This window comes from Calliphora vicina, chromosome 4, assembly GCF_958450345.1.
Source record: "Calliphora vicina chromosome 4, idCalVici1.1, whole genome shotgun sequence".
NCBI classification, from domain to species: Eukaryota; Metazoa; Arthropoda; class Insecta; order Diptera; family Calliphoridae; genus Calliphora; species Calliphora vicina.
In genome coordinates, this window is record NC_088783.1 from 69,867,275 (window position 1) to 70,155,632 (window position 288,358).

At 31.3% G+C, this 288,358-nt stretch overlaps 6 protein-coding genes across 6 annotated transcripts in view; 2 read left to right on the forward strand and 4 right to left on the reverse strand.

Annotated features, from left to right (window-relative positions):
* gbb (glass bottom boat) overlaps window positions 1–14,554 on the forward strand; it is a 15,849-nt gene extending 1,295 nt beyond the window's left edge. Inside the window, exons 1-5 of the mRNA XM_065508793.1 lie at window positions 1–244; window positions 6,749–6,930; window positions 8,782–9,221; window positions 9,295–9,459; window positions 14,230–14,554. The exon at window positions 1–244 is cut by the window's left edge and continues 1,295 nt beyond it. Of these exons, the coding sequence (XP_065364865.1) occupies window positions 1–244; window positions 6,749–6,930; window positions 8,782–9,221; window positions 9,295–9,459; window positions 14,230–14,490 (1,292 nt within the window). The 3' untranslated portion in view covers window positions 14,491–14,554. The remainder of the gene's footprint in view (window positions 245–6,748; window positions 6,931–8,781; window positions 9,222–9,294; window positions 9,460–14,229) is intronic.
* Window positions 14,555–39,728: 25,174 nt separating this feature from the next.
* LOC135956599 (27 kDa hemolymph protein) lies at window positions 39,729–46,620 on the reverse strand. The gene is made up of 2 exons (XM_065507137.1): window positions 45,052–46,620; window positions 39,729–41,101 (listed from the first exon to the last, which is right to left on the reverse strand). The coding sequence occupies exon 1, from the start codon at window positions 46,114–46,116 to the stop codon at window positions 45,214–45,216; it is 903 nt and encodes a 300-aa protein (XP_065363209.1). The 5' UTR covers window positions 46,117–46,620; the 3' UTR covers window positions 39,729–41,101; window positions 45,052–45,213.
* Window positions 46,621–48,708: 2,088 nt separating this feature from the next.
* Window positions 48,709–57,064, reverse strand: sl (small wing phospholipase C gamma 1). The gene is made up of 3 exons (XM_065510402.1): window positions 54,862–57,064; window positions 50,724–51,586; window positions 48,709–50,664 (listed from the first exon to the last, which is right to left on the reverse strand). Exons 1-3 carry the CDS (start codon window positions 56,636–56,638, stop codon window positions 49,558–49,560), a joined length of 3,747 nt encoding a protein of 1,248 aa, XP_065366474.1. The 5' UTR covers window positions 56,639–57,064; the 3' UTR covers window positions 48,709–49,557.
* Window positions 57,065–57,517: 453 nt separating this feature from the next.
* Window positions 57,518–58,504, reverse strand: LOC135958165 (neuferricin homolog). Its single transcript, XM_065509039.1, has one exon. It carries the CDS (start codon window positions 58,487–58,489, stop codon window positions 57,656–57,658), a length of 834 nt encoding a protein of 277 aa, XP_065365111.1. The 5' UTR covers window positions 58,490–58,504; the 3' UTR covers window positions 57,518–57,655.
* A 1,771-nt stretch (window positions 58,505–60,275) lies between these two features.
* LOC135958487 (uncharacterized) lies at window positions 60,276–210,851 on the forward strand. The gene is made up of 13 exons (XM_065509395.1): window positions 60,276–60,433; window positions 60,490–60,578; window positions 60,638–60,714; window positions 60,771–61,489; window positions 61,553–61,752; window positions 61,816–62,119; window positions 62,250–62,325; window positions 65,757–66,543; window positions 72,874–73,345; window positions 81,817–82,056; window positions 82,308–82,756; window positions 91,956–92,117; window positions 210,746–210,851. The coding sequence occupies exons 1-13, from the start codon at window positions 60,413–60,415 to the stop codon at window positions 210,849–210,851; spliced, it is 3,702 nt and encodes a 1,233-aa protein (XP_065365467.1). The 5' UTR covers window positions 60,276–60,412.
* Window positions 210,852–266,938: 56,087 nt separating this feature from the next.
* Window positions 266,939–267,754, reverse strand: LOC135958488 (seminase-like). The gene has a single exon (XM_065509396.1). The coding sequence runs from the start codon at window positions 267,752–267,754 to the stop codon at window positions 266,939–266,941; it is 816 nt and encodes a 271-aa protein (XP_065365468.1).
* Window positions 267,755–288,358: the final 20,604 nt, after the last annotated feature.

Consider the following 288,358-nt stretch of genomic DNA (forward strand, 5'->3'; position numbering starts at 1 on the left):
AAAGTTGCCATTTGTTATTGCTAATCGTTTTAACAGTTTTAATGGGCTGTTTGACCCCTTATAATCCGTCCAGTATTATGGTCAACGCCAGTCAATCGGGTATTTATGTGGATAATGGCCACGATCAAACTATAATGCATCGTGCCTTGGATGAGGAGGAAAAATGGGCGGCTTCGTATGAAATACTGGAGTTTTTGGGTTTACCCGAACGTCCGAGAAGGAAACATAGTCATTTGTCGTTGAGGTAAGTTTGAAGGAGTGGATTTTTCTATTTTTTCTATTACGATTAACTTATTTCGGGCATCCTCTACATGTGGAAATTGACTTTAATTCTGAATTCCGTGACTAGTTCAATCAATCAATTTACAAGTTGTATTTTCAAGTTAGGATATCGATGATAACATGTCGACTACATGGTTATCATGGTTATGATAAGGTTATGTTCCCAAATATTTGCCGATCATATATGTAGTACTTTGACATCATTATCTAATCTTGGATAAAATTTTCCAATTTGAAACGAATCTTTGAAAACATTTTTTCTTTTCATCCCTTAACCCTTGAAGAACTCTTATATATATTCTTTATATTTAAACAAATCTTTAAAAGATCAAGATTTAATAAACAAGTAAGAGAGCTATATTCGACTGTGCATATCTGGGTTAACAGCCATTTTTAAGGGTATTTTCCTATAAACGCACTTTAATTTATGGGCCACTGTAGCATTATTAATTATGTGTGGATGATCCTTTGTTATGGATTGTTTCAAAAATACGGCCTGGTATTGATTCCACTAATTTTTTAAGCAGATTGGAATCAATTTCCTCCCAGACTTGTTTAATTCTTAGTTTCAGCTCTGTCACAGTCATTATGCTTTCATTCTGGGCATTATTTGCATAAACTTTACGGGCAATGTATCCCCACAAGTTCTCCATTGGGTTTAAGTCCGGACTAGAAGCCAGCCAATCCAACAGAGGAAGGCTATGTTCATTAAACCAAGATTTCGATTGCTTAGAAACATGGATTGCAGCATTATCTTGTTGGAATATGCAATCTTCAACTATAAATGAGAGAAGAGCATCTTCCAAAAGTTCGTTATAAATCGCACTATTCATTTTTGTCGGAAAAAAGTTAAATTTTGCATTTGGATGAGAACAACAAAGATATAACAAAAATACAGAAACAAATTAAGTGCGTTTAGAGGAATATGCACCAGTGTATACGTCGTTGCAAAGGTCTTTGAAATATCTATCATAAGATATCCACATTGTCTATATTAATGACTTAGTAATCCAGATAGAGGTCAAAAATCGAAGTTGTCCTGGTTTTTTCCTCATATCTCAGCCATTTGTGGACCGATTTTGCTGATTTTAAATAGGAAACTTCTCGAAAGCATGTCTGATAGAATTATTGAAGATTTGGATCCCGAAAATTGATTTCAACAGACAGACAGATGGACATTGCTTAATCGACTCCGCTATCTATAAGGATCCGGAATATATATACTTTATAGGGGCGGACAATTATATTGTGGAAATTACAAACGGAATAACAAACTTATATATACCCTTCTCACGAAGGTGAAGGGTATAAAAAGGGAATCGAAAAACTGGGCTCCCAGTTGCGTTTTCCAAAATTAGCAGTATTTCACAGACAGCTTGAATACGTTAAATTTTTGTCAACATGATGGTTTATACTCAACGGTTTTTTCAATTTTTGTTTAATCGGAGGATGGTAAATCACTAACTTCGTCCATATGAAAACGTTCAAAACTTTTCTACAGTACCTTTGGAACAATATTTAATTAGCATCAATTGAGGAGATTCCTCTCAATGGAATTTGATTTTCACATTTCGGTTAAGGTTATAAAAATGTAAATCGGAAAAGGTCTTCAAATAGGGACTTCCGAACATCTGTCGAATTGGCTGTCATTTATTCCGTTTGTTTTGCCAAATCACCATGGACGGATATAGAGTTTAACAACACGTGCAAATGATAAAATTATTTTATCATAATGGGTCTTCTGTTAGGACAACGCTCAGCAAGTTTCGACCATTTTTTGGTGAGGCCCATTTCTGGATGAATGTGTACGTCAACAATCAAATTGTCCAATTTGGGGCGATACCAATCCACATGCGATTCAAAAGTGTCCAATGTATCCCGAAAAAGTCACAGTTTGGTGTGGATTTTCGGATACCAACGAAATGTGGATTCAACAAGATGGAGCTACGTGCAACATTAGACATTCTGCTCGATCAATATGAGGGCATGGTCATCCCACGTGAAGGAGATATGAACTGGCCTTTGAGATAGTGCAGGTCTATGGGACTAAGCCACAAACCACAGCTGCGCTCATTGGAAACATAACTTTTCCCATTGGAAAAGTTATGTTTCAAGCCGCTGAGGACATTTGCACGGCGAAATTCCAAACACACTGGTAGGCCTTTGTTTTATTTGAATTTAAAGAAAGCGCTTAATGAAGAACCTTCCGACATTTCGGTTCTTTTTACTACATTAATTTCTCTACATAATTCGAACTTCACAGTGTTTCACGGTCAGCTACGAAATTTTAAATGTTTTTCGGTATGCTGGAGAGCAATAACATATCACTTTGCAAAGATCTTACACTAACGGACTTTGGAAGGTTGTTCAATGTTTTAATTTATTACAGGTGGAAAACGATTAGGGATAACTAAGCATGGATGACGACCTGGGGTCTTCTTGAGAAATTCAGAATACCGTCTTTCAGTTAAAGCTGGAATACGGCTTTTATGTACGGGTTGGTGCTTCAAAGTCTATTATGAATTCTCGACCATTTCCAGGAGAGAGTGAACATGTTTCTAAATGACAGCAATATGTAGTATCGGGGCTTTAAATACTACTTTAGAGTACTCAACTACATCTAGGAAAGTTCGAATAGGCTTATAAATGACTAGGTAATTTAATTTTATTGATCATGGCTACATTAATTAGATAATTCGCTATTTTATTGATATTCAAATTTAATGTGTTTTGATGAGATTAAGGAACTTGTTTCCGATACTCACATTTTTCGATAATAATCTTTGTTTTAGAATTCTTCTCTACCACTTACAATATTGGAAATTCGTTTGAGAGGCCTATGGAGGAGTAATCATATTGATTCTAATATATATGGCTTATGTCGAAAGGAAACGACTCTACAAATTCCATTTGAATGTATTATTTTATGTTGGATAGGAGGAGAAGACCTGGAAATATTTACATTCGTATAATGCTTCATTCTGTTTAATGAATTTCATTAAGGATGTTATACTGATCTTGTATAAAACAATGGTATTTGGTCATTCCACTAATGAAAAATTACCTTATGTTTGCATATTGTTAACATTTGACTATCGATTCCATTATTTAAACAATGTTTAACGTTATGTTTTTCGCTTAAGTACAGTGACAAAATTCGATAAACGAAATTACTATTGACAAATAATTGTTGTGATTACCATCTGTTTTGTGTATGTACTCAACTAAATGCCAAGTATTTTACAATTTAAAGAGGATCATTTTACTTATTAACTGTTTAACACCATTCAACATGTTATCTGATACAAAAATGATATAAAAATTGATGTTAAAAATTTGATTTGTAGACAAAATGTAGACAAATTAAGTTGAATGCAAAAATGTTAATGTCAAACAATAAATATGTATTGCTTAAGGTATTTACAGACGACAATACATTGCTGAGTATTTATACATTTCAAAATTAAAATATTATTAAAATTATTCGGTATGTCACGAAATCGTTTCGATAGTATTTCAAATATTTTATTATAGCCTTCATCATGAGTGGTAAGGGTATATATAAGTAGGTTAGGTTCGGTTCCATGGTCCATTCAAATCTGATCCCATTGTGATACCCAAGGGGTAGACTGCAGAGTATTTACAATACTTCCGTTACCTCCAAGTTAAATCAGTCGGATTCTCGGATGAAGGAGTAGATTCGTTTAAGATTCATCCTTGATAGCTCATCCAAGCATGATAGGAATAAAAATCCGAGGATGCGTTCCCTCAGGTTTGTCAGAGCCGGGCATTGGCAGAAAAGGTGATCTTTTTCATTATGACAGCTTCTACAGTAATCATTGTACCCTAGGCTCATTCTTCTAGCATGTGCCCCAATTAAACAGTGTCCTGTAATAAAGGAGACAATTAGCCATATTTGCTCGCGACGGTATTCTATAAGTAGATTCGTCCTGCTGGCATCATATACGGGCCAAGTTGACCTCGCTGTAGCACAGGAAGGTTCATTAGTCCACCTGTTTTGTGCAGCCTCATATAGTTTCTACTGAACAGCCATCTTGCATTTAACAAGGGAAATACCAGAAAAGGGGTCGATAACTAAAGCACATATTATCTGGATCGTTATAGTCATGCCCGTCTATCCGTCTGTATGTTGAAATCAACTTTCTGAAGACCCCGAATAACTTACATACATGATTTCACCACAATGTTTTTTATCTATTTTTTTTGATCAATTTTTGACCAACATTTTCGGTTGACACATATTTTTTTGCAAACTTATAAAGTTTGCAAAAATACCCTTCAACTTCGTGAGAAGGGTATATATAAGTTTGTCATTCCGTTTGTAATTTCCACAATATAATTTTCCGACCCTATAAAGTATATATATTCTGGATCCTTATAGATAGCTGAGTCGATTAAGCCATGTCTGTCTATCTGTCTCTGCGTCTGTCTGTTGAAATCAACTTTCTGAAGTCCCGAAATAACTTACATACACGATTCATACATAAATATTTTCGAAATTCTTCTAGCTCGGTTGCTATTTAAAATCGTGGAAATCGGCCCACAAATGGCTAAGATATAAGGAAAAAATCAGGACAACCTTGTTTTTGACTTATATCTGGATTACTAAGTCATTAATATAGACAATATAGATATCTAATGATAAATATTTCAAAGACCTTTGCAACGACTTATATAAGACCATAGTAAGTTGGACCTACAATGGGTCAAAATCGGAAGAAATATTTTTTAACCCGAATTTTTTTTTCACAAAAAAAATATTAAAAAACCCAAAAAATTTATAATTTAAAAAAAAAAATAAAAAAAAAATTTAAAATTTTTTTTCTAAAAAATGAAAAAACAACTTTGGAAAAACAAATTTTGTTTACCTAAAAATATTTTTATTTTGAAGTATAATTTGGTGAAGGGTATATAAGATTCGGCACAACCGATTATAGCTCTCCTACTTGTTTTTATTTTAATTTTTCTTAAAATTTTTGTTTACCTTATTTGTATTTATAAATAGAGGGTCTTTCATTAAGCGCTTCCTATATTTTAACCCTACGTTAGTCGCAATCATTTTCAATCGAAACTAGTCGCAATGTATCAAATTGATATCAATAAAAAAGGTGCGTTTGAAAATAATCTCTTCAGTTTTTATTTCGAAAACATAAAAACAATATTAAATTGCAGTAGAAATATTATTTTATCAAAAAATAGCTTAAAATTTAGGGTGTTTAAAAAAATTTACGAAAAATGTTTGATGTATCAACCAGATCAGTTACGAGTAACCAGAGTTTACATCATCTCAACGTGAGATGACCATGCCCCCAAATCGCTCTTGCAGAATGTCCAATGTGATAGGTAGCGCCATCCTATATGCTAAAATATGTTGGTAATCATCGACCTATAGAGCTCGCCGTTGACCGTCCGGCCTGGCCAACGTCTTTCTCAAAGAAATATGGACCGGTGATGCCGTCAGCCCAAAATCCACACCAAACAGTGACTTTTTCGTGATGTACTGGACGTTCTTGGATCTCATGTGGATAGGTATTGTCACAAATTCGACAATTTCGTTTATTGACGTATCCATTCATCCAGAATTGGGCCACTTCGATAAAATGGGCGAAGCGCGTAACGTTGCCTGAACAGAGCACCCATTTTGATAAAACAATTTTATTATTTGTACGTGTTTTTGAATTCTTATTTACAAATTTTGAATACCGAATTTGTATTATTTGTTTAGACGATGCAATTGTATTATGATACTTGAGTTTTTAACAAGTATTAAGGCATTTACAGACAGCAATACTGAGTATTAATATTTGTCAAAAACTCAAGTATCATAATACAATTTCATCGTCTAAACAAAATTTGTATTTGATTTTCAAAAAAATACGAATGATTTTTTTGATTTACGGTCGGTATTCAAAATTTATTTAAAAAAATTCAAAAACTTGTTATTTTCATATGTATCGGGTATGTATTTATAAATAAAATACGGCAAACAAAAGTGTCAAGAAAATATAAAATAAAAATAAAGTTTGCAGAAAAATATCAATCAACAAAGAAATAAAATATTTGTAATACTATCGTGTAAACAATAAATGTTTTTTTTCGAAACGATTTCATGAAATACCGAATGATTTCAATAATATTTTAAATTTGAAAAGTGTTAATACTCAGTATTGCCGTCTATAAATACCTTTAATAATACTCAGTGTTGTAGTCTGAAAATACCTTTAATATTAAAATTAAATAAAATTTTGCTTAATATTTTGTTAAAACAATTTCGGTATTATTAATATGATACATTGAAATATAATTTAAAGAGTATTAAGCAACTAGTTTATTATATAAACAAAATTTTGTACTATATAGAAATAATTTAATATTAATTTGCTAATAATTCAAAGCACTTGAGTTATACTATTTAACAAATGTTTTAAATATTATTTTTTTTTAGAAAATCAGCACCACAATTTCTTTTAGACGTTTACCACCGTCTCAAAGAAGAGGAAAACAATGATGAACCAGCGCCATTAGTGCGTTCAAAACGTGATCTACAGGAACAGGAAAACTTTATAACCGATCTCGATAAGAAAGCCATCGATCAGAGTGATATTATAATGACATTTTTAAATAAAAGTAAGTGAAATTAAAAAGCTAAATGGATCTAAAACTAAAGTTGAATTTTCAATAATATTTAAAACTTTTCTTCCCAGAAGTTAAATTGTATATTAAGTCCTTAATTAAGGGATTAATTTATTGTGCGATAAGGGTTCGATTTACTTATCAGAAAAGTGACAACGTTTCTAAAATTAACATTAGTTCCTCACGATGGCCTTAACGCTCGATAAAATCAATGCGTCAAGACATCAACCGAGAACTAAGCACAACGATCAATAAATCAGTATGGCACCACTCTAATACGTTTCCTGAGCACTACGCCAATTGTTATCTGCTACTTTTAATGACCTTGTTGTTTCGGCAACAACACCTATTGGTGGCCCGAAATTTGTCACTAGCCCAAATATCAGTCCTTTAAACAACGATCTTCTACCCACTTTGAGTTTTTAAACACAGCCAATACGTGTTCACAAAAGTGACCTCACCAATAGTCAGCCAGCACAAGTCCTGACGCTACTGACTCCCGCAGTACTAGATAAGAATCTAGTCTTACCAGGAATCAGGTCCATGCTCCTTTAAAGCCTCTATGTCACTCCATATTTTCCCTTGGGGTATAATATAAAGTTGTGGTGTATCACCAAGATGTCCAAACATGTCCCAAGGGAACAATAAAGTGACAATAGGGTCTGTTCATTTGATTTATTTAATATGGAATTGGGTGTTTGATGTTTGAATTTGAATTTACTCATACTCATATCTCTATTAGCAGAAGTTGAACTCAAAAATACACTTCAACTGTTTTCTCTTTCGTTAAATATCCTTGTACGGATATTTAATGTACATTTATGTAGCCCTAATAACTCACAAAATATTTAATATCACTGATAATGACTCAATTATGGCCAGTAAAAAAAATTATAGTCGTAAAACCAACCAAAAAGAAGATAAAGGAAACTAACCAAAAATAAAACTGAATGGTTTAGGCGCCTTTTTTGTTTGAGTCACGAAATTTATGATTCCTTCTACCTGTAGCTTCACAACGAACATTCCAAGAAGGAAAGAACACACACAATTTCAAAAGAAGAACTCATTTCGAACACAGCTTGAACCAGTTTAAATGTGGCATGAATACAGACTGATTGTCTGTAAAGACGATCGAACCGCCTACTCGTTCATGTATCTGTTGTGTGTAGTTATACCCTACATCACTATAATGGAGATGGTACTTTGCGTTTGTACCGATCGACTAGGAATAACTTTCTGAGTCGATTTAACGATGTCCGTCTGTCTGTCTGGCCGGACGGCTGGGTGCTTGTCCATGTAAACTTGTGCGCAAAAACTGTTTGACGAGCACACAAATAAATTACGCGACCTAATTTCATGGCGATCGGTCCATAATGATTAATAGCTCCCATTAAGGCCCGCTTCCGCAAATAACCCTCGAAAATAAATGGTTGACATTTTAAAAGAAAAATGTTTTTGCTCATTTACTCAGTGTAGGGTATTATATGGTCGGGCTTGACCGACTCTACTTTCTTACTTGTCATACCCTTCGCTAAATATTAAAAAAACAAAAAAAAAATTTTAAATTTAAAAAAAAAAAAATTAAAAAAAACAATTCGAAAAATTTTGTTTTCCAAAAAAATAAAAAACAACTTTGGAAAAAAAAATAAATTTTGTTTCCTAAAAATATTTAAAATTTTTATTTTGAAGTATAATTTGGTGAAGGGTATATAAAATTCGGCACAGCCGAATATAGCTCTCTTACTTGTTTTCTTTATATCTTGTTTTAAATCGCATTTTAGATTACTAAGCACTTTTGTTAATTTTTTCTCATTCCTTTTTATGTTTTATTTATCAATTCTGCAGACCACCATGTTGATGAGGTACGACATGAACATGGACGCCGTTTGTGGTTTGATGTTAGCGATGTGCCCGACGATAATTACCTTATGATGGCCGAATTGCGCATATATCAGAATCCCTCACAGGGCAAATGGGCCACAAGTGGCAAGGAATTCACCATTACTGTTTATTCCATTGCTAAAACCAGTGGTCATGAACGTGAACTGGAAGTTTTATCAACGATGAATACCACCGCCGACTATCAGGGCTGGCTGGAAATGAATGTGACAGAAGGCTTAAGTGCCTGGCTATTGGATCCTAAAGATAATAGAGGCATCTATATAGGAGCTCATGCTGTTACAAAACCCGATAGAGAAGTAAAACTGGATGATATTGGTCTGGTACATCCTAAGGGAGATGATGAATATCAACCATTTATGATTGGCTTTTTCCGGGGACCAGAGGTTAGTTTTGTGTTCGTTTCAAAATTGAGGATTTTAACTAATGTTTTATTTTTTTTTCTTCTTTTTGGTGTAGCTTATTAAAACTGTTAAACGTCATAGCCGTCAAAAGCGTAATACACATCCTAGACGCCGCAAGAAGACCGATATTGTCAATCCCTTAATCGATGGTCCCAGTGAGAGTGTGCGCAGCTGTCAAATGCAAACTTTGTATATTGATTTTAAGGATTTGGGTTGGCGTGTAAGTATTTTAAATAGGAATCAAATATTACTAGGTTAGGGTTACTGATTATTTCGGCTTTCGACCAGAAGGATCATCATTCAAGAAGTACCAATGGACCCGTTGTTTTTGTATAGGAAGCAGCAACTCCTATACATAACTTCTGTTTTTTATGTTCTCAAATAAACTGAAACATTTATAAATCGCAAATTCTTTATCAATCCGTATTCCTATCATACTTGGATGAGCTATCAGGGATGATTCTTAGGCGAATATACTCCTTCATCAGGGAATCTGGTTGATTTAACTAGGAGACATCGGAAGTATTGTAAATACACTGCTGTTTAACGAGTGGCTGCTGCTTCAAATTTGTTGCCAATTAAACCGGCAAGCCAAAGATTTAATGACAAGCAAATTAAGTTTTAGTTGTAATTCAGCTCTGGGTGGAGAAAGAGCTCGCGCGTCATTGTCATTATCGCTTAAGGGCAATCAGGCCGTCCCTTTTTCGCTGCCTTCGATAGTTTTGCGGCTCAATCTCGCATTGGATAATGTTTGGCGTTACAGTTTCTCGAAGTTTGCATTGCCCACATGCAATCGACTTTTGGTTTTCATAACCTAACTTTTTAATACATGATTTAACGTTCCAGCTTCCTATATGAAGATATAGGTCGACTGCGAACTAAAATCGACGTGGCAAGTTGAGAGTTTTTTAACTCCGTCAACCAAACTTAAATTAAAAAAAAAATCAGTTCAACATGAATCTGTGTTTGGTTTAGACGGATCTTGCCTAGCAAGGAAGCTATGGAAATTTATAACCTCCGAAATTTTATAGAATTTTCTTTGGACACATGTCAAGTGGAATGACCTTCTGGACGATATTCCGATATAAAATTCTACCGATATTCCATTCAGATAATTTGAGAAAGGGGAACATTTATTAGGATACACTTGCTGGAACAATTAGGTATATCATATATCATCAGAAATTATCCGATCGGCAACACTCTCGTGTTATGAGAACGACACATTCTGTTGCGATAAGTTCGAATCTGTTGCGACAATAAATGTATCCTCGTAATGGCTCTATATAGAGGCTAGGCAATAATTTAAAGTGTCGAAAACTATTTGCTCATGATTATGGATAGGAATAAAGCTTTTATTAGTGATTTTCAGATAGGGCTGGTTATTTGTCTATAAATATCCGTAATCTTAAGGTCATTTATTGCATTTATGTATATCTTTTGAGATCTTCGACTCATTGTCATCAAAAATTATCCCATCAGCAACTATTTTGGGCTGTCCATTGTATCTGCAATTTGGATATATTTCGTTGTGACAAGTAATGCATTATTTTCAGACGTTTTATGATTCTAGCCCTATTTTTAATATTAAGACATGTGATATGGTTAATGCATATCACATGTCTTAATATTAAAAATGTTTACTTTAAAATATCACATTGTAATGTTAAATTAATTTTTTAACTGAAAATTTACGAAATTTAGACCTATAGTTTGTGCCTACTTCTTGTTAATAATTATTTGGTTTTTTATAAGCGTAATTTTGTACAAAATCCAAATGTTTTGTTCCTTAAAATAACTAAACAGTTTACATTTCTGTTAATTTATTCGGTTTTTTATCCGAATAATTGTTCGGGTGTTTTTGTTGAAACATTTTACAAATTTGTTTGGAAAATTTTTAGATTATTCGATTTTTTATTCGAATAATATTCCGATTATTCGGTTTTTAAATACAAAAACAAATTTTCGGAAATTTTCTTTTGTTTTTTGATTAGAGTAATTAGGCGAGTATCCAAAAACGTAATTTCAACTATTTTGTTTGATTAGTCGGACTGTTATTCGAATAATTATTCGATTGTTCGAATTTTGTACAAAATCCAAATGTTCTGTTTCTTAAAATAACAAAACAATTTATATTTCTGTAATTATTCGGTTTTTTATAAGCGTAATGTTGTACAAAATCCAAATGTTCCGTTCCTTAAAATAACTGTACAGTTTACATTTCTGTTCATTTATTCGGGTTTTTATCCCAATAATTATTCGGGTGTTGTTGTTGAAACATTTTACAAATTTGCTTGGGCAATTTTTAGCTTATTCGATTTTTTATTCGAATAATATTCCGATTATTCGTTTTTTAAATACAAAAACTAATTTTCGGAAATTTTCTTTTATTTTTTGATTAGAGTAATTAGGTATTTTGCAAAAAAAAATGTAATCCAAAAACGTAATTTCAACTAATTTGTTTGATTAGTCGGACTGTTATTCGAATAATTATTCGATTGTTCGAATTTTGTACAAAATTCAAATGTTCTGTTCCTTAAAATAACAAAACAGTTTATATTTCTGTGAATTTATTCGGTTTTTTATCCGAATAATTATTCGGGTGTTTTTATTGAAACATTTTACAAATTTGTTTGGAAAATTTTTAAATTATTCGATATTTTATTCGAATAATTATCCGATTATTCGGGTTTTAAATACAAAAACTAATTTTCGGAAATTTTCTTTTGTTTTTTGATTAGAGTAATTAGGCGAGTATCCAAAAACGTAATTTCAACTAATTTGTTTGATTAGTCGGACTGTTATTCGAATAATTATTATAACAAAACAATTTATATTTCTGTGAATTTATTCGGTTTTTTATTCGAATAATTATTCGGGTGTTTTTATTGAAACATTTTACAAATTTGTTTGGAAAATTTTTAGATTATTCGAATAATTATCCGATTATTCGGTTTTTAAATACAAAAACTAATTTTCGGAAATTTTTTTGTTTTTTTATTAGAGTAATTAGGTTTTATTAGAGTAATTGATTTTTGATTTTTTTTTTCAACTAAAATTATTCGATTATTCGGTTTTTATTCGAATAATTATTTGGATATTTTTTAAAAAAAATGTAATGAATGTGATAAGAATTTAAGATAGAAAAATAAAAACCACATTTCAATCAAAAAAATTTCTGACTATTCGATTTTTTATTTGAATAATTATGCATTAATTAGGTTTTGATGTGAAAATTTATTCGTAATTTTTATAAAAATCTAAATATTTCCGATGCTTTAAAATAAAAATAAAAAAATAATTAACATTTCTATTAATTTATTTGATTAGCCGGTTTTTTATTCGAATAATTATTGAGGAAAATTGTATTTTAGTCTCAATGTTTGTTCGAATAATTATCTACTAATACTAATAACAATTGGTGTATTTTTTTGGTAATCTGCATTCTTTGACTTTAAATTCGAATAATTATGTGGGTGGGTATTTGCAAAAAAATTTTGATTATTTGTTTTTTATTTAGAAATCAAAAACAGAATTAAAGGGAAATTTGTATTTTTTTAATAATTATTTGGTTATTCGATTTTTATACATACGAATAATTATCCGTGGAATTAAAAAAAACTAAAGCTTTCTGATTTTTTAATATAAAATCATGAATATAACTTTTCTGGAAATGTATTAGTTTATTTAATCTTTAATTCATTGTATTTATTATTATTCTAATATTATGCAAACAAATTTTAATTATGATTATTTTTTTTTAATTTAAACATCCAAAAACAGCATCTGTGCAAATTTGTTTAATTATTCGGACTATTATTTAAATAATTTTTCGATTATTCGGTTTTTATACGAAAATTATTCGAGCAATTGAAAACTAAAACTTTCTAATCCTATAACTATTATTCGTTTATTCGGGTGTTTGTGGACATTTAAAATGTTTATCTTTGCAATCCTCTAAAGTAATAGAGAAGAGCTTATTTTATTGCATTTCATCAGGAATGTAATGAAATTTGGATCTTGTGTTCAACAATTAATTAGTTATTCCAAGCTCTGTATAATGTTCCTTATAAAAGTAAGTTAAGAGGCTAGAGAGAACGGCTTAACATCAACCAAATCCAAAATTCCGATAACGAATAACCCGCTAATTCATCCACACAAATTTATACATTTAGTAGAATGACTGCTGTTGATTCGTCCTTTTCTGGACATAAATGATACTCGGGTTTACTAGTTAAATTAGTCCTCCAGTAAGTGTAAGAGAGCTATATTCTTATATACCCTTCACCAAATTGTACTTCAAAATAAAAATTTTAAATATTTTTAGGTAAACAAAATGAATTTTTTTTAAATTTTTAGAAAAAAAAATTTCGAATTGTTTTTCTAAAATTTTTTTTTTTAATATTTAGCGAAAAATAACTTTTGGTGAAAAAAAAATTCTGGTTAAAAATATTTTTTCCGATTTTGACCCATTGTAGGTCCAACTTACTATGATCTTATATACGTCGTTACAAAGGTCTTTGAAATATCTATCATTAGATATTCATATTGTCTATATTAATGACTTAGTAATCCAGATATAGGTCAAAAATCGAAGTTGTCCTGGTCAGAGCTGTTTTTATTCAATCTTGTAATGTTCCACTGCAATGTTAATAATGTCCATAATTATATTAACTGCTGTTAATCGGTCGATAAACAACATTGTCCACAATTAGAAGTCTCCAGAAATAGAAATGTTGAGAAACATGATGCAACAAACCATAATATTTGAATTCAAATACCAATTCGTAACAATATTTAATTTTATTTTTAACTTCCTCGAATTATGATAAGTGATTAATCACAGCAATTTTAAATTGTTTACTAAATATAATTCACACAACGCAAATCTCTTAAATACAGATAGTATATTCTGTATCTCTTATTTTTATCCAATAAACTTTAATATACAAATATAAAAAAATAATAATTAAACCTTTTAATTTTTCAGGACTGGATTATCGCCCCTGAAGGTTATGGTGCTTACTACTGCAGCGGTGAATGTAATTTCCCCCTCAACGCCCACATGAATGCTACCAATCATGCTATAGTCCAGACACTGGTGCATCTTTTGGAGCCGAAAAAAGTACCCAAACCATGTTGTGCACCAACACGTTTGGGTGCGTTACCCGTACTCTATCATCTAAACGAAGAGAATGTTAATTTAAAGAAATATAAGAATATGATTGTTAAAAGTTGTGGTTGCCATTGAAATGAGATCGAATGAATGAAATTAAGAAATCTGAGATTAAATAAATTTAAAATTTTATACAATATATGTATATATATGTATGTATAATGGTAAATGTATAATTTATTTGATTTATAGGGTCTTCCAATTGGGACTTCCGAACTATGACAGTTGATGCAGCATCTGTCGAATTGGCTGTCATTTATTCAGTTTGTTATGTCAAATCATCATGGACGGATAAAGAGTTATCAAGAGTGATCTGTTTGGGCAACGATCCATTTTACAATGAGACAAATTTCTGATGGCGTCATCGGTCCATATTTTCAAGGGGAAAGAAATATACTTATTTTCTTAATTCTTCAAGTATTTATACTATGGTTATTCTAAAATTGTAAGTGTCATCCTGTTGACTACACAATACTTGATTGATCCAGATTTTATGACGAAGAACACTCTCTAGATATTAACTGACAGATCCAGATCATATGAAAAGTCCAGATGTGGTAGTCTAAAACTGTCTCTTAGGATAATCTGCTATCCTATCCGGTAGCATAATTCTAGCCGAAACTATGACTATAAAAGCAGCCCGGTACAACTACAGTATCAAGGAGTATCTACATATTTATTTATTTTATTTATTTATGTATATATTATTAACAATATAATTACAAATTATATGCTAATATTAAATGAGCAATGGCATCGTAGGCCTACAGCTCAATCTACATATTTAATGATAGCAAATCACATTGAAAGTATTTATATCGATCAGTGGACGTAATGAAAATAATGCTTTTTTATACTGGAAAATTAAATTGTCAACGGGAGATAAATATATTTTCGAAATCCTTAAAGTATGCTTTAAAAATTAAGATAATATTGTATTTACAGTATTGCACACTGGGACATAAATATTTTTATTTTTGGGCTGATAATTAATTAAATTTATTATATTTGTTCGATTGAAATGCACTTATTATATTGTGTTGTTTATAGGTAAATAAGATCATGTTTGGCCTCTGGTGGCTTACTTTAGCAACATCTTACTTTATACTTACTTTATCAACATCTATAAAATCCGGTTTATTCCGCTTACATGAAACATACGTGTTATACAATTGCTGGTCAAGACCTGTGGGAAACATGACGGCAACACAAAAATTAAACAAGTAAGAGAGCTATATTCGGCTGTGCCGAATCTTATACAGTGTACTCTTTCTTTGCGGACACGTCTCATAAACGGACACTTTTTTCAGACCCAAAAATATTCTTTGGGATTTTTAAATTTTGTTCCTTTTGAGCGGACAACCCTCCTATAACAGGACGCGGACACTTTTTTTCATACCAAAGGAGATTTTTTTCCCCATAACCGGACAGATTACAGAAATGCAACACTGTTTTTGTTTACTTTATTTTATATTCTTACAGCTGTAAAAACATACATTTGCAAGTGTTTATTGTACATACACGTTCTGAAATCGCCATGCCTAAAGCTGTGTTGAGTATTAAAGAAAAAGTTAATGTCATTGAAATACATAAAAATGAAAAACTTAGTGTACGCGAGTTAGCAAAAAAATGTAAGATCAGCAAAACTCAAGCTGCTTGCATTGTAAAAAACAAAGACCAAATTTTAAAATTGTGGGACACTAATGTCAATCCAGAGAGAAAAAAGAGTATGTTAAGTCCAAAGGGTCTTTGCATTGATAAATTGTGCTACGAATGGTTTGTGAAGGCTCGAAATAAAGCTATTCCTCTGTCGGGCACTCTTATAAGAAGCAAAGCTAAAGAAATTGCAGAAAATATGAATTTCGCCGATTTTAGTGCATCATCTGGCTGGCTTGAAAGGTTCAAAAAACGACATAACATATCCTTCCGTACAATTTCTGGAGAAGCTGCTAGTGTAAACCAAAATGATGTCATAAATTTTACAGAAAAAGTGCCTTCTTTGATTGAGGGATATGATTCGCGAGATATTTACAATGCAGATGAGACTGGCTTATTTTTTCGTGCATTGCCTGATAAAACATTTGCATTAAAAGGTGAAACTTGCACTGGAGGAAAAATGGCAAAGGATAGGCTTACGATTTTGCATTGCGCCAATATGGCTGGAGAGAAAGAACGTCTTTTTGTTATTGGAAAAGCTGCAAAGCCACGGGCGTTTCGCAACATCAACTTAACCAATTTACCAGTTACATGGCGATCAAATAAAAAGGCTTGGATGACATCTGAATTGATGACTGATTTTCTAGTGCAGTTTGATAGGAAAATGCAAATTCAAGAACGGAAAGTTCTGCTATTTTTAGATAATGCGACTTCTCATCCTCGAGATCTCAAATTAAAAAATGTAAAAGTTATTTTTTTCCCACCAAACACAACAGCTTTTTGTCAACCACTAGATCAAGGCGTTATAAAAAACTTCAAGTTTTTGTACAAATCGTTATTTTTAAAAAATATTTTGTTGCAAATTCTGCTTTGGAATTATCAAAATCAATAAATTTGTTAGATGTCGTTTATTTTGCACACAAAGCGTGGGAACAAGTAAGTCCACAGACAATACAAAATTGTTTCAGGAAATCTGGGTTTGGGGAAAGAGATAGCTCCAATGACGATAACTGTTGGACCGCAGAAGATGATATTCCACTAGCAGCACTTGCTCAATTCTCTAATGTTATTAATCGAGTTCAGAACCAAATTCAAATTGACGTCGAAGACTATATAAATTTAGATAGCGACGTCATCATTAATGATGAAGATTTGGAAAACATTAGTACTGAAATGATAATTGCTTCCCAAGAAAACCTAGCCAACTCGTCTGAAGATGAAGAAAGTGAAATTGACGACAAGTTAACTTCTTATAAAGAGGCTTATATAGCAATAAAAAAACTAAAAGCATTTTCTTCATACCGCAGCGACTTTAAATCAGTTCAGTTGCTTACTGATCTTCAAATACATCTCCAAGATATTGAAATCAAAGGAAAAACTTACCAATCTAAAATTTGTGACTTTTTTAAATCCATTTGAATATATAAATGTATGTATTTTGCATTTTTTTACTTTTTGTAAAAATGTTAATGAAATGTTACTTTTCTTTGTATTATATTTTGTTATGTTGTTGTTCTTAAATAAAATAGTTTAAAAATGAATATAATAAAAATAAATCTTTACTACTCTAATAAGCGGACACCTCTCATAAGCGGACAAATTTGTCAGTCCCTTAGGTGTCCGCTTATGAGAGAGTTCACTGTATACTCTTCACCAAATTATACTTCAAAATAAAAATTTTTAATATTTTTTAATTTTTTGGAAAACATTTTTTTTCGAATTGTTTTTTTAAAATTTTAAAAAATTTGTTTTTGTTTTTTAATTTTTTTTTTAGCAAAAAAAACTTTTGTTGAAAAAATTCGGGTTAAACTTTTTTTTCCGATTTTGACCCATTGTAGGTCCAACTTACTATGGTCTAATAAACGTCGTTGAAAAGGTCTTTTTAAATAGCAACCAATACGGAAGAATTCCGGAGATATTGATGTATGAATCGTGTATGTAAGTTATTTGGCGGCTTCGGAAAGTTGATTTCAACAGACAGACAGACGGACATGGCTTAATCAACTCCGCTATCTATAAGGATCCAGAATGTATATACTTTATATGGTCGGAAAATTATATTGTGGAAATTACAAACGGAATGACATACTTATATATATCCTTCCCACGAAGGTGAAGGGTATAAAAAATAACGATAGCAAGAACCGGTTAAGTCGATAGAGGAAGCTTTAGGTTCACCATTGTGTCCCCCACGAAATCGTTGTAATAAAATGATTTTATGAAAACCAAAATTACTAAATTTCAGCCTTCAATTATTTTTTCTCTAACCTAACCTTTTTGTACTATACTTTAAAGAAATCGCGACGTTCAATTTCCTTGGGTGCATCTGACGTTTTGTAGCCTGCCTCTCTCTTCCTTGGCAAAACCTGTGGCTCATCATATTAAGGTTTACCCCTAACCTACCCCTTATATCTTAAATTAATTTCTCACTTACCTTTTTATTCCAGCTCACTCCACTATTCTGGTTTCCTTACTTTCTAAGTATCATGAATGCATCTTTAGGGAAAAGGAAATCTTCCAATGGGGAGTAGAGTTTTTTGTTAACTTTTGTGTAATTGATCTTGACACGAAGTATGCATTCCAAGCCTATTGAGAACCTCGCTGTTATTATACTGGTGCAGCGTAACTGACTGCAGAACACAGCAGTCTCTTGATGTAGTTGATTTACGTTAGTATTCTTTCTTTCCAATGAGAAAGAAGTTTATTATTCTAGGATGTTTTCAAACTTATTGAATAGGGCTGCCTTTCTTCTGCGTAATTGCAACAATATTTTTATTGTTTATGTTCAAAAGGAGCCTATGGGAGTTTTTAGGATTTAACCTCTACATATAATATTTCACCTTTTTCGTGAAACTACTAACCCTGTTGTAGCTTATTATGTAGTGCTCGACGAGGAGATTCTGTATGTGTAATTTTTTTTAAATCGGAACACAAACGAAGAAATAGGATAATTTTAAAAATTGAACATACCCGAGGTGTCCTACTTTGGGAACCCCTGGTCCCGCTCCTGGTGGGGTCATGAGGTCCAAATTCAAAACTTAAACTCGACTACACTTCTTTTTTGCACATGTGAAAGTTCATTCAAATCGGCGTAAGGGTTTAGAAGTTACAGATTTATTTCCCTCTTTTTTTATTTTCATACCACTGTGCGCTGTAGATTTTGCTTGAGATGGGAAATGTGATCTAAGAGTTCATTCTGCTATATCAACCGGAATGTTTGATTTGTCTGCTGCAATTCATTGCTTTATGTGGTGGTGTTTCTGATGTGAATGTTTTACAACCAATGCACAGTGGATCCGCCCATAGGCCAAAAATAAATAAAACGATGACAAAATATTTAGACAAAATGCATAAAAATTGTCTCTTAGATATCGAATCTTTTAAATGGCAAACCGGTTTTTGCTGGAAATCTAACGGGACTTTTTAAAAATAAAATTAAAAGCATGAGCAAATATTCATTTGCAAAGCGCAGCTGAACGCTGGATTTGCAAACGTGCACTTCAAAACGGTCTTGCAATTGCTGTAGTCTACAAAATTAAATTATTTTCAATGAATTTTGAAGTTAAAGGTATTTATTTTATCTTTAGAAAATAATAAAACTAACTTGTGTTGTAATTCTTGTGAAATTAATGTTTTAGTTAACCTATATATTTGTTACTTTTTTGTATAACTTCATTATGTTTACTTAAAGTTTTAGATGTGTTTCCCCAATATTCCCCCGTAGGGTTTTTTTTCATTGTATTTATCAGATTCTTAAGATAATAAAAGTGCTGAAGTTAGTTGCGGAAATTTGCGGATGGGCTTGTAATCTTTAATATCCTAACTCGCCCCACAGAGGGATGGCTTCATACATTTTTTTTGCAAAAATTATAAGCTGTGGTCGTAGAGCGCTGATATTTGGCACAGAGAATTATATGGACTAAGTTAAGAAAAAAATTAAATTTTATCAAAATCGTCCACGCCCAACGCCCACTGCCCATACAATCCAAATTGATTTTTTCGCATAAAATTGTTTATATCCAAGCAAAAGTCTAGAAATTTGGTACACACATTTATTGAAACCAAAAAGGAACATGCTGAGTTTCAATAAAATCGGTCACGCCCACCGCCCACGAAACTCATTCATAGATTAGAATTTTTTGGATATTTCGTTTATTATTCGACAAAAAATTTTTAGTTTTTATCCTGTCCCGAAAACTTCCGAAAACAATTATTTTTTTTAATCGAAACAAGACACTCCCACCTTTCATTTTATTAAAAAAAGAGCTTGGGAGAAAGTGGGGCTACATTTTTTTTTCTCCAAGGAAAATCAAAAATACAATAATTATTAGACTTATAGATTTGGGCATATCTTCTTAACTGTTATGGTATCCCCATAATTTTTTTTTATTGATGTGGAAATGTTATATTTTTCAAATATGTTAAAGGTAAATGTATATAAACCACTGAATTGCGTGAAAATATAAGTAAATTTTTGCTTAACACCCTTGCAAGGACTTTACTAGCATGGACTTTTTTAAAAATAAAATAATTTTTTTCTTAAAACTATAAGTGTACATTTCATCTTTAAACATTTCTCTACAAAACTGCATCATTTGATTGTTGAAATTAAGTGTTTGAAAAATTGACTTTTTGACACCAAAATCCCTCTGTGCGCCGTCTTATTTTTGCATCGGTACATAAAAATCTGATCCATGGAGCTGAGGTAAGCAAGCATGTAGTAGTGTCAATAGGTGAATTGTCGGAGGAAGATGCTGAAGCGAAAAATAAGCATATAAAACAGTTTAGATTGCAACATACCCGAAAAATATCGCGCATATAACTTTGTATAACTTTTTAATTTAGTTTTTTTTTCAGTTATAATTCAAATGAATTAAAATGGAATAAAAATTAACTAAAATTGTTTAAAACAAACGAATTTTCATACTGAAATATTTTATTTCAAAAATTCATAAAACAAATCTAAAAGCCAATTAACCCTTGAAAAATCAAAGGGCTACTGTGGCTAAAGTTGTTAATATTTTTTCTAAAAAATTTGCGGACTTTAAGTTTTTCGGGCATGCTATGAGGTGATACATTTTGAAGACCCTACCTTTTTTAGTTTTGAAGATATTGATTATTGACCGCTTGTTCATATAAGGGAAACCACTGTGCAATGGTTTCTCTCTCTCTGTTTTATGAAGGATGTTTAAGTGCTGGATGTACTTAAACATTTTACCACCAACTATCAACAGTTTTATGAGCATGGTAATACAAAGGCTTCTTTCATACCGTAGTTCATTCCACTACTTATTACATACATATCAATGTAAATGATTTGACTTGACCGTTGCAACGCGTTGTTAATTATTTTATAATCTGCCATGTGCCATATTTTATGCAACAGTTATTTTAAATACTCGTACATCATTTTTCTTTTAACAATTTTTTGTTATGTACTCGCACAACTTGCGGCAGGGTGGCAATGTGTACTGCAAGTATGTAGTCATTCTTAATTTATAGCCTTCATATTAACACCCAATTTCTGTTGTTTTATGGCAGTGATTTTAATTTCGTTCATATTCCATGGTTTTTTAAGCCTCATTATAAGAAGCAAGCAAACAATGAATTCATTCACATAAACTCGAGTACATAAATACTTGCAATACACACAGAAATAGTAAATAAATGCAAGTAGCCCAGCAGTTTTACAGGCAGTAAATGTTGCCTTTTTGGACAGTAATGTCTAATTGCTAGGCTGACTTTAATTTATATATTTGAGTCATTTGGCACTTATGTGGTCTTTTTAATGTAAATAGAGGTCAATGGGTTACTTTATTGATCTTAGGAAATCTAAGTCAAATGTAACATGACTTAGATTGCCGTGATGTCAATTGTTACCGCCTTCGTCAATTGACTTCCAACTAGGTCACACACATGTAATTGTGTATGTAGGTTAGAAAGATGTGTTCTTCCCTGTTTCTTCAGAAGCCTAAAAACCGTGGTCAACTATTTTAATAACAAAGTTTCCTCAATGTAATTTCTTAGTGCATTCTCAAGATGTTCCAGGTTTGGCATTGTATCCATATAAATATTTTCGTTTCTAAATCGACTAAAAGCATGACAGTGGTAATGTTCCAATGTTTCGTCCTCTTTCTCACACCCCCTGCAGACCGTATTGTCGGTTAGATCGAGTTAAAACATTAACTAGTCTTCTGAGAGTTGGTCTATTTAGGTTCATAATTTCTTTTGTTCTCTTTAGGTTTGGGTTTCCCTAAATGACAATGGTCGTCCTGCCGACTGTAGATTTCTGCCTGCCTCTGATATGTTCGTTTATCGCTCCTTTAGTTTAACTCCAAACCTTGGGAAAAGTTTGGTTTTTTCGCCTTCATGTTTCCGATAATACCAAGATTTTTGCAATTACAGTACTAGTTTATTTCTTTCAGTGTAATCTTTCAATATTTCGTGCACTTTCTCACACGCCCTGTAGATCGTATTGTCGGCTAGATCGAGTTAAAATATTAACTAGTCTTCTGAGTGTTGTCCTATTTAGGTTCAGAATTTCTTTTGTTCTCTTTAGGTTTGGGTTTCCCCAAATGATATTGGTCGTCCTGCCGACTGTAGATATGTCGTCCTGCCTGCCTCTGATATGTTCGTTTATCCCTCCTTTAGTTCATATTCAAACCTTGTGAAGATTTCGGTATTTTTCGCCTTCACGTTTCCGATAATACTAAGATTTTCGCAATTACAGTATTAGTTTATTTCGTTCAATGTAATGTCGCCCTCTTTCTCAAATGCACTGCAGAGTGTATTGTCGGATAGATCGATACGAGCCAGATGAACCTTCCACTCTGTGTTTCCTGATGGTAGGTCTATTTATGTTCAAAAGTTCTTTTGATCTCTTTAGATTTGGTTTTCCCCAAATTATATTGGTCGTCCTGCCGACTATAGAGTTCAGCCTGACTCTGTTCTGTGTTCATTTATCGCCCACTCCTTTAGTTAATCTTTAAACCTTGGGAAGGGTTTGGTATTTTTCGGCTTCTCGTTTCTAGTTTATTTCGTTCTTTAGGATTTTAATAAAATCGGAGTTGGATTTTTATATCAGTCCTCTTTAACTATTTTATACCCTCCGTAATCGCCAAGATCTCATCTTGGAAAACAGTATTATGATTTGATAGACGTAAGTATTTACCTATATTTCGTTATATTTCATAGAAGCCCATTCAGGTTTGGTCACCTATTTTTGAACCACCAGTATATAGATTGGTTCGAATTCTTTCACATCTTTCAGTGGTAATATTTCCCTTCGGTATGATCCTTTCCTCTGATCATTATCGTGACGTCATCTGCATAACATATGGATTTGAAACCTTCATCGGATAGACTCCTTGGAAGACTATGTATGGTAGTTGTGCATACTCAGTCTCTTATTTTTGTTTTATTTCCCTCTCAATTTATTCATCTGTTTCCCAAAATGTAACCTATCAAGGTATTTGAATTTCCATGACAGCTATCATACAGTCTCTTTGTAATCTATGTAGGGACAATAGGTAAAGTAACTAGTTCGGGATAGCCACCCAGAAATGCTGGGTAGTCGCTAAATGTTCAAGTACATTTCAACTTGTTGGTTAGATATTAAATAGTTGGACGTTACACATACATAATTGTTTATTTTTTAAGGAATTATGAATGAATGAACTAAATTTGAGTTCATGAATATGACATTTAAAAATAAATCCGCTTTTCTTTAACAACTTTTTGAACAATAGAATGAAAACAATGTGATATTTATTTTTTTATATCTGATGCCGACTGAATGAACTTAATTTGTTGTATACTGCCAAGGAACTAACAATCCTTCAGAGTTGTTGATTCAAAGAAGCTGGAGTTGAACTTAATGAACTAAATTCGTTATAGTCTGCTAAGAACTGACAAACTTTCAAAGCTGTTGGAAGTACGCGGGCGGGTCTGTGACTTTTAAATGAAACATAGGTTTTTGTATAAAAATCATTTTATTTTTCAACATTGTCCCCTTCGAGCTCTCTACACATTGTTCAACATTTCTCCAATTTTTGTATTCCTTCCAAAAAATAAGATTATACGAGTTCATCAAAGTAGGTATTTGTTTGTGAGATGATTTCATCATTGGAGTCAAGCCATTTCCTCAGGTTTGGAAACAAGAAATAGTAACTCCGAGCTAAATCCAGAGAATAGGGCTGATGAGGGTAATTCGAAGACTAATTCATTAATTTTTGCCATGGAGAAACTGCACAAGTGTGCACCCTTGCTTTGTCCTGGAGTAAAATAACTTTTTTCTTGTCCAAATGTGGTCGTTTTTTTTTCAAATCCTCAATCTACCGAATTCGTTTGCATTCGCTATTGATTGTTTTACCCTATTGAAGGTAATCAATGTGGATTATACCGCGTACATCCCAAAAATGGTCGCAATGACTTTATTTATTTTTATTTACCGATTCACCCCGAGAAACCCACTGTTTTAAATGCTATTTGGTCTCTGGTGTGTTACGGTGGATCAACGTTTCGTCCACAGTTACGAAACGGCGTAAAAACTCCAAATTGGGGTTGAACAATTCCAAACACTCCTGCGAAGTTGTCACATGATTGCGTTTGTGGTCGATTGTGAGCTAACGCGACACTCATCTTTCGTAAAGCTTGCTCATACCCAAGAGATCATTCTCTCGCACTTTCAATATCCGATCGGCCAACATCATACCGTAAATGTTTTCAATTGTTTGAGACCTCAACCCCCGAGGAAATTCAGTAAACCACATTTTTACCACTGAAATTGATGGTGCAGAGTTCCTATTGTATTTATTTGAGTAATGAGACATGAAAATCACTTTTTCCCATTTTCTCACGCGGTAGTCTGATGAGGTTGTTCAAATTTAGACAGGTGTCAACTGGCCGATGTATGTTGACATTAGTAGTGTTGCCCTTTCAGTTAAGAGGCGGAAAAGTAAAAAAATCACGGACTTGCAAATTTGGAGCACAGAGAAATCTGTAGAGATAATGAAGTAAGAGAGAGGGTATGCGCTACGTTTTCTCTCCCTTAAAGAAGACGTGACTTATGTATGGTGAATTCTCACTTGTTTATGGTTTGTTCCCTACATTACTGCTTCTAAGAATCGTATTTTTCGAAGTCGATTGTCTTGATCTTCGAAGAGAAGCTTATTTTTTTAGACTTGAGACCTAAATCTGTAAAAAAAAAGTAATCGGCTTTATAATGCCTACTCAAACTACACCATTTCCAATTGTATTTCAGAATATTATATTTGAGAACACTGAGGGAAAAACGACGTTGCAAAATCGACAACGGTTGGTGTCATTTTGACAGCCGTACGGTGTCAATTTTTTTAGACACCGTACGTTTACCGTACGCATTTCAACGTGAGTTGCTTATTATAAGTTTGTTTTAATTTTATTTACATTAAAAAATTTAAAATATTTTAATAAATAATAAAGGATAATAGTGATGCAAATAAATGGTTTAAGAACCAAAATATAAAAGAAAGTGTAATTGTGTTTGATTGCGAATTTGTGTTGATGCAGATGAAGATCCAGGCAGTGAAGATCAAGGCAGAGAAGACCACCGAATCCAGTGACGACATACAACTCCAAATGGAAATTTATAGTTTTTATATGTATTGTATTAAAAAAATGTAAAAAATAAAGAAATTGTTAGTTATATTAATTACCAAAAAAATAGAATGGTGTCAGGTGTCAAATCGTACACGAACGGTATCAAGTCGATAATTTTTGGTGTCAAATTGACAACGGTCTGTTGTCAAATCGTACACAAACGGTGACAAATTGTCAACAGTCTGTTATAAAATCGTACACGAACGTTGTCAAATCGACAACGGATGGTGTCATTTCTTCGTTGTCAAATTGACACCATTCGTGTACAATTTGTACACATACGGGGTTGATACACTATTGACACCGAATGGTGTCAAATTGTACACGGATGTGTTCATTTTTTCGCTGGGTGAAGTTTCCATTTGTATTTCAAAAATGTCTAATTTTCGGAAATACGAATGGAAATTTGTGAAATACAATTGGAATGTTCTGGAAGTTTCCATTTGTATTTCAAAAATTTTTAATATTCTGAAATACTAAGTGAAAATTCTAAAATACAAATCGAAAATTCTGAAATATAATTAAAATATTCTGGAACTTTCTGAAATACAATTGGAAATGGTGTAGAAGTACGACTGACATTTTTTTAAATAACCCTCGTAATTATTTAAAAACAACAACAATGTTTTCAAATGAATACGACTAATTTTTTACGTACTACGAAATATTGATAATAATGATTCAAATAAATACGAGTATGTACATATCAAAAATAAATATTTTTCTTATTGTTTGAAATACTAGGACAAAGTCCATATTCTGTTCTGCAGTTGAGTTTACAGCTGGCTCGATGACACATACAATGCTGCTAAATCTGGTGAGAATAAAATATTAATGAGATTATGATTATGTACACTTATTATGTAAAATTTTAAACAATTTGATAACGTGCTAAGAATAACTATTGAATTGTTTTTTTTTTAATAATCAAAACTTAGGAAAAGAAAATGTTATACCAAACAATGTACTTTAGTTACATTTTATTAAGTTGCATTTACGCTATCTGAGTTCGTATTTATCGGAATTCTCTGTGGGTGGCTAAAATTCATTTATTTCTACTTATTAGCTAAGTCGACTGGTGAAGAATTCAGTGACGAATGTTTTTTTTTTACTCAGATGAAAATGAGTTTAAGGTGATGTAAAGGTAATAAATAATCGTAGATCGATTTAAGTCAGTGGTCGGCAAAATTAGAACATGCCACATTAGTAAATGTATTATAATGTTGCATAAAACTAATTTTTTGATTCGGGTTTTGATGCACAATGCTCAATTTGTTTACCTGTTGATGATTTGTATGAGTTTTGCTCCCATTCTTGTTGGGTACATCGCGTTCGGCCCCTAGTGGCTATGAGTGCCGACCACTGATTGAAGTATATTACAAATATATATTAAAGTCTTAAATAAAATAGCTTTTTGTTTTATCTATTTATCTATTAATATTTTCAAATCATAGCTCACAAATTTTCATTTTAATTGTTATAATTTAGGGGCGTTATAATGGAAACTATTTAAAAATTACAGAATAAATCTCTTGACATTATTAAACTGCACTATATATATTAATAAATATTTTGCAAAAACACTTTTCATTTTTGTATTTTTTTACAATATAATCAGTTATTTTAAATTACACTGCATGCCACAAAACATGTAACACAGATTTAAAATTAGCTTCTACTTAATAATTCATCTCAGATAAAATCATGTGTAGAACAAAGTTGTTACAAAATGATTTATCGGCTCAATTAGTCGCCAGCTTGCATGTAGTTCCAATTTGTTAAACCGTGTCTCATCCAACAGTTTACATTTGAATTTAAACGAAATCATGTGAGACCTTCGTTAAATACACACAGTTTTTAATCTTTTTTTTTTAAATACATTTACCTATGATCTTGTCATTTTAGGTTTATTTAAAAAGAACACACAAATGTTTAAATAAGTGTAATATATAATACAAATATTAATTATATTGTTTTCATAATTCAGTTTTTTTTTAAATGGACTTTGTTGCATTTGTAAAGTAAATATGTATTTTATTTAATGTCTGGCCGAATAATTAATATTTGCCGAATATAAAAACAGTTTAATGATAATAATTTAATAACTGGTTTTCAAAATAAATAAAAAACAATTAAGAGAGCTTTATTCGGCTGTGCCGAATCTTATATACCCTTGACCAAATTATACTTCAAAATACAAATTTTAAATATTTTTAGGTAAACAAAATTAATTTTTTTTTCCAAAGTTTTTTTCATATTTTGGAAAAAAAAATTTCGAATTGTTATTTTTTTTAAATTTTAAAGAAATTTTTTTTTTGTGAAAAAAAATTCGGGTTAAAAAATATTTTTTCCGATTTTGACCCATTGTAGGTTCAACTTACTATGGTCTTATATACGTCGTTGCATAGGTCTTTTTTTAATGACTTAGTAATAACTTAGTAATCCAGATATAGGTCCAAAATCGAGGTTGTCCTGGTTTTTTCCTCATATCTCAGCCATTTGTGGACCGAGTTTGCTGATTTTCAATAGGAAACTTCTCGAGCATGTCTGACAGAATTATTGAATATTTGGATCCCGAAGATATCTGGGGTCTTCATAAAATTGATTTGAATAGACAGACAGACGGACATGGCTTAATCGACTCCGCTATCTATAAGGTGAAAAATTTTGTTTCAGAAAAGAATTTATGGAAAAACAATTTGGTGAAAAGAAATTTTTGTGAAAAAAATTGAGGTAGTCACGGTGTTTTGCTTATATCAGCCATTTGCGGTTGATTGAAAATATATACTCTGTGATGTCGCAAATGAATAATTTGGAAATTACAACCGGAATGACAAACCTTTATATACCCTTACCATTCATGATGAAGGGTATAGAGATACTAGAACAGCAATATCTTATACATATAAGGATTTAAAGTGTTCGAAACTTTTAAAACGTAGTTTCTAATTTTTTTACCCTTCACCTTCGTGAGAAGGGTATACTATATAAGTTTGTCATTCCGTTTGTAATTTCCACAATATAATTTTCCTACCCTATAAAATATACATATATATTCTGGATCCTTATAGATAGCGGAGTCGATTAAGCCATGTCCGTCTGTCTGTCTGTTGAAATCAACTTTCCGAAGCCCCCAAATAACTTACATACACGATTCCTACATCAATATCTCCGGAATTCTTCCGGATCGGCTATTTAAAATCGAGAAAATCGGTCCACAAATGGCTGAGATATAAGAAAAAAAACAGGACAACCTCGATTTTTTACTTATATCTGGATTACTAAGTCATTAATATAGACAATAAGGATATCAAAGACCTTTGCGACGACGTATATAAGACCATAGTAAGTTGGACCTACAATGGGTCAAAATCGGAAAAAATATTTTTTAACCCGAATTTTTTTTTCACCAAAAGTTTTTTTTTGCTAAATATTAAAAAAAAAATTAAAAAACAAAAAAAAGACTGGTAATACTACTACCAGTCGGTGCCCCCTTCTAGAAAGATCTATGTTAAACACGTACTAAGAACTATTCCCTGTCTATTAGCGTCTGTTTATACTTGTTAAGGCAAGTAATAGGCACTAACATCTTTCTCAGTTTCCTTTTCGTACATGGTACAGCGAATGCATCAGTTGGCTCTGTTTGTCATCAATGAACCGTCGGTCCGCGAAATATAAATCCACCAGAGTTCTTTTACCAGTGGAATTACAGTTTATCGATAGCTTGGCAGTAAGCTATCACGGAGTACAAGAAAAACTCTATCCAATGATCAAAAACCCTAATCGAGGGATTAAACAGTGTATCTCCTTCTGCAGAGGATGGCAAACCTAAACGGTTATCAATCAATGCATCCTAAACGGCAGCAATCTGAGAAGGACACTCGTCCAGGAATTAATTTTTACTACACTAATGGACAAAATAAAAGACAGAGTATGCAGAGAAACCTAACAAGTTGGTATTTTATCTCCCTGCTATGGGTAACTAACATACATTGTCTACTAAGGACTCTATCCGATGAAGGTTTCAATCCCGTCGGTTACGCAGGTGTTTTCGCGATACTGATCAGATGAGGATCCCAACATTTTATGTAAAAGGGAGCTCTCAACATATCCTATAAGTGGGCCAGAGATAGAGAAGATTAAATGTAAGCCCAGTTAAGACGGAAATTTGTATGTTCATTAGAAAGCGCATAATTTCAAATTATGATTGTATTGTTTTGTCTTTTAAAACAAAACAATACAAACAGCGAAGAAAGTAGTACTCGATTGGAGACTACTGGAAGGATCACTTTAATAGCATAGTAGATAAAGTATATAGAATGTACACTTTCTGTGGAGGAACAATAGGCTCGAAATGGGGTATAAACCCGAAGATGACACTGTGGCTATACACGAGTGTACCCCAACCGATTTTAAAGTATGCCTCCATAGTATGGAAAATTAAATGAAAACCACTTCGATAAAAGCTATTGAGAATATTTTATAAAAACCGAAATAGAGGTGAAATATGAAGCAGCTCTTGCTGCAAGTAGACTGATGGGAGAGTAGTTGATAAATGACTATTGAACATGACCCCAAAGAATAATAACTATCCTAACGGACAGAAATATTACCACTGAAAGATGTGATAGAATTCGAACAGAATATACCAAAATAAAATGCATCACCATAATACCAGAGGAGAAGAATGGGTTCGAAAATAGGTAACCATATAGGAATTGGGATCTACGAATCTACTGTTTTCCAGAATGAGATCATGGCGATAATGAAGGGTATTAAATGGTTGAAGAGGATTGATAACAAAAATCTAACTATAATTTTTACGGATAGTCAATCGGTTATTAAAACCCTAAAGAACGAAATTATTAAAGCTCGAAATGTTTTACAATGTAAGAATGAAATAAACTAATACTATTGTATAATTACGAAAATCTTGAGATAGTATGGCTCCCAAGCCATCATGGCATTATCGGATACAAGAAGGCAGACAAATTATCCAGAGTGGGATCATGTATGGATATCGTCAATATGGAAAATACCAAACCCATTCCTAGGTTTAAGGATAACTAAAGGAGTGAACGATAAACGAACTCATTAGAGACTGAAAAAACTCTACGGTCGCAGGAGAACCAATATCTTTTGCTGGCACCCAAACCTAAGGAGAAGACTAGGTAATGTGTTAACTGGACACACAGAGTTGAAGTCTTGTATCGGTCTATCCGACAAGACCATCTGCAGAGCGTACGAAACATTGCCTGTGCCAGTGTCCTGTCTTTAGTCGAATGAGAAACGAATAGCTTTATATAAATACCCTGCCAAATCTGGAACATCTTAGGAATTTTGTATGGAAAGTATAAATGAAAAACTGTCTGACCACTGTTTATAGGCTTCCGAAAAACGAGGAAGAACATTTGCTCAAGAGAGTACAACCTGCCGAGATGGGTATATGAGTATAAATGTTGAGTTGCGTCTGATAAACTGCTTCTATTTTTTGAGACATTAGTCCCCGTTTAAAACGAACTGGAGAATTTCTGTCCTATGTGTATTTAGGTGTTTGACAGGAGAGTTTCCGATCTATGTGTATTGATCTATGCTTTGTCTATAAACTAAAAAATTGATATTCTTATCGTTTTAGGCTCATAAGGAAATCTTTTCGAATTACAATGTATTTAGCACACATTTTCGTTTTCGGATTGAGTTACGCAGTAATTTTTTTAACTTTTTTTTTGATAACTTTAACGAGTTTCGATCACGTTCGCGTTGGCTATGCGTGCTGGTCTAAACTGAAATTGTTTATACGATTCTGCTGTATGGTGTCATCGTTTGGGCTTATCTGACACTGCTATATATACATTCGGATGCGAAATCTACTGTGTTTTTATGACAGAGATTCTGGCAATTATGGAAGAAGTCCTGCCTTTCTTAGGTAAAGGCCGATGATTTTACCAACCTAAGCTCTACTTTAGGATTTCCAACAAATTTGCAATTCAGAAGTATAAACCTATACTCTGGCAATTTTTTATTTCGGCGTAGGATATGACAGAGCGTACCAGGAAGTGACACGATCGTGTGAGTTGTGACGTATATACTATGGATCTCAATCTAAATATTTAAAGAAGTGACCGGCATCACTATAGTGTTTTTCAGACACAGACTAAGTTCTTGAATGCCGCTCATCTCTTAGCGAAATTGTTAAGCAGTTCAACTTAGGAAAGGCCAAGGCGGAAGAGCAATATATATACGGATCATACCCCATGATCATTAAAAAAAACATTTTTATTTTAGTATTTTCTTAAGTTAAAGTTTTATTTATATCCTTTAAAAATATACTGTTTCTTCATAAGTCCTAAAACATTCTACAAAAGGAAAAAATTAATTAAGTAGTTAAAAGAAACAATTAATTAATTAAAATAATTAAAATTAACATGTTTATTATTTTCTTCTACTCTCACTTATTCCGTTTCGTCGGAATATTATTGCTACGTTAGAATTTTAATAGGTCGGGTTTATACTTTGTTACGTGTAATAATTAAACAGGTACTAATTAAAAACATTCAACTACTTTTGGTTTATAATCATTGTGTGTGTTCGTGTGTCTAAAATACGGATTTTTTAAATCTGTCGTTTTAATTACTTTTAATAATTCAGAGCTCAAGTTTAAAACTACATGACATTAGTAGGAATCATTATTACAAGTATGAAAAAAAATACCAGACACGTATACGTAAAACAGGTTTTGTATACCCTACATTGTGTATGGACCAAGTTCATAGATTAGGAACTGTCTGTATATCGAAAACTAAGTGTCCACTTAGTTTTCTTTCGACAAAGAGTAACTGACAATAAGTTAGTCTATTTGGGATTCTCAGTTAGTTTAGTTTTCTGTGTGGACCTAACATATACATATGTATAGGAGTATGTTAAAGTTTTATTTCTAAGGACCGTCACTAATTGACTTTAGTTATCATGCCACAGATCTTGAATTTCAAAATTCTCTGATTAAATTTAACAAATTACAAACATTATACATATTTTGAAACTGTAGTCCCGACCTTTACAATCAGATATTTGTTAGAGTTTTTAATGCAAATTTTAAAACCTTAAATAAAGTAAGTAGCTCATCCAACATTCGTCTTTAATGCATCAAAATTTCCCTACACGTTTCTTTATGAGTATGGGGTTTTTTTGCAATATAAAATTTGTTCAAAGGTCAATGTTATTAACGGAAAATAAATTATTGTAGTCTACAGAAACATTTAAGCAAAAAAAATCATTGTTGGACACTCATTCATTTTCTAAGTAGATCACTGGCAATGGGTATTTTTCATCTGAGTTGTAGAAAAATCCCCAACGCCTACGCGAAAGAGGAGCTAAGAGATGTAAATTTGTAAATGAAATATGTAAAAAACTGATTTAAATTAAACCATGATACATCTTATCAATATTCAGCACAACATGATAAAATGTAATAAAAATATATAAAATAAAAACTATTCAAAGATTTCTAATTTCTAAGAAATTTACAATTAATCAGAATTTATTTGAATGCACTTAGAGGGGGGGGGTCTGCTCCCTACTCATGCAGTGAATCAGAAACATAGTTTATTGGGGGAATGCGGGTATTTTAAAATAGCTTCTGTAGTTTTTCTAAATACTATAAACACTTACAGATCTTTGCAACCTATGGGTATGATTTTTAGGAGCTGGTTTTCGAACTATATAACTCCAAAACGTGTGCCAAAAGCTTCATAGGGTATCGGAATGCTTCTAAAGGCAAATAACAATTTGTATAACAGTCTTCTGAAAAGGCTTTAAACTATTATACATGCATTTAAATTTAGTACAACAGTTTATATAGCATGATTCGGTACGAATTATGACAAAAAAATCGGGCAAAATTTAGCCGAATACCGAAAAATTTATAAAGAAAACCATAGAAAGATGAAACAAGCATTGAATAACACATGAGAATTGAATATGAATAAGCTCCCTCCCTGGTGAAAACCAACCGGTACTTCTGAGAAATTTGAGCCCTCGACATTTGGATCTTCACTCCCGATCCTCACCCAACCTAAAGTTTCTTCCCTAGGGAAGAACTTTCGACGACAGTAGAGCTGTTACAACAACATATTTGGTGAAACATCTCCAGTCCAGATTATGAAAGAGACCTCTACGAAGATACAGTGAGCCGCAAAAGTGAGTATACACCAAAAATTATTGGATATTTTTTAAGATAATGAAAATTCTAAAATTTATCCATGATTAAAATTTTAAAGTTTCGGTTTGATAGAGATTGGCTTGAATAATATCTTTGGTTGTGAAAAATATAGATTTAAGTCGGACTATAATGATTTTCATGATCTTAAAAAATCAAAAAATTCGCTGCTGTTTACTCACTTTTGAGGCTCACTGTATCTTAGTCTACTCTACTGTAGACCGGGATAGTCACATTGTAACGATTCCTTATCTTCTTCATCTAAACAACTTTGGCACAGGTCCGACATATGTTATAGTATCCAGTAATTATACCCGTAAAAAGCCTAATCGAATTGCGAGAGCCAGAGCATTCTGGATATTTTACATGTGGTAATAGCAAACCATCTGAGTTCGGTCAAATTAGATGTTCATGTCAGGAATATTCTGACAATTTCTGTAGGGCACCACCCTCTTATCTAAAAGGAAGCTCAGTAGAGACGGCCTAGTTATTATGACATCTTTCATGGATATAGAGGGTGCTTTTAATAACGTGAATATATCCTCAATAGTCGATGAATTAGTTGTTGATCAGCAGATAAAGAAGATGATACAAAATTCCGGAATTAGGACCTTCACGGTTGGATGCTACCCGTGTAATTCTTGAGTATAAGCTCTCGGAGGTTCGAATTGAAAAGGCACTATGTACATTCTACGTATTTTAGAAGAGTCTTGCATAGAACACTGGATGTACACTGCGATCATAAGACCTATTCTGACCTATGGCCCCACCTAGACAACAGCAGGTCGCAATGGCATCCGGGGAAATGAAATCACTGATGTACATATGTGCAAATAACGGCGATATCAAATTTGATAGTGGAATGGGCGTTGAAAGAGACGGAACTCGGGTGGTCTAATATCACCACTTGTAGAATACCCAGGATGCTCTGGTCCTCTGTGGCAAAGGAAAGGTCCAAGACTCTCTTGACTCTTTGTAGAAATTCGATGCTTATTACGGGTGTAATTACTTATAATTACTGAGAACTGTATGATTGGACATATGTCAGAATGTATGTGTTATCTACGATATAACTATTGTTGAAGTTGTTTTGACTATGAAGAGGAGAAATCGGTACAACACCTTCTATGTGACAGTTCCGCTTTACAAGATCGGAGACTAGTACATCTTGGCACAGGTCCCTAACGAATCTATACAATTTGTCAGAAGTACATGTTGGTTCTCAAATGAACCACACAAGTCACAAAGTCGTCCGGTTTAGGGAGGGCGCATGATACTTATTTTCTTCTTTATTTATTTCATCAGAGAAAATTCCCGAACCATTGCCCGTTTTAGTCCTTGAGCCATCAGTGTAGATTAATATCGATTCGCAACGAAGGACAATTCTAATCCTAAACATCCAATCCAAATTCGGTCTAGGTACGTTGCTGTTTATATTCTCCATGATGGTGCCATGACCTCACTCCTTGAGTCTTAGAGCAGAAATGCAATTGATATACATATCATGGGGAGGTATATCGAGCATCGCATCCTCATTTGGCTTCTCTTGAAACTTTCAGAACAGTACCATCCGTGATGATCTGAATTACGGAATTGTATATCTTCCGGTAAAAAGAACGATTTGATGTTCGCCTGTTTAACCCCAGGCCGTTTTTCCTGGTCACCTAGAGCATGGACTATTGATATATACATTTTCGGTCGGATATAGGTGGTGTCAAGAGTGAGATCAGATTGAGTAAAGTAATTCCTGCACCGTTTCAGAAAACTGGGGCACTTATGCTTCTTTCGACACTTGAACTATGTGTTTGAATCCGCCTACCCAAAACATGAAGAGCGTCTGATTCCTCAATATTTACACCATTATGCTTACATGACCTCAAGATCCTTATTAAGCGAATTATTACTTTTTGCCTCAGTGTCCCAATCTCTGACAAAATGTTGCTGTCATCTGCAAAATAATAGATAGGGTTGGAAGTTTTAGGAAGAAGGTCGTTTACAAAAAAAAGGTAAATAGTAGGAAGAAAAACAGAACCTTGCGGTGCCCCTGAATTGATCTTGAACTCGTTTGATAATATCCCATCTACAACAAGTTGCATAGCGCGATCTCTGAAATAGAATAGTTATTATCGACACCAAAAGCAATTAGTTTTGATAAAATTGCACCATGCCAACTCTTGTTTTCTGCCGAGGAAAACAGGAGTCGTTCTGGCACAACTAAGATCAGAATGGAGCAACAAGCTTAATGCCTTCTGGTCCCGCATAGACCGTGCCGTCCTCAAATTATGCTCAGCATGTGGTCAGGGTCCTCATGATACCCTCCACATTTTCAACTGTCCAGCCCTACTTTACTACGTCCAGTAGATTTATGGACCCATCCAGCTGAAGTATCACAATTTCTTGGACTTGATATTGGAGAACCCCCAGATTAAATATTTTAATTGCTGAAGCTGCTACAACAACAACAACATTGCTAATGGACGAGCTAGCATCGAAGAGCACTGCCCCAAGATCAACGCTGGTATGCCTGATACAGGAGACTTGTTTACATTGAGATCCGATAAAACCATTTTAAATGTAAGAACTCGAAATAATATATTTCCGTTTCGGCGTTTTTGTTATTGCGCCATGTTCTGAATGCTTCCACTCTAGAACGGTACAATGATTCGAATAGCGGAGAGCAGCAAAAACAGATAAAGGTCGAGAGTGTTATGTTGGTGCCCTTCAACTTATGAACTGCGCAAGGCCTTCTGTAGTTATAGTTGGGCAATACCAGGTAGCAGGAAAAGAGGTCGCCCTAGAAACATCTGGGGAAGATTAACATTACAAGAAGTTAACGAGATGTCAGTCAGCCTAGGACGTACGTTTAATAACATGGGTGAAATCAAGGACCTGGCAACGAATAGAATAGAGGCAGCCCATAATCAACTAAACGACGAGCAAGGCTATATACAGTGGTTGACAAAACAATGGAAACTTTTCCAAATATTTCATTAGTGGCCTGAAATAATTTTTTAAAAAATTTTAACATTTTTGTAGTATTTTATTTGTATACTTTTATTAACTTAATTTAACCAAAAACAAAGGACATAATTAATTAAATTCTAAAAATGAGAAAACAAAATTAAAAGATTTCTTTATTACGGCATTGACAAAACAATGGAAACTTAGGTATTATTTTAACAAATATTTATTTTTATAACTGCTACACATCGACGATGCATTGAACCAATTAAAGAGTCAAAGGTCTCCTTTGAAATATTTTGCCATTCCCTAATAACCGCCTCCGATAAATCTTCCTTCCTGGTGTAATTTTGGGTCCTTATTTTACAATCTACAATTTCCCATAGATTTTCTATGGGATTGAGATCTGGCGATTAGGCCACTTCAAAACACGTACCTCGTTGGATTGTAACCACTCGGTTACAAACCTAGAGGTGTATTTCGGGTCGTTGTCGTGTTGGAATCTCCAAACTAGGGGCATATTTTCCTCAGCGTATGGATACATAACATCGTTTAATATGGTTCTGTATCCTATACCTGTCATGGTATCTTTTATAATATGAATTGGGCCATACATTGCCTTGAAAAACATCCCCATACCACAATATTGCCACCGCCAAACTTTACAGTCTTATTTGTGTACTTTGGATCTAATCTTTTTCCCTTTGGTCGTCTTACAAATGTTCTCCCAACACTGCCTCTTAAATTGTATTTGGATTCGTCGGAAAAGAGGACAGTATTCCATTTCTGTATCGACCAGTTTAAATGATCCCTGGCAAATTGTAGACGAGCAGAACGGTTCTTTTTAGAAATGAGTGGTTTTTTCACAGGACGATAGCAACCAAGACCAGCCTTATTTGCCCTGCGACTAACTGTTCGGGTACTTATTTCTAATTTTAGGCTATTAACAACCTCTCGAGGAGTTATTTTTGGGAATTTCTTGAACTCTCTCGCTATTAAATTATCTTGTCTAGGAGTAGTCTTACGAGGTCTTCCACCTAAATGTTGAGTTTTTACAGAACCGGTCTCACGAAATTTCTTTATAATTTTTGAAACTGCTGATTGAATATTTGTCACAGATACTTTTTTGTTTTAAACCAGCTTTAAAGTCGTTAATTATTTTATTTTTTAAGTCTTCACAAATCTTAACTTTAGCCATTTTCGTTAACTTTGAAAAAAAGCAATTATGCGAAAAACTTAGAAAAAGAAATTGTGAAAAATTACCAGAATTTAAAAATAAAATAAAATAACTGTAAACATGATGCTTTTTACATCGTTCTTTTAAATATTATTTTTGTTTTACACTTCTTTCTTGCAGAAGTTTAAAAGTTTCCATTGTTTTGTCAGTAGCGAAATAGTGAATATTTTTAATTTTGTTGCCTTTTTTCAGAATATAATTAATTATGTTGTTTGTTTTTCAGTTAATTTATGTAAATAAAACACTACAAGTAAAATAGTAAAAAAAAAAATTTTATTTTAAAAAAATATTTTAAATTTTGGGCTACATATGGAATATTAGGAAAAGTTTGTTTTGTCAGACACTGTATATACATAGTTGTATTTCCAGAGTGACTCAGCCAAGAGGAGTTGTGAACATAGAAATCACCAGCAACAACAATTTCACTGCTCGGACACTCTACTAATATTCCTTGTAGCATTTTGAAACCCAAAGAGCAAATAGTGTCCATTGAATTTAACCATTTGCTTATAACTAGGGGGCGGATTTATATGCAAATGCATGTTTTTTCTCGAACGTCCAAATACAATGTAGACTAATTATCTATCCGAATCGCACATTTTACTGCAAAATGGCATCGATTTGTTAGTGCATATTTTTGCATATTTTATTGATAATGCATATTTTGTTATATTTTACTTCAAAATGCATATTTATATGCATATTATGCCAATTTTTAATAAAAATATAATTTTTTGTCGTTAATGGGTAATACATTGTTTCGACAAAAATTTTTTTGTCGAATTTGTTATAGAAATAGCAGTAAATTTTATCGACTAACTTCTTTTGACATCGAGAAACTGGCATTAAGTTCTTCATTTCTCTATCAGTAATTGAAATTTATTATTTCAAAACATTTTTCTTCAAAAAAGTTTAATTTTAGTATCAAAAATCCATTAAATGTGTCGAAAACATTCATATTTGTTTTCATTGCACATTCGATTTATAAGATTTTGTAACTTCACTTACACAGAAACCGCTCCTGACAGTCATTTCCAAGCAGTTCTACGATACTGTCGTAAACTAGTAATTTTGGATAACTTAGAGACAAATGCACTACACAATTAACGTTTAAAGTCCCTACACTATAGATTACATAACATGGCATTAAACATGTATTTATACCAAGATATTACAATTAATATAAATATCCATCGTTTTTTAGAAGAAAAGTTATGTTAAAAATAGTTTTAGAACTTTAATTGTTTAATTCCTAGTATAATTTAAAGAGTTATAACTGCTGGCAACAGTGTTGTGCATTTTTAAGACATTTCGAAATCCATACTTAATTATTTTATGTTTCTGCACGAAAATATAAGTGCATATTTTTTTAATTTTTAGGTCATATTTTGATTTTTTTGAAGCATTTTTTAGGCGCATATTTTCCAATAATAAATGCATGAAAATCCGCCCCCTACTTATAACGCTTAAAGTTCTAAATGTTACAGATCTGAACGCCATCGTCTCCAATTTATCCTATTGAAAAACTTTTGAAATTATATCAAACTATTTCTAAAACCAGCATAATGCTAAAAAAATAAAAGTTAATAAAACACAACGCAAAAATTTAAATTTCATATACACACAGCTTTTTTTATTACTAATTTTATTAAACAATTTTTTTTGTTGGAGATTTATTGGATACAAATTCAATTTAATAGATAAACAATTTCTTTGCTTATTTAAAAATATAAATGTTTATATAGGTAGCGGCACACAAATCATGTAGTTAGTTCTAGCACACATAAGAATATAATAGAAAAAGAGTACAAAAGAGTAAACATTTCAAAATAATTAAAAATCAAATAAAACAAAGTGAAATTAAATGTATGTATGTAGTATATAAGCTAGACTTTAGACAGCAATTATAAAAAATATAAACTAATCATAAGTATGCCTTTTGCTGAGTTGAGTTATCAATAGGGAAGGAAAAACTAAAAAAAATTAGTCATTTAAATTTACACAAAAAATAAACTATAAAAAAATGTCAAATAGTACTTAGTTTGTTTAATAATTCTGAATTTCTAGTTCATGGCTACATTTTTATACAATTACATTAAAATTAAGAGAAATATATAAAAATAAAAATAAACAAAAATGTTTATGTGGTTTTTTTAATATCAAAAAATACAATAATTTTAATTTGAATACAAATGTATAAGAAAAATAAGATTCGAATTCTCTGGAGATTATAAATTTGGCCTTAATTTGTGGTATATAAAAAATACTTAAGAATTTAATAGATTTTTTTTGTTTTTTTTTATTTTGCAAAAATATTTGAGTTTGGAAATTCATTTTCATTTCACATCTTAATTGTTAAACACGTTTGTATGTATGTATATGACAATGTATAAAGTTTAGTTTTTCTTCATTTCTACGCTTACTTACTACTTTTGTTTTTCTACGGAACTTTTTCTCTAAAGTTAGAAAATTTCTAACAAAAAACCAAGTAAAAATAATAATATTAATAAAAAAAAAAATTAGCAAATAATCATTTAGTTATTTTGATTGATCGTTTCTATTTTTGTAAGTTTTCATTTTTAAACCAAATGTTTAAATGATTTTCTTACTAAATTAAGTAAACTTTGATACTTAGTTACTACTTTTTTATATTTAATTGTGTATATTTATACGTAGTTTATTTAATTATTTTCTTTTCTCTATATATTTATATACGACAATAGGGAGTTAAAGGTTAAAATAGTTTTATTTTTGTTTGTTCGTTATAACTATAAACAATTTTTTCGTAATTAACATTTCGACTTTAATCGTTTTTAGTTAATGTTTGCATTTATTTATATAGAGTAATTAAATAAATGTTGTTGTAAAAAAAAATCCATGAGTAAACATTTTAAATATTTTTTTTGTTTTAGATAAAATAAAAATGTTGAAATTTTCAAAAAAAAAAAAAAAAAGAAGTATCGTGTTGTAAACAAAGCCTGCAAATAGAAAACAAAAGCAAAAATATGTGTTAATTATTAAAAGAAGTTGTAAATTAATATCGTCAATAAATAATTATACATAATATGCAAGTGGTTTAAAATACACGGCGCTACAGCGAAAATACAATACATCTAGAGAGTATTTCATAATTTTGAAAATACATAATACCAAAATCTTTTATTACGCTCAGGAAAGCAAACATTTATTAACTGGTGTTAAATTTAATTAAATAATACAGAGAGAAACGATGGAGTTTTTCAAAATGAATGTCATTTTATTGCTAAATTTATTTTGGATAAATTGTTAATATTTTTTATTTAGATAATTTTCCATTAGATCTTAGTACATATTAGATTTAGTGTTTACTTGGATGGTCTGTGGGTACAAATCGCCATAAATTAATAGCCCTGACTGACATATACTGGAGGTAGTAGTGTGCATGTGTGTCAACCTATACTACAATTGTATATATATATAATTGTAGGAAACAAAACAATAAATATGCTGATAGACATATGGAAGGAAAACATTAATGAGCTAAGAGGTGTTCACCGCAATAGCCACATTTACCACATTATGATCAAATGTAAAAAGAAAAAATATTACATGTCTGTCACACTAAAATAGTATTAAACAAGTAAGAGAGCTATATTCGGCTGTGCCGAATCTTATATACCCTTCACCAAATTATGCTTAAAAATAAAAATTTTAAATATTTTTAGGTAAACAAAAATTTTTTTTCCAAAGTTGTTTTTGAATTTTTTGGAAAAAAAATTGTCGACTTGATTTTTTAAAAATTTTGTTTTTAAATTTAATAATTTTTTTTAAAAAATTAAATTTTTTTTTTTGTTTTTATTTTATTTTTATAATTTAGCGAAAAAAAACTTTTGGTGAAAAAAAATTCAGGTTAAAAAATATTTTTTTCAGATTTTGACCCATTGTATTGTAGGTCCAACTTACTATGGTCTTATACGTCGTTGCAAAGGTTTTTGAAATATCTATCATAAGATATCCATATCGTCTATATTAATGACTTAGTAATCCAGATATAAGTCAAAAATCGAGGATGTCCTGGTTTTTTCCTTATATCTCAGCCATTTGTGGACCGATTTTCTCGATTTTACCGAGCCGGAAGAATTCCGGAGATATTGATGTATGTATCGTGTACGTAAGTTATTTGGGGCTTCGGAAAAGCCCCATTTATAGGGTAGAAAAATTATTACAAACGGAATGACAAACTTATATACATATACCCTTCTCACGAAGGTGAAGGGTATAAAAACCATAGCATACATATCGTGGTATATACAACACATGTCAGGGCTAAATAGTCTATTACAAGATGTGTCCAATCGATCTACATATCGTTGGTCTCAAATAATTTGAAATTTACAGGATACCAAACCATTATTTCTGATACTATAGCATTAAATTTTTGTAATGAGGTGTATTTGTGTGAAATGTATTGGAATCATTAAAAACATCGGAAGGAAATTATTTTTTATGAGATTTTTTTTTTATGAAAAAGCTTTATTATCTACAAAAAATATTTTTTGATCAATATAAAAAAAAAATTTATAAAAAAAAACTTTAAATAAAATGTATTTTTAAAAAAAAAAAACTGTTTTTTTTAGTCTTAAAAATTGATGTTTCAAAGGATGGAAGGATTTACTTAAAAAAAGCTGTTGACATCGGAAGGAAATTAATTTTTATGAAAAATCCTTTTTCTTACAAAAGCTTTATATTGAAAAGGTGTTTTTTTTTTTGTTAAAAAATGTTTTTAAACAAATTTATGGAAGGAAGTATTTTAGGGAAAAAAATTTAAGAGCTTTTTTAATTAAGCAAATTAAAAAAAATTCAATGTAAAAAAGTGATTCGAATTTTTTTTTTTAAATTTTTGTTGGGAAAAATGATTTATTTTGAAGGAAGTAATTTTTTGTGAAAAAAAGGAAAATGAGTCGAACCAATTTGTATGAAAACTATTCCAAAGAATTTTAAAAACTGGGTTTTTTTCATAAAATTTTTTCTTTCGACAGTCGTTATTGTTTATAAAAAATTTTGCAACAAGAAAAACATTCTTGATACAAAATGTTCGTATTAATAAATTAAATTTTTAAGCAGAGATCGAAAATAACTCGTCCATATACCAAAAAACCCAAATTGTGATTTATATTTTTGTGATAAAAATAAATCACTGAAAATAACAGTTATTAAATGATTTTTATTTAAATGGTTTGGTATGACATTTATTCGTTTTTGTTGTTTTTTAATGGTTTGATGTGAGATAAGCAATTCATTTGTATTTGTTCTTAATAACTGTTACTGTCTCTCTTATTTACATACAATAACATATTATTAGAAATGTTTAACAAATTATGGAATTAATATGATAAGTATGAAGTAATGAAGTCTGACTAACAGAAATGAGAATTTTTTTTAAAATGTTATTAATCTTTTGATAAATTTTATATATTTAAGCGTTGATTTGCGTCAAATGCATTTTTGCGATTTATTTTTTATGTTCGCAAATAAAAGTCACAAGCTGACCTTTACGAAAAAAATAAATAATAAATCGCTCATCCAGATTATTTGCTTTTGTTTCTTATATGTTTCTCTCAACCCAAAACCTAAAATGTTCTTGAATAAATTACTCTCTCAGTGATATATCAGAAAAAAATATTTTTAAATGGCTGCGAATGACAATTTACCATTGAAATGAAAGTGAACCCGTTATTTTCGGTCTCTGTTTTTAAGTAATTTTTTATAGCTTTTTTGGAAAACGTATTTTTTAAAGTTCGTTTTTGTAAAAAGCTTTAATTTAGAAAAAGCATTATCTTAAAGTTTAAATATTAAATATTTCAGTTAAATATTTTTTGGAAACGATTTTTGGAAAAAAGTTTTTTGTGAACGATACTTTTTTTGGAAAAATAAGTTTTAAGTTAGTGAAAAAAAAAAAATTTCCTGTTTAATCAATCACAAATTTTGATTATCCATACCAAGAATTAATTTAATAATTTTGATTTTGAATATTTTTGAAAGAAATGTAATTATTTAGAAATTTTAATAATTTCCAAAAAATTATTTGAATTTTGTGTAATTTTTGATTTTTTAATTGTCTTTATAATTCTTCTGAATAAAAAATTCATATTTAAAAAATCAAAATTCAAATTAATTAATTAATCATAGTTTTGGTTAAAGTTGATTAATCAGAACGTTTGATTATTCAATTAATCGCACATCCCTAGTATAAAGTTTAAAAAGTTTTAATTTAATTTAAAAAAGCTTTTTTAGAAGAAAAAATTTTTTGGTAGTGTAAAATAACTTTTAAATAAAAAATGTTTAAAATATTCTTAAAAAACGATTTATTAATACTTTCAAAAAATGTTGATCTAGTATTCGCAGTAATCTACAATGCATATCGAAGAATAATGTAGAATGTGAAGTTAACTGGAAAGATTTTTGTAAAGAAATTTTGGAAAGAAATTTCTGTTCAGAGTAGGTAGTAGTTATCGGCACAAAGTATTCTGTGTTATCGGCCTCCTAAGTTTTATTTTTTATATAGACATTATAGCACTTTAAACAATTGTGAGCGATTATGGCATTAGGCTACGTTATTGAAAATAATAACAAAAATTTTAGTTAGCCTGTGTTCGACAAGAATATAGGATAGGTTGCATGGGAGGCCACTCGTAAACCAGCTCATTCAAATGTGATCCCATTGTGATAGCCAAAATATAAAATCCTTACGACCTTTCGATTTTCGACTATACAGAACAACTAGTTATTAACAGTAAACAAATATTTATATTTAAAAGCTTTGTTATTGATTAACATTATAATATTTGCTGAAATTCGCCAAAATGTATTTGTATCCAAGCAATTTATGGAAAAACTATAAAAATCCTATATAAAAATGTATAAAAATCAATAAAATTTTTCAATTTACCAATAGCTGTTCCTATTCCTGTTGTTGAAATTCAATATAGTAGATGCTGTTGTTGTTGTTATTGTAGATAGTACCAAATTTGCTGTAGTAGTAGTAGTTGTTGTTGTTCTTACTATACACATGAGTATGGAACTTTGTGTGTTGTTGTTGTTATTTTATAATTTAAACTATTGTCTTGCGATTGAAATATGTTAACGCTGTGACAAACAACACCAACAACAGAGAGTTAAGACTCATCATTAAAGAATTGCCGGCACTGCCAGCTACATGTTTATCGGTATTTCCCACCGAACGGCAAATGGTTTCGTTTTTAATGAAACGGAACATGGACTCTACAATATTGGCAGGGGTAATTTCCTCACATGTCTCCAATTTTTTAACAATACAGGATTCCAAACGTTCCATATCGTTACATTGCTTGGGACCCATAACGAATTTTGGCAGGGTTTTAACATTTTCAATGCCCTCTTCGGGTAGATAGCCGGAGAAGGTGCTGTTAATGCAGTTTTGTATATCTTCCTTGTGGGCTTCCAAGCATTCGGGTCCTTTTTCGGCAATGAATAGGGCAATCTGGTCACCGCCCTTGTGGCAAACAAAATTCAAAAGACTGCGTATGATGCGCATGAAAACATCTTGATTTTCACGTTCTTCCTCATCGAGACAGGGTGTGAGTTTGGAGTTGAAAGTCTCGATACATTTTAGGGCCTCTGGCCGTTTTAAACAGTACTTGTTAAACACCACATCCAATTCACCCGTTGGCGAAGCTAGATTTATTTCTTCTTGTATGGCCGTAAAGTTGACAATATTATTAACACATTCCGCCAACGTCAAGGTGGAGCTTTCTATTTCTGTAAAGGCTTTCTGGCCCTCTTCTTCGCCGGCCACTTTCAGACATTTATCCTTAACCAAAGTTTTGGCATCATCCAGCGTAAGATTGGTCTTGGGAAATTCATCGGGCAGTTGATTTTTCAAGTCATTGACATCAATGTTACTAAGGTCGAGGTCAGCAGCTTGCAACACAAACAGGAAACTTAATACAGTTCCTATTAAAAGTGCGGACTTCATATTAAATGTTACGCGTTTGAGGTTTAAGTATACGAGTTGTTGAGAAATTTCTTTAAAACTTGTTACGTTTTTCTTGTTCCTTTTTTTCTCTATTAACCTATGCGACCTTTTAGTGTCTTTGCAAATCACTTTTGTTTAAATACCACTTGTTTTAATATATATGTATGTATATTTTTTTTGTATTACTATCACTTTATTTTCCACTGATTTCTTTATATATTTTTTATTATTTACCGTAATGTGATTGCAATTGCTGCTTATTCGATCATGTACTGTTTGTGAAGTGAATTTTTCAAACTGTTTTTGCCCTTAATTTTTTGTATTCTGCTTTGTTTGCTATTATTTTTCTGTTGTTGTCTTTTTTTTCAACTGTAGTGTGTTGTTGTTGTAATCTGTTTTTCTTTTCCTTTAATTTAATTACCCTCGCTTGTTTAACAGCACAATTTTAATTGTTGTAATCGTTAATGTACGTTTTTTTATTATTATTATTTATTATTCAGTTTATTCGTAAAATAAGCTGATAATTTTTTTCACTTTTTTCCCTTTTGTTTGTGATTCAACAATTTTTGCATCAATGGTGGTGGTCAGTGATGGCTAGTTAGCGATTTTTCAAAAAATTATCTTTTTAAGCTTTAGGTGGGAATTCTAGCGATTTTGTTGCTGTATGAAAACAGTCATGACTACCAATGTTAACGGTAATGTCATTTCAAACATTTTTATTTAGAGAATTTATTATTTTTGCAGTAAAATTTATTAATTGTAATAACTTTGGGCTACTTTTTGATAATATGCTAAAAAAAATTGTTAATGTACAATAAAAAATATTTAAAAATGTACTGGCAATTCCATGTTGTTTTTATTCCTATCACTGGGCAAGATATAGAGAAATTCATGTTTATTTATTGGATACGGGTTTCAAAAAATTTACATAAATGATTTTTACATCAATATAGTCCGGTTTGGTTACTATTTAAATTTGGTTACTATACAAATGGTGTAATTTAAGCAGAAAACCTCGATTTTTATAAATATCTGGATTACTGAGTCATTAACATAGACAATAAGGATATCTTATGAAAGACATTTACATCGACGTATATAACGCCATATGAATTCGAACCGACAAAGGGTCAAAATCGGGAAAATATTTGTTTAAATGAAAAAAAAATCATTTACCGTTAGATTTTGTTCTACCTTCCTTAGATTCCACTTAATTCTGTTAATTCTCAAAAAATAAATATTTAACATTCTTTAATTTTGAATTGGCAATGTTTTGCTTATGAAATCCAAAAAATAAGTAAATATGTTAATTAAAACTTGAAGAAAACCCAATAATATTAAACAAAATTCAATGCCAGGTGGTGGTTTTATGTGAAAAAGCTAAATAGTAAAATAATTCCAATTTCGATCGGAATACAATTTTGTGACAAGCCCTGAATATTCACGAGTTTTTGGAATAATTTGAATAATGAACTTGTTATTTGTCTATTTGGGTTAAATCGTTTTGGTTGTATGAATCTTCTGCATTTGTTTTGGAGCTTCTTTAAGCATCTTTTAGAGAAAGTCAAGTTCAAAAAACATCATATAAAACTAAGGAAAATAATTCCCGGGAATTCTCGACAATTTTCCAAATAAATCAGCAATGATTGATTATTTAGAAGCCATTATTCGACGCACTATTGCCGAAATACGATCGGGTATGATCGAAAAAATGGTGCAAAATTGCACCGACAGCATGGCGTTCATAAGGCGCAGTCGCGGTATTCACATGCCAGAAATTATTTTTAAACATTAAATTCCATGAAATTTTTAAAATTTCCAAAATTTTGGTAAATTTTCAATGGTGAAAATATCGTACATCTTAATTTGTTTGCATTTTGTTTTACAAAAGTCTTTAAGAATTCTAATTTAACACTTATTTAAAGATTTTTGAATAGAAGACACAATTTCCTATATCTTATTAAACAAAAAAAACAAAATTTATTTTTTTTCCAAAGTTGTTTTTTTTTACTTTTTTGGAAAAAAAAATTTTTCGAATTGTTTTTAGATTTAAATTTTTTTTTTGATTTTTCAATTTTTTTTTAATACTTATCAAAAAAAAACAAAGGTTTTTGAAATATCTATCATTAGATATCCATATTGTCTATATTAAAGACTTAGTAATCCAGATATAGGTCAAACATCGAGGTTGTCCTGGTTTTTTCCTTATATCTCAGCCATTTGTGAACCGATTTTCTCGATTTTAAATATCAACCGAGCTGGAAGAATTCCGGAGATATTGATGTATGGCTTCGGAAAGTTGATTCCAACAGACAGACAGGCGGAAAGACAGACGGACATGGCTTAATCGACTCCGCTATCTATAAGGATCCAGAATATATATACTTTATAGGGTCTGAAAATTATATTGTAGAAATTACAAACGGAATGACTAACTTATACATATATACCCACCCTTCTCACTAAGGTGAAGCTTATAAAAATAGTAAAATGTGCTACTTAACCCTGTTTTAAATTGAGTAAGGTTTAACTTATCTGACTGTTAAACAAGGTTTAAACTACATGTGAAGTTTTAAAAGAAACTAAACATAATTTTATTTATTTTTTTTAAATTTTATTACACAAAATACTAAAAAACAATATATATGTATGTAGATTTGTTAATTTATACAATCACAATTTGATATATAGTTAAATATGTATGTTCCTTTGTTTTAATTTTTTTTTATATGAAAATTGCAATAATATATAAAATAATGAATGCAAATGATTAAATAAAATACAATATATAATAATACGTATAAATGACAATGTTAGTTTCGATAAAACATTTAAAAATTAATACAATTTTGGAAGCATTTTGTGTTATTAAATGTAATGAGAAAAAATTTGCTAAAAAATAATAAAATAAAAGTACATTTTACTTATAATGTACGCGAAAAAAATAAGTCTTTAAGTTAATGGTTTTTTTAGATTTCTAAGGTGGTAACAAACAGACATATAATGATGATAAAATTGGTTTTAACTTTAACCAGGAATAAAAAAGAATCATAATGATTGTGTAGAAATGGTTTTGTGCGTAAGAAATTAAGTTGTTTTTTTCCAGTTGAAAATTCGCATTAATCAGGCATTTAGACATTGTCCATGATATTGGTATAAGAATGCTCAAGTGGTTTTTACTTTTCCAATTAGATATTCAGCTTTCTCTGGAATTTACACAACATTCTTATACAGTTTGTCAAAGATATTATTGGTATTAGAAAGTACTGATTATGATATTTTCTAAATGTTAAATGTCATGACTTAGGACGTCCAACTGTTTGGTAAGTTTAAATTTAAATGCAAAAAAGCTAATTAATAATTTTTCTTCAATTCAAATGTTTTTAAAAGTCTTTGTTTTAAAATTGTTCTGAAAGTCTTCTAAACTTCTCAGCCTTTGGCCTAAAATCCGATAACAGCATGAGTTTCCGTAGCTGAAGTCTGCTTTATATCCACATGTACAAGCAGCGAAGCCAGTTCCAACTCTTCGCTAAACTTATTGCGCAATATGACACTGCGGTAACCGGTGCGCAAAGCATTCAGTGGATAACAGGCCTGAGCTATGAAATGTGTTTCCGCAAAGATATCCTCATCTTGTATCTCGAAACGCAGCAAAGCAAAATACGGATTACGTACCGAAAACTCACATGACTCATTCCATACCGGATTGAAACCATTTTCACATACTTTGGTGCGATGTTTGATGCCCGTATCAAAAGTGGCTCCCGCTATTTCAACCACCACCAAGGGATTACTGCATTTACCGGCCCGGAACAAATGTCTAGCTGCTATAATACGTATGGTCACCTGTTTCTCTTCCAGCGGACTAATGGCCATGGGATTATTGGGATCAAAACCTTCGGCTATCATAAATTGTGGTTTCAACAAATAACCACACTGGGCATTATCTCGAAATTTCGCTTGATTCAATTGCATAGCCTTATCGCCGGTTTGATAGTTTAACGCTATCATCTGGGAGCCCACATTCCAAAATGGCACAGGATTAAAGTTGGAAGAGTCCAAACGTTGGCCCTTCGGATACACACGACTAATTTGCTGGCGATGATAGGCCAAAAACATGGCGGTATTTTGTTGTATAAATTGTTTTTCTGCCTTGGTTTCGGGGAAGCTAGACATTTCATAAAATACCCAGGAGTGTTCACGAAATGGTACACTACGAAAATAGATAATTAAATCCGACATTTCTTTGGCTACACGGGCAGAACGTTCTTTTTTCCTTCTCTCGGTAGCCAATTGATTGGCTATTAAAGCGGCGTCTTGTATGGCCTTGAACCATTCGTAAGCCTGTTCTTGATTGTCAAAACCCACCACAAATGAGTTTTGCATTGTAGGTGTTTGTATTTGTAGTTTTAAAAGTATGCCCGGCTCATTGGATTCGAACAAAGAGGCAACGGCTCCATGGATTTCAATGGAGTCGGTACGTGAAAACTGTTCATTGTTGGTTTCATCATTGAAGCTGTTGTAATCATCCGACGAAGATTCAATAACCTAAAAATTTTAAATTTTGTAAAGAATTAAATTTGTTGGGCAAAAAAGCAAACACTTACTTTCACATAATTCGCCGGCAAATGTCGTTGTTTCAGACCTCCATAGTCCCCCTTCCACCACATTGTATTATTTCTTTGTACATTTGTTATTATGGCATGTTTAGGAAATGATAATTCATCGGGTTTATCCGCCTTATAGCTATATAAAGCCTTACACGTAACCGTATCCTCCAAACTAGGATCCATGTAACTGGAGGCATCATTAAAGTCACCACCATTGCCATGATGATGATCCAACGAAGCCTGACAGGCCAATAATTTTTGTTTCAACAGCTCTTGCGACACCGGATACATCAATTTGACGGTGCGATATAAAGGATTGCGCATATAATGCTTGACCAAAGTCACCAAAGACTCAAATTGATTGGTATCGACCACAAACAAACGACCCTCCTGCATTATGCGACAATGTTTAATCTTGCGATTAATGGTGAATGAGATAACAAAGACATTGGCATTCTGTACGGAGGGTCGCACTAAAAATGATCCCACATCGAGTTTGATTAAAACCTGTTCGGCTTGTTCTTTGGTGGTGTGTGGATGAAACCATTCTTGTGTTTCATGCTTCTTCGGCTGGGGCACCGGCTCCTTAAGTGTTATGGAAAATTCCGAACTACGCAACATGTTTTTGCGATAGTAAACTATGAGGGAGTAGAGAGAATCAAAAACAAAATTGTCCACTAGATAATATTTGGTGGCACCATTTTCATGTTTCAATTTAATGCGACAATGATTGGGCCGGTTTCGTCGCCAAAATGATAAACTGTAGTCACCCACAAAGGTGGCCGATTCGCGTACTAAAAACGTGCCATCGCCCAAATGTTTGTAGGCCTCCAAAAGTTGATCAGCTTCATTGCGGCCTCCTAAAAGAGATTTAGCAGAGGTCTCATTTATTATTAACTTAATGTTGCAAAAGTAACTAGCTATCAATTTAATAAATATTATTTATTTATAATTTATTTTCTTATCATCATTGTTTTTACATCTTCAATTTTCGTTGCAAGTGTTTTGTCTTGTAATCATTGGAAATTTCCTATATTAAAAATATTAAATCGAAGGATAGGAAAAGTACAACATACATACATACATACATATATCAGGTGTATCACTTAAAAATGAGGCATTTACAATAGATCGTATCTTTTGTTCGCGGTTTTTGTTTTAAATAATTTGTATAATATTTTGAAGGTACATAGCTATCATTTATTCTCACTTAGTTAATTAATATTATAGTGTAAACAACAAAGCTTTTTTTGCATCGAAAATGTCCAATTATGTGCCAACAAAGCATCATATGCGGGAAGTTTTGCTTTACTTCTTCAATTTAAAAAAAAGTACCGCTGAAGCACACCAAAGCTTATGGTGAATGTGTTGCATTGGTTTAAAAGTGATAGAGATAGTTTGTTCGGTTCAGAAGTGGTGATTTGGACACGGAAGACAAAGATCGCCCAGGCAGCTAAAAAAGTTTGAAGACAAAGAATTGGAGGCATTACTCCATGAAGTTTGTTATAAAACTCAATAAGAGCTTGCTTGATTCATCCATGAGAATGTCTCTAAAGTAATGCTCTGCATTTGGTGGGAGCAAAAGCCTCATATTATGAGCTGTTGAAATCCGACCAGACCATCACATGGAACCTATACCAAACAGATTCGTTTGCAGCCAGCATTTTCCGAAAAACGCCCAGAATATGTGGCCAGACATGAAACCGTAATATTCCATCATGACAACGCTCGGCCACATATTGCAATACCTATTAAAAACTATTTAGAAAGAAGTGGTTGGGTAGTTTTGCCTCTCCCGCTTTATAGTCCAGACCTTGCCCAGTCCGACTACTATTTGTTTCGAGCGATACAGAACGTTCTCGATATTGGTTCGGATTACATATGCTTCCAAAAAGATGGAAAAATAAATTGTATTAAGAATATTTAGATATCCTTTGAGGTCTTCAAAAAATCTGATCAAAAAACCAAGGCTGAGCTTGATAAATACTATCGAAACTCTGCACCATCAATTTCAAGTAATAAAGTGGTTTACTGAATTTCGCCCTGTTGAGGTCTCTACATCCGAAAGAATTGAAAAAGTTCATTGGCAGATCGGAGATTGAAAGTGTGAGAGATTATGGAAGCCATAGGCATCACACCGGACTCAGTGATTTTAGTTTTGAATGTTCACTTGGGTATAAGAGTTTTTGTCACAATCGACCACAAACGCAATCGTGTGACAACTTCGCAGGAGTATTTGGTGTTGTTCAACCGCATTATAGAAGAGTTTTTTCGCCGTTTCGTAACCGTAAAAAGTTCTTTTTCAATGTGCAGTTTCCACTGAAAAAATCCATGAATTAAGCTATGAATTGATCCCTCATCCGCCCAATTCTCCGGATTAAGCCTCGAGTGACTATTTTTTGTTACCAAACTGAAAAAATAGTTCGGCGGATATAGATTTCACACCAAATATGAAATCTTTTCACAAAAAAAACCCTATTTTGATGACTTATCTTATTTTTTGAAAGGGATACAAAGTTGGACATAATCAGCCCAATAATGAATAAAAAATTCCCGGAAGTTTTTTCCCATTGAATTTGAATAGGAAAAATGGGAAAAGGGAAAAAAACTCCCAAGGAATTTTTATTCATAATTGGGCTGAACGTGTAGAGCTCGAAGGAGAAGATGTTGAATACTAAAATGATTTTTATCCAAAAACCCGTGTTTCATTTAAAAAGTCACGGCCTTACTGACCGCCCTCGTATTGTTAAAGCAATGGAAACTTAGGTTTTATTTTTACAGAAATCGTCTGGCACTTTTTGTGACTCAGTATTTTGTTGATGCGACGATGCATTGAATCAATTAATAAATCAATCGCCTCCTAAATGTGTTAATTTTGGGTGCGTATTTTGTGATCTACAATTTGTGTTTGAGGTCATTGTCGTGCTGAAATTATGGGAATATTTTTCTCATAATATGAAATATAATATCGTTTAAAATTGATTAAACTTGACTGTCTTATCTGTATACTTGGGGCCCTGTCTCTTTTCCTTCTGCCGTGTTACTAATGTTCTTCTATCTCCGAAAAGAGAACAGTAATAGGAGAAGTCTCAGGACGGACTTTAGTAGGTGTTATCAATTAGAGCCTTCATCTGTAAATTGGTCAGTAACACACAGGATTACTGTAGACTGTGTGAGAATGTGGAGGAACTAGAGACAATAGAGCATACTGTCCTAGAATACAGAGTCGTAGGCAAAAATGGCTAGGTGAAGAATTTCACGATGACCTGTGCAATCTACTACGCTATATCAGAGTAATAGTTTGGATGGAGAATTCCAATCTATACCAATTTCTGTTTTCTTTTCTTCAGATTTAAATATCGTATCGTCTTCCAAAACCTACATTTTCCTTTTTTTACATTTATCTAGCATTCTAATTCTTCTCTTGAATGGAACCCTTTTAAACTAAACTGTGGAACCCTTTTAAACTAAACTGACTTTTAAAAATCCAAACATACCCTATAATTTTTGTAAAACTATATAAAATTTAATATACGCTCTTCCTAAGGTTCAAAAGAATTAATTCTCAATTAAATTTTCAAAATCAAAATAAATAATTCAGCACGAATTAATTCCTTAGTATTCAAATCTTTAACAAAATAGCATTTAAAATGTATTTAATGATTAAATTTTTTAATTCAAATCTGTTACAAAAACTTAATGAGGAACAAATATTTATGTCCTGTTTCACGATGTCGAAAGAAAAATGAGTCGAAACAATTTGTATGAAAAACACTCAGTTTTTAAAATTCTTCCAATAGTTTTCATACATATTTGTTCGAATCTGATTAGATTTAAATAAGAAAAATTTAATCATTCAAAGGTTGAATGATATCTGTTATGAATTAATTACATTATGAATTAATCCCTAGATGAATGAATTCTATTTAAATACTAGCCTTAAATGAAGCTAAAAAATTAGATTTTTGGAATGAATGGCTGGCTGATATTTTTTAATTTAGAATTAAGATTTTAGCTCCGAATTAATTAATTCGAAGCTCTGCATTCCACACTACCCTTGTTTACTAATAAATGTCTAATTACTTTAATTTTGCTCAATAATATAGTGATTAATAAAACCTATATAACAAATTACCTTCCAATTTTCCATGAAACCAATTCTCTCCAAAATGCAACTCATCATTTATCATGCTATCCTTAACTTTGGGCATAATAGTGTTTGTAGATGACACCGAAACTGCATTATCCTCATCATCGCCAGCCGTTGAATTAGTATCTTCTGTTTCCGAGGAATATATTAACTCTTGTTGCGTCAATACAAAATGATATAGATTCCAAGTTTTATCTACAGGATCTTTAAAATACAAAAGACCCTCTTTCAAAACATTGCGTATGCCATCATTGTCCTCACCGCCAGGACCCGAAATGGAACCACGACTACCAGTGGAAGACAACAGAGTAGAAGAATTCGAAGAGTTAGTAGACACAATACTGGAATTATCCTCATACTCGGGTAGTTTTTTATGTTTTAAAATGATTTTTCTTCTCAGCTGATAGGGAGAGGGTAGTCGGGTCTCAGAACGATCACAACGTTGGGTTAAAAGCATATCACCAAAGACCTCTATTAAAGCTTGGGCCATGTTACGTTGTTGCTCCAACGAACAGTTTTGTTCTATTGATAAAATCACCGGATATTCGGAGGTGACAAAGGCATGTTCTTTAATGGTTTTGATAACATCTTTGAATTTAATTTTTGAAGTCATGGTGTGACCATGAAATATATGCGGCTGATTGTCGGGACCATTCCAACAGTCCAGTTCAATGCATCTACATCCCATGCGCAAGGCACGGGCGTATGCCTCACATGAAGACTCCGAGGAAAATTGATCTCCTGTTAGGTAGGTATTGTGGGAGGAAGCTATCCAATAATTGGACATGGGTTGTTTCATATCCATGTACAAGCGATCACATTGTTTGTCCCACAAGTCATTGTGTTTGGAAAACAGATAATCAAGAAATTCACTAATGGTGAAAAAAGGTTCCTGCACTTCCCGTTCCACATCTTGCAGAAATTCACGCATAAAATTCGAAACAGCATTGTTATCACGTGCAATGGCTTCTCTTTGTTCTTGCAGCAAAAACTTTTCAAATTCTCTTAAAGCAACAATTTCGCCATCTTTGGAATAGGCAAATTCTTTGCCGGGAAGACTATGGAAGAGTTCTTCTAGGAAATTAGAGGGCAATATTAGTTTCCTATACAAACGGGCAAAGTCATCAAAACGTAAATCATTTTTACGGCGTACATCTTCTTCGCTAAAACAATCCATTAACTTGGAGGTAGTCATTTTACAGCTGATATTGCCCAGGAAGGCCTTAAAATCTTTAACAGTCACTTGACCTCCCTCTTTGGAAGACTGAGTGCCCGAGTTTTCTATGGCATAGTATTCACGTCTGAGCCAGCGTTCTACTTGCAGCGGATAGGAGGCATTTACAGTGTCCTGAACCATATAGCGTAAACCTTTAACCCAATTTTCCGCTTCCAGTTCGGACAATGCCACCACCGAGAATGTCTTTAATTTAAAGGAACTGCCATGTAATACCACAAAACATTTGCCATTTTCAAAACGTTTGGCCTCATCGGGACAATTGCGAAATTCTTTTGAATTTTTGCCCACACGTATCTCCTTAATTTCTCTCAGTTCCAGAGAACCTTCATGTTCTATGCGGGTGTTGGCTGTGACCGGGGACCATAGCAATTGACGTGTTTCTCTTACCAAAATGAGACGTCTCTGCTCGGGGCGCCTCTGTTTGCTGTACAATTTCGTAACAATGGTTCCTCTTTCCAGCATGCAAATAATTTGTTCCATTTCCCCCAAAGTGGGAACGCTTAAGGAACTAAAACAGTTCATCATATTGTTGCAATCTGTGCTGCTAACAAAAGATAATGGTTGTGCTACAGGAAAATAATGAATGACAATGTATACTTTCTATTCAAATCAGTTTTTATTGTTGGTCTGCTGCCTCTTTTGTTGTTTTTTTATCTAGAATATTTATCAGTATGAATGTTTCGAAATATGGTAATAATTTGATTTCCTGTCCAATCTGTTAATCGTTGTTGTTGTTATCATACAAATTACAACAATAATTATCGTTGTTTTGGTTTCTTCTATATTATGTTGTATTGTTTTTGTTGTTTTAGCTGCTTTCTTGACGCCTTTTTAATAGACACCATATTTTTACTGTTTTATATGGTTTATCATTGATTTTTCTTATTAATTCTTGTTTGCTATAGATTCTCTATAACTTAAAACATTTTTTGTATAAAAATATAAGGCACTTTTGGAATAAAAATTAAAAAAAAATCACTTAAACTCTATTAACAAACACAACACTTTTCTTCTTGTAAAATTCCTGTTGAATATCTGCACATTGCTTCTTCTTAACATTTACCTCATTCACCACGAAATGATAGCATGGCTAAATAGTGCAAAATAGTAGAGTAGCCAAGTCATTGATTACACAATATTTAATTTAAACGATTTCGTAAGTTTTGTTTATATGGACATTTCCATAGAAAGCTCCACCGTTACTGAAAGTAAAAAAGATCATAAACAATTAGATTTTGTTCATGTTCGTCTTCCGAAACCTAAATCACTCGGAGACCTATGGATCCATTATTATGTTGAGGGGTAACACAAAGTAAAGTTTACTTAAAGTAAGCTGATGAAATCTAAAATGGTAAAACGAACCAATTCTTTGAGTACTATAGGAATAAATAAAAACCCAACTCATTTACAAAATTTGTTAAATATTTATTATATATGAATTTGTATATATATTAATGTATATAAAAAATCACTAAGTACATAAGTTACAAAAAAAATTTGTATTGCATTTGAAATTTACTCTACGAAGTAACTTAAAAGAGTTTAATCTACATGATAATAACACTCATGAGCAAATATCTCACAATCATCATAGGGTTTCACCATCACCTCCGTGGTTTCCAAATCTTCTTTGCGCAAACAAGCACATCTAAAGTTATCACTGCCAACCTGAAATAGTTTGCGAGGATAGCCCACCCAATCACGTTCCTTGCCACCACTGTTTAGGGTACACCAAACATGTGAACCTTTATCCTTCGACCATTCTATATTACAGTCGGGATATTTGAGTCTTAATTCTTCACTGGCTGCTTTGGCATCTTGTGCCTGCTCTAATAAAGCTAAATATTTATGATAATATTTGGTGGGCTCTCCATTAGCATCATAAAAACGTCCTATTAGTTTTCCTTTAAAGACATAATCACTTTCGTAGAAATTTTGCCAATTTGCTAGACTTAACATTTGCGCTGGCTTAAGACTTAAGACATCATCAGCTTCTTCCTCTATAAAGTTTTCAAATTCTCCTGTAATAAATGAAACCGAAGCATCACGTGCAGCAAAATAGCTATATGAACAACCGGGGCCATAATGTTTAGCACCTTTAGACACGTCATATACCCTGCCCAATAGCGACAAATATATGGGCATCTCGTTTTCACCATTAAATGTTGCTAGCTCTTCTTTGGTAAATAGTTTAACATCCTCCGTTTTTAAGAGTTTTTCAGCACTTTCATAGCGCACGTCTACAGTTTTTTCGCCAAATGGTAAAACTTGGTTTCTTAACACTTCCATAATTTCCGGATAATAGACACCAGCCAAAATTGCCACGATGATAAGCAGGAATTGTAATTTAAAAATATGCTTTATAAATGCAATCATATTTAAATTTGTTGTATTTTTAAAAAGGCACTTTATTTATAAAATTGTTTGTTGTTTTCTAATAAAATATAATGAAAAAAACTAGAAAGTAAATAAACAAAAGGTTATTTTCAGAAGAAACAACAACAAAACATAATGACAGCTGTTTTGCTGTATCACGTCAGCAGCTGGCGGAAAAACAGGGTTGTTTTTCTTTATAACTGCACTGAGAAAAATTAAATAGGCGTAATTAAAAATATAACAAAAATATTCAATAAAATTTGAAATTTTTTTAAATTACTCATTAAAAAGTAAACAAAATAGATTAAACATAAAAAAATAACAAATTTCTTTAATTTTAGGGTAATATATGTCGTTTTTTGTAAATTTTGTTGTAAAATCTGTAAAATAAAATTTTGGCGCCAATTTTGCAAATGTTTACGAATGAATAAAGAAGAAGAAGAAAAACTTAGTTACAAATAGTTCTCAAAGGAAACAGGTTGAGAAATTCATAATATTGTTACAAATGTTTAATCAAATGAGTATATTTTATAGAAAAACTGTATTTAATAAATTTATTTTGTTTGGCTTTAATTATGTATATGGATTGGTACGTTTACATTTAAGTTTATTTTTTTGTTTTAATTTACAGGTATATTTATGCTTATAAAAATAATTTAACACCTACCTAGGTTTTTTCACGAGAGCTGAGTGGAAAGTTTTAAAAAAAAGTTTTATAGGCAGTTCAAAAAAGTTAACTTTTAACTTTGTTCATATTTAAACAAAATTGTTTGTTCTTAATCAATAAGCTCAAGATTTACTGGATCGAAATGTTCTTAAAAGCAGTTGAATGGAAAATAAGGGGTGTTTTCGTAAAGTTTTGTATTTATCCGATATATGTCGACTTATTTTGAAAAACAATTTCAATCAATTACACATAACTGCTTCTGTACATTCCCATGACACCCGGTTCTACGAACCGGAATGATTTACGTACCCATTTCACTAGGCCAATGGGAATCAAGGCAGCAACCACTGCTTTCTTAGAAATTCTATAGAAAAATTTAAAAAAAGTAACAAAACGTATAAAAATCGGTACTTTTTGCTCTATAAATATAAGTAGTCTTGATTCTAACCTCTTTCACATTAGGCTAATTAGTTGCGCAACTTTCTTGTGTTTTGTAGATGTCAGAGGCAAGGTCGGGTTAAGCAGAAGCAAAATTTTGAATGCAGTTTCATTATTGGGCAAAAGACTCATGAAACTAAATGGCCTAATGTGAAACTAGTACATAAAAAAGCTTAAAATATGAAAAGTGTAACTTTATAGGTATTTTCTTCAAATAAATGACCCTAAATCGGTGACCCTAGGAATCAAAATACCAATACCTAATAAATATCTCTAGACAAGCTGAAGTCAAATCTACATTTTTAGCCAGTGCAACCAAGAAACAAAGTGGATTTCACTACAATCGTAGCAATGGGTTACGTCTCAACAAAAATGTTGTCTATACTTGGCTCTACATTTTACTATCCTTAGTACAATGGAATCAATGAAAAAACCATCCCATTTTGTTTAGGATAGTAAAAAAAAACTGTGGTTTAGTATCTCATTATATTATAGATAGCTCGTGTATCTTAATGAGATTTCATATATTCAATGCTGAATTAATTACATGGGTTTGTAGTCGGACTACAAAATTTTTAAAGATCACCAAAAATTCAGTTCTTATATATTTATTGTAAAATTTTTCAAACTTTATAATTTCACCACTTTTAGTTTTGAATTCTATTTTTGAAATAAGTTTTCGTTAACTTATGATTTTGTTGTCAAAAAAATTAAAGCAAATTTTATAAAATTTCTTATTTTTGGTTGTGATTTCCTAAAAAATAAAATAAAATAAATATATTTTTTAAACTTATTTTACAATTAATACTTGTACTAAAATGGAGAAAAACACAGCCCAGGTAAGTTCTTAATAATATTAAAACTAAATCCACTAATATTCCCTTTTTGTAATTAGAGTAATGATGAATCTTGTATTTCCACTACGGGTACCCCCGTTTCTAACCACTTTTCGGATACTTTGGATAATAATCTTAAATACATAAAGTAAGTCTAGATTAAATTAAACTGTTTAAACAAAAATTTACATAATTACAAAATTTCAGTTTAAATTTTGTAGACAATTCAGAATCCTCCAGTCAGGCGAGGGAAGCTTTCCTAGAGTATCAAAAATATCAAAATTGTAGGTTTAATAGCTAGAATATCTCTATAAATTTTACGCAATATTAACATTTTCAGCCAACCAAGATCAAACTAAACTTCAGAAATCTTTGCCCAATAAAATTTTACCCAGCTCTTTGCCCTTAAATGGCGTGGATAAACATAAACAAGAACATCAAGGTATTAACTTGCAAGAAAAATCTCTTTCAGAAATGGGCTATAAAGCGAACGAAGTTGAGGGTTGGGAAAATATTATACAACCGCAAAAGGAAGATCTATATAAGTTGTTGAAAAATATGATAGACAATCATATTAAGCCCAGCGTTCAGATACGTATTGGCGAAGTTACATTCAATTGTCACATGATGGTGCTGCAGTGCTATTCCGATTTCTTTATGGAATGTAACAATGAGATTTTAATACAATTGCCTGAGGAAAAAATCACACCTGCCGCCTTTATGATGGTCTACAATTGGATGTTGTCCTCCCAGCCTTTAGTACAAAGAGAGGGTATTTTAGAATTGTTTAATGCTGCCAATTTTTTGTGTATTAAGGAACTGATTAACCAATGTTGGCTGTGTTTGGATGATGATGTGCGTTTTTGTGAGGATACTGCCTTTATGTTATATTTGGAGGCACGCAATTATGGCTTGGAAAGTTTGCAGCAATTAATGCTAATGCGTATTTGTAAATTCTTTTTGAGCTTGGTGGCCTCCAAAGAGTTTTTGACATTAAATGCCAAGGAGCTAGACACTTTGTTAAGTTCGAATACTATAGGGGTAAATTCTGAAATTGAGGTAAGTTAGCAAGCCAAATGAGGTAAATATCTTGACAATATATTAAATTCTTGATTGTTTTAGATTTTCATGTCCGTAGTAAGATGGCTTAGTTATAATTGGCCGGAGCGTGAACAGCATATGTTGGCTGTGGTAAAATGTGTGCGTTTTAGTTTAATGCCTCTGTGGTTTTTGGTGAATTTGAATAAAAATCCCGATTGCATGGAAATTGATAGGATTACAGAACATCCTGAAGTTAAGAAAATGATAAATGATGGCATAACGTATGATGTATTTTAAACAAACTAATAAATTTCATTTAATTTATACAATTAAAATTTCCTTAGTTACACCACTACCCAGCTATACTATGGTGAAAATCGTGAGGAATTCTTACATTTCCTAGAACGTTATCAATTAATTGCTCCCATGCAACGTCAATGGGTCTTCGATAAGGAATGCAAGTATCATCATCGTCTCGAGTGTCCAAATATGCAGTGTGTTACTTACAATTCGTTTTTGGAGTATTTAGAAATGATACGTAACATAGGCAAGGATTATTGGCGATCATTGGAAATGGATAAGGGTGCGGAGAAGTCAATGCATTGTTTTTTGTGCACCGATTGTCGTAAAACAACTGAACCAAATCTAGTAGGTTGAATTAAATTTAAATTTTTTTTGTAAATTTTTATAATTTGGAAATAAATACAAGTTTTTTTTTTAAACAAAATTAAATTTAAAGTGTTTTATTAAGCTGTATTTTTCTGTTTTAAATTTTCAGGCAACAGTATTTACTAAAAAGAGTCGTGATCAGGGAATACAGTGTGCAAGTGGATTGAAAAGTCGTAAAGGCAAAGGTATGATATTCATTTCCAGGAACTAATCATTTTTATAATGATCATTCTCAACTCTTCAAAAAAGTCAATGTGATATTTTTTTGGCATTGGCAGTAAACATTTCTTTTTACTCGTACATATTGAATGTTAGTTTTCCTTTCATTTAAATTAAATGTTTTATTATACACTTTTTGGGTATTTGATCATCTCCACCAAATAATCTTTTTAGATTTCCACAGATTATTGATTTGGAAATGGTTTTCATTTTGTAAATTGTTAAACTTTCATGCCGAAACATATATTTTATGTCTAAATTGTTTTAAATTATTTGATATTTGTAATCATTGCTAGGAAAGAATTGGTTTTTTCTTAGATTCCTCAATAAAAACTTGTAGCGAAAGGGTTAAACAAATTAAATCCATGGCTCATACGGCCAAAGTTTTTGAACTCTATGAAAACTGTATTCGACTAGAGTGGAACTTTTACTAAGACAAGGTTAGATCACCTTTTTAATTTTTTTGCTTGATTTTAATATGTAAAGGGTCTTTCTAGTGTGAGATATCATCGTAATATTTTATTCGTGTGAACGGCCTATTTATGAGATTATGTAGTAACAAGTAAGAGAGCTATATTCGGCTATACCGAATCTTATATACCCTTCACCAATTATACTTCCTAATAAAAATTTTAAATATTTTTAGGTTAACAAAATTTTATTTTTTTCCAAAGTTGTTTTTTTAATTTTTTGTAAAAAAAAATTTTGTTTGAATTGTTTTTTAAATTTAAAATTTTTTGTTTTAATATTTATCGAAAAAAAAACTTTTTCTGAAAAAAGATTTTGACCTATTGTAGGTCCAACTTACTAAGGTCTTATATACGTCGTTGCAAAGGTCTTTGAAATATCTATCATTAGATATCCATATTGTCTATTAATGATCCAGATATAGGTCAAAAATCGAGGTTGTTCTGGTTTTTTCCTTATATCTCAGCCATTTGTGGACCGGTTGCTCGCTCCACAAATGGCAACCGAGCCGGAAGAATTCCGGAGATATTGATGTATGAATCGTGTATGTAAGTTATTTGTCTGTTTGTTGATTTCAACAAACAGACAGACAGACGGACATGCCTTAATCGACTCCGCTATCTATAAGGATCCGGAAAATTATATTGTGGAATTTACAAGCGGAATGAGAGACTTATATATACCGTTCTCACGAAGGTGAAGGATATAAAAATACATCTGGCAAATGTCCGCTGCGGCCTCACAGGATGGCGCGCATCCGAAATGTCCAATTTTCCATGACTGGCACATAATTTAGGCTGAATTTGACCCATGTCATGTGTTATGTTGGCATAGGCCTGTAACTTAAGAAAACGCGACAAGAAAAAGTCGCAACGGGTCGCACGTTCTCGGTGGCCAGTTCACATCATGACATGACCATGCCCCCAAATCGCTCGTAGCGCAGTCCTGTTGAAACCACATGTCGTTGGTGTCCCTACAGCAATCGTCCCTACTGCGGGCTGTTGTGTTCCGACAACATCTGTAAACAGGCCGTAACTATCCTAAGGCCGGCATTTTTGCTGTTTGAACGTTACACCCAACATTTTTGGATGATTTTTTGTCAGAATTCTTTTGATTTCAGGTTACGCAAACTGAAGAAATCTCGAATATCTCTGAAATAACTGTTCACCAATCCGCATAAGCCATCAATGTAGTGCCTCGTCGCTTTAGTTGTGCAGTCGTCCGCGTACTAAGTCAGGTTGTTTGGAGAGGTAGAAATTAAACAATGGAGGTGACAGGATGCAGTCCTGAGGGTTACATTTAATTCGCTGTCTCTAAGCTAGACGAACGATTGGCGGACAATTAAGTAGTTCACTATCCTTTGTGTTGTTCGGAAAGGAAGACTTTATTATGTCCTATAAAAGGGTGAGATGGCGGTATCGAAGGCTTTGGACAAATCTAATGCCACCAGGATCATTCTTTCACACGGTTTTTCCGGTTCAAATATTGTGAAACATTTTTCGGAATTCATGCTGGACAGTGGGGCAGAATCAATTTTATTTTGGAAATTAATCTGGCATTTCTAAACGGCTGGTCCGATCGGGATAACGTGGGCGTAGACAAGGAGTATTCGAATTTAAATGGGCCATACAAATGCTCCAGGGGCGGCTCTATAGGGGCTCAAAGTATGGTACCGTCGACATGTAAAATTTTTAAACACGTGCCATTTTTTGGTTTCCCATCCGATTTCAAAGATTTATATTTATATTTTTGGAAAGCGCTTAGCTTGCGTGTGCTATTTATCTCTCATAATTTCCGAATTATAGGCATTTCAAAATTAAAATTTAAAAATTATGCCAAACCTTGACCCGTTTTTTTAATAATATAGGTCGTATTTTTGGACCGTGAAGACTTTTTATGTTAGTTAGACCACTAAATTATCAATAATATAAAAAAGATTTCAGAGCAATAACAATTATGGATCCAAAAATAAAAGATTTTCAATTTAAAAATTAAAAAATAGAACATTTTTGCTGTTTTTTGTGCAAAAAGGTGACTTAACTCTTTTTTTTTATTAAAAAAAAACTTTCTTTAAGAACATATAACAATTTTATGTTTTTCTGTAAGCTATCTTTACGGAGAACATTTTGATATAAAAAACATGTACTATTTTTCGAATATGTCACCACTACGCCCTTCGGAATTTGAGCAATTTTTTATGAAAATTTCAACTTTGGGCCACATGTTCTAAAATCCCAAAGCTGGGATCAGAAAACGGAAATCAGCTTTGGAAACCTTCATGTGTTTCCTATTTATCTCCAAAGTATTTTCCCAGCTCCAAAGGGATTGTCTACCCTATGGGCAAAATTGTAAAAAATACCATTTTTGGGATTTTCGCTCAAAATTTTTAAGAAATGCGGGATTCCCTTTGACCTTTTGACTAGTTTTTTTACACTTTGTTATTTAGAATGACATAATTTAAAAAACCGTTGAAATTTTCATTGAGTTTTCTTAATAAATAAAGATTTTATTAGATATTACATATTTATTGAGTTTCTAAAACTAAAATTTGTATTAAAATTTTAATAGGATTGCAAATATTAGGAACAATTTGATCCACATTTATTCTGAACTAACTTTTGTTGTTTAGATAAATTAATTTTTGGTCTTACCATTACAAAATTCAAGTCAATATCTCAATTAGATTTAAAAATATGTCACTTTGAAACTACGTCCTTCAGAAATATCCACACCTCAGACTAGTACTCGAACATAGATATTCTAACTATTGTATTATTTGGATTCTAAATATAATCTTTATTATTCTTTATTAAAGTCCATATTTAAAACTGTTTTAATAATCTTTCATTGTTTAATAATTTCTTAGCCAATAAATAACAGAATACTCTACATTATTAAATATTTACGTTTTTTTTTTGTTTTGTTTTAGTTTTCAACAAAACAAATTCAATCCACAACAATGTTAGTGTAAAAAAATCTGTACATCTCACGCCTCGGGGACATCCAAGGTATGTGCCAACATCAACCACCCAAACAATGAATTCTATAAATAATGATATTACAACGGAAGCGGAAACAACGGTAGATTTTAAATATCCCCCAGAATCAGATGTTGAACTGAATTTCCATAGACAAGTAGAAGAAGAAAAACAACAGCAACAAGCGGAAACTATTTTATATGAAAACAATAATCAACAGCAACGACAACAAAAACAACAGCTAGAACTGCAAACGGATGTAAAAGAACAACGACAGCACATCATCGATAGTCATCCCTTGAAGCATACATTCTCCAATAACATAGATAATGATGAAAAAATACATCACCAGCAGCAACAGCAACATAAACAACGACAACAACGACATCAGCAATTGCTGTCAAAACCATATCACATGAAACAACGAAAGAAAAACCGGCAACAACACAATAAAACACACACAGTTGACAGTTGTTGTACAGTGATTTATAAACGTGCCGGTGGTTTAATGGCTGATGTTAGCGGTGATTGTATCGCAGGACAGCAACAACAACAGCAGCAGCATCACCAGCAGCTGAATGAATGTATTATTGGTGATAATCATGATGTCGAACTCATGAAACATAATATTGGTCTAGTTATAGAAACACCAGTCGGTGGTGGCTGCAATGATAATGAAGATTTATTGGAATCTAGAACAAACCAAACAACTTCTACTTTTGTTGATGAATTGACAAGGTAAGAGGAAAGAACTATGGGGGTTGAGGGTAGTTAATTGTTGTTTTTTTCTAAACATTCATACATACGAATATCTAAGGATATTTTTGTTAACAACATTAGTCTGTATTGTTAAACCAAAGTAGGTCACTTCCATTATTTATTAGGTCATCTGTGTCTCAACACATAAATGTGTTCCTAATTGTATGTCTGGAAAGTTTGTTATTATCCAATAAGCAACAAAGCACCAAAAATTCAAGCACTTGAACATTTTGTTAATAACCCAATAAGCATTTTTCATGGAATTCAAATTGAAAGCAAGTGTAATTCAAGCCTTCAATTATAGTCAGGCAATTGTATTACACTTTATTTCAATAGCATTCTCCAGTCAAAAGGAAACATAAATTCCTTTGTTTGAAAAATATTTAATTTTTTCAAACATTTTTCAAGTTTAAAGCATAATTACATTTACATTCAAGTCAAATTCCAACAAAACGTCCAAGTGCTTGAATTTTTAGGGCTTTGGTGCTTCTTGCGAATATTGTAATACTTAAATATACAATGGCAAACGCAGGTCTACAATGATTTTGGTGCCGCCAAAATTAAAATTTTTAAATCTTGATAAAAAAGTTCTCTTTGTTCATACGATCTAAGATTTTCAGGAAACATGTCTAAATGACTGTGCAGATATTGTGTGTATGTTTTAAAAATGCGGGATTTACAATAGATGGCTCATCTTTTGTACGCGGTTTTTGTTTTAAATATCTGTTATTTATTCTCACTTAGTTATTGAACATTATAGTGTAAACAACAAAGTTTTTTTTGCTTTGAAAATGTCGAATTTTTTGCCAACAAAGCGTCATATGCGGGAAGTTTTGCTTTATTTCCATATTAATTGAAGCTGAGAGAACTTGAATAACGACTTTGTATGTCTGAAATGACCAGACCTTGCCAAGTCTGATTTTTATTTGGTACGCTTCACTTCAGAACAGAGTATCTGAAATTGGCTTGATTCGTTCTTGGCCTCAACAGATGATCAGTTCTTGTGTCTCGGAATCCATATGTTGCCAGAAAGATTGGAAAAGGTCATAGCTAATAATGGCCAATACTTTGAATAAATTTATATTGTACAAATGTTTCCAAATAAATGCTAAAAATTTGAAAAAATCCCTCAATATAAAATCATTATCATTCATTAAAGTCTTATTTATGGGCCATAAGAAATATCAGCTTTTAGATTTTTTAACAACTTTTTTGAAAGAAAAAAGAACCTGGAAAGTTTCTTGAAAAAAAGAGAAACAGTAAGAGAGCTATATTCGGCTGTGCCGAATCTTCTACTTCAAAATAAAAATTTGAAATATTTTCAGGTAAACAAAATTGATTCTTTTTTTTTGTTTTTTTTTAATTTTTTGTAAAAAAAATTTTCGAATTGTTTTTTTAAAATTTTTTAAATTTAAATTTTTTTTTTTTAGTTTTTTCCAATTTTTTTTAATATTTAGCGAAAAAAACTTTTGGTAGAAAAAAAAAATTCGGATTAAAAAATATTTTTTCCGATTTTGACCCAATGTAGGTCCAAATATGTTCTTATATATGTACGTCATTGCAAAGGTCTTTGAAATATCTATCATTAGATATCCATATTGTCTATATTAATGATATAGTAATCCAGATATAGGACAAAAATCGAGGTTGTCCTGGTTTTTTTCTTATATCTCAGCCATTTGTGAATCGATTTTCTCGATTTTAAGTAGCAACCGAGCTGGAGATATTGATGTATGAATCGTGTATTTGGGGGCTACGGAAAGTTGATTTCAACAGACAGACGGACATGGCTATAAGGATCCCGAATATATATACTTTATAGGGTCGGAAAATTATATTGTGGAAATTACAAACGGAATGACAAAGTTCTCACGAAGGTGAAGGGTATAAAAATGGACCAGTTTTATCATACTGCTTCATAAGTCCCAATTTGATGTATAATAAATGCAAAATTATCTTATCTCAGGAAACGAAAGGCGGGATTATAACATTTATTTTCCAACTCAGTAAAGTTGAGGTCTTTTAGCAGACGGTAAATTATGATATGTCATTTTCCTTTTATTCATACCATGTAATTTAACAACACAGAAATAGAAGTCATAAATATGGACTTTAGGTCCACGGCTTATTCTGGGCCTTGATATCCACCTTAAAGTAATTGAAATACGAGTTTCTCACTAAGCCTCACTAAGTTATTGGTTTTCTAAAGTTTTTGACTGTGTATACCCCACAAATGTAACAAAACACATTTTGGTAATTGACAGTTCAAAGGATTGTCGAATAAATCAAAGGTTCCCGTCGTGCAGGTCCCTATTACTTTTTTGTTTAATTTCTAACTATCCATTTGAAGAATAATTATCTCAGATTTATCCACAATTTCTATTAAACAACGTTATAATAAAGCAATGGGTTCCTTATAACTGGCTCTATTACTTCTCTTGTTTAATTTCTACCTTTCAAAACCAAATGATTCCCCACATTACGTGGAGACGACTGCACAATTGTGCCAATGGTTTACAATATTGATGACTTAGCTCTGAACCACTGCAATATTTTTTTTAAATAAAATTAATTTTAAAACAAAAACAGAAATTGCGAAGCATTCTTGCTTGTCTGCAGATACACCCAGAGTCTCAGGCGGGAATCGAACCAGCAACACTCTCAACTACTATATCGGGGCACTTATCTCAGATTTGTGCACGATTTCTTCATTGCTCGTAAGCTCTAGGCTCCAACAGATGAATGGAACTGAAACTTTGTTGTACGCTTTATTTATTGAATCTACCTTTACTTCCTAGAACTTAAAATAAATATTTAAATCTTATAATTAAAAATAAAAACTATTTGCTCTTAATTGAGAGCCATGATGGACAAAGGAGTCTCAAATTAGCAGGTCAGTTTGAGCTTGAACTCTTGTAAGCAATATTGCAAGCGGGTCGAATGCTATGTAATTTCAAGATGTATCTCATACGAATTTTTCTAAACTCGTCTCTTTTCGAATGGTATTTCTAAGACTATGTTGATGTTTTTTTTTCCAATGATGCTCAAGTCATGGCTATATGACTTTTTGGATTTATAGATTTTGAAAAAGATCAATACTGATATTCCCCATGATTTTATTGCATAAGTTCAAATTTGTTTTAAAACAGTCCTATATCGGATGCCTTTGGGTCAAGGCTTAATTTCGATTGCTCGTTAATTAGTCTGAGAAGATTAAAGCTGTTAGTTATAGACATATATTTTTATCCAAGGTAATGCTAAAGGTAGGGTCACACATGGCAAATATTTGACGAAAAAAGACGTAACCGCTAAATGAAATATATTTAAATTCTTTTATTTATTGTCAAAAACTCCTTTTACTTAAGACAGTTCAAAACAAATATTTAGTTTTATTTTATTTGATGCTGTTTGATCTTACAAAACACTTGTAAGAGCAAACACGTCAAACAAATTTGTGCTAAAAAAAGTGGTTACGCTTTTTTGAGTAAATATTTGTCATGTGTGACCCTACCTTAAGACTACTGTGGGATGTTCACGTTGTTAAGTGTGGCAGGCGGACAGTTTCCAGTTTCTTTTGAGTTTAATTAATCTGGCGGGAATCGAACCCGCAAGCCCCAGATTGCTAGCCCAGCACTCAATCTAGTATGTCTGGGCACCCGAATACTAGGTAAAATTTTGGTTCTAGAATACTTGTGAAACGATGGCTTCAATTTCGTAGTTTCTTTTCATGTAATAACTGCGCTTTACCGTAAACAAAGGATCTGATAAATAAGTCTCTCTTAGACCTTTATGGCAAACTTTGTCAAAAGCCTGTGCGACATTATATTTTCGTCTCTCTCTAGATTTGGTTGATAGTTCCATCATGTTTATGGAAACCAATTTGGTGAACTGTGATAATGTTCGGACCATTAAATTTTTTTTCCAATTTTCCAAATTGATTTGACAAACAAGATCGTAAATTGATTGGTCTACATATGTATATGAATTTTTCATCATGAAGACTAGGAGAAGAAGATAGAACACCTACTCTATCTTTTTGATGCACCATCAGGGAATAGGACCTAATAGATCTATCGAAGGGAGATATTAGGAGGATGGTTTCGTCCATCAGGTTGTTTTGATTGGGGAAGCGCCACATGATCCTTCCAGTGTATCACAAATGGACGAATCTATGGATACAAGTGAGCTGATATCACTGGCTGTCTTTATAACCTAACCTATCATAATAATCTCCGAAATTTTCCAGCGCTCTTATAACTGAACCTAATTTCTGTCTTAGGTTAATATTGTCTTGTTTAGTTTTCCAAACATATTCTGGACCAACCGTAATTACTTCAGAGTCTGTTACGGTGCCAATATTATATTAATCCTCGAATACTAACACTTTCGTGGGAGATTTAGTTGAAACACATTACTTAAATGTGCAGCAAATGCCAAGCCTTTATCATTTGCACATCGTGCTCTGGTGCTTCCAGCTGTTCTCAAACGAGTTTGTCTTTCTGCCTTCATTCCAAAGAGAGAACTTTGTGTAATTAGTATTTATTAAACTTTTAATGTAATTTCCATTTCCACAATAAGAAGTGGAGGAAAAAATTATACAGGAACGTTTTCACGAGCAAACAAAGGTCTTACCACTCAAGGAACATAACATGATAATAATACTGTTACGAAAGTGTACTTGAATTCAAATATAACGAATTTAACGATTGGTTTAAAGTTGCATAAAGTTTCTCAACTGTTACTAACATATCTGTGGGTATTATTAACATAGCTGTGGAACATAAAACATTGAATACAAGCTTTGAGTTCGTCATTGATTGTAAGTATGGCAACACTAAATAACATCGAAAGCTCTAGAATTCGAATATACGAGTTTTGACAGTTAAAGAACAATCTAGAGTGAAGATGGCAGTGTTATAAATAGTGGCAGAGGTTGCAGTCGTTAGTTAGTTCATGATAGATGCTTTTTTTAAAAGTTAAAAACGAAACAATACGTATCTTCTTTGTGTGATGTCATTGGTGGAATCGCCTTAACTTTAACGTAGATGAACAACGTTTTGGATGTCATTGCGATCTAAAGCCCATCAAGATGTTTCGAAAAAGAGAATCAAGCCTCATAATGTAAAGGTTGGTTGGTTTTAGTAGGCAGGTAAAGGTATTGTTACGTTTAAGGTAAAAACGTAACAATACGTATGTTCTTTGTGTGATGTCATTGGAGGAATCACCTTAACTTCGACAGAAAGGAACAACGTTTTGGATGTCATTGCGATAACGTCTAAAGCTCATCAAGATGTTTTGAAAAAGAGAATCAAGCCTCAAAACCTTTACATTAAAATGTTGGTTGGTTTTAGTAGGCAGGTATCATGCATTTGTGAACAGTCTGTTCAGAAACTCATGTCTCTCAGGTAGGAATGACAGCATTTTGGTCACGACAAAAAGGTTTTACCACTCAAGGAACATAATACGATATTGTCTAAAGTCCATTAACATATTTCGAAGAGGATAATTAGTCATCATAATCTAAAGGTTGGAGCTTGTAGTTCCTGAATAAATTGACAGTTTCTCTGTCAGTTTATTCAGTAACTCGTTTATGCAACAACAGAGGTGAACATCCTGGAAGTGGACAAAGTTCATTATTTTGACACAACCAGTTGTAATATGTGCTGTATTATTTGAGTTCGTTTGTTGGACTTTGTCGAATAATTAAGAAGATAGCAATCAATAACCTCAAACTTATCCTTGTTATATTCCAAAAGGAGCAATGATGAGCTGCTCGAGAGGTCTTCCTTGCTCTTTCCAGGTTATCTACTATAAACATATATTATAATGAGTTTATTAATATTTTGTGGTTAATCACCATAACTTAAGTTCCTGCAGAAAGGTGATGTTGAGGTGGGATTAGATGTAAGACATCTGTGTAGCCCCAGTCAAGTTACCTCTACACTATTTTTCCAATTTTACTTTTGGATAAGTTCCAATGTATTTAAGATGTTTAAGTCCTAATGTACATGGCTGTAATGTAATTTCCAGCCTGTCTTAATTTTAAATTAAATTTTCTTTCGATGTTAAATTTTGTGCATGTTCCTATTTAATCACTTCAAAATTATTAATTATTTTTGTTTGTATCTATGTTAAGGTCCATGTATGAGAATGTATGGTTTTATGCAGGGTCGGAAACAACCACTTGCACCACAGAACTACACATTTATTTGCAGTGATAAACATTCGTTTTTTTTATTGTATTTACCCGCTACTGATACTCGCATGTGAATAGTTATTATTCATTTTTCATTTCCTTTTCGTTGACAGAATTTCAAATCAAAAAATACTTGTGTTTGGTGGCATCGATCCTTATTATTGTTTGCATTGTCAACATGTGCAACAGCATCATCATCAGAAGCAGCACCAGCACCAGCAGCAGCTACAACGATACCAGTCACAAAAACAACAAGAACTACTACAACGGAAACGTGTACTTTCAATTGATAGCATCATCATGAATACTCGAAAAACAACTACTCACTCACATCCTTCACGTACTCATCAAATGCAAACTCGTGCTGGTGCTTATACTCAAACTCATGCCACCAACGCTGATGCCAATAAAATTTTGGAAAATTTTGGCGACCATGTGTTGTACTATGATATTGATGCCATGGAATGGCGACACTTATCCCATATACCATTTGGTTCGCGTCATCATCATGCAGTTGTTGTATGCAATGGTCTAATTTATGTTATTGGTGGCACGAGGACAGCATTGGGTTGTACTAAACAGTCGGTTTGTATCTATGGTTTTATTTTTACAAGTTTTGTTCTTTCAATGTTTATATCTAAGAAAATGCTTTTAAATTCGTTGAACGTACATTGGTATTTGTAGTACTTAGAAAGTTTTGTTTGGCAGGGTATTGAAAGAGTAATTTTATTTTGGAAAATATTCGATTTGATAGGACTACAACAGATGCTAGTGAAATGAGCAGAGCGTGTTGCATTGTGATAGTTCCTGACACCTCAGAATCTATACCTTATTACATGAAGAGCTGGATTGATCGTTCAATGAACCCGTTACACGGTCATTATCATCGACTGTACCATATGTGTCTGGCCATCCTTCACGTCCTCTATTATCAGCCTTCTGAGGATGGAGAATTCACTTTTAATAATCTCAAGTGGTAGTACATATCCTTCATTTAAGATATTCCAATCGGAACCCACTCCTGGCTAGTTCGTTCTGCTCTTCTCTATGCACAGGAACGCAAACCAGAATAAATGCTAAAGTAGATGAAGTAATTTAAGACTTTAGTCACATTAGTGCCTTCTGACTGTCGACAAGGATGTCTATGCTCACACGAATGTTTCTGTCGTATAGTGCTTCCCCAATTGCAAATATCTCAGTATTAAATATACTAGCTATTAAGGAAAAACGGGATGAGGATTTTATTCCTAGATCCTTAGAAGAATCTCCAAAAACCAAACAACTCATCTCAGAAGCATGAATGTTTTCCCTGATGTCATGACCCTTAACCACTTTAACCACACTCCTTTCCTATCTGAAAGGGATTAAAACTTTGAACAAACAATCAAAGTCTGACAGAGGCGTTGTGTAGCCAGGTAGTTGCTCCAGGATGAGAACTTTATTCTCAGTTCCTTAGAAGAAACTCCAAAAACCTAAGAAGTCATCTCAGAAGCATAAATGTTTTCCCACTTTAACCACACTCCATTCCTATATTTTTTATTTTTTTTTCTTGGACCATCACTTAGGGGATGACCCCTACTCATGCAAAGCATTGTGTTGGAACTAGGAAAATAGGTTATGGGAGGGAGGATGGAGGGAGTAGTGTTTGTGGACATTTTTTTATATTGAAAGTGACAGGAAATACTTCAGGAGGAAGCTTATTCCACATACGGACAGTTCGGCTAAAGAACGAATTTTCTCTGTAATGTGTTGTGCGATCTACTGTCCAGTCGACAACGAATTGATGTGCCCTTGCCGAAGAGCGTGTGTTGCGTAAAAATCTACGGGTTTCGGGAACAAGTTCCCTAATTTCAGCAGAGCACATACCATTGTAGTATCGGTAGAACAGTGAAACACAACCCACATTGCGACGATGTTCCAGTGAGTCAATAGAGATGGATACCCTACTGTCACCGATAAGCATCTTCGGCCTATCCTGTACGCGATCAAGTAACTCCAAAATAGACTTCGAAGCACCGGCCCACACATGAGAGTTGTATTCCATTTTAGGTCGGATATACATAAGTGGTGTAAATAGTAAGGAGATCAAATGGAGTGAAGTATTTCTTACACCGTTTTAGAAAACCAAGGCACTTGAATGCTTCTTTCGACACTCGAAAAATGTGTTTTGTCCAGCGGACATCGCACTGAATACTCATGCCTAGAACATCAAGAGCTTCTGATTCCTTAATATTTACACCACCCATAAAAACAGATGGAGCAACATGATCTGTTGTGCGTTTGGGGGTTAACCCTGAATTGATCTTGAACTCGTTTGATGAAATTCCATCTATAACAACTCGTATAGTGCGATCTCTGAGAAAGCTCGATATAAATCGACAGAAGTTATTACCAACACCAATGTAAGTCTATTGGCCTAAAAGCAATATAGTATTCAGAGCTTTTGAAGGCCTGTAATCGCAATGCCGGTATATCTCTGAAATATGTACAGTTAATCCACAAAAGGTTACAAACCACTGGCGACCCCCCAAACTAGTGATCCATATGTCAATATTGGGCATTTTATTGTAGCATTTAAACATTTTAGGAATAAAAAACACTTTTTCCAATGAACAAATCCCTTTAACCCTGTGTTGAATTTTCAGTTTCCATAATAAATTAGAGTCCAACTGCAAGAAAAACTATAATATGTCGTCCCAGATAGGATTGTCATATGGTTCATGCTTTTTCAAACCTAGTGAAATTTTAGTGGATATGTTATTTTAGAGAATCGATGATGGAAACAAGTAAAGGTTGTATGTTATATTATTGTGAGGAAAAGAAGAGTCTGGAGTATTTGCAACAGCCAATAACAGAGGACTTAACTTGTAGGATTTCAGGTATGGTCAATTTTCAAGGATTTGGGTTCAATAAAACTCTTGAAAGAAAGGTCAATCTATCTTCGTCACAGACTTTATTAATAATCATGAGTTTTCAATAAATAATCGGCTGAAAACCAACCAATGCATGACCGGAACCATATAATATTCTTCGTTGACTTCTCATTTAGGTTTAAATTACAATTATTATGATGATCTAGCAAACTTTATCGCTAAAATGCCGATTCCCTGATTCAGCTGGTGTCAGAAGTGAAGAATTATACGGACTTACTACAGGACTTACGTTAATAATATGGTGCAGAGACCAACTGGCCAGTTGAGGAAATTGTGGTCTGGTTAAACCACATCTTCATAGAGACCACGTTAATGACTTTGACAGTTTAAAATATGCTTTACGACTATCAATTATAGTCTCCTTAGTGGGTATTACACCGCTTCGGGATTTAGCCCTTTTAACCTTGTTCTGTATGTTTAGTTTCCATGATAAATTAGAGTCCAGTAATAAGAAGAACTATTTATTCGAAGAGGGTAATATGATTATCAGTATCGAAGACCTACGATAGATCATGTATCACAAGGTTACTGCTTGTCCAAGTCTACTGAAATTTTAGTGGATATGTTATCATAGGGAATCTATAATGGAAATGAGTGAGGAATGGAAGTGTCTGGAGTATTCTGAACAGAGTGTTTCTACCAGGTTTGACCAATTTGCATGTTATTGGGTTTAATAAAGCTCTTGAGGGAAAGGTTTACAATAAACTTTATTAACTCCAAGGTTCCTTAGAAGGCTGATCTCTTTTTTTTCCCAAATTTTACGAACAACACTTTGTATCATTTTATCTAACTCTTCGTTTTCAATAAATTGTCAGCAAAAAAACAACTAATTTACTGTCGGAACTCCATAATATTTCTTTGTTAGCTTCTAGGTTTAAATTATATTTATTAAGATGATCTAGCCAACCTTGTCGCTTTTTCTGATTGACTAACATGCCGATTCGCTGATTCGGCTGATTTCAGAACGATAGATGTTATCGGTTGGGAGGTTTTTGAAAGTGTGAACTATTTTATACCGGTTGATCTACTGGCCTTTCAAAGGGCGGTAAACTGAGATACTATAGGTCTTACGTTGAGGATATGCGGATATGTATAGACAGTCGGTCTGCGTTTAAATATCTCTCATGTTGGTTCATGAACTTAGGATGTAAATTAACGAGAAGGCGGGATATTCTAAATTAGAGTGTTTCTGGGGCATGTTGTTATACATAGTAATAACGTTGCAGCTAAACTAACTAGAATCGATCCAAGTTAGCATGGAGGAGAGACCAACTGGACAGTTGAAGCTTCGTTCTCATACTGTAATTAATTTCTTCTGTGGTAATTATGGTCTGGTTAATCCGCGGACCAAATTACCGCATTCGTGGTCGAATGATCTATCGTATCGAATAATATTTTTATTATCGAAATTATAATAAAATGTACTAAATTTCTTCCACGATATCGAATGCCAAATCTCAAATAAGAAAATTGCTATAAATTTTAATCGATATCGAATGCGGTAATTTGGCCTCAGATCTTCACTGGGACCACGTTCTCTTTGAGATTTTAAAAGACTCTTTACGACTACCAACCTTAGTGGGAATTATATGAAGTAGTTATGTTGATAGTTCTCATCTAAAGGACGAGTATAAGTTGGTTAAAAATATACTCTCTCCTTCTATTTTAAGTTCGTTTCTGCATCTTCTAAGTGATATATCGGGATGGTTTTCTCATTACAACTGATAGGCAGGACTTCTGATTGTAAAACCCCAGCAGTATCATCACTAGGAGGCGGATTTATATGCAAATGCATGTATTTTATCGAACGTCCAAATACAATGTTGATTAATTATATATCCGAATCACGTATTTTGGTGTAAAATGGCATCGATTTGTTAGGGCATATTTTTGCATATTTTCTTGATAATGCATATTTTGTTATATTTTACTTGAAAATGCATATTATCTCAATTTTTAATAAAAATATTATTTTTTGTTGTCAATGGGCAATAAATTGTCTCGACTTGAAGTTTTTTGTTGAATTTCTTATAGAAATATCACCAAACTTTGCCGACTAACTTCTTTCGACATCGAGAAACTAACTGTATGTCTTCTTAACTTCTCTATCAGCAATTTAAAATTACAATTTCAAAATATTTAGCTTCAAAAAAGTTAAGAGTTTTTTAAAGTATCAAAAATTCATTAAATGTATCAAAAACATTCATATTTGTTATCATTGCAATATCGAGTTATAAGAGATTTCGTTAACGAAAGATCCTCCAAACATAATTAAATTAAGTCACAGTCATTACCACATGCCATAAATGACTGCGACTTTATTTAATTAAGTTTTTTGATGATTCCGGCTTTAAAGACAATGGCGCTAAACTAGTATTCATCCCATGATATTAGAATTAATATACCCATCGTTATCTCAGAAGAACCATTCTAATTTTAAAACAGTAACTATTAAATTTTTGTATAATTTAAAGAGTCCTAACTACTGGGAACTCTGATGTGTATTTTTTGGACATTGCGCGATCCATAGTTAATTATTTTATGTTTCTGCATGAAAATATAAGTGCACATTTTTTAATTTTTTAGGTCATATTTAGATTTTTTTGAAGCATATTTTAGGCACCTATTTTTCAATAATAAATGCATAAAACTCCGCCTCTAATCATCACCAAGAAGCCGTTTGCCTGTATTAAGTACCTAACCCGAAACTTAGAATCGAAAATAACTAAGCTCGATAAAAACCAGTTTAATCAATTTATTTATCTAATTGAAACCCAATATACATACTATATTGTAGATAGTTGGACAATTTCATCAATAGACCAAATCAAAGCAGTTCATAGCATTAGATATATTTCGGGATTTATATTTGTGCCAAAGAACTCCTAGATGGCAAATTTTGTAAAAGAAAGGAGAACATATTAAACAAGTAAGAAAGTATGGTCGGTCAAGCCCGACCATATAATACCCTACACTAAGTAAAAGAGCAAAAAAAAATGTTCTTTTAAAATTTCAATAATTTATATTTTTGAGTGATTTTTGGAATTGGGCCTTATATGGGAGCTATGACCAATTATGGACCGATCACCATGAAATTAGGTAGTGTGATTTATGTCTATATTAAAGTTAACTATGTTGAATTTTGTGTGTTTACCAACATTTTTAAGCGATTTATGCACGTTAAAGTGATTTTCGGAAGCGGGTCTATATGGGAGCTATGACTAATTATGGACCGATCGTAACAAAATTTGGTGCCATGAATTTTGTGTATACAAAACTTATTTGGAGCGGAATTTGTGGAGATACATATATAAATTAAACATTTATGACTGATAAAGTCCAATTTCGGGAGGACATTTGTATGGGGGCTAGGTGAAATAATGGACCGATTTCAGCCAGTTTCAATAGGCTTGGTCCTTGAGCAGAAAAAATAAAATGTATCAAATTTCATCGAAATATCTTCAAAATTGCGACCTGTACTCTGCGCACAAGGTTTACATGGACAGCCAGCCAGCCGACCAGACGGACGGACGGACATCGCTTAATCGACTCAGAAAGTGATTCTAAGTCGATCGGTATACTTTAAGTGGGTGTTAGACTAATATTTTTGGGCGTTACAAACATCTGCACAAACGCATAATACCCTCCCCACTATGGTGGTGTAGGGTATAAAAACTTTTCGTTATTTCATTTGTCAATTCATTCTTTTAAGGCTCCTTTTGAATGAAAATATGTGTACTACTACATTTTGCTTATGTATGTATTGTTGTTTTTTGGATTGGATCCTCCACCTCACATACAACTTTTTTCAGTTTGGATCCCCTTCCATACATGCAAGTTATTTGTTTCCATCTAAGGATATTATCATGTTTGCTGTTCTAATTTTTTTATTTAATTTTTTTTTGGTTCTTCTGTTATAGATTTTGTGTTTTCGTTATTTGAAAAGTTTTGTTCGTCTTCTTCGCTCTTTTTCAAACATACATATATTTTTTTGTTGAATTTTTGTTTTTATTTTTATGGCTAATAATGGTTTTAACAATACCAACTGTACATACAGTTTGTTATGGTTTGTTTTTTGTTGTTTTAGATCGTCATATGGTTGTTATTGCAGTTTTTATATTTGTTTCAAAAGTTCTTAATTAATTTTATTAAATTTAGATTTTTTAACAATCTTGAAACTAAATTCAAAATCACATCATATGTATTAGAGAAATAAGGAATGTTTTAAGGTAGAAATTAAGCACTAAAGAACGTTTTTACAAATTTATCAATCGATTCTGAGGTTCAGGTATAAATATCTAAAATCAAAAACTGTAGTGCTATTTATCGCACAATAACAAAACTTTACAGTAACAATCTTCAGGAGATAATCCAATACGGTACATTGTGGGGAGTTATATCCATTTCCAGACTGACCTAAAATAGACTTCGAAGCACCGGCTCATATATGAGAGTTGTATTCCATTTTGGGTCGGATATAAGTGGTGTAAATAGTAATGAGATCAGATGGAGTGAAGTATTTCCAACACCCTCTTAGAAAAATAAGGCACTTGAAGAATGTGTGTCCAGCGGGCATCGCACTCAATACTCATGCCTAGAACAGCAAGAGCTTTTGATTCTTTACACCAACCATAAAAACAGATCAATCAACATTTTACTTTCGCCAAAACGCTCCCATAGAGCGTCATCTATGAATGTTTATACTGCCGGTCGCTGAGTAGTTTGTTGGACTCTAAATATTTTACAAGATGATAGTTAACCATATTCTCCATAACTTTGAAAAGTGCAGAACAAATTACTATTAGACGGTAATTTTCAGGGTTATTAACCTTTCTATTTTTAGGAATTGGCAATCTTCCAACATACAGGAAATTTGCCGGCACTGTATAAAGTGCTGAAAAGGTTAGCTAATGGACGAGCTAGCGTCGAAGAACATTGCTGCAAGACCAGCGCTGGTATACCATCAGGACCAGGAGACTTGTTTATGTTGAGATCCTCTATAATCTTTTTAACGAGTGCGAAAGAATATATTCGAGCTCGGGTAGTGGTATATTGCTTTCAAAAGGTTAGCTTTATCAACCGTGTCTGTGAATGACTGACCATCTCTGAAAAAGGTAGGAATTAAGGAACTAGAATTATCCTTTATTCTTTTAACGAATGCCAAAAAGCTTTTACTGCCCCGGGGAGCAGTAAGAACTTTGGAGGCGCCGCTAGTGTAAAAGATTTCGCCTTTATGCACATCTAAAAAGTTTCGGCATTTATGTTATCACGTCAGATTCTGAATGCTTCGTCTCTGGATCTGATTGCAATTTTGCACTTCTGATTAAACCAGGATTTATCCATAGTTTTAATAAGAATTTTTCATGGTATTGAAACTATTGTCTAAGAAACAGAGTTTCCAATTATAATGCCGAAAGAAATCGTTGAGCTAAGTCCAATGAGCATTTTCGTAAATATAAGTTGAACGTTTCGCAGCTGGTCGTGAGACGTTACGAAGTTCGGAGAGAGAAAAAGAGGATCAAGTGGAACAATGATCCGAATTACCAAGAGGTGCAAAAAAAGCTACTTCATACTTGTTAGGTTGTGAAGTTAGAATAAGGTCGAGGGTTTTATGTTGGGGTCCATCAACGCATGTGTATACGTTTGTTCATTCACTAGTTGAGCATGGAGATTATGCGCCTTGACTCGGTTAACGTATTGACATTCTGAAGTTGTATGACTTGAATGGTGAAGCCAGGAGGAGTTGTGAACATTGAAATCACCAGCAATAACAATTTCACTGCTTGGACAACTCTCAAGAATCTTCGACATGGAATCGGAAAGGGCATCGAAGCTAGCTATAGCAATATCCCTTTCCAAATTTGGACTTCTATAGAGAAACCCGAAGAGCAATTAGTGTTACCTTTCCGACGATACCAAACCCTATGTTTGGTATCGTCGGAAAGCAGATATAGTGTAGTAGTTTGGAAGTTATTTAGTAGTTTATTTTGAATTTTGGTTTGAGCACACTGTAGTAAATATGTACTTTATGCACCAACTAACAGTCACATGGCTATAGGCTTTTCATAAATTAAAAATTTTCCCAACCAATTAACGAACAAATTGTTCATTTCATTTCTCTAGTATTTTGAGAAATCAATTTGGTGTTTTAACCCTCAAACAGTGAAATGGACTTTGGAAACTAATCTGCCAGAATCGCGTAGAGATTTTGCTGTAATTGCCATTGATACTGATGAAAACAGGCCGTGCGATAAAGTTCTACAACATGGAAGGGGGTTTTATGTCATTGGTGGTGAGGGGCTAAATGGCAGTCCACTTAGTACAGTGTGGTTTTACAATATCAAACGTAAAATATGGATAAAGGTAATGGTGTGCTCATGATTGAGGATGTATGTTTGTGGTTATGCGAGAGTATAGAAACATAGTGTATTTCGTTCTTAATTAACATTTGAATAAAATTCAATTTTTCAATTTCGTTTCAAACATTTTAAATAATTAAAATTTTGCCTTCATTAATCCAAAAATTTATGTTTGATTATTTTTTGCTAATGGTTGATTTCCGTATTTTTTTTTTGTTCTATTCAAAATGAAAATACTTGTATGTTGGATAACAGAAACCTTCACTGAATATGGGACGTTATGGCTTAGCGGCTGCCATGGTAAATAACGAGATTTGGGTAGCAGGCGGTATAATCAATGACAATACTGTTGGCATTTGTGGCAATAACAGCCATGATGAAACTATAAATGCCACAGCAACAGCAACAACAACAACAACAGCAGCACATGTAATCACCGATACAATAGAGATTTACAATTTAAAATGTACACATGGTGAAATATTGGCCAACAATCATACAAAAGGATTCTCAACCACTAGCAGTTACAAAGGAGATGGCGAAGCAGGAGCCGGCGAACAAGGAGGAGATGGAGTTATTGGGGATACAAATATAAATTGTGATAATGTTAAAAATTTGAAAAGTAGACCAGGGGTTGTTGCTGACAATGGTGACTGTAATGTAGGCCAATGGATTATATCTAAGCTGCATTTACGTATACCCCGGTAAGAGGATTATTGGTTATTCCTTGTTATTTGGTTTTTGTTTTTGGTTTTATTCCACTTACTTTTGAATACAGGACACAAAAAATGTTTAATAATGGATTTTTTCACTAGTAAACACATTTGTAATCTGTTATTTAGGTTTCATTGAAACAAGTAGATTTTGAGAAATAAGTTTTGAAATACATTTATGTATGTGGGTTACTTCTAGTAGCTAGAAATAAGTATTTAAGAAAATAATAAGAAAGTTTGTTTGTACTTCTTAGTCCCCATCCATACTGTGAAACATTAGCTGCAAAACATTTGAGTTTGTTGATGAAAGGGGAAAGAGGAATGGAAAAGAGTACTCTGTTTCATGTACATGAAGTTTTTGTTGAGTATGTCATCCACATTTATTCGTTCATATTCGTTCTGTACAGAAATGTCAAAAACTGCAGTTTCAAAAGAGAATTTAAAAATGTTTTGCAGCAAATGTTTCACAGTGTGGACCGGGACTTATGAAATACAAAGTTTTTGCAGAATTTTTGTTTCATTTACTTTTTTATTTGGAAATTTAGTAAAAGACAACTAGTACGAATCTAAATCTCAACTTAAAGTTTTTCTATGAGATAAGGAGTGAGATCGAAAATTATGAAAAAATTAAATTATTATTACAACTTACAAAAAATATTATTTTTATAGTTCTAATCAATAGTGACGAATTTGTGAACCTTCTCCTTCGCTAAAAGAGGAAGTGTAGTCGAGTTTAAGTTTTAAATTTGGACATCATGAGCCCACCAGGAGCGGGACCAGGGGTTCCCAAAGTAGGACACCTCGGGTATGTTCAATTTTTAAAATGATTATATTTCTTCGTTTGTGTTACGATTTAAAAAAAGTTACACATATAGAATCTCCTCGTTGAGCACTACATAAAACCTCGTCGTAGCTATCAATTATCTCTTATAGCTTAGCAGATATTCGCATTTGAAAATTTAATTTTCAACATTTTTACCCACCCTACTCCAGTTTTTTGGTGACCGCGGTTCCAAATATTCCCCGATTTTATCCATTTTTCTTTTATAGGATTAACAATATCAAATAAAGAAAGAAGTGTTTAAAAATCATGGCTGAGTCCAAAGTTACATGCATTTGAATTTTCGCAATTTTTTTGGGAAAAAAGTACTTTTATTCTTTTTAAGTTATCTAAAAAATTTCTAAGAGGATATATAATGAATTTGTACTTTTTGAAAAGCTAACTTTACGCCAAATATTTTAAATGAAAAAAAGATTTATAATTTTTAATACCGACGGGATCAGGCCCATTAAAAAAATGCCTATTGTTTATGTAAAATTCAACTTTACGGCAAAAATTATCAAATCCCATAATCGATATCAAAATATAGTAACCTATTTAAGATGGCCCAATAAGATCTTAATTACTTTGTAAAGGGTTCCGATAACCCCGCCCTGGTATGGATATTATAGACAAAAAACGAAAAATCCCATTTTTGGGATTTTTCAAGATTTTTTTGGGAATTGCGGGATACTTGATAACAAATTTCAAAATTAGTTTTTATTTTTCCATTTTAAATAGAAAAATCTACATAACTGTGAAATTTCATTAAAAAACATTCATAAATAAAAATTTTATTTCAATTTAAAAAATGTGTATCTATGCAAAATTCAAACGAAGAAATAGGATCATTTTAAAAATTGAACATACCCGAGGTGTCCTACTTTGGGAACCCCTGGTCCCGCTTCTGGTGGGCTCATGAGGTCTAAATTCAAAACTTAAACTCGACTATACTTCCTCTTTTCGCATGTCAAATTTCATTCAAATCGGCGTAAGGGTTTAGAAGTTACAGATTTATTTCCATCTTTTTTTATTCTCATACCACTGTGCGCCGTTTAAAATCTACCACACTTTTGGACACATTTTTTTGTGATCTTCAATTCTCTTTTAACAAGAGCCCAATATCTTTCCACTGCACTAAAGGTAATATTACCCATTTTTTAGGCCAAAACTATAAGGAAACACTGAAAAAGATGAAAATCGGTATACGGGGGTTTTCAAGGATTCTGATTTCGAATCTGAGGTAGAATTTTTCAAATTCAAAATGTCTTCTGATTTACATGAAAATTGGTATACAGGAGTATTCAAGATTGCTAATTTCGAATCTGAGGTAGAATTTTTCAAATTCAAAATTTCGGATCCAATATGGCGGATTAAATTTTAAAATGTCTTCTGATTTACATGAAATTTTGGTATACAGGAGTATTCAAGATTGCTAATTTCGAATCTGATGTAAAATTTTTCAAATTAAAAATGGCGGATTCAATATGGCGGCGTAAATTTTAAAATGACTTCTGATTTACATGAAAATCGGTATAAGGGGGTATTCACGATTGATGATTTCGAATCTGAGGTAAAATTTTCCTAATTCAAAATGGCGGATCCATTTTTATTTCCAAAATATCAAAAAACATCTTCATTCAAAATATTGTCGCATTCAACTTTAGCAACAACAAAATTGTAAACAGCAGCATTCTTCTCCTCTTTCTTTTGTTCATCCAACCAAACTTCCGCAAGTTCGTTATTTTGCAAGCGGAGGCTGTCTACGAAAAATGATATTTCTCAAAAAGTGCAACATGAAATTAACAAATTAAACTCAAAATTCCACATTTAACACGTTTGATTGTTTAAGCCCGGCCAAATTCGGCCAACTTTTTAAAAGTTTATCCAAAGTTAATTTTTCAAAAAATATTATAAAATTAAAGAAGTATGAGTTTTTTCGCCAAAAACAATTTTATTTTTTACAAAATATTTTTCTTAAAATATTAAGCACTTACTATCATTATTGTTTTCCATATTTAATTTAAATTTATGTTTATTTTTTAACTATAAAAATAAACTTAAAAATTCGTAGAAATTGCACTGTATATACTGATTTCAATACGTTGCTCACAAACAACGACTTTGACCATTTGCTAATCAGTCGCCGGTTTTTTTTTACAAAAACTAAACTTGCTGTTGTTTGCTTTAATGTTTTCTTTATCAAATACCAACAACAAAAAATGCATTCATGAAAATTCAAAAAATTATTTTTTGCCTTAAAAATGGGTAAAATTACACTATGCAACAAATGAAGACTTTTGGAAAAACACAAGATCATGACAGTATAGGTTCGACTCTACTACTCAGTTTGTCCATTTTGGTGACCGATTTCTTTTTATGGGCCCCCAAAGTTTCTGAAAATCAGTGGGGCCTCTAAAAAAGGTGTCATCAGTTTTTGGTTAACAGCTAATTCAGACTTTGTGATACGGCTTAACCTTATATGGCAATAATATAGCTAAGAGTCCGCCAAATAAATTTTGTTAAAATTTTTTTCCAAAAAATAGCATTTTCGTGCAATTTTGTTGAAAAAATATAGGAAGAAAATTTTTTTTTTTTACTTTTTTTAGAATATCTTCCAGGGTCTCCTAATTTTGCACTAACAATATTTAGCGAAGTTGTAAAGTTGAACAACTCTTGAGAACATATCAATGCATTCTGAATGGGTCTAGCCACTCTAAATAGCACATAAAGATCACTTTGTACCTTAACAATTTTCGTTTTTACTATTTTTTGACACTAAAACAAAAATTTTTTGTTAAAATAGTATGATCAAGTCCACACTTCTTGTTGTGCTGTATTATTTACTCGGCTGAGGTGTTCGGAATGGGGATCAGTGAGTGGACCCTCAATGTCAGACATTTAAAAAAAAATCGCCAAAAAGCCATTTGTGATCCGAAATGATCCGCTTAAATGAAAAATATAGATAGTCCTTGAGAAGGTCTATAAAAATATGCTTTTATCTGTAGGTTATCTCTTTTAGTTCAAGAGATATTTAGGTTTAATTTTTTTTTTAAATTTTGCTCGATCATTTTTTGTATTTTATATATGATGGGCCTACGAAAGGTCGAAATTTGTTTTTTATATATGACGTATATTTGCGATAAAATTCTAATGAAAATAAAACAAACCTGATAACAATTATTTCGTCCCTATAAAAAGTTACACGCATCCAAAGTTGACGCATCTTTTTATATATTTCAACTTTGTATGCGTGTGTTTTTTTAATTTTTCCCAAAAAAGTCCCCATATTTTTTCTTTTATAAAAAACTAATTTTCTTCGTGGCTATATACATTTTTTTATGATTTGGAAAGAGAACTTAACGCAAAAACGTATAAGGTAAAATTTGACTAACTTAAGCGGACATTGTACCCCCCAGCCCTATCCAAACTTGACCAATTTTGATCCTCAGAAACTCGACATATTTGTATAGTCCTATATGTTGTTTATATACATACAAAACGTTTTTACTATCATACTGTAAATAACGTCAAAGTGGGCTATTTTCTAAAAAAAACTCAGTTTTTGGAACACATTTTCCCCGTTTTAGGAATTTCGATGTTTGAAAATAAAGAATGGCAACATTGGTGATGCCATTGACTTAAGAACATTTAGATCTATATTGCTTCCAAATTTTATTGTGATGTCTGTAATTGTTCAAATTTTTCATTAATTCAAAGTTTTTATTTTTCTTGATGGAAACTCACCATTTTATAATATTGTTAGTTTTTAAGGTAATATACGTCCGAAAAAACACAAAATTAATTAATTTCACTTAAATGTCAATCTACAAGTCATAAGGTTTCCACCGATATCAAAAACTTATATAAAAAGCTTATATTTACTCTTCAGAAGCTCCACAAACCATGCCCACTTTCAAAAATTTTAATGTTTTTTCATATCTTGCATCAAGCCGGTCTTGCGTGATCAAGATTGGATAAAGTGATGCGCCCGGATCGTACCGATAATAATTTGCCCATTCTTCGTTATTCCAGCACAATAGAGAAGTATACACTCGAACATAAATTTTTAACAAAAAATGTTTGTTTTAGAGCCAGTTTTTGACTTCGTATTTAAATATGAATTATATTTAAGTTCTATTTAAATACGAAAATGAGTTTCTCAGTGCTTTTTTAAATGATACTTAAATGGCCAACGTTGGCCATTTAAATTCTATTTAAGTTTCATAAACTACCATATGTTTTTGACAGCTGACTTTTGTTGTTTAGTTTTTTTTTCGACTCTATTGTAGTGAAAAAAACCAAACAGCAGCGCGCTGCAGCGTTTTGCTAAAAAAAAGCGTCATGCAAAAACTACAATTCCGATGCGGGGCAATTGGAGCTTCTTTTGTGCATTTTCCTACCAATAATTTTATTGTTTAATAAACTTTCATTTCTTATTGGGCAAAATGTAACAATTTTTGTTTTGGTTGAACAGCTGTTTTAAGCAAAACTATCGATAATTTTTTGATATTTAGTAGTGCTGCCATACTTTTATCTTATTTAAATAAGACAAATTATGTAGCACTGAAAAACTCAAACTGTATTTAAATACAACTTAATTTTAAGTAAAAATTAAGTAAATACGTATTTAAATAACAAGTCAAAAACTGGGCATTAGAGTCAAAAAATAGTAAAAAAACTAAAATTTTTATGCTACAAAGTGATTTTTGACAGCTATTTAGAATGCCTAGATATGTTCGGATTGCATTGATATGTTCACAAGAGTTATTCAGATTTACCGTAGCTACAACTTTGCAAAATATTGTTATTGAAAAATTAGGTTCCCTGGAAGATATTCTAAAAAAAGTAAAAGAAAAAAATTTTCTTTTTTCAACAAAAGTGCACGAAAAAGCTATTTTTTGGAAAAAAATTTAACAAAATTTATTTGGCGGACTCTTAGCTATATTATTGCCATATAAAGTTAAGCCGTATCACAAAGTCTGAATTAGCTGTTAACCAAAAACTGATGACACCTTTTTTAGAGGCCCACTGATTTTCAGAAACTTTGGGAACTACACTGTCATGATCTTGTGTTTTTTTCACTGTTGCACTGTGTTACCAATAGTGCACTGGCCTTAGCTCCAGGCAGTTTGGAGGATTTGTCTTTCTTGGTACAAATACCACATTATTGTTTTGACAGGATGCTAAATCAGGCCAAAAATAAGTGGGCACATTAAGAAGTCTTATGGATGGAAGCATCCTCTTTTGTAAGCATTCCTTGATGAAAATTTCGGTATTTATTGATCCTCTTTTGCCGCATACTGCTAGCCATACCAAGAACTTTTTGGGAACATTTACTAAACTTTTCTACAACATTCCCTCGAGCATCAGCAATATAAAAATATTGACCCGGAAGCTGCGGAAAATTTTCCACAACATACGTTTATAAAATTATATATGTATAAAATAAAATTTGACTTTAATTTCCGTGCTCTGTCTTTGGCTTCTAAATTTTTAGCAGAGTCAGTAACTTTTTGAGCCTTGTATGTTTTTAAACCTGCATTGGCTTTAACTTTTTTAGTCCGAGTACTGAGCTAACCGGACTGCTTTCCTACCGGATGTGTTGGGAGCTCTTTTGAAAATGATCTCTATTTATTGGCTTTAGAAACATCATGTGGACCATTCCTTCTACAGAAGAGTTTCCCGATACTGTTTAATAACATTGGAAACAGTTTGATAGCAGATCTTTGATTGTTTGGCCAACATTTTGTAGGACCAAGTTGGATTTTATTGAAAATATTTTATAATTTTAGTACGCACTTTTTTCTCGTCACTAATTTTAGTCAGATTAACAACAAATAAACATAATTGACATTAAACTTAATAACTGACATATTTTTCAAAGGTAACTTGATCAAAAAAAATAAATTTAATAATACTTGGATTAAAAGTTTTAAGGAAAAACGTATGTTAAGGTTTTTTCGATCTCACTTCTTAGTACGAATTTCAATTTCAAGTTTTTATATGAGAAAGGTGTGAAAAACTAATTCAGGTATTGAACCATTTTTAGTATTTATCACAATAATTACACTGTAAATATATTGCTATATTATAGAATATACATAGAAGCGATACTGTGCGACAAAGAACCTAAGTCTGTTGTCAAAAAAATAATTCTTGCAACAACAGAATACATGTAAATCAATGTACATATTTTGAGTTTTTATATAAAAAATCGATTTTTGTCAGAAGACAGATCGAAGACAGATGGCCAAGTTATTAGCGAATTTAGATATTTTGAGTTTTTATATAAAAAATCGATTTTTGTTCAGAAATATGAGTGATCAGTGATCGAGATCTTTTTTTAGATTAAACGCTTATTGGCCAAGTTATTAGCGAATTTAGATATTTTGAGTTTTTATATAAAAAATAAATTTTTGGTCAGAAATATGAGTGATCACCGATCGAGCTCCTTCTCTTGATTAAACACTTATTGGCCAAGTTATTAGCGAATTTAGATATTTTGAGTTTTTATATAAAAAATCGATTTTTGGTCAGAAATATGAATGATCACATATCAAGCTCATTTTCCTGATTAAGCGCTTATTGGCCAAGTTATTAGCGATTAGATATTGTGAGTTTTTATATAAAACGTATGCGGAATGAAATTACAACAAAACAGAAAACGCTATATTTGTTTCCGGCGTTAAAACAAATAATATATAATATATTTATAAAATAACCCATTGTATCGATTTAATAGCAAAAAATTTGTTATATTCATGTACTTTTGTGACAGTTATGAAGAAATTTATATACAGGTGTTGAAAATGAGTTTCGTGGTCTTATTTTTCTCGATTTTTATTTTAAATAATCTACAAAAACTCTTCTATTTTAAAAGGTTCAAAAACTCTGAAATTATTTTTAATTTAAAAAAAATTGTTTGGCGGAATATTGGATATATTATTGCCATATAAAGTTAAGCGGTATCACCAAGTCTTAATTAGCTGTTTGCCAAAAACTGATGACACCATTTTTTGAGGGCCCACAGCACAAATCTGGTGAATAACGGGTTTGTTCCTAGTTACCTATTTTAAGGACGCTCTCCTTAACACGGAGTCTACAACAGACATGAAATGCTGTTAAAACATTTAAATTTTTAATATGTTAATGGTGGAGTATCGTACTCATGTCAATGTTAAGATATTTCATTATTTTTTGATTGTCAGTGTTTTATTTCATTGTGATTTTATTTGTTGTAAATGAAAAAAAGCAACAAAATGACTGCTGTTAAGCTTAAACGTCATTTCATGTTATAAAAGAGTTGTTAAAACACATGGTTGAAAAAAAGCAACAAAATGACTGCTGTTAAGCTTAAACGTCATTTCATGTTATAAAAGAGTTGTTAAAACACCGTGTTAAAACATGAGAAAAATGCTAACACTAACATCATGTTAGTGTTAATGTTTAGCATTTCATGTCAGTTGTAGACCCTGTGTAAGGGACACGATATCCAATCTAGAAAATATGACTGCGAAACATAGGAGAGTTATCACAGTTCCCAGGCTGCCACTGACATTATAACATTTACACAGCGTGAATCTATTATTCAACTCAATCTCCAACAAACCGAAACTTTTAAATTTGAAACGATGCATCGATTTTAGGATTTTCATTATCTTAAAACAAAAATCAAATAATTTTTGGTATTTACTCACTTTTGAGGCTCACTGTATATTCTGGATCCTTATAGATAGCGGAGTCGATTAAGCCATGTCCGTCTGTCTGTTGAAATCAATTTTCTGAAGACCCCAGATATCTTCGGGATCCAAATCTTCAATAATTCTGTCAGACATGCTTTCGAGAATTTTCCTATTTAAAATCAGCAAAATCGGTCTACAAATGGCTGAGATATGAGGAAACAACCAGGACAACCTCGATTTTTTACCTATATAGACAATATGGATATCTAATGATAGATATTTCAAAGACCTTTGGGTCAAAATCGGAAAAAATATTTTTTAAACCGAATTTTTTGTCACCAAAATTTTTTTTTTTTAAATTTAAAAAAAAAAATTTAAATTTAAAAAAAAAATTCCAAAAAATTAAAAAAAAATATTTAAAATTTGTATTTTGAAGTATAATTTGGTGAAGGGTATATAAGATTCGGCACAGCCAAATATAGCTATCTTACTTGTTTTTATTTCATATTTTATCCCAATAATTCTTATCACAGCAAGTTACTGCTACATTTTATGTTTAAACTGAAATTTTTATTGAGTTTCTTATCTAAACTTTAATAAATTGTTTGCAGAGATTTGGAAGTTATTTTCTAAAGAAACATGTAATTTGTTCTTTTGTTTCTTTGATGTTTTATTTTTGTTTCAGACTTTTTGGCAAATTTTGTAAAATGTCAAATGGGCAGCTGTATTTGGTGGGTGGCATTAGTTACAAGGACCACCCAGAAGGACTAACATCCCTGACGGATATTGATGTATTTAATGTTGAACAACATAAATGGGAACATGTTGGTGACCTAAATTTAGCCAGGTAAGTGAGTGTTTGTGATGTGTGTTGTATTAAAGTCCATTAAAACCAGAAAAATGAAAATCATTAAAAACACAAATGAAAGAAACCAATAGTTACGGGGGAACAACACAAAAAAAGAAAAAATAATGTTAAAAACATTAAAAAGTCATTAATTAAACGGTTTTTTTTCGCTCACACAACTGTTTTTGTTTGTTATTATATGTTGTTGTTTCTCTACATAAAACCATAAACAAATGTTGTTTTTGTTGTCATTGCATGTTGTAGACATGGCCATGATGTTGCCACACTTAATGACCATTGTATTGTTGTTATTGGCGGAGTGTCAACGTTTGAGAAATGTTGTTTAAATAGAGTGGAAGCTTTTTGCACAAAAACACGCAAGTCTCTTAAGGATCTACCGGATTTACCATGGCCAGTGTCCGGATGTGCGGCCGTAACAATGAATTGAAATCAAAACAAAAAAAAGAAATATTTTTATATGAAATATTTATTATTATTGTTGTATTGTAGTTTCTGGGTTGTTTTGTAACAAAACTTTATTTTTGTTTTCTTTTTGTCGTTGAATATTTCAATTGTTATACAAAGAAAGACGACTTGCTTCTTAAATTAAATTTTTATATCTTAATAATGTCTAGTTGTGCGTTTTTTTTTCCTTTATCAAATAAATAATTTAGGAAATGCGTATAAAAGGAAAAAGTTTAAATAAGCTCTCGCTTATATTTAAACTTTTTCTTCTATTCTTAATATTAAATCACAAACTTTCGCTTGGGAACAGTGTGTGGGATTGCACAGTGGGGGAGAATTAAACTATTTTGGAAATAAATCTGTTATTTCAAAGAAATTGATCCGATTGGCTTGAAATTTCACATATAGCCGAGAAGTTTTCGAGTTTATGTTTTGTAGATGGATCACACATTTCCCCTGTATCGGCGCTGTGGGGTCTCAAAGTAGAACATGTTAATTTTTTAAATGTATGACGGAAATGCCAACACTTAAAATTTGTTTTTATTTAGTCACGGACTGCATTTGCTTTACTTTACTTGCAGTGAAAAAGCTATAATTTAAATCTAATTAGTAAGTAACAAGTGTTTTGGACTATTTTGCAAGAATAAAATTGGTTTACAAATTATTTTAAATGAAAATTTACAAAAATACCACCAAATAAAAAGGCATTGGTAAAAACACAACCAAATCTCGTAAGATCGGGGAAAGAAGAGCTGCTGAAACAGCAGCGGAACACGATTCACATCTTCAGGAAAATCCGGAAAGACCATCTATGTCTAGAGCCGCTGAAACTCAAAATATCTAAATTCGCTAATAACTTGGCCAATAAGCGATTAATCAAGAAAAGGAGCTCTATATGTGATCACTCATATTTCTGGCCAAAAATCGAAAATCGATCTGTGATCACTCATATTTCTGAACAAAATATCGATTTTTTATATAAAAACTCACAATATCTAAAATGGTTAATGACTTGGCCAATAAGCGTTTTATCAAGAAAAGGAGCTCGATCTGTGATCACTCATATTTCTGAATAAAAATCGATTTTTTATATAAAAATTATCCAAATTTTTTTAACAACTTGACATAATATATAAAATCATTAGTAACTTCGCCAATAAGCGTTTAATAAAGAAAAGGAGCTCTATATGTGATCCCTCATATTTCTGAACAAAAATCAATTTTTTATATAAAAACTCAAATTATCCAAATTCGCTAATAACTTGGCCAATAAGCGTTTAATCAAGAAAAGGAGCTCGATCTGAACACAAAATATGTACATTAGAGTGCTCCAAAAAAATAAAATTGCGAATTTTGACCGTCCCCCCCCTCTAGAATGGTTATATGTATTGTAGAAACACGTTGTGTAAAATATTAGGATCATAGGGTAACGTTAACTGGTGCCGCAACGACGCTGAAGTTTTGAGGTGCATTTACAAGGGGAAAAAATGCAATTTTATCAGTTTTTGTAAAAATTTTGGCATTAAGTGATTACTTTTGCAATTTAATTTAAAAGAATCGAAAAGTACACGTAATTGTCGATCTAATAAGATATAAAAGACATAAATTGGTTAAAAAATGTTAAAGTTATTAAAAAATCGCCAGGCCATTAACGTGTCTCAAGCCACTAGAACAATAAATGTTGGAACAAAATTAACCTATTTTGAGAAATATTAAAATAAAAGCTTATTTTTACTTATTGAAATTCAACCAATAACGAAAATTGTATATTCAATTGTCAAAATAATCAAATTCAAAACACAAAATTCAATAGAAAATATCAAGAAATTTTGTTTTTGAGCAAATGAATACTTGATTTAATTATGAAATTATTGAAACCAGTTCAATATGGGATAAATGTTTCAATTGAAATATAGGCCCTAATTTTGTAAATCACGTCACAAAGTGATATTTATATGGAAAGCAAAAACAAAATTTCAAAAGTTTTAAAAATTTGTTTTTGTTTTATATACAAATTCTTAACAGAACAAACGCACGAAAATTCAAGCGTTGATTTGCCTTTCATAATTTGAAAATTTTGTATATAAAACAAAAACAAATTTTTAAAATTTTTGAAATTTTGTTTTTGCTTTCCATATAAATATCACTTTGGTGACGTGATTTACAAAATTAGGGCCATAATTTTTTCTGTGTATCTCTCTCAATATTTTGCTTATGGATTATTTATGTATTCAAAATCAACAAGAATACCAAAAAATTATAAAATCTTGCCATTATTTAATATATTTTTGTGCACTGCATTGCCGACTACTGCATTAGCAAAAGCGAACACTACAAGATGAAGTTAATTATTGTGAGTTATGTATTTTGAATCCATTAATGAGACTTTTGGAAAATATAAGTATATCTTAATATATATCAACGTGTAGGAAATTGTACATTCTTTTCAAAAATGTATTAAATTTTTAAGAATTAAAAATTTGATAGATTTTTTTTCAAAAATATGGGAATCAAAAATGAAAGCTGATTTTTTAGAAAATTTGAATTTTTAAAATATAATAAATGTTTTGTTTATGAATTGTTTTTATCGAAATTTTTGATTCAAATGCAAAAGAGAGAAAGAAATTTGTGAATTGTTAATGAGAATCCCACAATTCCCAAAAAATGGTATTTTTTAGATTTTTGATTTTGTTGACTGTACCGAGGTCCGGTCTATAAATTCTCTTTGCAAGATATTTAAGAACATATTGGGTCATACAAGAATGGTTTTATTTATTTTAAAAGCAGCTATGCGATTGGAGTAAATTTAGCATACATTTTCAATTTACACAAAAAATAGGTCTAATTCGGAAGGCTCTGGACCGCGCAGTTATAAAAATTTTCAAATTATTTTTCTTTTATAGTACTTCCCAAAATGTTACCTTTGAAAAAATAGACACACATTATTTATTTTGGCTTTCTTTTCTGTATAACTAAATAATAATGTAAGTACTTTTTAAAAACTACTTTTTAAAATATTTTTAATTTAAAAAAACTTGAAATTTTATTTTCCATATGTGAATATCTCGTTAACTATAAGAGATAAGATATAGTTCAAGTTATGTTTTTTTGTAGCAGTGTTCTTGTAGATTCTACATCTATATAATTATTCAGCCCAATCATGAATAAAAAATACGCGGGAGTTTTTTCCCTTTTCCCATTTTTAACACTGAATTTGTATAGAAAAAATGGGAAACGGGAAAAAACTCCCACGGATTTTTTATTCATGATTGGGCTGATTTCAAATTAGATCGAGTACAAAAATTTGGCATCATTTTTAATTTTTCATATACCCGAGATACCCCATTTTGGGGCCTTGAGGCTCCGCCCTACCTTAGTCTTTAAAGTTCAAATTCAAAACTTAAACTCAGCTACATCTCCTCTATGCCGTCGAATTTTATTAACTTTTGACTGTAGGTTTAGAAATTACTAATTTATTTCCACTTTTTTTTCATTCCCCCCACTGTGCTCGAGTGGACTTTTGTACGGGGGCTAGGTGAAATCATCAACCGATTATGACCAAAATTAGCAAAATTTTTCCTTAGGTCGAAAAAGTGATGTTGACCAAATATCATGGGAACATGTTTAAAATTGCGACATATACCTTGATTAACAAATTTACATGGACAGCCGGATAGATAGATGGAGATGGACAGACCTGCGGACGGACAAAGCTTATTCAACCCAAAAAGTTATTCAGTAAATACAAATAAACATACCAAGTTTAATTACAATCAGATCATTTTTGCTAAAGTTATAGAATTTTCACAATTAAGGATATATGGCAGGACCAAGAGTCCTTGCTGCAATAAGTTTAAGTCACCGCCCAAAAAAAAAAAAAAACAATTTTTGGAATATTTAAATTGAAAATCGTTTATTTTTGGATCCATAATTGATATGCTCTCAAAAAAAATTCGGTTCCATTCGTCCCAAAAGTATGCCCCATATTTTTAAAAAGTGGATTTCAATTTTGCAATGCCTACAACTCGGAAATTATAAAAGATAAATAGCACACACAAGCATATTTTAGGACTTTCAAAAAAGTGGCACGTGTTTACAAATTTTACATGTCGAAGGTACACTACTTTGAGCCTCTATAGCGCCGCACCTGGGGAATTTTTAGGTCCCATTTTAATAACTTAAACTCGAATACTCCTTGGCTACGCTTGCGTCACATTTTATCCCGATCGGACCAGCCATTTACCAATGCCAGATTTATTTCCAAAAAATGTTGATTCTGCCCCACTGTGCGATCACACAATAAAAATTTATTGATTTTTAGTCAATTACCAACCACGCCATTGGAATTAAATGTTTACAATTGTACAATATTTTTATTATTATTTTCTTAATTATATTAATACAGACATATTCCAATATAAAAATGTGTCCAATGTTTAATAGATGTCCTTGATAGGTTCTTCCAAATGCAAACCATTTAATTTAGAAATTTCGGATTAAGCCTATTTGTTCTAAAATGTCAAAGCAGGGAAACCTTAATCGAATAATGTTTTGAATATAACGTATAAGGCTTTTATCCGCCTTCCACTAAATGTGTTTCCAATGGCCATAAATCTTGAAATTCACATTTTTTTTAATATTATTTATAGCTTTTTTAGGGAATTGTTGAATTTTTTCTCATGTTTAAATATTTCTGGCTACAGGTAAATAATTTATTATAAATTTATTTCTGGTACAACTCATTTAGCTCAATATTCATTAATAGAACTCCATTGTTTGCCTGCTTTCAAGAACAAAAAAGGTTACATCATTAATCAATTTGTTTCCTTTTGTCTAAACGTATGAAGTAAACTCACATTATTCTACTACAAAGAGATAAAAAGTATGTATATCCATAAAATATTTGACACCTGAAGAAAAAAAAAAACAAACATGTCGCAAAAATCGAACTTTAACCTTTAATGTTACATACAGCGTTTACAGTTTAAAACATGTATATAATTTTGCTGCTTTATGTTTCTTGATGTTTTATTATGTTAAAAAAAAACTTTGAAGTTTTTCCTTATTTTCTTCTTAAATTTATGTATAGATATAGAAGATTTAAGGCAATGATTTGTTGTACCTACAGTTTTCGAAATAGTATACGTATACGTATACTTTATATTAAATCTTATAAAATCTGAACGAAAACTTTTTCCTCATTTATGGTAGATATTATTCAATTTATATTCCTGAGAATGCCTTGACGACTATCAATCTGCCTTTTACCACAATTGTTAGTTTGAATACTTTTTCCTACCACTGTATACGCAATTTAGCCTTGAGTATTACGCATTGTATGCAATAACAAAAAGTAACAAAAACAACAGCTACAATTTTATTGTATTTTTCATAACACAGATACATCTAACAAGACGGACGGACAGGATATGCTTTTCCTTTCTATCAACATTCTTATTCATGCATATTTCAACACTTTTTAAGAAATATAAACACATTCATACATGCAGGAACATACACAGAAATGTATACATATATATATAAACTAAGGTAGTTTAATAAGTCACTACAAAAATTTAGGAAAACTATTTTAATTAAAAAAAAAAAAATATAACTACCAAACTACTAGTTCGATCTTTTTAAGTTTGGCATCCAAATAGAGAAGGAAATACGTTTTGCATAATTGTTTGGTCTTGATTTTGTGTTATTGTAACTAACAGCTATAACAATATAATTTTCTAATCCGTGGTTCTGGATTCAGGTCAAGGTCAAGCAATTGTGCTTCTTCTACCGTGTTAGTCCACAAATCCATTGGTCAAAATGTAATAGGGTTAGCAGTGGAATATGTGGGGGTGCCATGTGGACCTCGGGGAGGACAAGGTCTATGCGGGATCACTAGGCATCTACTAAATATTTTGCTCCATCCCGAACTCAACTGTGCCAGAGCTACTCTTGTTCTCTACGGCTGGTTCTTCTCCGTGTCTGTTACGTTCCCTGGGCGATATTCAAGGAAAATATTCGTGGGTATCCTGCGATAGCGGACTCGATGGTGTCGAAAGGAATATTATTCAAAGCTGCCATATACGACCTCTGATCCAAAGGATCCTGCGCTTGCCTCTGGGAGAATCCATATCAAAACGGACAGAAAACTGCTATTTTCGGATTTGACATCTTCGATTTTAATGAAATTTACCACACGTATTATGGTTCCAAAGGGTTCCTCAAATCAGTGACTTTTTCATCGGAAACCTATTCCATTTAAAATATATCGCGATTTGAAAATTTTTTTAAAATTGTCTAAAATTATATACACATAATTGCCCATAACATTGAAACTACTCAAATTCCAACATAATTTTTGATTCCATTTTAAAGGCAACGATATTGTCCTTAAAATGGTGTGAATAAAAAAGTTTACTTCCAAAAGGTTAAAGGTCAGTTTTCGGAGAATATATTTCAATGTAAAAAGATCAAAGATCTCGGTGTTAAAAATTCAAAAAGAACTACATTCGTGCAATGAATGAGTTTCCATTGAAAAATGTATATATGTATGTGGTAAATTTCATTAAAATCGGAGATGATAAATCCGACTGCTGTCCGCTTTCACATGGATCTTCCCCTCTGTATAATATTATCTTACATATAAAATCACTTCCTCGGGGGAGATTCCAACTGTTGTAGTTACGTTGACTCCTCTGATGACATTCAATAAGTGTTCATGCTTCCTATCACAATCCATGACACCCAGAGAAAAAAAAATATAGTTGTATATTCACTGTAATTATTTATATTGTGTGTATGACTTAAAAATACGTTTTTTTTTTAAATTTTGAAACATTTGTACAATATAAATCCATTCAAAATATTGGTCATTGTTAGTTATGACCTTTTCCATCTATCTGGCAAGATATGGATTCCGAGCCAAACGAACTGCTCATCTTTTGAGACCAATATCGGATACTCTGTTCTGAAGTTAAACGTATCCCAGAAAAGGCGTTCTGCATCGATCGAAGCAAATAGTAGTCGGACCAGGCATTGATCGAAACAAATAGTAGTAGGACGGTTTCACGTCTGGCTACATATTCTGGGCGTTTTTCGGCTAATACTCGCTTCAAACGAATCAGTTGCGTTTGGTACAGGTTCCCTTTGGCATCGATTCGGTTGGTTGGCCGGGCTTCACATACTTTCTCCTATCGTAATGGATCAATTTTTCATCACAGTAATAATTCGCAAAAATTATTTTCTTTTCGAATTGCTCGTCACTTTTGTCTCTTGGACGTGTAACTCAGTTATTTTGGCTTGGAGGCTAATAAAATTCAACTGTAGTATATCACCTCAGGTCTTCGTAATTCAATCCAGGATGTGAGCAACGACGATTGTTGTAACAGGGCTGTTGTCGTCGGAAGTTCTTCCCTGGGGAAAAAAAACTTACTGTTCATACAACTGTTACTGAATAGGCAAGCTTTTTGGCTGAATAAGACTAGGGTCGTTCCTTGTTGTGGGAGCGGCGATGCACAGTGGTTTAAAAACTTTTTTGTTTGGAAATAATTCGGTATCTAGGGAACTATTGGAGACATTATTACGAAATTTCACATGGTTTGAGCTGAGGTGTTTTTAATTTGATTTACGTTTGTTCAGCTTCCTAGCGCTAATGGGGGCAAGTACGAAGACCCTCAAAGTTGGACACCTCGGGTATCAAATTTTTTAAAAAAATCGCCAAAAATCCATTCATGATCCGAATGAGCTGAAATTTTGAATATATGTAAATAGTCCTAGAGAAGATCTACAAAAAATAGGCTTACAAGTGTTATATCTATTAGTTGAAGAGATATTCAGGTTTATTGATTTATTATTTTTAATTTTGCTAGATCTTTTTATGGTTTTTTAGATATGGCGGGCCTACGGAGGGTCGAAATTTATTTTTAAAATATCAGCTATTTTAAAATAAAAGCAACTTGCTAACAGTTATCTCTTCCGTATAAAAAGTTATACGCATCCATAGTTGGAACTTGTAAAAAGGACCGCATTTTTTACGTTTTTCCCCAAAAAAGCCCATATATTTTTTCTTTTGTAGAAAAAAAATTTCTTCGGGACTATATACAATTTTTATATTATCCGGAAAGATAACTTAATGCAAAAGCGTGTAAAGAAGAACTTGGCTCACTTAAATACCACCCCCAGTCCTATCCAAACTTGGCCAATTTAAAAAAAAAATTTCGGTTTGAGTAAAAAATTCTAAAAAGGCAAAGCACCATATGTTTTTTAAATACGTACTAAGTATTTTTACTATCACATGGTAAATAACGTCACAGTAGGTACTTTTCTAAAAAAAACTCAGTTTTTGGAACACATTTTCCCCGTTTTAGGAATTTCAGTATTTGAAAATAAAAAATTAAAAAATAAAATTTTTGGCGATTTTTTTAATAAATTTGAGACCCGAAGTGACCAACTTTGAGGGGCTACGCACTGGCCCACGTTCGCCCAAGGAAGCTGAACAAACGTATATCAACTCGAAAACACCTCAGCTCATACCTCAGCTCATACCAATGAGGTATGAGCTGAGGTGTTTTCGAGTTCCCAAGATACCGAATTATTTCCAAAAAAAAAGTTTCTAAACCACTGTGCGATGAGTGTTGTGTCTGATATTATAAACGCTGGGTTCTTACAATTGCAGTGGAAAGGTTGGTAAAGTGGCGAATGTCGGTTGCTGTTGGCGGATTGGGGTGACAAAACTATTTGACAACTTCCTTTCATAGTTAAGACCTGAACAGATTCTGAGGGGATATCAGCCCTATCAGGAGTTGTACCTTAATTTGGTCGAGATTGAGCACAATCCGTACTGTGCGGGAGCATGGTCCAGAATTTGTTTCAATTCCGGCGCGGACCAATTGAATTCGGAGCAGATATGCCGGAAGTTATAGCTCCGCTGTAGTATATTATAATACTGAAGTTTATGTTGACCTGTTGATAATTGTTTGTCGAGTGAAACTTGGGTCATTCCGAAGCGAAGGTGCAATTGTTGTGAAGCGGTAGTTGTTGTTGCTTCTGCAGATACATATTGCAATTGCTGGAGTTGCTCCTATAACATAATCGATTAGTTTAGTAGCTGTAGGTAGCATGGGGACACATCCATTCGAGCTCCCTTTCATGGCTAAGTCCTGAACAGTTGAGGAGTTGACGCCAATCCAACAAGGAGTTGTACCTTAATTCGATTGACATGGGACACAATCGATACTATGCATGACAATAGTTCGGGGTTTATGTTTTCACGGACCAATATAATTTGGAGCAGAAATGTTGGCAGACGTTGTTCCTCTGCAGAAAACTTTTTTTGGTAGAATTATTACTCATATTCGATCGATCATATACAATTTTAATAATCCGATTAACCACACACAGAAAACAGATTGGTTGGAAAACAGTTACAATTATTAATATTTAATAATAATAACTAAGATTTTATTTCAATTATCAACAATTTAGAAATGCAACTAATAATCTGTATTGTTAATATATAAAACATAATTGGGATGGAATAATAAATTCTACAATAGAAAATTTAGTTACATAAACCAATTTATGTATTTATGAAATTTATTTGAAAATGTTGAAAATGACTACCGAATTAAATTTAGTATATAAAGACTCAGTACTGAATATTGGTTATTGAAATCATTAATTTTGTATAACAATTGAACAATTCATTTATAATTATTTTTGGTTCTCAACCGAAAATTGGGTATTGAAATGTTTGACATTTTCTAGACAAATAAAAAATATTAAAAATAATATTCGTAAAATTTTAAATAAATTTACTACAAAAAGAAACAAATATTATATCAGTCTATAATTGAAACTGATGGTCCCAAAAATTCGCTGAAAAAAGAGTCTTTTGCTCAATTATATTTCTAAATATGTATGTATATGGAAACAACCTTCAAAACCGTTTTTTATATAAAAATAAGTACAAATCTACATACATATTTCCATTAAGGAGATGCTACCAAAAGGTTCTGAAATACAATTGTCTAACTTGTTGATGAGTGTCACGACGGTAAGAAAATCGTTACTTAAAGATATTTGCAATAATACTTTTTTTGCTGTTAAAAATTCTGTGCAGATGAACTGCAGTCAACTTTTCCAATTCTGGACCACTGAGGTACTTCGCTAGCAGAGTTAAATTATACAATGATATATTGAAATTGAGAAGAATATAAGAAAGTGTCTGTGAAATTGAGAAGAATATAAGAAAGTCTGTTTTTAAAAAACAAAGGAAATTTTTCGCAAAGGTCTATAATGTGTATTGAAACTGCTGCAAATGGTTCCTCCAACAATCGCCAGAAGGTGGATAACATCCAGTTACTAACATATGAACATATACACTAATATACTAATTATGTTTCGAAACTATATATTGTATTTTTAATAATTTATCTTTCCTTTGAAATAAATTACATACATATGTATGTAGAAATAACAAAAAATGTCAAATTATTTTAAATGTATGAATTCACAATAGTTACTGACTAAATGCTATCGAATTGTTTTGGAATTCAGTTACGAGTACCATATAAATTCAGTAATTTCAACCGAATTATACGATAGTACATGCAACCGACAAAATTCGATTGGCGACAAATTCGGTTGTGAGTACGAATCTGTTTTCTCTGTGCAGGTAAGGTTAGGTTTATGGAGGATCACACATTGTGTGTAGTTTAAAAGACCATTTACATTGATCAGTAGTGACTCCTCCATCATTTTCAATGATCTTCATAGGTACAGTCTAGCAAGTTTTGCTAGCTTCATGTATTTTACTATTTCCAATGGGTGCATACTCTTCAAGTTCTCTATATTTTAAGAGCCAAACTATTTAAGCAAATTCCCTGATAGTGCAGGCATAATTCCTATACATATTCTCGCACCTAATTCCTCATATATTCCCATTAGGATTTCGTCTGTATTAATTCTTAGAATTGTTCAAGGTTGGAATTTATTCGTTATCGTCTTATATAAAGAAGCCGATGTGTATATTCTCGCAGTCAATGTCCGTACCAAAATCCGCTCCGGCTCTTGCTAATTCTTGTTGTTCATTGAGAACTTTTAGATCCTGCTACTGCTAGGTTCCTATAGATCAGCCTAACTATCTATGAATATGGTGATATTGATTGAATATATTGACCTCGTTAATATCAGCATTGATACTTCAGACACTGCAAATGAAAAATACTACATAAGGAGAGTGATCGAAAAGGAGAGAGATCGAAAAGTATTTTGTTAGTTATTATTTTTAATATCAATTATGTTCATTTGTTGTTAATCTGATTAAAATGAGTGACGAGAAAAATGTGTGTACTAAAATTATTAAATATTTTCAACAAAACCCAACTTGGTCCTACAAAAAGTTGATCAAACAATCAAAGGTCTGCCGTCAAACTGATTCCAATGTTATTGAACAGTATCTGGAGAACTTGTCCGTTGATAGAAAACCTGGTTCAGGTAGAAGAAATGGTCCACATGATATCTCTAAAGCCTATAAATAGTAAGCATTTCAAAAGAGCTCCCAACACATCCGGTAGGAAAGCAGTCCGGCTAGCTCAGTACTCGGACTATTTGGTACGAAAAGTTAAAACCAATGCAGTTTTAAAAACATACAAGGCTCGAAAAGTTTCTGACAGGATGTCTGTTAAAAATTTAGAGGCCAAAGACAGAGCATGGAAATTGGATAATGGATAACGAAACGTATGTTCTGGGAAATTTTTCGCAGCATCCGGTTGAATATTTTTATGTTGCTGATGCTCGAGGGAATGTTGTTTAGGACCCAAAAGAAGACAATTTTCCCAAAAAGTTCTTGGTTTAGCAAGCAATATGCAGTTGCGACAAAAGAAGCCAAACATATGTTACAAGAGGCTCTATAAATACCGTCATTTACATCAAGGATGCTTCCATTCATAAGATTTCTTAATGTGTCCACTTATTTTTGGCCTGATTTGGCATATTGTCACTATGGTAAACAAGCTCTTGAGTGGTACAAGAACACTAATGTGATATTTGTACCAAACTTCCTGGAACTAAGGCTAGAGGAGAGATATTGCGCTCTTGTTAAAAGAGAATTGAAGAGCACAAAAAGGTTGTCCTATAAAAACCTTAATGGAAGGGATTCCGGAAAGGTTAATAAATTCATCACTATTGATTAGAACTATATATATACAGTCAAGTGAGTACAATATTTTCGGGAGTGATGGTCGGTCCAAAGTTTGGAGAAAAGCAAAAGATCACAAAAATATTGTACCTGCTGTAAAATATGGTTTTGGGATCGTTATGGTTTAGGGGGCAATGGCGTCATCGGGTATGGGACGTTTAGTTTTCATTGACGGAAATATGGACCGCCATATATATAAGAGTATACTGGAAGATAATTTGATGCCATCTGTAGAAAGCTTGAGTCTTGGAAATGACTGTAGGATAACGACCCTAAGCATACAGCTCGATATTGGCTACTGTATTATGGTCCCATGCAGCTTAAAAAGATATAAAGCCAGTTTAGCATATCTGGGATGTTTTGGAAAAAAATTTAAGAAAATATGAAATTAGTAGGCGTGAAAGTCTTAAAACTGCAATTAATAGAGGTTGGGCCGAAATTAGATCCGCGATCACGGAGTACTTGGTAATATTAATGCCACGTCGACTACAAGCAGTCCACGATGTTAAGTAGGGACCCATAAAATATTAATATCGTATTTTAAGCAAAGATTATTTATCTCTTTAATACAACTGTATGTTAACTTTTGCCCTTTGTATTTTACACTTTTTGTTGTTGTTGCTTTTGTTAATTATACTTTCAATATCCTTTTGTACCAAATAAACTTTATTGAATTCCGTTCTTCTTCTTTATTTGCCTATTCGTTTTCCTAATGTTAGCGACCAATATAATAATTACATTTGATTCGATTACATTTCAAACAATTTCATACATTTCTTAATATATCTGTAAAAGCGTCCCTATTTCTTGTCTTGCTCAAAAGATTTCTTACATCTCGGATACCTGTCCACACTATGATGTTGTTAAGTCATGTAGTTTCCTTTCTTCCACTTGTAAGTCTTCCTTAAATGTTTGCTCGCAAAGTTATTTGTAATATTTTATATTTTGGGTTTCTCATAATATGGCCCAAATAAGCTGTCTTCCGTTTCTTTATAGTGGAGCTCTCTACCGCGGTGAATTTGTCTTAGTACTTCGCTGTTCGATATAAAGTGAGTCCATGGTATTTTGAGTATTCTTCGATAGATCCACATTTCAAAGGCACCTAGCCTCTTTATATCTATTGCTTTTATGGTCCATACCTCCATTGCATATAAAAAATGTAATTTAGTTTCAAGATTAATGTCATGGCTGGTAAAAACTTTCTTGTATCTAAAAAACGCATCTCTTGCCATTTCAATACAGCATCTGATTTCTTTCGAACAATCCCATTGGTCATTGATTGTAACACCGATATATTTATGGTTATGTACTCTATCGATGTAGGAGTTTCTTATTTTTAAGATGGTATTGTTATTGTTATTTTGTCTACACGCAGAGAAAAAATATAGTTGGACATGGTTACTGTAACCATTTCAATATTGTTATATAGTCACAGTAACCATTTACATGATTGTGGTAACCATAATATGGTTAATTTACGATTCACATGATTGTATCAACCATATATATGGTTACAGTAAACAAGTATATGTTTGTAACAGCCATTCATATGATGAAGGACTTATCATATTATGTTGCTCTCGGCTTAAGGCTTATCATAATCTGAGAACAACATATTATGATAAAATTATTCATCATAAATATTGTTGCTACAAACATATGTTTGTTTACTGTAACCATATATATGGTTGATACAATCATGTGAATCATAAATTAACCATATTATGGTTACCACAATCATGTAAATAGTTACTGTGACTATAATATTGTTAAAAATCTTGTAACACTATTTAAATGCCCAATTATATTTTTTCTCTGCGTGTACTCACAATCATATATTTTGTTTTTCGTATATTAATCTTTAGGCCGTGTGCTTGTCTGTTTGACGTCAGTTTATTTACCAGGTCTTGAAGTCCAGCCATATTATCAGCCAGTAATGTAGTGTCGTCAGCATATCTAATGTTCTTGATAAATAAACCGTTTATGTATATACCCTTTCGGACGTTGTTGATGGATTCTTGGAAGATTCTTTCGGAGTAGATGTTAAATAATAGTGGAGATAATATACAGCATTGTCGGACTCCTCTGGAAATTAGAAGACTTTATGTTAGTTCCCCGTTGACATCATCTTGCGCTGTTTGATGCCAATATAGACTTTATACAATGAATTTCCTTGTCGTCTATACCTATAGACATAAGAATTTCTACCAGTTTATCATGCTGCACCGAATCGAAGTCTCTCTCATAGACGATGAAGCATAAGAAAACATCTTTCTGTACATTTCTGAACCAATATTTGTTTAGAAAAAAGTGCTTCGCTAGTGCCCATTTTAAAACCAAACTGGGACGCTCCCATTACCCTCTCGCATTTTTCATAAATTCCGTTACACATTGTAATATTTTTTTTTCATATCCTTACATCTTTGCCAATATTAGCAAATTATATAGTGTATATAGGCTTTAGTCCTTAACTGTATATATAATAATAATTTCAATCAAATAAAAAAAAATCGGTTTAGTGGTTTCTTTTTTATTAACATTTATGTATGTTAAGATTTTTTCGATCTCACTTCCAGTGCCATTTTCTTTCACTGAACTATTAATGACTACTTCAATGGCTTCACTATTATGATTCAAACATTCCCAGTTGACTCATGCTTGTGGTAATATCCTTGTCCCAATTGTCTTGATCTGTTTTTGTGATATCTAAGCAATATTTGCACATCTAATATGAATGTCCTGATCAATTATTATTGAGTAGATTATTTTGATGTTGATTTGAATCCTAAGAACGGTTAGATTTCCAGTATTCTACACATTGCCTTAATGACTGTAGATTATTTTGATTTGTAATTAAACATTATTTCAACTTCAATCATTTGAAAACAGGTCAAAGCATTTTAAGACATGATGGATTTACTCTCGTAAATATGTAAAGAGATGCCAAACTTTCATACCCTCCTACTATGCATATTAAATTGATGAGTTGGTGTTAGTATGTGAGTGTTTCACCATTTTTTTTTGGTTATCTTCATACATGCATGTATCTAGTTTCCGTATCCGCTTAAGTTTCATGTTTGTTTTTATTAAAACAAACGACCTACCGACCGACTAGTCACTAGAGTGTATGTAACAGTTAGACATTTTATTTTTTTTACTCTCGTCATGTGTCTCTTTCTTGTAATAATAAATGTCTTCTGTTGTTGGTTTTGTTTTCATTTCATGTTTTGTCGTGAGATGTATTAAGGAGAGACAGACAGACAGACTACTTTCTTACTTGTTTTCTTAGCAAAATGTTGCGTTTTTTAAAAATGGTGTTAAAAAAAACATGTAAGAAAATGTAGCAGTCAAGACGACCAAACAATACCTTACACATAAATGATAATAATTAAGTAGTTCAAGAAGTTTCCTAAAAAACACTACTAATATTGATTTGAAAGAATTATAAAAATTACTCAGAAAGTATTCAAAATCAATTGGGGTTGCTGATCCTTTACCTTACCTTAAATTCCTCTGATATTGGTGTAGGGTACAAACAAAACATTTCATTTACATAGTTTCAGTTGGATGCTTCAAATCTAGCAAAACATTATTCATGTTTTATTGACAGTTTCAATATTAAGTAAAACTGTAAGTTTGTGTAAGCATGCATGCATGTATTTCTTTTATTCTCTGCAACGATGGGATGTTTGGGTAATTTATTTTTTGAAACGTGATAACAGGTGGTAAATGGTAAAAAATTGTTTTCTTCTTTTATCACAATTTGAGATTTTAATGAAATTTAAATGTGAATAATATATAAGTTGAAAAGAGGAACGTTTTCTGTTCTTTTGTTATTAATTTGTTTGGTTTTATGTTGAGCAAATTTGTTCAGGAATTTAAATATTGTATGGTATAATTTGCCATAACTTATTGGTATTTGAATTGATGTTAAATACAAATCTGTTTTGTGTATTATGTATGAATTTATTTACGATTGGCAAGTACTGGAATAAAGCTAATAAACATTTAAAGAATAATCGAAAAACTTCAAATATATGTTTAGGTATATCTTTGTAATTAAGTAGTTGACCTAGAGAAGACATAAATTTCGAGATATCCTTCTTCAAAGAACCATAATCATACTAATTATCCTATTTTTGGTAAAACTGTTTCTTTAGTAATATTTTAAATGTTATTTAAAAAGATACCACTAAACCTACAGTATTGAATCAATAGTGATGAATTTATGAACCTTTTCTGGAAACCCTTCCAAGGTTTTTAAAGTGCTTTCTGTCACTTTGTTCCAACAGGTAGTCCATCTTCGTTTAAAACCTACCACACTTTTGGACATCTCTTTTGTGCTCTTCAATTATCTTTTAACAAGAGCCCAATATCTCTCCACTGGCCATAGCTCCAGGCAGTTTGGACGATTTGCCTCTTTTGATACAAATACCACATTATTGTTCTTGTACCACTCAAGACCTTGCTTACCATACTGACAGGATGCCAAATCAGGCCAAAAATAAGTGGTCACATTAAGATGTCTTATGAATGGAATCATCCTCTTTTGTAAACATTCCTTGATGTAAATTTCGGTTTTTGTAGAGCCCTTTGCAACAGAGTCCAAGGAGAAACTCATACTGAAAAGCTTATCCATATTTTCGTTTCCCATGATACCAAGTTCCCTGGTATCCAGATAATCTTTATACGTTTGGTGTAGAAATAACTACATTCTAAAATATTCCGAAGTTTAACGACATCGTTTCTCATTTTGAAATCATCTTGACTGAATACATTGGATTCCTAGCCGTCTAAGTTCTTAAGTTCCCTAAGTATTCCGGGATGGTATCAGCATCATCATTGTAAATGATGTATGATTAAGAATCTTCAGTATTCGAAATTTAATATCATACAATTAAGATAAAAAGAGGTTGGTAATCATCGACCTATAGCGCATTACGTTTACGGTGATAGACTGGCCAACGTCGTTCTCAAAAAAATATGGGCCGTTGACGCCACCAACCCAAAATCCACACCAAATTGGACGGATTGGACGCTCTTGAATCTCACGTGCATTGGTATCGTCCCAAATTCGAAAATTTTGTTTGTTGACGTACCCATTCATTCAGAAATGGGCCTTATGAAAATAAACAGAACACAATTTTTGATAAAACAATTTTATAATTTTTTTTTTCTTGAACCAGCACTCAGGGGATGACCCCTACTCATGCAAAGCATTGTGTTGGAACTACTCAAATAGGTTATAGGTGGGAGGAAAGAGGGAGTAGTGTTTGTGGACATTCGATTTGAACTTTCCTACATTGAAAATGACAGGAAACACTTCAACGGGAAGTTTCTTCCACACACGGACAGTACTGCTAAAGAACGAATTTTCCCTGTAGTGTGTTGTACGGGATGTGTTCAGGAACAAGTTCCCTAATTTCATCAGAACACATACCGATAGAACAGTGAAACCCAGCCCACATTGCGTCGGTGCTCCAGCGAATCAATAGAGTTGGATACCCAACTGTCACCAATAATTACCTTCGTCCTTTCCTGTACACGGTCGAGAAGCTTCAAATAGAGTTTGAAACACCGCCCCATACATGGGAGTTTAGATGGATTAAAAAGTGTATTCATTTCCAGAACATCAAGAGCGTCTGATTCCACAATATTTACACCACCCATAAATAGAGATGAAGAGAACACTGAGTCTTGCATGTTGACACGCTATATCCGTACATGGAGATTTGCAAAACAAAATGAATAAATGAAAGCCAATTCGACATATGTAGCTTCAACAATATGGCCAAAGTTCGGAAGTCCCTTTATTCAATCACTTTTGAAGTTTCCAACTCTTTCCAATTACTCCACTGTATGAGTAAAGGGAGGCTGTCTCCTTCTTCATGCACTCAATGCATTTGAGTTTAAAGCTCAATTTAATATTCAAAATAATCCTAATTTTTCACTGCCGATAAGATTAATTTAGATGCTATTCAAAACGTTGGATCGATCCAGTCAATCATCTTTGAATTTAGCTTTCAAATCATTCTTGAATATTGCAGGAGTAAAGAGGGACTGGATGTCTCCTTCTTCTCACACTCCATGCATTTCAGTTTGAATTTCATCTTAAAATCCAAAACGATCCTAAGATATTAAGTTCTGTCTGTTATATTGATATCGTTGTTATTCAAAACGATGTGTTGGAAGTCGTCAATTATCCTATATTTCCTTTCCGAAAGTTCCGTTTCGCTGAATTTGGAAGTTGAATTGCATTTCAGTTTGAAGCTCATCTTAATATCTAAAACGATCCTAAGATATTAAGTTCTGTCTGTTAGATTGATATCGTTGTTATTCAAAACGATGTGTTGGAAATTGTCAGTTATCCTATAATTGCTTTGTGAAAGTTCCGTTTCGCTGAATTTGGAAGTTAATATCTAAAACGATCCTAAGATATTATGCTCTGTCTGTTAGATTGATATCGTTGTTATTCAAAACGTTGTGTTGGAAGTCGTCAGTTATCCTATATTTCCTTTCAGTAAGTTCCGTTCCGTTTCGCTGAGTTTGGATTTAGATTGATGAACTAGACAACCCTATGAAGATGATGTAGTTGATGCAGTCATGATGCTTCTAGAATTTTAGCATTTGATTTGAAGAGAGATTCCATAAAACTAGGAAGAGGAGTCCCCTCTTCTGATCCTCCTCTAGAATTATATTGTTGAATGTTCCCTCGATATCCAAGAACTCTACGTGGTGTAATCACCAAAGAGAGATGTTTTTTTTATAAATTACTTCCCAAACCTTTTAGAACAATCTCAGTTGACCTTCCTCTGTTATATGAGTTTACAATTTAAACTCTAACCTTTGTCAATTAATCTAACATCCTTCTTTGCAACTGTAATTTACTTCCATTTCATTTTCAACAATGTTTTTGTACATCACATCAAACCTCACTTTGTCATACAACTACAAAACATTATATGATGGACAGCCATAATTTTTAAACTGATTTGTCAGAATAAAATCAACATTTTTCATTAAAATGACACAGAAAATGTAACGAAATTTGTAAAAATCTGATTGTAGCTTTTGTTTCTTTTTTTTTAAATGGTCATAAATTTAAATTGAAATGTTTCATTTGCATAAAAGGACTCTTAAATTTTGACAGCTGCTACCTTTTTTTACAGCTGCTGCTACTGCTGCTGTCATGATTAAGCAAATTTATAACATACAGCAACTAAATCATTTCCAAACTGGTTAAAGAAAGAGAATAATAAGGAATAAAAAAAAGACCATAGTCTGTTGCCAGTAAAATTTAAGAAAATTTTATCATATTTGGGCACTTAAAATGTCTTAAATTTGTATTAAAAAACATTACTTTTTAATACCTCTGACTACAGAGGGCAATGAAGGGCAATGTAGGGCATATAAACAAACCATAATGAATTCTTCTTTAATCCATTAACTAAGAATAGGAAGAGAAAAAACAAAAAAACCTGAAAAGGAATGTCCATATCATGCCAGATCATTAGATTTGATGGTGAAACCTTAAATTAAAGCCAACATTGAAATTACCATGACGAGCTGTTGGTACTGGGAACCTGGTCAAACAATAGACAAAACCACAACCCACATGCTCGTGCATGCAAAACACCCAGCAGTAGCCCAACCATCTATCAACCACACATCACTTTTAACACATACATCTTTCATGCATATTGCAACATCAAGGTGAAGTGAGTGAGTGAATGAGATACGATACGATACAATGATGATGAGACTGACGACAATCTTGTTGGAAAAAAGCACTTAGAAAAATCTTAAATTGGCACACAGAAAAACAAAATTTCACAATGTTTAACAACGTGCAACATCTACTTACTTACATACACACTACACAATACAATGCCGAGTGTGTACTTTTGTAGCAATGAAAGGAAAATAAAAAGGATAAAGGTATTGTAGACATTGACTGATACATTTGGCCAAAGTAATGGCTACAAATATGTTGAAGAAAAAAGGCAGAAACTACAAAAAGAATAAAACAAAATGAAAATGCTAACAATAGTTTTATTTTCAAAATCATGCCAAGCCAGCAAATACTGCATTGTACATAGTTGGAATACACGTGTGACAGTGAGTGTGGTTGTGTAAATTTTTGTTTAAAAGGATGTGTAATATGAAAATATTCCTAAAAAAATAATATTCCTAACAGTGGTCTTTTGGCTGAAATATTCGATATTTTTGATGTTTTCTGAATTTGTCAATTTTTTTAAGATGTCATGAGAATACGAAGGACTTTCGTCCAACTGGTCTTTCATCTTTCCAACTTAAAACATTGGAAAGACTCATCGACTATCATATAAGGCAGAAGAAGTTATGAGAATGCGTAGGACTTTCGTCCAATTAGTCTTTCATCTTTCCAACTTAAAACGTTGGAAACACTCATCGACTCTTATATAAATCATCGACTAGAAGGTACAATAAGGCTCTTATGCATGCCTACCTTAAGAATCGCTCTACAGAGATAGTTCAGAGAGATATAGAGATATCCCTCGAATTTAAACAATACACAATGACAGCCTTTCTGGATATAGAGAATGCTTTCAATAACGTAACAACTTTTGCGTAACAACTGGATGTTGAAAAGTATATCAGCGACTGGATATTCCATGTTGAAATCCAGAATAGTTACAACAAATCCTGGCAATAGCGTTAAGTCCTGAGCTCAGGACAGAGTGATTAATCCACTAATTTGCCTTATAGTTGATTCTCATTGCACTAGACAAAAAAGGGTTAAAAGTGGTTGCTTATGCGGACGATGTGGTGATACTTGATTGTTTCCAGATGTGATAAGTGACATTATCTCCACTGCTTTAGGGTTTCTCAATAATTGGGCCAGGGAAAGTGGTTTTGTGGAATCTTGGCTAAGACCAAGATTCCAAGCTTCAGACTTCCGGGGTTGAAAAACTGCGAAATCCTCCTTTGAAATAATGCGAAATATTTAAGTATTATTCTTGACTCTAAATTATCATGGAAACTGAATACTCAACACAGGATCAAGAGGGCAACGGTGGCCTACTACATCTGTCGAAAAATGTTTGGTATAAAATGGGGACTTAGTCGCAACATAGTTAAATGGTTGTATACAGCTATATGTTAGGTTAGGTTGTAAAGGCAGCTGGTACTAACCAGCTCATTTGGGTCCATAAATTGGTCCCTTTGTGTTACCCTAAAGGATCATGTTCAGGACCTCAAGAGGTCCTTCACATGTCAGAACTGGGTTCAATGCCGAAATAACCTGATGCACGAATGAACGAATCCATCCTCCTGACATCCAGAGTAGATAGATCCGCTAGGCCGTGCAGAAATTGACTACCTATTGTCGCAGTCCGAGCCCCTGCTAGGGCAGGGCAAGGACAGAGGAGATGTTCAATCGTCTCATCCTCGTCTTCATCATGGCAACTCCTAAGTCAGTCTCCATGCGCACCTATCAAGCAGTGCCCCGTGAGGGACATTGACCTATGATGGTCAATGATGGTATACAGCTATAGTACGTTCAATTCTTACATATGGATCTCTGCAATTAGGAAAAACTATGTTGTAGATCAACTATATAACCTTCAGAGATCAGCTTGCATTGGGATAATTGACGCACTAAGAACTAATCCTTCAGAGGCATTGAACATTGTACTGCAACTTGTTTAAATTTTTCTTCATATAATGGTCACCTCTGCCTGCAGCGCAACCAGGTTTAAAGCATCTGGATGTTGGAAATCGATAACATAAGGCAACGCGGGGATTATGGGCCTACTGCCTCCGATCGTAAACCAACCTTCTGACTATATTACTCCAGATACAGATTTTGTTAGGGTGTTCAAGGTTTTAATTCCCTCCAGGAATGAGTGGTGTATAGACAGACGGTTCTAAAATGAGCTGTGGTATTGGTTCTGATGTATTTTGTGACGAACTTGGGATAGGTATCTCAAACCGACTTCCGAATGAATGTAATATTTTTCATGACCATAATACTCGGGGCACTATTGATATATTTGTCGATAACCAGGCGGCACATTTCTCATTGAATGCATATACAACTTTATCTTAATTATTCGGGCAACGTAAGAATGCTCCGTTAATGCTAGGTCATCTATCTGACATCACTTTAGTTTGGGTCCCTGTGCATAGAGACTACTATGGCCATGAACAGGCACGATTTAGCCAGAATGGGATCTGCTTTGGATAACTCCAATGCTGTTTTAGTAGCAATTCCACTGGGGAATATTAAAAGTATTATCTGCAGACATTCTCTTACAAAGGCTGAAAATAGATGGCACAACTTAGTTACATGTAGGGTGGCCAAGTTAATGTGGCTCTCTTTTGCTGAAAAAACGAACTACGGAACTGATAACCCATAATAGAAGAGATACATCAAGGTTGCTGGCTGTATAAATGGGACACTGGATGCTAGGCAAGCATGCAAGTCGGCTTGGACTCTCCTTTAACGACCATTGTCGTAGCTATAAGAACAGGAAATAAAAAGATAAAAATAGTTTCCACTTTTTCTGCAAATGCCCAGCCCTGAGTGTCAAGAGACACAGATTTCTCTTCCAACCTTGATGAGGTAACTGGGTGTAGACTTAATGACCTATTGAGATAACTCACGGCTACAGGTTGGGTCTAATAACTTCAACAGTTTTGCATAGATTACGATGTAAATAATACTACATCTGTCGAGTGGTGTGGACTTGTCCAAAAGGGGTCTTATCTAAACTACTTGACTGTTCTCGCGCAGGGAACTACCACGTTAACCAACCATGCATATTGACTTGTCGTTAACCTCTTCCTATAATTACGCTAACCCTTATCAAGTTACCTTTCTCAAATATTCTGTTGAGTGCTCAAAAGTTTTTCGCTTTTTTGGCTTTGAGTGCATCCTCTAGACCTTTTGTTATATCCGTTCTAGAGTTCCATTCAACTATTAGGTTCTATTGAACTTTGTAATCACTTTTGATACATATGTATTTCTAGTACCTCCAGTGACATTTTTATATATGTTGCATTCGTATGATATTGATGAAATTTGTCCGTTGCTAACTAACAAACCAATGAAATTAAATCTGGCATATTTCTCAAATATATTTTGATCCAGAAAATTGTGTTATCCTTATTATCTAGAGTAGCTGGGGTGTTTGCAAGAAGCCCACTCATACTTCATGTGATCCGCTTCCTTGGACAAACTTTCATCTCTACGAAAAATATGAATTATACTTTTATGGAAATCGGCTTCGGTAAGGCTCACTCACTTGTGATTTGGAATAGGGTTGGAAGTGCAGTCACTTAAGATGGAAATAGGTATATAATTTGCTGTCTTAACAGAGGAGACTGAGTGTTGGACACACTGCAGATATGCAGGAACATTGTAAGTGTAATAAGACAGGAAAAGGGATATCGGGATTATTGTATAATGTCACAGACATAGATGGCTCTATAAACGATCTGACGATAGACTGAAAGACAATTTGGAGACTGAGTGATTTTTTCTGTTTCATTACGGCAATTAGATTAAGGACGGCTAGTCCAATATTTCATTATTCTGAAAGGAATCACAGTGCATTCTAAGGTTCTCCGCTTGGCTGACTATATATACAAATTGACTTCCTAGACCAGATCTTCAACCCTGATGAATTGAGGCCTATTTGTCCTTAAATGCTTGTGTTCCATTTTCTCTACAATTCGTTACTATGATACATTTTGTTCAGTATTAAATTGAGTTCTAATACTTTTTGTTAACAGTATATGCTTAGCAAGATGAATATGGAAAAGCTAAGAAGAGAGTAGAAAGAGAATTTCATTAACTCGAAAAAAAAACAAATGAAAAATATCGTATCGTTTACAGAAAAGAAAAAGACTCCGAAATATTCCCTAACAATACAGTATAAAAATCCAGATGTGGCAATTATCTTGAAATATTATTGCTGGAAACACCAATAGAAATTAGGGAAGTGAAAGCAAATCGAGTGTTGGGTTTCTGCAGAAGGTTTATTTGTCGTACAATTAGTATGAGCCTGAAAAAGATTTATGGCTTGTACACAATAATGAAAAACGATTTAATTGACCATCCTTAGAGGAGAGGTGTAATGTTGTGAAAGGATTTTTATTTCAATTAGAATCTCCTAAGGCTCCTGGAGAGGGAAGGATAGGTTGCCAATGAATACATCAACAAATACCAAAAATTATTGAATATCTAATTGCAAGGCTAAAATAATCGGAAAAATACGTTCTAACAAGAGATAATGAGTGCACAATAAGCTGCCAATATCCCAGAAATGAAACATGAACGGACTCAGTTGCTTAACCCACTAACCAATAAATATGTCCAACCGCCGAGATAGTAATCCACAGAAGTAGAATGTGCCTTTACGATGAATGACAAGTATCTGGCTCATTTGATGACTTACACAATTCTGTCTTCTAGTGTCATTTTGAGAAAATCAACAACCATGAGGACCTTTAAGGCTTTCAAAACAGAATGCAATGAAGCGATGTTGTTAATGAACTGTCCTTGAGTATAAAGTATGAAGAAGTATGTAACTTCACTGCACATAGAAACTTGATGATAATTGGAAAACATAGACGAATTATGAGATTACTTCTAGATACAAAGTCAATTTTAATAATATTAAACCCTTAAATAACCCAGCATAAAATAACAGTACTGATTTCGGGAATATTTCTTCACACAATCAATGATATTATGCGCTTAGTGTACTCTCTTCGTGGTTCAATCAAATCAAATCTGTGGACCATCGAAACACATAGGAATGGAATTTACGTAGCTGGTGATGTGAAATGTCTAAGATTTTTCTTGGACAGCAAACTATACTTGAAAAATAATACCCAGGAGATAGTTAAAAAGGCACTAATATAGAAATTCTATAGGAAATTTGGGACTACTACCGAACATACTGGATCTACAGGTCGGTTGTGAGAGCGATTCTAGCTACTAGAGTTCGCATGTACTATATGGATGTACTGTATGAAATCAGGGTTTCATAGGCAGAAACTTTCCAAAGCTCAAGAATGTGTCTCACTTGTCATTGCCGGAGCATAAGTAGCACACTCAAGGCGGCTATATAAATTATTCTGGGCATACTACAAATTCAGCTTGATGGAGTATATAGTGAGAATGATAACTTAGATTGTACGAGGCAGCTCTGCTGGAGCTAAAAAACAAAGATCGGAATTCATAGTCGATTCACAATGACTACATTAGTGGAGATCCCCGATAGCTATGTCTGGAAGAGTTCCGAGGGATAACACAATGGTGATGCAGTAATCACTGATATATCAAAGAATGAGACGGGCACTGGTTCTGGTGTCTACATTTTGGAGACGAACACTACTTGAAGGCTTCTTTGCTTGTATTGGCTAATGTTTATCCCAGATAGGAATGTCTTGAGGAGTTGTGACTGAATGATCCGAGCTTCAGTTCTTCTTCAGTTGGTAAATAAACTCTCGGAAATCTGTATATCTTGGGCTTAATGTCATCGGAAATCGGCATTAGAAGGACACGTGTTCCGAGTGAATGACGGATCAAGGATGGGCACCGGATATGTTGTCTTCATATTGAACACGGACACTAGGTTCTCTTTTAGACTTTAAGATGTCAATAGTGTCTATATGGCAGAAATTCTGGCGGTCAAGAATTCTTTAGATTGTGTATTGGATAACGTCTTCTGGGGTAATAAGGTTACTTTCTATGTTAATAGTCAGTCGGCGTTGAAAGATCACAGTGTCAAATTTATGCATTTCATGACTACAAGAGAGCCCTGATCGGGTTGATAGAGCATCATTAAAGTACTGATGTTAAGGTAGGGAGGAATTGAAGAAACCACCACTCAGATGCACATCTTAAGTGCTTCAAACATTTTCACAAACCTTGAAAAAAAATCTTCATTTCCATGTTTTGCGAGACCTGTAAGGATTGTGATGGTGGAGTACGGTCTGTTTTTGTAGGTTTTTTAAATACTTTTTGAAGTCGACGATGTTAATTATTCCGGAATGTAGCCAAAAGTTGTAGCTATAATTGAGAAAGAGAAACATAGATATTTCCTTCTTCAAAGCAGATCTAAGAACGTATGTAGTTGATGAATTATCAAAATGATGCCTTCCCAAATGCAACTGCCGAATCCGCTCCGGTCACAATAAGTTTATTTTTGCCTGCAACTTCTGAAAATAAAACACTTTATTTGTCCCACTGTATATTATATGTAAAATATTATAAATATTACTGTATAAATTACTAAAGTAGGATTCGTTTTTTCTTGGTTTTCATTGCAAAAACTATTTTATAATATAGTTTTTTTTTTTATTTATTTTTTTATATTTACACACACATGAGCAATACACATACTAAAACAAGTAAATACACATACATACATGTGTATAAATATATAAAATTTCTATAAAAATATATATTGACATATATAGAGAACAGGCCGACACCAACCAACCATCCACATCCATTTACTTACTAACTATGTTTGTATGAGTATAGTGTTGGCAACATATTCAAGGTCATTTGTAAATTAACAAATGCAAAACACACATATACATATATATACATTAGGGTGGCCCTTATTTCGAACTGTTTGCATTTGGTTACCCGTCATCTAAAAATCAAATACTGAAAATTTTAAAAAGATCGGATCGAATTCCCAGAGAAAATAATCTAATGGCGTCAAATCACATGAGCGACGCGACCATTTCTTGATATTATCCGTTCGCCAAATGTTTCTCTCTGTAAATTTATAGTATCGCTTGGTGCCACATGTAACACAGATATGGCACCATCCTGCTGAAACCACAATTTGGATGAGTCAGAAGCTTAAATGCCTAACTCCACAAAATAAAAATTAGAAAATAATAAAACGGAACAAATGGTTGTAGTCACTCCTCATAAATTAAATTAAATAGCACTATGCAACAAAATCAAATTTTTTCCAAAATTACAAGGTCCGACCAATAAATTTTGATAGAGGAGACAAAAAAAGAAGACACGTGTATCGGCGTTTTGAAAGTTTACAGCAGAATTTCATTTGAGGGCGGGTTAAAGTTTCCCAACTCTGGTACATTCTTATTGTTAATCTTCATAAGAAACCATGTGATCCTTACATTTTAGGTATAAAATGTGTTCAGCAAAGTTATGTAAAATGTTACGGAGAATATTTTTGTAGAATATGTTAACCCTCTAAATCCTCAAGACATGGGTCTTTTTTGTCCTTCTTTTAAAAAAGTGCAAAAACCACCATTAAAACAGGGCTTTAAGGGGTTAAACTGTTCTGCAAAAAAATTATACGTGAAATTTTACTATAAGTCCCTGAATACACCAAAACGGAAAATTCAACCAGAAAGTCAGAAAAAAGACATAACAAAAGAGAGCAGGGTTAATTTCGTATTTATTAAGAATTTTATTTACATAACTTTGCTGAACACATTTTATACGTTAAATGTAAGGATCACATGGTTTTTTATGACGATTAACAATAAGAATGTGCCAGAGTTGGGAAACTTTAACCCCCCTCAAATGAAATTCAGATGTAAACTTTCAAAACGCCGATACATGTGTCTTTTTTTTTGTCTCCTCTATCAAAATTTATTGGTCGGGACTCGTAATTTTTTTTTTGGTGTTGTATAGTGTAATAGATGAACAAAATAATTTTCAAAGAGTTCACAACTAAGTAATTAGATAGTAATATAAGAAAATTGAGAAATTTTCGAAAAGTGGAGTTAAGGCTTTTAGCTTTTGACACATCCGAATGTCTGCAATACTAATGCCTTCCAATTGAAGCACGATCCTTTCGCAAAATTATCCATAAAGTGGATTGACACAGATTTAATTGTTGACGAATTGACACATTTGGATCATCATCAACACTATGCACATCATCAATCGCTTGTTCTGTGCTCACTGTACGGCTTCTTTCGGGATGCGTATTAACGTTAAGAGTAAACGTAATGACTTAATCGCTCTGATGAACGATTATGAGCACTGTAAAATACACGTAATGCCCGATGAGTTTTTCGAATTGATCCATGATTTTCAAAATAAATTTTAAAAATTTGCAAACATTGCTTTGGCGTAAATTTATTCTTGATAAATTGTCTATCCAAGCAAACCTCAAAACAACCGAGAACTGTCAAATCAGCTGTCACAGAAAACAGTGCTGCCAATTTAAAGATCTTCGCCTCTAAAAATTTAATTTAAAAAAATTGTTGAAAATTTATAATTTTGTTGTTATTTTTGGTATTAAATTTTAATAGACTAACGATATCAGAAAATGAAATGAAATACGAAAACTATATTTAATTGGATTTTTTTTCAAGATTTGTTTCAAAATAATGCTAATTTGACCCAAACTCGACAATTCAAATAAAATGTGCAAACTCCAATCTTTATCCGATTTGGCTCAAATTTTCAACATTTGCTTGAATGAATGACGGATTACTTAGGATCAGTGAAAGTAGAAATAGTGCCACCTTAATACTCATACATTTACTCATACATACATCGTTACTCAAACACTTATGCATAAATACAATGTTTGTATGTATGTATTTTAGTATAAAATAAAATAAAATGAAAAATGCTGTTTCCCCCTTTTTTTTTGCATTTTTTTCTACACTTCAAGTTTATAATAGAATAGAAATGAAAATAATACAAAAAAAAAAATAAATAAAATATAAAAAATAATAGAAAAATAAATGACATATTCGGCAGAGGCGAATCTTAGGTACCTAACGCTGAAAAAATATGATTCGGAATTAAAGAAAATATTAAATTTCTTCAACAATTACAAGGGCAGACTAAAAATGTGTAAATCTCTTTCAATAAATCATTAGTTCCAAATTTGTTCTTTGGAGACAGACATGGTTGGAAGGAAATCCTTGGAAGGGATTAATTTGTCGCTTTTTTCTTCTTTCTGATAATTCTTGCCCACCCCTAGGCGTATTTACTCCCCATGGGGGCTGCATAGCCGTTTTTGGCCTACATATCTAAGTATTTGAAACAAAAACAAATTTAAGAATATCTATTGTGGTTTTTAAGAAAAATCTTCCAAGCAGGCACCCTTCAGGGATCCTAGATGGACAAATTGGGGAACCTTTTATGGCAAGGTTCAGAATAGTATGGCGGAGCTCGCTATAAGTGATGTGTTACCGTTTGACATGGAAATTACTAAAGGAGAGCTTTGTGCTATCTTGTCCGGTAAAGTATCCATTCAGGCGTAAACAGCCTAGCTTGTGGACCAAAGAACAAGACTTTGTGGACCAAAGCACAAGACTTTCGAGTGACTGGATCAACTATAGAGTGTGCTTCAATAAGTATAAGAGAGATCTCAAGAGGGCGTGTTATATTGCGAATTCGTTGACAATGTGTTATCTAGGTTCCGGATAATTTTATCCAAAGAACCAAAATTCATAGGGAAGATAACTGATGTCTAGCTCTGAGACACTCTCTCTACTTATGGAAATATTATATCCTGGTTGTACGGATACTGAAATTAGGGACGAAGACCAGGGGACGATGACAGTATTTGAAACAAGGATAAATTTAAGAATATGAATGGTCCCCTTCTACCACGTTATTTGTGCAAAAAATTAGTTTCCTTCCAACCATGTTAGTCTCTAAGAATAAATTTGACACTAATGCAGTGACACCTCATGTGACAACCCACCACGGGTTGTCACATGAGGTGGTGGGTTGTCAGCGTTTTTGGACATAGAGGGAGCTTTTAATAACATTAGGATAGAGTCAATAAGAGATTCATTAGTTAAACGGGGTTTAGGACTTACTGCTGAGTTGTATAGTTTCAATGCTTGCTTATAGGATTAACAAATCAACCCTAGGGAATGATAGGATTAGGATGCGAGTTTCCAGGGGTACACCGCAAGGTGGAGGGTTGTCTCCTCAGTTATGGTTATTAGTGGTTAATTCTTCTTTCAAGGTCTTTGAATCTAAAGGTAGGAAGAATGTTGAATATGTGGATGACGTTGAGATCAATGAAATCATGTAGGCGGCGATAGGTTATTTCTCAGACTGGGCCAGGGTAAATGAGCTGAAAAATCCAACGAAAACAGAGTTAGAATTCTTCACCAGGATATATAGGGTAGATTTTTTAATTTGTTGCACTGATTTTATCAGAGAGAGCATAGTATTAAGAAACCTTCGTTGATAACTAATTAACATGGAAGACAAATAATCAAGAACGGCTAAAAGAGGTCTCAATGCCTTCTATACATGCAGGAATTCCATTAGTAAGAGTTGGGTACTGCGACCAGGCATGATAAACTGTAAGAACCATTGTTACTTAGGGTTGTACAATTTGGTGGCAGGCAATGAGATAGAGTAGTTATATGAAGATACTCAATAAAGCTCAAAGATGTACTTCCATTGGCATAACATAACACTGGTAACAGACTTCAGATGACGTTGGATATAATCCTAAACTTGCTACCAATTGAAAACTATGTGACAAGTGTTGCTGCTGGGAACTTACTTAGACTCATTGAGTCTTCTCTGGTAAGACGCGGGTAGATCACAATAAAATCTTGTACGGAGTTACAAACACAATTGGGTTTCCAAGTAGGGACGAGTGGATTACAGCTGTTTGAAGGGTGTGGAGTTTTTACTGACGGTTCCAAGATGGAATCTGGCAGTGGAACCGGAGTTTATGTTTTTGTTAAAGACATTCAAAAGTTATACCGACCCCATCGACGAATACAGCGTCTTACAGGAAGGGATGTTAGCGATCTGAAAAGCTAGGGTTTTGAAATATTACGTAGTACATTCAAGCTTAGAGGTGGACTGTAAAATAGCTCTAGAAGCGTTATTAGAACTATACACAATTAGGTTGTGCTGGGTACCAGAGACCTGTAACATGTAGGGTAATGAGATAGCTGATGGACTGGTCAGGCAGGGCTTAGATCTGGACCATAGTGTTAGGGACCGAGAGGTAAATCCCTTTATATGTCACTAATATAGGTTTATCATCGAAAGATTGCGTAACTCTGCAAACCAATCCTGGAAAAGTAGGACGGATTGAATTGTTCCAATGCTATCTGGCCAAAATTAGATCCAAAAGCAACCAACATAATAATTGGGTTGGATAGGAGAAGTCTCAGGTCTCTAGTAGGAGTGATAAGCGGTCGCTGCTCCATTGGAGTCTTCATTGGAAAATTGGATACTGTTACAAAGGACTTCTGTAGGATGTGTGCGTATATTGATGACCTAGAAACAGTAGAACACATTTTAAGAAACTGTCTTAGATTACAGGGTATCAGACCTTCTGACCTTCAGACTGGGATTTCATTTAATTTTCGCCTAACTTCTTTCATTTCACTTAATTTCTTCTTAACTAGGTCTATTGGAGGGTATCGCCGTGGATCCAGTGGGTCTCTCCTTCCTATCTGATCCAATAATTTTTTGGTCGACATATTTTGAACATAGAATATTTTACTTTATGCCTCCTACAACCAATATTTCAATATGTTACAAATAAAAATACTATAGAAAATGCACATTACAGCATTCAAACGTAGAAAGAGGCAGGCAGTAAGGCAGAAAATACAGAAATACTTAAATAAAATAAACAAAAATCGATAACCACTTGAAACGATGAATAGTTGAATGAATGAATGTTTGAATGTATGAATAGATGGTTGGAAGGATGTATTGATGCAAGGATAGTAGTTTAGGTTATTTCCTTTCATTGTGTATGAGTATTTGTGTCTATCTCGCCTTCTATTTGAAGTGTTTTCGTTGTGTTTAAAATCTTGTTAAACAAATTTGCACCAATTGTTCAAACTAAAACTGAAAGTGTTTGTTGGAATGTATACTTTAGTTTGACTGTATAGAGAATTCCAGTGATGTCTACAACAAAAACTAAATCCTCTTAATTTAGTTTCAGTTCTTTTTTCTATTTTTTTTCGAAAAAAATAAAAAATGAACAAAAACACATCAATAAATGTCCTTCATCATATCTTTTTTGTGTGAGTGCCTTTTTTATGTGTCTAAAATAAACCATTATGAGCAAAATGTGAATTTCAATATGTTTTGTAGTAAGTTTTGGTATAAAAATATAAATGAGTTTAAAAAAAATATGTATTTTACTGGGTCCTTAATAAATACAAACAAAGCTTAAAGTAGTAGTTGATTGCTTTGCTTTAGTTTTTGGTTTCATCTAAGTGTCCTTTTTTTGTTTTCTATGTATAAGTGTGATTTTAGCTTAGTGTAGGTATGTAGTTTTCAAATACTGACAAATACATTTAGAGGCTGTTTGTGAGGAAGGTAAGGAGGGGGCCCAGCGACCATGAATATACAATTTTATGAAAACGAACAAATCCAAGTAGTCTTGAGCGAACCAATGACTTTCTATCCTACATACGAAGTCAATATGGGACTAAATTCTTAGGTCTGGAAATAATTGATGTTCAGAGAGACGATTCATTGGAAGAAAATACTTTCTGTATTTCCTAACTTTGGCCATATAGCATTAGAACGATGCAATCCGTCCTACTTTTCCAGGATTGGTTTGCAGAGTTACGGAATCTTGTGAATCAGAGTTACGGAATAGTGACATATAAACGGGGTTTACCCCTCGGTCCCTAATACTATGGTCCAGATCTGAGCCCTGTCTGACCAGTCCATCTGATATCTCATTACCCTGCATGTTACAGTGCTCTGGTACCCAGCACAACCTAATTGTGTATAGTTCTAATAACTTTTCTAGAGCTCTTTTACAGTCCACCTCTAAGCTTCAATATACTACGTAACATTTCAAAACCCTAGCTCTCCAGATCCCATCCTGACAGACGCTGCATTCATCGAGAGCGTCTGTATGACACTTTAATGCCAATTGTGTTTGTAACTCCGAAGTCTAAAGTCATAACCTATGGTACGAAATCCCTCGTACATGATTTTAGTGTGAGCTACCCGCGTTTTACCTGAGAAGACTTGAAAGAAGAATTGACAGAAAGGGAACGGAAAACATCTGTAGAAGCTAAATTAACGCAGTTCTCAAATGGATGATTTGGGTTCCCTTACAAGTAACATTAATCTGAGATTAAATTTCTATGGCAGGAAACTTTCTAACACTGTGGCCATCATAGAATTAGATGAAACTGACCTTATTGTTTTACTAAATACTCTTCATAAAGATCTAATTTTTAAGAAAGTGAAGCTCTTTGAATGAGTTATCTCCAAATTTAATATCTTAAACGTTTCAAGAACTTCCTCAGAAGTCGAAAAATAAGTCATTGAATGTCCAATCTGATCTGCTGAGCGCATGGTACATCAATGATGTATGAACTTGGGATTGAATAGACAGAAAGATACTTGGTTATAGAGTCATATGAGATACGTTAGGTGTTTCAAAAGTGGACAATCGGGGAACTCCGCAGGGAGCTGTACTATCACAACTTTTGTGGAATATGGCAATTAATTCCCTGCTGTTCAAAATGGATAGCAGAATGGATAGCAGTCGCGTATGGCGCTGATGATTTCGCGGTATTAATATCTGGTAAATTTTTGTATACAATATCTAGTTGTATGGAATCGGCATTAAGTACACTGAGTGAGTGCAGTGTTTCAAATGGACCCCCAATAAAAACAGAACTGGGAGGTACAAGATTGATGACTTAAGACCACCAAGACTGAATGGAATTAGTCTTGAGATCGGGGATAATGGAAAGTACCTTGGCATTATTATAGATAAAAGATTATCCAGGAATCTGAATAATCAGAACATGATTAATAAGGCCTATGAGGCCATCTACTCATGAAAAAGAGAAATTGGTACTAATTGAGGTATTAAGCTGTTGTTAAACTCATCTTGTTTTATAGATTACTGGTGTGGTGGCACGCCTTGGAGAATGCTATTCATCGGAAGGCCGTTGAATGAGTTCTAAGGACTATTGCTATACTGATTAGAGACGCTATACTGAATTACTATGGGTATATATCGAATACTGCATCGCAAAACCTTTTCTCGATATACATTTCCATATTATAATGCCGAACAGGGATATATGACAGCGCGGACTCTTCCCCCCTGACGATTGACGGCTCTAAAAGTGGTAATAGAGTTGGTGGAGGTTTCTTCATTGAGAACTTTTAGAAAAACATCCTACTTTAGGCTACCTAACTTCTGTACTGGTCTTCAGACGGAAATTACTGATATTAAACGTGTATCCAATTGGCTGAGGTATTATCGAATATCTGGTAATTTTCTTTATATATCATTCTTCTGTACGTGTGTTATTAATTGAACTCCTCCTTCACGACTGGGTCGGTTTCGATGAAATGTTTGGTTTGTGTGTGTCCCTGGATGGATTAGATTCTCAATTAATAATTAATTAATAATGGGCGTGGCACCTCCCATACCAAGTAAATATTTATTAATAGCTAACGAGCGAAGCTGGGACGGTCAGCTAATATATGCATATTAACTGATTGCAAGACTGCCATTAAGACTGCATAGCGGGTGTCTTCATGATATCTAGGTTAACTGAGGAATGCCGGGTATCCTTAACTGAGATAGCGAGACATTCTAGTATAACGCTTATATGGGTCCCTGGTCACGATGGGAATCAGGGTAATTGTATAGCAGATGAATTGGCCAAAAGGAATGCGATGAGGAGACGATCGATCACTTTTCTGGTATTTTCCTTGTTAAAGGCAATATGGTTGTACAGCAGAGACTATATGAGACTGTACAAAACATGTGTACCAATGAAACATCCTTTGTTATAACGAGGTCGACTTGAATGAATCAGGATGAATCTACTTATGGAATTTCGTCGTGAGCAAATAAGGCTAATATTTTCCTTTATTACAGGATGCTGTATAATTGGTACACATGCTAGAAGTCTGGGTCTATGGTACAATGACTACTGTAGAGGCTGTCGTAATGAAGAAGAGTAGGAGACAATGCCCGGCTCTGACAAACATGAGGGAACTTATTCTCGGAATCCCATTCCTATCGTGTTTGGAAGAGCTATCAAGGATGAATCTAAGACGAATTCACTTCTTCATCAGAGCATTTGGTTGGTTCACCGCGGAGATACGCTGCTGTTTACCTCTTGGGTATCACAATGGGATCAGTTTTGAATGAACCCAAGTGAACTGCTTGACGAGTGGCTGCCCATGGAACCTAACCTAACCTATGATACATAAATTTGGTGTTTTTGGGTGCATATGCGAGAGTTCACATTGTCATGTTGCTTCCCAAATGTCGAAACTAGTTGTTATTCATACAGAGTTGAGTTAAAACAAATATTGAGGCCGAGAATTTTAAATTTTCCACCCCCAATGGTAGTATTTTCAGACCTGAATAAGTTGCATTGGTTTCAACTGCAACCCAAGTTTTATTTAATTTTTTTTACTTTGTAAAGCATGTCAGTTATTATGTTTAATATCAATTATGTTCATTTGTTGTTAATCTGATAAAAATGAGTGACGAGAAAAAAGTGCGTCCTAAAATTATTAAATATTTTCAACAAAACCCAACTTTTTCCTACAAAAAGTTGGCCAAACACTCAAAGGTCTCCCGTCAAACTGATTCCAATGTTATTAAACAGTATTGGCAGAACTTGTCCGTTAATAGAAAACCTTGTTTATGTAGAAGGAATGGTCTACATGATGTTTCTAAAGCCAATAAATAGAAAGCATTTTCAAAAGTGCTCCCAACACATCCGGTAGGAAAGCAGCACGGTTAGCTCAGTACTCAGAATATTTGGTACAAAAAGTTAAAGTCAATGTAGGTTTAAAAACATACAAGGCTCAAAAAGTTTCTGACAGAAATAAAATACTGAAATAAAAAAATAAAAAAATGAATTTTTTTTTTAATTTTTCTAATTATTTTAAAATACATTAAATTACATTATATGTAGTATTTATAAAAAACCGACTTTTTAAAAATACAGTTTGTCGGTTTACCGAAAATTGTCCTTTTTTAGAAAACCGGTTTTTTGGTTAACCGACTTCGAAAAACCGGTTAACCGACATATATGTGAAGAAAACATAAAATGTCTCATAAATAATACACAGCTTTACAATTTTTGGTTTTTAGTAGTCGGAAATGTTAATATTATATAACTATAAATATGCAAAAGTGCTAAGTCCATTTTATTTTGTAAATATTTCAAAATTATTATCTCATTCAAATGGAATTGAGTATAAATATGTTACTAAATAGATAATACTTGTTTTAATTATTGGTTTCTTCATTAAATTTCAACCAAAATATGTAAATCACAATTTTTTTAATTAAATATTTAATAATTTTAAGAATTTATTATCACTTCGACTTTCTGATATGAAAGAGAAAATGTTTCAAGTCCCAAAATAGGACATATAATATGCAAACGCACTTCTTCTTAACTGCGATTATTTGTCATTATAAATCTTACCAAATAATGATTAAAACTCCGTTATCAGGTTTCAAAAATATTTCAAATCATGGATTTTAGACTGTTAATTTCTGAAAAGAACTTTGTTCTCTAAGCTAACGAAATGATTAATAAAATTAAAATGAATATAAAAAATGCACCAAAACATGAGATTTATTGATTTTAGACCCAAATTTTAAAAACCGGTTAACCGAAAATCAACATTTTAAATTAACCGGTTCTCAAAAAACCGAGATTTTGAAGAAAACCAGGTTATCCGGCTTATATACACTAATTATATGTGATTTTAAGAATAAAAGTAATATAAAAAATTAAAAATACATACATAAAATACTACAATTAATCTAATATATAAGCATAATTTTCATCACTACTATCGTCTATATCGCTTTCATCTGAAATTGATGTATCCCAGGTTGGCACGAATAATTCCGATGAATCCTGTGGAAGCTCGTTTATATTTTTTTTCTACTTTTTAGGAGTCATGTTATTACAGAATCTGAATTTATGAGAAGAAAGTAACGTTTTTCAAATTTTGCCGATATAAAAGTTAATGCTAAAAATAGTTTAAAAATATTCAAAATCTTATTTGCTAATAAAAAATGTATTGCTATATATTATTTACAACCATTTATTAAAGATTTATAAAACAAATTTTCATACAATATTTGTACTTAAGACTTTTGATAAACGTTTTTGAATAAAGGAATAAAATTTTAAAAATTTAATAAAATCGAAAACCGCAAAAATCCGCAAAATATTAAAATAGAATATAATTCTATACATTCCCTTCTTTAATCCACATAAAATAGTTATGGTAATTTTTGGGCATTTATGCTACTTTTTTACTTCCAAAGAAGTTTTTCATGTAAAAAAAAAATATAATAATAGTTTGTTCGGAATTTATCAAAATTTAAGTACGTGCATTCATAATTTCTTTAAAAAAAGATCACAAATCAGTTCCCAACAACATATATCAATATTATTAATACAAAAAAACTATTTTATTCAATAAAATATAAGAAATTTTAATAATGAAATGTACACCTTAATATTCCATTTTTAATAGATATTAAATGTAGTATTTTTTTATTACGTTTGGCCTGCTGCTACTCTTACACCAAAGCTTTGAAAAAAAATGTTCCGAACAAACTATATGTAGAAAAGTGTCCTCTTTCCAATGACATATCATTTGTTTTGTAAAATGTATTTTTCATTTTTCATTTATCGCTACAAGTCACCATATAGCTGCCCCTATGTGGATTGTAGTGTATTTTTGTATTGCGATTTAGATGTGGTGAATTTTGATACAGTTTGAAGCCCAAGAATTGGAGGCATTGCTCCATGAAGATTATTGTGAAACTCAAGCAGCAATTTCATAAAGTTTTCCAGCAGCAGGATTCATCCATAAGAAGACGAGACACATTGATAAAAGATTTTGCATGTCCGAAATTTTGCTTGAACGCTATAAAAGAAAATCGTTTTTTGGCTCAAAGGTAATGCTCTGTATTTGGTGGGAGTAAAACGTTGAAATCTGACTAGACCATCACAGGAAACCAGTACCGACCACAACTGATTCGTTTGAAGCGAGCATTGGCCGAAAAACGCCCAGAATATGCGACCAGACATGCAATCGTAATATTGAATCATGTCAACGCTCGGCCACATGTTGCAATACCTGTGAAAAACAATTAAAAATAAAGGGGTTGAGAAGTTTTTTCTCCCCGTCTTGCACCCAATAAAAGTTAATTTTTCTCGGAAACCAGAGGCTCTAGAGCCCAAGAGGGCCGCTGACCCCGTTAAGTTTTCAATAAACTTGTTTTCAAGAAAATTATAATTATGGAGCATTTTACAAAATAATATTTAGATATGGCTAAATATTCTTTAAAGAATTCGATTAATCAGTAACAATTTTAAGGCCCCCTATTTCATAACTTATACTGATGCTTAACTTTCCTGGTTTTATGATTTTTCGTTGCTCTTCCTTTTTGTTTGTTTGATTTTCTTTTTTGTGTATTTTGATGGCTCCGGCATTGTTTGCTTCAAAATGCACACAATAGTCATTTTATCCAGCCATTCATCCATCCATTATAGGTACTTACTCTCATACAAAGTTGTGAAATTTTCATTTTTAATTTTATATTGTATGTAAGTAAGTATTTTTGACATTTTGTTGCATGTTGCAAGTAAGAAACTTTTTATTTTTGTTTCATATTCCGACTTCATCGACTAGTTATTGTGAATTTAGTTGATAATACAATAATACATAAAGAAAATATATGAAAACAATTGTGAAATTGTTGGTTGCCTGTATGTTTCCGGGCATTGTGTTCCTGACATGAACATTCTACAATACATTCCTCAACAATAGAGGAAATACAAATACAAATAAAAAGCATTTTGTGGTTTTAAATGTTTAAACGATCAATCAAAGAAATACAGAAAAAATAAAAAAAAAAGATTTACAATATAAAACATGTAATTTGTAAGTGGGTATGGGTGTAATTGCTCTGCTCCATTCACCATTTACAATTTACTGAAATGGAATGATGAGTTAACAAAAGCATAGAAATAGAGCAACAAGAATGAAGAGAAAATCCAAACCAGGTCGTGAAATTATTGATTGGAAAATGATGAATTACTCGTTGTCAGTTGAAATTGAAAATGAAAGTTTTGTATTTGTTTCGTCCATGTTACATTCCATAAAAACTGTACAAAACTAAATTCAATTTGGGGATGAACTTTGGAAAAATAAAGGAAAAAATTGGCAAAAAATAGAAACAAGTTAGAAAGTTGGGTCAAGCTCGACTTTCTGTATCCCTACACTGCGGATATAAACATTTTTAAGAGATTTATTCTCTTTAAAGTGTTTGCTGGAAGTACCTTTCCCTTGCCTTCTAAGGGGTCTACCGATAGGGACTTCCGAACTTTGACAGTTGAATTGGCTGTCATTTATTCCGTTTGTTTCCCAAATCACGAATTTGGGACGCTACCAATACACATGAGATCCAAGAGCGTCCAATGTTTGCAGTGGATTTTGGTCCATAAACCCTACAATAAAAACCCTAACGGTGTCAAATCCCACGATCTTTTTTTTTATTTTCTTTTCTTGGACCAGCACTCAGGAGATGACCCCTACTCATGCAAAGCATTGTGTTGGAACTAGGAAAATAAGTTATGGGAGGGAGGATAGAGGGAGTAGTGTTTGTGGACATTTGATTTGAATTTTCCTATATTGAAAGTGACAGGAAAGACTTCAGGAGGAAGCTTATTCCACATACGGACAGTACGGCTAAAGAACAAATTTTCCCTGTAATGTATTGTGCGATCTTGCCGAAGAGGGTGTGTTGCGTAAAAAATTACGGGTTTCGAGAACAAGTTCCCTAATTTCAGCAGAGCACACACCATTGTAGTATCGGTAGAACAGTGAAACACAACCCACATTGCGACGATGTTCCAGTCGCAATGTGGGTTGTGTTATTGTCACCGATAAGCATCTTCGCCCTCTTCTGTACGCGGTCGAGTAACTCCAAATAGACTTCGAAGCACCGGCCCACACATGAGAGTTGTATTCCATTTTAGGTCGGATATAAGTGGTGTAAATAGTAAGTCCCCATCCATACTGTGAAACATTTGCTGCAAAACATTTCAGTTTGTTGACGAAAGGGGAAAGAGGAATGGAAAAGGGTACTATGTTTCATGTACATGAAGTTTTTGTTGAGTATGTCATTCACATTTATTCGTTCGTATTCGTTCTGTACAGAAATGTCAAAAACTGAAAAGCAAAAACTTCACTGTGTGGACACGAATGCAGTTTCAAAAGAGAATTTAAAAATGTTTTGCAGCAAATGTTTCACAGTGTGTACCGGGACTAAGGAGATCAGATGGAGTGAAGTATTTCTTACACCGTTTTAGAAAACCAAGGCACTGGAATGCTTCTATCGACACTCGAAAAATGTGTTTTGTCCAGCGGACATCGCACTTAATACTCATGCCTAGAACATCAAGAGCTTCAGATTCCTTAATATTTACACCACCCATGAAAACAGATGGAGCAACATGATCTGTTGTGCGTTTGTGAGTTAACATACAACATTGAGTCTTGCGTGCACTGAAATCAACTCTATTCTTACTGCCCCGGGGTGCAGTAAGAACTTTGGCTCGAAGACGCTGCTCGTGTAGAGATTTTTCACGCCTCAGCACTTTGGCACTCGAAGATCTCGCCCTTTTGCGTAGCGAATCAGTTTCGGCATTTTTGTTGTTACAGTTCACATCAGCTCCACATGAGATGACCATGCCCTCAAATCGCTCATGCAGAATGTCCAATGTGACATGAGCCTGCTAAAACAACATGTCGTTGGTGTCCATATCATCCAATTGAGTCCAAAAGAAATACTTTAAGGCGATTGCTAGACTAATGTTTTTGGGCGTTACAAACTTGAGCACAAACTCATAATACCCTCCCTCCCTATGGTAGTGTAGTTTATAACAACTAAATCTCAAGGTAAAAGGAAAAATATTTGAAGATAAGATTTCTTTTTCTCGATTATTAAAGATTTATGGGATTTTCAGATAATAAATTGTTAGGATTAGTTTAACAGCAACTTTAATACACAGAAGATATTTCAAAAATTTCAGAAATAGAAATTCATAAAGTTTCCTTATTAAAATTAGTCTATCTACGCTGACATTGTCCCCAATTTAATATTTTATACAAATATTCATTCATTCATTCAGTCAGTCTTTACTGCAGTTTGAAATAAATAATCATCATTTGGCAAATATTTTCTTTTAACTTGCCTTCATTTCTTATTAATGACCTTTTTCCATGGCGAACCAGAAAACAAATTATTCATTTCGTTATAATGTTAAATGATTTGACTTAAATCCTTAGAATTTTGTAAAGTATTTGTTTAAACTCAATATGAAAAGCACTTGTAAGTTTCCAAGTGTAAAAACAAAATTCATACATACATTTCATTCATTCATTCACTCATTCTTTCATTTATTGCAATCATTCCTTCAATGCATTGCATTCATTCATTCATTCCTTTCCTTCGTCTTGTGTGTCGAGCAGAGACATGGAAACCAATGTTGACATAGAACACCATCTGCAAAGTACACGAGTTGCGAGAGTAAGTAGTTATTACGAGTGGAAAAGTAAAAAAAAAAAAAATCTAAGGATTTGGAAAATAGAAAATGAAAGGAAAATACTACAACAAATTTGCAATCTAAATGTCAAATTGTTATGAAATTTTAATAAATACAAGATTAACAGGGGTTTTCTTCCATCTTCTGTTTGTTCACTTTTGCAAGGACTTATTGAAATAAATATTGGTTTTCTGTAACAAACACTGTTGCCAGCACACATTTTGAAAAATTCTTACGCTGGAAAAATCCCTTTTTCCCAATGACAACAAAAAATTTCCCTACACTAAAAAATATGAAAATTTAACAGTAAATTAGATAAGATTAAATTAATTTCCTTAAAAAGAAGTACAAACAGTAACAACCAGGGGAAACTGGAATCATGCAAATGCATGTTCTTTCCTTTACATTTTTAGAGCATATTTATTTATGCACTTACCACCAAAAAGTCCTTATGAAATTCTAGGACGATCTCGCTATGTCCGCCCATCTGTCTCTTTGCCCGTCTGTTGTTGCCATGGTAGGGCCTCGAGGAAAAGACGTATGTTGATGAATTTTTTCCCAAATATTCATTGTTGCTATGACCTTTTCTCATTTATCTGGCAATATATGGAATTCGTGCCAAAAGAACTGCTGATATTTTAAGGCCAATAACTAAACAAGCCAATTTCGGATACTCTGTTCCAAAGATCACGGTCTGTACTATAAAGCGGGTGAGGCAAAACTTCCCAACCTCTTCATTCTAAACAGTTTTTAACAGGTATTCCAACATGTGTCGTTGTCATGATGGAATATTAAGGTTGCATATATTGCCGCATATTGTGGGCGTTTCGCGGGCAATGCTCGCTTCAAACGAATGGTTGAATATACAATTTTCGTTATTGGTTGAATTTCAAATACAAAAATTATTGAATAGATAATTTTCGTAATTGAAACACAAAAAATAACAAAAATGTGTTTTCAATTACGAAAATTATCTATTCAATAATTTTTGTATTTGAAATTCAACCAATAACGAAAATTGTATATTCAATTGTCAAAATAATCAAATTCAAAACTCAAAATTCAATAGAAAATATCAAGAATTTTTGTTTTTGAGCAAATGAATACTTGATTTAATTATGAAATAATTGAAACCAGTTCAATATGGGATAAATGTTTGAATTGAAATATTTTTTCTGTGTAACCTTCAATAAGTTTTTGGAGAGATATCACTATTAACAGCCATTATATCAGTTCACATCTTTTGGAATTTCCAGACACATATGATCGAATTTGCTAAATCGAACCTTGGATGCATTTTAAACAAGCTTTATGGAGTAACATGTAGTTATCTTCATCTTCATTATCTTTATATATATAATTCTTCTGTACGTGTGTTAGTAACTGAACTCCTCCTTAACGGCTGGGCCGATTTCGATGAAATTTGTTGTGTGAGTTTGGGTGGGTCCCTCGATGGTTTAGATTCACAATTATATAGGTACAATGGGCGTGGCACCCCATACGAAATTTTATAGTTTTTACACTAATTCAGGTTTTCTTGTTAATAAAAGGATAATATAAAAAAAATTCCTACACATCGACTTACAAATACAAATCTATCCCCTTTTCCCTATGCTTTAAAATTTTCAAGAAATTCCTATAAAAGGCAACGCTGGTACTCAAGTAAGTTGTTATGTGTTGGGTATGGGGAAGGACAGTTTCTTTAACATAAATACTTAATAATAGATAAAACATGGTTTTAGTAAATTTAGGTTATCGTGCTGCTCTTTGGAAAGAGCTGTCAAGTTTTCTTAACGCAAAACACAAAATTTCTCAATATCTTGAATTTCGTATATAAAATGCATCGATAAATTGAATTTTTATGAAAAAATTGGTGGATATATTGGGTGTATGAATAAAGAATGCGGGATTTACAATAGATGGCGTATCTTTTGAATACGGTTTTTAATTTATTTATTCTCACATTGTTATTGAAAATTATAGTGTAAACAAAAAATTCTGAATTTTCTATGGAAAATTTGTCGATATTTTGGATTTTCTATAGAAAATTTGTCGATATTTTGAATTTTCTATATATTTTCTATAAAATTTGTTGATAATTTGAATTTTCTATAGAAAATTGTATTGTAAATATTTTTGTTTTCTGTAGAAAATTTGTCGATATTATAATGATATTTTAAAATTTATCGATATTTTGAATTCTCCATAGAAAATTTATTGATATTTTGAATTTTCCATAGAAAATTAATCAATATTTTGAATTTTCCATAGAAAATTAATCAATAATTTGAATTTTCCATAGAAAATTAAGCAATATTTTGAATTTTCTACAGAAAATTAATAGATATTTTAAATTTTCTTCATCGATATTTTGAATTTTCTATAGAATATTTTGAATTTTCTATAGAAAATTAATCGATATTTTTTTTTAGAAAATGTATCGATGTTTTGAAAATCGATACATTTAATAAAATACTATAGAAAATTTATCGATATTTTGAATTTTCTATAGAAAATTTATAGATATTTCGAATTTTCTATACACATTTTAGCGATATTTCGAATTTTGTATAGAAAATTTATCGATATTTTGAATTTTCTTTAAAAAATTTGTCGATATTTTTAATTTTCTTTAGAAAATTTGTCGAAATTTTGAATTTTCTTTAGAAAATTTGTCGATATTTTGAATTTTCTTTGGAAAAATTGTCGATATTTTGAATTTTCTATAGAAAATTTATCGATATTTCGAAATTTCTATAGATAATTTATCGATATTTCGAATTTTCTATAGAAAATTTATCGATATTTCGAATTTTCAATCGAAAATTTATCGATATTTCGAATTTTCTATAGAAAATTTATCAATATGTATTTTTTTTAGAAATATAAATTTTATAGATATTTTGAATTTTCTATAAAAAATTTATCGATATTTTGAATTTTCTGTAGAAAATTTATCAATATTTTGAATTTTCTATAGGAAAATTGTCCGATATTTTAAATTTTCTATAGGAAAATTGTCCGATATTTTGAATTTTCTATAAAAAATTTATCGATATTTTGAATTTTCTATAGAAAATTTGTCGATATTTTGAATTTTCTTTAGAAAATTTGTCGATATTTTGAATTTTCTTTGGAAAAATTGTCGATATTTTGAATTTTCTATAGAAAATTTATCGATATTTCGAAATTTCTATAGATAATTTATCGATATTTCGAATTTTCTATAGAAAATTTATCGATATTTCGAATTTTCAATCGAAAATTTATCGATATTTCGAATTTTCTATAGAAAATTTATCAATATGTATTTTTTTTAGAAATATAAATTTTATAGATATTTTGAATTTTCTATAAAAAATTTATCGATATTTTGAATTTTCTGTAGAAAATTTATCAATATTTTGAATTTTCTATAGGAAAATTGTCCGATATTTTAAATTTTCTATAGGAAAATTGTCCGAAATTTTGAATTTTCTATAAAAAATTTATCGATATTTTGAATTTTCTATAGAAAATTTGTCGATATTTTGAATTTTCTTTAGAAAATTTGTCGATATTTTGAATTTTCTTTGGAAAAATTGTCGATATTTTGAATTTTCTATAGAAAATTTATCGATATTTCGAAATTTCTATAGATAATTTATCGATATTTCGAATTTTCTATAGAAAATTTATCGATATTTCGAATTTTCTATAGAAAATTTATCAATATGTATTTTTTTTTAGAAATATAAATTTTATAGATATTTTGAATTTTCTATAAAAAATTTATCGATATTTTGAATTTTCTGTAGAAAATTTATCAATATTTTGAATTTTCTATAGGAAAATTGTCCGATATTTTAAATTTTCTATAGGAAAATTGTCCGATATTTTGAATTTTCTATAAAAAATTTATCGATATTTTGAATTTTCTATAGAAAATTTGTCGATATTTTGAATTTTCTTTAGAAAATTTGTCGATATTTTGAATTTTCTTTAGAAAATTTACCGATATTTTGTAATTTCTATGGATAATTTATCGATATTTTGAATTATATATGAAAAATTTATGGATATTTTGATTCTCTATGGAATATTTATCAATATGTATTTTTTTTAGAAATAGAAATTTTATTGATATTTTGAATTTTCTATAGAAAATTTTATGATATTTTGAATTTTCTATAGAAAAGTTTTTGATATTTTGAATTTTCTATAGAAAATTTATCGATATTTAGAATTTTATAGAAAATTTTTCGTTATTTTGAATTTTCTATAGACATTTTAGCGATATTTTGAATTTTCTATAGAAAATTTATCGATATTTTGAATTTTCTATAGAAAATTTATCGATATTTTGAATTTTCTTTAGAAAATTTGTCGATATTTTAAATTTTCTTTAGAAAATTTTTCGATATTTTGAATTTTCTTTAGAAAATTTGTCGATATTTTGAATTTTCTATAGAAAATAAATCGATATTTTTTTATTTAGAAAATTTATCGATATTTTGAATTTTCTTTAGAAAAATTGTCGATATTTTGAATTTTCTATAGAAAATTAATCGATATTTTTTTTTTTAGAAAATTTATCGATATTTTGGATTTTCTTTAGAAAATTTATTATTTCGAATTTTCTATAGAAAATTTATGGATATTTCGAATTTTCTATAGAAAATTTATGGATATTTCGAATTTTCTATAGAAAATGTATCGATATTTTCAATTTTCTTTAGAAAATTTTTCGATATTTTGGATTTTCTTTAGAAAATTTGCCGATATATTGAATTGTCTATAGAAAATTTATCGATATTTTGTATTTTCTATGGATAATTTATCGATATTTTGAATTATATGTGAAAAATTTATCAATATTTTCAATTTTCTATCGAAAATTTATCGATATTTTGAATTTTCTATGGAAAATTTATCAATAGAAATATAAATTTTATAGATATTTTGAATTTTATATAGAAAACTTTTCGATATTTTGAATTTTCTATAGAAAATTTTATGATATTTTGAATTTTTTATAGAACATTTTTTGATATTTTGAATTTTCTATAGAAAATTTATCGATATTTTGAATTTTCTATAAAAAATTTATAGATATTTTGAATTTTCTATAGAAAATTTATCGATATTTTGAATTTTCTTTAGAAAATTTACCGATATTTTGTAATTTCTATGGATAATTTATCGATATTTTGAATTTTATATAGGAAAATTGTCCGATATTTTGAATTTTCTATAGAAAATTTATCGATATTTTGAATTTTATAAAGAAAATTTTTCAATAATAGAAATTTTACAATAATATAAATTTTCCATAGAAAATTTGTCGATATTTTGAGTTTTCTACAGAACTTTTATTATTTTGAATTTTCTATAGAATTTTTTTTTGGAAATTTAGCATTTACTCTAAAACATTTATCGATAATTTGCATTTTCTATAAATAATTTATCGATATTTATGGATATCTTGAGTTTTCCGTAGAAAATTTATCGATATCTTGAATTTTCTATAGAAAATAATCGATAACTTTTACTTTTTATAGAAAAGTTATCCATAACTTCTAATTTCTATAGAATAACTCAGATTATTTGAATTTTTAATAGAAAATTTTATTCATCAGCAACTTTTTATTTCTATAGAAAATTAATCGATTATTTTTTGATTTCTATAATTAAGTTTTCGATAAACTTTTTACTTCCATGGAAAATTTATCGATAACTGGAATGTTATTTAGAAAACTTTTCGATGACTTGAATTTTCTGTAGATAAATCATCGATAATTTTTCTATATTTTGAGTTTTCTACAGAAAGAACTTTTAATAACTTGAATTTTGTATAGAAAATGTTTCGAAATTTTGCTGTCTATAGAAAATGAAAATTTTCTATAGACAATGAAAATTTTCATTTTCTATAGTAAATTTATCGATATCTTGAATTGTCTATAGAAAATTTATTGATAACTGTAATTTTTTATAGAAAATGAATCGATAACTTTAAATTTCTTTAGTAAATTCATCGCTAACTTTAATTTTCTATAGAAAACTTTTCGATAACTCGATTTTTTTTTATAGAAAATTTAGCAATACATATTTCCTATGGAAGTAGTATCAATAATTTGCATTTGCTATCGAAAATTTATCACTATTTATAGATATTTTGAGTTTTCCATTGAAGATTTATCGATATCTTGAGTTTTACGTAGAAAATTGATCTTGAATTTTCTGTAGAAAATAAATTTCTGTAGAAAATTTATCGATGTCTAATTATCTGTAGAAAATTAATCGATAACTTTTAATTTTTATAGCAAATTCATCGATAACTGGAATTTTCTATAGAAAAATTAATGATAACTTAAAAATTTATCTAAAACTTTTAAATTCTATAGAAAATTTATCGATAACTTTTAATTTCTATAAAAAATTTATCGGTATTTGGAAATTTCCTTTGTAAGTTTTTCGATAACTTGAATATTCTGGAAATTTTTTTTTAATAATTAAAATTTTTTTGTCGCTAACTTTATAACCAACCATTTTTTTTACTTTCTTACAATTATCCACCAACATTAGCACTTTATTGATTGCGGTGGCATTTAACATACATACATTTCTAGTTATCGGCGCTTTGAAAAGGTGTCCATAGAGAATTTGTGGAAAAAAAAATAACTAACTATGTACAATATTTTATCCACTGAATTCTTAAAACAAATTGCAATTTGTTTGCCAAAAAAAAAAAACAGAAGCAACCCAAAATAAAATAAGCTTAACTGCACATACTACAGTAACGTAAAAGTTGGCTCACAGATAGATGCTGTGTCGTGGTTCCGAATGCAAACAGCACAGAGCCATTCAAGCATTTCCCCAGTATCCTAGATGCAAACTAATGAATACATACATAAATATCTAGATACATACATATATGTAGATACACAGTATGGAGAGAGTAAAAAAAACATGCATAAAACATTTTCCATGACCTTTAAAAATTTTGCCATTTCTCTTATTTTTATTTTTAAGTAACACAATGTAAAATCGGAACTTTTTTTCTTGGTTATTCCGGAAAAAGGAAAGAAATAATGAAAATAGTTTGCTATTTTTTTGTTGTTGTTGTTGTTTGTTTTATTTCGTTTCCTTGTTGGTAGATGAACAAAATTTTAAGGTTATAATCCCTGGTGGGGGAGACAGAGAGAAAGAGAGGAGAGAAAGAATTGAAATAAGAGTAATAAGTATTGAAATTACTGTGTTTTTTTGGGGAGGGGTAGAATAGGAATAGGAATAATTGTATGCAACAGATTCGTTAGGGAGTCTATTTCTGGGATTTGGTTGACGTTACATATTGCACAAGTAGCTGTCAACATTTTTACCACAAGAATAAACATAATGACGGAATTATAATTCGCTACACAAATTTCTCCAAGAACTACTTTTGAATTTAAAATTTAAATTATGACAGTTGCTAGAATATTTCTCTTTGAATTTGTTTATAGCTTAAAAGGATTTAGGAATATGATCTATAAAACAAATTTGTTCTATAGAATTTTTAATTTAATGTAAATACTAGAATCTGTAGAGTATTTAAACTTCGTCATTGGTCAAATTTACTTTGCTCTTATTACATACATTTTTGATTGGGTTGTTAATGTTGAAGGGGTTTTCTCTCTGTTTGGTTCAGTGATATGGCTGGGACAATGTATATTTGAACTTTGACATTTAAAAATATTGAGCTTTTTTTGTACCATTTACTTTGTTTAAGTTTGCTGCGGTTCAGCATCAGTTGGTTAAATGTTAAAAAAAGGATTGCCAAAGCATATCTTCAAGGAAAAAAATTTAAAGCAAACTTTATGGAAAAAATTGTGCAACACGAAAAAAATAATCATTTAAGGACACCACTACAAAGAGCCGTCCCTCCCAGTTTTGCCCAAAGTCATGCACTTTTTTTATGGGCCCCCAAAGATTTGAGGCCTTGGTGTCATTTTTGCAAAAAAGTGATCAATTTCTCAGGCTCATATCTTGCAAACAGTTGGGAATTTTGATTTACTCTCTGAGGCAAAGTTGTAGCCCTTGTCATAAAGAACAGAAATATTGAACATATAAAATCGAAAAAACTTCATCTTCAAGATCAAAATTGCAAAAAACTTAAAAAAATTAGATTTTTTTACCCTGTTCAGGTCCATAGGTAACAAACCGTTCAAAATACAAGCAAACAATTAACTACAAAAATGTACCTAAGATCTCAATAAACAACTTTCTAGAACCTTTTAACTTCCTAGGAATGATTCTTAACACCGTACAGTGGTTAAAAAGCTTTTTTTTTGGAAATAATTCGGTATCTTGGGAACTATTGGAGATATTGTTACGAAATTTCACATGGTTTGAGCTGAGGTGTTTTCGACTTTGTTCAGCTTCCTAGCGCTAATCGCCAAAAATCCATTTATTATCCTAATGAGCTGAAATTTTGAATATAAATAGTCCTTGAAAAGATCTACAAAAAATAAGCTTAAAAGTGTAGGTTATCTCTATTAGTTGAAGAGATAAAGGTACAAATTTTTCAAAGGGGCCATGGTTTGTGGAACTTCTGAGGAGTAAATAAAGGCTTTTTATATAAGTATTTGATATTCTTGCAAACATTATGACTTGTGGTTTGATATTTTAGTAAAATTAAATAATTTTATAAAATTTTGGGACTTCATTTACCATAAAAACTAAAAAAAAATTCATATAGTTAATTTGAATTAATGTAAAATTTTAACAATTAATGATAACATAACAAAATTTGAAACCAATATAGACTCAAATGTCCTTAAATCAATGGCATTACAATTTTTGAAATTTTTTATTTTCAAATACTGAAATTCCTAAAACGGGGAAAATGTGTTCCAAAAACTGAGTTTTTTTTTAGAAAAGTGCCTACTGTGAAGTAATTTACTGTATGATAGTAAAAATACTTAGTAGGTATTTAAGAAACATATGGGGTTATACAAATATGAAGCTTTTTCGTGGATCGGTGCTTTGCCTTTTTAGACTTTTTTTACTCAAACCGAAATTTTTCTTTTAAAATTGACCAAGTTTGGATAGGACTGGGGGGTGGTATGTCCGCTTAAGTGAGTCAAATTTTTCTTTATACGCTTTTGCATTAAGTTATCTTTCCGTATAATATAAAAATTGTATATAGTCCCGAAGAAATTTTCTTTCTACAAAAGAAAAAATATATGGGCTTTTTTGGGAAAAAACTTAAAAAATACGGCCCTTTTTACAAGTTCCAACTTTTGATGCGTATAACTTTTTATAGGGAAGTGATAACTGTTAGCAAGTTATTTTTATTTTATTTAGAATTTTATCGCCAAAATAGCTGATTTTTTAAAAATAAATTTCGACCCTCCGTAGGCCCACTATATCCAAAAAACTATAAAAATATCGAGCAAAATTAAAAAAAAAAAAAAATCAATAATCCTGAATATCTCTTCAACGAATAGAAATAACCTACACTTGTAAGCGTAGTTTTTTTTTACATTAAAAATTTCAGCTCATTCGGGTCATAAATGGATTTTTGAGGGGCTACACACTGGCCCCCATTGCATCAAGGAAGCTGAACAAACGTAAATCAAATCGAAAACACCTCAGCTTATACCATGTGAAATTTCGTAACAATATGTCTAATAGTTTCCAAGATACCGAATTATTTAAATCAACAGAAGCTCCTCCATGAGCAATATTAGAAGATAAAGGTGGGTAAACAGTTCATCCAGTTCCAGCTCCGTTTTCTACTATACTACATACTAATAGTAAAGCTAATGCAGGAGGTAAAAGTCAGAAACTTATAAAGTTTCTAAACCACTGTGCACCGTTAAGGTAGGGTAATATAAGTTACTAAGAAAAAACTAAATGAATTAAGTGTTTTGGGCCATAAACTATTATAAACTAAAGCATACTTTTAGGCAGCTTAAAAAAATTATTTCTAAAGTAGTTGACCCGGTGCGCTTCGTCACCCCAATTAGAAGAAAGAAATAGTACTATCAAGTCTCAATTTGTGAATCTAATTGTAAATGTCTAATTTCATATTTCTGCGTCCATTATTATAGAAAATGCAAAATGTGTTCCTAATTTTAAATTTTTAGGTTTATTATTATAAAATATTCAAAAAGTACCATTGCAATAAGGAAATAGTACCATTGATTATCACTTTTAAATTCGCATTCACTAAACCATAACCCGTCAAGTTTGAATTTTAGATTTGTATATCATTTGCTATATTATCAACTAATTTTGTTTCTATAATACTTAATATTTAATAAATTACCACAAAACCGAAACCGATCGGTTTTTAATTTTTTAAAACAGAAACCGTGGTTTTGAAATTCTTCGATTTTTTGGAAACTCTAGGTCCATTATTATAGGAAATTCAAAAAAGTACCATTAGAATAATAAAAAGTACCAAAAATCCCCCACTTGTGGTTTCCTACTCACTCGGGTCCATATAAGCTAAGAAATTACAAAAAGTACCATTCGAATAAAGAAAAAGTACCAAAAAGTCTCCCCCTAGAATTCTCACTTAGGACCATATATGTTTAATTTCATGTTTTTAAGTCCATTGCTATAGAAAATTAAAAAAAGTACCATTAGAATAAACAAAAAGTACCAAAAAGTCTCCCCCTAGAATTCTCACTCACCTAGGACCATATATGCTTAATTTCATGTTTCTAAGTCCATAGTTATAGAAAATTCAAAAAAGTACCATTAGAATATAGAAAAAAACCCACACTTGTGGTTTCCCACTCACTCGGTTTATATATAAGCTTTATTGCATGTTTCTAGGTTCATTGGTGAAGAAATTACAAAAAAGTACCAAAAAGTCCCCCCCCTAGAATTCTCACTTACTTAGGACCATATATGTTTAATTTCATGTTTCTAAGTCCATTGTTATAGAAATTTCAAAAAAGTACCATTAGAAGAACAAAAAAGTACCTATAGTTCAGTTCATACATTTTGGTACCTAAATATTATCCCCTATTCCTAACACTAACTTCACTCAGATGCATATCAGCTAACTTTAATGTCGATAAGTGAAATAATTTAAAATATTAAAAAAGTACCAATTTCCCTTTTCTTCCTTGAACACCCCTCAAGTTTGAAATTTAAAAATATTCCATTTTGCCAAAATTGTTTATGCTACAGGCATGTCTCAAAATATTAAAATCTGTCTTAATGTGCCCAAGAATAAATATGTTTTAAAAAAAGTACCAAACTGTTTACCCGGATTTGGCCCAATATACACCTTGGTACTCGAGTTCCAAATAACACCCTGTTAGTTAATTTTTTATGACTCCAGGAGCCAATGTTAAAAAAATTATCAAAATTGGCTTAATAATTTCAAATATAATGTATTTTCCCGATTTTATCCCCTTTTTGGTACCTTTTTTTATCCCCATTGAGGTGGTACAATTTTATTGAAATAAATTTCTGTAACGTGGTGGGAGCTCATAATAAAATATTCGTATGTCTATGTCAAATTATAGAAAAATATATTTTTTATGAAAAAGTACCAAAAATAAACACAATTTGTATCCCTTTCGAATTTCGAAAAAGTTCCAAACTTATATTTTTTATTTTTTGATAAGTAAAGAATACGATTTAAACTTTGATAAAATTTGCCAAAAAAGTACCAAAATACAGTTTTTACCCGTTTTCTCCCCTAAAAGTTTCGAATTTCGAAAAAGTACGAAACACCTGTCAGCTTATTTTTTGAATGGAGTAACATGCAATTTTAAGTTTTTTTGTATCTTAGTTTTTAAGATATTAGGTTACCGAATTTACCCTTTTTTACCCCCTAAACGTTCGAATTTCCAAAAATCGTTTTGGGGAGGGAGGAACCCACAGTTAAAATTTCATGATTCTAGCTTCAGTCGTTTGGGCTGTGCGATGATGAATCAGTCAGTCAGTCAGTGAGTCAGTAACGTTACTCTTTTATATATATAGATGATAACTTTTTTTGCAAAAATTTCACCGAGGCCCTAAATCTTTGGGGACCCATAAAAAAAAGTTCATGACTTTGGATAAAACTGGTAGACACGGTCTTTTGTCTCTTGCCTTTTGGTCTTCTATTTCCATGACTCAAAAAATTACACACAGTGTAATTTAATAAAATTTTAGTTTTAAACCAAAAAATTCGAATTTTCTTAAATCATGGCAACTCAGTAAGTGTTACTGCAATTTATGTGTTGACGTCTGTGAGTCATTGCTAGTGGGTTTCAGTCGGTGAATGTGTGTGGGCTTTTAATAGAAAACCTTGTACAGCAGGATAGCAAGATAGTGGAGGGAGGAACCGCTACAACAGTATATACTAGTAGTTGCAAGTTGCAACACATTGTTGCAACCATCATTTACAGACCACTACATACAAAAAACTTATAACGAGTACATATCTCTCTATATATGTATGTATATAAATAAATGTATGTATTTGCATTCTCATGTAAAGTGATTATCTTGGTTGGGTTTTTTAAGGCTCATGATATTGACTCCCTCGTTTCCTCTTTTTTTATGTTTTTGGGGTAATAAAAGAAAAAAAAAACTATTCAACTTGGTCGCTGTTCTACTTAGTTTCGTTGAACAGCAGCTGCTGCTACTGCTGAACAGCCGCCGCACCGTTTTGGTGCTAATGTTGTGAGCTGTGGATTCCTTTTAAAATTTCGCTGTAGGAATTAATTAAAAATACTTATGAAATATCAGACGCACATACAGATATTTAAACACTTGTGCATAAATGCAAGCAAGTTACTTGATAACATGGGGTTGACAATTTATTTTTTATTTTATTTTATTTTTTTTTTGTAAAGGCAACTTTTAGCAGTGTATGACATTTAAATAGCAGGACAATCAGACAGCTCTGGCAAATAGTAGAAGTGGATATTGCAAGTAATTTTATTGGTGGCTTTTACCATTTAGATTTTCCGCGGTAAGTCCTATATGAAGGTGTTGCAAAAAGAGCAGTTTTGTAAATAAAGTCCATAAATATAAAATTTTTGAAGCTTTTTTATTTAAATTTTACTGAAAGTTATAGAAAAGTTAATGGGATTGTTGAAAATATGTTAAATTTTTAGTTATATTAATAGTTATAATGAAAATTCACTATTTTATGCAATAAAAGAAATTCCCAAAAAGAGGAATTTTCTTTAAGGAAAATGGGAATTCTTAAAACGTAATAAAATAAAGTGGAATTTTTGTTTGATTTTTAAATCTAAAATTTTATTCCAGAAATGTTAAAATTTAAAAAAAAAAACGAAATTTTTTTTAAATTTTTTCCCCAAATGTTTTTATTTTTAATTTATGTATTAGTGAACAAAATTATTGAGAAACAAATTTTTTACGTGGAAAAAAAAATCGGTTTAAAAAATATTTTTTAAACTTCTGCAAGAAAGAAGTGTAAAACGAAAATAATATTTAATAGAACGATGTAAAAAGCATCCTGTTTACAGTTATTTTATTTTATTTTTAAATTCTGGTAATTTTTCACAATTTCTTTTTCTATGTTTTTCGCATAATTGCTTTTTTTCAAAGTTAACGAAAATGGCTAAAGTTATAATTTGTGAAGGCTTAAAAAATAAAATAAGTAACAATTTTAAAGCTGGTTTAAAACAGAAAAGTATCTGTAACAAATATTCAATAAATAAATCTGCAGTTTCAAAAATTATAAAGAAATTTTGTGGGACCGGTTCTGTAAAAACTCAACATTTAGATGGAAGACCTTGTAAGACTACTCCTAGACAAGATAATTTAATAGCGAGAGAGTTCAAGAAATTCCCAAAAATAACTTCTCGAGAGCCTAAAATTAGAAATAAGTACCCGAACAGTAAGTCGCAGAACAAATGAGGCTGGTCTTGGTTGCTATCGTCCTGTGAAAAAACCACTCATTTCTAAAAAGAACCGTTCTGCTCGTCTACAATTTGCCAGATCTCAATCCCATAGAAAATCTATGGGAAATTTTAGATCGTAAAAAAGGACCCAAAATTACACCAGGAAGGAAGATTTATCGGAGGCGGTTATAAGGGAAAGGCATAATATTTCAAAGGAGACCATTGACTCTTTAATTGGTTCAATGCATCGTCGATGTGTAGCAGTTATAAAAAATAAGGGATACCCAACAAAATATTGAGTTATTGCAAAGTTTAGACCATATTTGTTAAAATAATACCTAAGTTTCCATTGTTTTGTCAATGCCGTAATAAAGAAATCTTTTAATTTTGTTTTCTCATTTAAGAATTTAATTAATTATGTCCTTTGTTCTTGGTTAAATTAAGTTAATAAAAGTATACAAATAAAATACTACAAAAATGTTAAAATTTTTTAAAAAATTATTTCAGATTTTAGGCCTCTAATGAAATATTTGGAAAAGTTTCCATTGTTTTTACCACTGTATGTAGATAAAAATAGGCCAAAAATCCAGGTTGTCCTGGATTTTTTCTTATACCTCATTCATTTATGGGCCGATTTTATTTTTTTAATAAAAATGCTCAATTTTATTTAAGAAATTAAATTTATAAAATACTTCACTAATGTTGTTTTTTTTAAAGGGATTTTTATACCCTTCACCATGAGTGGCAAGGGTATATATAAGTTTGTCATTCCGTTTGTAATTTCTACATTTTTCATTTCCGACCCTATAAAGTACATATATTCTGGATCCTTATAAACAGCGGAGTCGATAAATCCATGTCCGTCTGTCTGTCTGTCTGTCTGTCTGTCTGTCTGTCTGTCTGTCTGTCTGTCTGTCTGTCTGTCTGTCTGTCTGTCTGTCTGTCTGTCTGTCTGTCTGTCTGTCTGTCTGTCTGTCTGTCTGTCTGTCTGTCTGTCTGTCTGTCTGTCTGTCTGTCTGTCTGTCTGTCTGTCTGTCTGTCTGTCTGTCTGTCTGTCTGTCTGTCTGTCTGTCTGTCTGTCTGTCTGTCTGTCTGTCTGTCTGTCTGTCTGTCTGTCTGTCTGTCTGTCTGTCTGTCTGTCTGTCTGTCTGTCTGTCTGTCTGTCTGTCTGTCTGTCTGTCTGTCTGTCTGTCTGTCTGTCTGTCTGTCTGTCTGTCTGTCTGTCTGTCTGTCTGTCTGTCTGTCTGTCTGTCTGTCTGTCTGTCTGTCTGTCTGTCTGTCTGTCTGTCTGTCTGTCTGTCTGTCTGTCTGTCTGTCTGTCTGTCTGTCTGTCTGTCTGTCTGTCTGTCTGTCTGTCTGTCTGTCTGTCTGTCTGTCTGTCTGTCTGTCTGTCTGTCTGTCTGTCTGTCTGTCTGTCTGTCTGTCTGTCTGTCTGTCTGTCTGTCTGTCTGTCTGTCTGTCTGTCTGTCTGTCTGTCTGTCTGTCTGTCTGTCTGTCTGTCTGTCTGTCTGTCTGTCTGTCTGTCTGTCTGTCTGTCTGTCTGTCTGTCTGTCTGTCTGTCTGTCTGTCTGTCTGTCTGTCTGTCTGTCTGTCTGTCTGTCTGTCTGTCTGTCTGTCTGTCTGTCTGTCTGTCTGTCTGTCTGTCTGTCTGTCTGTCTGTCTGTCTGTCTGTCTGTCTGTCTGTCTGTCTGTCTGTCTGTCTGTCTGTCTGTCTGTCTGTCTGTCTGTCTGTCTGTCTGTCTGTCTGTCTGTCTGTCTGTCTGTCTGTCTGTCTGTCTGTCTGTCTGTCTGTCTGTCTGTCTGTCTGTCTGTCTGTCTGTCTGTCTGTCTGTCTGTCTGTCTGTCTGTCTGTCTGTCTGTCTGTCTGTCTGTCTGTCTGTCTGTCTGTCTGTCTGTCTGTCTGTCTGTCTGTCTGTCTGTCTGTCTGTCTGTCTGTCTGTCTGTCTGTCTGTCTGTCTGTCTGTCTGTCTGTCTGTCTGTCTGTCTGTCTGTCTGTCTGTCTGTCTGTCTGTCTGTCTGTCTGTCTGTCTGTCCGTCTGTTGAAATTAATTTTCTGAAGACCCCAGATATATTCGGGATTCAAATCTGCAATAGTTCTGTCAGACATGCTTTCGAGAAGTTTGCTATTTAAAATCAATTTTTGACCTATTTTGGACCAATATCTGGATTACTAAGACATTAATATAGACAATATGGATATCTAATGATAAATATTTCAAAGACATTTGCAACGACGTATATAAGACCATAGTAAGTTGGACCTACAATGGGTCAGAATCGGAAAAAATATTTTTTAACCCGAATATTTTTTTTCATAAAAAAAAAATTGAAAAAACAAAAAAAAAAATTTTAAAAAAAAAATTAAAAAAATTTTAAATTTAAAAAAAAAAAATTTAAGATTAAAAAAAAAAATTTTTAAATTTTTTTTCCAAAAAATTAAAAAAACAACTGGAAAAAAAATAAATTTTGTTTACCTAAAAATATTTTAAATTTTGAAGTATGATTTGTTGAAGGGTATATAAGATTTGGCACAGCCGAATATAGCACGCTTACTTGTTTAGAAATGTTGTTTGTTTGATAAAGTTGCTCAATTTTATTTAAGAAATTAAAATTTAAAATTTTCATAAAGCAAATTGGGAATTCTTAAAATTTAATAAAATTGATTGGGATTTTTTAGAAATTATGAAATACTTCACAAATGTTGTTTGTTTGATAAAAATGCTCAATTTTATTTAAGAAATTGAATTCCCAAAGAAGGGGAATTTTCCTAAAACAAATTGGGAATTCTTAAAATTTAATAAAATTTAATGGGATTTTTTAGAAATTATAAAATACTTCACAAATGATGATTTTATTTAAAAAATTAAATTCCCAAAAAGGGGAATTTTCTTTATGCAAAATGGGAATTCTTAAAATTTAATAAAGTTGATTGTTATTTTTTTTTTAGAAATTATAAAATATTGCACAAATGTTGTTTGTTTAATAAAAATGCTCAATTTTATTTAAGAAATTAAATTCCCAAAAAAGGTAATTTTTTGAAAGCAAAATGGGAATTCTTTCACAAATGTTGTTTTGTTAAATAACAAAAGAATGGGAATTTTCTTAAAGTAAAATGGGATTCATAAAATTTAATAAAATTTGGTGGAATTTTTGAGAAATTAGAAAATTTTTTAATAAAAATGCTAAATATAATTTAACAAATCAAATTCCCAAAATGGGGGAATTTTCTTTAAACGAAATGGGAATTCTTTAACTTAGCAATGGCTATTTTTATACCTTACACCACCATAGTGGGGAGCGTATAATGCGAAATTTTGGTATCAACATACAATTCAACAGATATTAGTAAGTCATGGCTATGTATTTTTACTCTTGCCGCAAAAATTAGGGATCTTAGTCCTCATTGAGAACAGTACAAGTTAAGTTTTTCTAGGATTTACATCCAAACTACTATCGATGCTCCATCGATATAGTATTTCGAGTGCCGTTTCCTAGACATGTCCAGGTGCGACTAGGCCAGATGATTCCGTGCCCAGATGAATCCCTTAAACTGCCACCGCTACGTTATACGCATTGGCGACAGTATGATAGTTAAGGAATCTAATTTCCTAAGTAGACAGTTTAAGGCCAATAGTACACTCTCCTGGGGAGTGCCTCTTTTGGCAAATCTAGAGTCGTTCCAATTTTAGAGCGAATGATCCTATAATTCCGAAGGTCCTAAGGAACAATTTCACATTATTGAAGGCTCCTTGTATATCCAGAATGGCCACTAGTGTGTAATTGCTGAATTCGATGGATCTCTCGGTGTACCCGACTAATGAGTGAAGTGCCGTCTCAACTGATCTTCGCTTGGTATAAGCATGGTTCTCTCCAGGGTTATCAACCATGGTGTAATTACCTCTGTGTAGTTTTTCAGGTCAGCCGGTATAATAACATCGGGGCCTGGTGATTTGTATGGATCAAAGCGCCGAATGGCCCAAAGCATCTTATCATTGTTAATATCAATTGAGGATGAAGTCCGTTACTGGCAAACCTTGAACGGTTGGATATTTAGACATAATCTTACGCAAGCGGCTAGTCTCTGAGGAACTTTTAACATCGCTACAAAATTCTCTTCAGGACTTCCGCTTTGCGTGTCTGACCAGATATTTGAATTTATTCAATGTCGACTTATAAGGTGATCAGTCGCCTGATCTTTGAAGAGTCTCTTTGAAGAGTCTGCGATATCTCCTTCTGGAGTCCGTTATTTCCTGTGACCACAAGGGTGGTCAAGTATTCGCAGTGGCTTCAGATATGGAGCTCGTAAGCTTGTTCACAGCTCTTACAATATCCTCAATGTCATTTATCAAAGGCGATTTATTCGATTTATTAAATAATTCGTTTCTTTAGTTTATAAATAAATTCCCAAAATGGGGATTTTAGATACCCCATATAGGAATTATTTTTTATATATTTTTATGTCCCATAAATTTCAAGGTAGCAATTGTTTTCAATAAAATGGGATTTCGTTAAAGTTCCCGGTTTCATAAATATTTTTGTTTTTACAAGATTTTGGAAAGAATTTTCTTGGGGATTTTTAATACCCAATTTAGTAATTAGTTTTTTTGTATCTTTTTATGTCTTTAAATTTAAAAATAAAGAATTATTGTCCCATAAATTTCAAGGTAGCAATTGTTTTCATAAAAAATGGGATTTAGATTAAATTCCCAGTTTAATAAATATTTTTATTTTCATATGATTTTGGAAAAAATTTTCTTAAGAACACTAATAATAATGAAATTTGCTATATTTTTCTTCGTTTTATTATAAAAATTGGTTTCTTTAGTTTTTCAATAAATTCCCAAAATGGGGATTTTTGATACCCAATTTAGGAATTAGTTTTTTAATATTTTTATGTCTTAAAATTCAAAAATATTGATGTCTTATCTTTATTGTCCAATAAATTTCAATGTAGCAATTGGTTTCATAAAAATGGGATTTCGTTAAAGTTCCCGGTTTCATAAATATTTTTGTTTTTACATGATTTTGGAAAAAATTTTCTTAAGAACAATGATAATAATGAAATTTGCTATATTTTTCTTCGTTTTGTTATATAAATTAGTTTCTTTAGTTTTTCAATAATGGGGATTTTTGATACCCACTTTAGGAATTCGTTTTTTTTTCATTTTATGTCTTAAAATTCAAAAATATTGATGTCTTATCTTTATTGTCCAATAAATTTCAATGTAGCAATTGGTTTCATAAAAATGGGATTTCGTTAAAGTTCCCGGTTTCATAAATATTTTTGTTTTTACATGATTTTGAAAAAAAAAATTTTAAATTAATAACAATTAATTTATTTTTCTTCATTTTGTTATAAAAATTACTTTTTTTAGTTTTTAAAAAAATTCCCAAAAAGGGGATTTTTGATACCCAATTTAGGAATTAATTTTTTTTTTAATTTTATGTCTTAAAATTAAAAAAATATTGATGTCTTTATTGATTATTGATTATCTTTATTGTCTAATACATTTGAAGGTAGTTATTGAGTTTTTATAAAAATGGGATTTGAATTAAGTTCCCGGTTTCATAAATTTTATTGTTTTTATTTAATTTTAGAAACAAAATTGCCTTAAAAATAATAATAGTAATAATAAATGTTGGTTTATTTTTATGAAAAAATTGTTTCTTTACATTTTTCACAAATTCCCAAAATGGGGATTTTTGATACTTAATTTAGGAATTTGATTTTTTGCTGTTTTTATATATCCAATTACAAAAATAATGTTTTTGTATGTTTATTTTCTTATTAATTTAAAGATAACAATTGTTTTTTTTTTATAAACAAAGGGATTTTATTAAGTTCCCGTTTTCATAAGTAAATTTGATTTTTCATGTTTTAGAAATAAAATCGGCCTAAAAAGAATTGTATATATTAATGTTTAATTTTTGAATGGTTTTTAAGCTAAAACTTTTCTTTTTTTAACCTTTCCAGAAATTCCCAAAATGGGTATTTATAATATCCAATTTGGGAATTCGTATTTTTGCATATTATGCTAGACATTTCATAAAAATTATGTAATCTTTAGTTATTTTCTTGTAAATTTATGTATTTACTTGTTTTAATTTTAAATGGGATTTCCAAAATTTACAGCTGTTATTGCCATAACCTGTAATATTGTTTTGCAAAACTAATAAAAACAATCAAATGTTTGTTTATATGTTTGTGCGTCTTCATGACCTTGTAAATGTAGCAAAAATTTGCAATTAATTTCCGTTTCCGCTTTAGTTCACTCACCATCTTTTGTGTGCATGTTTTTGAATTCAATTAACTCAGTTTTTTTTCTTGTTTTTTTTTTTTTAAACAATAACATTTATTTCCACTTCCATACATATGCCAACCCATCTTTCATAACAGTTTTACGATTTCATATTTTTAACATCTTCTTCAATGTGCTTATTTAATTCAAGAATTTTTACATATAAACGGAAATTCAAGCTATTTCTACTGACGTCATGAGTTGTATTTTTTAGTCCTGCTTTTAATTTTCAATCATTTTTCTTTAACTTTTGCATTTATAAGTGTTTTTTTCTTCGAATGTTGTAATTATTATTATTTCTTATGATCATTAAGTTATTTTTCACTTCAGCTGAAGTTCTCAACAATACAAAAGATTTGAAGATTCTGCTGTGCTGAATTTTGAATACTCTATTAAATTTAAATAACATTTAATATCCTATAAGTTGTTATTATGAACCACTTTCTAGGCCTAGGACCTAAAAGAAATTTGATCGTTCTATCAACGAAACTGTCAACATTACCGCGGATGATCTGGCCAAAGCCTGTAAGACGACGCACAGTGGTATGAGAATAAAAAAAGAGGGAAATAAATCTGTAACTTCTAAACCCTTACGCCGATTTGAATGAAATTTCACATGCGCAAAGAGGAAGTGTAGTCGAGTTTAAGTTTTGAATTTGGACCTCATGACCCCACCAGGAGCGGGACCAGAGGTTCCCAAAGCATGACACCTCGGGTATGTTCAATTTTACAATTTTACATGTTCAAAATTACACATACAGAATCTCCTCGTCGAGCACTACATAAAACCTCGTCGTAGCTATCAATTATCTTTTATAGCTTAGGAGATATTCGCATTTGAAAATTTAATTTTCAACATTTTTACCCACCCTACACCAGTTTTTTGGTGACCGCGGTATTCTCCGATTTTATCCATTTTTCTTTTATAGGACTAACAATTGATCTATATATCAAATAAAGAAAGAAGTGTTTAAAAATCATGGCTGAGTCCAAAGTTACATGCATTTGAATTTAATTAAATTAAAAAAGGCGATTTTTCGCTATTTTTTTGGGGAAAAAAGTACTTTTATTCTTTTTAAGTTATCTAAAAAATTTCTAAGAGGATGTATAATGAATTTGTTCTTTTTGAAAAGCTAACTTTACGCCAAATATTTTAAATGAAAAAAAGATTTATAATTTTTGATACCGACGGGATCAGGTCCATTCAAAAATTGCCTATTTTTTATGTAAAATTCAAATTTAGGGCAAAAATTCTCAAATCGCATACTCGATATCAAAATATAGTAACCTATTTTAGATGGCACAATAAGTTCTTAATTATTTTGTAAATGGTTCCGATAACCCCGCCCCTATTTTGGATATTATAGCCAAAAAAGGAAAAAATCCCATTTTTGGAATTTTTCAAGATTTTTTTGGGAATTGCGGGATACTTGATAACAAATTTCAAAATTTGTTTTTATTTTTCCATTTTAAATAGAAAAATCTACGTAACTGTGAAATTTCATTAAAAAATATTTATAAATAAAAATTTTATTTCAATTTAAAAAATGTATATCTATGCAAAATTCAATAAAAAGCATTTTTTGTCATATTTTTCAAAAAAGTATTCCATGAATTTTTTAATTGTCAAAAGTAATATACATTTTTGAAAAGTAGACAAAATCCTCTATCCATTGATATATAACATGTCTACCTTATGTTTTTTACGTATCAAATAAATTACGGAAAACTTAACAACTCGCTGAGAATTTACCTAGCAATGTGTAGTCGTTTTCTGTATGGTCTAGTGGATCTATAGATTGTGGATATCAAGAAAATATATTCGTTTATAAGTGCTTCGGGTTGGTTCGGCACCGAACCCCATATCGACATGTTAAGGACCTTTTTTGAGGACCTGAACATGATCCTTTAGGGTATCGCAAAGAAACCAATTCAAGCATCCAAGTGAGTGCTGTAAGTGGCTGCCTTTTACCTATCCTAAGTTATATTTATCAACTAAATTTTTGTTAATAAAACCATAATCATTCGATTGTAAACAAATTTTGTTCTTCCAAAGTTTTTAAACGATTTTTTCCATTACGTTACAAATCAAATGTTGAAATAGCTATAACCTGCAATGTTTAAGGACAATTTATGAATTGAATTGTATTAAAATTCTTAATATTTTCTTTTGTTTTAATTGCAACATTTCAAGTACATTCAATAGAAAGCAAGGCGAGGCCTGACATAAGAATTGTTTTGTCATTTTAATTGTATTTATAACTATATAGATACTCGTTTTTAAGAGGATTAAATGTATAGCAGATTATTTGCAGTACATAACTTTCACTTTTAAAAGTTTAATAGCAAGTAAAGCAGAAGAGCTTAAATCTTAAATCATATTAAAATCCTTAATTATATGGTTTTTTTTAGTTAATTTTTCAAATTTTCTTATATCCACCTTCAAAAAAGATGGGGGCTATATTGCTTTGGTCATTTCATTTGTAACACATTTATCGCAAACCCACATTAGATTCTAAGACGATCTTGCTATATCTCACTGTCTGTCTGTTGAGCCATGGTATCGACAGATCCATCTGAACTTGAGGATAATTAGAGCTTCTGTGTCTGTGTAATTCATACCTATACAATATTATAAGGAGACTAAGAAATTAACTTTAAAAGGATTGCAAATAACTTGAACTAGGAGTCTCTGTCAACGATTCAGGAGAGTTGTGAGAAATTCTTCTGGACAAGAATAATCAAGATTCGTCTCAAGCTGATCATATGATTGTGACGTGACTGCTGGTTCAGGGAGAGAACAGAAGACACTGTTGTCTTTCCGGAGAATGCATGGGAAGCTCTACTATGGTTTCAAGACGTTATTCCTATACATCCGACGATAGTATGGCCAAGATTCGTTTTAGTCTGATCATATGTTTTGTGACGCTGAAAAAAAACTCAATTTTACTTAATTGGTGGATGAATTATTTTATCAAATGAACGAATCAGTGGCTGAAATCTGAAAAGGATTACATCAACGTCACAGTGTTTTATGATGTATTAGATGAGGATAGTAACTCAGGTCAATATCAACAATTCCAAGGTCGGTTACATAGCTGTGCTTGGATCGCTGACCCTTCATTGATACTCCGCGTGATCAACTGTAGAGGTTCTCATAATGGGGAAGCTAAGGCAACTACTGTCTGTCACCTTCAGGCTTCATACATTTTTTGGCAAAAATTGTAAGGAGTGGCCGTAGAGCGCTGAAATTTGGCACCGAGAATTATATGGACCAAACTAAGAAAAAAACAAATAAGAGAGCTATATTCGGCTGTACCGAATCTTATATACCCTTCACCAAATTATACTTTAAAATAATTTTTTTTAAATATTTTTAGGTAAACAAAATTTAATTTTTTTTAATTGTTTTTCAAATTTTTTTTTTCGAAATTGTTTTTTAATTTTTTTTAAAAAGTTTTTTTAAAAAAAGTTTTTTTAAAAAAAGTTTTTTTAAAATTTTTATAAAAAAATTTTTAAATTTTTTTTTCCAAAAAAAAAACTTATTGGTATGGAATATACCCCTCCACTGCTTTGATCCCACCTTTTATGTAAATATGAAGCTTTACTTTAACTTTCCTTTATAAGGGAGGGGTAATTCCTACTTAGCCGATCATGCTTAGCTAAACTTCGAACAGTAATCAGGAATAAATTCATTTTTAGCTCATCTCCGTAGAATAGTAATAAATTGATTGATACACAGTTTAAATACTTTTAGAATTATAGTTCTCCAGATATTCAAAATTAATTATTTACTTTGCCCCACGACCACTAATGCAATCCCGACCATTTTCAGCCAATCTATGTAAAATGGCAAGAGAGCAATGCAGACAAAGTTTGAAGAACCTTGCAATTATTACTTTGTATGATATGATGAGTTGACTGGTTCCCCAGATATTCGAAATCAATTAATAAGAAATTAATTCGTAAAAAGTTTAAACAATTACAATTTTACAATTGTAGTTCTCCAGATATTCGAAATTAAATATTTATTTTGTATTGGGTGTGCCACGCCCACTATTCCAATCCCGAAAAGCTATGTAAAATGATAAAAGAGCTATTTAGACAAAATTTTAAAAATCTTGCAATTATAGTTCACAAAATATTTAGAAATAACAATTTACTTTGTATGGGAGGCGACTCACCATTTGTACCCGTACCATTTTTGATTAAACTTCATGCAGTGATAAGAAATTTATTCGTATGAAGTTTGAAAACCGTCACAATAATAGTTCTGCAAATATTATAAAATAACTATTTACTTATGTACAATTACACATTTACCCCCATATGCAGTTTTTAAATTTGTCAAAGGTTTATAAGAACAATTTTGAATGGAAATTTTGTTTTATAAACCTTTGATAAATTTAAAAATTGCTTATGAATATGGGAGTTATAAAATAAAAAAACACCTTCAAAATATATTTTTTTAAGTGACTTTATATTACTAAAGTCTTCTTCTTTGTTTTCTATAAAAACTCTCACTTAAAACAGAGCGCAATCAATACTGTTTAATTGTTTCTCTTATTTATTTACAACAACAAATTGGACAAACATGCATTGCTTTGTTTACATTTTAGCTTAAGGTTCACATGAACACGTTTTTGCATATGTGTTAGTGACATTTTTAAACGCTTATAACTCCTAAAAAACTGAACCGATTTCAATAAAATATATATTCTGCACTTCTGTGAATAAATCCCTTTAAAATGTTATATTTTTTGTCCAAATTGAATGTATAATGTGAGCGTAAAATGGGTCTAAAGAAATCGACTTGCCTATTAATATTATGATTTGGATTCCGAAGATATCTGGGGTCCTCAGAAAATTGATTTCAACTAACAGACGGACAGACAGACAGACAGACGGACATGGCTTAATCGACTTCGCTATCTACAAGGATCCAGAATATATATACTTTATAGATTCGGAAATGAAAAATGTAGAAATTACAAACGGAATGACAAAATTATATATACCCTTCTCACGAAGGTGAAGGGTATAATAAAATTTTATCAAAATCGACCACGCCCACTGCCCATACAGTCCAAATCTATTTTTTCGCATACAATTTTTCCTATCCAAGCAAAAGTCTAGAAATTTGGTACATATATTTTTTGTAACAAATGAAGAACGGTTTATACGATTTTATTGAACGAGTTTCAATAAAATCGGTCACGCCCACCGCCCACGAAACCCATACATAGATAAGAATTTTTTTGATTTTTCGTTTATTATTCGACAAAAAATTTTAAGTTTTCATCCTGTTCGGAAAACTTCCGAAAACTATGTTTTTTAATCGAAACAATACATTCCCAACTTTCATTTTATTAAAAAAAACAGCTTGGGGGAAAGTGGGGCTACATTTTTTGGAAAATCAAAAATAAAATAATTTTTAGAGACTTATATATTTGGGCATATCTTCTTAACGGTTTATCATATCCCCATAATTTTTGTTTTTATTTATGGATAAATGTTATATTTTTCAAATATGTTAAAGGTAAATGATATTATTAGGAAAATTATACATATATAAACCACTGAATTACGTGAAAATATAAGTAAATTTTTGCTTAACACCCTTGCATGGACTTTACTTAAATTTTTTAAAAATGAAATAAAATGTTTCTTTAAACTATAAGTGTACATTTCATCTTTAAACATTTCTCTACAAAACTGCATCATTTGATTTTTGAAATTGAGTGTTTGAAAAATTGACTTTTTGACACCAAAATCCCTCTGTGTGTCGGAGAGGGAAGGCCGTAGCACAGTGGTGATGCTTAATTCAGGCAAAAATTTTAGATTTTTTTTTAAATTTTTTTTCAGCAAAAAATACTAAAAAATATTTAATACAAAAAGTTTAAGAAAAGAATAAATTTATGCATATAGTATATTTAAAATATCAACAACAATTATTACTATCAGCCACTTTATCACTATCATCATTATCATTATGATCACCAAAATAATCATCATCATTAGCAGTATCAACATTATCATCGTCAGTATTAGAATTACAGGAGTAGTTCTTAAAGTCCTTGTTTCAGGCTTCCTGAGCTACCTCAGATAGCTGTACAATCGGCAAGAGTGCATTTTCTATTAAATTCACGTAAATTAAAAATGCATATTGCAAACAAACGATTTAAACTCCACAAATAAAATAAAAAAAATACTGACGCAACCATTAATCATGAAATAATAAATAAAAATATTTAAAATATGTTACAATAGGAATGAATGAATGAATCGAAAATAGCAAGCGATTGTGTGACATGAACGTGACTTAATAAAATCTTAATAAACTTAAATAGATTATTAAAAATAATAATAACAACAATACAAATAAATAAAAATGCGGAATTTTTCCAAATGTTTAGCTTTTATTTTGAAACATTTTCTGCGCTTTTAGAAATATTTTTAGTTTTTCGTTATTTTTTTTTTTAGAAATTTCCAAAATCCAAATAAAGTTCCCGTTTTTACAAAAATTTTGAATTTTTCCTTTTATTTGGCACAAAATTGTAGGAAAATAATAATTAATTAGGTTTATTTTATACAAATTTTATTAATTATAGATTTTTTAGCAAATTCCCAAAATGAGGATTTTTTTACACTTAAATTGGGAATTCTTGTTTTTTGTTGTTTATGCTAAAATATTATTTATAAGGATTTTGTTTAATTATTTTTTTAGAAATTTCAAATTTCCAAAGTCGTTAGATGATAAAAAAAGTTCCCGTTTTTTTGAAGTAATTTTAATTTTTCGTTTTATTTGGCATACATTTGTCGTAAAATAATAATTAATTATGTTTATTTGAATTAAAACACGATATTTTATAGAAATATTATTAATTAGAGGCTTTTTAGCAAATTCCCAAAATGGGGATTTTTTACTCTTAAATTGGGAATTCTTGTTTTTTGGTTTTTATGCTAAAAAAATTTATTTATAAGGTTTCTGTTTAATTATTTTCTTAGAAATTTCAAATTTCCAAAGTCCTTGGATGATAAATAAATGTCCCGTTTTTACAAATATTTTGAAATTTTCCTTTTTATACCCTTCAGCTTCGTGAGAAGGGTATATATAAGTTTGTCATTCCGTTTGTAATTTCTACATTTTTCATTTCCGACCCTATAAAGTATATATATTCTGGATCCTTATAGATAGCGGAGTCGATTAAGCCATGTCCGTCTGTCTGTCTGTCTGTCTGTCTGTCTGTCTGTCTGTCTGTCTGTCTGTCTGTCTGTCTGTCTGTCTGTCTGTCTGTCTGTCTGTCTGTCTGTCTGTCTGTCTGTCTGTCTGTCTGTCTGTCTGTCTGTCTGTCTGTCTGTCTGTCTGTCTGTCTGTCTGTCTGTCTGTCTGTCTGTGTCTGTCTGTCTGTCTGTCTGTCTGTCTGTCTGTCTGTCTGTCTGTCTGTCTGTCTGTCTGTCTGTCTGTCTGTCTGTCTGTCTGTCTGTCTGTCTGTCTGTCTGTCTGTCTGTCTGTCTGTCTGTCTGTCTGTCTGTCTGTCTGTCTGTCTGTCTGTCCGTCTGTCTGTCTGTTGAAATCAGTTTTCTGAAGACCCCAGATATCTTCGGGATCCAGATCTTCAATAATTCTGTCAGACATGCTTTCGAGAATTTTGCTATTTAAAATCAGCAAAATCGGTCCACAAATGGCTGAGATATGAGGAAAAAACCAAGACAACCTCGATTTTTGACCAATTTTTGACCTATATCTGGATTACTAAGACATTAATATAGACAATATGGATATCTAATCTATATATATAAAAGAGTAACGTTACTGACTGACTGACTGACTGACTGACTGACTGACTGATTCATCATCACACAGCCCAAACGGCTGAAGCTAGAATCACGAAATTTTAACTGTGGGTTCCTCCCTCTCCAAAACGATCCGATAAGAAGGGATTTTTGGAAATTCGAACGTTTAGGGGGTAAAAAAGGGTAAAAACGGGTAAATTCGGTAACCTTATATCTTCAAAACTAATAAAGATACAAAAAAACTTAAAATAGCATGTTACTCCATTTAAAAAATAAGCTGACAGGTGTTTCGTACTTTTTGGAAATTCGAAACTTTTAGGGGAGAAAACGGGTAAAAACTGTATTTTGGTACTTTTTTTGCACCCTATGTATCTTTTAAACCAATAAACATAGAAACAAATTTTAAATCGTATTCTTTAATTAACAAAAAATAAAAAATATAAGTTTGGTACTTTTTGGAAATTCGAACCTTTAAGGGATAAAAATTGTGTTAATTTTTGGTACTTTTTCATAAAATATGTTTTTCTATAATTTGACATAGACATACGAATATTTTATTATGAGCTCCCACCACGTTACAGAAATTTATTTGAATGAAATTGTACCACCTCAATGGGGATAAAAAAGGTACCAAAAAGGGGATAAAATCGGGAAAATACATTATATTTGAAATTATTAAGCCAATTTTGATAATTTTTTTAACGTTGGTTCCTGGATTCATACAAAAATTAACTAACAGCGTGTTATTTGCAACTCGAGTACCAAGGTGTATATTGGGCCAAATCCGGGTAAACAGTTTGGTACTTTTTTTAAAACATATTTATTCTTGGGCACATTAACACAGATTTTAATATTTTGATACATGCCTATAGCATAAACAATTTTGGCAAAATGGAATATTTTTAAATTTCAAACTTGAGGGGTGTTCAAGTAAGAAAAGGGAAATTGGTACTTTTCTCCTAATGGTACTTTTTTAAAATTTTAAATTATTTCAGTTATCGACATTAAAGTTAGCTGATATTTATTTGAGTGAAGTTAGTGTTAGGAATAGGGGATAATATTTAGGTACCAAAATGTGTGAACTGAACTATAGGTACTTTTTTGTTCATCTAATGGTACTTTTTTGAAATTTCTATAATAATGGACTTAGAAACATGAAATTAAACATATATGGTCCTAAGTGAGTGAGATTCTAGCGGGGGACTTTTTGGTACTTTTTCTTTATTGGAATGGTACTTTTTGTAATTTCTTCACCAATGAACCTAGAAACATGAAATAAAGCTTATATATAAACCGAGTGAGTGGAAAACCACAAGTGTGGGTTTTTTTGGTACTTTTTCTATATTCTAATGGTACTTTTTTGAATTTTCTATAACTATGGACTTAGAAACATGAAATTAAGCATATATGGTCATAAGTGAGTGAGAATTCTAGGGGGAGACTTTTTGGTACTTTTTCTTTATTCTAATGGTACTTTTTGAATTTTCTATAACTATGGACTTAGAAACATGAAATTAAACATATATGGTCCTAAGTAAGTGAGAATTCTATGGGGAGACTTTGTGGTACTTTTTCTTTATTCGATTGGTACTTTTTGTAATTTCTTCACCAATGAACCTAGAAACATGAAATAAAGCTTATATGGAACCGAGTGAGTGGGAAACTACAAGTGGGTTGTTTTTGGTACTTTTTCTATATTCTAATGGTACTTTTTGAATTTTCTATAATATAATGGACCTAAATATGAAACTAAGCGTATATGGTCATAAGTGATTGAAAATTCAAGCGGATACCTCATGGTACCTTTTGTTTATTCTAATGGTACTTTTTTTTAATTTTCTATAGCAATGGACTTAAAAACATGAAATTAAGCATACATGGTCCTAAGTGAGTTAGAATTCTAGGGGAGACTTTTTGGTACTTTTTCTTTATTCGAATGGTACTTTTTGTAATTTCTTCACCAATGAACCTTGAAATATAAAATAAAGGTTATATGGACCAGAGTGAGTGGGAATCCGCAAGTGTATACTTTTTAGTACTTTTTCTATATTATAATGGTACTTTTTTGAATTTTCTATAACAATGGACTTAGAAACACGAAATTAAACATATGTATATGGTCCTAAGTGAGTGAGAAGTCTAGGGGGAGAATTTTTGGTACTTATTCTTTATTCAAATGGTACTTTTTGTAATTTCTTCACCAATGAACCTAGAAACATTAAATAAAGGTTATACGGACCCGAGTGGGTGAGCAACTACAAGTGGGTGCTTTTTGGTACTTTTTCTATATTCTAATGGTACTTTTTGAATTTTCTATAACATAATGGACCTAGAAATATGAAATTAAGCGTATATGGTCCTAAGTGATTGAAAATTCAAGCGGATACCTCATGGTACCTTTTGTTTATTCGAATGGTACTTTTTTTTAATTTTCTATAGCAATGGACTTAAAAACATGAAATTAAGCATACATGGTCCTAAGTGAGTTAGAATTCTAGGGGAGACTTTTTGGTACTTTTTCTTTATTCGAATGGTACTTTTTGTAATTTCTACACCAATGAACCTAAAGCCATGAAATTAAGCTTATATGGACCCGAGTGAGTGGGAAACCACAAGTGGGGGATTTTTGGTACATTTTATATATTCTAATGGTACTTTTATTGAATTTCCTATAATAATGGACCTAGACTTTCCAAAAAATCGAAGAATTTCAAAACCGAGGTTTCGGTTTTAAAAAATTAAAAACCGATCGGTTTCGGTTTTGTGATAATTTATTAAATCTTAAGTATTATAGAAACAAAATTAGTTGATAATATAGGAAATGATATACAAATCTAAAATTCAAGCTTGACGGGTTATGGTTTAGTGAATGCGAATTTAAAAGTGATAATCAATGGTACTATTTCCTTATTGCAATGGTACTTTTTGAATATTTTATAATAATAAACATAAAAATTTAAAATTAGGAACACATTTTGCATTTTCTATAATAATGGACCCAGAAATATGAAATTAGACATTTACAATTAGATTCACAAAATGAGACTTGATAGTACTATTTCTTTCTTCTAATTGGGGTGGCGAAGCGCACCGGGTCAGCTAGTGATAGATATTTCAAAGACATTTGCAACGACGTATATAAGACCATATTAAGTTGGACCTACAATGGGTCAAAATCGGGAAAAAAAATTTTTAACCCGAATTTTTTTTTCAAAAAAAAAAAAATTAAAAAACCAAAAAAAAATTTTTAAAATTTAAAAAAAAAAAAAATTTAAATTTAAAAAAAAAAATTTAAAATAAATTTTTTTCCAAAAAATGAAAAAAAAACAACTAAAAAAAAATTTTTAACCCGAATTTTTTTTTCAAAAAAAAAAAATTTAAAAAACCAAAAAAAAAATTTTAAAATTTAAAAAAAAAAAAATTTTAAATTTAAAAAAAAAAAAATTTAAAATAAATTTTTTTCCAAAAAATGAAAAAAAAACAACTAAAAAAAAATTAAATTTTGTTTACCTAAAAATATTTAAAATTTTGAAGTATAATTTGGTGAAGGGTATATAAGATTCGGCACAGCCGAATATAGCACTCTTACTTGTTTTGCATAAAATTGTAGTAAAATAATAATTACTTCAGTTTATTTAATTTAGAACATGATATAAGATATACATTTCATTAATTTGAGCCTTTTTTAATAAATTCCCAAAATGGGGATTTTTTACACTTAAATTGGGAATTCGTGTTTTTTGTTGTTTATGCTAAAATATTATTTGTAAAGATTTTGTTTAATTATTTTGTTAGAAATTTCAAATTTCCAAAGTCCTTAAATGATAAAAAAAAGTTCCCGTTTTTATTAATATTTAGAATTTTTCCTTGTATTTTGCACAAAATTGTAGTAAAATAATAATTAATTGTGTTTATTTAATTTGAAACATGATATTAGTTACAAAATTTCATTAATTGGAGCCTTTTTCAGCAAATTCCCAAATTGGGGATTTTTACACTTAAATTGGGAATTCTTGTTTTTTGTTGTTTATGCTAAAATATTATTTATAAAGATTTTGTTTAATTATTTTCTTATAAATTTCAAATTTCCAAAGTCCTTAAATGATAAAAAAAGTTCCCGTTTTTTTGAAGTAATTTTAATTTTTCGTTTTATTTGGCATACATTTGTCGTAAAATAATAATTAATTTTGTTTATTTGAATTAAACCACGATATTTTATAGAAATATTATTAATTAGAGGCTTTTTAGCAAATTCCCAAAATGGGGATTTTTTACACTTAAATTGGGAATTCATGTTTTCTGGTGTTTATGCTAAATATTTTAATAATCAAGATGTTGCTTAATTATTTATTTAAAACTTAAAACGTTCGGTGCTTTTTTTTTCGTAATTTTTACCTTTTTCTAGTTTTTTATTTCTTTTTCCAATTTTATATTGAAAAAATTTCGGATGCCTGTTCACAAAAGCCCGCTTTTTTGAATAGGCTGATAAATCAAATATAACATTAAATATAATATAGATACAATATATACATATATACACAGAGAAAACAGATTCGTGATAGCAACCGAATTTGTTGCTAATCGAATGATTCGGTTGCACACATAGAACTTTTCAGTTCTAACAACAGAAAGTTAGTTGATAAAGAAGAATTTCAGTTGTGGCAACCAAACTTTAGTCGCCCCTTCCAAAATATTGTAGCCACAACTGTAAAATTCGGTCACTAAGACAAAATCATTCGAATGGCAACAAATTCGGTTGCTATCACGAATCTGTTTTCTCTGTGTACAATAACTAAGAAGAAAACAAAATATTTTACATAGACAAAGACCTTAACTCGTGTATTTTTGTAAGCCCAGACTTTCGTTTATTTCGATAAATGGTCCGCTCATATATCATATAAATATTTAGTCAAAAATCTCGACTTAAAAATAAACACGAGTTAGGGCCTTTCTATATTAAGGTAACGATATGCTGATTTTTGTTTTAATATGTTACATATTTAATTTTCATCGTTTTCTTTCTTTTTATCTCGCTCCACTATATCCAACAGTAACATACTCATTTTCAAAGTTTGATTTGGCACCTCCTGCGGCAATTGACCGCCATAATTTGTTACCTGCAATAATGATGGTTTCATTTCAATAATTGTTTTTGTCATTTCCAAATGATTTCCTGTAATTGCCAAATGCAAAATATTATCACCAGAACCCAGCTTTTCATAGTCCGCCACATTCAGGTTGAATTTTTCATAAAACTTTAAAACAACTTTAACGAATTCTACCAAATTATACTTGACTGCTTTATGTAGTACAGTGTCGCCGTCATAATCGTAAATTTTAAATAGTTTTTTGAAATTTTCAACTAAATTTTCATCAGTATTTACACAATCACAATTGCTCCTCCAGGAAATATTGATATATTTGTATAATTGATTGACTCTGGTATAATATGGCCAAGTGTAGAAGAGAACGTCCTTGGATGTCCCGTTGACATATTCCCTGACGGTGAGTTATTGATGATAATACTTTGTAAATATCATCTTGTTTAGAGTAATAATGTGTTGAAGTTTTTGAGCACAACATTTTTTTCTGGATTTAAATTTTATTTAACTGAAATCGTATTGTTATCCACTGAACGTGTAGTATTGCAATAAGTCGTTTGAATTATATAGTAAAGTTCTATAAATATAATAAGGTTTGCAATAGGGAAGTTCCCTACATTCAGTTGGACTTATCTTAATACCTGGTCATATAATTTTTATGACAAATTGTTAAATTTAATTGTCGGAAATTTAATTTTGAGATATCGCCTTGTTACTGTGTAATAAATATAAATTATATTTGTAAGGTTTGTTTGTCATTCCGTTTGTAATTTCTACAATTGCGACTCCATAAAGTATATATTTACTTTGCATCGTTATAGATTCAAATCAATTACACTATGCAACAAATGAAGACTTTTGGAAAAATACAAGATCATGACAGTATAGGCTCGACTCTATTACAAAAGGGTAGTAAAACCCTATACTCAGTTTATCCATTTTTGTGACCGATGTTTTTTATGGGCCCCCAAAGTTTTTGAAAATCAGTGGGGCCTCTAATAAAGGTGTCATCAGTTTTTGGTTTACAGCTATTTCAGTCCTTGTGATACGACTTAACTTTATATGGCAATAATATTTTCCAAAAAAATAGCTTTTTCGTGCACTTTTGTTGAAAAAATATAGGAAGAAAAATTGTTTTTTTACTTTTTTAGAATAACTTTCAGGGACTCCTAATTTTTCAATAACAATATTTTACAAAGTTGTAGCTACGGTAAATCTGAGTAACTCTTGTGAACATATCAATGCAATCCGAACATATCTAGGCATTCTAAATAGCTGTCAAAAATCACTTTGTAGCTTAAACATTTTAGTTTTTTACTATTTCTTGACTCTAAAATAAAAATTTTTTGTTAAAAATGTATGTTCGAGTGTATACTTCTCCATTGTGCTGGAATAACGAAGAATGAGCAAATCATTATCGGATTGATCCGGGCGCATAACTTTATCCAATCTTGAGCAAGACCGGCTTGATGCAAGATATGAAAAAACATGAACATTTTTTAAAGTGGGCAAGATTTGTGGAGCTTCTGAAGAGTAAATATAAGCTTTTTATATAAGTTTTTGATATCGCTTGATACCTTATGACTTGGAGATTGACATTTTAGTGAAATGAATTAATTTTGTGTTTTTTCGGACGTATTTTACCTTAAAAACTAACAATATTATAAAATGATGATTTTCCATCAAGAAAAACAAAAACTTTGAATTAATGTAAAATTTGAACAGTTACAGACATCACAATAAAATTTAGAAATAATATAGATCTAAAAGTTCTTAAGTCAATGTAATCACTAATGTTGCCTTTCTTTGTTCAAATATCGAAATTCCTAAAACGGGGAAAATGTGTTCCAAAAACTGAGTTTTTTTTAGAAAATAGCCCGCTTTGTCTTTATTTACAGTATGATAGTAAAAACGTTTTGTATGTATATAAACAACATATAGAGCTATACAAATATGAGGAGCTTTTGAGGATCGGTGCTTTGCGTTTTTAGAATTTTTTACTCAAACCTAAAATTTTGTTTCAAAATTGGCCAAGTTTGGATAGGGCTGGGGGGTACAATACCCGCTTAAGTTAGTCAAATTTTACTTTATACGTTTTTGCATTAAGTTCTCTTTCCAGATCATAAAAATATGTATATAGCCACGAAGAAAATTAGTTTTTTATAAAAGAAAAAATATGGGGACTTTTTTGGGAAAAAACTTAAAAAACACACGCATACAAAGTTGAAATATATAAAAAGATGCTTCAACTTTGGATGCGTGTAACTTTTTATAGGGACGAAATAATTGCTATCAGGTTTGTTTTATCTTCTTTAGAATTTTATCGCAAATATACGTCATATATAAAAAACAAATTTCGACCTTTCGTAGGCCCATCATATATAAAATACAAAAAAAAGATCAAGCAAAATTTAAAAAAAAATTAAACTTAAATATCTCTTGAACTAAAAGAGATACCTACAGATAAAAGCATAGTTTTGTAGATCTTCTCAAGGACTATCTAGCACAACAAGAAGTGTGGACTTGATCATACTATTTTAACAAAAAATCTTTGTTTTAGCGTCGAAAAATAGTAAAAACGTAAATTGTTAAGGTACAAAGTGATATTTATTTGCTATTTAAAGTGACTAGATACGTTCAGAATGCATTGATATGATCTCAAGAGTTGTTCAACTTTTCCGTAGCTACAACGGTATATTGATTAAATTATTTTAAGAAACTTTTTTGCAATACCAGCGATATTTACTATCTCAGCTTGTTTCATTTAAAAACACACTACAACACGTATGAGTTTTGAATAGTCATTGATAGCAAAATATTTTAAACCAGCCATTATCTCAATGTATAGTTATGTTTTAACCTAGAGTTTAACTGACAGTTTTCATACAAAAATTATTTTAACTGACAGTATAACTATAAGTTTACACCAGACTTTGTGTTAATGGGTTCAACAAATTGAAACTTTTTGATTGGAACAGAATAGTGAATCTATAATTCTGAAAGAGCATGTTGACTAGATCACTTTTGTAGAATAAACTTATAGTCCAGCTGGTCTGAATTTTTTTTTACAGTGAGTCAAAATTTTAGTTTTTTTATCGAAGGAAGAATTATACCAACTGAAAAAAATATTGTAAGTTCATATGTGAGAGAATTCTTATTGTCAGAGTTATATTGTGGAATTTTATGGGGAACATTTTAATGGAAGATTTTAACTCTCTAGCTCCTCTCTTTAGGGGTCAATTTGACTCGTTTTTCGAGAAAATCAAAGAAAGTCCTTTTAAAAAGGATATTTAGGATTAAAATATTCTACGAACATTTTTGCCGGAAAATTTGGGACCGAAGATACCAAAGTTGTAAATAACGCCCTTTACGCGTAATTAGCAAAATTACACGCCACCTTGGGTCTCATATTATTTTAAACAAGTAAGAGTGCTATATTCGGCTATGCCGAATCTTATATACCCTTCACCTTTGTTGTGGATGCATTATTATTTTTTATAATTAGTATATAGGTATGTATGTACATTTGTCTGACAGACAGACAGACAGACAGACAGACAGACAGACATACATACATACATACAGACAGACAGACAGACAGACAGACAGACAGACAGACAGACAGACAGACAGACAGACAGACAGACAGACAGACAGACAGACAGACAGACAGACAGACAGACAGACAGACAGACAGACAGACAGACAGACAGACAGACAGACAGACAGACAGACAGACAGACAGACAGACAGACAGACAGACAGACAGACAGACAGACAGACAGACAGACAGACAGACAGACAGACAGACAGACAGACAGACAGACAGACAGACAGACAGACAGACAGACAGACAGACAGACAGACAGACAGACAGACAGACAGACAGACAGACAGACAGACAGACAGACAGACAGACAGACAGACAGACAGACAGACAGACAGACAGACAGACAGACAGACAGACAGACAGACAGACAGACAGACAGACAGACAGACAGACAGACAGACAGACAGACAGACAGACAGACAGACAGACAGACAGACAGACAGACAGACAGACAGACAGACAGACAGACAGACAGACAGACAGACAGACAGACAGACAGACAGACAGACATACAGACAGACAGACAGACAGACAGACAGACAGACAGACAGACAGACAGACAGACAGACAGACAGACAGACAGACAGACAGACAGACAGACAGACAGACAGACAGACAGACAGACAGACAGACAGACAGACAGACAGACAGACAGACAGACAGACAGACAGACAGACAGACAGACAGACAGACAGACAGACAGACAGACAGACAGACAGACAGACAGACAGACAGACAGACAGACAGACAGACAGACAGACAGACAGACAGACAGACAGACAGACAGACAGACAGACAGACAGACAGACAGACAGACAGACAGACAGACAGACAGACAGACAGACAGACAGACAGACAGACAGACAGACAGACAGACAGACAGACAGACAGACAGACAGACAGACAGACAGACAGACAGACAGACAGACAGACAGACAGACAGACAGACAGACAGACAGACAGACAGACAGACAGACAGACAGACAGACAGACAGACAGACAGACAGACAGACAGACAGACAGACAGACAGACAGACAGACAGACAGACAGACAGACAGACAGACAGACAGACAGACAGACAGACAGACAGACAGACAGACAGACAGACAGACAGACAGACAGACAGACAGACAGACAGACAGACAGACAGACAGACAGACAGACAGACAGACAGACAGACAGACAGACAGACAGACAGACAGACAGACAGACAGACAGACAGACAGACAGACAGACAGACAGACAGACAGACAGACAGACAGACAGACAGACAGACAGACAGACAGACAGACAGACAGACAGACAGACAGACAGACAGACAGACAGACAGACAGACAGACAGACAGACAGACAGACAGACAGACAGACAGACAGACAGACAGACAGACAGACAGACAGACAGACAGACAGACAGACAGACAGACAGACAGACAGACAGACAGACAGACAGACAGACAGACAGACAGACAGACAGACAGACAGACAGACAGACAGACAGACAGACAGACAGACAGACAGACAGACAGACAGACAGACAGACAGACAGACAGACAGACAGACAGACAGACAGACAGACAGACAGACAGACAGACAGACAGACAGACAGACAGACAGACAGACAGACAGACAGACAGACAGACAGACAGACAGACAGACAGACAGACAGACAGACAGACAGACAGACAGACAGACAGACAGACAGACAGACAGACAGACAGACAGACAGACAGACAGACAGACAGACAGACAGACAGACAGACAGACAGACAGACAGACAGACAGACAGACAGACAGACAGACAGACAGACAGACAGACAGACAGACAGACAGACAGACAGACAGACAGACAGACAGACAGACAGACAGACAGACAGACAGACAGACAGACAGACAGACAGACAGACAGACAGACAGACAGACAGACAGACAGACAGACAGACAGACAGACAGACAGACAGACAGACAGACAGACAGACAGACAGACAGACAGACAGACAGACAGACAGACAGACAGACAGACAGACAGACAGACAGACAGACAGACAGACAGACAGACAGACAGACAGACAGACAGACAGACAGACAGACAGACAGACAGACAGACAGACAGACAGACAGACAGACAGACAGACAGACAGACAGACAGACAGACAGACAGACAGACAGACAGACAGACAGACAGACAGACAGACAGACAGACAGACAGACAGACAGACAGACAGACAGACAGACAGACAGACAGACAGACAGACAGACAGACAGACAGACAGACAGACAGACAGACAGACAGACAGACAGACAGACAGACAGACAGACAGACAGACAGACAGACAGACAGACAGACAGACAGACAGACAGACAGACAGACAGACAGACAGACGGACATGGCTTAATCGACTCCGCTATCTATAAGGATCCAGAATATATATACTTTATAGGGTCGGAAATGAAAAATGTAGAAATTACAAACGGAATGACAAACTTATATATACCCTTCTCACGAAGCTGAAGGGTATAAAAAATAGCAAAAAATCTATTTAAGATCCAAATGAGCTGAAATTTAACATATAAATAGTCCTTAAGAAGGTCAACAATCTTTGCTCGATCTTTTTTTAGTTTTTTAGATATGTCGCATGGTGCTTTGTCTCATAGACAAAAATCAAAAAAAAGTTTTGGTCTCAAAATATGATAAAATATATGTATGTTGATCGATAGCTAACAACACAGCTCAAATAAATTTGTAGGAATTGGTTCTATTTGACTCTCTTAGACTTCACCAGAGGTCGCTAAAGTCAGTCAAATTTAAGAAAAAACAAGTAAGAGAACTATATTCGGCTGTGCCGAATCTTATTACCCTTCACCAAATTATACTTTAAAATAAATTTTTTTAAATATTTTTAGGTAAACAAAATTAAATTTGTTTTTTAATTGTTTTTCAAAAAAAATTTTTTTGAAATTTTTTTTTAATTTTTTTTAAAAAAAGTTTTATCGAAATTTTTAAAAAATTGTTTTTTTCAAATTTTTTTTAAATTTTTTTTTTTTGGAAAAAAATGTATGACAAAAAAATTTTTTGATGAAAAAAAAATTCGGGTTAAAAAATATTTTTCCCGATTTTGACCCATTGGAGGTCCAACTTACTATAGCCTTATCTACATCGTTGCAATGGACTTTGAAATACCTATCATTAGATATCCATATTGTCTATATTAATGACTTAGTAATCCAGATATAGATAAAAAATAGGTAAAAAATCGAGGTTGTCTTGGTTTTTTCCTCATATCTCGGCCATTTGTGGACCGAGTTTGCTGATTTTAAATAGCAAAATTCTCAAAAGCATGTCGGACAGAATTATTGAAGATTTGGATCCCGAAGATATCTGGGGTCTTCAGAAAATTGATTTCAACAGACAGACAGACGGACATGGCTTAATCGACTCCACTATCTATAAGGATCCAGAATATATATACTTTATAGGGTCAGAAATGAAAATTGTAGAAATTACAAACGGAATGACAAACTTATATATACCCTTCTCACGAAGATGAAGGGTATAAAAATAAATAAACCTAAATATCTCTTAAATTAAAAGAGATAACTTCAAATGTAAGGACTATTTATATTTTAAATTGTAGCTTATTCAGATCATACTTGGAGTTGCGCGCAATTTTGCTAATTCAGCGTAAAGAACGTTTTTTAATTTTTGGAAACTTTTTTTTTTTATTTAATTTAAATTTAATTTTTTAGAAAAAAAAATTTTTTGTTAAAAAATTTGTAGATCCAACTTACTATATACGTTGTTGCAAAGCACTTTGTAATATCTCTCATTAGATATCCATATTGTCTATATAATCCAGGTATAGGTCAAAAACTTAGGTTGTCCTGGTTGATTTCAGCATACAGACGGACATGTCTGTATCGACTCCGCTATCTATAACGATCCAGAATATATAGTACACTTTTAGGGGCCGCAAATGAAAAATGTAGAAATTACCAATGGGATGACTCATGGTGATAGTTTCTAATAACTCCCTTGAAATTTTTGGGCGGAATTGTTCTTAAAAATTGATCATCATAGATTCCGTGTCAAAAGAACTGTTCATCCAAGAACGAAGCGTATCCCAGAGAGAGCATTCTGTGTCTATCGAAACAAATAGTGATCGGACGGGTCAAGGTCTGAGTTGCACTATCTTCAGACTTTACAGCTCCGTTTTTGAGATTTCTTTGGAAACAATTTATTGTAAACCTAACTGAAATAAAGATTTTTATGTGTGAAAAAACATTTAACTTAAATCTTAAATTTTAAATTTGAATTTAAATTTGTAGTAGATTTAAATTACCTTTAAATTCTTGACAATTTGTGAGGTTACAAAAAAAAAGATATGAATAAAGACAAGAAAAAAAATTTAAGAAGAAGTTGAGAACGAAACTACCCTTTAATAAAACAGTATTAAAAAAGGTCCATTGCTATTTTTTCCTTTTATTTCTTTTCCAATATAAAACGCCTCTGAATAGCAAATGCCACTGGGTTATTTACATGAAAATTTGCCATAGAAAATTAGCAAAATAATGGAAAACTGCTACGAATAGTAGTGGAGACAGTAGAAGTAGCAGTAGTAGAACTATTAATGATAATAAAAATGTAGTCTGTAACACATATTGTATTAAAATTTGTTTACGAGGGGAGTTTTTCAGCTCTTTTCCAATATTTTTTAAATCAGCTGCCAGATTTCCTGTGTATTTCTAAGTTGTATAGCAAATTTTATTTATAAGAATTCAACTAAAAAGTTTCTTTAAACTTTTCTAACAACTCTCGTCTGTTTAGGCGAGACAATTGTTCAGGCTTGTAGTTTTCTTCTATTAATTTTTATTTCGCATTGTGGTGTAAAGAAAAGTATGGCAGTTGGGCAACAATAGTGAATAAATTACACTTGTCACACACTTAAACATTCACTTACATATCAAGCATAAGAAGTGCGTCCATATAAAGGATAAAAGTTGCCTAGATTTTTTGTAGTCAACAACAAATAGTATCTATTTAGAATACATATTCTTAGAAATATAATAAAATTTCATACCACATCCAATACTTGTACTTGTATCTAAAAACGAATACTGTTAATGCCCATAGCCATACATACGTTCTGTAACTATTGTATACAAACAATACAATACCTTTTTATTCATTCACGCTTTCTCTCTTTCACTTTGTGTCTGACAAAACCACCAGCCCCCCTCCACTTTGTTTATAGCCTGATGACTCTTGCCTAAGAGTGGGTGTTTTATAATAGACCCTTGTTTAAAAGTGTCTACTATGATTTTTGTGTACTTTCTCTTCTCGACATTTCATCATCAATTGTGTGGATTTTTTTTATATAAAAAAGAAGGACTTGAAAAAAGATGAATATACAAAAACAAATTTTAAAGAGTGGACATTGTTGAACATTTTTGTATATCTGTCTGTTGAGTATGTATACGAGAAACAGAATATGTATCCTTTTTATTTATTTTTTTTTGTTTTCATAAAAGAAATAAGTGGTATATTGCTCTTGTTACCAGTTCTAGTTCAGTTCTAGTTCTGTTCTAGTTCTGTTCTAGTTCTGTTCTAGTTCTGTTCTAGTTCTGTTCTAGTTCTGTTCTAGTTCTGTTCTAGTTCTGTTCTAGTTCTGTTCTAGTTCTGTTCTAGTTCTGTTCTAGTTCTGTTCTAGTTCTGTTCTAGTTCTGTTCTAGTTCTGTTCTAGTTCTGTTCTAGTTCTGTTCTAGTTCTGTTCTAGTTCTGTTCTAGTTCTGTTCTAGTTCTGTTCTAGTTCTGTTCTAGTTCTGTTCTAGTTCTGTTCTAGTTCTGTTCTAGTTCTGTTCTAGTTCTGTTCTAGTTCTGTTCTAGTTCTGTTCTAGTTCTGTTCTAGTTCTGTTCTAGTTCTGTTCTAGTTCTGTTCTAGTTCTGTTCTAGTTCTGTTCTAGTTCTGTTCTAGTTCTGTTCTAGTTCTGTTCTAGTTCTGTTCTAGTTCTGTTCTAGTTCTGTTCTAGTTCTGTTCTAGTTCTGTTCTAGTTCTGTTCTAGTTCTGTTCTAGTTCTGTTCTAGTTCTGTTCTAGTTCTGTTCTAGTTCTGTTCTAGTTCTGTTCTAGTTCTGTTCTAGTTCTGTTCTAGTTCTGTTCTAGTTCTGTTCTAGTTCTGTTCTAGTTCTGTTCTAGTTCTGTTCTAGTTCTGTTCTAGTTCTGTTCTAGTTCTGTTCTAGTTCTGTTCTAGTTCTGTTCTAGTTCTGTTCTAGTTCTGTTCTAGTTCTGTTCTAGTTCTGTTCTAGTTCTGTTCTAGTTCTGTTCTAGTTCTGTTCTAGTTCTGTTCTAGTTCTGTTCTAGTTCTAGTTCTGTTCTGTTCTAGTTCTGTTCTAGTTCTGTTCTAGTTCTGTTCTAGTTCTGTTCTAGTTCTGTTCTAGTTCTGTTCTAGTTCTGTTCTAGTTCTGTTCTAGTTCTGTTCTAGTTCTATTCTAGTTCTATTCTAGTTCTGTTCTAGTTCTGTTCTAGTTCTGTTCTAGTTCTGTTCTAGTTCTGTTCTAGTTCTGTTCTAGTTCAGTTCTAGTTCAGTTCTAGTTCAGTTCTAGTTCAGTTCTAGTTCAGTTCTAGTTCAGTTCTAGTTCTGTTCTAGTTCTGTTTTAGTTCTGTTCTAGTTCTGTTCTAGTTCTGTTCTAGTTCTGTTCTAGTTCTGTTCTAGTTCTGTTCTAGTTCTGTTCTAGTTCTGTTCTAGTTCTGTTCTAGTTCTGTTCTAGTTCTGTTCTAGTTCTGTTCTAGTTCTGTTCTAGTTCTGTTCTAGTTCTGTTCTAGTTCTGTTCTAGTTCTGTTCTAGTTCTGTTCTAGTTCTGTTCTAGTTCTGTTCTAGTTCTGTTCTAGTTCTGTTCTAGTTCTGTTCTAGTTCTGTTCTAGTTCTGTTCTAGTTCTGTTCTAGTTCTGTTCTAGTTCTGTTCTAGTTCTGTTCTAGTTCTGTTCTAGTTCTGTTCTAGTTCTGTTCTAGTTCTGTTCTAGTTCTATTCTAGTTCTATTCTAGTTCTGTTCTAGTTCTGTTCTAGTTCTGTTCTAGTTCTGTTCTAGTTCTGTTCTAGTTCTGTTCTAGTTCTGTTCTAGTTCTGTTCTAGTTCTGTTCTAGTTCTGTTCTAGTTCTGTTCTAGTTCTGTTCTAGTTCTGTTCTAGTTCTGTTCTAGTTCTGTTCTAGTTCTGTTCTAGTTCTGTTCTAGTTCTGTTCTAGTTCTGTTCTAGTTCTGTTCTAGTTCTATTCTAGTTCTATTCTAGTTCTGTTCTAGTTCTGTTCTAGTTCTGTTCTAGTTCTGTTCTAGTTCTGTTCTAGTTCTGTTCTAGTTCTGTTCTAGTTCTGTTCTAGTTCTGTTCTAGTTCTGTTCTAGTTCTGTTCTAGTTCTGTTCTAGTTCTGTTCTAGTTCTATTCTAGTTCTATTCTAGTTCTGTTCTAGTTCTGTTCTAGTTCTGTTCTAGTTCTGTTCTAGTTCTGTTCTAGTTCTGTTCTAGTTCTGTTCTATTTCTGTTCTAGTTCTGTTCTAGTTCTGTTCTAGTTCTGTTCTAGTTCTGTTCTAGTTCTGTTCTAGTTCTGTTCTAGTTCTGTTCTAGTTCTGTTCTAGTTCTGTTCTAGTTCTGTTCTAGTTCTGTTCTAGTTCTGTTCTAGTTCTGTTCTAGTTCTGTTCTAGTTCTGTTCTAGTTCTGTTCTAGTTCTGTTCTAGTTCTGTTCTAGTTCTGTTCTAGTTCTGTTCTAGTTCTGTTCTAGTTCTGTTCTAGTTCTGTTCTAGTTCTGTTCTAGTTCTGTTCTAGTTCTGTTCTAGTTCTGTTCTAGTTCTGTTCTAGTTCTGTTCTAGTTCTGTTCTAGTTCTGTTCTAGTTCTGTTCTAGTTCTGTTCTAGTTCTGTTCTAGTTCTGTTCTAGTTCTGTTCTAGTTCTGTTCTAGTTCTGTTCTAGTTCTGTTCTAGTTCTGTTCTAGTTCTGTTCTAGTTATGTTCTAGTTCTGTTCTAGTTCTGTTCTGGTTCTGTTCTAGTTCTAGTTCTAGTTCTAGTTCTGTTCTGTTCTGTTCTAGTTCTGTTCTAGTTTTGTTCTAGTTCCACAAATGGTACTTTTTGTTCTTTCCTGCTATTTGTTGAAATCAACTTTCGGAATCCTAAAATATCTTATGAACATGAATACAACGGTTATTTTTCCATAAAAAAAATAATGTATTTTTCTAGTCTTACAAATTATTACTCCGTTTGAAATAAAGTTCTTTTTAAGGCAAAAATTAAAGAAAAAACAAAGAAGACCCATATTTAGTCAAGGGTGGAATTTGAGTTTATTGGAAACAAAAGTTTTTTCTTATAATCTTATATTCTGTTGTTGAACTTAAAGATGAAAATTGGAATGACAGAAGGACAAATCAAACGTTTATTGGAGTTCTCAATCATACATTTTCAATATAAAGAAATCATATTATTACGCTTCAGTTCACAATAAATTAATAACAACTTATTGAAAGTGTTGCAAAGTAAATTATATTTATATTTGCTGCTGCTACTATTTACAACCCTCTTCCTTCTTTTGCTCTTATTTGATTACTTAACATAAAAAAAATAGAAATTAAACCAAAAAGAATCCTTATAAATAAAATAATAATTCAAAAAAAACAAGTAACGGAAATTATTTTAAACAACTAACTGCCTGCTTCTCGATAAAACTCTTGGCAGCAATTTTTCTTTTTTTATTTATTACAAAATGGTAATTGAAAATAATTTGAAAATATTATTTATGTGACCCAAATGTTGTACAAGTGTCACGTGCGTCATCCTGGTTGCTGTTGTATTTGTTGCTCTTCAACAAAACACCAGCAAAACCCAGAGTTGCACGTTGCTTAAACGAGCGGAGAGATGGGTTAATGCTTGGTATATATGTATGTATGAATGTACTCTTATGTATGTACAATTTATTTTTCCATTTTCTTCTTTAATATTTTTTCTGTTTTGTTTCCTTTTTTCTCTTTTTTTTGGGTCAAATTAAATTATTACGCCAAGGTGACCTACAACAATAACAAAAAACAAAATAAACGAAATATATGTCAGCAGATACATACACAATAAGGGCGACAGGGCTGAATTAAAGAAGCAGTTGTGTATTGAAATTTGAATTTATGTCTTTTAGTTCTTAATAAATTGTTGTAGCTAAGATTAAATTAATTTAATTTGAAATAGTTTAATACAAATAGCGGAAATTTGTTTAACATTTTCTAAGGACTGAGGACTTCGTAACGAACGCAATTTATCTCAGATAAAATTTATAATAACCCTTTCACAATAGAGTTTAAATAGAGTTTAAAGTGAAAGTTTTTATTTTGTAACATTTGTACAATATAAATTTGTTCAAAATATTGGCTAAGACCTTTTCCTATATTTCTGAACTAGAACTGAACTAGAACTGAACTAGAACTGAACTAGAACTGAACTAGAACTGAACTAGAACTGAACTAGAACTGAACTAGAACTGAACTAGAACTGAACTAGAACTGAACTAGAACTGAACTAGAACTGAACTAGAACTGAACTAGAACTGAACTAGAACTGAACTAGAACTGAACTAGAACTGAACTAGAACTGAACTAGAACTGAACTAGAACTGAACTAGAACTGAACTAGAACTGAACTAGAACTGAACTAGAACTGAACTAGAACTGAACTAGAACTGAACTAGAACTGAACTAGAACTGAACTAGAACTGAACTAGAACTGAACTAGAACTGAACTAGAACTGAACTAGAACTGAACTAGAACTGAACTAGAACTGAACTAGAACTGAACTAGAACTGAACTAGAACTGAACTAGAACTGAACTAGAACTGAACTAGAACTGAACTAGAACTGAACTAGAACTGAACTAGAACTGAACTAGAACTGAACTAGAACTGAACTAGAACTGAACTAGAACTGAACTAGAACTGAACTAGAACTGAACTAGAACTGAACTAGAACTGAACTAGAACTGAACTAGAACTGAACTAGAACTGAACTAGAACTCAACTAGAACTGAACTAGAACTGAACTAGAACTGAACTGAACTAGAACTGAACTAGAACTGAACTAGAACTGAACTAGAACTGAACTAGAACTGAACTAGACTGAACTAGAACTGAACTGAACTAGAACTGAACTAGAACTGAACTAGAACTGAACTAGAACTGAACTGAATTAGAACTGAACTAGAATTTGAATTCATGCAGTATTATTTTTGCATCGAATCATTACTTGCGGTGAAAAATGGATCTATTACGATAACCCGAAGCGTAAGAGATCGTATGTGAAGCCCGACTAACCAGCCGAATCGACACCAAAGCCCAATATCCATAGCGCTAAGGTAATGCTCTGTATTTGATGGGAGCAAATCAGATTTTCATAGCTTGATAAAACAGATACAATTTGGTGTTGCTAAATGTTTTCCCCCTAACATCTTGTATCAGTCTAATAACCTTGCATTAAACAAATTTTCAATTTTGTGTTTTTTTTTTTGCTAAACTTGCATAAATCTTTTTACCCTTGTCTACCAGAAAAAAAGAAACCCATGCAAATCTCATATTTATATTAAAAAAAAAGAAGAAAACCAAATAATAAAACTGTAAATAAACATTAACAAATAATTTATGTTTATGAATCCCAGTAAAACTTATGACCACATTGAAACGTCATAAAAACAAGAAGGAAGCAAACAACAACCGAAAGTCAATGGGAAATTGCAATTTAGGAAACCAGACCATGTGCTGAAATGTGCTTAAACTGCAAACCAAAGTGTTGTAGTGCTATTCTGGAGTATTATAATCGATTTGTGTTCTTATGGTTGACCATAAATTTCATTTCAAATGAAATTTGATATTTTTGTTAATAAAAAAAAAACAAGAAACATACTCATAATGGACTCAAATGAGATTGGTGATTGTAATCTTAAGGAAGGGAAGAGCAGGCCAGCAGGCAGGGTGGTTGCTAATGTGTTTTTGAAAGAGGTTAACACATGTGTGAGAGTGGTTATTTTTTCATTAATAAAATAAATTTTTGAGGTAAAATTACATTTTATTGCTATGAATACTGAATTGGTGTTGGGTTATTTTAAAATGTAAAACACGTATTTCTTTTTTATGATTTTTTTAAAAAATTGTTTGTATTACAACTTTGTTATACGTTGTCAACTACATTAAAGGTTTACAAATGTACCTTTCATAATGCATATCAAGGAATTAATAACAATTTCATTTAATATTGTTTTTCTCCCTTTAAATGTTTTTTAGTTTTTAAGCAAAAATGGAAAATTTTAACTTTCACTTTGAAACTGCAAAAAGTCTTAAGTTTCATGTTATTGTTACCTTTTAAAAACGGTGGTTTATTTCCTTTAAATAATTGCAAATAAAAGCTATCAGTAGTTTAAAAATTGTAACATCTCTTTATTTATTTATGTTTACACAACAATTTAAACAGTCAATCTCTTTTAAATAATACATACTTTAAAATCACACCTCAGAATTTACAAGAATACATTGGTTATACTGCTGATGTTAACTCAAAAAACTCCTACGATTTACTGTCTCACTGACAACTTGCTGTTACTATTTATATATACAGTGCCATCTTCTAGAAGACTCATGAATGATCAAAGGAAAACATGAATGTTCTATTTCACCCTAGAGAGCTTACGTACAAACAATATTAATATCACGAAACAGGGCAACAAAATCGAAAAAATTTTAGAGGCTTTTTAAACTATGTACTACACAATTTAGATGTATTGTGGTTTCAGTAGTACAAATATGATCCAAATTTTAAATTCTATGGAGAAGTTTTTTTTTAATTTTTTTTTTTTGTAAAATTGTGAATTTTTTTTAGACGTTTCTCCACATAATTTATGATAACTGAAAAAGGGCTAGGCCGATATTATTGAAGTTAACTCGGAAAAGTTCTAATTTACACAACCTTTAATCTGTTTTAATTGCGTTTTAATCGGCTCAGTAGTTTCGGAGTTATAATAACAAATTGAAGCAAAAAATATATTTTTTACGAGTAAATAGCAATTTTATGTGTTTTAAAAAAATCATGAAAAATCGAAAACGGCAGAAATTGTTCAGAATTATTACTTTAACACAAAGCCACATATAATAGCAACAAAATGAGATATCGATCATAAAAATCGATTAAATCTTTTCGAATTTATTCACAAATTAGTGAATTTGCTCATTTTCACAAAATTTTACTTTTTTTTTGATATACATAAAATTGAGTAGTTAAGGTTCTTCTTTCGATGGATTGCATTTTGAAAATATTTTCCCCATGCTGTTTACAAATTTTCACATATATATTGCGTTTCAATCGGCTTAGTAGTTTCGGAGTTATATTAACAAATTGAAGCAAAAAATATATTATTTATGTGAAAATATAATAATTTTTTTGTTTTAAAAAATCATGAAAAATATAATGCGGCGGAAATTGTTTAGATTTAATGCTTTATCGCAAAAACACATGTAATAAAAACAAAATGAGATATCAATCATAAAAATCGATTGATTATTTTCGAATTTATTCACAATTAAATGAATTCGCTTATTTATTCACGTAAAAGCTATTTTCACATAAAAAATATATTTTTTGCTTCAATTTGTAATAATAACTCCGAAACTACTGAGCCGATTAAAACGCAATATATAAACGGATTAAAGGTTATGTAAATTTAAACTTTTCAAAGTTTATTTTAATAATATCGGACCAACCCTTTTTGAGTTATCATAAATTATGTGGAGAAACGTCTAAAAAAATACAAAATTTTCCAAAAAAAATTTCCAAAAAACTTCTTCATAAAATTTAAAATTTGGACCACAATACATCAAAATTGTGTAGTGGTGTAAAAGCCTATAAATTTTTTTAGATTTTGTTGCCCTATGTAATCAATGATTTTAGTTTGAAATAATTACCGTAGGAACTAGTAGGATCTATAATGGGACTAGTTTTAAACCCGTTACATAAAGTTATTTCTGATCTAATAAGTAATCTATAGAACTATAGTAGTTTACAGTAAAAGTGGCCTTAACCTAAAGTAATATATTTCTATTACAGTAAAATATTGATTGTCTAACACAATAAAGGCACAATCATAAATAACAATGATACCTTTTAAAGTTATAATAACATTTCCTTTTTCAAATATAACTTTAAATGTATTCAAATAGCTGTATGTTTAAATAGTATATGTATTCAAATTCTTATTTATATTCATATGTACGTATTTATGTATGTATTTCTGCTACGTGAGTATAAGTAGAAAAGTTTTTCATTCAACTTTTAAAAGCTAAGAAAAACAATAAAACTAACAATTTTCTTTTGTTATTCTTCGTAGTCTGCTCAAGTTAAATTGCATTGGGAGTTAGTTAAATGTCAGCATAGGTGAATTTTAGATACACTTTTCAATTAGCTTTTTATAAATAGAAGTAATTCACAGAGGGAGTTAGTTACTTTGTAACTCGTTTTCAAAATAACAGTTATTTAAATTTGTGTGTTAAATATTTTGATTAATTGAAAGAATTTTCTCCTGACTTCAGTAAGGGAGTAATCCAGCTTAATGCCCACTCTATCCCCTGGAACTATCAATTCCACATCGTCCGCATAAGCAACAGTCTTAGTTCCTTTATCGGTCAAATCAACAGAATCGGCAACACACCTTGGGGCGTTCCACGTCTACGTTGTTTTGAATTATTGCTGTTTCCAAGACGGTTGATAGAGTTTTCAGCACCTAGATCATTGTTTAAATTCGAGTGATCTCTCAATGGTCCGTACAACCTCATGCAGAGCCATCTCCGTTGAACGACCCTTTAGGTAGACATACACAGAAAAAACTATTTCTTAAGCCGTTTCAATTCAAATATTGAACTGGTTTCAATTATTTCATAATTAAATCAAGTATTCATTTGCTCAAAAACAAAATTTCTTGATATTTTCTATTGAATTATGAGCTTTGAATTTGATTATTTTGACAATTGAATATACAATTTTCGTTATTGGTTGAATTTTAAATACAAAAATTATTGAATAGATAATTTTCGTAATTGAAAACACATTTTTGTTATTTTTTGAGTTTCGATTACGAAAATTATCTATTCAATAATTTTTGTATTTGAAATTCAACCAATAACGACAATTGTATATTCAATTGTCAAAATAATCAAATTCAAAACTCAAAATTCAATTTTCAAGGCGTATTAACAAGGTTAGTGCGTCCCGGCTTTATGTCATAGTCCTAGGGGATTATGTTTATATTTATTTTAGAAGATGACACCATACAACCGTAAATCCTTTATTGCCCAAATCAACAAGAGTCCATTTTACAACAAAACAATGTCAGCCCATTTTGGGGTGTTCCATGTCTAACGCTGTCGCTGTTTTTAAGAGTGCACAGTGGGACAGAATCAAAATTTTTTTTAAATAAATCTTTCATTTCTAAACGGCTAGTGGGATTGGGATAAATTTTGACGCGGGCTTAGCCATGGAGTATTCGAATTTAAGTTCTTAAAATGGGTCGTACAAATTATCCAGGGGCGGCGCTATGACGGCTCAAAGTAGGGTACCTTCGACATGTAAAATGTTTGAACTTTAAACACAAAGTTTCCCATGCGATTTCAAAGATTTTTATATTTTGGGAAAGCACTCGGCTAGGTCTTGCAAAAACACGCTTGCATGTGCTATTTATCTCTTATAATTGCCGAGTTATAGGCATTTCAAAATTGAAATTTTAAAATTTTGCCATTACCCTTGTTCCGCTTTTTTAAAAATATAGGTCGTACTTTTGGACCGAATGGACATGATCTAAAATAATCTACAAATGATTTCAGAGCAATATCAATTATGAATCCAAAAATAAACGATTTTCAATTTAAAAATTCAAAAAATAGTAGATTTTTGCTGTTTTTTGGGCAAAAAGGTGACTTAACTGTTTTTTTATTAAAAAAACTTTTTCTTTAAGAATATATAACAATTTTATGTTTTTCTGTAAGGTATCTTTACGAAGAACATTTTGGTATAAACAACATATCCAATTTTCCGAATATGTCACCCCTACGCTCCTCGGAATTTCACCAATTTTTTTTATCAAAATTTCAATTTCTTTCAGCCACATGTTCCAAAATCCCAAAGCAGGAATCAGAAAATGGAAAGCAGCTTTAGAAACTTTAATGTGTTCCCTATTTATCCCCAAAGTATTTTCCCAGTCTGGAAGGAATTGTGGACCCTTTGGGTAAAATTGTAAAAAATACCATTTTTGGGATTCAATTTTTAGGAATAGCGGGATTCCCTTTGACCTTTTGGCAAGGTTTTTTACATTTTGTTATTTAGATCAACAAATTTAAAAAACGTTCAAAATTTCATTCAGTTTTGTTTATAAATAAAGATTTTATTACATATTACATATTTATTGAGTTTCTAAAACCATAAATTTATATCAAAATTTTAGTAGGATTGCAATTATTAGAAACGATTTATTCCGAACTATTTTTTTTTTGTTTAGATAAGTTATTTTTGGTTTTACAAAAAAAATTTCAATTCAATATCTCAATTAGATGCAAAAATATGCCACTTTTAAAACTCAGTCCCTCAGAAATATTGCACTTTTTCATATTTTAGTATAAAATGTAAGTAAGTCTGAACCAATGACTTGTTGTTGAATAAAATCTTAAGAAAATTTATACAAAAAATAAAAAATTAAAAAGTGCAATATTTCTGAAGGACTGAGTTTTATAAGTGTCATATTTTTGAATCTGTCTATCGAAAATTGCCTGTATAACAGTTTTTTTTTATATAAAAGATTTTTTATTGAAAAATTTGTGTTCGCTATAGAATTCCCAGTATAACAGTTTTTCCTATAGAAAATTTATAGAATTTTAACGACGATTTTCAAAATCTGTTATATAAAAAAACTGTTATACAGGCAATTTTCCATAGAAGAAACTGTTATACATAAATTTGTTTATAAAAAACGGTTTTATAAAATGTTTTCAATAGAAATAACTGTATAACAGTTTTGTGTTCGCTATAGAATATTATTTGTATAACAGTTTCCTCTACGGAAATTCCCAGTATAACAGTTTTTCTATAGAAAATTTATAGAATTTTTACGTAGATTTTGTGTATAAGGGATATACAAAATCCGTTATACACAAAATTTTCAAAATCTGTTATATAAAAAAACTGTTATACAGAAAATTTTCCATAGAAGAAACTGTTATACATAAATTAGTTTATTAAAAAAACGGATTTATAAAATGTTTTCAATAAAAATAACTGTTATTTACAAATAGATATATTCTATATCCTATAAAAAAAATCTGTTATACAGCCAATTTTCCAGGAGCCTTTAGGTCCCTGCTAACCTTTTAAAAAATTCCCCTTTTTAATATTCCCTTTAATTACCATTCCTTCGACGAACTTAATACAACTCCCTAACCCATGGAAAAAGTTATAAAAGAAGTAATTTTTGTAGTTTAATAAAACTACAAAGTAAAAGACAAGCAAACGATAAAAAAAATCTAGTAAAATAATAAAAAATGTTATAAAAAAAGGAGGGAAAATAAATAAAGGAAATGGAAGGAGGGGAAAACTTATCATGCCAGGAACTACCACAAACTTGCGCTACATATTAGTAATTTTTGTTGTGCTACTTTCTAGAACAACTCTACCCATAGAATTGGAAAATAATAGACTCCTGACACACTCACACACACATATAAATATCTACTACTTGAATTAAATTCTCACAATCGGCTGTATTGGGGGAGTTGAGTACGAAGGTGAATCAAAATAAATTTACATATTTTAAGTGGTACACGAAATTGGTACTTAACGAGTACTTTTTTTCAGAGTTTGTTTGTTTTTCAAGGGTGTTTTGGCATTATGTTTGTAAAACTATGATGGAGTAAATATTAAATAAATTGTTTCAACTTAAATGTTCTTGTAGTAAGTAGTTGTGGTGTTGTAATTGTTGTTGTTGTTGTTTTAATATGCATGAATAAATAATATCATATTTATATAGCACTTATGGACATGCACATGTAAGTAGTAATGCATGACAAGTACGTAATACGGCTACAATAGGGGGTAAACCATGACGGTCTATTTATTGACAGTGGGACCTGGACTTTTCATCAACTCTTATAATCTTCAGTTTAAGAAATAACTTAATCATTCCAACCATGATCCATCTAAGGAGTGAAATCAAAAAAACCTTGACAAACGTTTTTCCTTAAAATTTTTAACCCAAGTACTATTTGATTTGTTTATGTCAATTACGTTATTTTTCAACAAAACCCAACTTGGTCCTACAAAAAGTTGGCCAAACAATCAAAAGTCTGCCGTCAAACTGATTCCAATGTTACACGGTCATGGAGTGAGTCATGGAAAAATAACCATATACGGACACCACTACGTGATAAATGACCCAAAGTCATGCACTTTTTTTATGGGCTCCCAAAGATTTGGGGTCTCGGTGTCATTTTTGCAAAAAAGTGATCATATTCTCAGGCTTATATCTTGCAAATAGTTCGGAATTTTGATTTACTCTCTGAGGCAAAGCTGTAGCCCTTGTCATAAAGAACAACAATTGTGAACTTATGAATCAAAAAAACTTCATCTTCAAGATCAAAATCAAAAAACTTTAAAATATTAGATATTTTTTTTACTTTTTTTCCCTGTTCAGGTCCATAGGTATCAAACCGTTCAAAATTCAAGGAAACAATCAACTACAAAAATGTACCTAAGATCTCAGTAAACAACTTTATAGAGCATATGAATAATTCTTAACACTGTTTAGGTAGGTCAATATAAGTTAGTTAATAAGAAAAAACTAAAGGAATTAAATGGTTTGGGACATTAACTATTAAATTATTATAAACTAAAGCATACTTTTAGGCAGCCTTAATAAAAATTTATTTCTAAATTTATTTCGAATTTTTTGAAGTTTTTTTGTGATTTTGATCTTTGCTCTTTATGACAAGGGCTACAACTTTGTCTCAGAGAGCAAATCAAAATTCCTAACTGTTTGCAAGATATGAGCTTTTTTGTTTTGGTATTTTCTTCAAAATAACTATCCGTATATGGTTATTTATTTTTATACCCTACACCACCATAGTGGGGAGGGTATTATGCGTTTGTGCAGATGTGTGTAACGCCCAAAAATTATTAAACGATGTCCGTCCGTTCGTCCGTCTTGTTGGCTGGCTGTCCATGTAAACTTTGTGCGCAGAGTACAGGTCGCAATTTTAAAGACATTTCGATCAAATTTGGTACATATTACTTTTTCGGCCCAAGGCGAAGCCTATTGAAACTGGCTGAAATCGGTCCATTATTTCACCTAGCCCCTATACAAATATACTCTCGAAATTGGACTTTATCGGTCATAAATGTTTAATTTATATATGTATCTACACAAATTTCGCTCCAAATAAGTTTTATATATACAAAATTCATGTCACAAAATTTTGTTACGATCGGTCCATAATTAGTCATAGCTCCCATATAGACGCGCTTTCGAAAATCACTTTATCGTGCTTAAATCACTTGAAATTGTTGGTATACTCACAAAATTCAACATAGTAAACTTTCATATAGACATAAATCACACGACCTAATTTTATGGTGATCGGTCCATAATTGGTCATAGCCCCCATATAAGGCCCACTTCCGAAAATCACTCACGAATATAAATTATTGATATTTTAAAAGAAACATATTTTTACTCATTTACTTGGTGTAGGGTATTATATGGTCGGGCTTGACCGACCATACTTTTTTACTTGTTTCGTGTTGCACTTTGTTATTAAACAGTATCGGGAGAACTTGTCCGTTGGTAGAAAACCTGGTTCATGTAGAAGTAATGGTCCACATTATGTTTCTAAAGCCAATAAATAGAAAGCATTTTCAAAAGAGCTCCCAACACATCCGATAGGAAAGCAGTCCGGTTAGCTCAGTACTAGGACTAATTGGTACGAAAAGTTAAAGCCAATGCAGTTTTAAATGCAGAAACTCTGCTAAAAATTTAGAGGCCAAAAATTTAATAACAATAAGTAAGAGAGCTGTGCCGAATCTTGGATACCCTTCACCAAATTATACTTCAAAATATTGTGTTTTTTAATATTGTTAGGTAAACAAAATAGTTTTTTTTTTTGAAATTTTTTTATAAAAAAATTTTTTAAATTTTTTTCCTTCGAAATTTTTTTTAAAAGAGTTTTTTGCAAATTTTTTTTCTTAAATTTTTTTTTTTAATTTTAAAAAAAAAATTTTTGTTGGAAAAATAACACTGTACAATAAAATAAATTTTTTTCCAAAATTACAAGGTCCGACCAATAAATTTTGATAGAGGCGACAAATAAAAAAGACACGTGTATCGGCGTTTTGAAAGTTTACATTTGAATTTCATTTGAGGGCGGGTTAAAGTTTAACAACTCTGGCACATTCTTATTGTTAATCATAAGAAACCATATGATCCTTACATTTTAGGTATAAAATGTGTTCACGAAATTTATGCAAAATGTTACTGAGAATATTTTTGTAGAATATGTTAACCCTCTAAATCCTCAAGGCATGGGTCTTTTTTGTCCTTCTTTTAAAAAAAGTGCAAAAACCACCATTAAAACAGGGTTTTAAGGGGTTAAACTGTTCTGCAAAAAAATTATACGTGAAATTTTACTATAAGTCCCTGAATACATCAAAACGGAAAATTCAACCAGAAAGTCAGAAAAAAGACATAACAAAAGAGAGCATAGGGTTAATTTCGCATTTATTAAGAATTTTATTTTAAAGAACATTTGAGGTATAAAATGTATTCAACAAATTTATGTAAAATGTTACGAAGAACATTTTTGTAGAATATGTTAATCCTCTAAATCCCCAAGACGTGGGTCTTTTTTGTCCTTCTTTTAAAAAAGAGCAACAAACACCATTAAAACAGGTATTTAAGGAGGATTTAGAGGGTTAACATATTCTACAAAAATATTCTCCCTAACATTTTGCATAAATTTGCTGAACACATTTTATACGTAAAATGTAAGGATCACATGGTTTCTTATGACGATTAACAATAAGAATGTGCCAGAGTTGGGAAACTTTAACCCACCCTCAAATGAAATTCAGATGTAAACATTCAAAACGCCGATACACGTGTCTTTTTTGTTGTCACCTCTATCAAAATTTATTGGTCGGACCTCGTAATTTTTTTTGTTGAAAAATTCCAGTTAAAAATATTTTTCCCGAATTTGACCCAATGCAGGACCAACTTACTATAGCTTTATATACATCCTTGCAATGGACTTTAAAATATCTATCATTAGATCCATATTGTCTATATTAATGACTTAGTAATCCAGATTTAGATAAAAAATAGGTCAAAAATCGAGGTTTTCTCTGTTTTTTTCCTTATATCTCAGCCATGAATCATATATATAAGTTATTTAGGGGCTACGGAAAGTGGATTTCAACATATAGACGGACAGACGGACATGGCTATATCGCCATGAGTGGCGAAGGGTATACAAATATACATGCTGCATAATGAAAATTTTTTTTCGCAGCTTCCGAGTCTATATTTTTATGTTGCTGATGCTCGAGGGAATGATGTAGAAAAGTTTAGAACCCAAAACCAGAAAATTTTCACAAAAAGTTCTTGGTATGGATATCAATATGCAGTTGCGGCAAAAGAAGCCAAACATTTGTTACAAAGTGTTTTATAAATACCGAAATTTACATCAATGAATGTTTACAAAAGAGGATGTTTCCATTCAGAAGACACCCTTATTTTTGGCCTGATTTGGCATCCTGTAATCAAGGTCTTGAGTGGTACAAGAATAATAATGTGGTATTTGTACCAAACTGCCTGGATCTGAGGCCAGTGGAGAGATATTGGGCTCTTATTAAAAGAGAATTGAAGAGCACAAAAAAGGTGTCCAAAACTGTGGTAGATTTTAAACGAAGATGGACTACCTGTTCGAGCAAAGTGAAATAAAGCTCAATAAAAACCTTAATGGAAGGGTTTCCGGAAAAGCTTTATAAATTCATCACTATTAATTACAACTATAAAAATAATATTTTTTGTAAGTTGTAAAAATAATTTCAATCAAATTAAAACTTTAGGTTCAGTGGTTTCCTTTTTATTATAATTTATGAATGTTAAGATTTTTTTCGATCTAACTCCTTAGTACAAACATTTAGGATTATATGATACACTTTGGTAAATTCTTCCTTTATATATTTCTCAAAACAGATGATTCTAAATTGTTTAATCTAGCTTTATCGTCCATCCGTCATTAATTTTTACGCAAAGTACAGTTCACAATTTTGAAGATATTTCGAAAAAATTTGGCCATGGACGAAGTCTCTTGAATCTTTTAAAAATCGGTCCATAATTTTACCAAGCTGCCATATAAATGTTCTTCCGAAACAAGACATTTTTCCATAAATTTTACAAATTTTGTGCGGATCGATTCCAATGGTCTCAGAAGTTTATATTTAGAAACTTCAACAAAGTAATAAAGCAATTTAATTTTTTAAAAATTTTTATTACTTAACTAATTTACATTATTAGGAAGTTTAGGGTTAACCCTTAAATGCATGATTTTTACTTTTAGTTTTCTATAAAGTATCAAATATTTAGTTGATTTTTATACCCTACACCACCCTACAGAATTACTTTCTGAGTCGATTAAACGTCCGTCCGTCTGGTTGACTGGCTGTCCATGTAAACCTTGTGCGCAGAGTACAGCAATTTTGAAGATATTTCGATCAAATTTGGTATATATTATTTCTACGGCCCAAGGACGAAGTCTATTGAAACTGGCTGAAATCGGTCCATTATTTCACCTAGCCCCCATACAAATGTACTCTCGAAATTGGACTTTATCGTTCATAAATGTTTAATTTATATATGTATCTACACAAATTTCGCTCCAAATAAGTTTTATATATACAAAATTCATGTCACAAAATTTTTTTACGATCGGTCCATAATTAGTCATAGCTCCCATATAGACGCGCTTCCAAAAATCACTTTAACGTACATAAATCGCTTAAAAATTTTGGTATACTCACAAAATTCAACATAGTAAATATAGACATAAATCATATAGACATAAATCACAAGACCTAATTTCATGGTGATCGATGCATAATTGGTCATAGCCCCCATACAAGGCCCACTTCCGAAAATCACTCAAAAATATAAATTATTGAAATTTTAACGGAAAAATGTTTTTGCTAGGGTATTATATGGTCGTGCTTGACCGACCATACTTTCTTACTTGTTATTTATTATATTTCTTTTAGCTTTAGTTTGATTTAGAATTTCTTTAGCTGAATCTTTTCGTAGTCCATTTGATTTTTCTGAATTAGAATCAGAATTAGTATCGAGCATATATTAGTCTAAAATTAAGTGGAACTGGAATGTAGACAATTGGCAACAATATGCAAAATTACCAAGTTACACTTCAGGTTGCTTAAAACGAGGTCCCACTGTATATCCTTTGTACTGGAAATAATATGATGTAGTTTGGTGCGTGTGTGTGGTATTTTAAGGGGGAGGAATTGTTTAAAATTTTATTACAGGTTTGTGTTGAAAAAAAAAAATGTCCAGTAGTTGGTAATTATGTTTAGTGAGCTAAATACTTGCATTAAATAAGTCATTAAGAAAATATTTATTAAGAATCTATAGGGCAATTAAGGGTTCTTTTATTTAAAGTGGGGCAGAATCAAAATTTTTATACCCTTCACCTTCGTGAGAAGGGTATATATTAGTTTGTTATTCCGTTTGTAATTTCTACATTTTTCGTTTCCGACCCTACAAAGTATATATATTCTGGATCCTTATAGATAGCGGAGTCGATTAAGCCATGTCCGTCTGTCTGTTGAAATCAATTTTCTGAAGACCCCAGATGTCTTCGGTATCCAAATCTTCAATAATTCTGTCAGACATGCTTTCGAAAATCAACAAAATCGGTCCACAAATGGCTGAGATATGAGGAAAAAACCAAGACAACCTCGATTTCTGACCTATTTTTGACATATATCTGGATTACTAAGACATTAATATAGACAATATGAATATCTAATGATAGATATTTCAAAGACATTTGCAACGACGTATATAAGACCTTAGGACATACAATGGGTCAAAATCGGAAAAAAAAATTTGTAACCCGAATTTTTTTTTTCACAAAAAAAATTGAAAAACCAAAAAAAAAAAATTTAAAATTTAAAAAAAAAAATTTTAAATTTAAAATAACAATCGAAATTTTTTTTTTCCAAAAAATGAAAAAAACAACTGGAAAAAAAATTAAATTTTGTTTACCTAAAAATATTTAAAATTTTATAATAAGTATAATTTGGTGAAGGGAATATAAGATTCGGCACAGCCGAATATAGCACTCTTACTTGTTTTTAAATAAATCTTGCATTTCTAAACGGCTGGTCCGATCGGGCGGAGCCAAGGACTATTCGAGTTTAAGTTATTAAAATGGGCCCTACAAATGCTCCAGGGACGGTGCTACCGGGGCTCAAAGTAGGGTACCTTCGACATGTAAAATGTTTAAACACGGGAAAGCGCTCGGCTAGGTCTTGCAAAACCATGCTTGCATGTGCTATTTATCTCTTATAATTTTAGAGTTATAGGCATTTCAATTAAAAAATTATAAGTCGTACTTTTAGACCGAATGGACGCTACACAGAAAAAACTATTTCATAAACCGTTTCAATTCAAATATTTGTCACATATTGAACTGGTTTCAATTATTTCATAATTAAATCAAGTATTCATTTACTCAAAAACAAAATTTCTTGATATTTTCTATTTTCTTCATGTTTCTAGGTCAATTGCTATAGAAAATTCAGAAATTATCATTAGAATAAACAAAATGTATTATTAGTATTTTACATTAGAATAAAAAAAGTCAAACTTTCAATAACTCAGCTCCATATATGCTAAATTTCATATATCTAATAATATTATTGTAGAAAATGCAAAAAATTACCTTTAGAATAAAGGAAAACTTCCATAATGTTACTACTTGTAATAATGATTCTAAGTTCATTGTTGATGAAAATAGAAAAAGTACCATTATAATAAATAAAAGGTACCACAAAGTCCCTCCTTGAATTCTCACTCACATAGAACCATATATGCTTAATTTTATGTTTATAGGTCGATTATTATAGAAAATTAAAAAAGTACTCATGATAATAAAGAAAAAGTACCATGAAGTATGCCCTTGAATTTTTACTCATTTGGGACCATATACTCCTAATTTCATATTTCTATGTCCATTATTACAGAAAATTCAAAAAGTACCAATAGAATATAAAAAAAGTACCAAAAAGCCCCCACTTGTGGTTTCCCACTCACTCGGGTGCATATAAGCCATATTTCATGTTTCTAGGTTCATTGCTGAAGAAATTACAAAAAGTACCATTCGTATAAATAAAAAGTACTAGAAAGTCTTCCCCCAGAATTTCCACTCACTTAGGACCATATATGCTTAATTTCATGATTCTAAATTCATTATTATAGAAATTTCAAAAAAGTACCATTAGATTAAAGAAAAAATACCATGAAATATCCCCTTGAATTTTCACTCACTTAGGACCATAAATGCTTAACTTCATGAAAAAGTACCAGAAAGCCCCATATTGTGAATTCCTACTCACTCGGGTCCATATAACATTTATTTCATGTTTCTGGTTCATTGGTGAAGAAATTACAAAAAGTACCATTCGAATAAAGAAAATGTACCAAAAAATCTCTCCTTAGAATTCTCACTCACTTAGGACCATATATGCTTAAAAAATTCAGAAAAGTACCATTAGAATATAGAAAAAGTACCAGAAAGCCCACACTTGTGGTTTCCCACTCACTCGGGTTCATATAACATTTATTTCATGTTTCATTGGTGAAGAAATTACAAAAAGTACCATTCGTATAAATAAAAAGTACCAAAAAGTCTCCCCCTAGAATTCTCACTCACTTAGGACCATATATGCTTAATTTAATTTTTCTAAGTCCATTGTTTCAAAAAAGTACCATAAGAAGAACAAAAAAGTACCTATAGTTCAGTTGTCCTATTTTGGTACCAAAATGTTATCCCCTATTACTAACTCTAACTTCACACATCAGCTAACATTAATGTCGATAAGTGAAATAATTTAAAATATTAAAAAAGTACCATTAGGAGAAAAGTACCACTTGCGCTTTTCCTCCTTAAACACCCCTCAAGTTTTGAAATTTATTTATGCTACAGACATGTCGCAAATGATTAAAATCTATATTAATGTGCCCAAGAAAAAATATGTTTCAAAAAAAGTACCAAACTGTTTACCCGGATTTGGCCCAATATTAAAACCATGGCACTCGAGTTAATTTTTAGTTAATTTTTAAATGAATCAGGAACCAATGTTAAAAAAAAAATATCAAAATTGTCTTAATAATTTCAAATAAAATGTACTTTTCCGATTTTATCCCCTTTTTGGTAGCTTTTTTAAAATTGTATTCAAATAAATTTCTGTATTGTGGTGGGAGCTCATAATAAAATGTTCCTATGTATATGTCAAATTATAGAAAAACATGTTTTATGAAAAAAGTATATTGCAAAAATAAACACAATTTTTATCCCTTAAAGGTTTGAATTTCCAAAAAGTAACAAATTCATTTTTATTTTTTTATTTTTTGATAAGTAAAGAATACGATTTCAAATTTGTTTCTATGTTTATTGGTTTAAAAGATACATAGGGTGCCAAAAAAAGTACAAAAATACAGTTTTTACCCATTTTCTCCCCTAAAAGGTTCGAATTTCGAAAAAGTACGAAACACCTGTCAGTTTATTTTTTAAATGCAATTTTAAGTTTTTTTTGTAACTTTATTAGTTTTGAAGATCTTTACTCTTTTATATATGTAATAAAGATTAAAGATTACATATTTATTGATTGTTCGATGTCATACATAATTTTGTTTTTATCATTAAAATGACAAATGAATTAAAATCAGGTAAATTCCCATCATTATATTTAAAGTATATTTAAGAAAGTGGTTCTATTAGTTATTTATTTATTAAAATAATACACGTTCAGTGAATAACAATACGATTTCAGTTAAATAAAATTCGAATATTTTCATTAAAAATTCTTGTATAAATCCAGAAAAAATGTCGTCATACGAAGAAACTTCAACATATTATTGTTACGGTAAACAAGACGATATTTACAAACTATTATATCCAATAACTCATCGCCGGGGAATATATCAAAAGGACCTCCGCACGGCCATATTATACGAGAATCAATCACTCATACAAATATATCAAAATCTCCTGGAGGAGCAAATATTACAGTGTGATTGTGTAAATACTGATGAAAATTTAGTTGAAAATTTCAAAAATCTTTTTAAAATTTACCATTGTGATGGCGACACTGTGCTACATAAAGCAGTCAAGAATAATTTGGTAGAATTCGTTAAAGTTGTGTTAAAGTTTTATGAAAAATTCATCATGAATGAGGTGGACTATGAAAACCAGGGTTCTGGTGATAACATTTTACATTTGGCAATTAGAGGAAATCTTTTGGAAATGACAAAAACAATTATTGAAATGAAACCATCATTATTGCAAGTGAAAAATTATGGCGGTGAATTGCCAGAGGATGTGCCAAATCAAACTTTCGAAATGAGTATGTTGCTGTTGGATATAGTGGAGCGTGATTAAAATTAAATTTGAAATATATTAAAATACAAATCAACATGTCCATCAAATTTATGTAACATATTTTATTTTCTGTTATTTATTGTATTTTTGAAAATTAGCTAAAAAGTTATAAATATCATAAATTATTATTTCACTACAATTTTGTTCAAAATAAACGAAAAATTCTAAATATTTATAAAAACGGGAAATCTTTAATCATCTAAGGACTCTGGAAATTTGTATTTTCTAAGAAAATAATTAAACAAAATCTTTGTTTAATTTTGGGAATTTGCATTTTGGGAATTTGCAAAAAAGGCCCCAATTAATAAAATTTGTATCTAATATCATGTTTTAAATTAAATATACATAATTAGTTATTATTCTACTACAGTTTGGTTCAAAATAAAATGAAAAATTCTAAATATTTATAAAAATGAGAAATTTATTTATCAACCAAGGACTCTGGAAATTTGAATTTTCCAAGAAAATAATCAAACAAAATCTTTATAAATAATATTTTAGCACAAACAACAAAAAACAAGAATTCCCAATTTAATGATAAAAAATCCCCATTTTGGGAATTTGCAAAAAAGGCCCCAATTAATAAAATTTGTATCTAATATCATGTTTTAAATTAAATATACATAATTAATTATTATTCTACTACAGTTTGGTTCAAAATAAAATGAAAAATTCTAAATATTTATAAAAACGGGAAATTTATTTATCAACCAAGGACTTTGGAAATTTGAAATTTCTAAGAAAATAATTAAACATAATTCTTATAAATAATATTTTAGCATAAACAGTTAAAAACTTGAATTCCCAATTTAAGTGTAAAAAATCCCCATTTTGGGAATTTGCTAAAAAAGGCTCCAATTAATGAAATTTATATCTTATATCATGTTTTGAATTAAATAAATATCATAAATTATTATTTCACTTCAATTTTGTTTAAAATAAACAAAAAATTCCAAATATTTATGAAAACGGGAACTTTTTTTTATCATCCAGGGACTTTGGTAATTGGAAATTTTTAGGAAAATAATTAAACATAATTCTTATAAATAATATTTTAGCATAAACAGTTAAAAACCAGAATTCCCAATTTAAGTGTAAAAAATCCCCATTTTGGGAATTTGATAAAAAGGCTCCAATTAATTAAATTTTTATCTAATATCATGTTTAAATTAAATAAACAATATTAATTTTTAGTTTACTAAAATTTTGTTCAAAATAAACAAAAAAAATTCCAAATATTTATGAAAACGGGAATTTTTTTTTATCATCCAGGGACTTTGGTAATTGGAAATTTGTAAGAAAATAATTAAACAAAATTCTTATAAATAATATTTTAGCATAAACATCAAAAAACTTGAATTCCCAATTTAAGTGTAAAAAATCCCCATTTTGGGAATTTGCTAAAAAGGCCCCAATTAATAAAATTTGTATCTAATATCATATTTTAAATTAAATAAACAATATTAATTTTTAGTTTACTAAAATTTTGTTCAAAATAAAACGAAAAATTCAAATTACTTATAAAAACGGGAATTTTTTTTTATCATCCAGAGACTTTGGTAATTGAAAATTTCTATGAAAATAATTAAACAAAATCCTTATAAATAATATTTTAGCAAAAAAACAGAATTCCCAATTTAAGCGTAAAAATGCCCATTTTGGGAATTTGTAATTTCTACAATTGTGACTCTATGCCAATTTTCCTCCCATACTTAATATCTAGCACACAACATCTAAATTCGGGTTTTTCCCTTCTTTTTTTTGTACAGCCTTGTCATTCCATTTTTAATTTTCACATTTTTCATTTGCGACCCCATAAATTATATCTACCGTAGATTGTTGTTGATTGTCTGTTGAAATCCACTTTTTGCAGACCCCAAATAACTTACTAATAAGTATGATTAATACATCATTGTATCAGTTATAGTAATGGTTCGGTTGATAGTGAATTTTTTCTGGTATTGCGCAATAATTTGAAATAAAACTTGTGCAGGTGTCATTTAAAGTTTACACACAAATTTTCAATAACTAAGTGAGAATAACTGACAGATATGTAAGTCAACTGCGTTCAAAAGATACTCCATCTGTAAATACCGCATTTTTAAATCATACACTCTGATATGGGTCAATATGGAACGATCCCTGCAAAACTTATTAGAACGATTTAGGTTCATAGAAAACTTGTTTATGTCTAGTTTCAAAACTATATGAATTACACTGTCCAACAAATTGAGACTTTTTGATTCTGAATAATTTTGAAAGGGCATGTTGACTAGATAATTTTTGTGGAATTAACTTATAGTCCAGCTGGTCTGAATTTTTTTTTACAGTGGGTCAAAATTTTAATTTTTCGATCGAAGGGAGCATTATACTAATTGAAAAAAATGTTGTAAGTTAATGTCTGGGAGAATTTTTATTGTCAGAGTTATATTGTGGAATTTTATGGGGAACATTTTTGTGGAAGATCTTAACCCTCTATCTCCTCTCTTTAGGGGTCACTTTGACCCTTTTTTCGAGAAAATCCAAAAAAAGTCCTCTCAAAAAGGATTAAATATTCTACGGTCACCAAAGACACAAAAGTTGTAAATAAAGCGTTTTAAACTTAATTAGCAAAATTACACGCCAACATGGGTCTCACATTTTTAAAAAATATCGCCAAAAATCCAAGTATGATTCGAATGAGCTGAAATTTAAAAAATAAATAGCCCTTAAGGGGATCGATCTACAAAAGCGTGCATACTTCTGTAAGTAATCTCTTTTAGTTCAAGTGATATTTAGGTTTATTTATCGAAATGTTTATACCCTTCACCATGAGTGGCAAGGGTATATATAAGTTTGTTATTCTGAATCGTTATAGATAGCGGAGTCGATATAGCCATGTCCGTCTGTCCGTCTGTGTGTTGAAATAACCTTTCTGAAGCCCCCAAATAACTTACATACACGAATGATACATCAATATCTTCCAACTCGGTTGCTATTTAAAATCGAGAAAATCGGTCCACAAATGGCTGAGATATAAGGAAAAACCCAGCTCGAATTTTGACCTATTTTTTACCCATATCTGGATTAATAAATCATTAATATAGACAATATGGATATCTAATGATAGATATTTCAAAGACCTGTGCAACGACGTATATAAGACCATAGTAAGTTGGACCTACAATGGGTCAAAATCGGGAAAAATATTTTTTAACCCGAATTTTTTTTCACTAAATATTAAAAAAAAAATTAAAAACTAAAAAAAAAAAATTTTAAAATTAAAAACAAAATTATAAAATTTAAAAAAAAAATTTAAAAAACAATTTCGAAAAAACAACTGGAAAAAAATTAAATTTTGTTTACCTAAAAATATTTAAAATTTTTATTTTAAACAGTTATCTCGTACCTATAAAAAGTTACATGCATCAAAAAATGGCCGTATTTTTATGCAACAAATAAAGACTTTTGCTAAAACACACGATCATTACAGTATAGGTTCGACTCTACTACCAAAGTGTAGTAAAACCCTATACTCAGTTTGTACATTTAGCTGATCAATTTTTTTTGTATGGGCCCCCAAAGATTCTTAAAATCAGTGGGCCCTTAAAAATTGTTGTCTTCAGTTTTTGGCCAACAGCTAATTCAGATTTGGTAATACCGCTTAACTTTATATGGCAATAATATAGCCAAAGAAATTTTGTTAAATTTTGTTCCCAAAAAATTGCTTTTTCGTGCACTTTTTTTTGAAAAAATATAGGAAGAAAAATTTTTTTCACTTTTTTTAGAATAACTTCTAGGGATTCCGAATTTTTCGCTAACAATATTTAGCAAAGTTGTAACTACGGTTAAGCTAAACAACTCTTGTGAACATATCAATGCAATCTGAACACATATAGGCACTCTAAATAGCTCACAAAGATCACTTTGTACCTTAAAATTTGTTACGTTTCTTTACTACTTTTTGACGCTAAAACAAAGATTTTTTTTATTAAAAAAGTATGTTCGATTGCATACTTCTCTATTGTGCTGCAATAACGAATAATGGGCAAATCATTATCAGTATCACCCGGGACCATCACGTTACCCAATCTTGATCACGCAAGACCCAATCTTGATGATGCAAGATATGAAAAAACGTTACAATTTTTGAAAGTGAGCAAGGTTTGTGGAGCTTCTGAAGAGTAAATATAAGCTTTTTATATAAGTTTTTGATATTGGTGGAAAGCTTAGGACTTGAAGATTGATATTTTAGTGAAATAAAATAATTTTGTGTCTTTTTCGAACGTCAATGACCTAAAAAACTAAAAAAGATTTTAATATTGTGATTTTCCATCAAGAAAAATATAAACTTTGAATTAATGTAAAATTTTAACGGTTACAGACATTACAATAAAATTTGGAAGTAATACAGACCTAAGGCAATGGCATTACTATTGGTGGCATTCTTTGTTTTCAAACACCGAAATTCCTAAAACGGGGAAAATGTGTTGCAAGAACTGGGTTTTTTTAAGAAAAGTGCCCACTTTGACATTATTTACAGTGTGATAGTATAAACGCTTTGTAAGTATATAACTAACATGAAGAGTTTTTGAAGATCGGTGCTTTGCGTTTTTAGAATTTTTTTACTCAAACCTAAAATTTTGTTTCAAAATTGGCCAAGTTTGGATTAAGTGAGTCAAATTTTACTTTATACGTTTTTGCATTAAGTTCTCTTTTCAGAACATATACAGATTTTATATAGTCCCGAAGAAAATTTTTTTCCAATAAGAAAAACTTAAAAAATACATATAAAAAGATGTTTCAACTTTGGATGCGTGTAACTTTTTATAGGGACGAGATGACTGTTAACAGGTTGTTTTATTTTCTTAGAATTTTATCGCAAAAAATATACGTCATATTTAAAAAAATACGAAAAAAAGATCAAGCTAAATTTAAAAAAAAATTAAACCTAAATATCTCTTGAACTACAAGAGATAACCTACAGATATATGAATATTTTTTGTAGATCTTCTCAAGGACTATCTATATTTAAAATTTCAGCTCATTCGTATGATAAATGGATTTTTGGCGATTTTTTTTAAATGTGAAACTTTGAGGGGTCATCCACCGATCCCCATTCCATCCACGAAGCTGAACAACTGTAAATCAACTCGAAAATATTCCAGCTTAGTAAATAATACAGCACAACATAAAAGTGTGGACTTGATCGTACTATTTTAACCAAAAATCTTTGTTTTAGCGTCTAAAAATAGTAAAAAACGAACATTTTGAAGGCACAAAGTGATCTTTATATACTATTTAGGGTGCCTCGTCACGTTCAGAATACATTAATATGTTTACAAGAGTTGTTAAGTTTTACCGTAGCTATAACTTTGCTAAATATTGTTAGTGAAAAAATTAGGAGTCCCTGGAAGTTATTCTAAAAAAAGTAAAACAAAAAAATTTTTCTTTCTATATTTTTTCAAAAAAAGTGCACGAAAAACCTATTTTTTGGGGATGAAATTTTTCCACCATACATATAATTTTCCGACCCTATAAAGTATATATATTCTGGATCCTTATAGATAGCGGAGTTTATTAAGACATGTCCGTCTGTCTGTCTGCTGAAATCAAATTTCTGAATCCCCCAAATAACTTACATACACGTTTCATTATTATCTCCGGAATTCTTCCGGTTCAATTGATATTTAAAATTTAAAAACCTATATCTGGATTACTAAGTCATTAATATATACAATAGGATATCTAATGATAGATACAGTGGTTGACAAAACAATGGAAACTTTTCCAAATATTTCATTAGTGGCCTAAAATCAGAAATAATTTTTTAAAAAATGTTAACATTTTTGTAGTATTTTATTTGTATACTTTTATTAACTTAATTTAACAAAAAACAAAGGACATAATTAATTAAATTCTAAAAATGAGAAAAAAAATTAAAAGAATTACGGCATTGACAAAACATTGGAAACTTGGGTATTATTTTAACAAATATGGTCTAAACTTTGAAATAACTCAATATTTTGTTGGGTATCCCTTATTTTTTATAACTGCTACACGTCGACGATGAATTGAACCAATTAAAGAGTCAATGGTCTCCTTTGAAATATTTTGCCATTCCCTTATAACCGCCTCCGATAAATCTTCCTTCCTGGTGTAATTTTGTGTTCTTATTTTACGATATACAATTTCTCATAGATTTTCTATGGGATTGAGATCTGGCGATTGGATAGGCCACTTCAAAACACGTACCTCGTTGGATTGTAACCACTCGGTTACAACCCTAGAGGTGTGATTCGGGCCGTTGTCGTGTTGGAATCTCCAAACTAGGGGCATATTTTCCTCAGCGTATGGATACATAACATCGTTTAATATGGTTCTGTATCCTATACCTGTCATGGTATCTTTTTTGTAATATGAATTGGGCCCATACCTTGCCATGAAAAACATCCCCATACCATAACATTGCCACCGCCAAACTTTACAGTCTTATTTGTGTACTTTGGATCTAATCTTTTTTCCTTTGATCTTATAAATGTTCTCCCATCACTGCCTCTTAAATTGTATTTGGATTCGTCGGAAAAGAGGACAGTATTCCATTTCTGTATCGACCAGTTTAAATGATCCCTGGCAAATTGTAGACGAGCTGAATGGTTCTTTTTAGAAATGAGTGATTTTTTCACAGGACCAGCCTCATTTGTCCAGCGACTACCTGTTCGGGTACTTATTTCGAATTTTAGGCTACTAACAACCTCTCGAGGAGTTATTTTTGGGAATTTTTTGAACTCTCTCGCTATTAAACTATCTTGTCTAGGAGTAGTCTTACGAGGTCTTCCACCTAAATGTTGAGTTTTTACAGAACCGGTCTCACGAACTTTCTTTATAATTTTTGAAACTGCTGATTTATTTATTGAATATTTGTCACAGATGCTTTTTTGTTTTAAACCAGCTTTAAAATCGTTAATTATTTTATTTTTTAAGTCTTCACAAATCTTAACTTTAGCCATTTTCGTTAACTTTGAAAAAAAACAATTATGCGAAAAACTGAGAAAAAGAAATTGTGAAAAATTACCAGAATTTAAAAATAAAATAAAAACAGGATGCTTTTTACATCGTTCTTTTAAATATTATTTTCGTTTTACACTTCTTTCTTGCAGAAGTTTAAAAGTTTCCATTGTTTTGTCAGTAGCGAAATAGTGAATATTTTTAATTTTGTTCCCTTTTTTCAGAATATAATTAATTATGTTGTATGTTTTTCAGTTAATTTATATAAATAAAACTAACGTATGGTGAAAGAAATACGAACAAATATAAAATTAACGAAAACAGTTGAAAAAAAATTTATTAAAATTCAAATTGTAATTAATATTTAAGCTTACATACTAAAGTATATTTACAAAAAAAAATTAGCTCTTTCGCGATTTGCTTTTCTTATTTTTTTGGGAAGATTACTCATTGAAGCCTGAATTCCTTCTGTATTTATACTTTTCAGCTCCTTTTTTATTTTCTGAATTAGGGAATCAACATTTTTGGCTCTGTATCCTCTTTCATAAACTTTTCGTTTCAAATTAGCCCAAAAAGTTTCAATAGGTCGCAATTGTGTAACATTTGGAGGGTTCATTTCCTTTGGGACAAATTCTATTTTTTTATTTTTCAAGTTTCCTATTGTGGATTTCGCATAGTGAGAGGACGCCAAATCTGGCCAAAAAATAATTTTTTGTTTTCGATGATATTTTTCGATAAAATTTTCAAGTGCTGGCACACATTTTTCATTGTAAACTTGGGCATTCACAGCTAATCCACCTTTAAAAAAAACTGGTTCACTGATACCACTTTCACTTATGGCTAACCATAACAAAACTTTTCCTGGGAACTTTGTCTTACGAATAAATTTAACTTTTTCGGTGGCGGCGTGACTAGAAGACTCAAAATAATGTTTTGGTTGTCATTCATTTCCTTCAACGGTAAAATATGTCTCGTCGTCCATTACACATTTGTACCATGATGAGCAAGAAAAGTAATTTCTGGAAAGCTCCCGTAGTCTATGTTTAATTACCTTTTGTTGAGCTTCGGTGGTAAATGGTGCTGTTCTTTTCTTCCTTTTCTGTACTCCCATGGATTCTAAATATTTCTTAATTGTGTTTTTGTCACAATTATATTTCCTACCCAATTGACGATATGATTTTGCACTGGCACCTAATACTTCATTTTTTAATTTAGAGCGTAGTTTGGAGTCTTGTAAACTGCATTTTCGACCAGATCCACTTTTTCTTTCAATTGGCATATTGTTCTCATATAGGTTTACTGTCTTGTAGATAAAGGTTTTTTGGAATCCCATGTCCTTAAAGTGCCAAAAAATTTAATTTTTGGTTTTATTTGGGTTTTCTTAACAAAATTTAACAATTAATTTTCGACGGTTGAGTTCTTTTAGTGCCATTTTCGAAACAAATATTAAATTGATCCGAACAATTTTATGTTTGATAAATAAAAAGACAGTACTCTTGAATTTACCGTATGTAATTTTTTTGTTAATGTCATGTGTCATTTTTAAATAGAGTGTTTTACTTGTTCGTATTTTATTCACCATACGTTATACAAGTAAAATACAAAAAAAAAATTATTTTAAAAAAATATTTTAAATTTTGGGCTACATATGGAATATTTGGATAAGTTTCCATTGTTTTGTCAACCACTGTCTTTCAAAGACCTTTGCAACGACGTATATAAGACCATAGTAAGTTGGACCTGCAATGGGTCAAAATATGAAAATATATTTTTAAAACCGAAATTTTTTTTCACCAAAAGTTTTTCTTTCGCTAAATATTAAAAAAAAATTTTAAATTTAAAAAAACAATTCGAAAATATTTTTTCTCAAAAAATGAAAAAAACTAGTTTGAAAAAAAAAATAAAATTCGTTTTACTTGTTCATTTTTAAAAATTGTTACTAAAGTGTATGATCTTAATTCGGTGCATAATTGGCAAAAACTGCATTTTCCTGGGGGATTTTATACCTATAGAACTAAAGTATAGCTATCAATTTTCCCCTCAACTCTTCATAACTTATATATTTCACTTTGTAAATAGAGTATGGAAAACAAATGTTTTGTTTTACTCAATTAACTTGTAAGTAAAACTTAATGCTGCGTAACAAATGCACTCATATGCCAATTAGCAACACATTTCATAAAAAAAGGTACTTTTAAAAGTCCCTGAAATTACACAGAAACAAATACACTTCAAAATAAACACACTCTCTGTTAAAAGTGTCCCATTGTTATTGTTTTCCTTTTGTAAACAAATCTACACTCAATAACACACACTTCCATACAAAAGTAACAGTAGTTTTGTTTTATGCTCACCCCTCTCTTCTTTTTTGTGCTCTTTTCTCATTAATTGTTGTTCAGTTCAGCTTTTGTATTCATTGTTTTCATGTTTTTATAGTTTTTTTTATTTTATTTTATAAATTTTTATAGTCATTTTTATCTTTATCTCGAAAATTATGTCAAATGACAAGAAAATTAACACCTCAAAGGACAGGCAGCCAAGCAAACTGGCAGCCAGTCAGTCAACCATGTAAACCTGGTTGGTCGGTCGGTCGTCGGTCTATACTGGCTTGCAAGCCCAGGGTGGCACACTTTTGTTTCTTGTTGTTGTAGTTGTCGTTTGTTTGAAAAAAAGCAAGTGGCAAAATGACATGCAAATATTATTATTGTTTTATTTGCATTTTTATTTTTATTATTATGTTTATTTAGCTCGCACTATATTAAATTTATGCTACAAAATCATAACATAATATTTAATGTTGCATACATTTAGGTGTTTCCCATAAATACGAACAGAATTTCAAATTCATAGACCATTTTCTCTGGAGGGGGGGGGGGTGTATGAAGGGGAGGTGTTTAAAGAGTGAACGGTTTTATGGAGTTGATTATCAGTTACAGTTTTGTGAGTAGCTGTAGGGCAAATGAGAAAATGTTTACTAAAACGATAAAGTTTTGTGGCTGTTGTTTATCGCAACAAATTGAAAATGTTTAATATTAACTAATGCATAAAGATTTAGATTAAATTAAGAAATTAACTTTGAAACAAATTGAAAGAGAATTTTGTTATTAAATAAAGGAAATGTGGAAAAGTTTTTAAAAAAAAATACAAGAACTATTTACAATATTTTTATACCTATCATTGATTTTGTCATTATGTTTGTTACACATCGAAATATTCATCACAGACAACAAAATCGAAAAAATTTTAAAGGCTTTTTAAACCACTACACAATTTTGATGTATTTTGGTTCCAGTAGTACAAATATGGTCCAAATTTTAAATTTCAATAATTTATATTTTTGAGTGATTTTCGGAAGTGGGCCTTATATGGGGGCTATGACCAATTATGGACCGATCACCATGAAATTAGGTCGTGTGATTTATGTCTATATTAAAGTTTACTATGTTGAATTCTGTGTGTATACCAACATCTTTAAGCGATTTATGCACGTTAAAGCGATTTTCGGAAGTGGGTCTATATGGGAGCTATGAGTAATTACGGACCGATCGTAACAAAATTTGGTGACATGAATTTTGTGTCTATAAAACTTATTTAGAGCGGAATTTGTGGAGATACATATATAAATTAAACATTTATGACCGATAAAGTCCAATTTCGGGAGGACATTTGTATGGGGGGTAGGTGAAATATGGACCGATTTCAGCCAGTTTCAATAGGCTTAGTCCTTGAGCAGAAAAAATAATATGTACCAAATTTCATCGAAATATCTTCAAAATTGCGACCTGTACTCTGCGCACAAGGTTTACATGGACATCCAGCCAGCCAGCCGACCAGACGGACGGACGGACGGACGGAAAGTTATTACAAATCGATCGGTATACTTTAAGGTGGGTGTTAGACTAATATTTTTGGGCTTTACAAGCATCTGCACAAACGCATAATACCCTCCCCACTATGGTGGTGTAGGGTATAATTATAAATTTGTTTAGGATTTTCTACACATAAAACTAATGATAACTTAAAAACGATTAGTCCAATAGTATTAAAATAAAATTAGAAAAATTGAAATTTACATAAGCTTTAATCCGTTTATATATTGCATTTCAATTGGCTAAGTAGTTTCGGAGTTATAATAACAAATTGAAGCAAAAAATAATTTATTTTATGTGAAAATATAAATTTTTTTAATTTAAAAAAATCATGAAAAATCGAAAACGCCCGAAATTGTTCAGATTTATTACTTTTTAGTAAAGCCACATATAATTGCAACAAAATGAGATATGGATCATAAAAATCTATTGAATTTTTTCGAATTTATTCACAAATTAGTGAATTCGCTCATTTTTACAAAATTTTAGTTTTTTGTATGAAATACAAAAAATTGAGTAGTTAGTGTTCTTCTTTCGATTGATTGAATTTTGAAAACATTTTTACCATGCTGTGTATAAATTTTCACATATATATTGCGTTTCGATCGGCTCAGTAGTTTCGGAGTTATAATAACAAATTGAAGCAGAATATATATTTTTTATGTGAAAATATTAAATTTTTTTGGTTTTTAAAAATTCATGAAAAATTTAAAACGGCTTAAATTGTTCAGATTTATTGCTTTATCGTAAAGCCACATATAATAGCAACAAAATGAGATATGGATCATAAGTATGGATTGATTCTTTTCGCATTTATTCACAATTAAGTGAATTCGCTCATTTTTACAAAATTTTTGTTTTTTGTATGAAATACATAAAATTGAGTAGTTAATGTTCTTCTTTAGAATTATTGAATTTTGAAAACATTTTTACTATGCTATGTACACATTTTCAGATATATATAGCATTTCAATCGAAATTCCAAGACGATTCACCTTGTCCGTCCGTCTGTCTGTTGAAAACACGAGCTGGATCGTCTTAGAATCTCATGAGGACCCAGAATGCCAAATTCAATTTTTTTTTGGAAAAGTGCAAAGTAATTGCCACCCTACTAACTAATCTTCAATGAAAACTTAAACTTTTTCTGAAGATGTCCAATAATTTGAATTTTCTTTTTTGCTTCTTTCTTTTAATTTCGTAAAAAGGTTGACGTTTTTCTTTTCAGAATTTTCCATTGTTTATTTATTCTAAATAAATTTGTTTGTTAATGACGGCAGTAATTAATATTAAATTCTTTACAAAATTTTCTAACATCTAACAAAAAAATTTGCTTAAAAAAAAACTAAACTGAAAAATAAAATCTCTGAAAAAATATCTTTGTCTTTTGTAAACTGTAGATGGTTTTAGTTATTTTAACATGTCAAGGATTTTTAACTTTTAAATATGTAAAATAGCTGCTGATACTGTGCTGTGAGTGGAGCAGTGTAAAAGTGCTTACGAAAAACTGTTTGCATGAAAAGAGTTGTTTTCGTTTTCATTTTCATGTTTAACTTTTTTTCACTTACAGTAAATACTGGCGGAGGGGAAGGTGTCCTGATTATGAAAGCTTGACTTCTATTTTCATATTTGATGTTCTCTTTTGGCCATCCTCTAACAGTTTATCATTGATAATTGTGTGTTTAAGTTTCAGTTAAACATAATTAAGTTTTAATTATGCCCTATATCTATCTCACTTAAAAGATATTTCTACAAAATCTTTGGTTTTTGTGGCTCTTTTAAAATAAGAACAAAACTGTCAAAGATTTACACTTTTACTGGCACTTATTTTTTGGAAACCTGCCTGACATTTGATTGACCACAAAATATGCTGACATATTCTGAGGAAATCTCATTAAATATCTTTAGGAATCCTTCATAGAGCCATTCAGTCAGTGTGAAGCAAAGAAAATAGTCCGAAAATTATATAAACAGCCAAATGGCTTTTTTCTTCTCTCTCTTTCTCTCAAAGATGAAATAAAAAAACACATTTAACTAGTTTTACGCTGTTGTGGTCGGCAATTGAATTCTTAACTTTTTTTTTCTTTCTTTCTTTTCAGCACTTTCAGGAGCAAAATTCCTTTTAATGGCACGCATATACACAGACTCATGCTGAACAACGATTACTACTATGTACATCTAGGCAAAGAAGGAGGCAAAAACTAGAAAGAAACTATTTTAAATTTTCATTTTCACATTAAAATGTTGAAAAGGGCAACAACAGCAGAAAACCAGTGAAAATAATAAATAGAGAAACGTAAGTATACATTTCATGTAAACAAGTGGTTAAAACAGCGTAATAGAAATTGTACACACTCTGGTACTGGAAATATGTTTGGGACTACAACAGAACAGTTGTAGTTGGTGATACGTGCAGTAATGCAGCTGTGGCAGTCACTACTGCCAATGAGCACACATTTTTTTAAGTATGCATATGAAGATGGTATTTTAACAGGAGGTGGAATGTTATTACAACACTCATACTTTTCTAGATTTAAACTGTCTCCAAATTAAAACACTTTTCTAGATTTAAACTTACTCCACAAAAGGAAACTTTTCTAGACTGTTTTCTGTCTTCAGAAGACAATTTTCTATAGGAAAACTGTCTTCAGAAGACAATTTTCTATAGGAAAACTGTCTTCAGAAGACAATTTTCTATAGGAAAACTGTCTTCAGAAGACAATTTTCTATAGGAAAACTGTCTTCAGAAGACAATTTTCTATAGGAAAACTGTCTTCAGAAGACAATTTTCTATAGGAAAACTGTCTTCAGAAGACAATTTTCTATAGGAAAACTGTCTTCAGAAGACAATTTTCTATAGGAAAACTGTCTTCAGAAGACAATTTTCTATAGGAAAACTGTCTTCAGAAGACAATTTTCTATAGGAAAACTGTCTTCAGAAGACAATTTTCTATAGGAAAACTGTCTTCAGAAGACAATTTTCTATAGGAAAACTGTCTTCAGAAGACAATTTTCTATAGGAAAACTGTCTTCAGAAGACAATTTTCTATAGGAAAACTGTCTTCAGACGACAATTTTCTATAGGAAAACCGTCTTCAGACGACAATTTTCTATAGGAAAACTGTCTTCAGACGACAATTTTCTATAGGAAAACTGTCTTCAGACGACAATTTTCTATAGGAAAACTGTCTTCAGAAGACAATTTTCTATAGGAAAACTGTGTCTTCAGAAGACAATTTTCTATAGGAAAACTGTGTCTTCAGAAGACAATTTTCTATAGGAAAATTGTGTCTTCAGAAGACAATTTTCTATAGGAAAACTGTGTCTTCAGAAGACAATTTTCTATAGGAAAACTGTCTTCAGAAGACAATTTTCTATAGGAAAACTGTCTTCAGAAGACAATTTTCTATAGGAAAACTGTCTTCACAGGACAATTTTCTATAGGAAAACTGTCTTCAGAAGACAATTTTCTATAGGAAAACTGTCTTCACAGGACAATTTTCTATAGGAAATCTGTCTTCACAGGACAATTTTCTATAGGAAATCTGTCTTCACAGGACAATTTTCTATAGGAAATCTGTCTTCACAGGACAATTTTCTATAGGAAATCTGTCTTCACAGGACAATTTTCTATAGGAAATCTGTCTTCAGAAGACAATTTTGTATAGGAAAACTGTGTTCGGAAGACAATTTTCTATAGCTAAACTGTCGCATTAAAAATTTGTGGACTGATCCTAGTTTTAGGACTGATCCAACCATTTTACATATCTTTTGAAGATACCCCATGTAGAAGTTTTCTAAAGTGAATATATGCATTTCGCATATAAAAGTCGTATCATATTCCCGTTTTAGTTTTTCTTTGTAGGATGAAATGATGGTATAAAATCGTGGCTGCATATAAGGGCAGTACATACTTTTGACCTATTTCTTTATATATTACGAATACATACAAATTGAAACTGAAATACTCTGGCAAACATATAAGTACACAGATTTTATGCATATAAAATACATACATATGCACGTACTTATACATATGTTTTTATGTGCTCCATTTACAATTGTAAGTGTATTTGTTTATACATTCATATGTATATGAATATATGTATGAATGTATGTTTGGGTACATAACGAAGTATATAACGAAATTGCATCATGTGTTTGCGATTATGGCGATGCTGATGATGTGGCTTTTGATGATGATGATGGTTGGTGGTCGTCATGAGGATTCTTTCCAAATGGTTTTAAATTGTTGTATTGTGTGTGTGTTTTATGTTTGGAATTGTTGAAAGTTATTTACTTCAATGCCAATTACCATTGTTTTGTTTGGTATTTATGGTCTATAAAAAATATCTTTCGTTTGGCTGATTTTGTTATTTTTGCAGAAGAGAAACTGCAGTAAATAAATGGATTAAGACGATTTGATTTTGATGAAAATACTTATAATATGTTATTGATGATGGGAGAATACATTTAAATCAGTCCTTTGTTATTACATTCCTTCGAGGATGTGAAGTGTGTTATTTTTTTATATAACAAACATTAAGATAATATTAATATTGAGACAGTTTTCTTATAGAAAAACATGTTCATTTTTAAGACATTTTTCTAAGAGAAATGTATCTGCTTTTGGAAGACAGTTTTCTTATAGAAAAGAAACAGTTTTCTTATAGAAAAGTGTGTTCTTTTGGAAGACAGTTTTCTTATAGAAAAGTGTCTTCTTTTGGAAGACAGTTTTCTTATAGAAAAGTGTCTTCTTTTGGAAGACAGTTTTCTTATAGAAAAGTGTCTTCTTTTGGAAGACAGTTTTCTTATAGAAAAGTGTCTTCTTTTGGAAGACAGTTTTCTTATAGAAAAGTGTCTTCTTTTGGAAGACAGTTTTCTTATAGAAAAGTGTCTTCTTTTGGAAGACAGTTTTCTTATAGAAAAGTGTCTTCTTTTGGAAGACAGTTTTCTTATAGAAAAGTGTCTTCTTTTGGAAGACAGTTTTCTTATAGAAAAGTGTCTTCTTTTGGAAGACAGTTTTCTTATAGAAAAGTGTCTTCTTTTGGAAGACAGTTTTCTTATAGAAAAGTGTCTTCTTTTGGAAGACAGTTTTCTTATAGAAAAGTGTCTTCTTTTGGAAGACAGTTTTCTTATAGAAAAGTGTCTTCTTTTGGAAGACAGTTTTCTTATAGAAAAGTGTCTTCTTTTGGAAGACAGTTTTCTTATAGAAAAGTGTCTTCTTTTGGAAGACAGTTTTCTTATAGAAAAGTGTCTTCTTTTGGAAGACAGTTTTCTTATAGAAAAGTGTCTTCTTTTGGAAGACAGTTTTCTTATAGAAAAGTGTCTTCTTTTGGAAGACAGTTTTCTTATAGAAAAGTGTCTTCTTTTGGAAGACAGTTTTCTTATAGAAAAGTGTCTTCTTTTGGAAGACAGTTTTCTTATAGAAAAGTGTCTTCTTTTGGAAGACAGTTTTCTTATAGAAAAGTGTCTTCTTTTGGAAGACAGTTTTCTTATAGAAAAGTGTCTTCTTTTGGAAGACAGTTTTCTTATAGAAAAGTGTCTTCTTTTGGAAGACAGTTTTCTTATAGAAAAGTGTCTTCTTTTGGAAGACAGTTTTCTTATAGAAAAGTGTCTTCTTTTGGAAGACAGTTTTCTTATAGAAAAGTGTCTTCTTTTGGAAGACAGTTTTCTTATAGAAAAGTGTCTTCTTTTGGAAGACAGTTTTCTTATAGAAAAGTGTCTTCTTTTGGAAGACAGTTTTCTTATAGAAAAGTGTCTTCTTTTGGAAGACAGTTTTCTTATAGAAAAGTGTCTTCTTTTGGAAGACAGTTTTCTTATAGAAAAGTGTCTTCTTTTGGAAGACAGTTTTCTTATAGAAAAATGGCTTCTTTTGGAAGACAGTTTTCTCATAGAAAAATGGCTTCTTTTGGAAGACAGTTTTCTCATAGAAAAATGGCTTCTTTTGGAAGACAGTTTTCTCATAGAAAAATGGCTTCTTTTGGAAGACAGTTTTCTCATAGAAAAATGGCTTCTTTTGGAAGACAGTTTTCTCATAGAAAAATGGCTTCTTTTGGAAGACAGTTTTCTCATAGAAAAATGGCTTCTTTTGGAAGACAGTTTTCTCATAGAAAAATGGCTTCTTTTGGAAGACAGTTTTCTCATAGAAAAATGGCTTCTTTTGGAAGACAGTTTTCTCATAGAAAAATGGCTTCTTTTGGAAGACAGTTTTCTCATAGAAAAATGGCTTCTTTTGGAAGACAGTTTTCTCATAGAAAAATGGCTTCTTTTGGAAGACAGTTTTCATATAGAAAAGTGTCTTCTTTTGGAAGACAGTTTTCATATAGAAAAGTGTCTTCTTTTGGAAGACAGTTTTCTTATAGAAAAATGGCTTCTTTTGGAAGACAGTTTTCTTATAGAAAATTGGCTTCTTTTGGAAGACAGTTTTCTTATAGAAAATTGGCTTCTTTTGGAAGACAGTTTTCTTATAGAAAAATGGCTTCTTTTGGAAGACAGTTTTCTTATAGAAAAATGGCTTCTTTTGGAAGACAGTTTTCTTATAGAAAAATGGCTTCTTTTGGAAGACGGAAATTCTTAGTTAAATCACAACAGTTGCTTTAAATATGATATCTTTTATTTTTCCTTTTTTAAAATCTTAATTAAAATATATGTATACACTTTATTAAATATAATCTGCCACAAATGATAATTCATTTAAAAACTAAATCGTCTTGTGGTTTAAAAAATCTTACCCCCTCAAACTATTAAAGTTATTTCTCCAAACACAAATGTCTTAAATTAATAAATTTTCATTTCAAGTTTCTATACATTTTCTTCTAAGCAGTGTGTGCAAGAGGAATGAAAATTAGGTTAATATTGAACCATTTAAGAAAATTTGAAAAAGAAAAACAAAACTATTTCTGCCACGCCACATTAAGAGTCATTTCAGACAGTCAAACAGCCAGTCATACGGTATGAATGTTGTTGGAAGAGGAAGAAGAACAACAACAAATTCATTAGCACGCACAAGCATGTCAGTATCAAGGAATGAATATTTAACGTATTAAACTAAAAGCACATCTATTAGAAGTGCTCGGAAAATGGGTGCAGTGGGTGGATGGGATTTGAATTGAGTGCAGAGAGTACAAGGACAAATCCATTTATAAGTAAAAGTTACAAATTAAGAACAAAATCATAAAAATATTAATCTAATGTTGACTTAAAGACACACAAAAATAATAAATTCCATAAATACGACGTTTGTTAAGACTGAAATTAGTATGAAGAAGCAAGAATAGAAAACGACAACATGTGAATCGAATTGGTGTTTGGTTAGAAATATAAATAAAAACTAGCATAACCCGGTGCACTTCGCTACCCCTACCCAAGTAAAATTAAAAAATATGAATGGAAATACGAAAATAACACATACAAAATTTTAAAATCTCTCAATTACAGTTCACCTGATATTCTAAAATAACTAACTAATTTTGTATGGGAGATACCACTCCACTACACTGCTCTGATCCCACCCATGTTTAAACCTTTTATGTAAATATCAAGCTTTACTTTAACTTTCCTTTATAAAGGAGGTGTCATTCCTACTAAGCCGATAATGCTTAGCCAAACTTCGAACAGGAATAAATTCGTTTTTAGCTAACCTGCGTAGAATGGTAATAAATTGCTTGATACAGAGTTTAAATTCTTTTAGAACTTGCCTTTAAGTTCGTAATAGTAAAAGCTAACTTTAAGTAATAGAAAACGGTACCCTTAAAGTTAACTTTTACTATTACGAACTTAAAGGCAAGTTGTAACAATGGCCCTTAGAATTATAGTTCTCCAGATATTCAAAATTAATTATTTACTATGTGCCACAACCACTAATGCAATCCCGACCATTTTTAGCCAATCTGTGTAAAATGGTAAGAGAGCTCTGCGGACAAAGTTTGAAGAACCTTGCAATTGTTACTTTGTATGGGAGGTGATTCACCTCCTTATCCGACCCCTCACATTTTGGGTGCTATGCCCTCTAATCTAATTCCGTCTATATTCAGCTAAACTCCGCACAGTAATAATATAAAAGTTAGCTTTTTAGTAATAAGCTAAAAGTTTAAACACTTTTACAATTATGGTTCTGCAGAACTACAGAACTGCCACGCCCACTATTTCAATCCCTAACAATTTCAGTGAAACTATGCAAAATTATAAAAGAGCCATTTAGACTAAGTTTGAAGAATCTTGCAATTATAGTTCACAAAATATTTAGAAATAACTATTTACTTTGTATGAGAGGCGACTCCCATTTTTGATTAAACTTCATGCAGTGATAAGTAACTGATTCGTATGAAGTTTTAAACCCGTCACAATTATAGTTCGCACTTATTATAAAATAACTATTTACTTAGTTATCTACAATTACATATTTACCCCCATATGCATAAACAGATTTATAAAACAAAATTTCCATTCAAAATTTGTTTTATAATCCTTTGACAAATTTAAAAATTGTTTATGCATTAGAAAACAAAAAAACACCTTCAAAATATAGTTTTTTAAGTGACTTGAAATTACTAAAGTCTTCTTCTTTGATTTCTATAACAACTCTCAATTAAAACAGAGCAAAATCAATTTTGTTTAATTGTTTCTCTTATTTATTTACAACAACAAATTGCTCAAACACACATTGTTTTGTTTACTTTTTAGCTTAAGGTTCACATGTACACGTTTTTGCATATGTGTTAGTAACATATTTAAACGCTTTTAACTCCTAAAAAACTGAACAGATTTCAATAAAATATATATTCTGCACTTCTGTGAATAAATCCCTTTAAAATGGTATATTTCTTTCCCAAATTGAATGTATAATGTGAGCGTAAAAGGGGTCTAAAGAAATCGACTTGCCTATTAATATTATGATGATACGAGTAGAGAAATACATTTGCTAGTTTATTTAGTTAAGGAAAATAACAGAAAATCTATTGCGTAGCTAGTGAAATTAGTGAGGCCCAGTATAAGAAAACTGTCTCCCAAAAGAAGATACATTTCTACAGGAAAACTGTCTCGGAAACGAAAACTGTTTCCCCAAAAGAAAACACATTTCTATACGAAAACTGTCTTCCAAAAGAAGACATTTTTCTATATGAAAACTGTCTTCCAAAAGAATACATTTTTCTATATGAAAACTGTCTTCCAAAAGAATACATTTTTCTATATGAAAACTGTCTTCCAAAAGAATACATTTTTCTATATGAAAACTGTCTTCCAAAAGAAGACATTTTTCTATGCGAAAACTGTCTTCCAAAAGAAGACACTTTTCTATATAAGAAAACTGTCTTCCAAAAGAAGATACTTTTCTATATAAGAAAACTGTCTTCCAAAAGAAGACACTTTTCTATATAAGAAAACTGTCTTCCAAAAGAAGACACTTTTCTATATAAGAAAACTGTCTTCCAAAAGAAGATACTTTTCTATATAAGAAAACTGTCTTCCAAAAGAAGACACTTTTCTATATAAGAAAACTGTCTTCCAAAAGAAGATACTTTTCTATATAAGAAAACTGTCTTCCAAAAGAAGATACTTTTCTATATAAGAAAACTGTCTTCCAAAAGAAGACACTTTTCTATATAAGAAAACTGTCTTCCAAAAGAAGACACTTTTCTATATAAGAAAACTGTCTTCCAAAAGAAGACAGTTTTCTATATAAGAAAACTGTCTTCCAAAAGAAGACAGTTTTCTATATAAGAAAACTGTCTTCCAAAAGAAGACAGTTTTCTATATAAGAAAACTGTCTTCCAAAAGAAGACACTTTTCTATATAAGAAAACTGTCTTCCAAAAGAAGACACTTTTCTATATAAGAAAACTGTCTTCCAAAAGAAGACACTTTTCTATATAAGAAAACTGTCTTCCAAAAGAAGACACTTTTCTATATAAGAAAACTGTCTTCCAAAAGAAGACACTTTTCTATATAAGAAAACTGTCTTCCAAAAGAAGACACTTTTCTATATAAGAAAACTGTCTTCCAAAAGAAGACACTTTTCTATATAAGAAAACTGTCTAGAGCATTCATGTTTATATTACAAAATCTGTCCTTATATGAACCATTCTAATATTTAAACAAACATATTAAGGTTTAAATGAATACTCTGCATGATATGTGTCTGTATTATATTGGTTCATGGTTATTGTTATTTTAACTGACTAAATCCATAAAATACAAATAATGACTTACTGCCTACTGTACTATTTACATCTATGAATTTCAACGTACTCATAGCTACCAATACAGTGGTAGGTCCACCATTACCATCATCTACAAACATCACTATAGTATTTTGTGCCAAAAGGCACCAACCAACCAAAAATATAAATATTTGACGTCACATCTTCATACTTTTTGACGTCATAATGTCTACGAGTTCTAGATTTATAAAGCAAAATAGGAGCATAGTGTTTACATTCTCCCATTGTTCTCGATGTGTGTGCAGAGAGCATAAGTTGTCTGGCAATTTGCCTCAAAGAGAATGACGTAGTTTTATCACAAATGAAAGCTCGAAAAACTCACAGTAATATTTTTGAATGAGGAAAACAAAGAGTTAGTGGGAGAGACAGAGAGAGAGAGAGAAATTATAACAATAAATATTCGTCCATTTTTAGAAAAGTAACTCTTTGAACCAGTTTACAACTGAACAAGTGGGTGGGTGTTCGAGGTGAGAGTGCATAGTTATGTGTGTAAGTGTTGTTGTTGCTGTTGTGATTATATTTTCTGCAACATGTTTTAAAAATAAAATTGGGTTAAAAGCTTTGCAGGGCCAAAAAAAAGTGGGCAACAAAAGAGGTTCAAAGATGTCATACAATTTAGCTAGAGGAGTATTAAACAAAAAAAAAACAAAAGTTGAACAACAACAATGTATGTATTTATATGTATAAAAGTAAACAAACACACACTCTCAGTTACAAACATACATGTTCATTGTTTACGAATGAGTACATTGTTGTTGTTAGATTGTTATTTTTGCTATTGTTATTGTACCTGGTCGTAAGTGAAGAAATGAAGAAGGACATCAGGGCCATTTTTATTTTGTTATTATTTTTGTTGTTATAAATTTAACAATGTTACTTTAAGTGTTTGAGTAAAAAGCTTTTCATTTTTATTTATTGTTTTGCTGTTGTTGTTGCTATTATTATTTACAATATAATTTTGTTGTTATTTTTGTTTCTGTTCGCCTTTTGTTATTACTGCTGCTGCCGTTTTCATACGTTTTAGTTTTCCTTTTTTGTACAAATTACGTTTTATTGTGGCCATTATTTAGTACGCGGCGGGGGACCACTATTCATAATTTGTTTGAAATTACGATAATATTTTTTGCAAAAAAACACCAGTGGGGGTTTTCGAATTAGTTACCGCCAGCTATCAAATGCATTGCTAAAATTAGCTAAATTATATTTTCATCCTTTTTTTATTTATAATTGTTGGTTAATTTCTGTTTGCGATGATTTAATGTTGGCAACAGGAATGCTTGGCAAATAAATCGCGTTATAATTTTTATTTATTTGCGGGGGTGTGTAAGGTTCAAGACTATAATAGTGGGGGATAATGTTGAAGGATTTATTGATATGAGGTCAGATTGAAAAGTTTTCTAGTTTATTAAAATATGTAATATATTCTAGTAAGATTTTGCTACAAAAAAGAAAACGAAAATCCTCTATTTTTTGTTTAAATGTTAAATATTATTCGATTAATCGAATAAATTAATAGATTTCTTAATCGCCTTATTTGAATACATTTCGAATATGTTTTATTCCATGAATTGAATAAAAAATATTCTATTATTTTATTAAGTTATTTTCAATGATAAAACTATATTTTTATTCATTTTCGGATTAATCGCTTATTTGTGGAACATTTTATTCGAATTTGAATACAAATACATATTTATTCGAATAATTTACTATTTGTATTATTTATATGAGTAAATTGTTTATAATTGCGATGAAAAGTAAAGAAAAATACCCAATCTTGCCATTGTTAAATATTATTCGATTAATCGAATAAAAACTATTCGAAGAGACTAATAAAATTCCAAAAAAATGAAGTATTATTCGGTTAAACGAATAAAAAATATTTATTTGATTATTTTTCGGAAAAAGTTTTATTCGATTAATCGAATAAACAACGAATTTAAAATATTCGATTAAATTGTTAAGATGAGAAATCGGAGTTTCAATGGCAGAACTATAGGTTTCTTCCTTTTTTTGGATAATAGTCATAAATGTTGAAAATTATTCGATTAATCGTATGAAAAAATTCGATTAAACGAATAAATTGAAATAAATTGCTAAAAACGATTTATATTTTTTTTAATCACATAATTTTTATTTGGAAAAATTAATAACAAAAATTTATTCGAATACATTAAGGAAGAGTTTTATTTAATTAATCGAATAAACAATAAGTTCGTTGAAACGAAATAAAAAATATTTATTCGAAAAACTTTTGAAAATGTTTTATTCGATTAGTCGATTATGTACACCGCTCTTTCCATTGTTAAAAATTATTCGATTAATCGAATGAAAACTATTCCAATAGATCAATAATATACCAACAAATTAAGTATTATTCGGTTAAACGAATAAAAAATAATTTATTTAATTATTTTATGAAAAAAATTTTATTCGATTAATCGAATAAACAACGAATTTAAATTATACGTTTAAATTGTTAAATTGTAAATTGTTTTCTCAAACTGTTTTTCAATGCTGAAACTATAGGTTTCTTTCTTTTTGGGATAATTGTCATACACGTTGAAGATTATTCGATTAATCGTATGAAAAAATTCGATTAATCGAATAAATTTCAAAAAACGATTTATATTTTTCTTTAATCGCTTAATTTTTATTTGGAAAAATTAATAACAAAAATTTATTCGAATACATTAAGGAAGAGTTTTATTTAATTAATCGAATAAACAATGAGTTCGTTGAAAACGAAATAAAAAATATTTATTCGCAAAACTTTTGAAAATGTTTTATTCGATTAGTCGATTGTGTACACCAATTTTTCCATTGTTAAATATTCTTCGATTAATCGAATGAAAACTATTCGAATAGATCAATAGTATACCAACAAATTAAATATTATTCGGTTAAACGAATAAAAAATAATTTATTTGATTATTTTATGAAAAAAAAATTTATTCGATTAATCGAATAAACAACGAATTTAAATTATTCGATAAAATTTTTAAGTTGAGAAACTCGTTTTCCAATGCTGTACTATGGGTTTTTCATTTTTTGGTTAATTATCATACATGTTGAAGATTATTCGCTTAATCGTTTGAAAAAAAATATTCCAATAAATTGAATGAAATAAATTAATGAAAATTATTCGAATAGATCAATAAAATACCAACAAATTAAGTATTATTCGGTTAAACGAATAAAAAATATTTATCTGATTATTTTTCGAAAAAAGTTTTATTCGATTATTCGAATAAACAACGAATTTAAATTAGTCGATTAAATTTTTAAGTTGAGAAAATCGTTTTCCAATAATGATACTATAGGTTTTTACCTTTTTTGGATAATTGTCATATATGTTGAAGATTATTCGATTAATCGTATGGAAAAAAAATATTCGAATAAATTGAAATTTATTCGAATATTTTATTTTAAAAACGATTAATATTTTTCTTTAATCGCTTAAGGTTTATTTGGCAAAATTAATAACAAATATTTTTTATTCGAATACATTTAGGAAGAGTTTTATTTAATTAATCGAATAAACAACGAGTTCAATTATTTGCTTTTCAATGAGAAAACTTTATTATAAATACCAACAAATTAAATATTATTCGAGAAAACGAAAAAATTTTTATTTGAATAATTTTTATTCGATTAATCGAATAAACAACGAATTTAAATTATTCGATTAAATTTTTAAGTTGAAAAAATCGTTTTCCAATAATGATACTATAGGTTTTTTTCTTTTTTGGATAATTGTCATACATGTTGAAGATTATTCGATTAATCTATGAAAAAAATCGATTAATCGAATAAATTGAAACAAATTCCAAAAAAATTATATTTTTTTTAATCGCTTAATTTTTCTTTGCAAAAATTAAAACATTTTTGAAAATGTTTTATTCGATTAGTCGAATAATTGTTAAAAATAATTCGATTAATCGAATAAAAACTATTCGAATATCTATAATAAACTAATACCAATTATTCGATTATTTTTTAAAATAGTTTTATTCGATTAATCGAATAAACAATGAATTTAAATAATTCGATTAAATTTTTAAGTGGAGAAAACTGTATTTCAATGACGGAAATATAGGTTTCTTTATATTTTGGATAATTGTCATACATATTGAAGATTATTCGATTAATCGTATGAAAAAAAATTCGATTATTCGAATAAATTGAAATAAATTGTAAAAAGAATTATATTTTTTTAATCGCTTAATTTTTCTTCGCAAAAATTTATAAGAAATATTTATTTGAATGCATTTAGGAAGAGTTTTATTCAATTAATCGAATAAACAACAAGTTCAATTATTTGCTTTTCAATAAGGAAACTAATTTTGTCTGTGTATATTTTGCTTTGTACCCTTTAAATCTCTGCTGACATTTCACATTTTTTGCAAGCTCTTGGCGTTGAGATGTTTAAATGTCAACAAAAACTACATAAATTCTACATTCACCTTTTTAAACCGTCACTTAATTGTAATGGGACTTTTGCATATTTCAGTTTGTTTTGTGAAAATCAAATTTTTTGCCTTTGGTTTATTTTCCATGGAAATTTGGGAAATATGTTTGCATTCACAAACTAGACAAATTTGGTTTGAAATGACACTTTTTGCAGACATTAATAAATGTTGTTTTGGTAGGAAGTTTTAGTTGGAAACCTAATTTATTAAATGGATACTTTTGTAGAAAGTGTATGGTGGGTAATTTTAAAAGTATTTGAGGGCTGGTGATTTTTTCTTGCTTTTAAAATTAACATTAATTACTTTTCAATTTGAACATACATGTATTCCCCTGCATACATAAGTGCCATAAAATATAATTGTAAATTACTTGGAATTACAATTTCTCAATACAAAAGTTTTCCATTTAATTCTAGCGCACAGATACAAAACCATACGCTATTTGCTGGTTATTGTGGCTGGGATGGGTTATCTGGACCATAATTTTGCAACGCCAACTATGACGTTCTATTTATCATTTTAGCTGCAGCTGGATGTGACCTAAATAATGTTTTTTTTTTTTCGTTCTGACTCACATTCTTTTACTACAATGTGCTCGGCAAGATAAAATATGCTGGCAGGTCGGTTATTATAGAGATACATACAAACACTTACTCACTAACACATAGATACCTATACAAACCCTCTTATTACTTACTATTTTACCGACAATTTTCAAAATTATATGCATGTATGCGCTGTAGTTTAATAATAAAAGAGTTTTGTTCCATATACACAGATACATAAATCTTTAGGTGTATTTGTACACGCGCACCTGAACTATATATTTTAGTTTTATGCAATATTTTGTATGGGAAAGAAACTTTCCTTTTATGTTCTGTTGGTGTGGTGTGATCTCTCTACTTTGGCAAAGAAATAATGAAAAATATACTAAAGAAAGAAAGAAAATATTGTTGCAAAAATTGGATTTTATATGAAGTGAATTACATGCTCAGCTACATTGCATGTTACATTGGTTATTTTATATGCACAGCAGTGTTTGTGCAACGAATTACTTTAGAATTTCATCATCATGAGCAACATCATTGTTGCACACACATTGTATTGTTTTCCTGAACTAATTAAAAGTTTTTTTTTTGATATACTTTAAGAAAAAATACATTTTTATGTAACATTCAAAAGGAAAAACAAGCAAGAAAGAATGGTCGGTCAAGACCGATCATATAATAACCTACACTGATTAAAATAGCAAATATATTTTTTTGAGTCCTGGAAATATAACCATATACGGACACCACTACGTGATAAAAAAAGACCCATGTCTCCCTGTTTTGCCCAAAGTCATGCACTTTTTTTTCTTATGGGCCCCCAAAGGTTTGGGGCCTCGGTGTCATTTTTGCAAAAAAGTGTTCATTTTCTCAGGCTCATATCTTGCAAACTGTTCGTAATTTTGATTTACTCTTTGAGGAAAAATTGTAGCTGTTGTCATAAAGAACAAAAATTGTTAACATATAAAATCAACAAAACTTCATCTTCAAGATCAAAATCGCAAAAAGCTTAAAAAAAATCGAAATAAATTTAGAAATAAAAAATGCCTAAAATTATGCTTTAGTTTATAATAATTTAATAGTTTATGGCTTGTATTGACCTACCTAAACGGTATTAAGAATCATTCCTAGGAAATTCATATGTTCTAGAAAGTTGTTTATTGAGATCTTAGGTTCATTTCTGTAGTTGATTGTTTCCTTGAATTTTAAACGGTTTGCTACCTATAGACCTGAACAGGGGAAAAAAGGTTAAAAAATCGATTTTTTAAAAGTTTTTTTTTTCGATTTTGATCTTGAAGAAGAAGTTTTTTGATTTTATGCGTTCACAATTTTTGTTCTTATGACAAGGGCTACAAATTTGCCTCAGAGAGTAAATCAAAATTCCGAACTGTTTGCAAGATATGAGCCTGAGAAATTTATCACTTTTTTGCAAAAATTACACCAAGGCCCCAAATTTTTTGGGCCCATAATGAAAAAGTGCATGACTTTGAGCAAAACTGGGAGACACGGGTCTTTTTTTTGTCATTTTAGCTGCAGCTGGATGTGACCTAAAATCAAAATTCCGAACTGTTTGCAAGATATGAGCCTGAGAAATTGATCACTTTTTTGCAAAAATTACACCAAGGCCCCAAATTTTTGGTGCCCATAATGAAAAAGTGCATGAATTTGAGCAAAACTGGGAGACACGGGTCTTTTTTTTGGTCTTTTATCACGTAAGGAGTGAGATCGAAAAATTCTTAACACACGTTTTTCATTACATTTTTTAACCCAAGTATTATTTGAATTTTTTTTTGATCAAGTTACCTTTGAAAAACATGTCAGTTATTATGTGTAATGTCAATTATATTAATTTTTTTGTTAATCTGATTAAAATGAGTGACCAGAAAAAAGTGCGTACTGAAATTATTAAATATTTTCAACAAAACCCAACTTGGTCTTACAAAAAGTTGGCCAAGCATACAAAGGTCTGCCGTCAAACTGTTTCCAATGTTATTAAACAGTACCGGGAGAACTTGTCAGTTGATAGAAAACCTGGTTCAGGTAGAAGGAATGGTCCACATGATGTTTCTAAAGCCAAAAAAATAGAACGCATTTTCAAAAGAGCTCCCAACACATCCGGTAGGAAAGCAGCCCGGTTAGCTCAGTGCTCGGACTATTTGGTACGAAAAGTTAAAGCTAATGCAGGTTTAAAAACATACAAGGCTCAAAAAGTTCCTGACAGGAACGCTACTAAAAATTTAGAGGCCAAAAACAGAGCACGGAAATTGAAGTCAAGTTTTATAAAAAAATATTCTTGCTGCATAATGGATGACGAAACGTATGTTCTGGCAGATTTTTCGCAACTTCCAGGTCAAAAATTTTATGTTGCTGATGCTCGAGGGAATGTTGAAGAAAAGTTTAGGACCCAAAAGCAGACAAAATTTCCCAGAAAGTTCTTGGTATGGCAAGCAATATGCAGTTGCGGCAAAAGAAGCCACTCATTTGTTACAACGGGCTCTATAAATACCGAAATTTACATCAAGGAATGTTTACAAAAAAGGCTGCTTCCATTCATAAGACTTCATAATGTGTCCACTTATTTTTGGCCTGACTTGGCATCCTGTCACTATGGCAAACAAGCCCTTGAGTGGTACAAGAACAATAATGTGGTATTTGTACCAAGAGAGGCAAATCCTCCAAACTGCCCGGAGCTAAGGCCAGTGGAGAGATATTGGGCTCTTGTTAAAAGAGAATTGAAGAGTACAAAAAAGGTGTCCAAAAGTGTGGTAGATTTTAAACGGAGATGGACTACATGTTCGAGCAAAGTGACAGAAAGCACTATAAAAACGTTAATGGAAGGGTTTCCGAAAAAGGTTCAAAATTTCATCACTAGTGACTAAAACTATAAAAATAATTTTTTTTGTAAATTGTAATAATAATTTCAATCAAATAAAAAAAAAATTAAAGCTGTAAGTTTAGTGGTTTCTTTTTTATAAACATATATGTATGTTAAGAATTTTTCGATCTCACTCCTTAGTGGTGTCCGTATATGTTTAGTTTTTTTAGTGTTGCTCTGTGTTATTATAAAATTTAGTGACATGAAGGAAATTTTGTTAGATACCTTAATAAATTAAACATTTATTTAGCAGGACTTTTTTATGGGGCTAGGTGAAATAATGGACCGATTTCAGCTAGTTTCAATAGGCTTTGTCCTTGGGCCAAACTTGATTGAAATATCTTCAAAATTGTGAACTGTACTTTGCACACAAGATTGTAAACCTGGCCAGCCAGACGGACGGACAATTATTTAATCGTCTCAGAAAGTGATTCTGAGCCTATCGGTATATTTTAAAGTGGATGTTCTAATAATGTTTTTATAACGTTACAAACATCAGTACAAATGCATATGAAGGTGTAGGGTACTAAAAGAAATCTACCTTTAGATTTGAATAAATATGATATTCATACATCATGGCGAATGAGTAATAAATAATGAACTACAATTTTATAAATATTAAGTATACGCACTAGTGTTTGCAAATAACTTTAGTTAGGTACAAGGGTATTCATTCAAATAATTTCTTACGAATAATTATTCGAACAATTTAAAATTATCATTTTCGAATAACGAATAATTCCAACAATTTTGTGTAGAATAACACTGTGTGTAATTTTTTGAGTCATGGAAATATAACCATATATGGACACCACTACGTGATAAAAGATCACAAAAAAAATATCCGTGTCTCCCAGTTTTGCCCAAAGTCATGCACTTTTTTATGGGCCCCCAAAGATTTGGGGACTCGGAGTCATTTGTAATTTTTGCAAAAAAATAATAATTTTTCAAACAGTTCGAAATTTTGATTTACTCTCTGAGGCAAAGTTGTAGCCGTTGTCAGAAAGAACAAAAATTGTTAACACATAAAATCAAAAAAAACATCATCTTCAAGATCAAAATCGCAAAAAAACTTTAACAAAATTCGAAATAAATTAAGAAATAATTTTTTTAAAGCTGTCTAAAAGTATGCTTTAGTTTATAATAATTTAATAATTTATGGCACTGTCTGACTTCAAATTAGCCACGTTCACTGACAATGCTATCAAACTTTGGATAGATTTGTATAATTCCCTAAGACCATTTGATTAAGCAAAGATACGGCAACGTTGATAGAGCTTGAGGGTATTATACCCTCAAGAATTGCTATAAATAATTTAGAAAAGTGAATGATTCATTTACTAAAGAATTAGTTACACATTTTAAAACCTGAATTATAAAAAGAATTCCACCTGATATGTATTTAAATATGTAATTTAAATACATCATGGCGAATGAGTAATAAATAATGAACGAACATATTTTAAATATTAAGTATACGCACTAGTGTTTGCAAATAACTTTAGTGTATGTACATTAGAGTCAAACTTATTTGGAACGTTTTTGGAATTTCAATGCATCCAAGGTCAAAAATTTATCTCTGCTGAATTTCTGAAAATTTTAGGAAAATCGTATAACGTTTAGAAGTTGCACATTAAAAATGCAAATATAATTGATATTTCATTTCAAAAACTTTGAAAGCTTTTTAAAATAATTTAAGTGCATTTTTTAGCAACCGTTACATGAGTTTTTGAAATGCAAAATCAGTTATATTTGCTTTTATTGGCATTTTATCGATGAGTGTCTTGGGTATGTTTGGGCATTAGAGGGTTAAGTTCCAAATAAAAACCTGTTAGTTAAATTTTTTATAACTGGGAGAACCAATGTTTAAAATTTTTATCAAAATTGGCTTAATAAATTCATTGACGTTCTTTAAAATACATTTTGCTTTATTGCTGGATTAATATATCAAATGTGTAATAGTATTCGATTAATCGGATAAATGTTATTGGTGGAAAAAACTGTTAAATTGTCTTTGTTATATATTTACAAGTAAATATTTCATAGGGCAAAAATATAAAATATTAAATTAAAAAGTTTTCTTATTGAATAAATACAAATTATTCGAATAAATTATTAAAAAAAAAAAATATTTTTTCATTGTTCGATTAAAGGTTCATTTGTTATTTAGATAATAGAAATTATGCAAAAGTTACAAGGCTAATCGTTGTTGTGTTAAATATTCGATTAATTGATTAACGAATAAGAACAATTTATTTGTGTAAATTTTTATAATTGCTTTAAATTCCACAACGACAAATTATATTTTTGTCAATCGTTATATAATATTTGATTAACGAATAAATTACGAATAAAAATTATTCGAATAATGAAGTTAAACAAAACATATTTTTCATTTTAATTTTTGTTTAAACGGTACATTTTAAATCTTCGCTTTTATTTCGATTAATCGAATAACGAATAAAAATATTCACCCTTATCGGCAATAACATGTGAAATTTTGTTCCCATGAAATATCCATTTCCCTCGAAGGGAAAATAGCTATCGGGAATATCATGATGAACTTTACATTCACAAGAGTTGATTTTGTTCGTAACAGCTGTTTATTGTTTACAAAATTCCATCTAAAAATTTCACAACAAGGGGAATTTTTTTCACGTGAACAAAGTTGATGAACGAAAAAAGGAAAAGGGAAAATATTTCATGTGAAATGTTGATTCGCGATAGGGGTGATTGTATTAACACTAATATCCCGGTTTACGTCGCTAATTGAGCCTGGAGAAACGCGACGCAAACCTAAACGACATTTGTATTGATTTTCATTTAATTGGTTCCTAGATTCATAATTTTTGCTGAAAAATAGATTTTTCAATACATATTCGAATAAATTTTTCGATTGCAACAAACAAGAAAAGGAAAAATTTATATTCCTGCTCAAGCGTTAAATATTATTCGATTAATCGAATAAATTACGAATAAAAATTATTCGAATAAATTACTAAAATACGAAAGAAATTGAAAAAAACAACTTTTTCATTTGATTAAACGGTAAATTTTAAATCTTCGCTTTTATTTTCTACTTTTTTGAACTAATTTTCCATAGTTAAATATTCGATTAATCGAATATCGAAATATTGGTATTTATTTCAATAAAATTTTCAATTGCAACAAACAAGAAATGGAAAAATATATATATTTGATTAATCGAATAAATTACGAATAAAAATTATTCGAATAAAGTACTAAGATGCGAAAGAAATTGAAAAACATCTTTTTCTTCGCTGTTATTTTGTAATTTTTTGGTTTAATCTTCCATAGTTAAATATTCGATTAATCGAATAACGAATAAAAAAAATATTGTATTTATTCGAATAAATTTTTCAATTGCAACAAACAAGAATCGGAAAAAATATATATATTTGATTAATCGAATAAATTACGAATAAAAATTATTCGAATAAAGTACTAAGATGCAAAAAAGTTGACAAAAACATATTTTTCTTTTGATTAAACGGTAAATTTTAAATCTTCGCTTTTATTTTCTACTTTTTTGGATTAATCTTCCATAGTTAAATATTCGATTAATCGAATAACGAATAAAAAAAAGATTGTATTTATTCGAATAAATTTTTCAATTGCAACTAACAAGATTAGGAAAAAATATATATATTTGATTAATCGAATAAATTACGAATAAAAATTATTCGAATAAAGTACTAAGATGCAAAAAAATTGAAAAAAACATCTTTTTCTTTTGAATAAACGGTAAATTCTAAATCTTCGCTATTATTTTGTACTTTTTTAAAATATTCGATTAATCGAATAACGAATAAAAATATTTCATTTATTCGAATAAATTTTTAAATTTTTTTTCAAACGAAGACGAAAAGGAAATATATATCTGTTTGCTCAAGCGTTAAATATTATTCGATTAATCGAAAAAATTATTTCGAATAAAGTAAAGAAATTAAAAAAATCTTTTTCATTTGATTAAATGGTAAATTTTATATCTACGCTGTTATTTTATACTTCTTTTGGATAGTTAAATATTTGATAAATCGATTAATCGAATATAAATATTGTATTTATTCGAATAAAATTTTCAATTGATACAAAGAACAAAAATATATATTTTTATATATATAATATTTGATTAATCGAATATATTACGAATAAAAATTATTCGAATAAATTACTAAGATACGAAAGAAATTGAAAAAAAACTTTTTCATTTGATTAAACGGTAAATTTTAAATCTTCGCTATTATTTTATCCTTTTTTTGGGATTAGTTTTCCATAGTTAAATATTCGTTTAATCGAATAACGAATAAAAAAATATTGTATTTATTCGAATAAATTTTTCAATTGCAACAAACAAGAATAGGGAAAAATATATATATTTGATTAATCGAATAAATTACGAATAAAAATTATTCCAATAAAGTACTAAGATGCAAACAAATTTAAAAAAAACATCTTTTGCTTTTGATTAAACGGTAAATTTTAAATCTTCGCTTTTATTTTCTACTTTTTTAAAATATTCGATTAATCGAATAAAAATATTTTATTTATTCGAATAAATTTTTAAATTTGTTTTCAAACGTAGAAGAAAAGGAAATATATATCTGTTTGCTCAAGCGTTAAATATTATTCGATTAATCGAAAAAATTATTCGAATAAAGTAAAGAAATTAAAAAAAACATAATTTTCATTTGATTAAATTGTAAATTTTAAATCTACGCTGTTATTTTATACTTCTTTTGGATAGTTAAATATTTGATTAATCGATTAATCGAATACAAATATTGTATTTATTCGAATAAATTTTTCAATTGCAACAAACAAAGAAAGGAAAAATATATAGTTTTGCTCAAGCGTTAAATATTATTCGATTAATTGAAAAAATTTACGAATAAAAATTATTCGAATAAATTCTTAAAATGGGAGATACTTAAACAAAAAAAAAAAAAACAGTTTCACATTCAACTAAACGCAACAATTTGTCGTATTTATGCGTTAGACATTAAAACTAAAATATATTTCAAAATTCGAATAAATTACTAGTATTCGAATACATTATAAAATTGCGAGAAAAATATTAATTTTATTTATCAATCCATTCTTCTTCTAACAAAATCAAAACCTGAAAATTCCTATAAAATCTTTCCATATGAAATGTTTGCTATTCTTTAAGTTAATACTTTAATACTAGTTCCAACAAAATCTCATTACTTATGGCATTTAATAATGTTAGAAACATCTTTAATAATTCACAGAAAATAACTATATTTTAGCTGTGTTAACATGCAATTTATTTCAACAAAAGCTTTTTAGTTGTTTTCGCTTTTAATTACAAATCTGTGCTCACCTTTTAAAAGGTGCTGACATTAAACGACTTTTGACATTTTGTCTTTCGCTAGTAAAACCCACGGATTATTTGTTTGCTAAAGTTGCTGGGGATTCTTTTTTGTGTGTATGAGTGTGTGTTTTAAAATGCATCAACACAATCTAAAGTTCATTATGCAGTTGGATAATTGAAACTTAAATCAAAGTTTTGGTTTGTTTTTGTTTTTCATTTTAGCATTAATTAATTAAACTGGCCACAATTTATGTGGCATGAAAATAATTTGGAAAATACATGATTTTGGTAAATATTTATTAATGGAAAAATGTGTGTAATTGAAATAAAATTTGATAATTTGTTACTTAAAAACATTCAAATTATTTAATTAAATTGATTATATAACGGTTATAATATTGAGTATTTTACATAATGTGGTAAATGGGAATATAAGTGATAAACTTTTTTGAATTTTTTTACATTGTTACATTTTAGCCAATTTAATTCTCTTTTGTTAGTTGTAATCTCAAACAGGGGTTTTAAAATGCAAGACTCCGTTTTATAATTTTCAAATAAACTAAATAAATCGAATTTCAACCATTTCAAAATGGTTTTATTAGTTCAGATTTAGTTCATTGTTGATCTAAATACTAATTTACTTAAATGCTTGGCAATATGAAGTCAAGGCTAGTAATTAAATGGTTAATCCACACGTTCTGACTGATGCACAGTGGTTAAGAATTATTTGCACAGTGGCAAATAATTCGGTATGTCGGGAACTATTGTAGATATTATGACGAAACTTCACATGGTTGGAGCTGAGATGTTTTCGTGTTGATTTACTTATAATCAGCTTCCTGATGCTAGTGGGGGCCAGTGTATAGCACCTCAAATTTAGTCACCTCGAGTCTCAAATTTTTTAAAAAATATCCAAAAATCCATTTATGATCCGACTGAGGTGAAGTTTTAAATATAAATAGTCCTTGAGAAGATCTACAAAAAATATCCTTACATTATAGGGGAACAGCCTCCTCATCTAACGTTGAAAAATTGCAAAGAAAGCAGTCAGCACTGTTAAGGACAATAACAGGTGCCCCATGGTACATTCGCAATAGTAATATCCATAGGGATCTCAATGTCCCCATAATACGCGAGGAGATAAAACTCTCCAGTCTAAAATACATTTCAAAACTAATGGATCATCCAAACCCCTTTGCCAGGGAGTTGCTGTCATTTGAGGGTCATAGACGACTCAGGCGATTGGAAACACTGGATCTGGCCAGATAATCATTTAACGAGCACTCATGTTGGACATTGCAATAACAACTTTAGTTTTAGTTTAGGTTAAGATTTGAATACTTATTTGTAAATTTCTGAAAGGAAAAATTCAATAAAGAAAAAATATACTGAAAAAAAAATGTATAGGTTATCTCTATTAGTTGGTTTATTAGGTTTATTTATACATATATTTTTTTTTAATTTTACTCGAACTTTTTATGTTTTTATACCCTACACCACCATAGTGGGGAGGGTATAATGCGTTTGTGCAGATGTGTGTAACGCACAAACATATTGGTCGAACACCCACCTTAAAGTATACCGATCGACTTAGAATCACTTTCTGAGTCGATTAAACGATGTCCGTCCGTCCGTCTGGCTGGCTGTCCATGTAAACCTTGTGCGCAATTTTGAAGACATTTCGATAAAATTTGGTACATATAATTTCTTCGGCCCAACGACCACGCCCATTGAAACTGGCTGAAATCGGTCCATTATTTCACCTAGCCCCCATACAAATGTCCTCATAAAATTGGACTTTATCGATCATAAATGTTTAATTTATAAATTTATCTCCACAAATTGCGCTCCAAATAAGTTTTATATATACAAAATTCATGTCCCAAATTTTGTTACGATCGGTCCATAATTAGTCATAGCTCCCATATAGACCCACTCCCAAAAATCACTTTAACGTGCACAAATCTCTTAAAAAATCACACAAAATTTACCATAAATAACTTTCATATAGACATAAATCACACGACCTAATTTCATGGTGATCGGTCCATAATTGGTCATAGCTCCCATATAAGGCCCACTTCCAAAAATCACTCAAAAATATAAATTATTTAAATTTTAATAGAAAAATGTTTTTGCTCTTTTACCTACTGTAGGGTATTATACCATATTTTCTTACTTGTTTTTATATATGGCGGGCCTATGGAGAGTCGAAATTTATTCTTAAAATATCAGCTATATTGGCGATAAAATTTTAAATAAAATAAAAACATCTTGCTAGTAGTTATTTCGTCCCTATAAAAAGTTATACGCATCGAAGTTGGAACATATAAAAAGGGCCGTATTTTTAACGTTTCTTTCCCAAAAAATGTCATATATTTTTTCTTTTGTAGAAACAAATTTTCTTCGAGACTATATACAATTTTTATATCATCCGGAAAGATAACTTAATGCAAAAGCGTGTAAAATAAAACTTGGCTCACTTAAGCGGACACAACCCACCAGACCTATCCAAACAGGGCCAATTTTTAAAAAAAAATTAGGTTTTAGTAACTCCGGTACTCGAAAAAGCTTCATATTTGCTTAACCCTATATGTTTCTTAAATACTTATAAAGTTTTTTATTATTAACACACGGTAAATAACGACACAGTAGTAACTTTTCAAAACTAAACTCAGTTTTTGGAACACATTTTCCCCGTTTTAGGAATTTCGGTATTAGAAAATAAAAAAATTAAATGCCATTGATTTAAGGACATTTGAGTCTATATTGGTTCCAATTTCTGTTATGATATCTTTAACCGTTAAAATTTTACATTACTTCAAATTTTATGTTTTTCTTCATGGAAAATCACCATATTATTTTTTTTTTAGTTTTTAAGGTAAATGACGTCCCAAGAATTTATAAAATTGTTTATTTTTAATAAAATATTAATCTTCCAGTTTTAAGGTTTTCACCAATATCAAATACTTATATAAAAAGCGTTTATTTACTCCACAGAATTTCCTTGTCCCCTTTGAAAAATTTTAACGTTTTTATCATATATTGCATGCAAAGTGTTTATACTTACATATGAAATGTAACTTTTGAATACAAACACATATTGACTTAAAAGAAAGTTTGGTGTAACATAATCTGCAATAGTATGAATAATTTTATCAAAATCATCCACGTTCAACGCCCACTTCCCATACAATCCAAATCGATTTTTTCTCATAAAATTTTTCTTATCCAAGCAAAAGTCTAGATATTTTGGTACATACATTTTCTGAAACAAAAAATGAATGCATGCTAAGTTTTATTAAAATCGGCCATGCTCACCGCATTCCGCCCATGCAATCCTATCAAAGCTAAATTAGAAATTTTGTACATACATTTTCTGAAACAAAAAAAGAACGCATGTCGACTTTCAATAAAATCGGTCACGCCCTCCGCCCATGAAATCCATACATCCATACATTCGACAAAACATTTTAAATTTTCATCCTGTTCCGAAAATTTCCGATAACTAATTTATTTGTTTAATCGAAACAAGACACTCCCACCTTTAATTTTATTAAAACAACAACTTGCGAGAAAGTGGGGCTACATTATTTTTTTACCATGGGAAATCAAAAATAAAATAATTTTTAGAGGCATATTCTCTTAATAATTATACCCTTAACCTTCGTTAGAAGGGTATATCGATGGCTTAATATAAAAAAGACGTAACTAAATTTTTTTAAAAATGTCGTTTTTTGTTTATTCCGGTAAACAAATGTCAGATGCACCTTGCCTCAAAATTTCAGGAAGATATTATTGCAAATAACAGATTTATAACGATTTCAAAAAAAGCCCTAAGTCAAGTCGAAAGAATTTTTGAAAGAAAAAGCCTTAACTCGTTTTTTTTGTTTTGTTTGATTGGTTTTAATTTTTTATAAGTATCAAATTCGATTCTGAATCGGATTTTTGCACCTATCAGGAAATTTAACAGTTTTATGTCGCTGAGTGTGATTCATGAAAAAAACATTTTATAAAACTACATAATTTCACAATATACAATATTTTAACACACGAATTGGACAATTATGTTTGGGATGAAACAAATGGATGTCTTGGATCTTTCGTTTTTGCGAAGTGTGTTATTAAACACTTGTGGAAGATCCAAACTCTACCAAAACCGCAATTTAATATTCTCTAATGCATTGTTGGCTTTTAGTATGGAAACTCAAATAACGATTGAACAAAAATTTTTAATAAGTGGACATACTCAGCTGGAATGTGACTCAAGTCATTCCCATTGCCATCGCAATTTGTGCAATATAAGCTCACCATTTGCACAACCACTATTTTCTAAATTTTGAAAACTTGCCTAAACGATACTCTTCGACTCGTCCTGGTAAAAATATTGCTTACTATAAAAGTTCATGAAATGTATGAACTCAAAACTCAATTTCAAAATTTAAGCAGATGTATTGGTGATCTTATTGTAAATATTCTACGAGCCTTGGCGTATGACTTATCAGGATCAATATATTTCAAAACAGACTTTACTGACACTTTACTCTCCCACATAGATCAAAGTCGGTGATTAAAGATATGCCCCTGATTCACTTTAAGGAGTGAGATCGAAAAATTCTTAACACACGTTTTTCATTACATTTTTTAACCCAAGTATTATTTGAATTTTATTTGATCAAGTTACCTTTGAAAAACATGTCAGTTATTATGTGTAATGTCAATTATATTAATTTTTTTGTTAATCTGATTAAAATGAGTGACCAGAAAAAAGTGCGTACTGAAATTATTAAATATTTTCAACAAAACCCAACTTGGTCTTACAAAAAGTTGGCCAAGCATACAAAGGTCTGCCGTCAAACTGTTTCCAATGTTATTAAACAGTACCGGGAGAACTTGTCAGTTGATAGAAAACCTGGTTCAGGTAGAAGGAATGGTCCACATGATGTTTCTAAAGCCAAAAAAATAGAACGCATTTTCAAAAGAGCTCCCAACACATCCGGTAGGAAAGCAGCCCGGTTAGCTCAGTGCTCGGACTATTTGGTACGAAAAGTTAAAGCTAATGCAGGTTTAAAAACATACAAGGCTCAAAAAGTTCCTGACAGGAACGCTACTAAAAATTTAGAGGCCAAAAACAGAGCACGGAAATTGAAGTCAAGTTTTATAAAAAAATATTCTTGCTGCATAATGGATGACGAAACGTATGTTCTGGCAGATTTTTCGCAACTTCCAGGTCAAAAATTTTATGTTGCTGATGCTCGAGGGAATGTTGAAGAAAAGTTTAGGACCCAAAAGCAGACAAAATTTCCCAGAAAGTTCTTGGTATGGCAAGCAATATGCAGTTGCGGCAAAAGAAGCCACTCATTTGTTATAACGGGCTCTATAAATACCGAAATTTACATCAAGGAATGTTTACAAAAAAGGCTGCTTCCATTCATAAGACTTCATAATGTGTCCACTTATTTTTGGCCTGACTTGGCATCCTGTCACTATGGCAAACAAGCCCTTGAGTGGTACAAGAACAATAATGTGGTATTTGTACCAAGAGAGGCAAATCCTCCAAACTGCCCGGAGCTAAGGCCAGTGGAGAGATATTGGGCTCTTGTTAAAAGAGAATTGAAGAGTACAAAAAAGGTGTCCAAAAGTGTGGTAGATTTTAAACGGAGATGGACTACATGTTCGAGCAAAGTGACAGAAAGCACTATAAAAACGTTAATGGAAGGGTTTCCGAAAAAGGTTCAAAATTTCATCACTAGTGATTAAAACTATAAAAATAATTTTTTTTGTAAATTGTAATAATAATTTCAATCAAATAAAAAAAAAATTAAAGCTGTAAGTTTAGTGGTTTCTTTTTTATAAACATATATGTATGTTAAGAATTTTTCGATCTCACTCCTTATATGCAGTAAATAGCAATCCCAAAAAAACCAAATACAGGATTTGAAAAGTTTTTACCTGCATATTGCCATCTTTTTTGATAACTGGTTTAATAAAAAATAATTTTTCACAGTTCACTTCTGATTTAATCCTCTTAATTTCATGAATTATTTCATTTTATTATTTAAACCTGAATTATTATAATAATATTATTTTTTCAACTCAAAATCTCAGGTTTAAAAAAGGCCTGACTTAATTTTTTTTCATAAATATCAATGAAAAAAGGGCCTATATTAGATAACTTCATTAAAATAAAAAAAAAAATAATTTGAAATGAGAAATAATATGTGTTGCCTCTTTTTATAAAAAATTGCATTAAAACTTTTTTTGTATCTAAAATTTTATGGATTTTATTAAGTTTTTTCCTTCTCCTGTAAAGTAACAAAAAATCGAGTTATGCCTTTTTTATATTAAGCCATCGATATATAGTTTGTCATTCCGTATGTAATTTCCACAATATAATTTTCCGACCCTATAAAGTTTATATATTCTGGATCCTTATAGGTAGCGGAGTCGATTAAGCCATATCCGTCTGTCTGTTGAAGCCTCCAAATAACTTCCGAAGCCTCCAAATAACTTACATACACGATTCTTACATCAATACACTGGTGCATATTCCTATAAACGCACTTAATTTTTTTCTGTATTTTTGTTATATCTTTGTTGTTCTCATCCAAAAGCAAAACTTAACTTTTTTAATGAGAGACAACTTAACGGTACTTTTTGAAATTAAACAAGTTTTTTTTCTTATTATTGCTGTTTGCCTTAATTATGCGATCAAATGATCTTGGTGCTATTTTAAGTGGAAGAAGTGAAATTTGTTTTTAAAAAAGTTACAAAAAATAAAATATTATCAATTTTTGTTTTTTTTTCAACCAAAGGTACGTTTCTGATAGTAACATCTCAATTTACTGCAACTTTTTCTATTTGAATCAATAAATTTCATCACTTTTTAAGATGCCCAAGGGAACTTTTTTGTCCGATCAAGAAAAGATTAAAATTAAATTTTTTCACAGCCAACGATGTTCCAATAGAGAAATTGGACGTAAAATCGATCGTTCGGAAAGTGTGGTGTGAAATTTCTTGAAGAAAGGTCAAAATTATGGAGTTCGCAAACCTACAAAGGGAAATACAAAGCTAACAAGAAGACTACTTAATGTAATAAAACAAGAAGCAACCCGCAACAAATTGAATTCCACACAAATAAAGAATAAATTAAATCTTCCAGTGACTTCCAAACACGTTGCACACATTTTACGAAACGATGAAAACATAAAATGGAAAAAGCCGAAATGTAAACCAATGCTAAAAAAGCACCATAAAGAAAACCGTCTAGAATTCGCAAGAAAATATATGAAATCGACAGATGAGTGGAAAAAAGTAATTTTCTCTGACGAAAAAAATTTTGTTTTAGACGGTCCTGACTCATACTCATGCTATAGCACGATTTGAGATCAAACGATGTTCGGATGTCAAAACGTAATTTCAGTGGTGGCAGTGTTATGGTTTGGGCAGCGTTTTCTGCAGTTGGCAAGTCGAAAATATGTTTTGTTCCGACAAAAATTAATAGTTCAATTATAACGAACTGTTGGAAGATGCTCTTCTCTCATTTATGGATGAAAAAATGGATGAAGATTGCATATTCCAACAAGATAATGCTGCAATCCATGTTTCTAAGCAATCGAAATCTTGGTTTAATGAACATAGCCTTCCTCTATTGGACTGGCCGGCTTGTAGTACGGATTTAAACACAATGGAGAACTTGTGGGGATACATTGCCCGTAAAGTTTATGCAAATAATGTGTCAGAGCTGAAACTAAGAATTAAACAAGTCTGGAATGAAATTGATTCCAATCTGCTTAAAAAATTAGTGGAATCAATGCCAGACCGTATTTTTGAAACAATCCATAACAAAGTATCATCCACACATTATTAACAATGCTACAGTGACCCATAAATTAAAGTGTGTTTATAGGAAAATACCCTTAAAAATGGCTGTTAATCTCGAAAATTAAGTAAAAAAAAAAAAAATAAAGTACAAATGAACTTTTTTTGTAAACAATATTTTAAGTGAAGTCTGAACTAATTTAATAAACAAATTTGTAGCTCCCTAAATATGTTCATGTTTAATTTTTACAGTCTTTTTAAAAAAAAAGTAGTGTGGGTTTATAGGAATATGCACCAGTGTAGCTGCAGAATTCTTCCGCCTTGGTTGCTATTTAAAATCGAGAAAATCGGTCCGCAAATGGCTGAGAAATATGGAAAACACCAGGGCAACCTCGATTTTTGATCTATATCTGAATTACTAAGTCATTAATATAGACAATATGGATATCTAATGATAGATATTTCAAAGGACTTTGAAACGACGTAGAAATTCGGAAAAAATATTTTTTAACCACAATTTATTTTTCGTTAAACATTAAAAAAAATTGAAAAGACAAAAAAGAAAATTGAAATTAAAAAAAAACACTTCGAAAAAATTTTTTTTCCAAAAAACGCAAAAAAAATACTTTGGAAAAAAATTAATTTTGTTTACCTAAAAATATTTAAAACTGTTATATATAAGTATAATTTGGTGAAGGGCACAGCCGAATATAGATTGTTTACTTGTTTTTTTTTTCATTTATGGAGAAATGCTAAATTTTTCAAATTAGTTAAGTCAAGTGAATGTTATTATTATGAAAATTATACATAAAGAAATTGCGTGGAAATATAAGTAAATTTTTTCTAACACCCTTTCATGAACAATATTTAAATTTTTTTAAATAAAATACAATTTTTCCTAAAACTATAAGTGCAAATTTTATCTTTAAACATTTTTCTACAAAACTGCATCATTTATTTCATTCTTCAAATTTAGTGATCGATAAATAGGGGTTGTAATACCAAAATCCCTCTGTGCGTCCCTACTTTTCCTTGCGTATAAGTAATAAGTAATTTTATATTCATGAAAAATATTAAGTATACGCATTGGTTGTTTTAGGAACAATCTGGGATGGAAAATTAAATTTTTGTTCGGTATCAAAATAATATTCAAATATTAATTTTGTAACTCTCCGAGTATTATAGTAGTTCTGTGGTGAAATTTTCTATAGAAACGTTTTCAAGATTTTCTAAAGAAAATACTATTATTCACAAGTAGAGTTGGGTTTATTAGCTCAGTGAAGTGACCGCTTTTTTATTATTTCTAATTTCCGATGCTAACCAAATGTTTAGACAATATTTGTTAAGCATAAATAACTATAAGGACTAAATTATTACTAATTCTAATTGGAAAATGTATAACACGTATTCTTTTACCACAAAATAATAAAATTACCAAAAAACTCAAGATATTAACTGGAATTTGAAAAAGGAAAAATATTTTGATGATCTGATAATTGTGATCCAAAATAAAAATGTGACAATAACTAAACCAAAATGAATATTGTTGCAATTTTTTGGGGGTTTTCCCATTTACATAATGTTAGTTATTAATTGGCAAAATATATATTTTTTACCTGATTTTTACAACTTATATATAAGAAAAATAGTTTTGTGATACAATTTGTATAAAAATATTTTCAACATTAACTTAATTATTTTATGATCTAACAATATAAAAATAGAATTTCTGAATTTAAGGAATAAGATTATATATTTTTACGAAATAAAAAATAACGTAAAACTGTCATTCCAAAAAACAGCAAAAAAAAAACCCACGATAGGTCGCTAATGGCAGCTGACAAATGTTCTGTTGAAGTGCATCAGATATATGTTTTCTAAAAATAAGTGATTGAAATAATATTGATAATTTAAATAAGAATATCAGTACTTTGTATTTTTTTAATTATGTTTTTTGGTAGAAATAATCCCACTAATGTATTTTTGAAATAGTCTTTTTTACTAATTACATAACAATTATGTATTTCCCTTTTTCATTATTATTTTATGAAATATACTTACAAACTGTAGCAATACTCTTTCTTTATTTCATTCTACATCACCTACCATAAATAAATTCACACTCATTCAATAGTACACATATAAAAATTCCTTCATGAAAACAAAAACAATTTGAATAACTCTAATAATTCTTGAAACAGTTCATACAAACGTTGTATCATATCAAAGCAAAAATATATTTGCGGCAGCATACGATCATATACATACATAACAAACCTACATTCGAATGATCGTTTTATTTTTGTAGGACACAATACTCACTCCCTTTTCAATGTCAGCGAGCGAAAGAATGTTACAGAATTGACGAGTAAAGTGAAACATGTGAAACATTGAAGATGACAAATGAATGTGCTTGTGCAGCTCTTTCATGAGTACTGAAAGAAACATGAGCATAAAACAAAACAGCTCAGTTGAAAACGCTCAGTGCTGAGCTGAAAACGCTCAGTATGATGAATGATTCACTTCGCTCAGTTGAGTGAATAGTTCAATTGAACTAGGTCATTCATGAGCTACACAACTCTACTCTGTGTGTCCCTACTTTTCCTTGCGTATGAGTAATAAGTAATTTTATATTCATGCAAAATATTAAGTATACGCATTGATTGTTTTAGGAACAATCTGGGATGGAAAATTAAATTTTTGTTCGGTATCAAAATAATATTCAAATATTAATTTTGTAACTCTCCGAGTATTATAGTAGTTCTGTGGTGAAATTTTCTATAGAAACGTTTTCAAGATTTTCTAAAGAAAATACTATTATTCACAAGGATTTCTCTAGTAAATAATATTATACAAAATATTGTCTATACACAGAGAAAACAGATTCGTAGTAGCAACCGAATTTGTTGCCAATCGAATGAATCGGTTGCACACATAGAATTTTTCGGTTGCTACCACGAATCTATTTTCTGTTGAAGCAACTAAACTTTTGTAAACCTTCTAAAATTTTGTAGGCACAACTGTAAAATTCGGTCACTAAGGTAGAATCATTCGATTGGCAACAAATTTGGTTGCTATCACGAATCTGTTTTCTCTGTGTAGATAATATTATCGTTTACATACTTTTCTGTAGAAAATATTACTCATTTACATGGTTTCCATCCCTGAGCAGATCTATGTAGTAAAATTGGCGACAAAACTAATTTTTAAAAAAATTATGAAGAATTTTTGTTCGAATTTTGCCCTATGATTTTTAATATTTTAATATATAAAAGAGTAACGTTACTGACTCACTGACTGACTGATTATCATCGCACAGCCCAAACGACTGAAGCTAGAATCATGAAATTTTAACTGTGGGTTCCTCCCTCCCCAAAACGATCCGATAAGAAGGGATTTTTGGAAATTCAAACGTTTAGGGGGTAAAAAAGGATAAATTCGGTAATCTTATATCTTCAAAACTAATAAAGATACAAAAAAACTTGAAATTGCATGTTACTTCATTTAAAAAATAAGCTGACAATTCGAACCTCTTAGGAGAGAAAACGGGTAAAAGCGGTATTTTGGTACTTTTTTGGCACCCTATGTATCTTTTAAATCAATAAACATAGAAACAAAATTTAAATCGTATTCTTTACTTATCAAAAAATAAAAAATATAAGTTTGGTACTTTTTGGAAATTTGAACCCTTAAGGGATAAAAATTGTGTTTATTTTTGGTACTTTTTCATAAAATATGTTTTTCTATAATTTGACATAGATATATTAATATTTTATTATGAACTCCACCAACGATGCTGATTTTTATTTGAATAAAATTTTACGCAATGGGGATAAAAAAGGTACCAAAAAGGGGATAAAATCGGGAAAATACGTTTTATTTTAAATTATTAAGCCAAATTTTATAATTTTTTTAACATTGGTTCCTGGATTCATACAAAACTTAACTAACAGGGTGTTATGTAGAGTGCCAAGGAGTATATTGGGCCAAATCCGGGTAAACAGTTTGGTACTTTTTTTAAAACATACTTTTTCTTGGGCACATTAACACAGATTTTAATTTTTTGATACATGTCTATTAGGGTGGATTTTGGCCATTCTCACCCCCTAGTTTGGTGAACATTGGTAAAAAAATCATCCTGAAAAAATTTTAGGTAAATCGGTTGGGGTTAAGACGTGCCGCAAGCCCTCTGAAGTTTTGAGATGCATCTACAAGGGGAAAAAAATGCATTTTTTTCAGTTTTTGTAAAAATTTTGCCATTAAAAAATTACTTTTGCTATTTAATTTAAATGAATAGAAATGTGTACGTAATTGTCGTTCTAATGAGACATATAAAACCGAAATTGGTCAAAAAATGTTAAAGTTATTAAAAATTCGCCAGGCCATTAACGTGTCTCAGGCAACTAGAACCAGAAATGTAGGAACAAAATTAACATATTTTGATAAATATTAAAATAAAAGCTCAGTTTTACTTAAAATATATCCATATTTACTTGTATATGAGTTTTTATCTTCGTAGGATACCGTTGACCTATTCTTAGGTATGAACAAAAAAATAAATTTTTTTTAACGGCAGTTTCAAAACTCCATTTTCGAATTTTTAAAAATTTTGTTAAACTAATTTCAGAATTTTTTGATCATCTCATTGGGATTTATTGAGAACATAATAGGGAATAAAAATATGAAAAAATTATGAAAATATCTCTAATAGTTTTTCCGTACCTGCGATTTAAATTTTGTAATTTTCGAGAAAAACCAATTATATTGCCATTTTTTGGCGAATGTGCTCTATTTCATTACTGTTATGAATTTTAAGTAAAACCTATTCAGAATATTGTAGCCCAAATAATTCTAAATAGAGTCTGAAAGTTTTATTAAAATTGGAAAACATTAAACCTTCAGTCGTGAAGGTCAGAGGTCAAATTTTTCAATATTTGGAATTTCTAATTTTATGATAGCGGAATGTTATTTATTTTTGGGTCGATTTTGATGAAACTTAAAAGAAATATAACATGAAGTCTAGTATTTATAATAATAGAACAAAAATGGAAATTAACCCGCAATGGCACTTGTGGTTAAAATGACCCCACTATTGAAATTGCCAAGGTTTTTTATGATTTTAAAAGTTTGTGGTCATTTTAACCCCAAGTGCCATTTCTTCACCAATGAACCTAGAAGCATGAAATAAAGCTTATATGGACCCGAGTGAGTGGGAAACTACAAGTTTTTGGTACTTTTTCTATATTCTAATGGTACTTTTTATAATTTTCTAGAAACATGAAATTAAGCATAAATGGTCCTAAGTCTGCTTTTACACAGGGCAAGTTTACTTGAAGCAAGTCTCGTCGATTCCCTTTTAAACTTGCTCGTCTGTTTACACACAGCAAGTCTGTGAGCAATTTTGTATGTCAAAACCTAATAGACGCCATATTGAAAATGAGAAAACAAAAGAGAATTGAAGAGACTTGCCAGTACAAGCAAGTGTGTACCCCTCTTCTTTCTTCTTGCCTCTCTCTCCTATAAACTCTAGACTTGCGCAAGAAAACTTGCCCTGTGTAAAAGCAGACTTAGTCAGTGAGAATTCTAGGGGGAGACTGTTGGTACTTTTTCTTTATTCGAATGGTACTTTTTGTAATTTCTTCACCAATGGACCTAGAAACATGAAATGAAGGTTATATGGACCCGAGTGATTGGGAAACCACAAACATTTTGATCTTTTTCTATATTCTAATGGTACTTTTTGAATTTTCTGTAATAATGGACATAGAAATATTAAATTAAGCGTATAGGTCCTAAGTGAGTGAAAATTCAAGGGGATACTTCATGGTACTTTTTCTTTATTCCAATTGTACTTTTGTGAATTTTCTTTATTCTAATGATAATTTCTGAATTTTCTACAGCAATTGACCTATAAACATGAAATTAAGCTTTATGGTCATGAGTGAGAATTCAACTTTTGCTGCATTTTCTTTATTCTAATGGTACTTTTTGTATTCTCTTTGAATGAACATAAAAACATGAAATAAATCTTATATGGACCTAAGCGAAAGGAAATCTACAAGTGAGGACTTTATTGTAATTTTTCATTATTCTAATGCAAAATTAAAATAAATAGCAATCAGATGGAATAGGACGATTAAATATTTTGAAAGTTATGTACAAACGTTATTTGCTAATTAAATAATTTGATAATTTAAGATGTTTCATGCTACATAAGTAACACATTTTTGAATTGTACATTGATATACTTTTATTTTAATATCAAAATATATGCTAACGAAGTAGCGGGTAATATGCTAGTATTTTAATAAAATGTCTATAATTTCACATGCCACAACACTTAAAAACGCAGAGAAAGTAAAAACAGAAGTATTTCACAAATTTACATGTGTTACCAAATTAATTTACTTTAGTCCTTAAACCAGTTTTTAGCTAGAAACTCTATAAATTTAAATTAAATCTCTGGGCCACAATTTCAACAAACCCTTTTTAAATTATTAATAACCAACATCTTAATACTGGTAAATAGATTTGTGGCTTTGTAGAGTTTCATTCTGTTTCTGTTACGGTTACTGTGTATCTGTCTGTCTGTCAGTCTCGCTGGCTGAGTCGGTTTTGTAACAACCCTCAAATACGATTAATCAGAAGTGTTTAATGAGACTAAGAAACTCGACATGTGTGTGTTTCTAATTCTCGAACATGTTTTAATAAATTGTATCATTATCAAAACTACACATTGGTGTCGTTGTTATTGTTGTTTTTGTTGTGGTTGATGACAACGTGGCAAGACAAGATTATTTCCTGCATGTGCATGCGAGGTGTATTCTAGAAATCTTAAGAAAATTATAAAATTCTTATTACAAGTAGAAATTTCTTGTTTAAAATAAAATTCTTAAAATGTTTGAAATTTAAATTTTATTTAAAACTTTCTTTATGACCCTCGTTTAGTTTAATATTGCAAGGAATAGAGTGTAATATAATGGAAAATCGTATTGAAGTTGATGCTTGTGCTCATGCTGTTGTTAGTGACCTTTAATTTAAATTTAAATCAGATTTTAAGATGCTGACATCAAACAAAATTGTCTTGTAAGCTATTTACAGTAGCAACAAACATAAATACCAAATAAAAATCAATAATTTTAAATTTTTCTAAAAGAATTTAATAAAGTCCTTAAACTTTTTACAAGTTTTTTAGTTGAAAAGGAAAATTGAATCAAATTTTTTTTTTGGCTTCCCAAAAGAACATGAAATATTTGTTAATATAATCTCTTAGCCCTTATCCCTTAACTTTTTCAGTTTTGTTTATAAACTTTCACTTTTTTCTATATTAAAAACCTTGAGTCCAACTGAAAGGGTGACATTTATTAAGGAAATTTTTAAATATTTTTTATATAAACTTATTAATATCGAGGATAGCATGAATATCAAATCCTTTTAGACAATTTTATACAGATCTTCATTAAATTTTATTAAGTTTCAGTAAATTTAAATTTTCTATTTATATGAACTATTTGAATTGGTTAAACTGAAACTCCTTTAACGCTACATTAATTTGGTTGGATTTGGTTTTTTTTTTTGGGAAAATCTTTTAGATAAACATCATAATTGGGAAGTTAAATTAAACATACACAGTGAATGTGTACAAATGTAGACATGTATGTAGGTTAGGGTGGCCCCATTTTGTATGAAGCCAAAAGTAATCAGTAGATATTTCATTTATTAAATTAGATGAAAACAAGTAAGAGAGCTATATTCGGCTGTGCCGAATCTTATTTACCCCTCACCAAATAATACTTCAAAATACAAATTTTAAATATTTTTAGGTAAACAAAAATTTTTTTCCAAAGTTGTTTTTTCAATTTTTTTAAAATTGTTTTGAATTTTTAAATTTTTTTTTTAAAAATTTAAAAAAAAAATTGTTTGGTTTTTAAATTTTTTTTTTGGTGAAAAAAAAATCGGGTTAAAAAATATTTTTTTCGATTTTGACACATTGTAGGTCCAACTTACTAGTATCTTATTTAGTACGTCGTTGCAAAGGTCTTTGAAATATCTATCATTAGATATCCATATCTATATATATAAAAATGAAATGGTCCATGTATGTAATGTCATCACGTGAGAACGGCTGTAGCGATTTGGCTGATTTTTTTTTATTCGATTCGAAATTTTCAGGAGATGGTTTGTAAAGAAAAAAAATTCTGAAATTCCGGGTAAAACACGGAAATTCTTTTTTTTTTGTGAGTCCAGTACACTGTAATAAAAAAAGCTCCTTAAAGTATGCAGTACAAATTTAGATATTTTATTTGCAAAGAAATAAGAACAGGCTGGTGTGCGTGGGTTGGAGAAACTTGAAGAACTAACATTAATAAATGCTACCGGGCGAAGCCGGGGCCATCAACTAGTTGTCTATATTAATGACTTAGTAATCCAGTTATAGGTCAAAAATCGAGGTTGTCCTGGTTTTTTCCTCATATCTCAGCCATTTGTGGTCCGATTTTGCTGAATAGGAAAGTTCTCGAAAGCATGTCTGACCGAATTATTGAAGATTTGGATCCCGAATATATCTGGGGTCTTCAGAAAATTGATTTCAACAGACAGACAGACGGACATGGCTTAATTCACTCCGCTATCTATAAGGATCCAAAATATATATACTTTTTAGGGTCGGAAAATTATATTGCGGAAATTACAAACTTAACAAGTAACATCTAATCAAGAGAATTGTAAAGATTTCTCAAAGTTACTTAAAAAACATATTCCTATACCATTAGAAAGGCCTCAGTTTCTACTTTCTGAGAAACTTAAAATCAGTTTATTTTCAAGTATAAGTGACTGGCTTACAATTGCATAATGGTACGGAAAGCCAGTTTTTATCCATAACTCAAGATTTTGGGGCGTTTGGTAAATTTCCCAAAAAAAGATTCTGTTTTACTTAACAAATCCAAAACCAGAAAACTAGTATGACTTCCCAGATATTTCTACTTCATTCTGGCCTCTGACATGACGGTTGGAAAACAAAATCTTATAAACTCGCCTTTGGTTTCGAGAGATAAGATCATTTTGCCTCCATTATACATCAATTTGGAACGTATTATGCAGCATGTGAAGGCATTAGATGCAACTGGTCCAGGTTTGAGTACAGAAAAACAAAAAGTTAATATATTTGATGACCCACAAATATTCACCCCTATCGCGAATCAATATTTCACATGAAATATGTTCCCATTTCCCATTTTTCGTTCATAAACTTTGTTCACGTGAAAAAATTCCCCATGTTGTGAAATTTTTACATAAAATTTTGTAAACAATAAACAGCTGCTTCGAACAAAATCAACTATGAAAAGTTTGGGGGAATATCACGATAGCAATTTTCCCTTCGAGGGAAATGGATATTTCATGGGAACATACATTTCACATGTTTTTCACGATAGGGGTGAATGATTTCGAAGCAGCGGCTTGGATATCTTTTGTTAACGTTTTATAAATTTTCTTAGCAATTCTGAGGGCTGTAAATTACGAGGAATTTAGGAACTAGTAATATGAGCACAAAAGTACACTATCTGCTCAGTCATTCAGACAAGTTTCATGAAAATCTAGGATATATTGAAATGTAATGGAAGATAGATACCAAGGACAAATTGAGCAATCCTGTTAAATAATTTAATAAAATATTGTAAAATCATTTTTTGCATTGCTGGACGGCTTTACGCACTGCAATCCATAGGATCTTTTGTGCAGCCTTAAATTTTTCATCCCAACAGATGTAGACTACAAATAACTATTCTATTTGGTGAGAGATCAATCGTCTCCCGGTGCTATAAAGGTAATTCTGAGCCATTTAGTTCTGCACATTGCCAGCATTGGGCAGTCGCATAGAACAGGTTCAGAGGTTTCGGAATGAAGTTCACAAAACCTATACTGTTCATTCTCAACATTACCTAAAATAAATTGGTGATACTTTAAGCCGCAGTGACCGGTGAATAATCCAGTATTCTCAAATTACCCTTTCCGAGCGTTAGCAACGACTGAGATGTACGTTTGGATAGGGTAATGAACTTTTTGGACTGTCTAAGTCCTGGTAAATAATCACAAAATCGGATAAATTCCGATATCTACAGATGAGGCAATAGACCAGGGTTGTCCAATGCTATAAATGTATTTGTGTTGGTGAGCGAAAGAGAGTTCCACTGAAAGAAAGGTTTAGTGAACTAAATAAAATATGTCAATATTTTTAAGGCTTTATTTATTAACAATAATCAAGTCAACAATTTTAATTAAATTGAGAGTTCGATATTAATATTTTTCGGCAAATTTGTATGTAAATTTTTTGTTTGCTTATTTAATTACGCTGTCTTGATTAAAATCATTTCAAATCAATAAAAATGGAAAAAACTAGACAGACAACACTTCAATGATTTTTTAAAGTTCGAAATACAGTGGTTGACAAAACAAAGGAAACTTTTCCAAATATTTCATTAGCGGCCTAAAATCTGAAATAATTTTTTAAAAAATTTTAACATTTTTGTAGTATTTTATTTGTATACTTTTGTATTAACTTAATTTAACAAAAAAAAAGAAGGACATAATTAATTAAATTCTAAAAATGAGAAAACTTAGGTATTATTTTAACAAATATGGTCTAAACTTTGCAATAACTCAATATTTTGTTGGGTATCCCTTATTTTATAACTGCTACACATCGACGATGCATTGAACCAATTAAAGAGTCAATGGTCTCCTTTGAAATATTTTGTCATTCCCTTATAACCGCCTCCGATAAATCTTCCTTCCTGGTGTAATTTTGGGTCCTTATTTTACGATATACAATTTCCCATAGATTTTCTATGGGATTGAGATCTGGCGATTGGGCAGGCCACTTCAAAGCACGTACCTCGTTGGATTGTAACCACTCGGTTACAACCCTAGAGGTGTGTTTCGGGTCATTGTCGTGTTGGAATCTCCAAACTAGGGGCATATTTTCCTCAGCGTATGGATACATAACATCGTTTAATATGGTTCTGTATCCTATACCTGTCATGATATCTTTTATAATATGAATTGGGCACATACCTTGCCTTGAAAAACATCACCATACCATAATATTGCCACCGTCAAACTTTACAGTCTTATTTATGTACTTTGCATCTAATCATTTTCCCTTTGGTTGTCTTACAAATGGTCTCCCATCACTGCCTCTTAAATTGTATTTGGATTCATCGGAAAAGAGGACAGTATTCCATTTCTGTATCGACCAGTTTAAATGATCCCTGGCAGATTGTAGACGAGCAGAACGGTTCTTTTTAGAAATGAGTGGTTTTTTCACAGGACGATAGCAACTAAGACCAGCCAACCAACTGTTCGGGTACTTATTTCTAATTTTAGCCTATTAACACCTCTCGAGGAGTTATTTTTGGGAATTTCTTGAACTCTCTCGCTATTAAACTATCTTGTCTAGGAGTAGTCTTACGAGGTCTTCCACCTAAATGTTGAGTTTTTACAGAACCGGTCTCACGAAATTTCTTTATAATTTTTGAAACTGCTGATTTATTTATTGAATATTTGCCACAGATACTTTTTTGTTTTAAACCAGCTTTAAAATCGTTAATTATTTAATTTTTTAAGTCTTCACAAATCTTAACTTTAGCCATTTTCGTTAACTTTGAAAAAAAGCAATTGTGCGAAAAACTTAGAAAATTTTCGTTTTACACTTCTTTCTTGCAGAAGTTTGAAAGTTTCCATTGTTTTGTCAGTAGCGAAATAGTGAATATTTTTAATTTTGTTCCCTTTTTTCAGAATATAATTAATTATGTTGTTTGTTTTTCAGTTAATTTATATAAATAAAACTATACAAGTAAAATACTAAAAAAAAAAATTTTTTTAAAAAAATATTTTAAATTTTGGGTTACATATGGAATATTTGGAAAAGTTTCCATTGTTTTGTCAACCACTGTATATTAAACAATCCAAATATTTCTTTCAGTGATCATGAAAAATGTGAATTCGTTGCTGTCTCAGTGACTACTAAACAAAAGAGAATAAGAATATGTGTGTTGTTAGTCAGCACGAAAGAACAATCAATTGGATAGCATTTACAATAGACCAAGCAATGATCTTGTAGTCATCTGTTCCACTTTTTTCCCAGAAAATGTTATTATTGGACTTATCTTCGGGTTTAACCCTTCGTTTTACCAAAAAGTCGCTGGCAGGCATAGTAGCTTTTTGGATAGTGTTGGATAAGTGAGAATTCCAAGTGAGAGTCCTATCAAGTGTAAACCCAATATATTTTACCTTCTTTGAAAACCCTATATATGAGCCATTCGATGTAGGCTCTATGAGTCTGATAAATCTCCGTTTGGTAAATGCTACAAGAATTGTCTTGGCTGGGTTAACTAATTTAACTAAGTTGTTCAGTTCTTCCAGTAGTTCATCGATAACTATAGTCCACAATAGAGGTGATACTACGCCACCTTGTGGACATCAGCTAGTTGCTCTTATGGTTTCCGATGATCCTCCTAAGTCCAACTTAATAACCCCAGATAACAGCATTTCCAAAATCCATTTCCTTATAATGAACAGAACCCCTTTCCTATGCAGTGCTAGATCAATAGCACTGCATGACGTATGGTGAAAGGCCCCCTGAATGTCAATAAACGTACATAACGATATATAATTGGCACCTATGGTCGTGCCGGTCAGAAAGGTTTTCTGAAGTATTTCGAAACATATCTGCAGTAAAAGATAAGTTTACTATGCGAAGCCGGTTAATGATTCACCCCAGAAGAAAAAACTTTGCGTATACGCCCTTAATGCAAAAAGAATTTACTGAGCGATGCCGGTTTTTATATACCTCAAAGGATACACCGTTTTTGTAATCATTCATTAATACATTGTTTCCGAATTGGAAATTATTTCAGTTTTGTTGGGATTTATTTAATTTGGGAGTTTTTGCACGGTACCCCAACATCATTATAGACCTGTGTTATGTAAAAGGAATACTGTTTTGAGTCATTATTTATTCATACATTTATGTAGCAGCCTACTGCGTACTGTTTGTTGTTTCGAAAATATTTAGATTTGGGTTTTCTAAACACATGAGTGTAAAGATGTGAATATTTGTTCACATGCATATTCAAGGAAATTATACTGGCTGTTGGTGTTTGTATATTAATAAGGACGTGTATGCCTTTCTATTTGTGAGCACACACAGATATTCCAAATAAACATTATAATTTATTTAATAGTTAAAACTACACGTATGAATTTATAGACATTATACAAATATCCTTTAAGGTTAAACTTAAAGGTAAAATGTGTTAAACACTTTTTGAAGGGTTAATTTTCTATTTGGCTTATTGTAAAAGACACATATTCCAACACATCCATACATATTTTGTAAACCAAAGTATAAATAAATATTTGAGAACAGGGGTGTTAATTTCAAGGTTCTTCATTTACTTAAACCTTCAGTTTTTCAGTTTTTTTTTTACTTATTTGCGTAAAAACCCAAAACTGTTGAAATATTTTGCTTTATATAACAAACATAGCTGTGTTTAAATGTATTCTTAAGAAACAGCAAAAAGAGAATAAATATTTAAATTAAAATGAAGAATTTCATTGTGTGGCTTGTTATAAGTAGTTTACCTTGTGGATGTGTAAACGGGTTTATTTAAATAAACAGTGGGGCCAAATGAAAACTATCTGCAGTTCCTAAGAATTTTACAGTATCAAACATGTCTTTACTTTATGTTCGTTCTATAACTATTTAATTACAATTTCCTTATACATTAACACTGTGTGTAATTTTTTAAGTCATGGAAATACAGTGGTGGCCACCAATTTAAGACAAATACTTGAATTTTTTTCATCAACTGAATTTTAAGTGCGATAGAGCCAAAATAAAAGGACCTCTAAGGGTATGAAATTTATTATTAATGTTTCTAGTTTCTGAAAAATGTTTGGAAAAATCGGTAAAACATATATGGAAAAATATATGTGAAAATACGTTGACCCACCTCAGCGAACATCCGCTGAAACTAATGGAACTAAAAATACGAAATTTGGTCCGAATATTTTATAATAATAAAAATCAGGGACCCGAAATAACTGTTATTTTTTTTTAAATAAGCAATTGGTTATAGAAAAAATAACTGCAAACAAATAGGTCCCGTAATAACAATTATAAATAACTCAAAAAAGTTTTAGTCTATGATAACCATTATGAAAAATTTAAATTTTTTTAGGTCTTTGATAACCATTATGAAAGATTTTTATTTTTTTTGGTCTTCAATAATTATAATGAAAGATTTTTATTTATTTCGGTCTCTGATAACCATTATGAAAGATTTTTATTTTTTTTGGTCTTCAATAACCATTATAAATGATTTTTATTTTTTTGGTCTTTGATAACCATTATAAAAAAATTTTATTTTTTTGGTCTTCGATAGACTACAGCCATTACAAATATTTATATCCTACACCACCATAGTGATATAGCGTATAGTGCCCCAAGAACGAAGTCTATTGAATTTGGTTAAAATCGGTCTATTATTTCTCCTAGCCCCCAAACGATTGTCCTATCTGAAACTAGATAATCCCTCATAAATATCTTAGTTATATAGATATCCAAACCAAATTCAGCACAAATAAGTGTTATATAAGACGAACTATCACTACTAAATTTTGTGACGATTGGTGCATAATTAGTCCTAGCTCCCATACAAGGCCCACTTCCGAAAAGCATTTTAACGAGTATAAATTTCTTAAAAATGTTGGTATTCAAATAAAATTTAGCACAAATAACTTTCATATATACAGAAGACATGCCACTTAATTTTATGCCGATTGGTCCATAATTAGTCATAGCTATCACATATTGCACATTTTAAAAGAAAACTGTTTATAATCATAAATATTCTTGATTCTTATGAAATTCTGGAACAATTTATCTTTCTCTGTCTATTTTAAAATACAAGAAAACCAGGTCCATACGACCAAAAAACTTTGTTGGTACTCATAATGTTTACGGAAGACCAAAAAAAATAAAAATCTTTAATAATAGTTATCAAAGACCTAAAAAAATTAAAATATTTTATAATGGTTATTGAAGACCAGAAAAAATAAAAATCTTTTATAATGGTTATTAAAGACCTAAAAAAATAAAAATCTATCATAATGGTTATTGAAGACCAAATAAAATAAAAATCGTTTATAATGGTTACCAAAGACCAAAATAATATTGGTTATTTTTAACTGTTATTCAGGGACCATTTTTCAAAAATTCTTGATAAACAATTATTTCAGGATTTTTTCCAATATTGGTTATAACAGTTATGTCCCTGATAAAAATATAATGATATAAATGTGAGAAAATATGTTTATTTAAAAAAATATTTTTTTGGTCAAGTTGTAGAAAAATTTTATGTGTTCGTGGTGAATATGTATGAATTGACACAGTCGAATAAAACACACTTGTGTGTTAAAACAGTCCTCATGCATACATATTTGTGGAAATATTGAAAAAATAATTGACAATCACGTGGAATTTAGCAAACAATTTTTGTCTTAAATTCCTGGCCACCACTGTATAACCATATACGGACACCACTACGTACAAACACAAACTGCGAAGCGTTTTGCTTCGCTTTTTTTTATGGGCCTCCAAAGATTTGGGGCCTCGGTGTAATTTTTGCAAAAAAGTGATCATTTTCTCAGGCTCATATCTTGCAAAAAGTTCAGAATTTTGATTTACTCTCTGAGGCTAATTTGTATTCCTTGTTATAAAGAACAAAAATTGTGAACATATAAAATCATAAAAAACTTCATCTTCAAGATAAAAATTGCAAAAAACTTTAAACAAGTAAGAGAGCTATATACCCTTTACCAAATTATACTTATTATATTTAGGTAAACAAAATTTTTTTTCCAAAGTTTTTTTTTTCGTTTTTTGGAATTTTTTTTTTTCGAATTGTTATTTTAAATTTAAAATTTTTCTTTTTTCGGTGAAAAAAAAATCGTCTTAAAAAATATTTTTTCCGATTTTGACACATTGTAGGTCCAACTTACTATGGTCTTATATACGTCATGGCAAAGGTCTTTGAAATATCTACACTGGTTCATATTCCTATAAACGCACTTAATTTGTTTTCTGTTTTTTTGTTATATCTTTGTTGTTCTCATCCAAAAGCAAAATTTAAATTTTTAATGAGAGACAACTTAACGATACTTTTTGAAAGTAAACAAGTTTTTTTCTTATTCTTGTTGTTTGCCTTAATTATGCAATCAAATATTCTTGATGCTGTTTTAAGTGGAAGATTCGTATAAACGCAGACTTGAAATTTGTTTTTAAAAAAGTTACCAAAAATAAAATATTATCAATTTTAGTTTTTTTCAACCAAAGTTACGTTTCTAATAGTAACATCTCAATTTACTGCAACTTTTTCTATTTGAATCAATAAATTTCAACACTTTTTAAGATGCCCAATTGAAGTTTTTTGTCCGATCAAGAAAAGATTCAAATTCAATTTTTTCACCAACAAGGATGTTCCATTAGAGAAATTGGACGTAAAATCGATCGTTCGGAAAGAGTGGTGCGAAATTTCTTGAAGAATGGTCCAAATTATGGAGTTCGCAAACCTACAAAGGGAAATACAAAACTAATAAGAAGACAACATAACCTAATAAAACAGGAAACAAACCGCAACAAATTGAATTCCACACAAATAAAGAATAAATTGAATCTTCCAGTGACTTCCAAACATGTTGCACACATTTTACGAAACTATGAAAACATAAAATTGGAAAAGCCGAAATGTAAACCAATGTTAAAAAAGCACCATAAAGAAAACCGTCTAGAATTCGCAAGAAAATATATGAAATGGACAGATGAGTGGAAAAAAGTAATTTTCTTTGACGAAAAAAAAATTAATTTAGACGGTCCTGACTCATACTCATGCTATTGGCACGATTTGAGATCAAACGATGTTCGGATGTCAAAACGTAATTTCGGTGGTGGCAGTGTTATGGTTTGGGCAGCGTGCAGTTGGCAAGTCGAAAATATGTTTTGTTCCGACAAAAATGAATAGTGCGATTTATAACGAACTGTTGGAAGATGCTCTTCTCTCATTTACGAATGAAAAAATGGATGAAGATTGCATATTCCAACAAGATTGTTGGAATATGAAATATGCAATTAGAAACAGTCCATGTTTCTAAGCAATCGAAATCTTGGTTTAATGAACATAGCATTCCTTTGTTGGACTGGCCGGCTTGTAGTCCGGACTTAAACCCAATTGAGAACTTGTGGGGATTCATGGCCCGTTTATGCAAATAATGCCCATAATGAAAGCATAATGACTATGACAGAGCTGAAACTAAGAATTAAACAAGTCTGGGAGGAAATTGATTCCGATCTGCTTAAAAAATTAGTGGAATCAATGCCAGACCGTATTTTTGAAACAATCCATAACAAAGGATCATCCGCACACTATTAATAATGCTACAGTGGCCCATAAATTAAAGTGCGTTTATAGGAAAATACCCTTAAAAATGGCTGTTAATCTCGAAAATTAAGTAAAAAAAAAATAAATAAAGTACAAATGAATTTTTTTTGTAAACAATATTTTAAGTGAAATCTTAACTAATTTAATAAACAAATTTGAAGCCCCCTAAAATTTGTATTTGTTTAATTTTTACAATTTTTTTAAAAAAAAAAACAAGTAAGAGAGCTATATTCGGCTGTGCCGAATCTTTTATACCCTTCACCAAATTATACTTAAAAATATTTTTTTTTTAAATATTTTTATTTAAACAAAATCAAAATTTTTTTTTTAATATTTTAAATTTTTTTTTCCAAATTGTTTTTTAATTTTTTTTATAAAAAGTTTTTTTTTAAATTTCTTTAATTAATTTTTTTGGAAACAAAAAAAAAATTTTAATGAAAAAAAAAATTCGGGTTAAAAAATATTTTTTTCCGATTTAGACCCATTGTATGTCCAACTTACTATGGTATTATATACGTCGTTGCAAAGGTCTTTGAAATATCTATCATTAGATATCCATATTGTCTATATTAATGACTTAGTAATCCAGATATAGGTCAAAAATAGGTCAATAATCGAGGTTGTCCTAGTTTTTTCCTTATATCTCAGCCATTTGTGGACCGATTTTCTCGATTTTAAATAGCGACCGAGCCGGAAGAATTTCGGAGATATTGATGTATGAATCGTGTATGTAAGTTATTTGGGGGCTTCGGAAAGTTGATTTCAACACACAGACGGACAGACGGACATGGCTATATCGATTCCGCTATCTATAACGATCCAGAATATATATACTTTATGGGGTCGCAAATGAAAAATGTGGAAATTACAAACGGAATGACAAACTTATATATACCCTTGCCACTCATGGTGAAGGGTATAATAGTGTGCGTTTATGCACCAGTGTATCATTAGATATCCATATGTCTATATTAATGACTTAGCAATCCAGATATAGGTCAAAAATCGAGGTTGTCCTGATTTTTTCCTCATATCTCAGCTATTTGTGGACCGATTTTGCTGATTTTAAATAGGAAACTTCTCGAAAGCTTGTCTGACAGAATTATTGAAGATTTGGATCCCGAAGATATCTGGGGTCTTCAGAAAATTGATTTCAACAGACAGATGGACAGACAGACTGACATGGCTTAATCGACTCCGCTATCTATAATGATCCAGAATATATATATATTTTTTAGGGTCGGAAAATTATATTGTGGAAATTACAAACGGAATGACAAACTTATATCTTCTAATATATAAAAATCTCGTGTCACAATGTTAGTGTTTGAACTCCTCCGAAACGGCTCAACCGATTTTTATGAAATTTTGTATGTATGTTTGGTAGGTATGAGAATAGGTCGTAAAGTATATTTCATACCGCTAGGTCATTAGGGTGACCCTATCCAGAATTTATTTTTACCATTTTTTGGCCAAAAGCTTTTTTTCGCATTTTATTTATTTGGCATTAACAAATACCTATAACCCCAAATTTTCATCAACCGACCCTCACCCACCCGTTTTTTAGCCGAGATTTTAGTATTTTGTATGAGCAATATCCAAATATCAATATTTAACTATTTTTATGAAATTTTGTATATATTTTTGGTAGGTACGAGAATATTATATATCCGCTAGGACATTAGAATGTCCCTATCCACCCATTTTTTAAAATATTTTTCGCCAAAAAATTTTGTTTTTATTTCTCTTCATTTGGCATCAAAAATACCTATAATGCCAACTTCACTTAGAATACATTCACTATTTTTTATTTAACAACCAAAATATTCACTAGAAATAATTTGTATGGCAGAACAACGTTTGCCGGATCAGCTAGTATACTATATATCTCACAAAGGTGAAGGGTACAAAAATTCGAAATAAATTTTTTAAGCTGCCTAAAAGTATGCTTTAGTTTATAATAATTTAATAGTTTATGGCCCAAGACACTTAATTCCTTTAGTTTTTTCTTACTAACTTATATTGACCTACCTAAACGGTGTTAAAAATCATTTCTACGAAGTTCATATGTTCTAGAAAGTTGTTTATTGATATCTTAGGTACATTTTCGTAGTTGATTGTTTCCTTGAATTTTGAACGGTTTGCTACCTATGGAAAAAAGGTAAAACAAATCGATTTTTTTAAGTTTTTTGCGATTTTGATCTTGAAGATGAAATTTTTTGATTTTATATGTTCACAATTTTTGTTCTTTATGACAAGGGCTACAACCTTGCCTCAGAGAGTAAATCAAAATTCTGAACTTTTTGCAAGATATGAGCCTGAGAAAATTATCACTTTTTTTATAAAAATGACACCGAAGTCCCAAATCTTTTGGGGGCCCATAAAAAAAAGTGCATGACTTTGGCCAAAAGTGGTCTTTTATCACTTAGTGGTGTCCATATTTGGTTATTTTTTTCGCATTGCACTGTGTAATTTAACCAACTTCTGATCCACTGTTTTTTTGTTACTACATGCCACCAAAAAATAGTCCTTGAAGCTAAAAGTAAACATCTGTTTCTTATCTTCCTTCAACAAAAACGAGCAGCATGCACATGCATACATATTTTTTATCACTTTACAGCCACACATGTGAAACTTTTTTGTTCTCTGTGTAAAATAATACATCTATAAATTACGAGTAGGTAAGTAAGTATTTTGCTACAGCATAAAAAAAAACTTAAAAACCTCATTTTATTTCTGTAACACTATTTTCTTATAGAAATTTCAAACAACAAACCACCTTATTTACTGCACTTCTAATAACCTCCTCTTGAAAATAAAAAAAAAGAAATGAAATGTAAAACAAAAAAAATCTTTGCTATAAATTAAATGAACTTCAGCATATATTTTATAAAATGAAAAATAAAGTTTAACAACAAGCCACATTACATTGTATTACAGTCATTTTTGTAGATAAATGCAAACGTAAAAACTTAGATGCATTTTCTTTCTTCAAATTGTTTATACTGTTAGCACCTGCCACTGACGTTTTGCCGAATTATTTGTGTGAATGGGTTTTTGTTCCGTTTTTGCCAACCCGAAGTATACAATAGGTTGGCACTTATTTTGCTCTTTTTGGATTTTCTATATTTTTAAAATAGACCCACAATCAAACAATCACCTCAAATAATACTCCTTCTTATATTACGAGCATCCAATATGATTCCCCCCAACTTATGAATGAAATCTGTCCATAGTTAACAGAAACTCTGTCCCCAAACTCTCCTAAATTTATCACCTATCCAGAGAACTTTTAATATTCTTCAGAGACACTCAAACTCAAACACTTGTATAGAGTTTACGTCGTGTTCTATCGTATTCCACGTCTCGAATGCATAAAGAGCACAGACATGACGCAAGAGTTAAAGATACCAATCTTGGTGTTGTTGGATATGGCAGCAGATTTTCATACTAACCGAAGGGTACCGAATGGCTACATCTTTGTTGGAGCCACCTGTGTTATTAAGCAAATTGACGAGACTTCTTCTAGTTCAATGTCCTCAATGCGAAACTTGTTGGTATTTACTATATTGCAGCGCATTACCATACTCTTGTTTAAGTTTAGATGCCATATCTTTATAGCTGTGTGAAATGAGGCAGTTATCATCTGCATACTCGAGGCTCTCGAGTTGTTGGTTAAGACTCCAGTTGATATCTCTATTAGCTTGAGAAGCATTACGAACTATAACATCTAGCAGGATGTTAAAAAGCAAGGGATACAGCACACAGCCCAGGCTTTTAGGTGAGCGATCCTTTAGTAATCTCTCCGGGTTATCTGGGAAGCAACTAAGGTGCATAGACGCCTTTATTAGGAAAACCAGGTGGTTGATAAGACCGAACCTGCAAATTTCAGCTCATAGCGATCCAGCAACTGTCTCATTTCTTCTCTCCTCTCACTCCTCCAATTTCTACCTATCTTCTATCTCTTGCCAACTTCACTCTTACTTAACCCATAGATTACCCTCTACTCTTACTTCTCTTTCCATTTTCTTTATCTTGTATTTTTCCTCAGGTACCACAAAGGGAACGATCGACCCAAGTGGGCTGTACGAGACGAAAGGTTTTGGACGGCTGTCTGAATACCTAACCTAAGTCCCCATCCACACACATTTGCGCTATGATCTTATTCACTGCAGTAATAATGGTAATGCCCCGCCAGTTCTTTCAGTTTGACAGGTCAGCCCTATTGGGGATATTTACTATAAAGCCTTCTTTCAAGTTTCAAGGAAAGCAATATGTTTGCTGTAGTATGGGGGTAGGCTTTAAGCCATCTCGGGCGATTTAATTTTTAAGTGATTTACAGCATCCATAGCTTCTGCGATATCTGGGAATTCAATGGAGATATCTTGACTTATTTCGTGGAAAACGCAGGTGCATATGTTTTGGTATTTAGAAGTTGTTAAGGAAAGCATATTGGAATAATGCTGTTCCATATTTCCAATTGGTCTTTTGCAGATGTTGTGAGTTCGCCTTTGGCGTTTCCTTGAGGATCTTTGTGCATCCGCTGCAAGTTTATTATAGCACATCCTCTTAACATTTCAGGCGCTACGCTGGACCAGCATGTGTTGGTTTGCTTATGTATTTTTTAGGATTTCTCCTCACTGAAATTGTCTGCGTTTAATTTTCCTTTTTGGGCTTTTCTTTCAAGAATGTGGTTCCAGGTGGGGTTTCTTAGGTGTTTTGGGACCGATGTGATTACTCACAGCATCAACAATATAACTTTTAACTGTTAGTAACTCAGAGGAAGGATAAAATTACTGTATAGCTAGTCCAGCTCTTAATTCTTCCCTGTAGTTGTTAAGAGTTTGCGGATCATTCAACTTAGCTATATCGTACTTTCGATGATGATGATCCGAGTTGCAATCAAGTCCCTTTTTCGATTGCACATCTAGAACGCAACTGCACCAAGTCTTGCTGGTAGCTATGTGGTAGATTTGGTTTTCTGTCTCATCGTTTGGCACTTTCGTGTGAGGTAATAAGGTTCCCCCTATCACAAGATTGCTATTGGCAAATGCTGCAGTGAAAAAAGTCCAATATAAGGACCATCCTAATGTATACTCTTGTATAGCGCGGAAAAATCATTTGCAAAGTAAAAGCAATAAACAATTTTAAAAAGTTCAAATGTAATGTACAAAATTTATATGCAGTTGGTTAAATATTATGTATCTGTTAGTAACACCGTGAAAAGAAAAACGGAACGATTTTTAAGTAATAGTCATGTAAAGCTTTTGTAAGTTTTAATTAGTCTCGCTTATATTCGATGCCTTAAAACCAGCAACTACCAATTGAGCCAACGAAATATGGTTCATTGGCTTAAACAAATTTCGCTCTCACTTCAATTGTTGTGTTACCTGTAAATGGAAGAAGAGATAAATGTAATTTGAGCGTTATTGCTAATTAATCCATTCGAGAATTCAGATTCTTCAGGGGGTTGTTGTTGTTGTTAGTATTAATTTTTGGTCCCACGAGTAGGCACGTACGGGGATGGACCATCCATGCAGTGACGGCGTATATGGACTGGACAGAAATGATTACAACCGGCCCGTGTCATAAGCACCGGAGGGGAGCTGTTATCAACTAATCATCTTTAACCACTAATTAGCCATTCAGGTTCTCGGCACTGCTACCAACCTTACAAGTGGGGGAAGAGAAAGAAAGAAAGGAAAGAGCAGAGAGAGGAAAGAACAGTTTTGGTCCGCGGGTTATAACACAAGATGTAATGGTATCTTTTTCGTAAATTGTTGCATTATGTTGGAGATGGAATATTCAAGGAATGTTGTGACTACACGTTCTTATTTAAGGCTATAACTCGCCGGATGGGGTAGGGTTCTTTGTCACAATCATATCCCATTTATACCAAAACAAAGTTGAACGTGATTTACAATTCAATACGATGAAAAAAAAATAGTTATAATTAGATGTACCTTTAGTTTTCGGACGGACCTCGGACGTTTATGGAATGGAGTCTCGATCGTTCCAATTAAATTGAAATTCGGCCACGTTGTCCACAGCACATGGGTAAAAATTATCTCCGACATATGTTGTACCCAAACTATTTAACATTAGCGGTTCGAATCTTTTTATATTTTATGTTTTCAAATATTTTCCGTTTTGAAAGAATGATATTTCGTTCAAATATTTTTACTTTTATTTTAATTTTAAATTTAATCATTGACTTAATCTTGTCACCACCAATCTTCAATTAATTTGCCCCATCTCGTTCATCGTTTAATCAAGTCAAGAACAACTTAAAGATAATTGTTATACATATATGCCTATCTTGTTTTTTCATTCATAAATTCAGAATATTAAATTCCATTGATATTCTAATATCATTAACAATCTCAAAAGTAAAAAAAATTTAACGGGATATTGTAAATTCATTGATGAGTCTCATTCATAATTAAAAGGGGATGAAATGGAATTGAAACAAATTGCGAATAATAAATGATAGAAAAAAAAACAATCAGTGATGATAAAAGGGGGATGAAACTAAAAAGATAAGTACTTAATCAAAATGTAGAAATGTAAAATGTAGAAAGTCTCAACCTAGCTATGTCAAGAAGTTTAGACCATTTGTTAGAAACTGATATTGACATCGCTCGAGCATTTGTCAGGGCTAATGACATGTTGTAGAAAACAATATCACTAGACTAGGCAATTGCTCCCCATATCCACCACCAGGGACGCGTCTGAATGGAGACTGATAACTCCACAGACTCATACTCTTTCACACTCTGGGATACGCCGCTGATTACGTTTTTGTCCAACCTAAGCCAAATAATCCTAGTGATTGTGTAAACAGTTTCACTTATCTACCTTATCTGAGTGAGACCATAATGAGCATCACATATTCGCTGTTTACATGTTTAGACTGCTGAATGCTACATATGAAACCCATTTACCAGTCGGGTAGTTGTTTTACTCATGCCATCTGCAACACAGTTGCGTGTTACGTCTTCATATTCAAGCACTCATATAAGACTGACGAAAGTCTAGCCATACAATCAAATCATTATACATGTATAAGCCAGTTTTCTGAAATTTTTGTAGCTAATATCAAAGACTGAAGAATACTGCACCTGTTTGGGATCCTAAAAGTCATCATTATCCCAAAATTTTGAATACATATACTTCCGCCTAGACTAGTGCACCTCCCTTTTAGAGCCGTCTGTATAAACGAAAAGTCTCACTGTATCAGAGGAGAAGCCCTCCGCTTATCTCATGTCATTCGAGATTGAAAAACCAAAATTTCTCCAGAATCAAGGTCTTGAAGTGCACTAGTCAATGTGATTTAGAATATTTTGAGTAATCTCAATAAAACTTGCACGATCGCTCGACCAATGCCTTCGTTGATTGACCAGAATCTTTCCATAAGACTGAAACCCCCATATAATTGGTAGTTTCTGACTTTTCTGCAGACATTCATCGCTTGTGGCCTTTGATGGTTTTCGAAGACAGTCAAACATCATTAAACATCCTGGGTTTAATTCCAATGGCTTTACTGCAGACATGCAGTTCTTTTTTCAAGAATAATACCCAAGTATTTTGCGCTTTTCAAAAGGGTCAGTTTAATTCAATCAAGGTAGCGCAAAAGTTTCGAGTTCAAGTGAATCCCAGAAACTGGATTCCTGGCATCATCTACTTACGAAACTGTTTTCTAATTCGGGGAATTAGATATCCCGAGCAGACAGTTGTTGATGGCCAAATTCCACGGAAGTGGGAAGTCTTGATAGTGAAGTTTCACTTAATCTTGAACAGACGATCCTGCTGTTCATTAGATCAATGATAAACATAACAATCAATTGTTCTTATAGAGCTGATCCAACAGTATCTGATTTCACATACTTAGAAGCCCCTTTTGTATACAGAAAAGCTACCAGTGTTAAATTGGCAAACTCTAGATAGTTCTCAATATACTGAACTAGTTAATGGCAGGTATCTCAATCGGTGGATAATATTAATATGTTGGGTGTATGAGATGTGAGATTTTTTAAAATTTTTAGCATATATTTTGAAACACTTGTACAATATTAATTTATTCAAAGTATTGGATATTGTTATATAATCTTTCCCATTTTTCTGGTAACATATGGATTCTGAGCCAAAAGAACTGCTCATATTTTGATGCCAAGGACGAGTCAAGCCAATTTCGGATACCTTGCTCCAAAGTAAAGAGTATGTTTGGGAGACCGTTCTGCATTGATCGAAACAAATAGTAGTCTGACGGGGAACAGTCTGGACATTAAAGCGTGCGAGGCAAAACTTCCCAACCATTTCATTCTAAACACTTGTTAACAGGTATTGCAATATCTGGCCGATGGAATATTACGGTTTCATGTCTGGCCGCATATTCTGGGCGTTTGCTCGCTTCAAATGAATCAGTTGCGTTTGGACAGGATCACTGTGATGGTTTGGTCAGATGTCAGCAGCTCAAAATAAATAGGACCCTTTTGCTCCCATCAAATACAGAGAATTACCTTACCGCCATGAATATTTTGGTGTAGATTCAGTTGGGTGGCTTCACATATTTTTATCGCAAGTAATGATTCGGTACAAAAATAATTTTCATTTATAGCGTTCAAGAATCATTTCGGTCATGCAAAATAATCATTCAAGGTTTCTCGGCTTCAATTCGTATGGTATCCATTTTTCCTGCCTATGTGTGAATTATGCTACTCGCAAATGTTTTGAAATAGCTGCTTGAATAGCCACCGGTGATTGTGCAGGCTCTTGTTGAGATTCCAACAATTAAGGAGCTTTTGGACTAGCTGGGATTAAAAGTATATCCACAACAGCCATGAATGTCCTGGTTTACATCCTATGAATCACCGTTCCTGTGAATGTAAACTGACACTCATTTCTTAAGTAGATGCCTAAGAAGACCAGCAAAGTCATCATTTGGATCCCCGAAACGGGTACATAAAGAGAATGTCCGGGAGTTTAGCTTGCTATACATAACGAGGGAATACCATAATTTTTGTTGGATTGAAGATAAAACGGAACTGGTTACAAGGAATGGTTACAGCATAGCCTGACGTTTGTGTACTCATGACTTTCGATGACTAGATATATCTACCAGTCATCTCATATATGGTAGATAGATCTAGTCAGGGGTATATAAATCAGTTTGTCATTCCCTTTATAAATCGAAAATATTCATCTTAGAACCTATAAAGTATATTTATTCTGTATCCTTATATTTTAGATAGGGAAGTTGATAACTTCAACCGTATGTCAATTAAAATCATTCCGGACATGTTTTGTATCATTAAATCACATATGTGTAAGAGTATTTTTCTCCTACTCCATGAGCTTTTTATATGTGTTTTTTATATACATAAGTATTTCAGTTTGCAAATGTTTTATTACTTAATTTTTTTTAGTTACAATTATTTATAGTATAGAATATTTTTCTAATAACACAATAAATCGGCATCCACTATCATTAATCTAATTCATTGTAATCCATCCAATTGTATAACATCCTCCACAAAATCTTTAACATGATTTATATTCACATAAAACCCAATATCTGGACAATCCCGACCAGTTGAAACTATACCACACAATTGATTATTGTACACTGCTGGACCGCCAGAATCACCTTGACATGAATCCTTTTCACCTTGAATACCAGCACAGAACAGAACACTTGGTACTACCGGCTCATGATAAAATTTATCACATTTTTCAAACGGCAATGCAGGAACCTCAACCATTTGAAGTTGGGTAGGAAGTGTTGGAACTAAATATTGTATGGGAAAGTATATAGGGAAAGCAAATGGATACGCTCTAGCGGAAGTTTCACCCCAACCATAAACCTTAAATAAAGCTCCCTCATCCCACTGTGTATTGCATAATTCAATTGTTGCTACATTTCGGCCCACCAAGGGAGTGCTTAATTTTAGGACAGCAATGTCCCAGGATAAATTTTTGTACAGAAATTGCTCGGGCACATAGATGGTATCAACGGTTCTTCGAAGGCCACTTATATTGAGGTAGTTGGCTCCACCAATTACAGTTATCTCCGATGGATGAACATCTTCTACACAATGGGCTGCAGTTATAACGTGTAGTGGAGTTACGAGACTACCACCGCATAGTTTTCCAGAAACTACTTGTACCACAAATTTTGCTTCACTTATGTCGATAACTTGACCGCCAGCGATTCGTGCAGTTGGAAGAATTTCACCTACTGTGGTTAGAACATGGAGATTTACTACTATCCAGAAAGTTTTCATAAAGGCTTTGAAATTGCTTTGATTTGGCATTTTGCCAATGAAATTTTTCCCAAATTGTTAAGCAGTAATGCCTAAACAGGTTCTAAATTAGGGATTAATTTAAAATTTCCCTTTTTTACAAACAACTGACCACGAAATGAAATGTATTTCAACAGTTTTGTTAAAGAATTGTTTTAGCTTAAAGCTGAATAACTGATTTTGATAGCGGTTTCAACAGCTGTATTTATACGTTGTTTTTTTCTTGTTTCAACAAAATTCCTAAATTTAATGAATGTAATAAATTTTGTTAACTAAACAATTTATTTCAATTTGGCTACATAAATTATCTGTGTCTGTTACATTCCAACTGTCTTTATCTGTTGAAAGAATTTTTGTAATTTTGAAATTCTCTAAATTAGTTTTGTAATTTCTTTTAGCAGACGTTGGTAATTAGAAATTTGAATTAACATTTGATATTTATTGAATTAGCAGAAACAAAACATTATTTAAATTTATATGGGGTGCATGACTTCAAAATGAGGAATTATTTCCAATTTTTAGCTTATATTTTGAAACATTTGTACAATATTAATTGAATTCTGATAACATATGGATTCCAAGCCAAAATAACTGCTCATCTTTTGAGGCCATTATCGGATACTCTGTTCCAAAGTGAAGTGTATCCCAGAGAGGGCGCACAGTGCTTTGTTTTCATATAGGCAATGGACAAAAATAGAAGGAGTTATTGCAGACGAATAAAAATTAGTGGAATATTACCTTTTGGTAAGATTAAGAAAAAATATAATTCTTGAAAAAATCCGTGAAAGGACACGGGTACCTCCCATATATCCTGAACATATAATTTTGAATAAAATTCACAGTTATACTCCTAACATTTTAAAATGTGGTTATAGTCATTTTAATAAAGTTATTGTTGTTTGTGAAAATTTTTATTACAATCGCAGCAAGGATTCGGGTGGCTGCCATACATCCTTTTCCTTAAAAAACCTATAAACCTGTATAAAATTATTAATTTTCAGAAATTATTTTTCTCTTATAATATTAGATGCAAAGTTATGAAAATTTTATCGGAAGGATATTCATAATTCCAAGACATCAAGATTTCAATATCCTGTATAACATCTAATTTTTTTTTAAAAAAATTCGTAAAAATCGTTTCTTATTTTGAAACCAATTTGGTTATAATCATTTTAATAAAGTTATTGTTGTTTGTGAACATTTTTATTACAATCGCAGCAAGGATTCGGGTGGCTGCCATACATCCTTTTCCTTAAAAAACCAATGAACCTGAATAAAATTATTCATTTTCAGAAATTATTGTTCTCTTATAATATCAGATTAATTTGGTTATTAACATTTCAATTCTAGCAAGGATTTACATAACTGCCATATATCCTTTTTTAAAAAAAATACTGAAATATTTTATATATTTTCTAAATTCGGAAGGACGGATGGACGGACATTTTCAAATATTGATAGCCTTATGGTTCAGCTGTAATGTTAGAAAGTGGATGTTGGATTATACTTTAAGTGTTCATAATATCAGCAGAAGCTCATATTAATATCTCAATCTAAGGATATGTAGGTTATATTCAATTATTGAGTTACTTACATTTACGTTAAAAATGTATTATTTATGGGTGCCATCAATAACAATTTTTTTTGAAAGTTCTAGTCAAAACGGACAAATAATGATTTCACATTATAATAAATAAGATATAGGCATTAGATAAAATTAAAGAAAAATTAAAATTGATTAACATGTTTTTTTTCAAAATTAAATCAAACTTTGGAATTTTTTGTTGATTTCAGCAAAAAAACATACAACATCAATAACCAAATAAAGACCTATTAATACACTTTATGCCATTAAACTACTTTTGTTAAATAATGCAATATTTCTTAGTTATTTAAAAGAAAAAACGGTATTATTTTATAAAAAACCAAAAATCTGGAGCTATTTCCCCTAACCATCAAATGGAAAATTTACGAAATGGTAATTTATACATTTAAACAAAAACTAAATTTTAATAGTTTTCATACGAAAGGACAACTAATGATTACATTTTCTTATAGATAATACTTATGGCTATTCTGTAGTAAAACATAATCAAAATAGATTAACACGTATTTTACTAATATTCCAACAAAGTTTTAGAATTTCAGGCTTACAATAAAAAAAATTTTAATTATTAAAAATTGTTCAGATTAAACTGTTAAACTTTTTTTGACAAAAACAGTAATTTTCCATAATTCCACATTCATATTCTTTCATTTGCAGCCAATCGCGAGCTTATATCTTTTAAAACGAACTTTTAACAATGATTTTAGTTAACCATAAAAAAAATATATTTTTCTCCATAAAATTTATGTTGAAAATGTACTAAGTTTAGCGACCTCTAGTGACGACAAAAAGAGATATTTATAAAAAAGTCTTTTTTACACGAATGAGTTATTTAGTTGTCTATTGAAAAATATAAATTTCATTAACATCAAAGACATGATCCTGTTTTTGATTTTTGTCCATTGAACAAAGCACTGTGGGGCGTTCTGCTTCGATCGAAACAAATAGTAGTCGGAATAGGTTAGGTCTGGATTATAAAGCCGATGAGAAAAACTACCTAATCACTCCAATCGAATCAGTTGTGTTACTTACAGGTTCCCTATGATTGTCTGGCCAGATTTCAGCAGCTCATAAAATATACGACCCTTTTCTCCCAAAAAATACAGAGAGTTATCTTAGCGCCATGGATATTTGGCTTTGGTGTCGATTCCGCTGGTTGGCCGGCCTTCACACATGATCGCTTACGCTTCGGGTTATTGTAATGAATCCGTTTTTGATCGCAAGTAATAATTCGGTACAGCTTCCCGGTCAGCTTACAGCAGCTCATAATAGATTGGACCATTTTGGACCCACCAAATACAGAGCATTCCTTTAGCGCCATGGATATTTGGTTTGGTGTCGTTTCGACTGGTTGGCCGGCTTTCACGCACGATTCCATACGCTTCGGGTTATCGTTGGTTGCAAAAATGATTTTCTTTTATAGCGTTCAACATCATTTCCGACATGCAAAATCGTCCTTCAAGGTCTCTCAGCCTTAATTCATATGGTATCCAATTTCACTGCTTTTCATATGGAATCCTGCTGATCGCAAACGTTTTGAAATTGTTGCTTGAGTAGCTTCAAATGATTTTGCAAACTCTTGTTGAGTATTACAACAATCTTCATGGAGTAATGCCTCCAATTCTTGGTCTTCAAAATTTTCACTTCTGAACCACACAAACCATCTCTCGCACGTTGAAACCGATGAAACACATTTACCATAAGCTTTGATGAGCAATCGGTGTGGTTCAGCGGCACTTTTTGTCAAATATAAGATTTGACAGTTTCTTTTAACTGAATCTCTACAAAAGAAGAGCTATTTAGATCATAGCAGTAAAGGAAAGTGTATAGGATCCGTACCAATAAGTTAAAGATTAAGCGATATGCATAGGGTTTCTATTCGGGAAAAAAATGTTGATGGGAAATTACGGGAATTTCTTCCTAAGTTTTCTCCTCAGACTTGCAGTGTTATTTCTGCACAAAATAATTAACATGTAAATTGCCGAATTTTTGTCACACCAACTATAATAATTCAGCCATAACAAAAACAATTTCCTCATTTAGACTACATTATTTTATTAGCTACAAATTCGGTTACAGAAGCAAAACTGTTTTCTCTGTGTGACAAAATAGAAACATTTTCTATAAAATATTATACATTTAAATTAGCTCAAAATCACCTCAGTACTGACTATTTGAAAATTTATTAAGATATCTCAACTCCTTCACGAGCTACCGAATTATTTCCAAAATACAAAGTTTCTACACCCCTGTGTGTGTGTTTAATGATAATCTATATAGTTTTTACTCACTATTTCAGCGTTTTCTGGAGTCCTATCTAACACATATAATATGACAGTATTGTTGGATCTGGCTAGTTGAGCGAGGGTTTAGAAATTAAATATTTATTATATTTTTCACCGATAGACCACAGTCTCACCGAATCTTCCTATCCAATTGTGCATCTGATAATATGGATTGTCCTTCAACGATTGTAGTGCTGGACTCAATATATTTGAGTTGGACGGAATTCTATCGAGAGCCCTTGGAGTGGCGGGATATCGTGTTTTAGTAGACCATCAATTTTCGCCCCCTATCAGCTAATAAATAGATTCCTTTTAAAGGGTGGCCTAAAAATGATTCGAATTTCCCCAAATTTATTTTATTCAGAGAACCCACATCAGCAACCTGTCAATGTTTGGTGCCGTTTTTGGGCTGGAGGTGGAGCATATTGCTAGTGATCAATACCGCGATTTGAAAACAGAGTTATTTCAAATGGAATACTATTGATATGAACGACATTTGGATTCCACAAGTCGGTGCCACACACAGAGGGATGGCTTCATACATTTTTTGGCAAAAATTATAAGGAGTGGTCGCAGAGCGCACAGAGAATTATATGGACCAAACTAAGAAAAAAATAAAATTTTATCAAATTCGACCACGCCCACATTTAAGAAAAAAAAAATTTTTATCAAAATCGACCACGCCCAACGCCCACTGCTCATACAATCCAAATAGATTTTTTCGCATAAAATTTTTCCTATCCAAGTAAAGGTCTAGAAATTTGGTACATATATTTTTTGAAACAAAACAAGAACGTATGCCGTGTTTCAATAAAACCGCCATGCCCACCGCCCACGAAACCCATACATAGATTAGAATTTTTTTGATATTTCATTTATTATTCGACAAAAAATTTTAAGTTTTCATCCTGTTCCGAAAACTTCCGAAAACATGTTTTTCTTTTAATCGAAACAAGACACTCCCAACTTTCATTTTATTAAAGAAACAGCTCGGGGGAAAGTGGGGCTACATTTTTTTCTCCATGGAAAATCAAAAATAAAATAATTTGTAGAGACTTATAGATTTGGGCATATCTTCTTAACGGTTTATGATATCCCCATATTTTTTTTTTGTATTTATGGAGAAATGTTATATTTTTAAAATATGTTAAAGGTAAATTGTATTATTAGGAATATTATACATATATAAACCACTGAATTGCGTGAAAATATAAGTAAATTTTTTCTAACACCCTTGCATGGACTTTACTTAAATTTTTTAAAAATAAAATAAAATTTTTCTTAAAACTATAAGTGTACATTTCATCTTTAAACATTTCTCTACAAAACTGCATCATTTGATTTTTAAAATTGAGTGTTTGAAAAATTGACTTTTTGACACCAAAATCCCTCTGTGCCACATACAGCCCGTGAAACATTTCAGTTACCACATTAGACATTTCCTGTTTGTGTACTCTCTCTTTTCGGTGATCAGAATTGGACTTCTTGATCGTGTGATTTGATACAGCTGGATTATTTTAATGTGGTTATTCAAAGTAATAAAATTCAACGCCGCATCAACGAAATTCTGCCACATGTATGCACAATGGTCATGGAAAATGTTGAGAAAAAAATGCGTGCATAACCCTATCTGCGTACTTTATGATTCAATAAAAAAATAACATTCTAATGAACAAAAATTTTGTTCACTGATCTTAAATCTCCAAAGTCTTTAATTTTTACCCCATCTTGCTACCATTTCAATAATTTCAATATAAAAGAGCTGCACCTGGGCTATCTGCAAGAACTTGGTAGTAGATGATGGCTAGTTTAGCTCCAACTATATTCCATTTGTCCTTTGCATCTCCATATCCCCCGTAGAGAACTTCATTTATTCGCTTCTGACATGATGTTTGGACATAGAGCCAAATTTGCTGATTATCTTCGAAATTAAGTTATGGTTTGTCATCTGGCGAACGTAGTATTTCATCGTCTTCGTTTTTGGAAGGAATGCTGGTACTTTACTGTGTCTTCATTATCATCATCTGATGAAAATTTCCCAACCTTTCCCCAGTTTCAACATACAGGAACTGTCAGATATTCTTTTTGGTTATTTTAGTTATAGACGGACAAATTTGCTCTAATATGTTCGTCTGATTTGCTCGAGCCCGTAGAATTATGCGATACAGATACCAATGTCGAAACAAGTGAAGGAAAACTGTCACGGCCAACATTTGAATGAAATCTTTAAAAAACAAATGTCAGAGCTTGTGGTTTCGGGTCATAATAAAGTTTCCGAAATTCATTTATATTTTAAATGTTATTTATCAATAGTTGAATAGGTGTAGTGTATCATATGGTCGATCTAACCCGTCTATATTCCCTTACTTAATATGATATGGTTCATAATATTATTTATATTACTGCTTTCTTTCTACCATTTTAATACAATTTAAATTTATGAGGTAGTGTAAAATGTTAAACTACTCCTAGTAAATGTAATAGAGTATAAATTATTAAAGAAAAACAACCTCTATAAAACATTTTCTTGTTAATTTCATTACGTTTTATTTTATTTCTACTTTATAGTCATATATTTTTCACTCTGCTCAGTCTTCCTCTCTCTCTCACTCACTCTGCATGTCTTGGTCTATCTGCCAATTGTTGCAAAGTGTTATATATTTGCCACAATAAGTATTCCTGGTGGTATTTTGTATCGTTGCACATGAACCAGCCATCATGCACCAAACAAACACATTTCAGTTTTATTGCATTCGATGTTAAAACATAAAAATGTCAAAGGTTAAAATGCAGCAAAATGAAAAAGAGAACAAGAGTATAGATATGTTTACATGCATGTGTGGGTGTCTATTATGTGGGTGTGTGTTGCTAAAAATAGCCAGCGGACTAAAAAATGCCAGGACTACACTTTGTAGGCCTTCTAAAAGGTATATTTACACATTCTAGAAAATGCTATACTCATGCCACTCTGCCTTCTCGCAACAGATGTTCTAGGAGTTCGGTTCTTCTTTTAAAAATTTCAAACACTTTTAAAATAGCATTGCAAAATAAGGTCTAACAAATCTCTATTTAAATTCCAAACATTTCAAACGATTGGTTTTTCAATTATTCATATCTATTGTCTCTATATGTCAAGTAGTTTGTTATATATAAAACTAAATTTAAAATCAATTCTTTAGGTTTTGTGCTGAATTCATTAAGAATATTTTCTCTAATAACCCTCTTTAAATGCTTGCTTTAGCAGACCTGCAATATAAGTTTCTATGTAGATATTGCATGTGGCATTCCACAGAAGGGTTCCTTACAGGCTACAGTGGGGCAGAATCAATTTTTTTTTGTAAAACCAAAAATTAACATATCCAAACAAAAAAAAAAGTAGTTCGGATCAAATTGTGGATCAAATTGTTCCTAATATTTACATTCCTATTAAAATGTTGATACATATTGTTACGTTTTAACCTTTTCAAAACGTTTGGTTTATTTCCTTTAAATAAACCGGATACTTTTGATTGCACATAAAAAACGTTTAGTAGTTTAAAAATTGTAACAACTCTTTATTTATTTGAAATGTACAACAACAGAATTAAATAGTCACTCAATGTTTTTTTTTTATACACGTTTATAAATTCGCAGAAATACAGACACACTTTATAATGTACACGAATTCACTTGAAAAACACAGCACTCAGTTGATGTTTATTCGAAAAGCGTCTCTGATAAACTCACTAACGACTGCAACCTCTACCACTATTTATAACACTGCCATCTGCACTCTAGATTGCTCTTTAACTGTCTAGAGCTTTCTAATACATACGCCATCTGTGGTGTACTTTCTACAATGTTCTTTAACTGAATATTCGAATTCGAATATACGGTCGCAGCAAACGGCGTTGCCATACTTACGATCAATGGTCAACTGAAAGCTTTTATTCAATGTTAATAATGCCCACAGATATGTTAAAGTTTGGGCACTGCTATTTGGAAGCATTATGCAACTTTAAATCAGCCGTTAAAATCGTTATATTTAAATTCAAGTATAATTTCGTAACAATATTTTAGTTTTAGAGACTCAATAAATGTGTAATATGTAATAAAATCTTTATTTATTAACAAAACTCAATGAAATTTTCAACGATTTTTAAATCTGTCATTATAAATAATAAAGTGTAAAAAAACTTGTCAAAAGGTCAAACGGAATCCCGCAATTCCTAAAAATTGGAGCGAAAATCCCGAACATTCTCTTTTTTTACAATTTTGCCCATAGGGTCAACATTTCCTTCGGGGCTGGGAAAATACTTTGGCGATAAATAGGGAACACATTAAAGTTTCTAAAGCTGCTTTCCGTTTTTTGATCCCAGCTTTGGGATTTTAGAACTTGTGGCCCAAAATTGAAATTTGGTTAAAAAAAATAGTTCACCTTCCGAGGGGCGTATTGGTGACATATTCGAAAAATAGTACATGTTTTTTATACCAAAATATTCTCCTTAAAGATAACTTACAGAAAAACATAAAATTGTTATATGTTCTTAAAGAAAGTTTTTTCTTAATAAAAAAGAGTTAAGTCACCATTTCCCCCCCCCCCCCAAAAACAGCAAAAATCAACTATTTTTTGAATATTTAAATGGAAAATCGTTTATTTTTGGATCCATAATTGATATTATTCTGAAATCTATTGTCTGTCATTCGTAATTTAGTTGTATAACTAACAAAAAAAAAACTGAGTTCAAAAGTACGACCTATATTTTTAAAAAAAGCGGAAATTTAAATTTTGAAATTGGTATAACTAGGAAATTATATGAAATAAATAGCACACGTAAGCATGTTTTTTCAAGACCCAGCCAAGCCAAACGCTTTCCAAAAATTTAAAAAACTTTGAAATCGGATGGGAAACAAAAAAATTGGACGTCTTTAAAAATTGTACATGGCGCCACCCCTGGATCATTTTAATAACTTAAACTCGAATACTCCTTGGCTACGTACAGAGGGATTTTGGGGTCAAAAAGTAAATTTTTCAAACACTCAATTTCAAAAATCAAATGATGCAGTTTTGTACACAGAAAAAAATTATATTTCAATTCAAACATTTATCCCATATTGAACTGGTTTCAATTATTTCATAATTAAATCAAGTATTCATTTGCTGAAAAACAAAATTTCTTGATATTTTCTATTGAATTTTGAGTTTTGAATTTGATTATTTTGACAATTGAATATACAATTTTCGTTATTGGTTGAATTTCAAATACAAAAATTTTTGAATAGATAATTTTCGTAATTGAAACACAAAAAATAACAAAAATGTGTTTTCAATTACGATTCTTTTAAATTAAATTGCCAAAGTAATTATTTAATGGCAAAATTTTTACAAAAACTGAAAAAATTTCATTTTTTTCCCCTTGTAAATGCACCTCAAAACTAAATCGCAAGTCGGCACGGATTGCAATCATGATAGAAAGACAAAATTTCATATTTAACTATAGTTTTATATATATAAAAAAATAGAGGGACACTCTAACCTCCATATTGTGAGTATGGTTTCAATTCCTCAAATGTTTGCAAACCAATTTTGTATGGAAATTTTATTTTTAAACAAAATTTATTTTTTTAATAATCTTTTCAACTTCAATTAGTAAATTCTTTAGAAAACTATTAAAAATTTCATTTCATTGCCAAATTAATATTGCCCTTCAAAAATATCATACCAATTAATGTCAAAAATTACTCTCATTAACAATAAAATACAAGAAAATCTACTTGAAAAGTCAAAATCTATCTGTACTCTTATGTTTTACAAGCTTTAATGGTTTTTATTATTATTATTATTTTGGAAAGCAACAAATTATTGATGAAAGGTCAAATGTCATTTTAAATATACGTTTCAGGTCACTTCAAAGTTTGGTAGCAGAACAAGAGATTTTAGTTAAGTTTATTATATATTGGAATGGTCACAGGGCAGAGATGGCAAGGAATGATTTTTTAAAGGCACTTAGAAATTTTGTAGAAAATTACAAGAACAATTATGCAGCACTGATTTTTCATATGGCTATGTCTACAGAAAGTTAAACAAATTAATAAACAAATGAATTTTACTAACATTATATTACAACAATTTCAGAATTATATATATCTTCAGATGATCTTAGTTGATATCATGAAAAAAATACCCTGAAATTTTTAAAAGTATATTTTCTTGTTCATAGTTACTTTTTATGATATTTTCTCTTTAGAATATTTACATTGTTACGAATTTGCAATAGCGATTTGAATTTAATGTTCACACTTGGGCTTTTAAACGCGTTTAAGCAAAAGTTCGATTAAGTTAATCAAAGCCGTTCACATTGCATTTGAGATGATTAAGTTGACACTAAAATGATTAAGTTGACAAATAAAAAAACAACAAACAAATTTATATTTCTTTAAGGCATTAAATATGGAAATAAATACTTTATTAAAGATATCAGCAAATTATTTTAAACTTTTTAATAATGAAATTGTGAATATTGATGAATTATTTAAGGTTTTTTAAAGAGAAAAAAGAAAACTTCTGTCAAAATTTATTTATCGGTACTAAACTAAAAGGTGGCCGATGCTACATCATCACCAGTTTGAGGTATGTTCAGTTGATCCTACGTGATTACTGAAGTGATTAAGATTTAATCATGTCAATTTGAAGTGATTAACAAATCATTTAAATGTATGGATAATCATCTCGATTTTGAAGTGATTAGAGCTTAATCACGTTTGAGATGATTAACTCTGCAAATGTGAACATAGTATAACGTTCTATAACGACTGTCTGCAACATTCATCATGTTTATAAACATGTCATCAGTAGAAGCTTCTACTTATCAACAATGTTGATAGCATGCAGATACTAGCATTATTTGTAAGTATGGCAACACTTAATGTTTAAGCTACTAACGAAAGCACTAGAATTCGAATATACTAGTTTTGTCCATTGAGATCATTGTAGAACCTACACGAAAGATATCACTGTCTATAAATAGTGACAGAGATTGCAGTCGTTTGTTAGTTCATCATAGACGCTGTTGGAGTAAACATCAACTGCATTACCAGTGTGGACTTGTACATTATAAAGTGTGTTATTTAAGTGTGTGTATGTCTTCGAATTATAAACGTGTATAAAAACACTGAGGGACTATTTAAACTGTTGTTGTTTAAATTTAAATAAATAAAGAGTTGTTGCAAATTTTGAAGAACTTTTGAATTTGAAACAACTTATTTGCAATCAAAAGTATCCGGTTTATTTCAAGGAACTAAACCACTGTTTTTAAAAGGTAAAAACGTAACAATATCATTACACAGGTCTACAATGATTTTCTTGCCTACAAAAAATACAACTGATACTTGGTATCCATCTTCCATCACTTTCAATTCTTGATGGAAACGATCTCCTTGTTCTAAGCAATCCAAGATTTTCAGGAAACTTGTCTAAATGACACTACAGATAGTGTACTTTTATGCTCATATTGCATCCAAGATTTCTAAAGCTAATTAAAACGTGTATCACTAATTCTTCGTCATTTACAGCCTTCTGAATTCCTAACCAATTTTTCACAATGGCACAAAGTATTTCCAAGCAGCTGCTTCTAAATAATTTATTGAATGTTTGAAATTGTTGTCTTTCATTAAATATCTTATTACTGCTCCATCCAAAATACCAACTTTAAGGTTATCTGTACTGAAACCTGGAAACTTTCTTGAAAGAAAGGCAACCAGTTTTATCTATTGAATTCACATACTGCTTCAAAGTCCCAATTTGATTTGTAATGGATACTAAATGCGGTTTTTTAACATTCTAATTTCCAACTATTATGTTCTCTTAAAGAGGCCAGTCTTGCTTGATCCAATTGATCATGCTTTGCTTTGCTGTCTCATGTAAAAAAATATTTGTCATTAGAGTAGTTTTTCTGTTCTATCCAAATCATAGGTACACCAAACTTCAAATGACTACGTTTACTTTTATAAATAATTTTTGGAATCCACGGCTTATTCAGGCGCTTAATCTCCATCTGAAAGTAATTGAAATACTTGTTTCTCACTAAGTCTGTTATACGCTTTCTGAACTTTTTGCCTGTGCACCACGTAACAAAACATATTTCAGTCATTGCGACAACTTTTTCGCGATGAGGACAAAACCACTAACGGTATCGCGGCATCAATTGTTCTTTACTTCATGACGGGTTTCTATCAAATTAATACAAAAAATAATTCAAAAAATATGAACTTAGCTCGACTAACGGTAAATTTATCATTTGATTTTGTTTATGTTTCAATGTCGCGTTCTGGTACCAGTATCATCGTTGGATATCAGTATTGCACAAGCGTTTTTATCAAGTGTTCAAATCAAATTTTAGTGGCTTTAACTAGAAAAACTACTTTATGTTGATTTTCAAAGTATGTCACGTTCGCTATATTTTTTCAGACACAAATATTTTCATTAATTTAGCATGCATAGTTATATGGGTAAAACGTATAACGAAAGTAGGAGAATGGCAAGAGATCCATTAAAGTATAAATAATATTTCGATAAGGCTGCTGAGAAGATATATTGAATTTATTAAAACAAATAAAAGAAGCTAAAAAAGGAAAAAACATTTTATTGAAAAAATATTATACTAAAGAGAAAATTAAGTTTGCGACTTAATTCTGTAAGAAAAAAAATATGGAAAAAATTGCACAACCTGCCGATTTAGTAAAAGTTATTAGTCAATTTTTTGAAGCACTATAAAAAATGTATTTCGAACAAATAAATATTACGGATACTCAAACGATAAACATAGTTATACAATACACCACCATAGTGGGTAGGGTATAATGCGTTTGTGCAGATGTTTGTAACGCCCAAAAATATTAGTCCAACGCCCACCTTATAGTATACCGGTCGACTTAGAATCACTTTCTGAGTCGATTAAACGATGTCCGTCCGTCCGTCTGGTCGACTGGCTGGCTGGCTGTCCATGTAAACCTTGTGCGCAGAGTACAGGTCGCAATTTTGAAAATATTTCGATGAAATTTGGTACATATTATTTTTTCGGCTCAACAGCCTATTGAAACTGGCTGAAATCGGTTCATTATTTCACCTAGCCCCCATACAAATGTCCTCCCGAAATTGGACTTTATCGGTCATAAATGTTTAATTTGTATATGTATCTCCACAAATTCCGCTCCAAATAAGTTTTGTATACACAAAATTCATGGCACCAAATTTTGTTACGATCGGTCCATAATTAGTCATAGCTCCCATATAGACCCGCTTCCGAAAATCACTTTAACGTGCATAAATCGCTTAAAAATGTTGGTATACTCACAAAATTCAACATAGTAAACTTTCATAAAGACATAAAACACACGACCTAATTTCATGGTGATCGTTTCATAATTGGTCATTGCCCCCATATAAGGCCCACTTCCGAAAATCACTCAAAAATATAAATTATTGAAATTTTAAAAGAAAAATGTTTTTGCTCTTTTACTTAGTGTAGGGTATTATATGGTCGGGCTTGACCGACCATACTTTCTTACTTGTTATTTAATGAAAATATATCTTATTTCCTTAAATCGAATTTAATTTTAATAATTTTCTTATAATTTTTAGAATATGGTCAAACATAATGAAGCTTTTTGGTGAAGACAAATTAGTAGACAACTGAAAGCATCTGATTATCTACAGATATAAAGACTTTAAAGGTAAGTTTTTTCAAATCTTAAATACTACAAACATAGAGTTACTTATTCCGGATTGAGAAAAAAATGGACAAAAGCTATTTTGATCAAAAATGTGGACATATTTATAAGCAAAATAAACGAAGCTTTATACGGTAGTAAAACAAAACTTACTCTAATTTTTCAATTCCTCAAATGTTTGCAAAACCAATTTTGTATGGAAATTTTATTTTTTAAACAAAATTATTTATTTATTTATTTTTTAATAATCTTTTCAACTTCAATTAGTAAATTCTTTAGAAAACTATTAAAAATTTCATTTCATGGCCAAATTAATATTGCCCTTCAAAAATATCATACCAATTAATGTCAAAAATTACTCTCATTAACAAGAAAATACAAGAAAATCTACTTGAAAAGTCAAAATCTATCTGTACTCTTATGTTTTACAAGCTTTAATGGTTTTTATTATTATTATTTTGGAAAGCAACAAATTATTGATGAAAGGTCAAATGTCATTTTATATACAAGTTTCAGGTCACTTCAAAGTTTGGTAGCAGAACAAGAGATTTTAGTTAAGTTTATTATATATTGGAATGGTCACATGACAGAGATGACAAGGAATGATTTTATAAAGCAACTTAGAAATTTTGTAGAAAATTACAGAAACAATTATGCAGCACTGATTTTTCATATGGCTATTTCTACAGAAAGGTCTCATGGGACTGAAAATGAAAAAAATTAATAAACTAATTAATTTTACTAATATTATATCAAAACAATTTTAGAATTATATATATCTTCAGATGATGATAGCCTGAATTTTTTAAAAATATATTTTCTTGTTCATAGTTACTTTTTATGATATTTTCTCTTTAGAATATTTATATTGTTACGAATTTGCAATAGCGATTTGAATTTAACAGTCTATAACGACTGCCTGCAACATTCATCATGTTTATAAACATGTCCATCAGTAGAAGCTTCTACTTATCAACAATGTTGATAGCATGCAATTATTGAGTATGTATGGCAACACTAAATGTTTAAGCTGCTAACGAAAGCACTAGAATTCGAATATACTAGTTTTGTCCATTGATATCATTGTTGAAGCTACAAGAAAGATGGCCCTATCTATAAATAGTATAAATAGACGCTGTTAAAGTAAACATCAACTGCATTACCAGTGTAGACTTTTACATTATAAAGTTTGTTATTTAAGTGTGTGTATTTCTGCGAATTATAAACGTGTATAAAAACACTGAGGGACTATTTAAACTGTTGTTGTATAAATTTAAATAAATAAAGAGTTGTTACAAATTTTGAACAACTAAACTGCTTTTATTTGCAATCAAAAGTATCCGGTTTATTTCAAGGAACTAAACCACTGTTTTTAAAAGGTAAAAACGTAACAATATCATTACTCAGATCTACATTGATTTGGGTGCCTACAAAAAATAAAATTGATTCTTGGTATCCATCTTCCATCACTTTCAATTCTTGATAGAAACGATCTCCTTGTTCTAAGCGATCTAAGATTTCCAGGAAACTTGTCTAAAGGACACTACAGATAGTGTACTTTTATGCTCATATTACATCCAAGATTTTAAAGCTAATTAAAACGTGTATCACTAATTCTTCGTCATTTTCAGCCTTCTGAATTCCTAACAAATTTTTCACAATGGCACAAAGTATTTTCAAGCAGCTGCTTCTAAATCATTTATTGAATGTTTGAAATTGTTGTCTTTCATTAAATGTCTTATTACTGCTCCATCCAAAATACCAACTTTAAGGTTATCTGTACTAAAACCTGGAAACTTTCATGAAAGAAAGGCAACCAGTTTTATCTATTGAATTCACATACTGCTTCAAAGTCCCAATTTGATTTGTAAGGGAAACTAAATGCGGTTTTTTAACATTCTAATTTCCAACCATCATGTTCTCTTAAAGAGGCCTGTCTTGCTTGTAAAAAAATATTTGTCATTAGAGTAGTTTTTCTGTTCTGTCAAAATCATAGGTATACCAAACTTCAAATGACTACGTTTACCTTTATACATAATTTTTGGAAACCACGGCTGAAAGTAATTGAAATACTTGTTTCTCACGAAGTCTGATATACGCTTTCTGAACTTTTTGCCTGTGCACCACTAGGGTGGCCCTTAATAAACGAAAGTTGGATTTTGGCCATTCTCACCCCCCAGTTTGGTGAACATTAGTAAAAAAATCATCCAGAAAAAATTTTAGGTAAATCGGTTGGGGTTAAGACGTGCCGTGCCGCAAGCCCTCTGAAGTTTTGAGATGCATTTACAAGGGGGGAAAATTATTTTTTTTCAGTTTTTGTAAAAATGTTGCCATTAAAAAATTACTTTTGCAATTTAATTTAAAAGAATCGAAATGTGTACGTAATTGTCGTTCTAATGAGACATAAAAAACAGAAATTGGTCAAAAAATGTTAATGTTATTAAAAATTCGCCAGGCCATTTACGTGTCTCAGGCAACTAGAACAAGAAAGGTAGGAACAAAATTAACATATTTTGATAAATATATATTTTAATATTCCATATTTACTTGTATATGAGTTTTTATCTTCGTAGGATACCCTTAACCTATTCTTAGGTATGAACAAAAAAATTAAATTTTTTTAACGGGAGTTTCAAAACTCCATTTTCAAATTTTTAAAAATTTTGTTAAACAATTTTCAGAATTTTTTGATTATCTCATTGGGATTTATTAAGAATAGAATAGGGAATAAAAATGTGAAAAAATTATGAAAATATCTCTTATAGTTTTTCCGTACCTGCGATTTAAATTTTGAAATTTTCGAGAAAAACCAATTATTTGGCAATTTTTAGGCGAATGAGCTCTATTTCCTTACTCTTATGAATTTTATGCAAAACTTATTCAGAATATTATAGTCCAGATAATTCTAAATATACTCTGAAACTTTTACTAAAATCCGAAGACGTTAACCCTTAAATCGTGAAGGTCAAAGGTCAAATTTTTCAATATTTGGAATTTTTCATGGAGAGATAGCGAAATATTATATACTTTGGGGCCGATTTTGATGAAACTTAAGAAATATATAACATAAACTCTAGCGTTTATAATAACAGCACAAGAATGGAAATTAACACTTAATGGCACTTGGGGTTAAAATGACCCCAAACTTTTAAAATCATAATTTTTTTTATGGTTTATAGAAGTTTGGGGTTATTTTAACCCCAAGTGCTATATAGGGTTAATTTTAACTTTTCTGCTGTTTTTGTAAATACTAGGCTTTGTGTTATATTTTTGTTAAATTTCATCAAAATCGGCCCAAAAATATACAACATTTCGAACATTTCGAAATCTTTCCAAGAGAAATTCCAAATATTGAAAAATTTGACATTTGACCTTTGTTCTTTACTTCATGACGGTTTTCTATCAAATTAATATAAAAAATAATTAAAAAGAGATGAACTTAGCTCGACTAACGGTAAATTTATCATTTGATTTTGTTTATGTTTCAATGTCGCGTTCTGGTACCAGTATCATCGTTGGATATCAGTATTCCACAAGCGTTTTTATCAAGTGTTCAAATCAAATTTTAGTAGATTTAACTAGAAAAACACACTTTATGTTGATTTTTAAAGTATGTCACGTTCGCTATATTTTTTCAATCACAAATATTTTCGTTAATTTAGCATGCATATTTATATGGGTAAAACGTATGTTGAAAGTAGGAGAATGGCAAGAGATCCATTAAAGTATAAATAATATTTCGATAAGGCTGCTGAGAAGAGATATTGAATTTGTTAAAACAAATAAAAGAAACAAAAAAGGAAAAAACATTGTATTGAAAAAATATTATACTAAAGAGAAAATTAAGTTTGCGACTTAAATCTGTAAGAAAAAAAATATGGAAAAAATTGCACAACCTGTCGATTTAGTAAAAATTATTAGTAAATTTTTTGAAGCACTATAAAAAATGTATTTCGAACAAATAAATATTACGGATACTCAAACGATAAACATAGTTATACAATACACCACCATAGTGGGTAGGGTATAATGCGTTTGTGCAGATGTTTGTAACGCCCAAAAATATTAGTCTAACACCCACCTTAAAGTATACCGGTCGACTTAGAATCACTTTCTGAGTCGATTTGCAGATATTTCGATGAAATTTGGTACATATTATTTTTTCGGCTCAAGGACCAAGCCTATTGAAGCTGGCTGAAATCGGTCCATTATTTCACCTAGCCCCCATACAAATGGCCTCTCGAAATTGGACTTTATCGGTCATAAATGTTTAATTTATACATGTATCTCCACAAATTCCGATCCAAATAGGTCTTGTATACACAAAATTCATGGCACCAAATATTGTTACGATCGGTCCATAATTATCATAACTCCCATATAGACCCGCTTCCGAAAATCACTTTAACGTGCATAAATCGCTTAAAAATGTTGGTATACTCACAAAATTCAACATAGTAAACTTTCATAGAGACATAAAACACACGACCTAATTTCATGGTGATCGGTCCATAATTGGTCATTGCCCCCATATAAGGCCCACTTCCGAAAATCACTCAAAAATATAAATTATTGAAATTTTAAAAGAAAAATGTTTTTGCTCTTTTACTTAGTGTAGGGTATTATATGGTCGGGCTTGACCGACCATACTTTCTTACTTGTTTTTAATTGAATTTTATTTCTTATAAATAAAACTAAACAAAATCAGCTGATTTATAAAATGCAAAAAATTGATGTTCAAGTTTGCGAGTCTAAAAGCAGCTGATTTATAAAATGCACAAGAAATATGTTTAAGTTTGCTAGTCTAAATTGTCGGCCAAACTTATCATAAAATGTTTGACAGTTCATTTGCGAAGGTGTAAAAATGCATCCTAAATATGAGGCTTTTGTTCATATTACTTGAAAAAATGCATATTAAAAAGGTGTCAGAAAAATATGTCGCGTGCTAAATCATACTAAATGCTGTAAACTAAACTAATGCATACATTTCAATATGACACCTATAAAACAAAAGGCCAAATCATTCTAATTTTGTTTAAAAAAAATTGATTTAAATAATTATGTTCCAATTTGCAAGAGTTTTCTAGATGCAGTCTAAAATTAGTTTTATTTTTTTTTTGTCTCGTTCTGGATCCCATATTTATTTCTTATACTGTATTGGAAACAACAAAACGAGAAACATATGCTCACGAAAAATTTAATTAAAAAAATGTTTATGATTTCTTTATTTTCTTCACTTCAAAGGCGTACGAATGTCGCGTTCTGGACCGTGAAAGTACCCAAAAACCGATCTGCATAATTCGAGAAATTATTTTTAAACAATCTAGTCCCCTTTATTAACAAAAAACTTTTATTATCTGGCAAAAATTTTGATTTATTATTGCATCCAAATTATGACAGTTTTTAAAGTTCTGTCTAAATTTATTTGCGTTTTGTACATTTTCTATTTTATTTTATTGAATTTATTTTATTTTATAAATACTTAATTTATTTCATTTGGTATATAAATATAAACATATATATACAAACATACATATATTGTAGTAATACATACAAATTATATATTTAACTACAATAAAAATAAGAATACATATGTATTGAGTTTAAATATATTATTGTACATATATACATTAGGGTGGCTGTTTATTTTTCGCTTTTTATACCCACCATTAAAAAGGATGTTGGTTAGTAGGGTGTACCACCTTACAAGCAAAAAAACAAAAAGTTCGCCGTACACCCCCTATTTTATTTTTTTGCCGAATGTAGGGCTCGTCTTTTTACATTTTTCGTTATATCTTTGGCATTTACAGACAGATATTAAAGTATGATACATAAATATTTTTGCCTCGAGAAGACCAATATTTTGCTGTAAGGTTAGCAAAGGATTAATAATTTTTTCCGAGCTTTAATTTTCTGAAATTACGGTGGTATGTTAGAGTGGTAGGAACAGATATCTATCTAGTGAATAAATACTAGGGTATTCAATTAATCGGGTTTCTGGTTTAATCGGTTAATCGAGGTTTAGATTTATTCGGTTAATAATCGGTTAATTTAAAATTGTTCGATTAACCGAATAATTTCTATTTAATTTTAAATTGAAAATACAACAACGAATTTTGTGTACAAAGCATAAAAAACAGCAAATAAGGTATTTGAGATAATTTTTGTAAACATATCGCATATTTGCTGCAAGTGTTTTTTTGTTGTAAACATCAAAATTAAAATTCATGTTTTCTCGTATATTTGATAAGTAAAAATTTGGGTTAAATACAGATTAGAAAGATATTAACATCTACTATTTATATTTCTGAAATCGCATGATTTGTTAAACATTTATTTAAGAAATAGTAAAATGTCATAAAATATTCAAAGACTTTTTTCTCGAAACGACTTTTTTTTAATTATAACGTTGTTGCAGCAAATGAGCGATGTGTGAGTTTTTAGGGTTTTAGTGAGATCTTCTGAAATAATATTTTATAAAAAGAATATAATTTAAACGATTTTTTCTTTAGATTTAATAAAACTTTTCTTGGAAAAAAAAACTCTCTCGCTGATTGTATATGTTTCAGAAATCAAAAGCATGATAAAGAATATTCCTTTTTGGATTGTTTTAGATTTTGATTATTTAAATAGTTTCGTTTAGTTATGATAAAAGACTCATTTCAAAGAAAAGTTTCGTCTATAAATGTAAATACAAAGTTATCAAAAGTAATCTTCCTATCAGAAAATGCTATAAATTTTGCGATTAGCCCCTACTGTCAGTTCTGTTTTGACATTTGTGTAGTAAACACATGCGAAATACACGTTAATAAAGAATGTTACGCTACACTGCTCCAGAACGCGGAATATTGCTGACTATTTATCTGACCTTAATCACCACCAAGAGGAAGATTTTTCATCAAAAATAATCATGAGTGATGAGGCCCATTTCCATCTTAGCGGGTACGTAAATAAGCAAAATTTACGCTTCTGGGGCACTGAAAATCCGCGTGTAACCCACGAAGAGCCATTACACCC

Excerpts from the sequence above, each read along its gene's own strand:
- LOC135958165 (XM_065509039.1), bottom strand. The coding sequence starts at position 58,489 with ATGATTGCATTTATAAAGCATATTTTTAAATTACAATTCCTGCTTATC.
- sl (XM_065510402.1), bottom strand. The coding sequence starts at position 56,638 with ATGATGAACTGTTTTAGTTCCTTAAGCGTTCCCACTTTGGGGGAAATG. Across the intron at positions 51,587-54,861 it reads GTTTCATGGAAAATTGGAAG|GAGGCCGCAATGAAGCTGAT; the intron begins GTAATTTGTTAT and ends AATCTCTTTTAG. Across the intron at positions 50,665-50,723 it reads TGCCGGCGAATTATGTGAAA|GTTATTGAATCTTCGTCGGA; the intron begins GTAAGTGTTTGC and ends TAAAATTTTTAG.
- LOC135956599 (XM_065507137.1), bottom strand. The coding sequence starts at position 46,116 with ATGAAGTCCGCACTTTTAATAGGAACTGTATTAAGTTTCCTGTTTGTG.
- LOC135958487 (XM_065509395.1), top strand. The coding sequence starts at position 60,413 with ATGGAGAAAAACACAGCCCAG. Across the intron at positions 62,326-65,756 it reads GAAAAGTCGTAAAGGCAAAG|TTTTCAACAAAACAAATTCA; the intron begins GTATGATATTCA and ends GTTTTGTTTTAG. Across the intron at positions 82,057-82,307 it reads AACGTAAAATATGGATAAAG|AAACCTTCACTGAATATGGG; the intron begins GTAATGGTGTGC and ends GTTGGATAACAG.
- LOC135958488 (XM_065509396.1), bottom strand. The coding sequence starts at position 267,754 with ATGCCAAATCAAAGCAATTTCAAAGCCTTTATGAAAACTTTCTGGATA.